This window comes from Rhopalosiphum padi, chromosome 1, assembly GCF_020882245.1.
Source record: "Rhopalosiphum padi isolate XX-2018 chromosome 1, ASM2088224v1, whole genome shotgun sequence".
NCBI classification, from domain to species: Eukaryota; Metazoa; Arthropoda; class Insecta; order Hemiptera; family Aphididae; genus Rhopalosiphum; species Rhopalosiphum padi.
The window spans coordinates 90,280,654-90,524,446 of record NC_083597.1 but is presented as its reverse complement, the minus strand read 5'-3'; the positions used below and the strand labels follow the sequence as shown (position 1 = coordinate 90,524,446).

At 28.5% G+C, this 243,793-nt stretch overlaps 12 protein-coding genes and 1 non-coding gene across 15 annotated transcripts; 6 read left to right on the top strand and 7 right to left on the bottom strand.

Annotated features, from left to right (window-relative positions):
• The first annotated feature begins 3,668 nt into the window (after positions 1-3,668).
• LOC132918226 (mucin-2-like) lies at positions 3,669-7,145 on the top strand. The gene is made up of 2 exons (XM_060979359.1): positions 3,669-5,265; positions 5,808-7,145. Exons 1-2 carry the CDS (start codon positions 5,154-5,156, stop codon positions 6,896-6,898), a joined length of 1,203 nt encoding a protein of 400 aa, XP_060835342.1. The 5' UTR covers positions 3,669-5,153; the 3' UTR covers positions 6,899-7,145.
• A 2,250-nt stretch (positions 7,146-9,395) lies between these two features.
• LOC132918330 (uncharacterized) lies at positions 9,396-12,796 on the bottom strand. The gene is made up of 2 exons (XM_060979512.1): positions 11,199-12,796; positions 9,396-10,656 (listed from the first exon to the last, which is right to left on the bottom strand). The coding sequence occupies exons 1-2, from the start codon at positions 11,308-11,310 to the stop codon at positions 9,638-9,640; spliced, it is 1,131 nt and encodes a 376-aa protein (XP_060835495.1). The 5' UTR covers positions 11,311-12,796; the 3' UTR covers positions 9,396-9,637.
• A 9,428-nt stretch (positions 12,797-22,224) lies between these two features.
• LOC132917930 (neural cell adhesion molecule 1-like) lies at positions 22,225-180,832 on the bottom strand. Of its 2 annotated transcripts, XM_060978941.1 has the most exons (9): positions 180,500-180,832; positions 151,544-151,689; positions 78,408-78,579; positions 71,423-71,577; positions 30,529-30,669; positions 30,260-30,403; positions 27,702-27,865; positions 26,484-26,769; positions 22,225-26,148 (listed from the first exon to the last, which is right to left on the bottom strand). In XM_060978941.1, exons 4-9 carry the CDS (start codon positions 71,553-71,555, stop codon positions 25,934-25,936), a joined length of 1,083 nt encoding a protein of 360 aa, XP_060834924.1. In that variant the 5' UTR covers positions 71,556-71,577; positions 78,408-78,579; positions 151,544-151,689; positions 180,500-180,832; the 3' UTR covers positions 22,225-25,933. The 2 variants fall into 2 exon arrangements, with proteins under 2 accessions (XP_060834924.1, XP_060834917.1); XM_060978934.1 differs by lacking the exon at positions 151,544-151,689.
• Positions 180,833-180,953: 121 nt separating this feature from the next.
• LOC132917922 (conserved oligomeric Golgi complex subunit 8) lies at positions 180,954-186,775 on the top strand. The gene is made up of 9 exons (XM_060978922.1): positions 180,954-181,218; positions 181,817-181,888; positions 181,950-182,344; positions 182,410-182,623; positions 182,684-182,835; positions 182,912-183,184; positions 183,244-183,450; positions 183,920-184,063; positions 186,091-186,775. The coding sequence occupies exons 1-9, from the start codon at positions 181,173-181,175 to the stop codon at positions 186,190-186,192; spliced, it is 1,605 nt and encodes a 534-aa protein (XP_060834905.1). The 5' UTR covers positions 180,954-181,172; the 3' UTR covers positions 186,193-186,775.
• Positions 186,776-191,320: 4,545 nt separating this feature from the next.
• LOC132927400 (uncharacterized) lies at positions 191,321-209,875 on the top strand. The gene is made up of 15 exons (XM_060991924.1): positions 191,321-191,589; positions 195,280-195,337; positions 197,524-197,714; positions 199,139-199,222; positions 199,315-199,371; positions 199,461-199,566; positions 199,654-199,787; positions 200,791-200,958; positions 205,338-205,395; positions 206,367-206,557; positions 207,970-208,053; positions 208,788-208,844; positions 208,931-209,036; positions 209,119-209,252; positions 209,692-209,875. The coding sequence occupies exons 2-15, from the start codon at positions 195,280-195,282 to the stop codon at positions 209,860-209,862; spliced, it is 1,599 nt and encodes a 532-aa protein (XP_060847907.1). The 5' UTR covers positions 191,321-191,589; the 3' UTR covers positions 209,863-209,875.
• A 13-nt stretch (positions 209,876-209,888) lies between these two features.
• LOC132932285 (uncharacterized) lies at positions 209,889-211,930 on the top strand. Of its 2 annotated transcripts, none has more exons than XM_060998587.1 (2): positions 209,889-210,501; positions 211,020-211,930. In XM_060998587.1, exons 1-2 carry the CDS (start codon positions 210,390-210,392, stop codon positions 211,859-211,861), a joined length of 954 nt encoding a protein of 317 aa, XP_060854570.1. In that variant the 5' UTR covers positions 209,889-210,389; the 3' UTR covers positions 211,862-211,930. The 2 variants fall into 2 exon arrangements, with proteins under 2 accessions (XP_060854570.1, XP_060854569.1); XM_060998586.1 differs by having other exon boundaries at positions 211,017-211,930.
• Positions 211,931-213,812: 1,882 nt separating this feature from the next.
• LOC132931972 (mucin-2-like) lies at positions 213,813-215,829 on the bottom strand. Its single transcript, XM_060998117.1, has 2 exons — positions 215,691-215,829; positions 213,813-215,169 (listed from the first exon to the last, which is right to left on the bottom strand). The coding sequence occupies exons 1-2, from the start codon at positions 215,800-215,802 to the stop codon at positions 214,055-214,057; spliced, it is 1,227 nt and encodes a 408-aa protein (XP_060854100.1). The 5' UTR covers positions 215,803-215,829; the 3' UTR covers positions 213,813-214,054.
• Positions 215,830-225,547: 9,718 nt separating this feature from the next.
• LOC132927382 (uncharacterized) lies at positions 225,548-226,577 on the top strand. Its single transcript, XM_060991903.1, has 4 exons — positions 225,548-225,671; positions 225,746-225,825; positions 226,254-226,361; positions 226,436-226,577. The coding sequence occupies exons 1-4, from the start codon at positions 225,600-225,602 to the stop codon at positions 226,575-226,577; spliced, it is 402 nt and encodes a 133-aa protein (XP_060847886.1). The 5' UTR covers positions 225,548-225,599.
• Positions 226,578-228,481: 1,904 nt separating this feature from the next.
• Positions 228,482-230,093, bottom strand: LOC132932459 (uncharacterized). The gene is made up of 2 exons (XM_060998842.1): positions 229,960-230,093; positions 228,482-229,833 (listed from the first exon to the last, which is right to left on the bottom strand). The coding sequence occupies exons 1-2, from the start codon at positions 229,999-230,001 to the stop codon at positions 228,541-228,543; spliced, it is 1,335 nt and encodes a 444-aa protein (XP_060854825.1). The 5' UTR covers positions 230,002-230,093; the 3' UTR covers positions 228,482-228,540.
• A 32-nt stretch (positions 230,094-230,125) lies between these two features.
• On the bottom strand, positions 230,126-231,151 carry LOC132917025 (uncharacterized). Its single transcript, XM_060977535.1, has 3 exons — positions 230,958-231,151; positions 230,668-230,886; positions 230,126-230,604 (listed from the first exon to the last, which is right to left on the bottom strand). Exons 2-3 carry the CDS (start codon positions 230,813-230,815, stop codon positions 230,330-230,332), a joined length of 423 nt encoding a protein of 140 aa, XP_060833518.1. The 5' UTR covers positions 230,816-230,886; positions 230,958-231,151; the 3' UTR covers positions 230,126-230,329.
• On the bottom strand, positions 230,992-232,152 carry LOC132927373 (KRAB-A domain-containing protein 2-like). The gene is made up of 2 exons (XM_060991892.1): positions 231,309-232,152; positions 230,992-231,155 (listed from the first exon to the last, which is right to left on the bottom strand). The coding sequence occupies exons 1-2, from the start codon at positions 232,150-232,152 to the stop codon at positions 230,992-230,994; spliced, it is 1,008 nt and encodes a 335-aa protein (XP_060847875.1).
• Positions 232,153-233,726: 1,574 nt separating this feature from the next.
• LOC132918059 (uncharacterized) lies at positions 233,727-234,966 on the bottom strand. The gene is made up of 3 exons (XM_060979127.1): positions 234,848-234,966; positions 234,431-234,545; positions 233,727-234,314 (listed from the first exon to the last, which is right to left on the bottom strand). Exons 1-3 carry the CDS (start codon positions 234,848-234,850, stop codon positions 233,968-233,970), a joined length of 465 nt encoding a protein of 154 aa, XP_060835110.1. The 5' UTR covers positions 234,851-234,966; the 3' UTR covers positions 233,727-233,967.
• A 585-nt stretch (positions 234,967-235,551) lies between these two features.
• Positions 235,552-235,670, top strand: LOC132918783 (5S ribosomal RNA). Its single transcript, XR_009660575.1, has one exon. It is a non-coding gene; the product is annotated as a 5S ribosomal RNA (ribosomal RNA).
• Positions 235,671-243,793: the final 8,123 nt, after the last annotated feature.

Genomic DNA, 243,793 nt, shown 5'->3' with positions numbered 1-243,793 from the left:
TATAGTATTGTAATAAATATGTAATTTCCAGACCTCACGAGTTGTATCGCAACCCGTTGGTTACGACTCAATATGACGATTTCGTTTAGAAAACGATTGTATATCTGTGTGAATATGCAATAAAAATATTTATAGAACAATTTAATTATGCATATTATAATATTGTGTTTAATCAAATTGTGATCATATAGGAACGCATCCGCATAATTTGTGCTTTTAATTATCTGAGGCATATAATATAGTAATACGATAGCGGTATAATTCGTGTTATGCATACATAATAATAATATTGTATATAATGAGAAATTATCATCAGCGTAAACGGTATTTGCCACTGTTTTTGAGTGAAATCCAATAATCATAGTCATGGAAAATAATTATTCATCGCCGAAGACAACGACGACGGTATAATATAATTTGTGAATTTTTAACAGTTATAAGTACTATTATATAGTTTTAAATCAGTTTTAAGTGCGTTCTACCCGTACACTCTGTATACGCTCTGATCGCTAAATTAAGCGTTTTCAAAAAACGGTTATCTAATTCGTTTTCCGTTGTCATTACTATCGATGAGTTATCGCAAAATCTGAAAATCTTAAATATATTTTTCTCAAACCTATAGGTATACGATATTCTTGTCGCATAATCTTACCTATTCGACGAGTATCTAATAATTTTGACACATTTTGGATTTCACGACGTGTGTTTCGTCGACAATATTATGGTATTTTGTTTTCGCATAATATGTGTACGAACGACGTGTGCTGAAACGAAGAGCGCTTAACTCGATTTTTCGTAACGCACACAAAGTGTGTCTCGTATACAGTGCACAAAAACTATTCACTGTATACGCGGACGGACAGAGCGCCACTGCTGCTGCTGCTGATACGTTTGTACGCGGCGCTATCAAACGTTATTAGAATAATATCACACTGACATTGCTCGGCAAAAAAATTTAAAAAAAACATTTATTGATTTATCAGCGTTTATTTTTTTTCTCTTTCAGATTACTGCAGTGACGCGGAATACAATACTCGTGTAACATAATATAATATTATCGTGTGTTTGTGTGTGTGTGTGTGTGTGTGTGTGTGTGTGTGTATGATGTATTATGTTCTCGTCTGAGCGCAGATAACGTGTACGATATATAATATGTATGTATACCGTTTTCCTCGCGTCTTATCATTAACGGTCGCACCGCGACGACGTCGCCTAAGTTCAACGCCGCCGTATCAATAATAATAATAATAATAATAATAATTTAGTCGACGCCGACGGGAACAAGTTTTTAAGCGTCGTCGTCGTCGTAAAATACCCGCCGAACCCCGTCGCGGTTAAACGATATTTATCGTCGAAACAAATCGTCGACGCCATCGCCGCCGGGCCGTATTCCGACGTCGACCCTCGATTTTTATTTATAGTTACGTCATCGACTGCGGGTGGAAGGGCGTGCGGGGGAAGATAGGAAGAGGCAGGGTAGAGGGCAAAAAAAAGCTCACAACAAACGTTCGTGTCTGTGGAGTCGGCGGTGGCCGTGTGGTCGTGATAAGTATACAGGGTGTTTCACCAAGTACGCTCGACGATTTGTGTTTCTTCGATGACGATGCGGTTAGCCGAGATCTGTTTTTTTTTGACACTACTTCGGGAGTGTCGCGTTGAAATACAAATTTCTGTTTTTCAATCGACAACGCTCATCCTTATTGTATACTGTAAATTGATAATTTTTCTGAAAATATTAACGTGTCTAAATCTAAACTTGAACGGATAGATTTAGAATTACTTAACCGTGTATACGTACGATAATTTTAGTCATTTTTGTTATAATTAATCTGTCAACATATTTCATATAAATGGTCCAAGGATAATAAATACTAGATCTAATTTTTTCGTATTATATTTTAAAATAATTTTTAATAAGGACTACGATTCTTGATATAAACATTTTAATAACTTAAAAACTACTCGTTTGAATTTTGAACTAGTTACTTCAAAATTTTCAAAAAAATTATCCACTTAATAATTTACAGTAAAAAAAGAGGGTTTTCATTTGAAAACAGAAAGATTTTCCCCGCCGGACACTTTTAAGTAGTACAAAAAATTTCAAGAATTTGAAAATATAGTCTTTAAGTATATTTAAAAATTGCTGTAAAAATTGAAATTGAAATAAATTTATTGTTGAATAAACAAAAAATGAGGGTTAGCATTATTGTTAAATCACCCTGTATCAGCCCGTATATACGCACAGAACTTCTCACCGTACAGCTGTGTAATCTTGGAAAAACATTCCGACGGGCGTGTGAACGACATATATATATAATATATTAAACAGTGTGGAATGGACTCAGTCTGATAGATAATAATTATCTTATTTTATTACATAAAAACACCCTGACCGCGTTTGAGGCGTGAAAAAAAGCACGTCGGACGTGTTGGAAAATACACAGCAGAACTTTATCGCTACATCCGTGTCCGGTGAATCCAACTATTATTGTTGTTATCGTAAGACGTTGTTACGTCCAAGTGAACTACCGTATATCATAACGTCGAGGGCGTTGGTATAATAATGCATTATACGAACCTATTTGAAAATCGTTTTTTGTTTGGTATATAACGCATTATAATATTATATAGACGCCGTATAACTCATAAGAGTGAGTATACAAAATAAATTAATATTGTAATTATGCGCACTAAATTATTTCACTGGACTAAACAATCGCTGTGAAATTAAAAATATTGTAAATTGATCTAAACGATTCCGGATGAAAAAAAAAATCGTACATTGACAATATTTGGGCAAAATTATTTTCGCTCGTCATAATAAATTTATTACGTACCTCATAAATATATAGTTAAATTTGTTCATCATTTGGGTGTATTCAGTAAAAAACTAAACATTAATTAGGTATTTTAACTTTTAATTTTTTGTTCGACGGGGAATTTTTCCATATAGTGTGAGGGGAATGCACGGGGAAGGTTCTAAACTTCTAAATTCTTCTTTTCTTTTTATTATCATTCTTCTTCTTATTATTATTATAAATACTATTATTTTTATTATTATTTTAATTATCTCATTCCCAATTTCGTTGCCTATTATTATATTTATATAGCTATTATACTATTTATTATTATTATTATAATAACTTTTATTTAAATTGTGTGTTCATCGGCGTTTGCACAATTGGGGTTTCGATGGTTTCTTGTTATCTTTTACAAAACACGAGACCGGTCCTGTGTTATCGCTTATCGCTAATGAACCGGGTATAAAAGGCCCTGCGAAACGACCAGCATTCACATTCACTGTCTTTCCTCCGTCGTAGCAAGACCCACCACGGGCAGACTTGCGCGACTAGGAAAGGCATCTGAATTCTGAGGTCTTTATTTTTTGCCAAATATTTTTTGACTTTTAGCATATTATGTTGCCTGCACATTATATTGCCTTTACTCGTATTATTAAACAGTGATTTTATTCATATCTATTATTCGCAGCTCTAGCATTTGCTAAGCCCAAGTTCTGGTATGCACAAACAGGATTCGACCTCGGCCTTGTTCCGCGGCCTATATAAGTCTGAAACTTTTCGAGCAGTGTTTGGCGTATTGTGTTTGCAAGAACACTGATCGTTACATCTGTATTAAATATTTGCGTTAGTACATATTATCATATTTAATTTTTTTTTTTTTCCCTTATTATGCCAAAAACAATCACTCGTAGGAATACGTTATTCGTAAGTGTTCAACTAGGTATGTTTTCCAAACAGTACGTATATTCTGATCCGATAATTCGGTGGCTGCGATGCCGTTGAATGACATATGAATCTGTTCGAAATGTTGTACACATTACGATAACGTTAATTTCTTTTTTAGCGTTTGTAAAATTTTACATTTTCTTCTTATATAATAATGAAACGTAAATAATTAACTAATAATAATTACTATCGTCAATCATCTTTTTTTCTTATTATTATTATAATTATTTTATTTTTAAGACAACTTTTATTTATATTGTGCGATTATCGGCTTTTGCACTTTTAGGGTTTCGACGGTTTCTTGTTATCTATCACAGAACGCCAGACCGGTCTTGTGTTATCGTTAATGAACCATGTATAAAAGGCCCTGTGTAACGACCAGAATTGACATTCGCTGTCTTTCCTCCGTCGTAGCAAGACCCACCCGGGCAGACTTGCGCGATTAAGGAAGGCATCTGATGTCTATATTTTTTTCAGAGATTTTTTGATTTTTAGCATATTTTATGTTGCCTTCACATTATATCGCTTTTACTCAAATTGTTAAATAGTTATTTTATTCATACCTATTCGTAGCTCAAGCTCTGGTATGCACAAACAAAATTCGACCTTGGCTTTATTCCGTGGCTTATATAAGTCTGGCACAGTTCGGGCGCACGACTGCCAGTATTTGGTGAGTTGCGGTTGCGGGAACACTAATCGTTCACGTCTGTATTAAATATTTGTGTATTTTATTTTTTTTTTATATTCCCTTATTACGCCATAAACAATCACTCGTAGGAATACGTTATTCGTAAGTGTTCAAGTATGTTTTCCAAACAAAACGTATATTCGTAAAACCCCGTTTCCCTGTGCGTATTGTCATTGGCGACACGCGCAGGGCTACGGCTGGTTACGTTCCGCAGAAATGACGATTCGCGCGTACGTCAGATCTAGTGAGCAGATGGCACAGTTCCAGTGACTCTTAAGAGTTCCGCGTTACGGGTGTATTGCTCTCGTTTGAGCTGCCCGTCTTGTGTGCCACTGTAATGATCTGACAACGCGTGCGATTCGATTCTGATCCGATTATTCGGTGGCTGCGATGTCGTTGAATGACATACGAATCTGTTCGAAACGTTGTACACATTACGATAACGTTAATTAACGACCGTCCAATCCATTATTTATTTTTTAATGGTTATAATAATTAATAAAAACTATAATAGTTTTTTATATTTTTTTTAATTTTTGTAATAATTTCTGGCTATTATCACTTATACTGGCCATAATAAGATGTGCGCGTTCCCTATAAATAGCCAGGTAAACAGTTTAAACGGTTTAAACAGTTGACAAAAGTATAGTGCATAATTATTATTGCTAACGGAATTATTATTGGTAAATATTTCCTTATATTTTCTGAAATCGTAAATCATGCTAACATTAAGTTATCTGGCGTGGCCATATCTAATGGCTGTAAAAAATAAATTGTTTTCCGATTGCAAGATGAAAGAACCAGAAAGAAAAGATAATGAAAAAATATCTGGTAAATAATATTTATTAAAGTATATTAGTAATATCCAGGTTTAATTCGATTAACCGTACATCAATTATCTGGTCCGTCAATTATCCACCTCAAAAAATGTATGTTCAAATTTATTTTTCGTTTAATTTAATTCAGTTTTATCATTTTTTATGTTCATTTTATCGTGTATATATTATGAAATGCAAGATTATTTTATTATCTTTAATGGCTTTTATATCATATTATAGGTACGTTATACACAGAGTAAATTAGTTTACTTTATTTTTAATACTTAGGTAGTTAATTATCTGTATAAATAAATTATCGGTACCCCTCCCCCTCGGTCATAATTAATGCAGAATATCGACGCTATGTATGATGATATTTACCAGAAAGATATATAGGGAAACAAATTTCATGCCGGTTTCGCACCAAAATGGTGGTGTCATGTCTTAAACTCGCGACACCCACAGCACACCCACACCCCAACACCACCACAAACAGATAACGGCAGGTAACAATAATTATTGGTTATTTTTTGTTTTATCATTGCCCGCACACAGCCAACAACAGCAACATAGTGGAAAAACGATCAACGGCCACCACTCCCCTACAGCAAGCCACGGAACTGCTGGAACGTAGCCAGCAGTTACTAAAGGCCGCGTACGCGGAGGCAGCCGTCCACGCAACAACGGAGACAGCCGCCCATGCGACTACGGAGGCAGCCGCCCACGCGACTACGGAGGCAGCCGCCCACGCGACTTCGGAGGCAGCCACCCAGTCGATTACGGAGGCAGCCGCCCACGCGACTTCGGAGGCAGCCACCCAGTCGACTACGGAGGCAGCCGCCCAGTCGACTTCGGAGGCAGCCACCCAGTCGACTACGGAGGCAGCCGCCCACGCGACTACGGAGGCACGGGTGCGCCGGATGTCCATGCAAGAGCTATTGCGGGACCCGGCACTGTGGGTAGCCTACACCCGCGGGTGGGACGATTGCGCGGGCAAGGCGACCAACGTGAATCCCAAACCCGCGGTAACCGACAGGTCCCAGAGCCCAAGACGGCCGGTACAGCCAGCTGGCACATCGCGACCGCCCCCGATACCGCAGTCTGCACGGTTGCCCCGACCACCCCCCCAACCACTAATGGCAGTACTGGTCCCACGACCAAAATTTTTCAAACCGCCAACACCGCCCGCGACGAGGAAAGTGAACCAAAAAAGTGCACAAAGGCCACCGACAACAGCGCCATCACAAAACTCGTGGCAACGCCGGAACCAGTCTCGGATTACCGAATACCCGGGACAGAAAAAGGCCGGCAAACCCACCACCTCCCAACAGTACCGCCTAGAAAAACCGGCACCCTCAACCACCCAACCGGCACCAGGCCCAAAGTCGCTGGTGGCAACGACCACGCCTGTCCCCGAGGCCAAGACACCGGAGGTAGCAATTCCTACCGGACAAACCGAGGCCTCCGCCATTTCAATTCCGGTCGATACGAAGGTATCACCGGTTGAGAAGAAGGAGTTGCTGTGTGACATGATGGATGTTGGTCCCCCAGACGACGTGGACACGGTGTTCCAAATCACCAGCCCCGACTCCACGACGCCACCCCGACATGGGTATACTATGCATACATGGTATACATGTCTATAGACAGTCCGGAGCGCGACCGCTACACAAACTGTCTACGCCAGCCAGTGATCCACCCACACACCCACCGGAAGCGGCCGGACAACCGCCGTTACTATTCTGTGATTGATACGATGATAGCATACAACACGTGTGTCAGCTCGATTATATTATTGTCTAGCCGTTGCACCACATAGTAACAAAATTGTTGCACCTAGTTTTGTTTAACCTGTTATATTGTAAAATACACTGTTTCATACTTCATATCTAATATGGTTTAATTTTTTCTACTTGTGCAAAGACGTCCCAAATTCGCACGATACAAGCATTCCAGTCCATTATCCTCCGTATGATAACGTCTGCTCCTTGGTTTGTTTCCAACTCTTCACTACACTCTGACCTAAAAATTGAGTCAGTTGACCAATTAGCCACCAAACATTACAGATCCCTCTACTTCAAACTACCTTCCCATACTAACCCTTTAGTATCACAAATCTCATCTATTCAACCCATAAATCCCATCCATAGGTTCAAAAGAAAATATTGCAGAGATTTGCTAATCTAAAATAAATTCACGTTGGGTTCCATCACTGGTTGGCCTCCCTCTTCAAATTATTCAAGTTAAATATGTACATAAATTATCTAATTTACTTATTGTGATGTTAAACACAGATTGTAAATATTCTATTTTCAATAAAAAAAAAAAAAAGATTTTTTGGATTGCCAAATTTTTTATAGGCATTTCAAAACAAAAAAAAAAACAGAAAAATCGAGATTTTCAATTGTCTATAAATAGCAAAATAGATAACGCTAATATAAATATTCGGTAAAAATTTCAAGAATTTACAATTATTCGTTTTTGAGTTACAGCAAATTATACGTAAGTACCTATACGTCATATTTTTTACGCTTATACGGGCTATAAAGTATACAATATACCAGTGGTTCTTAACCGGTGTTCCGTGGACTTCGTATATGTGTTCCGCCAAAATTTTAAAATCAGTGAAAAAAAAATTCTTTCAAAATAGAATCATTTTAGGTTTTGTTGGTTTATTTTTGTACACAAAAACGTTATCGTTAACTTACGAATAATATAATGTGTCAGTATACTATATAATATATTAATATACATTATTATTATTATATTATACGATAATCTCCACCATACTTCGATAACATACGTATAGATATTGACAATTTTACAATTTTCAACCTCATACTTATGTGAGCTTGGATTTTCAACACTGACGAATATCAAAACAAAGAAACGAGAAAGGCTGACAAATATTGAAGAGGAAATGAGAGTAGCAATATCGTACATACGGCCAGATATTGAAAATATCTGTAAAAATCATCAGGCACAAATATCTCATACAAAGTATTCAATTTCAAATTTTTAAATTTTTTTTAACTCTTTTTATTATTTTATTATTTTTTAGTGACTAACACTAACATGTATGTCATGCAAACAATTTTATGCTATACATTCATTGTTTAATATATTAAAAAATTAAAAATGTATGTACTACTATTTTATTTAACGGTTGTGTTCCGCGAAAATCTTGTAAAATGTTAAGTGTTCCGTCATTCAAAAAAGGTTAAGAACCACTGCAATATACTATAATAACAGGTATACCTGTTAGGTACTTAGGTATATTGTGTATATACCTATATGTTGTATTAAAACATTTTTTATAAAGTGCTGATTACTTGCATAAATGCTTCATTCAGTAGCAGGGCTGCAGCCTCTCCCCCAAATCTCAAACGCTATTTGCGCCTATGAAAATGACAATATATTATAATGTTTTTTAAAAAATGTTAAATCACATTTTTAATTTTCAATACAATATATTGACATTTTATATTGTATCTATAATACCTACACATATAATGAATTAATACATATATTTTATATATATTTTTATGTATAGGATTAGACTGTGACGTGTATATTATTGAATTATTACTATTATTAATATATTATAATCTTATATTTGTATTAATTTATGATTTTTTTTACCTATGTGGTAGTGGTATAGACATAATCATATATAGAAACATGCGTGGTAGACCATATATGACGTATGTAGGAACGGGCGGTAGACCGCATACGACAAGAATACCTAATTATTTAATATTTAGGTCATACATTTTATATTGAATTTTTTATTGGGTGATACCTACCTTATATTTAGTCTTAATTTTTAATATGAGACGTATTAATATGAAATTTCATATGAAAAACGTTTGATATTTTTATAGATAGTATATATATATATTTTGTAGATAATGTATCATTACCGAAAAATCCAAACGGGGGGATATGACACCCTGATCCCCCCCGTAAGAACGTCACTGATTGCACCTGGGTAATATTAAAAATAAATAAATAATGGATTGATTTTGAGCTATCAATGAACGTGGATCATACTTTCATACTCAAGTAAAGGCTCAATTATACTCAGAGTAATAATTGCAATGTCAGGATTATCTTAAGTTGAAAAAATTAAACCATATTAGATATGAAGTATGAAACAGTGTATTTTACAATATAACAGGTTAAACAAAACTAGGTGCAACAATTTTGTTATTATGTGGTGCAACGGCTAGACAATAATATAATCGAGCTGACACACGTGTTGTATGCTATCATCGTATCAATCACAGAATAGTAACGGCGGTTGTCCGGCCGCTTCCGGTGGGTGTGTGGGTGGATCACTGGCTGGCGTAGACAGTTTGTGTAGCGGTCGCGCTCCGGACTGTCTATAGACATGTATACCATGTATGCATGGTATACCCATGTCGGGGTGGCGTCGTGGAGTCGGGGCTGGTGATTTGGAACACCGTGTCCACGTCGTCTGGGGGACCAACATCCATCATGTCACACAGCAACTCCTTCTTCTCAACCGGTGATACCTTCGTATCTACCGGAATTGAAATGGCGGAGGCCTCGGTTTGTCCGGTAGGCATTGCTACCTCCGGTGTCTTGGCCTCGGGGACAGGCGTGGTCGTTGCCACCAGCGACTTTGGGCCTGGTGCCGGTTGGGTGGTTGAGGGTGCCGGTTTTTCTAGGCGGTACTGTTGGGAGGTGGTGGGTTTGCCGGCCTTTTTCTGTCCCGGGTATTCGGTAATCCGAGACTGGTTCCGGCGTTGCCACGAGTTTTGTGATGGCGCTGTTGTCGGTGGCCTTTGGGCACTTTTTTGATTGACTTTCCTCGTCGCGGGCGGTGTTGGCGGTTTGAAAAATTTTGGTCGTGGGACCAGTACTGCCATTAGCGGTTGGGGGGGTGGTCGGGGCAACCGTGCAGACTGCGGTATCGGTGGCGGTCGCGATGTGCCAGCTGGCTGTACCGGCCGTCTTGGGCTCTGGGACCTGTCGGTTACCGCGGGTTTGGGATTCACGTTGGTCGCCTTGCCCGCGCAATCGTCCCACCCGCGGGTGTAGGCTACCCACAGTGCCGGGTCTCGCAATAGCTCTTGCATGGACATCCGGCGCACCCGTGCCTCCGTAGTCGCGTGGGCGGCTGCCTCCGAAGTCGACTGGGCGGCTGCCTCCGTAGTCGACTGGGTGGCTGCCTCCGAAGTCGACTGGGCGGCTGCCTCCGTAGTCGACTGGGTGGCTGCCTCCGAAGTCGCATGGGCGGCTGTCTCCGTTGTTGCGTGGACGGCTGCCTCCGCGTACGCGGCCTTTAGTAACTGCTGGCTACGTTCCAGCAGTTCCGCGGCTTGCTGTAGGGGAGTGGTGGCCGTTGATCGTTTTTCCACTATGTTGCTGTTGTTGGCTGTGTGCGGGCAATGATAAAACAAAAAATAACCAATAATTATTGTTACCTGCCGTTATCTGTTTGTGGTGGTGTTGGGGTGTGGGTGTGCTGTGGGTGTCGCGAGTTTAAGACATGACACCACCATTTTGGTGCGAAACCGGCATGAAATTTGTTTCCCTATATATCTTTCTGGTAAATATCATCATACATAGCGTCGATATTCTGCATTAATTATGACCGAGGGGGAGGGGTACCGATAATTTATTTATACAGATAATTAACTACCTAAGTATTAAAAATAAAGTAAACTAATTTACTCTATGTATAACGTACCTATAATATGATATAAAAGCCATTAAAGATAATAAAATAATCTTGCATTTCATAATATATACACGATAAAATGAACATAAAAAATGATAAAACTGAATTAAATTAAACGAAAAATAAATTTGAACATACATTTTTTGAGGTGGATAATTGACGGACCAGATAATTGATGTACGGTTAATCGAATTAAACCTGGATATTAATAATATACTTTAATAAATATTATTTACCAGATATTTTTTCATTATCTTTTCTTTCTGGTTCTTTCATCTTGCAATCGGAAAACAATTTATTTTTTACAGCCATTAGATATGGCCACGCCAGATAACTTAATGTTAGCATGATTTACGATTTCAGAAAATATAAGGAAATATTTACCAATAATAATTCCGTTAGCAATAATAATTATGCACTATACTTTTGTCAACTGTTTAAACCGTTTAAACTGTTTACCTGGCTATTTATAGGGAACGCGCACATCTTATTATGGCCAGTATAAGTGATAATAGCCAGAAATTATTACAAAAATTAAAAAAAATATAAAAAACTATTATAGTTTTTATTAATTATTATAACCATTAAAAAATAAATAATGGATTGGACGGACGTTAATTAACGTTATCGTAATGTGTACAACGTTTCGAACAGATTCGTATGTCATTCAACGACATCGCAGCCACCGAATAATCGGATCAGAATCGAATCGCACGCGTTGTCAGATCATTACAGTAGCACACAAGACGGGCAGCTCAAACGAGAGCAATACACCCGTAACGCGGAACCCTTAAGAGTCACTGGAACTGTGCCATCTGCTCACTAGATCTGACGTAGGCGCGAATCGTCATTTCTGCGGAACGTAACCAGCCGTAGCCCTGCGCGTGTCGCCAATGACAATACGCACAGGGAAACGGGGTTTTACGAATATACGTTTTGTTTGGAAAACATACTTGAACACTTACGAATAACGTATTCCTACGAGTGATTGTTTATGGCGTAATAAGGGAATATAAAAAAAAAATAAAATACACAAATATTTAATACAGACGTGAACGATTAGTGTTCCCGCAACCGCAACTCACCAAATACTGGCAGTCGTGCGCCCGAACTGTGCCAGACTTATATAAGCCACGGAATAAAGCCAAGGTCGAATTTTGTTTGTGCATACCAGAGCTTGAGCTACGAATAGGTATGAATAAAATAACTATTTAACAATTTGAGTAAAAGCGATATAATGTGAAGGCAACATAAAATATGCTAAAAATCAAAAAATCTCTGAAAAAAATATAGACATCAGATGCCTTCCTTAATCGCGCAAGTCTGCCCGGGTGGGTCTTGCTACGACGGAGGAAAGACAGCGAATGTCAATTCTGGTCGTTACACAGGGCCTTTTATACCTGTTTCATTAACGATAACACAAGACCGTTCCGGTGTTCTGTGACAGATAACAAGAAACCGTCGAAACCCTAAAAGTGCAATAGCCGATAATCGCACAATATAAATAAAAGTTGTCTTAAAAATAAAATAATTATAATAATAATAAGAATAAAAGATGATTGACGATAGTAATTATTATTAGTTAATTATTTACGTTTCATTATTATATAAGAAGAAAATGTAAAATTTTACAAACGCTAAAAAAGAAATTAACGTTATCGTAATGTGTACAACATTTCGAACAGATTCGTATGTCATTCAACGGCATCGCAGCCACCGAATTATCGGATCAGAATATACGTACTGTTTGGAAAACATACCTAGTTGAACACTTACGAATAACGTATTCCTACGAGTGATTGTTTTTGGCATAATAAGGGAACAAAAAAAAAAAATGAAATATGATAATATGTACTAACGCAAATATTTAATACAGATGTAACGATCAGTGTTCGCGCAAACGCAATACGCCAAACACTGCTCGAAAAGTTTCAGACTTATATAGGCCGCGGAACAAGGCCGAGGTCGAATCCTGTTTGTGCATACCAGAACTTGGGCTTAGCATATGCTAGAGCTGCGAATAATAGATATGAATAAAATCACTGTTTAATAATACGAGTAAAGGCAATATAATGTGCAGGCAACATAATATGCTAAAAGTCAAAAAATATTTGGCAAAAAATAAAGACCTCAGAATTCAGATGCCTTTCCTAGTCGCGCAAGTCTGCCCGTGGTGGGTCTTGCTACGACGGAGGAAAGACAGTGAATGTGAATGCTGGTCGTTTCGCAGGGCCTTTTATACCCGGTTCATTAGCGATAAGCGATAACACAGGACCGGTCTCGTGTTTTGTAAAAGATAACAAGAAACCATCGAAACCCCAATTGTGCAAACGCCGATGAACACACAATTTAAATAAAAGTTATTATAATAATAATAATAAATAGTATAATAGCTATATAAATATAATAATAGGCAACGAAATTGGGAATGAGATAATTAAAATAATAATAAAAATAATAGTATTTATAATAATAATAAGAAGAAGAATGATAATAAAAAGAAAAGAAGAATTTAGAAGTTTAGAACCTTCCCCGTGCATTCCCCTCACACTATATGGAAAAATCCCCCGTCGAACAAAAAATTAAAAGTTAAAATACCTATAATTAGTTGGCATATAAATTAGTGTAGATTTATATAGTTATTCTGTGTTAGTATATTTTTTATTTTATTTTAATTTAAAGATAATGTACAATAAACTGATTATGTATTTTGTGTATTCATTTATTAAATACAAAAATAGACCATACAGGGGATATATCTACATTATCTCACCGTTTAATCACTGACGTTGAAATATTTTAATTATTATTCATACGTTATGGTTAAACTGTAATGCAATTATTATTATTCGGTTAAAATAATACGTAAAATCCCTATTCACTATACCACACTTTTCTGTTCTGATCTGTTTTGCCGATCGTTATAATGGCCTTATAGTATGTTTGGAGGTTGATTTTTGAGTTATTACTAGATACGCTTAATCGATAGTATGATCCATATTTTGTTTTATGTCGAAAACCACAATATTGTTTAAATTGGCAAAACGGATTAGTTACACCTATTTTATTGGTCACGTATATTTATTGTTCTAAAGTCTTTTATTTTAATTTCATTCATAATTATTATGTATAAAAGCGTTTTTAACGATGACTATAACAACTGTACCACTCGAAAACGAACGTCCAGTTGATGACGACAGCATATTGTAATATTGAATATACTGACAAAGTAACACGTCCTTCTTCACCCATATTACCATACAGGATTCTGATTCTTTATTCGTTGTTTGCGACGTATTTATTTCCATTAATCTTTTTAGAATAGAGAATTTGAAAGTTTAACATTTATAGTCTGCTCTTCAATAGCATCGAATAAATATAAGTAGTGCAAAGTTTTCGGTTTAAAGAGCTTAAGAAAATATCATGAATTTTTCAAACCTCTAGTCACTTGATTTAAGTTTTTTCCTACCACGGAATAATACATGTTTTGGATTCCACTTCCGCATTACAAATGTTTTGAAATGTAAATAATTTTATAATTATTTGAGGATTAAAATTATTAATTATCCTTAAGGATAATTTTAAAATAAATTTTAATACCCTGCTGCTTTATAAAATTAATTTGTATAGTATAATATATGTAATATAGTAGGTATATCTGTGGAATAATATTATTACAATTTTATTTTTAACTAACGCAATACAATGAAAATTACATATTAGTAAATACTTATTGAGTTATTTATATAAAATAACGTTGATACTTCATTTTCTAATATTTTATTACTACTTATTTTTTTTACTGACAAAAAGTAAATTTTGTTAAACACTTATTGTTTACAACGTTTACTTAATGTAATTACAACAGCTTTTAAAAGTTTATTGAGTAAACGTTAATTACTACTGATGTATGTTATAGGCTATGTTGTTTCTTAAACATTTTTAAACTCAAACAGAGCAGTTTATACCTAAACATAGATTGTACTTAATGGTATTTCCATAATTTTACCTTTGATCAACAATAATAAAAAAAAAATAAACACGTGTTTTTAGTATAGAATTTAAGTATAACCTTTTTTTTGACGCGAGTTCAAAGCATGTGAAACAGAAAAATATCTTTTTTGTATTATTACATTTAGACGAAAAAATTACTTTTCGTAGGTAGTAAAATAATTGCTTTAAAAAAAAAAAAATAAATATTGTCGGCAAAAACACATAAACGCATACAATATTTGAATGAAATAATACCAAAGTAGGTGCTACTTACTAGAGCTGCAAATTAAAAACAAAAAAAAAATTGTTACAATATAATTTATATCATCATAAAAATATTTTCAGTGTGTTAAGGATGTTAAGGGATTTTTTTTATTTATGTGCTATGGCCTATGATTGATCGATTAAATTTTAATCTTTTAGAATTTCGTTTACTTTGATAGTTTCCTAAAAGTTCATATTTTTAATAGTTTTTTTTTTTCATTCGGATTCAGATGTTTTTATTGTCGATTACTGATTATTAATCACTGATTAATATACGAAATCATAATACAATCGATATAAGCAAAAGTAAGTATTTTATTATACATCATATTGTAATATTTGATTTAATTGCCCACGTAGGCTCTTACATGGAAAATGTTCGAGTTAAAAAATTTCGACGGCGATGTAACGACATTGCTCGATCGTTATGAACTTATTCGAATGCAAACAATTCAAAATTTACATTTTTTTTCAATTGAATTTAATATGCTCATAACAATATTTTTAAGTTTGAATACATAAATAAATGGCCTGTACATTTATGGTATTCTCACTGCGACACATTAATAATTAAAACGTAATTTCAAGCAATTATTAAAGTTTATAATTTAAAATTAGTATTGTTGAAACTATTTCTATGGGAGCTGTATTATGCACCACTCAGTTATATTAATATTGTATTATTATGGTAGTTGCGGAGAACGCATATATATATATATATATATATATATATATATATATATATATAGTGATGGCGATGGAAACTCAGCCACAATGAGCTCTATCGACAGATCTGATAACTAATTTTATACGTTTTAATTTCGTTATTTACTTTGCATTGTATGAATAAGGAGTCCTATTATTATGATCGAAAACTGGTAACATACGCCTTTCGGTATTTCATGATATTATTTTAAACTAGAGCGACAGATTATAAATTTAATACGTAGTCATTGTGGTCCGAGCTTGGCATTGTAGCGGACTCTGTGATGTTTAGTCGCACATCGTTTGTACGTTTCATTTCATTACTTTAAATTATTACAGATGACAACTGAATAATAATGACTGAACATCGTTTTGATCGTTTTCGGGTTTTTATTTTTTATTCGAACCGATTCGACGTCAGATCGGACTTGCGACCTCATAAACATTTTTAATTTTTTTTTACGTAGGTGCCCGTTATTAATATTTCGTTGTCGTATTACAGGCGGTCAGTTTGTTGCGGACAACTTTAAAAATACATTCACATACGTACACAATAGTCTATTTTGATGTTTGATTACGTGGGTGACTTTTGTATAAAAATCGTAAAAATTATTTACTCACGTATATATTGGTTTAAACATGATACCGAAAACGAAAACAGAAATACTGTCATTTTGTGAAAAATAGTTTTTTTTCAACACAAACTCACACACACATATCGCATTACTAATGTCAAGGACTATAATATACTCGGAATATGGCTGTATTCTATTCCACGTAACCTTTAGTCATCGAACGACCTTTCATTTTCAGACAGTACAGTAAGTATTTAATAGTTATGTGTACGTTCAGCACGTGCATTTTACGATCTAGCCTTGGTATATAATAATTATGTTTGTAATTTTTTTTTTTTTATAATCGTGAAATTATTTTACCCTCTGGTTTTTAATTGGTCTTTATGGCCAAAATGAACCCCTTTCGGCCGTATATGAATACAGCAAATAGAAAGGCCTTCGTTAAAACCTGGATCGTAGTGCCAAATCGGTCGAGAGAAAACATAACATTATGAAGGTCGTAATTCGCACGTGACTACTGTCTGTTCCGATCGTACGGGGATTTGTGTACCTTCAAATTTGATTTTTGTACAAATCTTTTTTTTTGGCACCGAATGAGTTTTTTCTAAAAAGTCATTGTTGGCGTCCTCTGTGATGTTATGTTAGGCGGCTCCTGTATGAATAAATATTGTATTATACGAAAAACAAATGACAATAAAATATAATATTGTACCACCTTGTATTTATATGAAAATGACGACATACGTATTCATATTTATTATGAATTTTGAACGTAACTGCAGGTATTTTTCTGTTGCTAATAATATGGTACCTATCTGAATCACGGGGTGATAATCGAAAAAAAAATATATGAACAAATTATCTCTCAATTAAAACCATGTCGAATATTATTTTTTATAAGATTCTTAATTATTATGGAATATGAACTACTACTATAATAATATAAATTTTGTTTCGTTATCAAACGAACACCAGTACTAACCAGTATAATCATTATATCAACTCGTTTACAATATATCTTAAATGTTGAGATGATTGATGAATTTTTACAAAACTCATATTTATAGTTTAAATCATTACTACTTACTTAAGTATTTAAAAAAAAAAATATATTTTTTACTAAGTATATAATAATATATGCTCTGCCAAATATCATCATCAGAAATGACAGCTATAGATTTGGCATTTCTTAGTTGATAAGTTATAGTAGTATTTTCGACTACACACTTTTGTATTTTGACATATTATTCATATTACTGGCCAATCGTTAAAAATTTACTTTCATCTGCACAGCGGGGTTTTTGAGTTAAAGATAGTAATATTGTTGATTACAATTTATGTTCTGTTAGATACAAATATAATACACTTTGAAGTCTATCTATAGCCTGCGCAGAAGAAACAAAATACGTTTTTTATAATATTTTAAGTGTACTATCAACTTTCATTGTTGTTACAACAGTCATTTATTCTGTATAGAAAACATTTTGTATTTTGTTACAAGGTCATACTTATAAGTATTTTATAATTAATTCGGCTATATAGCCGCTATTATATAATAGCGATATAGTTAAAATATTAATGAATAAAAAGAAACACTTTACATAGTAAGGTATAATATAATGAAACTTGAATGCAGTATTCATTGTATTAAAATGAGAAAAAAAACCTTTAAAATTAGACATTATGGTACCTACCACATTTACTAATTTAATAAACATTAATAGTGTCCAAATTTACCAAATCATATCAGAAAATATCACGACTGTATTATTGTGGGGGTCTCTTTGGACTAAAAAAAAACACCGTAAAGAACTAGATTTGCTTTCTATACCAAATTATTGAACTATAACTATGCAAATATTCCCTATAAAGTAATGTTTTAAATAAAATAAGTTATTTTTAAGATTAATAAAATTCAAATTTTTATTAATTTTGTTAATCGTTGATTAGATTCATAGGTTTCATTTATTATTTTATAGTCTAGTTTGAAAATTGTTATTGTTATGCATAATATTATAATATTGCATCGTGAAATCACATGTATACTTTGCTCCTGTTTAGAATATATGCTTAAATATTATAAAAATTCATTTTATTATGCAGAATGTTATGGATTGTACGACATATTATAATAATATATACCCAAACGATGTGATAGTTAGTTAGTCTTAGAATAATTAAATGTATACTTAAATACGTATTAGATTTTTCATAATAAAATGAAAAATAAAAAAAACAATAGTTAATGTTATTATTAAAGTTATTAAAAGTATGTGATTAAAACACGTCTTTGGATATTTCTTAGATGGCGTTTAGAGAAAATAAATTTGGGCCTTAGTGGTATAACTATAGTATATACAATTTCATCCCAAACATAACAATGTAGTTGTTTATTCAAATTCATTACACAAATACTCCATAGAAATATGCACAGGTTGGTACAAGAAATTTCGCACCAACGTCACAATATAAATCTTTAAGTCTTTAAATAAAGATTTAACGAGTATAATTTAAAAAAAAAATAGTGTACATTGAAGGCAATTATTATAATTGGAAGTCTATGTCTAACCATATACTTTGATAAAATACACAATAGTACAATAGTATTATAATGGTAACAATGTGCCATTATTTTGAATTATTCATGATATGGATGAAAACAAACGTAAGGTGTAATCTAAACCTGTAGGGTTCGTATATACGTTGCGCAATAGGTACTAAAAACCTAATGAGGTTTAAATAATGTCAGTAAAACACTTATACAGTTTAAAAAAAATACGGAATAAACCTATGCAATCTTATTCGGATGAAAAAAACCTAAAAGATCGATTCGGGGACTACTATCAAATTAAAGGGCGTGTTTAATTTAAAACTTATTAGTGCGAATTATTGTATTTGAATGACTAAATTTAATGGTAATTAATATTATTATTTAAATTCGATATAGTTTTCACAATCCATAACTTGAATGAGTGCTTTCGAAACTAGTCATATTATTGTCGTGGGATCATTATAATATCCGCAATTACGCTCTTTCCGTGTTTTGTTTTAAATTGAATGGGTTATTCTCGGAATATACGATTGTATACGTAAATAATTTATCGATATTTAATGTCAATAAATAAAAAACATAATGTTTTATTTTCAATATTCAGCAAAATCACCCGCTTTAAAACCTTAGTGTAGTGTACGTGGAAAAAATATTGCTTCCACTTCCCCGGCGCGAGTTTTTCACAAAAAAAAAAGTTCAGTCTATAGACGAGATTTGACTTTTTATGCAATATAATATATTATACAATTCCGACGCGTTTGTACGACAAAAGCTTCAAACGAGAAACGTGACTTTAATAGTATGATAAAATAAACGCATAGAATAATAATAATAAAAACAACACGTGTGATATATAATTACCTCATAACCGAATTTGCACGTTTTATTCGACAAAGCGTTTCTAACCAACTCAATCGCAGAACCACGCACGCAGCTATAATAGAGGTGTAACCATGTAGGAACTAGAACTAGGTATGCGAGGTTATTGACCCGTTTATGGAAACTTCTATGATAATTGATACTGGAAAGGTGCCAACAATTACTCATACGATATTATGAATATATAATATTGAGTATGATTATATTATATTATTATATTACTAAAACAGTTTTTTTAAAAAAAAAGTTTAGTATTAGCTGCTAAATAATGAAAAGGGTCACAGACTTTTTTTAATCATAAATGTCTTACAACGTTTTTACATAAGATATTATCGAATAATAACAACATAATATTCTGATTATAAAAAGTATATAGTTACTATAATTATAATATTATAGTAATATAGTGTATACATGTGACCTGACGTGCATAAAATATTAAAATGTGAAAGTTAGTCATATTTTCAATTTAAATTTTCGATACAGTTATTTATTTTTCGTCCTGATGTTCATACCAAAGCTGCGCCTCTTCTCCTAATATTTCATAACCCATAATAAAATGTAAATTGATTTTATGTATCTTATAAAACAACATTATTATAATCACACGGCGTCTTATATAGGCAATTTAGCTACACCTGTTTTGTGGTTTGCCTTTTTTGTTATTTATTCTTATCGGCATAATGGTTGTTATCAATACATCGATATAATAATATTATTATTATTATGCATCATATAAATACAATGTATTATAAAGTGAGAACAAAACTATGGACTGAAAATATGAGAATAGTATGTTAAAATATAATCATCATATTCTTTACTCTGTACATAGTATTTAACTGTACATAATGGACTAAAATATTTTTCATTCTGACTTATCAACATTTTAATAATAATTTACCAAAAAAAAAATATGACCGATAATCGGAGTAAGCAAATTTTAAATATTTGTTTATTTATAATTTTATTTAATAACGTATAAATCAAACAAATATAATTGTATGCCATAATTTTATTCGGTAGGATTCGTATTTTAATAACAAATACGCATCGCTTTATTTCATCTATAACATAACAACATTCGCAAATGATAATAACATTGCAAACGGTATTTCATGGACCAATGGCAGTGCGATGCGAATCGATCAAAAAACCAAGAGAAGTTTGATCACACAACGAGCGTGTACGTACACATGTTGTGTGAGAAAATCGTCAAATGCTGTGGTGCATTAGAACGAGCTGTTGTGTAATCGACATCCGACCGATTGCCAATTGGTGGGTGTTGCGCATGTTTTTACAAGGCGTTTAATAACGGCAATCGAAACGAGTAGTAACGGCCTTTTATCTCGGTCGGTTTCGCTTTATTTCGCCTCATCAGATTATCATTACCGACCGTTCGAATAATGATAATAATATTGTTCGAGTCTTGTTCGTTTCTCCGCAACACAATATTTATATCTCAGACGATCGCAGGTAAAAAACAATAATCGAAGTACGCGCTTCGCTCTTTGAGTACTAATTGCTTTACTTAGAAAACTTTGGTAAATTACAAATTGATTCAGCGCACTACCCGAGAATACCGAACAACAACAACAACAACAACAACAACAACAACAGCTACAGCAATACGGAGATATCGTTTTACCGCAGTGTGCGGAACGTGTCTAAAAGCGTTTAATATAATATATTGTTATTATTGCGTGTGTGTCCTCAACTATTTCGAAAGTTGTAACCGGCGCAAAAGTAAACTTATCAAACGTACATTTTGAATCATTAATTGTCGATGGGCTCCAATAGTGATCTGAACGAATAAACATATTATCATGGCTGTACATTATAGGAATCTCGGACGTCTTCGCCTCGTGACTTTTCACTCGAATCGTTTGACATTCGCCCTTTTTCCGGACACAGAAATTCTGCCACGCTTAAATTATGATGTATACGATTTATTGTTAATATATACTTATAAATATTACTATAATATATCATGTGCAAGACACTTTCGGCTTTTTTTTATTTTTATTTTTTTGGTAAGTATATTATAAGCATTTGTCATTCCGCGATTCCTGGTGTCACCGCTTTGCTAGTCGGAGGAAACGAATTGTCAGGTTCCTTGTAAAATAGATAGATTGGAAAAGAGAGAGGAAATGTACAAATACCATTACGTAACTGTGTAATTTATGGAGAGTACACAATAAGTTCATTACAAGTGGTTTATAACGTAAGGTACGTTGGAAAAGTAGTGAGTGTTTTACAGGGTTATGTAAATTAACAAAAAATTGTTTACACAAATTCTCAATTAAACATTTATTAGTGATTTTTTTCTCTATATAAACATTTGTTTTCGTTATGAAAATATCAATTATAATAAATCAATTTTCACAGGGGAAAACTAATAGTATGGTTTTAAGTTTTACTTTTAACATCATGCATATACGTAAAGTAAATTCACATTTTTTTTTTTAAGAATTGGCGCGACGTAACACTAGTTTAACGTGTATATATATATATATATGTTTATATAATATTAAATGTTATCGTATATATATATATATATATTAGTGCATTACACTATCGCTACTTTTTTTTTTCATAAAATATAGATGAGACACGTATATAAAATAAAATTTATCATGAGTAAGAATATATTATATTAAAATCAATAAAATCTAATAAATATATTTTTAGATATCTAAAAAAATGACAGTAATAATAATAATAGTTTTACAAGAACAATAAAGTTGAATAAACAAAAAGTGAACAAAAAAATTGTAACACTTTCTGAAAAACGGTTTCCACGTAATAAATACGTGTGCGCAGTGGGAGGAAAAAAATAAGACGTCAATTTTTTATTATTTTCTGATATTGAACTTTTGGGACGCGCACATTACCAATGTTGGTTCATTGATTACATAGAGACACGACTTTTAAACGGCCATCGTAAATAACGATAATATTCAAGCGACGCTAATTTTATGGATGTGTCCAGATATGGTAATTATATACAACTATTTTCACGTATATCGTCAACATCACTGGCCGAACGTCCGGCGAAGACTCGATTATAATATATAATATTGTGAGATCAAATCCACGGCAACGCGTTAGGAGTGCACATAGAATCGCGTAAATTCAGTACTGATATTGATATTGATATTCGGCTGTTCGGGCGGGTAAGAAATTCTAATCGTTTCTCGTACACACCAAAATCCTCACGGGTAATATAATCAGAAATAAACACTTTTCAAAGCGGGAAAATATATTATTCGACTTCAAAGTAATTCACTCTTCGAGAGTCGACGATGGAAACACTGCACGTTTATTATTAGTCATTTCGTGTATCCACGTAAAACGGGCATAAATTTTCTAAACAATGGTCGCGGTCGTCGAACACGATCAAAAGATACGGAGCATCTCGTCGTAGAGGTATATTATTATGCCGTAGAAATAATGATAATAACAATAATAATAATAAAAAATGATCTCGTTCAGAACAGATTATCTCCGGGTACGCTATATAAACGTTATTGTAATAATATATATAGTCGCGTGCTCTATATAAAACGATGCTGCGCGTATCGATAAATTATATATTTTATATGAACCGATGTTTATTAACCGTAAGGAATTTGGCGTTTTAAGGACACTAACAATGCGTATATATATATATCATATCATAATAGTAGTACACACGAGGAAGACGGGGGGCGTCGAGATAAAACGAAAGGACGAAAAAAAAAATACGAGATGCTCTCGGGATCTAAAACGTCGCAGTCATATAATATGTAAAGGTCTTTAGCCCCGCGATCGAGTGCCGCGCGCATACATACGTATATATATATATATATATATATAATATAGTGCACAATAAAGGTACCTACGCGAAATCCCTCGCACTCGTCCGCTCGCCGACACGCGCTCGTGTGTGTGTGTGTGTGTGTACTTTGTTGGCTGCTCGCGCGGCTGGCTCGGTCAGACGAAAATCCAGTGCGGGGCCACTATTACTATCATGTCGAGTCACGAGGACACCGCACTGATGGCGACGCGGATATTGTAATAACGTATATCCGCGAACGCGCGGCGAAACCGTGTCGTAAGGGGTTGGTGGCGGTTGTGTGTGTGTGTGGGGGGGGAGAGGAAGACGTACCTAATAAATATTCAAAGTATATTATGTTGTTCTCGACGTCAGATTCTGGTCGTAAAAACCGTTTTATTGTAAAGGCGGCGGCGGCCACACGGCGTGTCACAGAGTGTTCACTTTATTATTAAAATGATAAAAACCGAGGGACGAAAAAAAAAAAAAAAAAAAATGAAAATAAAAAATAGAAACCGAATAAATCATGCGCCGGCGCGGCGTGTCGTACGCGCACATAGAAAATTGCATAAGCCAATATATTATTTTCATGTCAAGCGGTTTTCTTTTTATTTCTTATATTATTATATAATGCACCTACGTGTACGTACAACACGAGTAGTATTGTTGTTGCTGGTAAGTACTGTACGTATATTGTAGTAATCGTTTTTCGTCGTTCCGAAAGGGCACATTTTCTCGCGTCACGCGTACAAAAACAATAATAGGCAATGTTACAATAGTTATAATAATTATAATAATATAATAGTCGTAATATTATATGTATATAATAATAATATAAAGTAATGGTATAATTAACATACGTATATATAGTACAATAAAAATAATAATATATTATCAATATAATAATCGATGTCATCATATCGTATTATTCGATTACAGTTTTACATCGTTCGCATAACAATATAATATATTATACGCGGCACGCGATCATAATATTGTCGTTATGCACCGCGAATATACCGAGAGGCGGCGTCGAAAATATCATGTTTTGATATTTTTTTTTTGTGCCACGTACATCGGATCGGAGCTGTTTATTTATCCACTTAAACAATACATGTATCATAATCAAACAAAATGCGCGTTGTAATTATAATATAATCCTAACAATGCCTACATAATACACACATATATATATATATATATATCTATATAGGATTATCGTCACTAGAGTAGATACACGTAAAATATACAATATCGTAGTATTAAAGTATTTAAATATTTACAGTTACATAATGTTAATATATATATCATATATAGTATTGTAATGTAAATAATATTACGGCGAAGAAAATAAACCTCAAAAAACGCGTTAATAATTTTATAATATTATTTTCGCACTAGGTCGCCACGTGTATATCGACGGCGGCGACGGAAAAAGCTGAGACGTTCGTCGGCAAAACAAAATAAATACGTCGACGCAATAATAATATTATTATTATTTTTACTTCGGAATGACGGGGCGCGCGTGTATGTAAAAACACTACTATTTTGCGCACTGCGGCGGCGGACATATTATTATTATTTTACTCGCACTCTCCACCGAACTCACACGAATATTACACACAGCCGTCGCCGACGAAATATACTGCGACAAAAGCCAAATCTCGTACGTCCGTGTGTGTGTGTGTAAATCACGTGTATTATGCATGTGTATGTGTATGTGTGTGTGTAATATTACGACGTACTGTACCTATAGAATAGCGTGTTAATGTTATATTGGAGCGTCATTCACGCGGATTCGGTATGCGATACAGATATATACTTCATGTTGTAGAGTCGGCGACGATAGTATATTATTATTGTTGTTGTTGTATCGTCGTGACGATAAGCGACACGCATAGCGTATATTATTATTTACGATGAAATGAAAAACAAGCGGCTGTCGGAGAATAATTTTGTGCTCCGGTATATAGTATCTGTGTGTGTGTGTGTGTGTGTGTGTGTGTGTGTGTGTGTGTGTGTGTGTGTGTGTGTGTAGAGAGAGACGGATAGATCTCGTCGTCGCGATGGCGCTTTAGTCCTGTACACAAAATAGCTACTTTCAGATCTACGAAGGCTGCACGTGTATCGATCTAATTTGTATTATGATATTATTATGCGGCTGTCTGTATAGGGTCGGCGGGGCCTTTACAGTCCAGCCACGAACGATGCGGCGACGACGACGGCTAGCAGCTGCTGCAGGAGGAACCCGTCGAAAAGGGCCGGCGCTCCGTTGGTGACGATCACCGGCGACGTCCGGACCACGATCGGCTCGGTGTATTCGCTGTTTCCGGCCCGGTTCCTCGCCAAGATTTTCGTTATGTACTCGGTGTTCGGCTTGAGGTTGACGAGCACGAAAGGACCTGAAACATGCAACCGCGCGCACCCGCGTTTCATATTATTTATACGTCATTATCGTATGGAGTATAATATCATAGACTTTTTATCATGCGCAATACAAGAGACTGTCATCGGGGCCGGCAGGTATCGCGTGTACGATAAAACACACTTTTGGCTGGTTTGTAGTCGCGAGTATATAGTATACGGTATATTAGTATTAGCGGCGGTGTTCGGTGACGGTAATAAATAATTATACAAAAACTTTCTTTAGGCGGCGCGGACTACTAGCTGTTATATATATATATATTGGTTGTAATTGTGGCGCGGGACGGGGGCGACGGGCGTCGGTTACACGTACCTTCGGTAGTATTGAAGTTCATCATGTCGAAACTTTCGAAAGTCTTTCCGCTGGGTTCCACGACTCTCGTCACGTACTCGACTCTGTAGCCAATCAACTCGTCCCCTTTGTCGTTGGGCACCACTTGCAGTTCGATGAAGTTGTCGCCGACACGCGCCACTGACAGACCGCTGGGCATTTTTGGCTTGAACCCTTCGATCAGGTTGAACCGTCTGGTAATTTTGCCCAAACTATTCGTGGCCGTGCACGAGTACGATCCCAACTTTTCCGGTCTGTTGAACGTCACCTGCAAGGGCGTGCATATAAACACGCAATATGTACAGTTCGATGGTATAGGGTTCATTATATTATTATAATATGATAAAACATGAACCATTAAAAAAGTTTCTAACACGAATACTTGTACGCACAGAGTATATAATATCGACAACACGCGATAGCTCGCGTATCCAAACTATATAATAATATAATAAAATATTATGTAATACGACACTGCAGAAATTACCTATTTGAGACAGGTATAATAATATTATGTAAAATACACCTACAGACGGTTTATATTTTGGCACCCTTTTTGGCACGTCCTACCCTCATCCTCTGCAGATTCTGTGACTATAGGTATACGTCGGTTGCCAAGACAGTCTGGGAGTAGTAGAGTTGTTCCCGATTTTTCAGAAATGATACAAAAAAATTCCGAGTAAATATTAATGTTTAAATATAGGATTGGTGCACATTTTCAGAAACGTCAAAAGAAATGTGCGAAAAACTAAAATGAAATTAATGGTTTCCATTTTAAAATATTACTGACTATTCAAATATTTATTCTGTTATTGGATTTGACGAAACATAGCACTTCACCCGGATTTCCTGTTTAACTGCGTTTATAATAATAGGTATTGTTTTATGTCAAAATTATTGTGAAAAAATCTTATCGTTTATAGTTAATTTGGTTACTTAAGCTTACGAGAACTGAGACAAAGATCAAACCGAAAAAATGTTTACGCGACAGGGCCTTATACACAGCCTTCGAAATAATTACATCTGGCGTGCACATAATATTGTTTTACTTCGGTCGGTTCTCTCTTACTAAGAAACAGCACCGACAAACACATTTCCGCGTGTACACTCGGAGACAACAAATATTATGCTTTTCTCGTCTCGTGCGCCGTACAGACGGTAGTAATAAACTATCATAGGGTTGTGTAATATAATACGTACGAGGTAGTGGTCGGCCGGGTTGGTGAATAATTTTCCGTTGAAAGTCCACGTCATGTTTGCCGCCGGTTCGGCTGAATTCTGACACGATAAATTAACCGAGTCCGTCTGGAATACGTACAGGTCGACGGGATCGCCTTGCATGTGGTTTAAAAACACCGGTTTGTCTGTGTAAAGAAAAAAAAATATACAGTTATATTTAACGAATATACAGAGAGAACAGTAACAACGACGTCGTCGACGATTACACATTAGCGAATCATCAAGTAGTCGATATCACACGCGTACACGTCATTATGTTTTTGATTGTGATACTTGTGTGTGTGTGTGTGTTTGTGTGTGTTTTATATATTTAATTATTAAAGATAATAAACTTTAGTCGATAGTCACGATCGTTTTAAAGCTTTGTATCTATAAGAAAAGTAATAAACTTAAATAATGGTTTGTTATGGATACAATGTATTTAGTATCATTTTCATGATATATCATCTCTAACGATATAGATAAACATAAAAACAAATATCGTATACACATATTTCTTACAAATAAATTTACCGAAAGAACACACCATTTAACTTATGCCTATGAAAATAAACTTTTAAGATGTTGGGAGTGGAGACCATATTTTTAGTGTCAGTTTTGGATAATACGAGCCCGCCTGTTGGTGATAAAAACCGATCGTGTATCGACGGATCTCTTCTCTCCGCTACAATAACCCATAGAACAAAATGTGTATACGTTATTAAAATACGTTTGATTTTTATAATCGAAATCTGTCATTTTTATTACGAATGCAATAAGAAAATTTAAAATCTGGAAATACATAAAAACTAAACACGAAGGTCTTAAAATATTTTAAGATAAAATTAACTAATTCAATATATTTCAATTATATTGACGTTCTGAAAAGTTTCAAAAATTAATTACTTTGTTTTTTTATTTTCATTCTGTGGGGGATATAAAGTTCTATTAATACTGTGGAGTGCCCTGGGGCTATGTGTACGTAGGTGGTATAATATACGTATATTATGTATAGATATGATATTATTATGATGTAGTCTACTACAGTCAGACAACGGAGGCTGCATTTCCGTTTTATTTATATTTTCACGGTGCGACTAATTGACGGGCTTTTGTTTGAATTTTAGAGAAAAAACAGAATATTATATAGTGATGAAAATATAATGCCACTATAACTCTGATAGCAGATGGTATTTATTATTATTTTATAATGCTTTCGTGTTTGTTATTAATTATTATAATAATAATTACTAGGTATAAAATTATTATTTACCATGAAATTTACAGGTGATAAAAAAATCGCCAAGTAAGTAAACCACAAGAGGTCTAAAACATTTTCTCATTATTAAGATTCAACAATAATCCATTTTATATTTTAAATTTTAAGAGGAAGATATAGAGGTAGAAGTTCCTTTAAGAATATGTTGATAAAAAAAGTATAAAAAACATATATAATATATATATCCATTAGATTTTTCTTATTTTAAATTAAATTAATTTAATAATATAATATGTATTATTTACATCGTTTATCGTGTAATCATTGAATTCACAATTGAGATCTTTCATTATAAAAGTATGAATATTTTACATTTTTAATGATTAAAATATTCAACTCTCTTTACTCTGTATACGTAAAGTTCTTCCAGGTTTGTTTTAGAAATTACGAGATATTGCCTTTGAAAGGGTGTGAGGAGGAGAGCAAAATTAGAGCTCATCATATTGTTAATATATCCATCTAAGTACTAGCAACGTTAGACGTGCTATAATACGGCGTTGATCATCGGATCTAATCAGATATAAACTTTAAAGTTTAAACTAACAAAACGTACAATCTACTTATTAGTTATTACTCTTACAATTTACTACAAAGAAAAATTATAATTTACATTGTAATAAATCTATTATATATAAATATATATCATATATTTATACAATAATAAAATTAATAAATAAATGAATCTTATAACAACGATTAAAATTCCATTGTTTATTTTAGGATTTAGACATTTTTTTAGACCTGTAGAAAAATGAAAAAAATAATCTTGGAAAATAAACATTTCAAACCTAATTAAATATTCGAAAAATCATACGCATCTTTTTTTTCATTGCGATTTCTACGACTATCTTCGTAATAAGAATAAATATTGCACTTTTACTATAATATTACTTTAATAGTGAATTGTTTATTTTCTTTTATTAAGAAATGTCACGAACAAGCTTATAAATATAGGTCAGATTCATCGAAAATGGTTTTCTGAAATACATATATATATAATGGCCAGTTTAATATATATATATAATAATCGTAAATAAAAATAAATGATTAAGTCCAATACTTTTTTAAGGGAAAGTCGTAACGCCCATATATTATATAATTATATATATATATAATGTATATATAAGATCAATAAAGTATATAGTACTGGATTTGTTGTGCGATTAATGGATTAGTTTTTATTTCTTTTATGCACTTATTACTGATTTTTAGTTAGGTACCTTTAATTTTATTCAATATTAAATCGAATGCATATACTCACGTCTGACTTTCAATTCGATAACTGTAATTCCGGAAACACTAGACTTGTTAGTGGTCTCGAAGGCTCTGCACGTGTATTCGCCCGAATCCAGGTGTGTCACGTTTCGCACCATCAGTCCGCCTTCTAGCACCGAATATTTTCCGCCTGTGGCATAACGTTATGATATTTTTCGATTAGTTAGCTGTTATTGCGGGAATATCGACAACGGCAAGGTATGCCGGCGCAAACGCTGCTGTACCACACGAATAATATTACAACCGTATACTCACTCGTCGTCTTTTCTTTTAACGTCTGACCGTTGTACGACCACATAAACGTGGGGTTTGAGTTGCCTTTCACCTTGCACTTGATGAAGTAGTCGGTGTACTCGTTGGTGATCTGTTCAGCGGGCGTGTCGAATTCCAATATTTCTGTTAACAAAATCGCGTAGTGTTAATATCATTTTTTTTTTTCATACGTAAGAAGATGTTTTGGCAAAACACACAAATATATATATATATATACAGCTGCAGTAATGAGATAACGTCAATGTCGATCTACCGGGTGGGATACTCCCTCCCCCTCCCCCTCCCCCACTAAAAATGCGACGAGAATTCAACACTGACATAATCTTACACTCTTTCTCTTAAAGGTCATGTATTATATTTTTTGTGGTCGTTAAATGTATGTGTGTGTGTGTGTGTGTGTGTACTTATTCCTTTCTCGAATAAACACACATATATTTATATATTGTAACATGCTAACACACACACACACTCACTTGAAATGGTATCGATTTTGTACGGCGGAATGATATACGAGGTCGCGTCGCTATTTTCATTACACGCGACATTGCTAATCCTAATTAACTCTATATTTCACCACAGTGCGATATCACGTCGTCGTCGCAGTTGCGCGGGTATGGAAACCGATTTTTAACGCGAATCCTTAACGCAGTGGCGGGCCGGACTGATTTTGTAGGGCGTGTACGAATGCTACGGGTAGTATTGCTATTGTTTTTATTACCTACGTACGTATACCTATGTTGCTATAATTTATTAGTCTATTACGAACGAGAAACCAAAAAATTGCTGACGGCGTGTGTATGACGACAGGGTCTTGGTATTTTTTCGACAATTTATTTTATTATATTGCAAGTCGTAAAAGCTATTCGAAAAAACTTTTCCGGGGGAGAAAAAAATTAGAAAAAATTAACGTAATTTTAAGTTCTGTCTTATATAATACATATAATATCATATATTATATTATATTATGTGGTATATATATATAACCATTCAATTACAGACAGTGGCTATACGTATGTTATTTCAAATCTACACGAATGAGCAGATCGCGATTGCACTCTGTGAGCACTTCAACTGTGGCGCGTTGTGTGCTTATACATATATAATGGGTAACGTTCTAAACGCACACGTTTCTATGTATATATATTAAAAAAAAAGTCGATCACGTGACAATTTGTGTGGAGCACACTTTTAACGCCGGGCCAGGATATTCTTATAGTATGTTTGAAAGGCGAAAATGCATGATGTACTCGAAGTGTAAATTTCAACTAGTCTTACCGTACGAGTACACAGTTTGTAGGCTCTGAGTTGTGATGTGGTGCTATTGATTTTACAATGTTGTGTTTTTCTTTCTTTTTTATAAAACACTATTTGAGGTCATAAATAACGATCAAGATACTTCATTCTGCACAATATATATGTAGATTAGAAATCGAACACAGATTTTAACGTCAATTTTTCAATTCCCCAGAAGACGTGGAAAAAATTGTGAAAAACAGCGAATAACACGCGTTGATCTTTTACTAAAACATAATACAGTGACATTTTGTGTAAGTCAAATCCCACTTCGGTTTAGTTTTTGGATTCGAATGTGATCATTCAATACATTGAAATCAAAAAAAGTTACCAAAAACTTATGCAGGAACAAGTACGACAAATATACTGAACCTTTATTACCCAATGTTATATACCAACCGCTGAAAACATTTGTTTTGTACGTATCCATTCGTTTGTAGTAATTATGTTTATCTATCACTATAATTGCATAGATTCAACATTTAGGTAGTAAATATAGACTGATTTGATGGACAATTTTACAGTATGAACAACACGTGCCAACTTTTTAAAAGTTACAAAGAACATTTTGAAGGAATGTCAAGCAAGTGCAATTTTCCTCAGCTCTACAGTCCGTTTTTCGTACACGATGATTTATTATTGCTTTACAATTTAATATCACAATTATTACACAACAGCTGTCTTAGGAGAGCGATTTGAGATGTTTCCAAGAAACCGAACCCTGTATACTTTTACACCCTATCAGCCTTCTATACATTTATTATTACAGACCGTACCTATATCATAATATTCGAAATTCAAATATTACAATTGTATTTTTATAATTAGCTTAGTACTAAAATATATTCCTTGTTTTATTTATTGTTTGTTTTTAATTATTTAAAGTTAAATTAGAAATATATTTTAATTGTGTTTGAATAATTAATGATTCTTATCGTGTATAATATGCTTTGTCGTATTTATACATAAACGGCGACAAGCTATGCTAATAATAAAAATTAAATACATCTAAAATTACGAAAGAAATATTCGGCTAAGAGATAATTTGTATAATAATATTATTACGAAAAATAGTCATATGATTTAATTCCACGCGTACACATTATATAATATACGTATTCCATTGACTTATGTCAAACTTACGTGGTTTCATATTGACTTTGTTTTGGTTTGAAAAAATTAAAACTCGATTATAAAAAAAAAAATAGGTAACGGGATTAGAGCCCTCTCTATCGATTACTTTAATTTAGTGAAACATACTGCTCACACATGTCATACTATAATATGTAATAATTATTATTAATCGACTAAGGGTGTATTAGACTGATACGATATCGGTGGCATGAAATTAAACGCATACAAGAGGGAAAATGGGGTAGATAACGGATTCGAAAATTTATGATTTTTATTTTCATCGTATTAAAAAAGGTAGGTCATTTGCAGGTAAAGGAACATCGAGAGAAATATCATAAAAACACATATTACACACAGTATAGGGGAATCGGACACACGATAGCGGTTGTCATCAGGTGTTATATGGTATCACAATAATAATCTGTCAAACATCACACGATCTGTACAACTAATTGATAATATAATGATATGTGAACGTCGCAATTATATTTCGTCGACCCTACCCCACGCCCGCGCGAAATCACGATAAAATATTATTATAACGCACGGCGGGCACGAAATGACAGCGAGACGATCGGAAGTGGGGTACGAAATGGCGTGTTTGAAAACTCGTCTGGAGTTATAAATTATATAAGCTGATTAAAAAAAAATAAGGAAACGGTTCACCTCCGTTAATACAAGGCGAGGCGGTGACTTTCGTTTGAGCTTGTATTTCTCGTCGTACAGGTCCTATTTTTTTTTCCGTATCACGCGATTTTCATTCGAAACATGATATATATATATATATTCACATGAGTATAAATCACATTTTCTTTTCTGCCGACATAAACGGTTTAAAATAAATGACTCCTGACATGGTCGCGTTGGCCGTGCGCGAGCGATCGTCCTCGTCCGTCCGACCAGTCTTAGGATTATTATTATTATTATTATTATTATTACTTTTATTATTATTATTATGACATTTATACACACACACATATACATATACAGATAGATAGGTTGGGTAGGTATAGAAAATGACATTTCGCACCCGAATACGATTTCAGATAAGAAATAATATACCTACCAAATAGGCTTCGCGGGGCGGTGGTATTCTTTTTTTATACATATATATACATGTATTTGTGGCGTTATCCATTTCTTGGGTAATATTCCTTTATATATACTATCCTTTACTGTTCGCCAACACGCGTGTATTCTTTTTTTTTTTTTTTTTTTTGTCACCGGCGCGCTGTCTTTTCCAGTTTATTTATATTTGAGTTTTTTTTTTTCCGTCCGCGACGTGAAAACAAACTTAAGTAAAGGAGCCGTATCACACGGTAGAAAACTTTTCAAACTTTTTATATACCTACTTAAAAGGAATATACTGCGTAAAATACACGCACACACACACACACACACACACACACACACACACATATTATATATATATATGAAGTGTATAGGTATATGTAAATTTGAATAATCTCGAAGAGAAAAACTTTAACGCATATTATGTATATAATATAATATTGTACCACCGGCCGCCGTCGCTTGTTTAATTTTACACAGAAACGGGTATTTTTCATCCGCAACCGAGTTAGATAACATAAAATAACAATTCTCAAAAACAATATTTATAATAATAATCATATAATATACGTAAGTGCACTGTACTAGTCGTTTTTGAATTCATCGTGGCTACCGAAACAATAACGGTAATACGTACATAATGGTATTTAAAACGATCACTGTCAACCGTAGTATACAGGCACGACCGGGGTCAGGGACGACGATACGGACGGCGGCTGCAACAATCTCATCACAGTATATATTTTAACATCGACGGTCGCAGGAGCTCGTCATAAATTATTTTTCAGACCGAAATCGTGTCTGTTTTGGATTTTAAATTGAATTCGAAATTGAAATTAAACGGTTTCGCTCGTCGTACAGGGCAAGTTTAGTGTTTATAATATATACTTATATATTTGTCCTATATCGACCGACGTGCGTTTTCCCGGCGATGTTGTGTTTGATGGACGGGTGGGTGGGTACCGTACACTACCATGACGTGAATTTTTTTCCACGCCATAATATAATATATATATATATATATTTAGCTCTGATGTGTATTAACATTTTACATGACGTATATTATTGTGTTTCCGCGTACCGTGACGTTATAGGAAAACGGGGAACGCGCGTGGATTTAATATACGCGTATTTGCGATATTAGGCACTATGTTTATAGCAATAAACGCGTCGAGACGGTGCGATTTTCATCTCGTATTGCACACGTCCGCGGAATAATCCGTGTTAAATTGTTATACAATAATAGCTCGATTATTTTGTATTCGTATCGATTAACGGTAAGTTATAATAATTATAATTCATTTTTTTTTTTTTTTTTTTATAGCCATACCGTTTTTTTGAACCATATAAATTTAATTCGCATTCGCATGCGTGTAAATATTGTGACACGTTCGATTAAATATAAATGTCACGATTCCGTGAATAGTACAGGTCGTTTAGCGAATAATTTACCAGGTTTTAATTAAAATGACAAAACTACATTTATTGTAGTACCGTCTTTCAATTTGTTTTTTTTTTTAGTTTTTGAAATATTAATTCAACTGAGCGCATTAAGACAGACATTAAATATTGTATATAATTTTAAATTATCTACATATACAGACAGTTTTGATGAATCAAAACTTTAAATTTAAACATTTTTTATTTACAATATATTATAACTTTTTTTCACCACGATAAACCAACTACTGTTATGTTATTACTCGAAGTAAGTATTCAAATGCCAAATAATTTTAATTTAGCACCAATCCAATGCCAAAATCAATAATATTTGAATATTATTTGATATACATTTAACACTCCGAGCAAATTTTTTTTAGCGAAACGAACAATTTATCGGTTTTATATAAAGTTGTTTATTTTGTATGAATATGTAACCACTATATTACTATGGTTATAAGAAGTTTTACCACGAACTTTCTACATGGGAAATACATTTCTTATATGTATTTTGTATACATCACTTTTTATCGTACCCTTTTAGGTTAAAAGTTGAGCGATGATCGTGATTATTCGCATTTGACTGAAATAATTTTTATTTTTAATATAATACAAAAACGTATAAAAATACACTTTATCACCAATGGTTTTGATAAATATAAGATGAAAAGTGGTTTTTATGAAATGTTAGCGATTTAACTTTTTCATTTTTGTGATCAATTTCAGATTCAATAACTGTATAATATAGTATCAAATATACTAGCACCTATAATGAAATACCGTGCTTTGGTGATACAGATTTTAAAATATGGTTAAATTGGTAATCGAGATTAATAGGTTTTCACAGACGAATGAATCGAGTTATTCACAAATGGTATTAGATATTATTATACATTTTTATTTCACTAAAATATTTTAAACGGCATCGTGTGTAGGCAAAATAGCTACATTACTGTAGTGAAAAATATTCTACATTATAATATTCTGCATTATAATATTATATATTACATAAATATTAATATTATAATATAATATACGTCATATTTTATTAAACTCAAGTTTTTGCACATATTATACGTATATATTTTTTATGGTGTAGTGATGGCCCAACCCGTACCTCATTGGTCACATGTGGCCCGCGGCCAATTTTAAAGTTGAAATAAAATATATAAATATAAGTACAATATTATTCCTAAGAAATTTAAATTTATTTTTTTTATTATTATTACACATACATTTTTTTCTATTAGATTGCTGAGCCGGTACGAATGTACATTTTTACCTACTGTTGTTGCTCATCAAAATAAAAGGTTAGGTATAACGTTGTAACGTTGCAGTTGGAAGTTTTCAAAAGATTGGTAATGTTCATAAAAATACATATAGGTATTTCAAAATAAATACCGAAAGTGTCAGAAGTCACGGTGGACCGGTATATTATGCCAAATGGACTACCTTCAATACATGTGCTGATTATAGTGCTCTATATATAATAATATAAAAATCGCCTCTTCTACATATGTTTTTGTATAACAACAGAGTAGTTTCCCATCATAAACCGTGTTTTTCTCCTTAAATAGTTTTATTGGAGATAACTACAATTAATATCAATATAGTTTCATTATATTATCAATTAGAATACTGAAAAAACTTTTAGGTGGTTTTCGTTTAGTTATTTATAATTATATAAAAATAGAACATACTATCGAGTAATTAAAACTAGTGAAAGACAATTATGTGACTGTAGTCTGTGTGAGTTTATTTTTATGTATTCACTTTTTGACGTCACTTAAAAATAACATTAATATTCATAAAATGCCTTTGAATATCGTCTTGTTTGCTGTATACATCTAAAAACCTAAAAGGAGAATGACGCTGATGATAACTTTATAATAATTATGTTCAGTAAATAACTTATATCAAATATAAGTAATTACTAAAAACTTATAAAATTACATTGTTTTAGATACAAATTTTAATATAGCTTTTTATACATTTTAACTTTTATATTTTTTTTCAGTTTTACTTAAATTGAAATCAAAGAATAAAGGAGCTTATATGGCAAATGTAAAAAAGAATTTAAAGTAAGTATTTGAAAATATTTTAAATTCTTTTTGAGAGTATTTGTATTTTTATTTAAATACTTATTGAATAATATTATATTCAAATACTTTTTTATTCTAGTATTTAAACACTTCTTTTAAATTCTTTTAAAAAGTATTTTTAACAAGTACGTGATAAGAGGTCGTTGTGGTAAATATCATTGTATTTAAGCACGTGCAGTCGATTCATATTATATAGTATAATGACAAACAAGTATTGGAAACTATTTACATGTTACACCTTTTAGACTATGCGTTTGACTTTGATTTAAAACAAAATAAAAACCACAGTGTAAAGATATCAACATCAATAGTGTAATTATCGATAATATTAAAAAATGACGAAATTTTCATAATTTAGTGTATACGGACTACATAATATTTACATCTAACCGATAATATTAATATTAAAATAATACTGTCGACTGAATGTTGCGAAAAAAGAAAAATACTATTAATTATAATCTGCAAGGGGAACACGCTGCAGGGAGACGATTTTGTCCACAAATGGTCTGAAAAATGACGCTGAACAGTAATGAAGACTTTAAAATACTCTGTCAACATACATCATTCAACAAAGCACAGGCTTTTCTTAAAGGAAGACGGATAGCGTATTATTTAAAAACAATAGTTTCATTTTGTACATCAACAACTACTAACTGTCAAGTTTTTGAATTATTATTATATGTATAATAAAGGTTTTCTTATTAGTACGTCGGCGGATTTCTTTTCGTTTTAAAACCGTAGAAAAAAAAAAAATAAGAAATTATCATCAAATCGGGACATTTCTATGAATAAGCAAGTAGTTCGGAAATCTACTTAGTTCACTGTATAATAAAATCAATCGCACCGGCTTCGAAGTATAACACGGAAAGGAAACGAGCGTCAGCTGCACGGCGACGGCGAAGTACGTCGGAATCGGTACAGCCACGGTACGTTGATAATTGCTTTCCGCGGCCCGTTAGACTGACGGACGGGAAATTAAGACGTGTCAATTTCTCCGGCTGATAACCCAACGCTGACGGTATACATAAAAACAAAACTTAAAGAAAAAAGTTTTTTAAATCTCCTGCGCAGACTATGCTGCCGGCCAGTTACAGCGGGGATTAACCGGAGAGGTCAAAGCGATGTTACGTTCGAATTATACGCCTATAGGTCATTATATTATTTCAATTTAACATTTCACAATAAATTGTCACAAAATAAACACTTTTTACGAGTAGGTAATTATTTTCAGAAGACTCTTGCGTATTTACCGAACGATAATTTTGTCATGTGTCCTAAGTTGAAAGTAACAACGAATATTTTTAATAGCCTTTAAAATGAAGAATTTTTTTTTACAAGTGGGGTTTATCGCAAAACTTATTCCTGGAAAAATTTGAAATTTTTAAAATTCTTACCCTTAAAAACCTTAAAAAAAAAACAGTTCAATTATACTTACAGTTTTAATAAACAATTAAAAAGTACAAATAATACATAATTTACCTACGCGTAATATAAAACCAATCAGATTAGTAACCGCAAACCTACTAATTATTTGTTTTAAGTACCTACCACCTACTTACTTAAATTATATTTTCGTATTTTATTTTTATTCGTACCATTATTTATTGATAAGCAATGCATACGATGTTTCTTTAGATTAAGATAACTTCGATATTATTAAAAAAAAAAATCGATAATACTAAACAATATTGGGTATTACCACTTGCATTGAATACATTATATGTGTTATAGATAGAAAGCAATTATTTAAAACTCGTAAATTATAATGTTATACGATTTTAGGCGAAAATTATTTATTATAAACAAAAAAAGAAAATTATTTGCAAGAAAAATAATAATATAAAACAAAATCTCGAACTTTAAACATTATAAATGTCCAGTCGAAACTATCAAAATGTTTATAGTTTTATACGCGTAATACATTTACCAAACTGCAAAAGTACATTATTAACGCTATATATATTTTATATAATCGATGACAAATGATGTATTTATTTTTGTGTCAAATACATGTTTTACGCATTACATTTTTTTCCTAGTACGATTTCTATAAATCGTACATACACATATATTATTAAAAATTTAAAAAGTACCCATAAACCGTTTGGACAAGTATTTATTTATGATATTGGATGTTTATAAGAATTGATTAATTTAATATTTTCCATATTATGATTTATTTGTTTAAAAATAAATAGTTCAAATTATGTAAAGTGATCGTATCCAAATTGCATTTAATGTTTTGGAAACTGTTAAATTATAAAAATAAAAATAATACATTTAAACAAGGGAAATATCAAATAATATTATTATTTTGAGGTTTAATTATCCATTCCAAGTCTAAACTCTATAGAGTTATACTCCAACAATATTATAAATATCAAATACTATGAAAATATTAAATTCTATTTATATTATCTGTCTTAGTTAGATCGTCCATACGCAATTGTTAAAAATATATAAAATTTATAATATAAATAATGACTATATAAAAAATGCGTATACGTGAGCATTGTACGGCTATACGGTTTTACATATTGATTAAGTCACTGAAATAGTTGTGTTTTGAATTTGAATTCGACGACAAATTAATTTTATACGAAACACGTTTATGAGCTAAGACTGTAATTTATTTTACTAGTAATATTAAGGTAGATTGATTATTAATATTTAATTATTATAATATTAGATATACATATATTATATTTATATAATTTATTATTGTTCTTAAACTTTGAGCCGATACCATTCTTCCACAGCACGATGTGAATAGGTTAGTGGTATACACTATATGCAGTAATTAAAAAATATCAATAAATCTAAACGTTTTGACGATGTCATTATGCATAAACAACCTAAGAATATGCGTAAAAGTTTTCAGTCCCCTCGAATAATATTATTTTTGAATTATTACAACAAACGTTTAATTATCATATTTTGGACAAAATTGAACTTCAAATGTTTAAATAATAAAAATGTGTCTAGTATACTCGTATTTAATAATTGTAAATATCTATAAAAACATCTGATGAAGAACCTTGTATTAGTTTTTTAAGCCTTAACTATAAAACTTGAACATTTTATACAATTTATATTTACTATATTTATATTTTTATTGTTTTAAATATCGTTAAAAACAACTCATGAAGAAGTTTAATTAAATTTTCAAGCTTCCTTACCTAGAAAACATTATTTTATCGATAATTATTGAAAAATTGCTAGTATCTACTGGTTATTTGTTTTTGAATTACGATAAAATAAAAAACTTTATTGTATCAACAATTTATTCTACGTAACGATTGCTGTTTTTTTTTCCAATTATTAAGAAAAGTACGGGAAATGTTTTATTATTGACCTCCTAAAGTATTAACTATACTCACTTTCCTGTTAGAAAAGATGTTAAAATGAAAATTGATGCATTTTTTCTACTATAAAGAGTGTCATTAAAAAAAAAAAAAAAGCACCAATGTAAAATCAATATAATACATTCATTGTGTCTCTCAGAATCTAAAAAAACGCTATAAAATTATACGTTTCATGAGTTTCTGGTGTATTTACATTACGCCAACAATGCAAATTGTTTATTAAACAAATACAGCAGTAATAATTATGGTGTTATTATATTATGTACACACACATATATAAATTTATATGCAAAAGTAATCAAAGCGGTATAATAACGTTTGTCGGTTTCGATTATGAAATGATTTACTGTGTGTGGTTGAATTGTTATTTATAATATTTACACGATTTAACTCGGTACAAATGAAGAAAAATTATTCTCCGGAGCAGATACACTTTACGCCGTGAAAATGTAGTGTCTGTAGTTATATCGCGGGCCGGTATAAAACAATAACATTATAACATAATAATATACACGGGTGTAATTTTATTGTCGGCACTTTGCATAACACAACAAATTATTATTAGGTGTTGGGATAATGTATTCGGAATAAACGCAGCGTTCGTGAAAATGTAAAATGCAATGCATTTGGAAAGAATAAAAATAATACTATACATTGCCCGAGCCCTCTCCCGAGGACACTGCACCGCAATATATCTATACATACGGAGAATGCACAAATACGCGGACTAGACGAGTATTGTTGCATACACCGACCTTTAGCGCCGGTCCCCGGAAGAATGCCTTTATTCGGTGCGCGCGATAATAATTCAATAATAAAACGTTGTGTTTCATGTCGTTCACTTTGCGAGCATTGCACAAAACGACGCGGTGTTTCCATCGAAGCGAATTGCTGTACTACGCACATATACACACTCTCATATATATATATATAAATAATACACCACACGCTGACCATTAAAGTTTCCTCTGCCCCGCCCGTCACAATGTTTTCTCTTTAGTAGTACTACACGTACACACACACACATATCACAGTCATTCATATATATATATATATATAGAAGTTTGTAGTTTACGAGGCACGACCGCTGCACATATTCCAAAAACTTAAGGACCACATTACCGAAGACATCATATGGGGCGGCCGCCGCCGACGACGCGGACAATGTCGATTTATGACATCGAGTAATATATAAAGTTTCAACACGAAAAGGTCACGGAGACGATGTCGACGACGACGCACACACGCACAAGGCGACGACGACGACGACGACGACGACGTACGCCGGAGAAAAGCCATTTAGAAAATTATATATTTTTTTTATAATAATAAGTTACCTCGCACGACCGGATCGCATTTGACAAACGTCAATATTTATCGCTCTGGTGTATATATATATATCTATATAATAATATCTAATAATATATTATAATATCTCGGGTCCATTAATTATTCGAAGAGTTTTAATTTATTATCCGCACGTATTTTGTATAATAATAATATGTGTAGGTATATCGATTTACCTGGCCGTGTGTACACACGACTACGTATATATATATATATACTATCCGACGTTTATAAATTCATTATAAAGTACACGGACGGTGTGTGCGGATTTGTGTGCGTGTGTGCGAGGGGATAGACCGTATAACTATAATATACGTGCGTTAAAAGGCCATCGGGGAGATTCTCACGAGAGTGTGAACTAATTATAAATAGCTTAGACAATATATATATATATAATATAATATGTATATATTTTATGTATTGGAAATATTGAAAACAGAAACGTTGTAATGTGCGCACATATTGTGTACTATTATAATCCCTTAAAGGTTTACCGATTTCCATACCTTAAATAGCTGCTACGGCGGTGGCGGTGGTCGAGGTGGTGGCAGCGAATATATGCATCACCTTATGTGCAGCGGACGACCGTGCTGCTGCTGCTCTCCCGTTATATTCCGTCAATATTGACGGGTAAAAAATAATACCAATTAATTGGCTGTGAACTCGCTATCCCGACGACCTCTACACACGGCGAATCCGTCAATCGATATTGTAATAATATATATTCACCCTCGCAGATTTTTACATGCGAATGCCGGCGCATTTGACCGTTTATTTTTTTCTTCGTATTTTGCACAGTTCGAAAAAAATGTTCCACAACCATTCGCATTGGATTTAACGGTGTTTATTGTTATTATTATTATTATTTTTTCCCGCTGCGTATAATATTATCTATTATTGTACAATGATAATTCTTTGCCACGTGCCACCTACCACGAGCCACATTCGATTCGTCGGTATATTCATACACGCCGTTCTGTGTTTGATTTTAATTACATTTGTCGACTGCACACACAAATCGACATCATAAAATATATCCGTTGAAAAAAAAAAAAAAAAAAAATAATTCAACTCCAATATATATATATATATATACATCATCAGCGAATTGCGAACGAGAGCAATTAGCTATAAATCGTACGATATAGAAAAAAAAAAAACAATCGGTCTTTATGTATATTCATTTTGTAATGTATTATGACGCTATGGCATGACGTATATATAATTATTATATATAGGTATCGACAGCGGCGGCCGATGATTTAACTGATTCGTGGACACAAATTACAATATATCGGATTGGTAAAAAAACAACCCCCCCCCGTGGTTCGAGTCGGTTTTTCCTTATATCGGTATATTATATTTATAGTATACAAATAAAATATATATTTATTAACAGAACGTGACGTATCCGCGATACACAAACACTAACACTACGTGGTTGTTGCAGACAAAAATCGTGCGCGTGAGTTGATATATACAGCAGAATAATAATATATAAGGTATATTATTTCATTGCCAGACGGTGTGTGTGTGTGTGTGTGTAAATAACGAGACGAAGTGCACACATCAAAGAAACGTATAAATGCTCCGCGTATATCGAAAACGAGGTTTTTCGCAGTCAATCACTCAAATCACACGAATTTTATTGCACTATACACCGGCACATTATATTGCGTTTGAATGGATCTCGCGATTAACGTAAGCCGTAACGCCGACCGATATCGCACACACAGTATACGCGACTTAATAATCACTAGAAATGCCTCTTATGAAATACGTTGTATATGGTAAATGTGCCGATCTATACACACACACACACACACAGATGTACTGCGAGCGACGTCGCCGCCGTACGCCTTTACAGAGCATTGTACGCCGCGCGCAGAACGGAATAATTATATCATATTATATAATGGTAGTATAGGTAGGTACCCATACGCGGCGGCGGCCTTAAAGGTTTTCCTTCTCTTACGCAGTAAAATATTAAAACGAAGAATGATAATTTTGCTTGTTCCGAAGCAAAAATATTTGAGGGCACGAAGAAGGGTAATAATAATTTCCGTTATTATATTTCGTTCACAAAAGGTCGTTGTTAATATTGTAAAAATAATTTTATTACAGTCGAGTGGATGTAAAACCGGCTCTCTCGGTTGCCCGTTATATTCCTGTTTCACGTTATGCTTTTGAAAATGCACGCCCAACCGATGACGGATAACATTAGAAATTATAGATAATTATTTCGACATGATCTCCAGACAGCATATTCGTTACGTTAACATAGTATGCGCAATATGAAGGTTTAACGATAATATGGGTATAATATGCAATACCGTACACCATGATCATCCTCCTGATCAATAGGTAATCATAAAAGAACATACTATACGCCATAGATAAATGTTTATTAATATAATAATATCTGTACTAAAATGTCTACACACATAAGTATTTAATTCAATACTTCTTGATGTCTGTCAGTTGCATTTATCGTAGTTTATTAGTTACACACACGTGCCCTCGTTTGACTACAAATGCAATAATACATATTTGTTTCGTATAATCGCATAATTATTATTTTTACTGAACATTCATACTATTAATAATATATAAGTATGTCATACAATCTAGTTTTAAATTCTGAGTAGGGCAAGGCAATAGACGTGTTATATTGGTTTTACAATCAAGTGTGGTTTTTGTTTAGTTTTGTAGGTACGTGACGACTTTTTCAAATTTAATGTACGTTATATCTTTTTTTTTTAGGTTGCAAAGCCCATCCAGTTGGTACTTTAGAAAGATTTTCGAACGCGATGATTTATTGTTGTTTTCAAACGTATAAATGTATAATAATAACACATACTCAGATACTCTATTATGGCGCGTTGAGATGAGCAATCTAAATCCCTGTACGGATACGTAATAACATTTGAATAGTGATGATATGGGAAAAAATGAACTTTTAAGTGATTGTTATATATTCAATTATTTATAAATACATATTTTTAGATATTTTTCATAATATTTGATATGCAATTATGCATATATATAATATATAAATATAGAGAGAGAAAACGACTCTTATTAAACGAAAAATAAAAAGCAGACTACTTGTCCAACAGGTTGCCTAAAGTGACACAGTATACTTTTAACTTTAAAGACATAATGTCATTGGCTGTAATACAATTCATGAAGTTTAAAGAGAAATAAATATACAATAGTATATTGTTATTTTTATTTAGTATCCAGTATCCACTATAATACGAGATAAAATACATTTAAAAATTAAAATAAGTATATTTGAAAACAAATTAGTATCTGAGTTTAAAATAATGAAATTGCAAAAAATAAATTAAATTATCCAATTGGTTTTATATTAATTTAAACATTCAATATTTACTTTTAATTTATCTATATATTTTTTTTTGAATCTCAATAAAAAAAAAATAGATTAATGATTAAAATAATATTTTAATATTTTTGTAAAATCGACCACTGGAGAAAATTTTAGATGCAATAGGAATCGATAACATATTCTGTTTTCTCAAAAAAAAAAAAAAAATCATCAACGCATAATGACTAATATTGTAGTGTAATTACTAGTTACTATAAATATGTATCATGCATTTTTTTCTTCGATGTAACCATGTAAAAGCGTTTTCCATGTGGTTCATATTTAAACAGATATTTGACAATACGATTGTGAATATGTGATTTATAAGGTAAAAACGATTTGCTTGTCAGTAGGTAACTTACTTGCTTCATCCTGTTAGATCTGGTTACAAAAAAAAATGGCAAAGACAGGATTGCGAAAACTCATTTAAAAACTAATGATAGGAAAGAGTCCGTTTTAGCTGGTGGTTTTCCACGTTTCTTCGTGAACGTTATTGCCATTGTAATAAACGTAAAAATGGAATTTTGTCAATAATCGTCGAGTGAAATTCGGTGGAAAACGATAAGGGTTTCGCCAAAAAACGCATTCCATATTCAGCAAGAAAAAATAAAAATAAGGAAGAGAAAACTACTTTTATAACGAGCGTGCAATAATATGCAACGAATGTGTATCGGTATCTAAATCAAAGAAACATGCATTTTATTATATTTGGTTATAAGCATTGTGAGGTATTTGAACGCTTTTAAAATGTTTTCGTTTACTATTTTTATGAAAACTACATTCATCATACCGTTAAGAAGTTCAGTTTTATAGGTTTATCTTTTTAAATATAAAACCAATAATTAATACTCTATTGTAAATTATATACGTTATGAAGAAAACTACAATAAATAAGTATTTATAAGTAAAAGAAATATAAAATTAAAATTACCTATAGGTACTAAAATCTAAAACACTTCAAATCTAGAATTGCCATGATTTCTATTAAAAACTTGAAAAATCGTAGGTTTGTTGATTGTTATTCGATGACTGAAACAACAACTGCCATGACAATATACTTTATTATTATATAATATTGACTATTTTGGGGGAGGTCGTAAAAAAAATTTCAAGTACCCTCTCAATACACGGTCTATTTCGTTTATCGATTGGTTATTATTATTATTATTATTATTATTATTATTATTATTATATAGCATATTATACGATATTATCCGGCGCATTGTTATCTGTACAAATAGAGTAGTACGCTACTGAACAATTTGTTTAGTATATTATAATTTATAACAATACATAAAGTAGGTATATATGCATAACCCACTCGGTTCATCTTGGTACTCGGCAACTGTTAGGATTTTAAAACGCTTAACCGTTTTATATTAATACGTTAGCGGATAAATCGCCGGCAAATGGAAAAAACGCTTTTATCTACTTAACTATCCCCCTTAAAATCGGTCCGTTGCCACGGTGGTGATAGCCGAGGCCACAACGATGACCACCACATTGGTTGATACCACGTTATTAAGCCTTTTGTCCGGGTACAGGCATTAAACGTATTGGCGTGGAAATTCCGTCGATGGCGCTAATGAAATTCAATATAAGCTCATGCCTGCGTATGTGCGTCGGGGTGGGAGTGGGGTTTTGCTTTATTTAATTTAAACTTATATATTATGATACACCTTATAAATATGTTTTACTTCACGAAAAATACATATTTTTTTAACAACCCAACAAACACAAAAACCATTACGAACAGACACTGTGACATAGGCAATACGTAAATATTATAATAAATATTATAATGCTGAACATAATGCTGTGCGTGTATAGTGGTTGTAATAGCAAATTTTAATATTATTCATTTTATTGATGACCTTATAGTCGTTGTCGGTGCCGATATTGAAATCTAATCGTCAAAAGGTGATTCTATAAACCTATTCAGTATGGTTTGTCCGTAAATTGTATTCGTCTCCGCCACCACCGCGTTACGATGTGTAATGGTATATTATACTGCCTACTTAAAGTTTACAATACATACCACGTGGAAATACTATTGCGAGTAAAGATAAATATATTATAATGTACTGCTTATTCTAACTTATTATTCTACCATTGCGTTACACGATATTTTATCGTGCGCTATATTTTTATAACTATTAGAAAAATACATTAGCTAACGGAGAGGGTATAGAATTATTATTATAGTACGCCCGATGCGTAACGCGCCAGCTTATTAGAGTTATTGCGACGGGAAGTAGGAAAAGCTGCAAGTCGTACGGATAATGCAATTCTACACTAAAACCGAACAATCGTGGTATTATAATTAAAATGACCATTTCCACGGATAATATATTATTGACCTGAAACAACTTAGAAATAAAAAAATAAAATAAAAATATAGTTAATAAAATGTAAATATAAGAATCTTTTGTTGGATTAGGGATGATAGAATTTTTTATACAATATACAGGTACATATTATAAAATACCATCGTATGTGAACGAATATTTTAAAATACATTCTTTTCTCATCTTATATCCTTTTTCGTAACATTAGCATAGCATTTTATTTTAGTTATGCATTTTTCTAAAATCAACTTGTATAGAACACGAACAATGTAAATATTTACCAACAATAACACAAAATTAAATTAAATTAACAATATATTATTCGAATTTATAACAATACCTATGTTATTTGAATCTGTGAATATTTTTAAATTTGATATGACGTTATCATTATATCTATGAAAACGGAATTATCGCGCTTAAATTATATATAAATCTTAAATGCTATAGTGTAAATAATTGTCAAAATCTGTAAGAGCTTTATTTTTTATCGTTTCATACCGTTTTTTCATCACATACAGTAGACTCGCTCGATCTAGCTTATGAACTTATTGAATTTCTATACTATTATATAAAATACACTTTCTTCAAGGGTTAAACTTAATCTTTTATAATTTTTCTTCATTAAGGTTTTATAACTCCATTTCTCACTGTCCAACCGTAAAACGCTTCTTTCTCCGAGTGCTGGTTCGAAACATTATTTTTCATTAGACAGCAACTATGTATACTTAACTATTAACTGTTATAAAACTTGAAAAAAAAATACAAACGTTTTCGTAAGAATATAGTTAAAATAAATTCTTACGCAAACTAATATTGATAAATCAATAAGTTATAGGATATTATTAAAATATTATAAAACATTTAGATAAAAGACGTATTATGGGTCTTTAAAGTAAGAAAATAGTGTAGCAAATCTAATTTTTGTTTTTGATCTTAAAAATACTACACATAGAACACTTGTATTCATCAAATTATTTTTGTAATAAAATAATAATATGTTATTGTAAAATAAATATGTTTTTAGATTTAATAGTCTTATTAGAAATTTTGAACACATATAAATGAATATAAATACATTAAATTTACTATGAATAATCAAATGGAAATTTAATTTTATCTTGTGAAATAATTTTCTAACTTATTTCTTAATGATACGTATTTAGTAAAATCTTCAATGTATAATTTTAATACCGAAAGCCTCAATATATTGAAAAAAAAATGTACTATGTATTTAATTAATACATAATGCAAGTTTAATTATAAACATGAAATGTAAAAATAAAAAAACTAGTATCTGAAATTAATAAAATATATAAAACACGAAGCTCAAAAAGCGTTTTGGTATTTCAATTTTCGTTAAATCTGACGAAAAAGATGACATTTAATAAAATTTGTTTGCAATTTATAATTATTGTAATAGTCGAATAAATTCACCTCGTGATTCGTTTAGGCTTTTTAAAATGCACAAAGTTTTTGTTGGGTATAATATGTACTCATAACAAAACCTTTGAAAATGTTTTTAAAATGAAAAATATGTTTAACGATCTAATTTTTTTTTTTTATTTTAAATTGGAAAAGTAATAGCGTACTTAAAAAGAAAAGGCTTTTAACACTTTTGTTCGTATTAAATATGTTGTAAACTTTGTTTCATTCGTAATAAAAGTTTTTTATACATGTATATCGTATATTTATATATTGTTTTTCGCCACATTTTGTTCCGTGAGCTCTGTTTTTTTACATTCAGTTAGGTTACTACTTGTAACTCTATTATTAATATTATTATAATTTATAGCGTATACATTGAATGGGTTTTAAGCTTTAATAAGGAGTTTTTTTTATTATTATTATTTTGAGCGTGAATGTTAAAAGTATAAAAGTTGCACAACGTATTTGTAAAAAAAAAAACAAAAGAAAACCACAGCAGATATTATAATATAATAATGTCAGTTCCGGAACTCTTTTGGTTTGATTGTATGTGCCTTTCTTTGGATGTACAATATTGTTAATTATTTTGGTTTTTTTTTTCACACATACGGAAATAAGGAACAAGTCTATCCCTGGGGAATCGATGTAATTATTGGTGCGTTTTATAGTGAAATTTAGTGTAAATTCATTTAAGTAGCCAATAGAGTAGGCTATTTAGTATGTGATCAAAATTGTATTATTGTAATTATTTTTAATAATATTATTATTTTAGTCATTATTATTAGTACCTATTATAATATTTTAAACGCGGAAAATGAAAAAAAATGTATGCAACAACATTAGTGTAGCTAATTTGCCTAGTCAGGACGCCGTGTGATCATAATCTAAGTCAGTTGTCACGGAATAAGTAGTGTTCTGTTATAAAATAAATGTATAGTACAGACTTCAATTAAAACAGAATATGTTGAAGACCTCAACGTTCTACGAATAGGTATAAAGGTAAACACATATTGTTGTGACGTGTTAGATCAGGCTGTCAAAAACGTTAGGATTTGTGTATCACAAGGGTTTAAAATAAACGTTGGATGTTTTCGGAGAAACTATCACTACCCACACTTCAGAAAATATCTACGTACAACGGTTTTCCAGAGTCAAGTTCATCGTACGAAATTCCAATAGCATTACACAGTCGTTATAGGTTAATTTTAATGGTATATTCACTTCTCGTCTCACGAACGTGTAGGTCACGATATTGCGTGGTAGAAAAATATTCATGTGGATAAATTTAGTATCTTTATGGTGTACGCGGCGAAGCGTAAAAGTGATAAGTTTGGAAAGTAATAATAAATATAAAATAGAATAATTTTGTCTATAATATAGCGATTGAGTCGACAAAAATAGATAGTGAAGAACTGACGGAAAACAATTATTTTACATATTCGAAAATAAAATAAGAGTGATATAAAATATAAGAATTGTGTTCGGTTACTATATAATATTACGTAGGCTATGTATAGGTTATAATATAAGTAAAAATGATTGGTTTGGTGTTAACGTTAATGAAAATAAATAAAACATTTATAAAAAACAATGAAACGTACAACGTGTTATATTATTCGTATAACATTAATTAAAGTTTGTGATCCGAATTCGTAAATTTCACAATAACGGACGTCGCGCGAAGGCCGCGAGGCTGTTTGTCTACATCGGACTAAGTTGGACGAAATTTGCGTGATTTTTATTTAAATTTAAGCCAAAATATAATAACATGCGTCATATCATTATACGATTCGACACGAAATAGAAGTCACGTTTCGACGGGGGCTGTGGGTCGACGGAATGAAATAAAGAAGACCTTCGAAAATCAACTAATTAAACGTAGGTACCTACGCAATTTTCGTTACGACATATCACGCAATTACCAACACGTCATGCAATACTCGGTATTTCACTTTGCCATCGCGTCGTGTACGTACAACGCAAAAACATTGCGCCCGCGATTAGTATATACGTTCATATTGTTAGTATTATCATTACCACCGCTGTTGTTAACATCAAACCCTTTCCTGACCCGAGAAAATCGGTGCGCACCAGTTGTAATATTATAATATTTTATGTTCGTGTGTAGGTAGGTTAGGTTAGGTTAGGTTAATGCGCGGTAGTATCAAAACGGTTGTCGGACGACCGTGAAATTATTCTCACACGAGACGCAGCGCGTTGTGTATCGCGGCTGTTTAAACGGCGAAAAAATTCCACGGGGCGACAGGAGTCTCGTGGGGGTGAAATCCGTCGGATGGATGTGTGATGTCTTGCGTTCGCTATTATCAAATAGGCACCCTAAAATCTATCGTAACACGTAACTCGGCGTTAAATAACGCGCGCAAATGTGTACACGACGTATATGAAAGCTATAAGTATATACGACGGTATGTCGTGTGAGTGTACGAAAATAAATAAATTAGTATATCACGTGTACATATATAGATAGATAGATAGATAGACGTTTGCACCTACGACGACGGTGTAGACGATTATAATATAGCCGAGGGGATGATGTGTGCGTGTGTACCTATATAAGCGTCTTGTTTACCACACCAATTTAGTCGGTTTCGGGTCACGCGGCAGAAACACTATATAATATTGGTGCACCCCGACGACGTGGCAGTGAGATAGAGACAGAGCGTGTGAGTGTGTGCGAGAGAGATAGAGAGAGCGACTGGTGTATGCTCTATAATCCCAACCGCTCTACCGCCCACACCACTCCACGGTTAATGCGATTTGCGCAAAATTTGTTTTCATCAACTCCGACCGATGTTTTACGACCACCTGCGCTGACACACGCTTCAAACCCACACGACGCACACACGCACACGCACACCCAGACACTCGTGTACGTGTACTTTGCCCAGGACTCGGGTACCCACAGAGTTTATACAAGAGGAGCAGTGTCCCCGTCGTCATCGCACTACATAAATCACGAGCACCTCCCCGACGCCGCCGCCGCAAGATCTACACGAAATATAATAATGTAACGCGAATATTACTATTTAATGTTTCCGCATAAAAGTATGACACGGCGCTATACGTTTTACGTCCCGCGCTCGGCGTACACACGATCTTATTACAAACGGTTTTACCAGCGTGTGCATCTATATTATTGATGTGGTACGCACGCCGAGCAAACGAGTGTGCGCCCGTTCGACGACGACGACGACGGCGTCTCCGCGATATAGCTGTGCACGCATATCGGCCAATTTTAAGTCTTAACACGATATTGTGATTTTTGCTTATTCAACCCGCGGCGGGCGTGACGGACGCGCACAAAGTCCTAAAACTGTTTGTCATAATATAGTGTTTGCCCAAATTATCTACCAAATTGAATTGTAAATATATAAATATTTTTTTTTTCAATATAGCCTGTGTCTAATATCTACGATCATTACTCTGGGTGATAATGTGCTACGAACGTTTTTGCAATTCGATAATCGTTCTCGTAAAAAGTCTCAGTAAAATATTATTATTTCTGAAAGAATTTCAATAATAAAAGAAAACATGAATTTGAATTACCTATATTCGTCGGGTTCTTAAATCATTTGGCTTTTAGAAATCACCAAGCACAAATACAATACACGATTTTAACTCTGTTTTCAATAAATGTTCTATACGTTTATACACGTTAAAACTTAAAAGCCATACTGAAATTGGCTCATTTTGCGAAAGAATAGAGAAACAATTTAAAATTAAATTAATTGTTTTAATATTAGTTATACATAATCATATAGTATTTACGAGTAATTGTGCTCAACTTTAAGTTTTTGTATGAGCCCCTCAAAAGTTTTCAATCAATATTTTTTTTAGTCATTTTTTATTTAAATCCACCAGATATAAATTATTTTTTAAACAAATCTTAATTTAAGAATTTTTGTTTTGAAAACTTCTGAAATTTATGAATTGTATTTATTGTATTTTAAAAACGTGTTCCGCCAATTAAATTACACGTACTATTTACGTAATTATTGTGTATTACTGAATCAAACTTTTTCAACATCATGGCATCATAGCAGATTAAAAATTAAATCTTTTTTTATTTTCACTTAAAGTATTTTCCACTGTGATATAGAAATACCTTGATTTATATTTAATTATAACCTTAAGATTTATTTTTAAAAGTACTTTTGTTGTTCAGTCCTTTTATTGAAATTTTCCGAATTCTCTAAAACATTTAATTTTTACCAATATTAAAATATGTTTTTCATTATAAAAATTCAATATTCAAGACGATTTTATCATATTGAAATGATTACAATAATTTATCTACTTTATGGGCATTAGCTATTTAAAAAAAATTTTTACCATATATTATGTATAGGTTTTTAATATATTATTTTGAATGGATTATAATAAATTATAATATTTCACGATGTCATCTAAATTTATCGTCACATTAGAACACTATTCTATTATTGTTTTTTTTTAATCGTAATTTCTGTTAGATTACCTTCAGGGCTTCAGCAAATAATGACTAATAGAATTACTATAATATTAAATTAAAAATTTAATAACATAATATATTATATGATTCGATTTCTTTGCGTGATGTGGAAAAAGTTAAAATAAATTAATATTAAGTTCACGTTAATTTTAAAACATTAAATTTTATTTTGTTTTTTACTCATTTTCATTTTTTGTGGATGTTATATTATTTATTTTTATTATTCATAGTGAATTGATTTAATTATATTATTTCATATTCTCGTATGAATATTTCATTAATAAGAATTCTTAGAAAAGTTGACGGATAGATTATATTAAATAAACGGTTTAGTTATATATTTTATGTTTTAATGCTTTATTCTTTATTCATATTCACTTTATATATATTTTTAAACTATACAATATTTTGAATTTGATACAGAAAAATATAATGAGTTCTTTTGAAATTCATTCAATTACCTATAACTCTGGGTTCAGACGATTTTAAGAAGAACCTTTCTATTAAATGTTTTAAAAATCATTCTTTGACAAAATAATATTATTTAATTACTTTTTTTATTTTTGTTTTTTTTTCCCACCGTAAGATTCAGTATGATCGAAATACTTTTTTTAGTTATCCAAGAATCAGAATATATAATAAAATCGTCTTTCATAAATATTTACATTAATTTAATGTCTTGATATTTTTTTTCTTTGAATTTTCAACATAATATAGAACATATAACATGAGTAATAATATATCGTCGTGATGCTTTTAAAAGCATACCATTAAATACATAATATCTGTTTACGATTCACAAAAAATCGTAAAAACTTTCGAGCACAGTTGGTAATCGCCAGAGGAGTCAAGAATCATCAAAAAGTTTTTTTCCTCGCACCGTAACCTCAACGAAATGGATTTTCAATTCGGATAAATGTCAATATATGCACACGAATCCGTACAACTACACGCGTTTAAGGTCATTAAAAAGTTTTCTCCTGCAAACATCTCAACTACAACTATTATTGTCGGGTTCGAGATGGATTATGGTTAATATACATTTGCACATACGAATAAAAAGTGTATACTCTATACCTATAGTATATCAATACTGTACACATAACTATACTACATATAAGTAAATATAACATAATATAATATTATATGCATAATGAATATCGTTTTGCTCACAGTTTTCGACTCGTTTTGGAATGTCTAGCGCATTCATTTTTTCCACTGGCTGATTTAATGTTGTAGAGTACCACTTACGCAATAATGCGCGCGTACTGCAGATATACATTGATCGTGCCACGTGTATTACCGCACCGATTTCAAACCGCAAAATCAAAGACACCGCTGAATGCTTAATGCTGATAAGCAATCATCGAATTTCAGGGAGATTTCCATCGTCACACCCACACAACACGTCACGCGTGCCAATCGCCGCCGTAATTATACCTAACTCCTGTGGGTGGAATTAATCTTGTTTTCCCGATAAGTTGGGTTATTAGGTTGATTAACTATTACGGGAAGAAAAGAAAAAAAGAGTGGCCCACGCTGTATTACTTTAACTCATAAGTTATAACAGCCATCAGTGCTGGATAAAGTGAGGTAGAGGGGAAAGTGTCCCTGGGTACCTATACATTTTAAAAAGTCGCATCAAATTTTACAGGATTGTTTATTTGTATGTAATGTTTTTCGTGGCTTATACCTACGTCCTTCATACTACTGTATTAACCACGAGTATTTAGTATATATATATATATATATATATATATATATATATATATATATTAGGTTAGCAATAATAATCATATTTTATATTTTACCAGTTCTCATATGATATTAAGTGTATAGGCCCCCCCCAAAAAAATAAATATATTTATATAAATAAATATTTACATTAAACAAATGTATTTTATACAGAACATATTATATGTCTTTTATTTTAGATGTGAATTATTACACTCAATATCATAGATATATGTGCAATTAAAATCGGCATAAAAATTATCTATAAAAAATTGTTAGCTAAAATTGTAGTGAGAAAATATAATCTACTCTTTGCAATAAAACTATGATAATAATTTTTAATAATTTTTAAATTTATCTAATATTGTGCTTTTTTTATCGAGTGAAAAGTAATTATTATTTCTAGGGCAAATTTTATATTCAATTTCATAATTTCACAAAACACACTTTTATCTTACCAGAAATATTCTATACTATAACTATTACGAAAAATAAACACTCAACACGTAAACGCAAGAAATCAACTACTAATCACTATTATAATGGTATTTAATTAGACGAGATACGAAAAATATAAAATCAATAATAAATAAATGAAAATATATTGGATGATTCGAGTATAAATAAATTTTACGTTTTATCCAACCGGATGTATAATAGGTTTGACATCGTATGGCAATATTTGATATCCGTCGCAATATCGTTGCGCAGACAAAGCGGGGTAAACGGCCCTTATCTCGTTCTATTTATAAATATCGTTCAATACGGACAGTATAATATAGTCGGACGAGGCGGCCCCCTCCACAATGTTGCTTATGCGTTATATAAGCATATCACAATAATTATTCACAAATAATAATAATACAATAATATTCTGTACCGTACGCCGCCAGCGCTTATATTAGAGCAAACCGGTAAACGCGAAAATAAACGATTTGCACCACAATAATTATATAACATATTATTACGACGGGGAGGAGTTCTAAAAAAATGATCGCGATTTAAAACAATATGATATTGTTATCATAATATACGCAGATGAAATTATGCGCCGCCGCATCGAAATCTATGTACCCTCCGCAAACAATTGACGCTAACCCGCGGGATTAAGGCGGCACGTCGTACGCCGCCCGCGCGTAGTATTACCATATAATATTATCATTACGAGTCGACAAACGCAAACGTACGCGGTGCGGTGTAAGGGCATATGTATTGCAGCCAGTGGCGCAACTAGGGGGGTGCAAAAAGGTCTTTAGCACCCCTTGTTTTTTTATACCTAACAATAATTATTTAAATGAAATACCGTCAATCGGTAAACTGTTAACAGTTTTAGCACCCCGCGTTTTATAGAGGTCTAGTTACGCCTATGATTGCAGTGCAATTGCAGCCACTCGCTCTCGTGTGGTTGTATTGCGGTAGTCCGGACGTACCGTGTCCGGCGCCACCCCTTTCGCGGTATCGTAAATAATATCATATCCGGTGTCACACGCGTTGTGTGTTATTATGACGACGACGCGACGTCTGTCGTGCACTCGAAAACGTCCGAGTTTTTAGAGGACACCGTCGCGCGCGCCGACACGACGAGGCAATACTTTTCCGGTCGGATTCCGTTACCGGGTCATCGGTTTCTGCGTCGGTATAATATGATGATGTGAATTTTTAGGCATATACGCTATTATATTAAAATAGGCGGGTGTGCGCGTGAAGTCATATATTATTATATTTTATAATACGACCGGAGGAAAAAAAAAATCAAAGTTAAGATTGGCAATTCGTAATCGAAAACTCAAATGATAAGAAAGAAATCCATTAACTAAAGCGCAATATATTTTCGAATACGACAAACGCCGAATAAAAAAAAATAAAATAAAATAAATAGAAACCGGGAATCGTCGTTGTGGTTAATAAACATCACTCCCGTCGTTTAAAACTTCCACTCCAATGTGCGCGCCTTCACATACACCGCTGAATACCTCACTATTTATATAAATAGCTATTTCACATTAACACGCAAACGCACACCCACACGCCCCGCCGATTTGTATTCACGTGGATATTATTTTATTTTAATATGTTACATTACATTATATATACGACATATTATATAGTACACTAAAATATAATATTGCAGTGTGCAAATATGCGCGTACGTTTATTACTGTTCAGAGTCGCACGCTTTAACTAATTTCAACATTTCAAATGCGCGCGGCGGTAGTAAACAGGAAACCGTACAAGAAATAATTAACGCAGTAGGTACAGTAGGCGCATAGAATTCTATAGACGGAATTTTATTTCGTGACGCGCGAACGTCACACGATGTGTAATAATACTGATAACATATTATACTTTCAGATCAAACGAGAAGCAGTGAGAAAATAAAAAGACAAAACATTATTGAATATTGATGCATTATTATATCTAATTTTGAATTATTTCGTGACAATTTCACGAAATATCGAGATAAATACGCGTTTTTATCTTTGTGAATAGCTACATATTATTACGATATAGTGAATTCAAAAGAGTACCGGAAAACGTAGAAAATTCTTCAGAGGACATTTTCGAGAGCGTAATATTATTAAAGACCTTACTCACATATTATTGTTTTTGGTAAAAAAAAAACTATTTAAGTTCTTCGAAAATGAAAAAGTTTCCGTAGTAAATTCAAAATCATTTCTGAATTCCGTATATATTTTCTACATTTTATTGAATGTGATTAACTGCAATGGCTGCCACATGAGATTTTAACAGGGACGACGTAATCTAATTAATAGTTGTAATCTATCACAATGTTGTTAATTCGTGAGAAGTCTGACATGTTATATAATTTATTTTAGTTTGGTAATTTGTAAAATATACGGCTTAAAAAATTGTACAGTTTTGTTTGATTTTTGTTTTAAATTTAAAAATTTTACACTATTTTTATATACTTAATTATAATATTTATGTATAGTATAATTAATAGTTTTATACTTAAAATACAATGCTTATCGATAAAAAAATAAAAATATTCTGGCATGTCGAACCTAAATTAAAAAAAATTAATTTTTCAAAACATTTTTCACGCATGATTAATGTGAGTCTCAAATATAATATCATATATAAGATCAGATATCATCTAAATAGTATATACAGATTTAAAAATAAAAATATCAATTTTTTTTTCTAAAGTTTTCATAGCCATCTACTGTCATCTTATATAAATATTATCATTGAAAACCTATCATATTTTACAATACATTTTAATCCTCTAAGACGTCTAACGTGATTAGGTATATGGTAAATTTCTGGTAATATAACTTGGTAGGAACATTCAAGAATCAAAAACCAAAAATCAATTAAAATTAATTAATACTTCTATAAATTTATCATTGTGTAAGTCATTAAATTATATATTCAAATGTATTGATCAAATACAATTTATACTTAGATATTTGTATATTAGTTAAGACAAGTTAATTTAAAATTTTCATTCAATCAAGCAAACACTAACAATAATAAAATCATAGGTATATAGTGTGTTTTGATTTTTTATTTGTATAATATAATATCATATTGAAATTAAAAATTTTAATAAGCCAATAACTTGATTAAAAATTAGCATCTCATAATAAGCCTACAAGGAGCTTTCGATAGGAAGTATTTTAACTTTTAAATTTTGTAAGAGATAAAATTACTTAAGTAAAAAAAACAAAGTATAATTTATTCTTCTGAATCTAGAATATTAGCCATTTATACGTTAATACGTAGCACGTTAGCAAAATAATGATAAAATAAATATATTACCTAATACATATTATTTCATATTAATCAGTTATCAATATAAAATCGTGTATTTTTGATCTATTTAGTTACATACCGAACGTCTAGTTAACTTACAGCTAATTGTTTATAATGTAATGCAATTTTTATTGTATTAACGTTATAGTGTTAATTATTATTAATAGTTCAAAACCTGCACATATTAATCGTGGTTAAGAGTGCTTAGGATTCGCAACGTTTAGATAGCGAAACTAAATTAACTTCAAACAACCTTAACCGTACGCTGGCTGTACGTGAATAATAATCATTTTTATAATTCGAATCACAATTTTATTTAATCGTTGGAGTGTTTGATAACTCACGGGGAAATCAAAATTAAAATTAAAACAAGCACGGCCCATAACCTATATGCCATATATTCATAATAAAAAGTGTTGTTTTACTGAGGTTTAAAAAAACGTATACGTTTGTTATTTTTTTAAGTATAGAAAACGTTCGATGGTTTCAACGTTTTATTTTTGCACCGAATTGTTTATTTATTAATTCAATACAAACGTGTTTGTGTTTCATGTGGGCTTACGGAATCGAACTATTCGAAATGTGTTTCCTATTCTCGATTATCAATTATAATTTACAAAATATATAAATAAATTATATCTAATAGCGAAATGGTATGGTATAAATACATATGTAATGCAAGAGGCTGAATTTAAAACGCGTTCATAGTACATTATATTATACCGATGCACAATAACTCTGGTCGGTTTGATAATAAGAAAAAACAAATCTTTTTGGACAGAATGAGAGCACATAATAATATATATATATATGTTTCAGTCAGATAAGCTATACGATATTCTAGTGGCGTAATTCAAAACTAGAACTCGGATAATCCTTGGTATTTAGTAATTTATTGTATAGAATTTAAAACTTTGGCAGTGAAAATACTTTCGTAGCTCGCACAATGTATTCATATTTTATTTTTACTGCGAGTACACGGTGTTAGAAGATATTTTCCGTCTATGCACATTGCACGTTCCTTACTTATTGGCCGTATAAAAAGATTAATATATTTTCGGTAACTTGAGAAATAATCAATTAATATTATTATGCACCGGGGAAACTTCTTCGTTGTACGTTGGACTTATTAATCGTATTGAAATATTTGTTTCGAAACGATTTTGATAGTGAATGACTGTTGCTGTATGATAGACAAGATAATTAAACTAGACAATGGATTTTCGTTTAAGGATATTTGAAATTAACTCTTATCGAATATGTTTGCTTTTCCATTATATCATATTACTGTAAATTTATAATTTACGAATATAACATTTTGAAGTTAACATCGTGTAACTAATAAGCAATAAATATATTATATTATGGATACAATTGCAATAAATTAATGAGATACGAAGGAAATATTATAGATTCGGAAAACAAAAAACTGATCGTTGTTACCTAATTATATAAAAACAACTTTTAAAGGGTTATATATAATTGTTGAAAATGGTATATATTTTTTATCTCGGGTTATGGAAGTATAAGGATAACTGATGGTTTTATAGAAATAATAACCACCACCCACAGGAGAAGGCCGCATTAACCTAGGTGCAAAATGAGTATTTGTTCCAAACGGCAAGATTTAAACTATGTATCCAAAAAATATTAGATTTTAAAATAATTTTTTCTAAATAATTGGGTTTTCTTAACAGCTCGATGAAATTGATGTTTTTAAAAATAATTTATAAATATAAATAATAACGTTAAATCATTTTAATAATACATTTTCGTATATGTTTTTAAATAAATTACATTGTTATTTTTTTAATCTGACGAGGGCAGGGGGGTAGCAAAAATATTTCACTCCGTGAAAGCATTGGCCATTAATCCATCCAACTCTACCACAGAGTCAGATCGTCAGACCGAACAGTTAATAATTTAAATTCTTCAGAAAGCTCGAAAATCCAGCGATAGAGCTCAAAGAGTGTCGCTTTTTTCTTTAGTTTCGAATACGTACCTCTGAACTCTCGCACAAAACTCTTTGTTTGAACAGTATACAAGTAGCAATTTAATTATTCAGTCCGATAGCGTTATTATACGCGTATAGCACGAGAATAACACCGTTTATTCAACCCGTCTGATAGAGGATTTCTATACGATTCATTTGTTCTGGAAACGGTTTCGACCGAGACAACTCATCACATAATTATATCATTATGATGATTTTACCGCCAAAATATGTTTACCGACGACTGTATACGATAAATAAGTCATCATCGTCTTGCGCACACAATATAATATATTATGATGATATAATAATAATAGTATTATTATGCAGTGCCGTTCGCTTGACGCGCAGACCGAGTGATTCGATATTTCACGCAGAATATAATGCATTTAATACATATGCGTGTTGTCATTATTACGGTTTAAGTAGAACATTTTTGCGAACACATTATACTCGGCGCACAGTTTATTTGGTCGTAAGTCATTCCGAAAATGAATTTCGTGTATAAACGCGTAAGTGGATTATATTTGTGATAAAAAAGTCATTAACTTCGATGATACGGTTCATATATACATATACATTATACATACACGTATTACACATAGTATATATTATTATGTACGTATTATATTCACGTACGCACAAGGTACACCCGTACGTTACATCCAAACGGTTATTTCATATCAAATAACACACAAAAAGATTTAAACCTTTTCAATTTATATACAAATACCTGTAATCCACTTATACTTTTTTTTTTACGAATGAAATAAGTTACAAAAATAAAGTTATTGCTTAAATACGGCTTAACTGCGGTTTGATTTCAAAAATGTTTATTGATTTGTAATATCTGTATAGGCTTGAACAGTTATTTTTACTGTGTTGTATGAAATACTGAAACCGTAATTGCTATCGTGCTGATGTCAAGATGTTTATATACGTACGAGTCGGTCGATCACGTATTTTGCTTATTGCATTTTTATTATTTTTATGATTTTGTTAAACTTGTCCAAGTTATTTAATTTGATTCAAACAAATCAAACTAAAAAAAAGTATCGGAATCATAAAATTATAATATAAATATATATATATATATATTATATAAATGTATTTATTTTGTATTTTAATTTTGGTTCTAGTTCCAAGAATAATATCGAAATTCATTTTTATCGAAAGAATGGTTAACATAACAAACTCGTTAGATATAATATCGTTAGAACTTTTGATATTATATTTATTTTATTAAACTTGTAATTAATTCTACGGTTGTGAAACCACCATAAAATATACAGTACGAACTATTAAGACGCCCGTCCAACGTAGTATAGATCCTTTTCCTATCGCTTTAGACAAAATATCTATTAGGAACAAACTTAGCCATTAAACACATATTTACCAAACTTCAGTAATGCACAGGAACGTCTGTAAAAACAACTACTATACAGTATATTTATTCAGCTAGGATACCGTGAAGAAGAGAGCGTAAATTCAATATCAAAGTTATGAGAATAAAAGGTATTATAGTCACATTTTAATAAAAACACACATACATAGTAAAATAAAATTTAAAATATGATCCCATTAACTATTGCAATTTTTATTAAAATGTTTGTATACAAAATGAATTAATAAACATAACGATATTAAATATCACATAATATAATGGTACATACTCCATGCATTACGATATTATATTACTGTAACGTATTACCACGTTCATATTGTTTTCCTCACTATAATTTAAAAAATAACTTCATATTATGTACACTCATATTTGTATGGCTGTAAAACAAAATTTATTAATCTTGAAAATATTTAATCATATTATAATGATTAATAAGTAATCAAAATTGTGTGGTTAAATAGTGTAGAAAACCCGATAATTATTGACGTTGAGGTCACTATATGTAGGCCATGTTGCTATATTACATAATAATATTATACAATGTGATATATTTCCATTAAAAATATGAATTCAAAATATTATTTTGATAAATTACATTTTTAAATTTGAATAATACATTAAGTACTTGTGACATGTTTATACCTACAGCATCTACATCCATGTCTCATTAATTGACTGTGACATTTTGACACGGATCTTTATGTCACAGAATATTCCATTTCATTGTGTTCTATAACCGAATTGTTTTTCAAGTGTTTTATAATAATAATAATAATAATTTGACGTTTGAGATAAAGAATACATTACACATATTATATTATGATATTCAAGATATGCAATTTATTTTATAAGGTGAAATATTTAAAAATAAACCTAATCGTCTATATTGTATTCTATATTAACTCATTTAAATGGTGATTTATACAAAACGAATTGCATTCATTAAATTTAATGAAAAATTTCAAAAAATTAAGTACGACCATAATGTTAATTTTCTGAAACAAAATCTTTTTTTTTTAATCTACAGCTTCATTTTAAATTTTAAAACTACTACCTAATCAAATCCTTTATCATGCTTTTTTTGTAATTATAGCTGTTGTTAAAAAAATAATACCATTGTTTATATGGTTGGATAATCATACATTTATTACAACAACAAAAACAAAAAAGCTAACGATGGATATTTTCAAAAAATAATATTATATAAGAATTACAATAATAAAGGAGATATGCACTTTTTTTTTAATAAGGATCAGTGACTAATAACATACAAGAGCATTGTATACTAAAAACATATTCTATGGTTTCAAAAACATACAAACACATAAATTATTCATAAATAAAAATGTTGTGTATGACTACATGCATAATTTACCTTACTATTAAAGCACCTGTAATATTTATACAAAGTCATAAAGGAAGTAAACTATAGGTAAAAAAAAGTGTACAAGTCTTGATTTCTCTGACCATCCGAGTCAAGGATTAAGATTAAAAAAAAACTTTGTAAACTCTAAAAAACTTATTTAATATAAAACGAAATTCGGCACAACTGATAGTGTTAGGCTAACAACAATAATACTAAAAACATCGAGGCGACTAAACCATGTCTATAAATACCTCACGGTAGAAACGTTTCTCAACAAGGGGACCATCATCAACACCCGCGTCAAATCACTTTTCTAAGTAAAAGTGCTATTTTTTTCATATACCTCAACACTTACAGCTTTTTTTTTTAAATAAAAACCTAATCTAATTAATCTTAAGTTTTATAAATAACAATTATCTATTTCACTTTGAATTAATTACATGACAGTTACGGCTAAGATAAACACCAACAGCTTTAAAATAAGTATCTCGATCGTTTTTATAGAGAATAGACTTATATTGTATGACGTCCGTTACTCCATTATAATCATAAAGATTGCCTCAACATATTGTAGACGATTTATAACTACAATTACTATGCAATTTCTAGGAATAATATTATAATAATCATTCCTTATATACTCGAGTTATAAATAATAATATTTTATTGAACCCTGGACGAAATATGAATTTTGAAATAAGGAAACCAATATATTTTAAATAATTTTATATGTGAAATAAAATAAATTAAAATGTACAAATAAAAAATATATATAACAATTTACTTGATTACGATAAATGTACTTATTTAAATTGAAGAAGCAGATTCTTTCCAATTTAAAAACTGAATTTGTTTTTTTTTTAGACATTTGAAATAAATAAATAATATTAAAGCAAGTAATCAGTCACAAAAAAACAATAAGTATTAGCATGCTACTATTCCTGTAATATCTTAAAAGTGTTTTTAGAACAAAGGCTGAAGAAGTTTCGCGATTGCGTACCCCCAAAGCGAAAAAGACCGGAACAAGTACTTGTCCTGAAGAGGAAAGAGAAAGACAATACAAAAGAACGTGAGATGCATCAAAAATCAAATAACATTTCATTCTAGTAGATAGTTACATGCCATTAAGGTTAAATTTGTATGCAAGGACTAGAGGAATGTTATTTGAAGAAGAAGAAGAAAAATAAATTGATTTTTATAATTTCTAAGCAAATAACGAGTTTTTTTCAAGTTAAGTTAGAAAATGCATGTTTTGTACACAATGAACGAAAAATTACTACTCGAATATTACAATAATGTATTACACTATACAGTCCAATACATTATTGTCAATAATTTTGTTTTGAAATTTGAAAAAAACTAATTAAAAAAATTGTTTATCAATTCGCCTATAGTATGTAGATTTTATTATATTATTTCATCAGTAATAACGAACACGTAGTTAGTCTGAAATTTTAGCGCGATGATCGCAGTGTTATGTAATATATTGAAATGTGTCTATGTCTATTCGATAATATAGTTAGAATGGTTTGTTGGAAATGTCATTAAAGTAGTGACATTTATAGACTTCTAGCTATAAACACATTACAAAAATATTTAATGAAATTCTTGTGCAAATTTGTTAGCAGTACCGTATTTGTTTTTAATGATGCAGTTTACATTACATGGTAAACTAACCTCAAACGCCATTACACGTCATACTGAAGTTTACACATTACACACAAACTTGCTATATGATTATGTGTATACAATTTTGATTATACGTAGAAATTATTAACAAAATTCAGTATGACAAATTAAATATCGTAATATAACAATATCATTAGAACAAAAAATTCACAAAAATAAACAAAACCATTATTAAAATATGATCACTGAGTTGTGGACCATATTTATTTATTTATTTCATTTTAGATGTAACGACTAAATTTATTGCATTCAAATATTTGACAATAATTTTTTCACAGAAATCTATAAAAAGTTTCGAGGTTTAATTAGCAGAAGTTATTACGATAATACCGCTTTATAGTATCAGGTGTCCCATAAACAGTATTATCAAAATTTATAAAAAAAAAATAAAACTAAATTCAGCACAGTAAAATTGTGTTCAGACGTACACAATGTATGGCGTTGATCGATTGTATGGTGCACGAACACTATATCGGACAGCTACCTCTATCTTGACATTAATACTGTTATAAATTATAGGGTATTTCGGTTTTTCCAGGATATTTCGACCAATATTGCAAAAATAAATGTAAATAAATCGATGACCGCGGATGGCTCAATATAAAATCAATAATAATAAGTCAATATACGAAATGAATAATAAAATAATCCATCGTGAGGTGCAACACGCGCATATACGTTCATACATAACAGTTTGGGTAGGCGCTCGAATGATTTTTAGGTACCTCTGAAAAGGCTCGTGGCAACTCGAGTAAGATAATCTACCTGCCCGGATTTGGGAGGCAGCAAATAATATTATTACTATAAATCATCATCACCGTTGTTGCGTACTACAGGCGGACGGCTACCATAAATCGGCCGACATGATCGATTTCATTAACGCAAATGACGTATTCAACGTACGATATATTATAATGTGCGCACGTCAATATTATTCGCGTTTCGCCGAATTTTCATCGGTCGTTCGGCTCGCAGGACCAAGTGTTATTATAAACCCCGTGAGCGCGGCCTACTAAACGAAAGCTTCATAATAGCCGGTTACAAAAGTGGTTACCGCTTATAATCATGATTTGCGTACGACGATAATGGCGTTATTATAATAATATGTTGTTGTTGTCGTCGCCGTCGTCGTTATCGACGCACGTCGTTGTTAATGAAATTTTCGTCCATTTACACACACACGCACACACATTCAAACACAATAACTCTCATATTTTATAGCAAAACCTCTTAACGTTCTTCGGTTTACGGTTACCCGGTTAAAATTGTGGGTAGAAAAAGTATGGTAACAATATGTACGATATAAGTAGAAATTTTTCCGTGTGTGATGATGCATTATATTATCGGTTCAAAAGTATATTAGAAAAAAAAATTGAGATAAGCGATTTTTTTTTTTCCCTGTAACTCCCATCTAACTATGAGTATAATATAGTGTTCAGACATTTTTAATATTGTATGATATTATTATCGGGTTGCGTATACCGGAGGTAAATAGACAGGCATGTTATTAATGGTTGATTGTATTTATTATAATATGTACGACTATGTGATGGTTATTGTGCACATTCATTGTATGTTTTCGTGTTTGTTTTACGTTTATTATTTCACCTATCAGTCTATCGCCCTTGTTTTTATTATTGTTCTCATATTTAACAGATCGTATGAATAAACAGTATTAATAGAAACAAAAAAAATTCAATACAAAAAAGTTAAAACTAATAGGTAAATAACTGTATTCTGAATAATTCGTATTATACTACTCGTACGATAATATTATGTTTTTTTTCTAACGGTATGACAAGATTTGTTTCATTGTATTTTTGACAAAATCAAAAAGAAATCGCGTAATATGACAGTGAGACGATTAAATAGTTTAGAACACATTTAATATATTTTGTAATAGTTTAGTATAACACGCATATTTGTATATCTCATTGCAAAATGGCATATCGTTTCGACTGTATGATTATATTTATTCTATTATTTACAACAGACAACCTACACTTAGAATATTATTATTATGATGTTACTAAGCCGTATAAGAGGTATGTCGGCTATGATGGGCTACTCGTATTTTCACTAAATCATAGACATAGTATAAAATATTTGGAGCCTTTGTAAATCTATGTCAATCGTTGTAGCTAATCGAATGAACTACTTAAAACTATATGCGCTATGTACTCATAACTAGTTGTATATAATTATAGCGACTATTTCATGTTAATTACATTTAATTCGATTATTTATTGACTATGACAAAACAATTTAATCGAAGTTTGTCCGTTGACCTCGATATCGCCGTTCGAGACGTATTTATCTCTGCGTTAAAGTTTTCTCATTTTGTCCTAATTAAGAAGGAATACCGTTTATTCCCAGGAAACATAAATCATTTTCGGTTAGTTATATATACAGTTATGTACATAATCCCTCGCCGCTCCCAAATACGCTTTTGCGCACCGAAGATGATAAATGCCCTAATAACAAACGTCGCGGTATTCAAGTCTAAATTAAATTCCCATTCCGCGATGTGTGATGGTGTGCAGGTAAAAAAATGTCGACGCCGTCATTGGACTCGCGCGCATGTCACGACCCTTCGGCGTGTACCGGTTAACCCCGACCCGATACCGACTTGATTGCGCTCTGTTTAGCCCGCCGAGTCTGTTGTGTACAATGCGAACACGTTTCAAACGAGAATCGCGCGAAGACCGTTGCGCGTAATATTCGCGGCATTTGCACGGGTCCTGAGCATTTTTATCGCGCGCATATTATTATACAGTCGAAGGAATGACGAATATTCGAGGGTGGCGCGCTAGACTTTAGCCCGAAGTGCATTCGAAACACGTGCGACCGCGACGGGAGAAAAAGCACCGTCGTCGACCGCGGCCGCCACCCGCCGAGCATATTATAATATATACCATACCTAATAAGTGTTGTGATTGCTTTACACGGCGACGGTTTTTTGAAAAATCGCCACGAATTCGGCCTTCCGCGAAACGCGCGCAAAATATATGTTCATGAAGCATATCCTAAATCCACGTCGATCGTGCATTAGCGATTTGCGGGGACGTGCGAGATACGTCGGAAAGAACGCATCGACCAAACGTATATAAAATAATATATATATATATATATATATAGGGCAAGTCTATACGACGTGACGTTGACGTTTTCACGAGCGCTATCTCAAATCTCGTATTGCTTGTAATCCACCACTGGTATAAAACGACTGGATAGATAAAGTCAGATCTCGTTTTGTCGTTTTTGTTTACATATTATACGGTTTCTGTATCAAAGTATATTTTCAAAACAAGAAAAATTTCTAAAAATAAATAAAATACGATTGACGTTTACTCTATATATTCAATAAAAATAGTTTATATATTATTTGAACGGAAAAGAAAATATCTTACATAATATTTGATAATATAGTAGTTATAAGTTATAAATAATTATTACTCTTGCATGTTTGTTTGAATATTAATATAATATATAATAATTTAAGAGTGGTTTATGAAATAATCCACTCCCTGGGACCAAGGCAGAATTTTGTCAACGCAACGTTATTATTTCTAATATGGACGTTTTAACTAAAAATATTTAATAAAATTATACAATAAATACTATTAAAATATATAAATTTTTTTTTATATAATACGTGAAATGAAATTATGAATATCATATAAATTCTACCATAAAATTTAGGACAAAGTATGCGCATATATATATCTTCTATATACGATTGCATGTTTTGAGACAATCGCTTCCGTTCAACGGCGAACCCGATTTTATAAACTTTAATTATTATATTAAATCTTATGTTTTTTAAACGTTTTTTCAAGAAAATTTATCTTTACAAGTCATGAAAAAAAAAACTCGAGTTATTAATGAGCGAAGTTTAAACCGTGTTTTCTTGCAAATAATAAAAGTCAATAAATTATTCATATACAAAGTTTTCAAAATAATAATGATCATGATGTCTAAGTGTTCCGTTTATTCAGCAATAATAATTCATACAATATTATGTTGCCGTAATAAATATCGTATTACATATTATTATTCATTTTATATCGTACTGTGTGACGTTAGTTACGCGTATATTTTTCTATCTATAAAAAAAATATGCAAACTAGTAAATGCAATGAACACAAAAAAATGTTATATTATATAAAAAAAAAACACAAAGAATCTGTTTTCATAATGAAAAACAATAATATAATTTTGTCGGTTTTTTTATTTTTATTGATGTCGTTACAACGTTAGTTGGCATACGTACGTCGGCATACGGGGGAGACAACTTTAGTTTTTGCAGCCATGTAGTAGACAAATTACAAGTCATTACGGAAGTTTCTTTTTGAATTAAAAAGCAATTAAGTTTGTGAAATGGCATTGCCGTTCGTTTGATGTTTAAACAGAAAACTAGTGTATAATAACAGTAGTGAAAATGATAAAAAAAAATACTTCTATTCAAATACCGCGCGTAATCGAATAAACATTTAAACACAAAATGTTTACAAAAACAGACTGAAATTGAATAAATGTGTTTTAATCTGACTACAATAGTCTGCTGAATGTTTTTCTTAACACAGATGACAATTTGTGGGTAGTGGGTACGTTTCACCTAAAAATAATAATGGAAAAAAACCGAACGATTTATTGGTTATCACTACGTAATCGACAATGACGCTTTCTAATCGAAAAAAACTGTGTAAAAATGCGCAAAGTAATAAATTAAAAATAAAATACACACCGACTCGACGACTACACGACGGTGACGTGCGTTTGAAGTTAAATCGTGTAGAAAAAAAAAAAATATATAAGAAAACGCCGAAAAACGGGGAGAAAAGTTGAAGAAAAAAAGTGTTCAAGCCAAAAGTTTGTTTCTACTCGCCGGACCTATCAATTTTTCCGCCTCGAGTTAAACGCTAACATGCGGCAATTTGTCCAGAGGGTCGGAGATTACAGTCGAAGTACACTTTGCAACGAGATTACATCATAATATATGATATTAAATATTCTAAAGATTTTCATGCGCGCCTGTGCGTGTACATACGTCGGAAATATATATGGATAGGGTGAGGAAGAGAGAGGAAGTGAGCGAGAGAGAGAGAGAGTCGGTTATCGGACAGGTACATAATATAAGCTCGCGGTTGCCGTGTGTTGGGCAGGGATCGCTGCAAGGTGCGCGATTTGTTTTAATCTTCTGTCGCGTAACGACGCCGGCACGAATTCGACAGCCGACCCACCGCTAAAACCATTTCGGACTAAAACGCCTTAACGTAGGTCCGAATTTTCGATCGATCGATCGTTTCCGCGGAACGGTATCCAACGGTATACGCCATATTATTACATCGCATTCGCGTGTCTGTCGAGCGAAATACATGCCGCGTATCGGAGCCGTCTGTACGGCGTGCACGGCGCCCGAATGATTAATGGACCGCGGAGACCAAGTGACGGGCGGCGATAACAGACCATAACGATATTATGTGTATACTCACTGGTCACGGTCAACGTGATGCTAATGACATGACCGCGTCCGTCCATGCCGGTCGCTGTGCAAAAGTATTTGCCCACGTCTTCCTGTTTGACCGTCTCGAACACCAACAGAAGTCCGGTCTGGTTCCGCTGCATTGGTAACTTTTGCGAATGGACCCTGTGAAGCCACGGCCGTCGTTAATAATATATTACAATACATCGAATTTATTTTATTTTATTTTTTTTTATTATTATCTAAGACACGATCACGAGAATGGCCCGCGACCACGCAAAATATATACTATTAAAACACAACGATTATTATTAATCTCTAGTAACGACTGACTATATATATACAAGCAACCGTCGTTCAATATTGGTTTCTGAAAGATATAGTGATTATGTATAGTGATCAGTGATCACCTATACTTCCGCCCCCTTAATAGTTAAACGTCGTTTATTTTATTTATTCAAAACTGTACAATTAGCACTAAACATATGAAAAAATTAAAATTAAACAAGTCGATAAATACGTGAGTGGAGGGACCAGGGGAATTATTTGTATTAAGTCATACGACTGCCATCACCACAATAAAACATTACGTTATATAATTTTTACAATGAGTAAATGTAATGATTGCAAGTAAAATATAAATAGTTATTTTCTATGCTTAAAAAGTGTTAAGTGTGTAATAATATTATCATTACCTGTATTTCTGTATTGTTATGAAAATTGTTTAATAAGCTAAATAATATCAACAAATAAGAATCGTACTTATTACCTATATAGTAAATAGTTAAAAACTTACGATTGTAGATAAAATGTAAATCCAGCTATATTATTAAGAATGGCGTTTAAAAAATATTTTGATTAGAAGTATACTCATATAGTTAGTTGTTAAAGAATCATTGTTACAAATAATTAAAAAAAAAAAAAATAGGAGGTATTTTAGATTTCTAGTGGAGCTAAACATAAGAGATCGTTTTTAGAACTCTATAGTCATCAAATTAATGGATTGAAAACAGTCAAGAGGTGTTGAATAAAACAATTTTTTTTTATCTAAACAAAAAATGTATATTGGTTTTACAATGATGTGTTTTTCTTATATTATATATGTATATATATATTTTTTTTGTGTCAAAAGAGTGTTTTTGTAGTAAAAAATTGCTTTGATCATCAACTTCAAGAGCAGAGTTTGCTATCAAATTAGATCTAGTTGATACTTTATAGGGTCAAAAAATAAAATTCTCAGTAATTTTCATAATAATCGAGAAACACAAAATAAAAACGGAAAACGGAAAAAAATGGGAATACATGTATTATATTGTTAATAAAAAATATACATAAGACCTATTTTATTATTTTATGAAAAATTAATAACCTTAAAATCCTTGAAATTTTCATAAAATATTTAAGCAACCATTTAAAAAACATTATGGTGCTTATATAGTTTTCAAAATACGTCGTCTCTTGATCTATTTATATTAAATATATATGTATTCATTTAATATTATTATATTTTCCGAAATTATTTTTGGTTTTTTTTTTCTATAAATGTTGATAAAAATTATAATATTGATAAAAAGAGTCTAAAAATGTAATACAATATTGCTTAGAAAATATACTAACAGAAATTAATAAGAAAACAAAATTAAGAGTAAATTTACATTAATTTTTTATGAACGTTTCGGTTAGCATTTTGACGAAAGTAGACAATTTAATGCGATTTTCCCTATAATTCGTTCTTATCAAAAATATATCAATAATACATAAGGCATAATTTTTTTTTTTAAGTCTGATTTTTGATGAAATTGGATATTTAAATATATATGGTTTATGAACTCACTAAAAATCAATAGGGGTCAATTGAAATAACGATCGATATTACAATACTTTAACTACATCGGCGTGTTTTATATAATTTTACTCGATAACTTCGAACAACTCGATGATTAAAAAAATTAACAAATAAATAAAAATTATAACATTATCGCAAACGTATTATATTAAAATTCTAAAATTATTTCGTTTTTCATAACATTTATTACGTACCTACACATTGTATAGAAATTACACGTATATCAGCATAACATATTTTCAATTTATTTTACTTCGTACATTTAAAATGAGTAACATATATTTCTGTTTACTTATACTCCATGATGAAAAAAATCAGGTAGTAAATTGGATTTAATATATTTACGTAAGTACCTAATGCAATTATTTGAACATTGCTCATACTACGCAATTGTAATAAATTAGTCTCGTTTTCATTAAAAATGTACCTATGCTAATAAATGTTAATTAGCATAAATAAATAAATGTTATATATATGTATAAGTATTTATGTAGTAGGTAGATTTATTAATAATCGTCTAGTTTGTACTGCAATATAATGTATTATATTATATAGGATGAGTTGTTCTAACTTCTTATCGTTCTATAATTTTGAATATATATTTTTAAAATGATTAAAAACTATAAAACATACATGCACATAGTGGGAAAACCATTGATTATTGCTTGTAGATTAGGTTAGATTTTATCTCATATGATGAAACTATGATATAATTTATACCCAATAGACGATAGAATAAAGTGGGCCAGTTGCCCACTAAAATGATGGAAAAACATAAAAACACGGTGATTCATTCTGTAAGCAATCAATATTATATATATATATATAGGTATATGAACTCTACGTAAATTATAATTTATATTTACGATTAAATTTCAAACGGTTTTTCACCATCGGAAACGGATGTTTCCTATAAATGCACCGTAAAAGTTTTTATTTTCTGCACTGTTCTGGGGGAAAAATAAATATAAATCAAATGCAACCATATTGTGCAAATCCCGTAGTGGAATACTACCGCAGTCGTAGTATTTAAATTATTGCCAAGTATTCTATTTTAATAAATCCCTGAAACGTGCTCAAGCTATATATCTTGTATTATCTTTGTATTATGATAAACTATATTATATAATAACTTGAAAATAAGTTTCATTTGGAATTACAAACGCGTTTCGTCGTTAATATGTTATATGTGTTATTATGCACATGTACAATAAATAAACAAGTAACTTAATCTGAGAAATAGATACGTAACTTAATAAACTCTCGAAAAACATGAATAAACAAATCAGCGCATGCCTTCTTTTATTCAATTACGACTTATCATATTATTATAACAATCCCGACCCATCGGAATATGTAATGATATAGCAATAACTGTAAATTCTATAGTTTGTACACATTTTTGGTAATATTATACGAAAATCAAATTACATTATTCAAGTCAACCAATATCGCGTAGTACTGCGAAATATATTTATTCGCCCACAGGGAAAATAATATTTTTTGGATCAAACGAAAATCAATGCAGTGAAATTTGGACAATAATTGTGGTGCAATAATCTAATAATAATTAATAATTAGATAATTGACTCTTGACTCTCGATACTCGATTTATCTAATAATATACATGTTTTCGTTGTAGTCATTGCTATTTGTCTGGTTTTATTTTTTAATAAAATTAATATAAATAATAAAATAATATAGTTATATTATTATTCGATTGTATTTTCGCTTTCGATAAATTATAATTATTCACAAGCTATTAATTTATTACTCTTAACAGAATTTGGTTTATAGCGATAACTATAAAATTATTTAATTACTTTTACATTAAAAATGAAAATAATTAATTTTTAACGTTTTTTAATCGGAGCAATTCACATTATACAAGCATATTCTTGAATTTACCAAATCTAAGGATTCCCCGACTAAATAAATTAAAAGAAATGTAACATTTATAATTTAATAAATTTATCATTATTTAAACTTAATAAAAGATTTATTTGCAATTTATAAAATTGTTAAAACCTTTATGGTTTACAAAATAGTGTGCTAAATTATAAATGTGAGCACCTAAATTTGAGGTATCAGAAAAAATATAAAGTTTCAAGTAGATAATAGTAAAATTTAATTGAAAATAATGTTATCATAAAGATTATTCGAAAATTTGGTATATAAAAAAAAAATCAAAAAAATCTTGTCCATGTAATAATATATCAATAGATAATTGATACAAAATACAAGTAATTACATATTATTATAAAATAATGATTTTCAAATGAATAATATAAATCGTTTTCCTTGAGATCGAGCATGGCATTTAGATTTAAACGTTCACGTTTTACTGTAGATTTTCTTTACGTTAAACGAGACTACTGAGAAATTCAAAAAACGACTACACTAATGTACCGAATAGATAAAAATGTCTAACCAATGGATAGGGTCAAATGCAATGTTAGAAGCACTCAATCTATAAAAAAAAAAAAAAAAAAAAATGTCCAGAGATCAAAACTAAGAAATAAATAATAAAAAAAAATACGTCGTTGTAAATCTAATACATCACTCGCTTCGTTCAAAACCTAAAACAGTAATATTTATAGTGAATATAGTATACAGGTACACGATATACTATGGTTTATAAAAAAAAAAATAAACATTAAACATGTTATAATTTTTTTTTTTTTTTTTGTCAAGTGCGTCGTGCGTTTTCATTAAAAAATAAAAATCGTTCAATTATTATCATTATATAGTGTGTACGTAGGTACTTAAATGCACACAACGGAAATACACAATGTTGTAATATTATATGCGTTGATTAAATAGATAATGATCGCGGGAGTGGAGTAAAAAATGGAAATGTGCGTGTCACATTGACGTTTCATGTATAAGAACGTACAGATAGTGTACCCGTGTCCTGTATATAATATTGTTGGCCAGTGGGAATCGCGATGGCAAGCTAAACAGGATAATTTAATATATTATATTATATATTATAAGTACCTACTCCGAATAATAGAATTAATTAACTCTGCTGTTTGAATATAACTATAAAATACAGTCATTAATTTGTATTTCATTCGTTAATAATTTCGTTAAAAAAATGCAGATGTGTCGTCAGCGTGCAAGATAATGATATAATAATATAGTTAGTACGTGTTCGAATATAATATATAGTCCCGGAGGAGTTAATAATGCGCATCGAGCGAGGTACCAATATTATACACTCACGCCAAATGCGCGTTCGGTTCGGGAACGATAGCCGGAAAATGTATGTCATGATCGGCGTACGGCATTTGACCGGAATTTTAGTCGAGAACGATATTATATTATTATTATTTTTTTTACAAATGTAACTGATGTAAAAACAATTAATTTTTTTTTAAATATCGACTGTTTATTTGAATCGAAATGGCCAATCACAATATATCCATAAATCTCGAGTTGTTTCCACTAGTTCAGATACGTTGGCTATTTTTCAAATTACTAAAAGGTATAATACGAATTACTTCGGCCAAATACAATTATTTTGTTCTTAGAAATGTACTTCTAACCACAGACCTCCAATACGTTCTAGAACGATATCATTAAATAATAATTATAATAATATTAATATATACAACTTGTATAGCCGTGTAATTTGTAAATATATACACGTTTGTAATATTATGATTGAAGTGGTAATTAAACTTTACAAGTAGGAATGCGGCAAAATAGTTTTATATTATTATTTGGCATCGTTCGTTCGAAATAATGTGTATATGGATTACTGTATTTGCATAATACTGTGTACAAATTCAATATAGAGAAACAATTTCAACGAAAAACGTCTATGCTCATTTGAGAGTCAAATAGGTATAATAATTTATGCGTAACAATATATTATGTAGGTAGTTGGACTAGTAGGTATACAAATACAAAAATTAATATAAAATTTATCAAATATTAAGTCAATAAAAAATATAAACCCGATTTATCGTTATTTTTTTTTTCTAATATCACTATCTACGTATTAATCAATCATTAAATTGATCGATTTAAGTAATATAATTTAAAAACAAATTGTGTTTTTACTTAACCGTTTTATAAAAAAATATGTTATTTATTGATATTATATTATAATTGTAATCGATGTTTGGTTATTCTATAGTTAAGTAAATTAATAGGTATACTATATTTCTCAGGTTAAGAGTACTCTAAGCGTGTTTCTCTAATAATATTAGTGTATATGAAATGAAAATATGTTTATTTAAACGAGTTGAAAAAACTTGTGGTAGTTAAATAAAATAAAATAATTAATAACTATTGAAATAAATTGATAAAAAGATCTAGGAATTAGAAAATATAAATTAATACTTTAACGACAATATATGTATATAGTTAAACTCGATGATCGTAAATTTGTTTTTCGTATGTTAATTTAATTCGTAAAAAATATATATTTATATATAGAAAAATATTATATATTGTATTAGGTTTATAATATCTATTATATTACTGGTCAATGTACACTTTTGTATTTAATATTAAATTACATAAATCAACTATAATATGCTGTTGTGTTTATTTTATTATGTACATAAAATAAGTAAATAGTGGACAAGGGGGAAAATGCAATTGCATTTCGCACACGATAATTTAAAACATTAATTTACTAATATTTTTGTAAAAATTGTCATAAATATTGAGTTTGAATTCTCAAAACACATTTTTAATGATATTCTCTATAGTAGTTTGACGTTATTAAATTCTCCGAGTAATGTCTTGATCGTCTCGTAAAATACCAACTACAAATAAAAATAAATATCTCTTATTAGGTCTTGGAATTTCACAATAATATCTGAAATACTGTCATTAAACGATTTTAGAACACAATAATATTACTATTTTCGGTATATTTCAACAAACTGCTGTTATTGCGAATGATTACGATACAATAATATTTTATTATATTTACTTGTTTTTGTAGATGGCACAAGAAAATTTAAATAATAACGTTTTTTGATTATTTCAATTGTGTACGGTAACGCCGTAAGAAGAATTTATTTTCGCTCGAAACGTAATAACGTTAGCACTGATGACGTGGAAATATTTTAAAATACTGTCTTAAAAGGACAAGTCAAATAATATAATCATAGCAGCGGAAAATCACCTGAATTGGGGGCTCTGCGATATTATGCCAGCGGGACCGCGCCATTGGAATTCACTGAGGTTTGGACCGTAGCACGTCACGCCGTATTTCGACCGTTCTTCTCTTACAGGTTCTTCTTCGTTGGGCGTTATCTGAATGGTTTGCGAAGCGCAGCCAGTGATCGCTACGAGCACTGTAAAACAAAGAAAAAACAAAAAAAAAAAAACGGTGTTATTAATCGAACGGGATCAATCTGTCGAGCGCCGCGCCAGGACAGCCGTGAACAACTGACATTTTTAATTCGAATTCCAACAGTCGATCGGTTAACGCCGCTAACGGCTATAAACATATACTATATGATATTATTATATATTATTATATTAAAGCCGCATCGGTATTGCTATTGTTTTTGTTGTTATTGTTATTGTTATTGAAGCGTATAAAATAACACTCTTGACGGTTTACCGCGTCGGAAAAAAAACGACTTATAATCGGGATCGGGTCCAGGACGAAACGGCAGTTCATGGTCCCACCTCCGAGCACACTTCCCTATTTTTATTTCGGAAAAAATGAATATCTATTAATATATCCTCGGTCCTTGTATTCAATTATTGTTTTTAAATAAATATTATAATATATATAAATATATTTATTTATATAAAAAAATGTTTACGTTTAAAACCAACGGTCCCTTCCAGAATTTCACCCTAGATTAATGATTGGTAATGCAATCAGTACGTAATATAGGTACAAAAAAAAAATCATTATTTTGTTGTCAATAATATAATGTTTTATATTTTTTATATTTCAATGGAAATTGTTGAAAATGTTTAAGACTGTACATGAATCTATTTTTCATAGACGATTGAAATATAATACCTAATCACAAAATTACTGAAAACTTTATTTTTTTTTAATAATTCTCCTAAAAATATGGGTTTGAGCAGAATATACCGGGCCATAATCGCAGTCATTGGTGATCTCGTAGCTCGGATTCGTTGATATATTTTATTAGTATAATATTACAATCGTGTTGATGATAACGTAAAACAAAGTGTTATACCTAATAAAATGTACCTATTTATAATAATATTTCGACAAAGGTGTTTATTAATGTTATCAACCCGACGCGATAATAGTAACAATGCGAATCGTGCGTGCTTTAATCGAAATATTATGCGTTTCGCGTCCGATTTAACCGGAGCAATCGAAATGTCATTGGCGCGTAACGTGCTCGTCGACTCAAGTGTAGTAGTCGAGTGCCGGGCGAAAAAAAAAAAAAAAAAAAACAAAACCATACCGTCAGATTTATGAGACGAATTATTGTCACGGCGGTTGCGGACGGCAATGTATTTGTTATCGTTTCCTGCGATAAACAATACAACACCTACAGCTGAAACGCCAAATACGGTACGTGACTGACGCGACGTGGTTCAGACGTGATGCAATATAATAATAATATTAAATTCGTAATTTGTCGCGAAAATGTCGGGCCATTATCGGGACACGGCATATATTGACGTCATCGTTTTCGACCGGTATCGCACAACCACGACGACTGCACAATAACCCGCGTTCTTATCACACATTTTTATAAAGTGTCAAAATCGGCAGTGTAAAAATTAAATTGTTGTAATAATAATAATAATTAATAGTATTATATCGGATGGACGTCCCACCGTATTTTCTCGTTGTCCCGTGTCGGCAGTGTGGAAAAAAACGACGAGAAATCCATATGAGTCTTTGACACACACACACACACTGTGTATATTGAAATGATATATTATTATTATTATTATGTATAATATAATATGACTGTATAGTTGTGAATTTGAACTTCATCGGCACGCGTGCGTATTGCGTTTACCGCGCCGTGACGATATGATAAGTCATAAGTTATGTACGTCATATTTTAGAACGCGGCAAACAATAATAGATAAAACATATTATTAAAAATGTGCATAAATAATATTAACACATGAATACGTTTTAATCATGCTGACATTGTAATGATATAGTAACAGTTCACTCAAAACACAGTCGGAACCAGCGCATCCGAATTCCAAATTCATTAATCCTTTGTCAGTCACCGTCTGGAGGCGGCCCGGATCTGATAAAAAATAAAATAAAACTACTCCAGATACATTTTTATTACATCAACGACGTATTTTATATTTATAATATGTAAGAATTCAGTTTTTTTTGATGTAGTGCCAAAGGACGAATCCTTATTTCATGACCATTATTGTTTTCGTAGAAATGTTTTATGTAATATTCACATTTTTTACGAGATTTATGTTTCGACGGTGGTTCAAAAATACGAGCTATCAGACATCTATATATATCTAAAATAATACATTAAACAACATTTTAATTCTGTCTTCTGTATAGAGGATATTTTTCACAACAGTGATCCGATTTTTATAGAGATCGTGTGCTCGGTATTATCGATTATTTCGATTCAAAAAGAAAACAGTGGGCGAGAGACCGATAAGTCGAACGAACCCCTACTGCCCGGACCCAGATTTCAAATCGTTGCGTAATGCGACGATAGCAATCCTTGTATTCAAAACGCAATCCTGAATGAACTCGGTTTATCCCTTTTATCATTAGTTCACATAGTTTTGTTTTATGTTTTTAAAATTGTATTTTTCGTTTACCGCCGATCGCTGTCGGGGGGGTCGGACGACGGTTTGCGAGGGAAAAATTCTATCAAAGTGGACGTGGGGCGATTGAAGGACATTCCTAGTCATGTTCGGGTCGGTTCGTGAAAAATATCGTGTAAGCGAAATCCCCGCAACGCGATAACGTCTGCGTCCTTTACTCGGCTTTATTAAACCACAACCACCGCAATACGCGTATAATATAATAATAATAATTTACTCATGCATATAATAATACTATAAAACATATAATATGTTATACACTCGCCGGTGATTGGGAGGCGGCGATCGTACAAATAGTCGCGAGAAACGGCCGGCGAAACCTTTATTTAAATTTATGTAAAACAGAATCGCTGAAATTACTTTCCGTTTACGAGAAAGAGAGCCGCCGCCGGCGCCGCGGGGCCGTCGTTTAAAGGGAACGCATTATGTATATACGTACGAGTTATATTTTATAAAATATTTTTTTTTTTCAATCTTTTTACGCCTTGTCGTTTACCGCGCCCGTGTTGTTATCGTCAACGTCCCCCGCATGTCGCCGTTTATTGATAAAAGTATACGGAAAGCGATTTTTAAACAAAAACCCTCGTGAAACGCACAAGTTTTACTACAATATTACAATAAACGATAATTTTTTAATATTATCGTGTTTATTATACTCGGCGATCGACTGCGGCAGTGGTATTCGACCTTTTTGCGACCAACTTTTTTGGGCCTACATTTTTCGCGACCCACGTAAACTTTGTAAAAAAGCTAAAATTGCTGCTTAATGCTTTGCAGTAATACTATTAAAACTGAATGAATAACGATTATAGTTTAGCCTATTTTCATTTATTAATTTTCTAAGTTTAATAATTCAAAAATTATTTTTTAAATTGTATAATTTTATGAATTTAACTTTTTTTCAAAAGAATACTTATCGCGACCCAATTTTAAAGCTTACGTGACCCAAAAATGGGTCGAAGACCATTGGACTACAGGATTGCGTGATCTGCGATATAGTATTAGACTGGCACCCGCAACGGCTCGAGTCGTATGGCCGATAAATTGTAAATAAAATATGATTGCTAACACCCCAGAGAGCTGTGCGAGTTCCAATTATTAACGATATTTATAAAATATGTTGTGCCACATTTGTTACGGTCAAGCTTACTGTTGTTTCGCGTATCATATCTTCGGCGCTAATAGCTAACTGACCACTGCGGAAAGTGCTATAATAAAATATACTGTATAATCGAGACCGCACACCGCGTAATAATCGAAAAACATAAAAATGTCTTTATTATTGATTCGTTACAATAATAGCATCACGGTTACACAATTGATTTATTTAATTTTATATTGCAGTTCGCGTTGTCTATTGCCAGAAAATGAACACAGTGTGGTTCTGAAATTATCCAAAAACAATACAATTCAACAACCGTATTGTTGATCGGAAAGGCGCCTCGGAGACGAAAATAAATGATATAATTTCGAAAATCAGAAAATCCGTCCTGCTGTGTATTAGGTTAGGTAGGTGGTGTTCAGATGTTCTTTTGTCATTGAGTAGTTCACTGTATTGATGCGTTAGATAATAATTCAAATAAATAAATCATTGCACATGATATAGGAGTGTTACATCATATTATTATATTAATAAGTATAATAGGTATTATATTAATTATTTATATTGCTATAACAGTAGTTAATTATAATATTAAATTAGTCTATTATATTCCCGTCATTAACTTTTGAGTCAATACCGACTTACCGTAGAACGGCGGAAATAGGTTCATAATATAAATAAATAATAACTAAAAAATAATTTAATTATTTGAAAAAAATCACTGTGCGAATTTAAACATAATAATAGTATATAAAAATGCTTTAAGTCCAGACAAATTTTATTTTTTAATTAAGTACCGACAAATAACTAAAATAACTATCCTTCGATTAAATTTCTAATTGCATTACAATTTTAATTTAAAAGGTCAATGTTTATTTTGTCGGAATTTAGTTTTTTGTAAATGTTCACGTTTTTTCTAGCTATTAAATTCGATTTAAATTAGTACTAGGAAATGTGTCTTTGATCATACATCACTGTAAAATCAATAAATGCTTTGATAAAAATATAAAAATCCAAATAAAAATATTTAAAAACAAATATTATTAATTCATAGCATCGTGGAACCCGCAATACTACGACTGCATAAATACCGTTGCAGTTATCGTATTATCGGGAATGTATATTATGTAAATGTAAAAATAATGTAAACTCAAAAACATTCGATAAAGAAACGATTACTGTCAAATAAACGTGTTGAAATAAAACCGTGAAATCCCGCAGCACGTCCAAAATAGATTTTTATTCTTATTGTTATCATCCGTCAATACGCGTTGTAATTTTGCCACACCGTTATAATTGTAAATTATTATCATAATTTTTTATTATTCGTCGTATTTATATTATTATTAATAATATGCGCATATTATACTACAACTCCGAACGACTTGCGTGCTGTTAAATTGCATATTCCGAGTGCCGTCCATCGGACAAATAATAGTAATAATAATATAATGTCGGGCGTGCGTGAAATGATAATAATGATAATAATATGACGTATAATACGTCGATTCGCTCGATTGCTCGGTAAACGATTGCCCGGCCATCGATCGCCCACAATAATTCCGTAGATTTCCTCGCCGGCCATACTCATTTGGCACCTCACACTCGGCGCTGACATCATCAGCTGTATCGCAGTCGTATAAAAAACAAAAAAAAAAAAAATAATACAATTTCTATATTATAAACCGTATCGAATCAGACCCGGCAACTAGTCGGCCGACGTCCTACTGTCGGTCGATATAGTAATTGGAAACTTCGTCTGTCGGGACGGTGACAAACAATATATTATAACGTTTCTGGGTTTTGCTTACGGACAAACATCATGTGAATAATGTGTATACAATCTATTATAAAATATTATAATGATGATGTCGGTTTGATTTTGTTGCCATGAAATATATTTCGTTTTTTTTTTATATATATATATATATATATATTATTATATCGTGTATTCAATGTTGACGGATGTACAATCCTAAGCTATTAGACCTCTGGAAATCCGAAACGCGATAGTCGTTAGTATTTCTGTGTATTTCTGCGGCGCGACTATTGTATAAGAATTTGTTGAGAATGTATATATGTTGGTAGGTACGCATAATGCAACACATCGATCACGTTTCATCATAATTGGCAAAGTATTTGTAGATGTTACGCCGTAATCCGGGGCTGTATAAATCAAAAAAAAAAAACTGTAATAAATATATTTTCCGCGCACGTTACTGAATTCGAAAAACATTATTTGTTGTGACGAAGTTATTAAAATAATTTCGAACTTTTTGATTGTACTATTATTACATCCGCGTACAGTGGATAAATGTATATACATACATACTGCGTACGCGTTTATACCGTCGGAATATAAAAATACGGGAACCATTGCCGCCGATTATTGTGATTTGCGAGAAAGTATAATTGAGAGATGGTTGAGGGAGAGGAGGCGCAAAAGTTTCGAGAATCTCGCCCCTTCTTTATCCCCGTCATCTAACCGCTACAATCATTGCGAACAAACTGGTAAATGATCATTACCGGATCCGCGTAGCTCGCACCTGATGATATTATATTCTAGAGGTTTTACTTTTCCGTTTGTGACGACGACAGCGTCGATGCCATTTTCTGAACAAAGAATGCGCAGTCTATGCACAAAGAAAAATAAACGAGTAGTAACGCATTTTTTCCCCTTTTACACAAAGATTTTTACTATAGCAAAAAATTAATTTTGTTATCTTTTTCATTTTTATTTTTTTACATCAAAGGTGTTGCGGAGATAGCAGATTTCACAACACCACGACCGGTGCTCACAGATGTTTTTTGTAAAAATAGGTCACCAGAGGGCCGTCAAAATATTATTTTTTTCTCTTTAATAATATATTTAAATGCGTACGGTCGAATGGTGAGGCACTTAAGCCTTTAACGATATATATATATATATTTTACAGAAACGCAAGTTCATGATTTTATATATTATTTAAGATTCCGAAGGAAACGCAGAAACTATTGGTGTTAGCATTATATTGTGTTGTGTTGTGTTTTTTTTTTTTTTGGTTTTGGAAGTTTTATAGAGCTTTATCTTATCAATTGTAAAGTGTACTACAAAATTGCTCCAATACCCATCCTGCACATTTCTCTAATCCAATTATCATTGTATTGTTCATAATTAATATTTATAAAAATATTATTGATTGATAATTTAATTTACAATAATTATTGCATGATGAAATAACTCATATATTTAATTAAATCCTTGATTATTAAATATAAATGAATGCAATATTGATATGGCGTTATTGAATAATTAATATAAACTATTGCGATTAATATGCCATCACTAAATTATTATAGAACAATACTGCATTATTGCAATAGTTGGCATATAATAATGATATTATTTGCCTAAAGACTGTACATAAATGATATTACTAAATTTATTTCAAAAAAATAAAAATGCTAACATTATAATTTGTAATTTTGTTAATTTCCTTTATTGTTATAAATAATAGATTTATTATCTTAACCGTACTATTTGCCTTTTAGGCGCTGTATAAATAAAATAAATAAATAATATTTTATACATATTTTATTTAGATCTTCGATTTTTTATTATATTTAGATTTTATTAATCAAGAATTTAATTTTAAAACTGAAGCTATTAAATTTAAAAAAAAATGTATACTCGACAATATAGGTCTTATAAATTAAAATTCAAAGATAAAATGTCTGAAAACATCCCAATAAAGCTATTTAAAATATTAAAATATTTTTTTAAAAAATGCCAATAAAAATACTTGCTCTCAATTACAAATATTTAATTTTAAATAAAAACAAAACGATTTAGTCAAAAACTGGTTTTCTAAAACTACTCCGTTAAACTAAAATGTGTTTCCTGAAGAATAAAATATAAAAGAAAGCTCAAAATTGAAAATTCAAATAAATTATGCGAGAATCCCTTATTTCAAACAGAATCTAATAAAAAGTTTATTCTGATACACTTTTCAGAACTACATATACAATATTTTACCTACTTTTCTTGAGCTTGTATGCGTATAGTGTTTCTAGTTTCGTGTATAGGTATAAAATATTTGACATTTAAAGATAATCGTACGGACATGACATGTAAATCGTTTTATTTTTTTATTACAACGTATATGAAATTTACGTCGAAAATATCTAGTTTGAAACTATTTTTGTAATACTTTTTGTTTAGATTGTACTTCATTTTCAAGATTTGAACGTACTATCATATCAAAGAATTTTCAATGAATTTTCAAAAGTTGTAACCACAGATTTTTTTACTGCTTTTTATGTAAGTGCTACAATTCGCTGATAAACAAAAATAGCAATAATTGTAACAAATGTCCGTCGACGTTTATTTCGATGTTAATTAAGAATAATAATAATAAAACAATGTACATAGGTAAGCAATATTATTATAAAATTATGAATCATATTGTGTGATATCATAATGAGAGCACGTATGCAATATGCATATATTGTTATGAATAATATTGTATTATGTAAGCCGCGTAGGTGTACGAGTAAATAACATCGTTACGACAATGAAAAAAAAAATTCCTATTTTAAGCTCAGATTGTTTATTTATATCCCAACGAATAACCATTGTGCTGTGACTTCTTGTGGAGAGCATATGTTACGGTAAATTACGTGTTAAATCCAAAATAAATAAAAACATGTTTTTATTTTATTTTATTATTATTCACATTAATAATGATTTATATAATATTTGTCTTTTATACAGAAAAGTTTTGTATGATTTATCTTTCATATATTTTATTTTTAAATATATTACATTTCAAAATGCAAAATTGGGCAACGCTCGTTTAGCGAGGAAGAAGCCGACAATAGGTCTTGATTCTCACAAGGGGTTGGCGACCAAAGCGAGAAGAGGGCAAAGCCCCTACTTTATTGTAAATATTATTGTATGATATGTAGTGTTGTGAATGAAATAAAAACTAAAAACCACCAGTATTTCGCTAAAATGTATTTAATCATTTAAAACCCTATGGTTGTTAAAAATAAAGGTTTCCTAAAGTGGTTAACACTATGTTTAATATTTACATAAAATACATTAGATATGTTTCGTTAAAACCAAAATTCAAATGTTTATGTATTAGGCGTGTCGTTGGGCTATAACATGCGCACAATACGTCAGCTTCATTAAAACTGTAAAACATAAATACCCGACAGCGAACAGAAGTCGTGAACGTGCATTATAACGACAAATATATTATTATTTTCTATTTATGTTCTACGAATCTTAACATGTGATAATTTAATATGTGCGTGTACGCGTTTAATTTACCATATAGAATAATATTATAGTACTTTACCTATACGCCACATATTATTATATGGGCTGTTCAATTACGAATTAAAAACGGTCATTAGACTAATTGGGACTGATAAACGATAATATCATATAATTAATTAAGTTATTAAATAGTTTACACTACAAATTCACGCCAATGTTATCTGATATTCCTCTGTGCAGGTATTAAAATATGCATAAAGTAATTATTATGAGTTTCCAAACTTATTGAGCACCTGGTATATATAATGTGGTTTACTCATTCATGAAAAAAAAAAATCACCATTTTAACCCCAAAATGTTTATATTTTTATAAAAATGATCATTGGGTATATTCACTATGGCGCGGCTCTTTGTGAAGGGTATATTCATCTCAACAGCATCTTCTGTCTGAGCATATTATGTTGAGACGAGACGCCTTACAGTTCATACATTATTTTTATTTTATTTTTTCGGTGTACTCGAATGAACGAAATAAATGCCATACCGTGTAAGTATGTATGGCTATACTGCCATTGCGAAGATGTTTTTGACACGTCTTCTGCTTGGAGCTTAACACATATTATTATGCTATATTTTGCTATATTCGAAGATAAAAACTCCTGGAAAACAGCAACCTCATCACGACACATTTATACCCGGAATTAAGGCTTTTTATATCAATAAAATTAAACATTCACGTGTCGAGTCGGATTTGTAAGATAAGATGCTTGATAAGTGTTCAAATACCTATTTGTATATTTTGTATTTAAAAATATTGAATATAAAAAATATATATAAAATAATAAAACTACGATGAGAATTAAGCAATTCTGTACAACTATTGTCATAACTTGTTATTTTTAAATACAACTAATTATGGAATATTATCGTATAAGCAATTAAAAAACTGAGAAAATTTTGAAGTTTGTTTTAAAGTTGTTTTCCGTTTTGATTATTTTTCATTATTAATTTGTATACATTTTTATATTTATACAATATATGTATATATTACATACTGTAATTTTATTTTTATTTATTCACTTTTTGATGTCACTTAAAAATAACGTTAATATTTATAAAATGTCTTTGAATCACCATATTGTATTATTAAAGACATGTTCAGGTTAAATAAACACTTAACTAATGATCATCATTAAATATTTAATTCAAATGTCGAAGTCAATGTTAAATTCAACAACACATTTATTATAGAACACTGTAACTAACATTTATTTTTATTTTTAATATTTTCTAATTAATAACTACATTTAAATATTTAATGTATACAATTCAACCTGTTGTAGTTCTATAAATTTACAATGGATAATTATTAGGTATTATATAGATATAAATACATAGGTAATAATATATTATTAATTCGTTATAGAACAAACTCGATTAATCCAAAAAACTTTAAATAAATAAAGTTAACATAGTGTACTAAAACATAAGAAAACTAACCGTACTTAACTGTGACAAACGAAATTTAAATCAATCAGTTTCGATCACAAATATTACAATTAATTATTTTATGAAATGAATGAAAAATAAAAATAACCAACCAGAACCTGATTTATAGAATATGGTTTTTATTTTTAATCTTATTGAAACTTTTTTCATGGTGTTTATAGTAAATCATATATTTTTAAATAAACTAAGTCCTTGTAAATAATAAGTATAACTAAAAATATTACGAATAAATTTACCTATATATTATGGTAAATCATAAATATGTAAAATTTTAAAAATTATTAACTTTATTGAGTGGAAAATTAAATAATTTTTATTTACATAGTAAAAAAATAAAATAAAAAATTAATTGATCATAATGTTAAAAACGTAAAATATATGCATTAAATTGTATTCAAACTAAAATGTATATTGCTAACCGCCATTATTTGTATAAAATAATCATAAATATAATTAACATATAATATGAATACGAGAAAAGTATAAAAGGATTATATGATAGTGAGTTTGTTTAAAGGAACAGTTCAACTACCTATGCTATTTTTTTTAAATAGCGTAGATTATTAGTAAAATTAAAATAAATAACCAACGTAATATTTTATCAACTGAAAAAATTATAAAAGCCAACATAAGTAATATCGTACTTACACTAAATTCTAATTTAGACTTAAATTTTTATATGGAATGAGACCTGAATTTGTGTGGCATAAAAGTAAATATTATCAAATTCAAATTTATTAAAAACAATATTGATACAAACGATTTGTACGAAAAAAAAAACAACCAAAAACCAAATGATTTTTTTCCCACCCAATTGGTTATAGTATTAAGAGTATAGATGAATTACGTGTTGACATAATGTTTGCACATTTAATTTCACAAGAGGGTGCGAACAATGGTAACAATATAATAAAAAAAAAAATAATAATAAAAAACGTCGATACGAATCAACATTCACCAGTCGTAAAACGAATAGAATCTATTTGACGGTAACAAAATCATCACTGCCTTTTAATTCGCATTTTATTTTTGTTTAAATCTCTAATGGCCTAAATATTTTTACGTTTTTACGTTCGATCGTTAAAATGGATTTAAAACCGTTTTAATTTATTTTATATATAATAATATAGTTATAATAACAACTATAATATTCAACAACAACAGTAATAATATAATACAAATGGGATTAAGAACGTATATCTATATATTATATTATAGACTATGGTGTATTATAATACATATTATTATAAAAGTATATCGTTTTGGATTTTATACCGTATACGCGGGCGCCGCATTAAACGTTTTGTTTTTATTGTCCATTTCTGTTATATTATTATTATTATTACTATTTCCTCCTAATGGCAAACACATGTATATTGTTATGCCGGGCTATTCGACTCGATTGCGTTTTGATTGTCGTGTCCGCCAACGACGTTTACCGGAAAAACTCAGAACTCGGTTTTAGGGGCTATTATCCGAACAGCGGAGCGCGTAAAGTCTCAGAAGGGGATCATTATATAGGGTACGCGTGGTGGTGGATGATGGCCAGCAGACGGAAAACACACGACGACGACGACGATGACGACTGTGGGAATAGCTGCTCATCTGTACTATAGCCGCGTAATCCTCCAGCTCCAGACTAAATATGGCCCGGACAGTGGAGGGTATTATAAAGTTTTATTTCCGCCAATGTCCGTTTGATTGACCGACGCCGACGCCCTTACCCTCGCCCGTGCCGGCCGTGTCCGCCGCGAGTGCGTAGTACAGTCGGCTCGCGGTGTGGTAGACGAATTCCGCGACTCCGCGAATCATTTCGCCGTTTATACCCACCGCCGCGGTCGTTAGGTGCCGACACGCTTGTCGCTACGATAATACGACTATATACGCGTGCAGCACGTCCGCCGCACGTACAGGGTGCGTTTCTGACGATTCGTCGTCGGCCGAAACAGCAATTTAAACGATTGCGATTGTCAAATTCACTAGACACACGTTCCGCGTATTATATTATTATTATGTGCGGAAAAAGTACTTTTTTTATACGACATAATGCGCGTGTGTGTGTGTGTGATAAGACTAGACGAATCGATATTTCTTCGCTATACACAGTCGACCTTACTACGCTGCACCGCGTAGACAACCCCTTCGGGTCCACAATAAACATTGTGAGTTCCGTCACGATGCAACAAAATCATCATCCCCCCCTCTCCACGCCGTTCATTGCTGGCATCGTCTAAACCCATCCGGTCTCTTTTAAAATGACAAAGTCGTCTTACTCTCTCGCCTTCTCTCTCACTCTCTATCTCTCTCTGACACACTCTCCATTTCTCTCTTTCTCTCAAACACACAATCACAATTTCATGTGCGTGCGCACTGCACGCAGCGTGTTAACACAGCGGCAGCAATACTCGAAGTATATTATTATTACACTCCGACTGCAGGGCGGAATGCAATCAATCGCATTTCGCACTTATTTTATTCCCCCGACGACGATGACAATAACACAGCGCAAATCTGCGAACCGTGGAAACGTTTTAAAAACCAAAATATAACGTTATTGTAAATATGTGTAGGTATATTGTGGTACGGCAGTTACACGTGCTGTTATACATATACGCAGTCATCAGAAGTTTCCGTAACGATCGAGAACCGACAAAAATGGTCTTAAGTGTAATAGAAATAAAAAAAACAACCGACTTTAATGGAAATAATACCTATATCAAACGTATCGTAGTCACGTGTATTTCTGAAAAGGACACTTATAAATAAATAATTATTTCTTTTATCTTTTTTAAAACATTGCAGACTAGAAATGAAATTTACCGAAAGTTCTATGGAAATATATTTTATGAAATTTATGTCGATACAATGAGTGTCATTTATTCGTAACGCACAACTGCACAAGTCCTTTCATTTCTATAAAATCATAAAATAGTAATAGGAGTGTAGTAGCGAATACTGAAAATATTAAACTTAAAGTAGGTAAATGTCTACTATATAGTGTATTTCTAAATCAGAAGAAAAATTAAAAACGAAGTTAAATTTAAATTCCATGACAAACCATTGCATATAAAAACAATTCTTTCAATCTGTATTACTGAGTATAATTAATAATATATTTATATTTATATTGAAGTAATTTATTTTACTATTATAAGTAATACAATAGGTTGAATTAGTTTTTGTCAAAACCATTACGTTTAAAATGTCATTTTATATTATATAAAATATAATAATATATAAGTTTAAGGTTTCAAATCCTCACGAAAACAAAATAAATAAAATACCCTATATTTCATTGAAATACTTAATTTCATCGTAATTTGAACTATAAATGCTGACATAAAAAAAAAAAATTGCCTTTCTCAAATATTTTTAAATATCTAAAATAACTACTTATTTAGAACCTAGAATTAAATATTTAAAGATTTAAATGAGAAAACATTAATAAAAATGTGGACAATGTTTTATGCTTATAAACGGCTTTTAAAAAAAGAGTTGACATTTTTCGGAAATTATACCATTATACAGAGGATTATAACATAAACATTTGTCGAACATTTCCCGTATCTTTGGTTATTAATTTTAATGAATTACAGCAAAATAAGAAAATTGATTTACTTTAAAATTGGTTTTGTGTAAATATTCTCGTTGTTTCCTATTTTATTTATTTTTTTTTTGTTTATTCCAATTATTAAAACTAAAAGAAATACTGAGAAATTTTTACTTTTGACTCCCTAGAGTACCAATTTGATTCATTTTACAAGCAAAAATAGATGTTAAAGTTGAAAATTTAAAACTTTTTTCTACTATAAAAAATAACCCCAGATACAAAAAAATACATATGTATATTATTGTAAAATTAATATTTTTTTTTTTGCTCCACCTAACCGAACCTTCAGAATCTGAATATAATGGATATCATTATATTATATTGTATATTTTAGTTATATTTTACACTAATTGTTATATTATATGGGCATATTGGAAGATTATGCGAGCATTATGCGAATAACATTTCAGCCATTTCAGGGATAAATTGTCACTGGGGAGACAATGGTTAATCCGGGATGAAATAAAATACTTTATAAGGTCAATGGCAATATGCACTGTAAATCGATTTTCACGTTTTTAAACTAGACGACATCGAAAAAATACAGATATTTCTGTTGCTGAACGATGTTTTTCCAATCTAATCCAACAACTGAAATGTCTCGGCACTTGCACGTTGAGCTTAGATAAATGGAAGATCTGTAAACGATTGATGAGGATACAAAGAAAACGAAGAAAATCCGAAAAGCCTCACGTAAAATGATCATAAAGAGCAACCACACATACAAATATATATATATATATATGATATACTTTTCGATAGATCCTATAATGACCCATACACAAAATAGTATGACGGGCGTATTTTGAGGTTTGATATAAAATACAACTTTATTTTTCATCAAAAAAAAAAAAAAAAACAACACGTTGATTGCTCGACAATCCAATACTTTAAATATTCTTTTTTATACAGTTCGTGGAAAATTAGAAACGTGTCTTGGCTACAAAAATAATCGTATTAATGCCAACGTCTCAATCATAAAAATATATTCGAAATCCTTGGAGTATATACAATAACGTTATTATATAATTCAATAAAATTATTATGTAACTTATTTTCAAAAATAATTGTGATCATTAAATAAATTTAAATTATGATAAATTACACTTCACGTTTTAAAATGCGGGTAATACATTTAAATTGTACAAGATTTGATCATCTGGTTTGAAACAAACACACACTTAAGTCAATAGGTTATTTTTCTGTCCAATTTAATTTCAGTTTGGAATCATTTAATTGCGTGTTTGACGATATTAAACGTAAAGCATAATTAACTAATAGATGATTATAAATTAACTTTGAAAAAGGTTTTTATAAAAGTTGAAACTTTTTCTAGTGTCGGTTTACTGTTTATTTATATATACGTACGTGCGGTACACGAATATTTAATTGAAACCCGCAAGCAACACAAATATCTTCCTCGTAAATTTTCATTTAACTGGAACTGTATACGTGAATGATTTTGTTAGGTTTTTTTCATCAGAAAATTGATTTTAAAATGTTAATTTATTTTTATGGATTACTTTTAAATTTATTACTAACACAACTATTGCATTTTTGATATCACAGATAAATATTTTAATTTTCATTACATAAAGTACGAAATATTTTTTTAATTATATTATGTGATAAAAAAACACTTCGCATAAATTCATAAAAAGAAAAAAAATATGATGTTTTATGAAAAAAGTCTAATATTTAAGTTGTATAAAGAAAATATGATTTTTGATAATTTTTATTTTTTAACTAAAATATGGTTCATCGTTATTTAACGCCAAAGGTCAAAACCTTTTAACGATTATAGGTGATATTGTTTGATATTGGCCTGCAATGGGGAAGGGTATGAAGGCGTGTAGTTTGTAATAATAATAATAATAATAATAAAAAAACATCGATCTATACATCACGGCTATTAAATGTTTCCGAAAAAAAAAATGTACAAAATGTCCCGATGTGCGAGATAGTCGATTGGCATTAAAAAAAAAAAAAAGTTACCCCCGTCTATTATTACTATATATTGTATCGGTCACGACCAGCCTGCAATATATATATATATACGAATAAAATTAATCGCCGACGTCCACCGTTGTTAACACGCTATTATCATACTCGTGCACGTCGACACACGCACACAGACTCTCTAGCTGTATGTGATATTATATATGATAATGCCGTTCGATTGTCTCGGCGAAACCGGCAGAATAGTGTGTATATAGCTGACGTTGATTTGTTATTATTGTTGTCCCGTAGTCCGTTGATTGCGTCGTTTGTACACAGCATTCGATGTTTTTATAATCGCCGAAGAAAACGTGAACAGAGATAAAAAAATCACATTAACGACCATCGAAACTAGTCGTCTATTACATCGTTCTCCCTTCGACATACAGTGTATACAGACGTGCACGCCCTCCGCGCCACACACCGTCCGCAGACTCGTAAAATAATGAGACAAATACATTGGGTTTTAACAAGTTTTCTACAAACACTACTACCCAGGCGATCCAGTTTTAATGGTGAATCTGCGATAATTCAATTCCCGAACAAGCCTCCGAAATACAACGGTTTTAGATTCTATAATTTTAACGAAATTCACATATACCTACGTAGCCACTAAATGTGTATAATATTAACAAAAATATATTATATTTCATTATAATATTGATAAGATCACCGTGTACAACTAAGCTTATTATGAGATATTTTGAAAAATTTAATTTGACAAAAACTGTAGAGTTTTAAACCTTAAAATAATAAACTTACATGGTGGGCAGCGGTTCTTTCACAATTTGCTGACCACGAGCTAAAGGAGATAATACGCCATATATATATAAGTATTTTTAATGACATAATTTTGTTCTCGGGATTAGAAGGCTTGGAAAATTTGAAAACTATGTTATTTACTTGGTATTTATGTACCTATGTATACATATACATGTGTGTGTGTGTATACATATATATATATATATATTAACTATATCGTATATAAACGTGGTATTTTGAAAGCTATTCGTCCGAAAACATTAAAACTTAGTACAAAGGTAAGTTTAGATTTAAAGAAATAACAATTTAGTTTTGCGATCAAACATCTATATTGCCTCCACCCCTTCAGAAAGTATTATCTTCAAACGATTAAGATACAAGATCCGTTTCTCAGCACATTTAACCACAACCAAGAACAATTGAAAGAATGCTCTTTAATTTGTTAAGGTTGCAGTGAAAAACAAACAAAGAAAATAACAAATAACATCAAATACAAAGTTGTTAAAAACAATTTTACTTGTTTATCAACAACAGCAAACATTATTGTAGCGGAATTTAATAATTAAATAAAGAACAAAATATAATATAAGTGTAGATTAATTCTTCAAACAATTTAAACACATAAAAAGTTTGTTTTAATTTTTTCCAATAATATCCGATAAATGATTTCGGTATACATACGTGATGTAGACTTGAGAGTGTTTACAAGGAGTTTTCATTATAACGAGCTCGCGATTCTCGGAACTCGAAAGATATGTCTTACAATAAGTAGACACCCGAAGTCTTGCCAAATATTGTTGTATCACAAACAATATGAAATATAACAATGAATGTAAACCGGCTTCGATCAATCGACATATTTATATATTATAACAGTAAACCTCGACTGCTACGATGCTGCGGGTACAGATTACAACTATGGGCGGTGGTCGACAACAACAACTTTCGGAGGGCGCGACGGCGATGCAAAACCGTGGCTGATTTATGGACTTCGGGTGTAGGAGAAGATAATCAGGATAGTCACTTATAAGGAAACTTTCAGCACAGTATATATTCAGATGTACCAGAGCCGTCGGCCGTTGAGTCCGCGGCACGTCTCACACTTTTGTACGCTTTACACGACTAACTTGTGTTAATTAAATGAACAAACTATTTTCAATTACAATTAGACGATCATTTTGAATCCGCGACTCGATGAGACGGAAGTAGACACGCTACATTATTACGTAATATAATAAGACGATGATGCTCGTTTAATCATTTTTTGATAAATATTAAACGAACAGGAAAATCCACCGTTATAAAATAATCATATATTTTTTAGAAGAGAATACTATCCTGCGCCATTCTAAACGTCCGAACCCCCAACGGTTTAAATCCTGGTTTAGGTGTATAGTAACAGAAAATAATTAATTTACAGTTTCCATTTCTGTAAATTATAAAACTACAATATATTTGTCAAAACCGAATTATACAATATACATTTAAGCTACATGTAGGTGGTAATATAAATGTTCGAGGAACAGATGTATTTATGTCACAGTGGTCTTGTCCAGTTTTGTATAACTCAGTTTTTCCCAAAGAAGTATGCCGCGAAAACGTGATAAAATATGTTTTTTAATAAACCCGAAAATACTTATTTTTGACAAATACACATAATGTTTATCTAAAAGGTATGCCGTGACTTAAAATAACTAATAATAATAATGAAAATTATTTGGGTATTACCGTTCTAGTTAATTAGAGTTTGATAACATTTCTATGAAAAATTAATGAAAAAAATATCAAAATAATTGTTGATAAAAAATACGATTTTCAACTGGCTAGACGCCCAGATATAGTAATATCGGTACATAAAGGTATACCCGTAGGTATTAAGTCGTAAATGCATTTAATTCGATGTATACTTAACAAAATATATTTTTATAATATAGGTAGGCGTACTATATGTATTATATGTTAAGAGCTTGGGATTTTTTTTTTTTTTAATTAGAGTATGCAAATTATTTTTCATCGAGTACCAATAATCGCATTACTATTTTTCCTGTTTTTGTCGTTCGTCCGGCGCTTGAACAAATCAATAAACACAAATATACGATAAACCCGACCGTATAATATACATATATACGTATATATGTGTGTGCTGTAATTGACGGATAGAATATATTATCATTGTAGCGTGTATAATTTTAGAGGACTAATTAGAAATTATTATGCCCTTGCGTGCGCGTACAATATACGGAAGCGGGGCGGACACCACCGCTACACGAGCACACGTTCTAAATAATGTTAGCGGCGTTTAATCGTATTCATCAAGATGTTTCGCATCGCGTGCGTTTCGCCAGAATTTATATGTGAAACCGCCGTGTATATGCGACGTCCCTGCGGCGGCTGTCTTCACTCTTCGGCGGTATTATAATAATAACATATAAACAGTCGCTAGTTATATACGTGCGCCGGCCTCTCCATTTTTTTTTCCCTTTGAAACGAATTTATTCAAAATCTAATTTTTAGAATATTAAAATATACTAAAAGACCATACTGTCCTCAATTATTTAAATTTTTATACCTTTGGTGGCGGTTCATTTTTTTTTTCAAATGATAACTAACCTTTTTTTGCTGTACGTTTTTAAGTACATGATTTTTTTTTTTTGAAAACGAATCAGAATTCGGACAAGTAGTTTCTGAATTGTTTAAATGTATTTATACTATACAGTATATATATATTATATATATATACCGTAATAAATAGTCCTTAAACATGGTTTTACAAAAATATAATATATTATATGAAATGTGGACTCAAGTGTTTATTATACTGGAATACATTTAATTTAATCGATAAAATCGCCAAAGCCACCATATTATCTTTCAACCCCATTATCGTGGACCTATATTAGCCTTAGTTCACAAAGTTAAACAACTCAAAAACTATTCGTTTAAATTCTGATTATGATGAATAAAAATTTTTATTAATGTCACTAAAAATCATAATTTGATAAATTCGATGTTTAAAAAAAGGATGGGGTTAGCATTCTTGATATATTTCTCTGAATTTATATAAGTTGGGTCCATTTTCCTTTGTTACCCTTATGGAGAATCTGGAAATACGGTGAGTCCCCTACATGTAATATGTATTTATATAGATATTGGATTCCTTGTATATAAATATGTATGTCATAATATGTTCTACATGTATTCTATGTCGTACTTATGGTATACGATGCTCGTTACTCGTAGTTTATGGTTTTCCATTTTTTAATCGATAAATTTCTTCGTCCAATTTTTTTTCTTCACATTTCATAACTTTCTTTTCACAAGATTTCCGTCAATTTACTGTTTATTCCGCTGAATGCCGGATTGGCATCCCGTTTAAACATCAATGATCAGTCGCTATTTCTACATTATTATAATATTTCATAAAAAAATGTATAGAATTTATATTTTTATAGCATTCATTGGAGAATTTTAGTCATTTTACTTTGTTTACAGTCTGTATATACTTGACTGAATATTTTTAGATTCTAAGCGAGACGACGAATATACGTTTTTACAATAATGTATGCTTTTTTTGTGTATACCTATGTACACAAAAAATAGTAGTTAGAATGCTTCAATTATCAATTTTAAAGTTGGTTTAAAGTTGAATCTAGTTTTTTACTTTCGACAGGGTTAAAATTAAAAATGTTCAGTACTTTTTTGTAAACGACAAAAATGAGAAAAAAAATTAAGGAAAAACGGAAGTTATTACGCTAATCCAATTTTTGACAAAATTGATTTTGTTTTTTTTTGTATTATTCAAAAACAAATTAACGTAGATACTTTACATTTTCACCAAAAGTTTACATTATCATTTTCGTGATATGATAAGATTTTCAAAATATTTTAACTCTCTTTGATCTATCTATTTATAGGCTTGAGAAATTTTTAATTTTTTTAGTTTTTTTCCAAAATTCTTGAAAATGTTATACAATACTTCACATAGGTTATATAGTTATATCTATACATCTGTATAAAAATATTTTAATACATTGATACATTTTTTTTATATGTATTCGTAGTTAGAATTCTGATAAAATCGCAAACAATTGCTAACCATTTTGTTCTTAAAAATTTAATAAAGTTTCGTCAAAACTAAAATTGTATAACAAGATTCTTCATATGTGATTTGTACAGAAACTATAAAATATAATAAATGTATATAGGCAATACTGTTCATAGATATTTAAAATTCAAATTTAGACAGAATTACTTATTTAAATGATAAAATAATCGTGTTAATTATTTTGTTATAATTTAAAAACATTATTTGTGGCAACTTCAACTTTTAAGTATATTATACTATTATGAACTTTACTAAACATAATGGTATTTTTGATTTATTTTAAAATATTATCTCTTTAAGATATGAATATTTTTTTACTATTTTACAGTATTTACAGACATGTTTTGAGTTATATTACTCGATAAAATATTTAAAGTGTATATATTAATAATTATAATAATACATACAATAAATGAATGCAATATGAATTATAATAAACGCAACATTTTTGAAAAAAATTATATTAATCTACCGTAGTATTAAAAGTAAAATAAATTACTTTAATTATTGCTATATATATAAAAAAAAAACATATCATGAAATATAGTTTGTGATAAAGGGTAACAGACGGTTGGTCTGCACCACTCAGAATTGCTTTACAACGATAGATCATTAAATTCAAATTTATAGCAAACCAATAATGGTGTTGTTTAATTTACCTCAGAGCAGTACCACTTATTTTTTTATTTATTTTTTGTTTGTTTTTTTTTTCTTATACATCGTTACAATAAAATATATGCGAGTTTGAGGAGAGTGGATTCTTACACTTTATGACTTTATAGATTTTATCATTGTAAGATGTTTTTATTCTAATTTAACATTTGGTCATAGTCTTTTTACAATTATTATTCTGATATAAATGCTATTTAATTAAATCGTCGTAATTTACCTAACTGGTACACTTGTATAGAATTCATAAATCTGAAGAATTACACATTTATCGTTTGGACTCCATAGTGAACACAGTCGGCGGTCACTGCAGGATTGGCAGCCACGGTCAAATGAAGTTTTTGGTTGATAAAAAGCATGCGACAGTCATTGTTTTCACACACACACATTGTCGGCGAAGAGCTTTTATATATTATAGGTTTTGCGTTTGCAAAAAGGGCGGCGGACGTGCCCAGTGAAGGAGAGAGGCGTGGAACGGGTCCGCGGGCGGTCGCCGACCAGACTTAATACCTTTGGACCTTTTAAATTGATTCCAAGAGATGTGTGCGTAGTCGTGGTACAAAGTAGGAAAAGTAGAGGGAGAAAAAAACCAATAAAGTGAAAATAGAACAGACACACACTCACTCGAATCTGTACACACACACACACACATACACATAAGTCGTAGCCGTAGGCCGTAATTTATAATGGTAAATCAAACTCCGTTTACTCACTTTTTTCCCCGTACTATAATATGTATCTTTACACATACCGCAATACACGGGAAAGGTATAAAAACAAAAATAAAAAACAAAGTCTATTAAACCAAATTCATTTCGGTACGACGGCCTGTTTAGCAGCGCCTTAGCGGTGACAGCGCGTGCGGGATACACTTTCGGAAGTCCTGTCGCCCCCGCGGTAGGTCGCTGTTATCTGCAGCAGGTACGTACCGGATTTGTCGGACTGGCGCCGCGAATAATCAACACACGTCCTGCTTGTGCGGCCAGTTGAATAATTCAAAGACTCGCCACCGGTGTATGTGTGTGTGTGTGTGTGTGTGTGTGTGCGTGGAAAGGCGCGACAATATTATACCTAAGCGCGCGTGACCTGTACGACCGACAGACGTCCTTTTCGGCCGGACACGGTTAGGTGCGTTCTATAATCCAATGTGGTGTAAAAGGCTTTTAGAGATAATTAAAAAAAATAAAATAAAATAAAATAAAAAATGACTCGGCACACGCGCGCACCAGTCAAGGAGTCGGGTTATCGGAAAGAGTGGTTATAAAATATTTAAAAACAAAGAGTAGCCAATAAATTCAGGCGGTTGGTTTATATAGTCGGTCGGGAGGAGAGATCGGGGCGGGCCTCGGTGTACTGCACGCGGAGGGTAATGGACTAATTCAATTTTGAAACGTTTTAAACGAAATATATCTGTCCGTCCACGGCGTGATCCGTCCCAAAGATCCCGATAAATTTCAATCGTACAGCTAAGGCACGACAAGCCGAAACAGATATTGCAGTACATAGATAATAGGTACATTATTAGGGGAGAAAATATAAATGTGTTTATGTGGCGTGTACCTACAAAATACATGTACACAGAGTACGGTGTGCTATTTGTTAGTTATTCTATTAGTTTATTAATACATAATAAAATATACGACATTCTTGGAAACTATATATATATATATATGTACGACACTATAATGCACTATAAAGAGACATCGAGTGTAACATATATTGGTTTGATTTAATATATATATATATATATATATATTACACGGAACCTACGTGAAGACTGATACACCATGTATTTTATCCTTTTGTTATATTCTAAAAGAATTTTTATATCAATACAATAATAAATTTCAAACAATATACTTTTAAAACATCTAGTTAACTTACTACAATTGAATTATTACTTATGCATTTTCATTTGTAGAGTAATATCGATGGATATTTTCTCTGATCACGTGAACGTCAGCTCATAATTTTTTTCTCTGATTAAATTTTCTCATTATATTTCTTAATCCAGAATGTAAATAAAAATAATTGAATAATAGCTATAATTAACCTTTCGAATATTTAATACTGCTACTATAGTCTTAACTAATTCGTGCTTTCTTGCACTTAACCTAATGGTAAAAATAAATGCATTCTAAATATTTCATTGAATAAGTAATATTAATATTGATAATTTACTTAGGTACATTTAAATTATTATTAATTAACTATTATTTTATACTAAAGGTATATACTATATTGATTATTATACTAGGAATATTTGGTTCACTCCAATTAATTACATTGATAGACATCAACAAGTGCTGACAGGTTTCGTGCGGTAGATAATAAATACTAACAGGTATCAGCGGGTACTAACAGTCATCGACGAATACTGACAGTGACAAAAAAAGGACAAAACTATAGTTTGTATACTTTAGGTGATCGGTATATTAAATAAGAAGACTGTAGTCATAGAGTATATAATTCTAAAAAATTCGTTTTCAGATAAAGTATTTTATTATTCTAACGGAGTCATTCATTGTAGAAAGGATGTTCTACAACGAATATTATCATCGTATGATTATTAGATATATCATATTAAAAAAAAAAAAAAAATGAAAAATTATATATCCGGAAAACTAACTTGGGCTGCCGGTTTATTTCACTTCCCGAGACCATTTTTTTATTTATTGTAAGCCGTATACCGTATTATCCATATAATTAATTATTTTTAATAAACATTTTTCTGCACAAGTGCAAAACCACCCTTAATCTTAATAATCTTAATGCATCGTAAAATGCTATGTTTAATAAATAACACTGTGTAATTTATTTAATAAACAATAGATAGACAGATTACCTGCTAGTTACGTCCTAGTTTATTAAGCTTATATCACACGTTTAAAAGAATCATTAAAATAATTATAAAAATAATTTCAGTTAACGATTAGTTATTTTTTGTCCCGAATTTCGTGTAGTAAAAACGATTTAATCTTCAACTTTAAGGATGGAGTCTGATATAAAATCAGATCTAGTTAGTACTTTGGGAGGTAAATAGTTTTTTTTTTAAATAATTGGAAAAAAGGTATTTTTTATACACGAAAAATTAATTTAATTTTTTTTTTCTTTCTAATAAATAACTCCATAGACTTGATCTTTTTATGAAACATTTATATTCAAAAAGCATAAACTTTTAAAATAATAATATGCTTGTTTTAGTTTATCTTCGATTTATATTGTTTGAAAATGTAATTTAATGATCACCATAAATAGTACTGACCACAATTAAAAAATATCAAAATTAATATTAAATTGTTTGGTATTTCAACATTTATGGAATTTTCAATTTTAATTAATTAGGTTTAACAAAATTAAATATTTAATTAAACAAATTTAATCATTTTATTGTATTTCATAAAATATTATTCATAAGTCGGTATTGACTTATATGTTAATAAAATTTAGAAGTATTATGGTAATCATTAATTACTATAATATATACATTTTTTTTTTTTTTTTGTTAAAAATAATTCAAACTACAGTATTACGGACAGAGAAATAAATTACTAATAGAATAGAAATATGTAATATAATATATTTAGAAAATTAAGGCTGACAGATCATCGCATGCAATTAATTAACATTTAACTCGAATTTAAAACGTCATCCATTACAGTCACCTACTAAATGTCGAGGTACATTTGAAACCTATTATATGGTAAAGTGATTTCCCTAGTTATTTTTGTTTGAATTTCAAATCGATAAAAGATGTAGACATCAATTCTATTCGTAAATCGTCGGAAGTAGATATATAATTTTTATTTGATCATTTAAACATTCCAGTCCCTTTTATTGTGTCGATTTAAATAATTATTTGTTGTAACGTGTAATTTATTTTATATATTGTACATGACTTGAATATAAATACGCCTGGAAATGTTTCGTTATAAAGACGTCTTTGTGTGATTGAAGTATTTAAAGAAAAAATACGTTCTTTCAATAAATTTTTTCTAATAAAATTATTTTGTAAAATATTATGAGTACTCGTTTGGTACGAGAATAATGAAAATTCAGAAATTGCATTACTTTTTTAAGATATTCGTTTTTGTCTATTATACACATTTACGTTTTTAATAATACAACAATATCTTTTTGTCTTATATATTGTTCGTAACTATGCACAACAACTATAATAACATTATACTTCAATACCATAGAAATAATAATAATATTATCTATACAATTTATCTTAATATAAAATCTGTTAATTTAATATTGATATTACTTAAATTATTCAATTAACCATTTTTTCATTGTAAATCGAATTGATATTATTTATTCAATTCAAACATACATTATAAATGTACAGATTTAATCTATTATGGCGTTTCCATATTTCTTTGTATAAGAATATAGATAGAATATAGATATACACATTTTGAGTTGCTAAAAAAATATTTTTCTGTATGCAAAGAGAGTATGAACGTCTGCAGATAACTGTAATATAATCGGTTTCGTGTTTTGTTTTTTTTAAAATTGCATTTCACAGCTGCTAGTTTTACCGAAAAACCACGAGTTTAACATATCCTGCGGTCCAGATTTGACAATTCTGAATTTCCAAATCATTTGTAAGGATAATATATCCAATATTCGAAAATATGGTATTTTATTAATAATCCGTTCTTTCGAAATTTTATTTCATAGCAATACAATACGTGTACACAGTACAGATATTATTATTTCATTTCAAAATTTCTATTCGAAAATACAAAATATATGCAACCCGAATTCTATATCATGGATAATGTATGTAAAATTAGTATTACCAATTAAAATACAACAATTTGATTTTATATGTTTATTGGTTACCTATTAAAAAAAAAGTATACAATAATATTAGTATTTTAAATATTAGGTAATATCAGGTTTATCCGGGATAAAAAAAAATCATAACTTATAGAGAAAAAAAAATAATAGGTTTTTCTTAATATTAAACTATTCTGTAAATATCAAATTATGACGAAACATAAATGTACTACACATATTAATATTTTATTAAATGTCCCCGTGATAATTTCGAAACGTTTTAGTGAAAGCTGACATTTGAAACCATTATTATTTTAAAAAGGTCAAATTTTATAAATATAATATATTAAAGATGTTGAAACCATAAATTGAAAACCATATATTTTTTGTAGCTTAGCTATAAATAAGTTGTAAAAAAAGTACAAATCTGTACACCTTATATACAGCCATAAGTTCCAGTAACAGTATAAAACATGTTAAATTCTACTGAAGGACGTAATTTGTTCTCTTGAAATAAACGTTATTGTTCAATACACATATGGATAATTTAAATGTACTGCTTGAGAACTATACGTTCATATAGTACCAATAAATAGCTTAAAAATTCATTTGATAAAGTATGAATATTCTATTCAAATATTTTAATATGCACGGAAGAATAAGAATCCTTATAGGTTCTTATCATTTGGTTAAAGTTAACATTTTACAACAAAGTAAGTTATTAGTAAAATACATTGTTAATATTTAAAATAAAAAAAACCAATATATATAACTCTTATGAGTGTACCATTACGAATATAACACAATCCTTGGCCATGGCCATACAACGAGAAATCGATTTTTTTTTTTTAAGTAACTTAATATTATGAGCTTTTTTACATACAATAGCAGCCAGATATTACTATAAGTCAACAACCCATAACTACAACGAAACAATAAAAAAAAAATTAGTTGAGTTTCAGCCTACACATTTTGTTTATTTTTTAAACTAATACCAGCCCGTATTGAATTTCAAACATATACAAAATATAACAAGTGACTGCAGTAGAAACATCGTATTATAATTTATAATGTATAATATTATTATCTATAAAAAATGTAAATGTATGATTTGTTAATTAAAATCGTACGTAAGCTATTGTTAATTATAAGTGATAAATGTATCACCCCATAGAGTATCTAATAGGATTTTATACATATATTTATGTATTTTTAATAATAAGCTAAATAATTTAATTATTAACACTACTTTAAAAAATAATAAATTTACCGACTAATATAAGTCCAAAGTATGTCCAAACTAGGAAAAAAAATTGGCAGATGCTACAGATAACTATTATTGGTATATAATTATTATATTGTAATATAGTTTGGTCAGATTGACTATTCTACTAAAAACTTTAAAATAATATTTGATATGTACACAATTACATTATCTGAAAGTTTGCGCAAACAATAAAAAATAAAATTATAGGTAGTTCGACAAAAACAGCAGCATATGAACGACTATGGTCGATTGAACATATGTGAAGAAAACCCGACGTCATAATTTTAAACGCCTCATTCATTTTATTGGTCTATAACAATGATTACTATAATAAATCATACCCTACCTAAACCTATGCAATAAATCGTGCATGGGAAAAAATCAATTTTAACGTAAAATAAAAATAAAATTTGAGGACTGGCAATATAATGTTAGTCTGTTACAATATTAAAGAATATAATAAAATATGTGTCACCAATAAATTTCTTTAAAGCAATTAGGTATGTTATGATTTATAGTAAATTATATTATAATACGTACAAACATATATTTGTTATTTGTTCATATCTACAGTTATACTTATACATGTTAAAATTACGAGTAATAATAATAATCAGTATACCTGTTATATTATTAAATTACTTTAATAACTTTCTGTGCGTCAAGTGATCATATACTCTTCACTCAAGGAATTCAAAACGAATGTCGATTGAACAAAAACCAATCTAGCAAATAGTGTACTAAGTTAGTAGTTACATTGTATTATACGCACAACTTGATTCTTTATATTTGCTCTATAGTTTTCTCTATCTGACCTGGATATTATCATAAATATTGTGGTTATTATTGATAAATCATAAAACTCATAACAACTATTGTTAATAAAAGATATTACTTACTTAATTCTATAAAAGAAATTTAAAACAGTAAAACATAAAAAAAATAAATGATAATATCATAAAACACATTCTCGAAAAATTCCATTATCTATGAACCAACTCGAAGAACTTTCAACCTTCCACACAACATCAAAGAAATCCTCGACGAAGATAAAACCACAAATATCATCAAATTCATCACTAAATGTAACCTTATCAACAAACTCCAATTTAATTAGAATATATTGTAAATTATATCTTAATCCATTATTTGTAAATATTATCAAACTTTTATTTGATTTAAAAAAAAATGTTGGCTTATAACCTTATTCAACTGAAGCTAGTAATTTTTTTAAATTAAAAAAAAAAATGATAAACATTTAAAAACTTCAGTAAAGTAAAAAGTTGTCTAATTTGTCATAAACGTGAAATTAAAATTATATTGATATAACATTATAATATCACCTAAAGCACATTTTTTATTTAAGAACCTAAAAGCTAATACGTTTTAAAACGCCGAAAAAAAAACATTGTATCAAATTCCCGGGCCCATAGAATTATTGTGTTATTAGACCTTTATTTTGAGGTAGAATTTTAAATTAAGTAATTTGGTTACTCTAACTGGCCAAAATAAAATTTTAAGGAAGGTTGCAACAATCAAACAATTTGAAAAGTTTGATTTCCAGCGCTTCAACTTAATATCTTATATGCCACTGGTCTTGATCATAACTTGTCACACTTATTTCTATACCTATAATCATCTAAAGTTATAAACAATTATCATTTTACCGACTACTTAGTTATTGAGCTTTCATATGATTTATCAGATATCTATTATTATGTATATTACATTGAGAATAATAATAATTGCGCTATTGTCTAAAAGCAAAACAGCCTTTGCTTTATACTGACTATAGTTATTATTAATAATGACTAATTATCATCACATAATATGAATATGGGCTAATGTGTGTATATATATATACATATATATTATATATTTATATAGTAAACAAATTGCAGTATACACTAGCATATATTATGTTATATTGTTATGTAATTGTTATGTCCAACAACGTACGTATTTAGCTAATTCAACAACCATCTAAAACAATGGGAAATCAAATACTGTACAATTTCACACTATGATATTATTTATCAATTTACTATTACTAATAACGAATCAACATTTGAACTGAGAATCTAAATGTTGATATACATTATTTGGTTAACATCAGTAATAAACATAATTAGTAGACGCATTGAAATAAATTATTCTTACTCTAATGGCGATAAACGAATTTCCCTTACATGCGGTTCGTAAATATTCCTCATAGTACGCCAATGATAAAAAAAAATCATCTTTAACTCGAGAAAAAATATGTAAAACAGTCAAATATCAGAGTTAAACTAACTTTTAGTTATGTAAAAAAAATAGATTAACAGAGCTCAGTATACCAAAATCTCGCATGAAAAACATATTAAATCGGACCATAATAGGACATACCAGACTATCACACGGTTTCTTGATGGCAAAAAAACGACCCTTCTGCAGTGCCAAAATCAATCACATATTAAATTTGACGAATGCAGAATATTTTAATAAAATATAAAAGAACTAAAAATAAGCCATCGTATTGCAGAAAGATTAGGTCCAGAAGCAGAGAATTAAATTGCAGGTAATGATACATATTATATAATCAAAGTATGTATACCTGTGAAGTGTTATTAATTTATTATAATACTTATATGTTTGAAAATTGAATGATTTAAATACCTACTTAGGCATTATTCCTATAATATTATAAATATGTAATTTACAGTTCATGTGACTATATAGGGATATAGTAATTGGTGAAAATAACTCAGTTTACATTTCGTTGATGCAGTGTAAATTATATTAGAAAAATAATAATTTTAATGGTAATAACTAGGGTTTTTAAAATTTACTTTCAAAAAATTATGAGTAGGTAATCATTATTTGTATATTTAAACCACTATAAAAAAAAAAAATTGAGATGAATTCAAATATTAATAGCCATGATAAAAATTGACTATCAAAGCTATCATTGGTTTTAATTAAAACAAAAAAAAAAATTGTATAACATCATTTGAAATAATACGTTATACTTCTGTAAATATGAATAATATCTAACTCGAAAATGTATTCAGTAAATGTTTACTATGGCTAGAAAATATAATTTCCAGAATTATCATATTTCCATGTATATCATAATATAATATTAATTATACAATAACATATATACATATAACAGATACATAATATATGGTTATAAATACATTATACATACTAAATTAAAATCCGAGTACTATGTAAACATTTATAATTTATATAATGTGCTTATCATGCGTTTCTTTTTAAGTTTATCATTTGATAACATGACAAAAATAAAAGACACGAAATAACCATTAGAATTTGATACGTATAATGTAGGAAACTCGCTTGTAACTACTAGGAAATTCTATTCGTGTACAAATTTGAATGACTGTATATATAGTGTGCGAGTATACATAACACAGCTGGCAGTGAGGATTTACCCTCTGAGATTTTACAATTCCCGGTGTTCATATACCCACAGTTCTAAGCCACAATATAGTTCCAGATCACTTTTAGCGAACATTATTATTAGTTACACGTTTTGCGATGTGAAAGCAGTTATCGATCTAGTCCCCGGCTTGTTTCAAATCACACATACCGTTCTTCTTTACATATATATATATATTATATATATCATACTACACCGGTCACCGCCAGCACGTGTCTTCATTGTACTAAAATATAATTAAAAATCCATCTTTTTTTAATATGTTATGTAATTGGGTAATTTGTTTGTGTTTCAACAACTGGAAAATAAATGTAAATAATATTTATGTAAATTAATACTTTATTTATTAATTAACCCTGTGTTTTGTTTTTTTTTTTTTCATAAATTATTCCGCATAGAAACAAAATAAAAGTAGGGTATAATAAATTCAAATGTTTTATTAAATATAGATAGAAATCAAATATAATTCTTCTTGTTCCAATCAGTTTTTAATTATTTATTATTACTTTCTCGTTGAAATATCAAGTGCACCTTATTGGGAGCCAATAATTTATTAAAACCATTGATCTAGTTGATGGACTGTAAATAAACTTGTAGCATGTAACGGGTCCCGGGAAAAATCTAATTAACTTATTTTATGTCATGAGTGAAGAAATATGAAGTTAAATGATTACGTATGTGTGTAAATAATATAAAATTATAAACCATATTATATAATAGAATAATTACTATAATATAATAATCATAAGATAATTTATTATAATACATAATATTTCATTATTATCTTAATATTAGGTCAAACTACACCACAAATTTGACAGTTGACTCATCTTCAAAGATTTGAAAAGCATTATAAATATGTATACGACAAATAATATTATTTTTTGGACTTTTAAAGTAAAAAAAATAAATGAACACAAGCGGGACACATTCATTAAAGACAGTATTGTGGGCAAGTTTCACTTCACTTTTTAGTGGGTGAAAGTTCGACGTTTTGAAGAGGGTAGTTTATATCCCTCCGGGTCAAACCAATGGAATACCGCAACTTTTTTTTTTTTACGTACACTGACAAGTTACCGTATTCGGTTATTGACGTCGTAATCTATTTTTCACGTTCATCCTTTCGTTTTATTATTTTTACTTCATGTAACTGTAAAATGTGATGGGGCTGAAACTTGTTTTCGTTTAAATTACAGTATATGTCAAAACTATTTTTAATAGATTTTGAGACTGAAGTCTATGATGGTATAGATAGACGGTACGAGTAACAAGTGTATCCGTCATAGTTTTATAAATCTATAATGTATCTTTAAAATAATTATTTTAATTAGGTCTTATTGAGCGGTTTAACACATATGCTGCAAATGCTCTTTGATAAAATCTCAATAATAAATGTATTGGTTTTGATTTATATTTATTGAATAATACAAAAAATATTGTTTATGGATTTAGAAATGAAATGTGTTAATACAAATATCATATCACTGATTCTGAGTGTCTGTATGAATATTTTTTTAAATTATTATTTTGTTTATAGTATATTTAGCGCAATAAAGAAAAAAATGATATTTGTGAATATTCACAACTTTAACACACTTAACCATTTAACAAAAAAGGGATAATCATGATTCTCCGTCAATTTATGACCCAATTAATTTTATTAAATTTAAAATTTTAATAATTGGGAAGATGGTTAAACGCAAATTTATTACGAGAGAAAAAAAATAAAAACACGGTGATAAACTATTATAGAAGAGTCTTATGGAGAGTAAGTTATTTTCAAATTAACTTATGCAAGATAATATATTGAATACATAAATTGTTTGATAAAATAATTATTATGCTTAACTATGAAGTTCTAAATAAATTATTACATGTAATTATATACGTATAAATTTGTTTTCTAAATGTTTTAACTTATTTTAATATATTCTTTATATATAAATTGTAAACGTTTACTTTGTTACTTAATAAAATGGCTCATAAAACGAGGCAAATTAATAAATCTAATTACGTATATTAAATGTATGAAATAACTTAATCATAAATATGTTTTACATTATTTTAAAAGTACCAGTTTATATTGTTTTAAGATAAACATAAATTCCATTATATTTTAATATATGAAAATCTATATTCAATTACCAAGTAACAAAAGGTTAGAATAAAACTTCAGAGATTCATAATTAATATAATTGAGAACGCTAACTTAACATGCAAAAAATCCATTAAACATAATGTCAGGAACCGAAAAAAAGGAACAACAATTAGTCGATTTTCACAAATTCTACTAACACTTAATAATACAAGAAGAGCGTGTGAGAAAAATAAAATTAAAATATGTTACAACTAAAAGCGAAATTTGTTGGGCTTTAATTTTACAATTGAGTCCTTTATGGAATTACTCTATCCGAGTCTATCGTAACAAAACAGCGTTTATTTTCACAATAAAGCAAGAACATACTATATATTCGAAAACTAAAACAGGTATATGATATTATACCTAAGACAGTGTAGACAAGAAAGGTGAAAAAGTGAGTATCACTTTTTTGTATAGTAGGTATCGAGTCATGGGTCACTGGATATGAATGTGTAACTAACTAAAATTTTATAACCTAAGAACCTACAAAACAATTCGCTAATTTTTATAAAAATTTCTTTGTAAAAGTGTTTTATAGTTGTTTACTCTTTCACATTTAAACATAAATTTTTAATTTAATATTCCGAAGCCTAATAATATTCGGAGTATTTCAATTTATAAAAATCAAACCTCAGATAAGTAGTTTATTAATTATAAGTATTTTAAGTTCAAATGAACGAAGTATAGTGGACGAACATATTACACGGTATAGAGTTACCCCTAAATTGTTCATTTACATTTTGCATATTATATTATATTGCATGCGTTGAGTTGGTTTTTATTTTACATAAAATGTGTGCGAACGGTTTTGTTTCTTGAAAAATTGAATATTAGTCCCTACAGGAACTATATAGTAATAATAATAATAATAATAATAATAATAATAAATTTAAGATAAAATTATATTTACTAAGTTAAACGAAACGACTAGTGTGATTAATTTGATAAGAAAAGGCAATCAAAATAATTACATTTTTTAATAGCATATAGTGTTTATGTCGGGTATTTATATGAATAATATTAGTTGTTTAATGTGTCTGTATGTCATTATCTAAAATATTCTACTAAAACGGTATTATAGAATACGTCTAATGTAAAATTGTCTACGTGGCGTTTAGGTGTGCATATTGCACGGATGGAATGATTTTGTCTGTACACTTTTAGTGATATGTTAACTTCACAATACGTGGTGGAAAAAAAATTGAATGACAATTGACACAATTGCGTCTATAGTGAATAAAAAGAAAAGATAAGACAAAATATTGCTACGTTCACAAATTCGTTTGAGAGCGAGACAAAAATACTAGGAACGTAAAAAACTGAGCGCTTGAAAAGAGAAAAAAAGTACAAGTCTACAGAATATAATATTGTATTATATACGTAAGCATCAAAAATGAACGTATCTTGCTGGATACAGTTTTGAGGTTCAGGTGAAAAATTATTGTTGAGATCCTTTCCTCGAAGTTATAGGAAAAAATAAGGTTTTTATAAAACGTCATAATCTAAACATAAAATGTTGGATAACAATGTTACATTTTTATGAAATGTGCAAACGATAGTACTTAAAATAATCCACTCTTCTCGGTAGGCTTACTATAATATCCCGTATACTCGTATTGACGAACATTCACGATTATTAACACGGTGAAATAATCCGAAAGCATAATGAGTTGCCTGTACAATGTTCCTTAGAATTCAAAAATCGTGAATCCCAATAATAAAACGGTATACTAGTCGATAATAATATTATTGTGCAGAAAGTTAGTTATCGACAAATGGTACATATAAAATACCTACACTGAAGGAGTATAATACTTTACTAAAAGTGAAAAAAATCGGTTAGGGTTTTGTTTTAATTTTTACACGATTTAGTTTCTTTTGACAATAAATTCACCTAATCTAAATATATTACAAACAAAACGCTAATAATTCGGATTTTACATATTTTTTTCTAGTGTATGCAGATAAAGTGCATTAAAGTGTATTATTGCAGTAATACAAATTTACGATTCATAAAACACAAAATTCATAGAAACGATTTTATTTTGCATAAAAAGCATATATTAAGAGTTAGCGAATATTTGAGAATAAAAAACAAAATTTTATTTTTATAAATATTTTTCCGAAGAAAATAATTAATAATTATATTAAGCATTACTTTTATGGACCATTTATGCACCAATTAATTTTTATTGCAAACAAAATAAAATTAATTTTATTTAAACTGAATAATTTTAATTTTTTTCTACAGAATATTAAAAGAATATTTTGCATTTTAAGAACATAAAACAGCATAATATATCTGACATTTTAATAGAATATTAAGAGAATATATACTGCATATTTTTAATTGCACTAAAACATCATGTTTAAAAGATTTTAAGAGAATATAAACTAATGCATAACCATTGCACGTAAATTCAATACGCCTATATATAATATATCTATTGTTGTATTATAAACAATACCGACATTTCAATACCAATCGAATGTCATGGATATAATCCAATACGATTACAAAAAACGCGTTTATAAAAAAACGACCTATAGTTCATATTTATTGGCTTTTAAGATAATAAGCCAAATAATCCACATATTTTAATAACAGCGTTTTATTACAAATCAAATATTGTAATAAGTTTAAAGTTATCTAAGTATAATATTATAGTTTATATAATAATAATATGTATATTTTCTCCGTTTATACACGAAATATTTATATTATTTTCATAGTTCCCCATTTACCCTACAATTTTAAATACTAAACTTGACAATTTCAAACAGGACTCAACACATTAAGTACTAAAATGTATTTGTTAAAAGGTCGGCCGTTTTAGATATTTAAAGTTTACTATAAAAAAAAAAAATAAAAAGACTATGATTAATATTAAATTGTATTGGATTTGACAACACCCCCCTAAGAGTCCTGGAAATATGCGATAAATCTACCGTTATTATTCATTTCGACAAACGTCAATATGGAAAAAAAATGAAGAATGACATGCATTGTTTATGGATTTTAACATTAAGCAAAAATATATGTATAGCTGTATGGAAATTTGAAATACAGCAGTGACGGAGAATGAGGATGCGTTTGACAAAACAATTCAATGTTATCGATCCCGACCGTTCCAATGTATTCTAAAGACTTTCAACTCTGACATGACGGCCAATTAAAATATCCGAGTATGCTCCGAGCAGATTTTCATCAGCTGAAGAACATTATCGAGATTTGTTTGAATTTAATAATATGTTAACTGGTTGGCTGGTTGTTGAAATAGTTTCAATTTAAATTTTGAAGCAAAACGTAATAAGTTCATAATAATTGGACAAGGCAGAAAATTGCATTTAAAATAGACATAAAATATGAAACACACAATGTATTATTTGTTAAGCACGTACTTACGTATAGTATACAAATATTTAATTGATGTAATAACATGTATTAAAATTACAATTATAGTCTCTAAAAATAGAGTAGGTACTTCACCGTCTTAGTTATCGTCAATTATTTTTGTTCTATTCTATTTCTTTTTTTTAATAATTTATGTATTACGATTTATGAAATTTTTCGTTTTTTGCAGTGATTTCAAGTACTCTTCGTATATATATATATATATAATATGTATTACTGATTTTCATTTATTATTCATGTACAGCAAAGAATAAAACAAGAACGATGTACGAACACAAGGACGGTGAAACCGTTGATCATCATTAATGCATAAGCTTCGTAGGCCATTCTTGTGACATTTGATTTTTAATATACATAACAGTGATTTAAATTTTAACATTTAACAAAAATATTTTTTTTACACAATATGTATATTTCAAAAAATCTTTAACTGATGGACAAGGATACAGGTCATGTACATAAAATAAAATTAGGTTTATCCCTATTAGATTCGAATTTGGGTGAGGTCAAAAACTGTTCTTTCCGAAAATAATTAAACATACTTATAATAATGTATTAAAAACTAATTTTTAGATTTTCAATTTCGAATTATAATTCGTATTATCTATTTTGTATAATTTTGTACGAAACATTCTGTCACATTTTTCATTTAAGTGTTTAATGTAATTTTTATAATAGCTTCAAATCTAAAAATTAAACATATTCATTTATTTTTAATTTTTATATAAATATGAATTATTAAAAAAAATAAAAATTATTTCATTAAAATTTAGAAACCTATAAATTCAGAGTAAATTACAAAGCTGGGAATACGCGTGAAACACCCCCCCCCCCATTTACTCCATTATCACTAGCATTATTATTTTATAAATAACAGTTGGATTATATAATTATAATATAACTCATGCGTACATTTAATATACGATTTCGGTTATTGATATACATTTTAAAGGCTTTTCCGAAAAAGTGATTTATAGATCACAATAATATGCGATCAAGACCTTAGAACTGTTTTGATTTTTTTTTTTTTTTCAGTATGATATCGGCGGACGCGACATTTGCATACCCTATATGTGCGCCCCGAGCTTTTTATTCCGGGCCACGATGATATTGTGCTTTGTACACAACGGAAAGTATTGATTGTACGACGAGAGATAATATAATAATTATATTATTATGAGTATTATGTCACAATGTGACTCGAAGGGCTGGATGAGCCACAGGTTTTCGGCTGATGTGCCGACGACGGCGACCAACGCTCGCGGGTACGTACCGCACACATAGATATGTATATATGTATAGGTACGAAACTCGCGTCACGGCCGACGGGCATTCGCAATAATTAAAAGTCGTATTACGTCTCGGCCAGATTTTTACCTGAGACGTGACCGAATTTCTCGGCCAGGCTATTAGTCTGGGGAAATCACCGGCCCGTCGTCGCCGCCACGTCGTTTTCACCGAATACGCGCGCGGCAGAACTCTGTCACGTTTCCCGAGATTGTTTTTCCCGAAGAGACTGGTGTATGAAAAACAGGGACGAAGGAGTGGCACGCGCTCACTCCACCAGTGATGGCGGACGGCCGCGAAACCGAACAAAAGTATATGTAATTAACAATGTTATCTTTGAGAGATGCGTAAGTGTGCGTTTTTATTCTATTTTTTTTTTTTACTATTAATCCAAAGACTTACAATGAAATTATCGGGGAAAATTCTCCGAACGCTATCGCGATGCTTTCACGCGAAATTTTTTATCATATTTCGCTATTATTACGTCTATGTACAAAAAAAAAAAAAAAACAACAGCCGCCGCCGCCGCCGCCGCTGCCGGAGTAGGTACATGTATTATGTATAATATCATCGGTACGATGGCGATTAAAAAACAAACAATACGCGTTTATATTAATTGTTGCGCTTTGGGGTAGCGGCAGTAGCGTTTTCAGCGAAAAATGTTGTTTTTACATTTTCATTCGAAATCAAGACATTAATAATAACATTTAAAAAACAATATACAAACGTATATAGTATAATAGTGTATTGTGTTGGTTATCCGAGTGGGTATAGTTTACGTTGACAGAACAATAATATCGAGAAAAACAGTATATGGTCAATGGTCATGTCTTGAACTATAAAAATTGTTACTGTTCATATATATATATATATATATAAGTCCAGTGGCTGATTTTTTACAATTTTTTTTTAAATATCAATATTCACGTTAGGTAAATATTACGATCTAGTTTATGTTAAAAACATTATAATTTCAAAAAATATAATTTTTTTTTTTAAATATTTTATATAAACATTTTTAAATAGGTTCATGTTAAAATCTAACTATATTTTTGTCATTTTACATAAACTAGATCGTAATTTACTTAACGATAATATTGATATTTAAAAAAATTGTAAAAAAATCAGCCACTGAGACTCAAATAAATGTTTTTACCTTCTATTTTTTTTTTTTTTTTAATTAGATTCATAAATTAGATATTTTCGAATATTTTGGGAAATTTTTTTATCAATTATTTAGTTTTTTATTTTCAATATTAAAAAATAAAAAATAAAAAATCTATACTAAAAATGTAACGTAAGTATCTATGAATTATATTTAAAAGAATTTTTTTTTAAATATTGATTAGAACAAAAGTTATTTCATGTGTCAGATCTCCGTGGACTCTCCGTATATATAAATCTATGTCATAATATTGTATTATAGCATAAAGATTAATATCTATTATTGTTTATCACAATAAAAAAATAACGGCTTAATTTATATTGCAATACATGTATTAACTGAAGTTTATAATATTAATATTATTGTACTATTATTTAATTATTATCTGTACATTAATGTTAGCGGATAATACAGGATATTATGATAAATGTAAATTTATATTTCAAGTAACCAATTAATTTAGAATTGACTGGTTAAAAAAATAATGATTTTATAATTAACAACTCGACTATATATAAATATAATTTTAAAAAAAATTGTTAAAATGTTAGATAACCATAATAAGTTCCGTATTAAAAAGTATTCTTTTTTTTATTTTAAAAACTTAAACTTTTAATATGAAGTTTATCGTATTACTGTATTATAATTTCACTCAAACTTAAATTTATGTTTTAATTTCAATAATACTTTGATAAAAAACATAATATAATGAAAATCAATATTGTTATTATTCAACTTTATAATTTAAAAATTATGTGTAAGTTATTGTACTGAGTACAACACGCCCACTGAAATAGGATAATACTATTAATACTTTAAAATGGTTCGTTATAAATATGATTATTTAATTTAATTTCGGATTTCAAAAATAGAATTGAAAAATAAATGATTCATCATTGATGAGTTAGGTTAAGGTAATAATTTAAGTAGTATTCTATTAAGAGTCTTAATACACATTGTATAGTACGATGTTAACAAATTTACACATAAAATAATTTTATTAAGCGTAGTTAGAGACAAAAAAAAAATAGAAATTTATAAACAGAATCGAATTCGTCGTCCAACATTAACGTCGTAGTTTCTTAAAAACGACGTTAATGTTGGACGTTCTCCAAGTCGATTCACTACGTCCCCTGGATCGTCAATGTATTTATTATGAAAGTCCGACCACCACACGCTGAATCAAATTATATGAGTATAGTTTAAACACCGTTGTGCTCGTTATGTTTCCGCGGAAAATCCATAGATTCGATTCGATCGTGATGTCTCAAGTCCGACCAGCATCCGGAGAAGAGGCGGTTTTAGAGTATAATATTTAGTGGTACAAAATACACGGGTCCACACCCATTTATTCTACCGCATCATTAGTGGAACATCCAATAATATTTTAACTGATAACAAAATAAATAAATTATTACGATTATCATTGGTTACTTAATATATGTTTCGCTATTGTCCTTCTCCCAATATATTAGAGATGTACCGCACCGTAAGTTGTTGTATAATCAGAACGCCTCTGATCTGAAGCATCCGATGTCTGTCGGTTGGAGTGGCACATTCAGGTCAAGGGGGCTACGCGTAGAACACTAAAACGTATATAGATTATCGTTACGACACGACATCGAATTGCGTCCATTTCGAAGAATTGGCATTTCCAAAGTTGTACTCGCGAAACGCAATATTAATCGTATAGTGCCTTTTCCGAATCGATACATAAATACGCACAGTTAATAGTCCTAGTTGTAAATGTGAATATTTTAGTGCAGTTAATTTTTTAATTTTCTATGAATAGTAAAATATGCATTTTAATAATCGCGCCATATCACGAACTATGGATTCTGACGTTCCAATTCATTAAAATACTATACGACCATGCGCGGTGGTTATACGGGGTGATACTAGAGTATTGAAGCGTAAAATCGATCAAATATAAATGCTCTAATCTCTAAAGGCTTACAGAATAATATAATATAGTGCACTATTGCGTTTTTGTAAATATTTGTTGAGTATAATATATGCATTTTTAATATTATATGATTTTCTTGTGATTGGTTTACGAGGAAAAATTGTTTAAGGATTGGTTCTGCTCGTTACCTATCCGATAAAATATAAATCAATATTTCAAAACAATAATGATTAATAATTAGGCTCAGATAAGACAATAAGGTAATATTTTTATCACACGATTCCTAAATGGTAATTAACTTTCAATAGTTACTTCATTATATAATAATAATTAACCAATACTTAAAACTGCATCCAATACGTTTTTTACCTAATTAGATATGGTCATATCAATATGAATATTGATTAGATTTTAAGACTGCCATGTACACGTTATAATATACGTATCTAATGAAAATAAATAACATGAAAAATAAATGTTAAAATCAATATATAATTTTGTTGATATAGTTTATTAACTAATAGTTGAAAATCAAAAACTTCTAAAATTCAATTTTTATATCATTTAATAATTAATTTTCGATTAAAGTTTTATAAAACAAACTATATAATATCTTTTTTACATCACGCATATCAATTAAGAACTTTATAATTTACTATTAGAAACTTTACTTTAATGTATGTCTATGTAGAATATATTTTTAAATGCTTATAAAGTGACAAATTGATTGCATTACGAGTAAACACACGTTTTAGCTTCTTTGGGTTATTTGCGAGCACCGGAGTTATCAATAATTCAAAAATATTAAACTTATTGAAAATATAATTTTTTTCAAACTTTAACTTAACGAGTATTCAATTATTCGATAACCTTAACTTCCTCAATACTTTTTGTGGAAATTATATTAAAATCATTCATTTTTAATCGACAGATTGTTTATTTTTAAATCAAACGTAAAAGTAGTAATTAAAATGATGTATGTACATAAAGATTATAAAAAAACCTTTTCAAAGTACCTACACAAATTATTATATAATAAAAAAAAAAAAACAAATAATATAATAATATTTCAGATATAAATAAAACGTTAATAATCTTGCAAAAAAAAAAAAAATTATGGATACTGTAAATAATTAAAATCAAAAAAAAAAATCGAGGATGTCGCTTTGCTGTATTATAAGGTCTCGAATTAAAGATGACGTTAAATTAAGGGCCGAATATACTTGGCATTGAGAAGGTCACTGTAATATATATGGTATATTTAAATTCAACGATAAGGCATTGCCTACATATTATAAAAATGAATCTGAATTGAAACAGAATATGAGCCTCTATTTCTTAGAAATATTTTATTAGTAGTAATTAATTTCAATATTAGCTATACACAGTATAAATAGCCAATAGCTTAAAATAAATTAAAATACTTATAATTATTAGGTATTGGGTATAGTAAAATATGAAAATTACTGTAAAATTTAGCCCACGAGTATTTTTGACTTACAACAAAATAACTAAAATCATTATTGTTTAAATATCCAATTTTGTCAAAGTTTAAGCTTTAAATAACATATATAAAAGTAAATAATATTAAATTTAAAATGTTTAAGTTTTAATAAGAATTACTAATGAAGAACCTTGCGTATTACTTTTTCATACCTTTGTTAATTGGTAAATTGAAAGTTTTATGAATGTTTATAACTTACTATGAAATAACTTGTGAATGATCTTGATAAATAATGACAAGTTTTGTTAACATTTGAATTTCAAACACTTATACAAAAAAATGCTGCAGCCTTTGTATTTTGAACATTTTTAACAAATGACTGTAATAAAAAATTATATGGAAATTTGTTTCAATTCATCTTCAATTCAAGATTTTTATCTTCTGACCCAAATATTTTCTATCAATATTTCATAAAAAAAAATTAAAATTTTAAATGCATAATAGGTATACAGCTTAAAAGTACTTTGAATATTTTTAAAATTGTGTTTACCTAGTATATAAAAAATTTAAATTTAAATAACAGTTGAATGTTGTATCTATAATTGGCATTATATCTTATAAACATATTATATTTAAATTAAAATTTTTTTACACATTTTATAGGACTTTATTGAATGATAGTTAATCTTGTACTGATAGGGAAATTAATTTATTTGTAATGTTAACTTTGATATTTAAAAAAAAAATGTTTACGTAGACGGTAAGAAATTAACAGACTATAATAAATTAGTCAAATATTTATAACTGTCACAGTTCTATTCTTTCTTTTCAGCTTATTTTAATTTTGTTTAACCATCAGTAAGACGTAATATAAAAACTTAAAAATAATAATTAAGGTGATTCGAGAATCTTTTTCGGTGTACATGAAAACTTGTTGGATACGACAAAAAATCTTAATTAATGTTGTCAAAAAAAAACTTTAAGTACATTTTTAAAATAATATTAAAATTCTCTCTGAAACCAAATAAATATGGCAACAAAGTATAAAAATACCTAACACATTTTATAAATTTAAAAAAAAAATACGGTCGAGTTGATAAGTTTTCGGTCATATTAATGGAATTTATTTTTAATGAAGGAAATTAATCATATTACACTAAGTAATAAATAATAATAAACAATGAATTCTTAAATTGGTAAACATAATAGAACTTTTTAATTATATCATCGAATCATTCGAATGATTAAATAACTGAAGAGCTCTTAAATTAGAAGATTATTAATGAACGATGATTTATGTGACGAAACTGAAATTATGAGTATAATAAATATAATATGTTTAGATATTATGATAAAAATTGAAAGTGTATTATGTATATATTATTATAATATAATCTCTATGTTAACAGCTATTAATAATTAAAAATAAATAAAGTTATTGAGTTTACAATTTAGTGAAGCAGAATAAATTTCAATAACTAACACCATTAATTCGATTATTTTATTATTAAGTATACGTATTATTCAGAGTTCAAAAACAATATGTAAGTTAAAATAACAAACAACTTTTACAAAAACTTTTCTAATGCAATAAATACAAAATCATAGAGACAATAAAATTTTTAAAAGTAAAATACTCAGAAAGTTCCAAAAATAATCGATTGGTATAAAAAATATTGCGTTAAATCAATTTTAAAATAAAACTGTTTTTGCAACTGACTTAAGATAAGAAAAATATCTACATTTATTAGTTTAGTCTGTAATACAATATAATTTTTTACTTTTTTAACTATCATAACATTTTTAATTAATTATTAATAATATCACGTGTGTCTTAGTATTTGTACATACTTGTATATAATTATTAGATAACGTAATAAAAAAACGTATATTTCATGATTGAATTCGTTTTATCAAATATTATTGTATTTATTATGATTTTTAGTAGATATCTGAAATCTACATCATAAACTAATCAATATATCAAATTTCTAAAAATGCGAAGAACACAAATATTATATATATATCTTTATTGGACATTACCGAATAGTACCTAAATAATTTAAATAAATAAACTATATCATAATAATATAAACATTCAAAATGTTTCACACTTTAAAAAAAAAGTTAGTGATAATTAGTTTGATTGAAATTAAAAATAATTAATAATATGAATGATAACAAATATAGTATTATTAAAAATTTTATATTATGTAGGTCAATTTATTTGAAATGTTTTATTAAATAACTACTTCTCACAAATGCGTAAATTTAATAATTAATCCTTATTTCAGTTATTTATATTACTTACATGGTTTAGCATTTGTAATTTAAAACATTTAAACATAAATAGTACACAATGTATACATATTATAAAATTATATTATTTTATGCAAAATCAATAGTTAAATTATTTAATTAACGTATATATTTTTAAAATTAAATAACTATAATAAAATTAGTATGTTCAAAAATCATTTCCATCAATACCAGTTAAATATCAAATATCAAATATTTTTAATAAAAAACTGAAGGGGATTTCATGAACATTTTTAAAATTATTATAATCAAATGTTACCTAGGTATAAAATATATCAAATATCGTATATCAAGGGGTTTACAAAACAACTTAACAAGTTAAAAAATGTCTATTTTATTGATGATTTGAAATTAAAACTTTTTTTCATGATTTAATTTAAATCATAAAAATATTTTAAAAATATCTATCTTTTACGTTTGAATTCAATCATAAATCAGTGTACCTATACGAAAAACAATTCTGCGCTTGGATTATCTAGTACATACGTCATACCTACTTTTAAGATTATCTGTAATCGCTAAAATAAAATAATTAATATCCTGCGGTTTCCTAACAAGATAATTCATTTAAGTTTAAATAATATTTTTATGTTTTATTTGGGATAAATAATAAACATAGAAATTAAAACAATAAATTGTGTAAGGCAAAAGCGTCTATAGAATTTAATTAAAAGTGAACCGGTCAATAAATAAAACATGGTTTAAGTCACGGGAGGTAATAAAGACACTTTGAAAAATATCTTTTTTTTTCTTCTATACATACACAGTGCACACAAACAAATATATAGATACAACTCACGTAATATATATATGTATATATATTTTATATTATATACTAGCATATATCAAAATTAAATGCACAGTTATACTATCTATTTTTCGACAAACATTAACACCTGCATATAGATACATTTGAAATAAATTACACTATTGTTCTGAAATTGTTAATTTTTGATTAGTTAGTAAAACGTAAAACGTAAAATATACCTCTTCCAGGAAGCTATTTATAACTGTATTACTTGAATGTATATACAAAAAATTATAATTTATATGAAAGTGGTTGAGTATTTCAATAGGATGGATGTCTTGATATTTAAGTCCATCAATAAACTGTTTTATTCTAAAATCGATTTCGATAGGTTTTCGTGGATCGCCCAACAATAATGAAAATATGTCTGGAAATGAGTTATTGCTGTACGCTTTTGCCGGTTTTGTAAAACTACAGTATGATGAAATTAAAAAAATATAGCATTATTTTTTGTTAATAAATTATAACTATTACATATTAGTTTAATTTAAAAAAAGTCGTAAAAATATAACAAGTATTTTAATATTTAACCAAACAAGTATTTTTGAGTCGACCCATCGTTCATCGTAAGATCAATACCAACACAGCTGCGTCACTCGGTTTCTATCTAAATCTAATACAAGTGATTTTTAATATACAGCAGTGACATAATTGTGAAGGTGGATCGTTGTAGAACTCGTGTCAACCAAGCGCATTACATTGTGCTGATTAATATACAATTTTTTGTATACGCGATTATTAAAAGGCTATTTTATTATCCCACTTGTGGTACTCCTGTGGTGCATTGACTAAGTGGTTTTTTATACGTTATGACGTCACTTGAATTTTTACTGAGTATTATAATCTTAAGAAAAATCGTCGAAACCTGGTAGAAATAATCTATTAGTATACAATTAAAAAAAATATATAATTTGGTCTTAAACTTCTACAAATATATGGTTATTATAGATAGATATTTATATAATTTTTTTTTTTAATCTGTACAGTCCCGATTTTTTTTTTAAATGTATTATATTATTAGTTGATACGATTTATTATAATTATTATTGGTTGGAAATTGTTTATCTTTCTTTTTCGTATTTTAAGCATACTGTAAAATATGTTTGAATGTTACTCGAGTTCGGTGTTAGGCTCGTCGGTGATAGTGTAACTGAAACTTTTCTTAAACCCCAAAGCTAGGTAAACCCAAACCCTGGGTAAGTTAAGTAAGCCCAATAGTTCTTAATCAACTTGATGTACATTAATTTATTAATAAATAATAGCGATAACGTGGGTGTTCCGAGAATCGATTTGTAAAACAAATTAAAACAAAATAAAACAATAATGTTGGTACATAAAATACGCGTATGCTCATGGCGAGAAAATCGTTTCGGGAGCCGTCAATTACTCCGTTGGGTGGTATGTGTATATTATGAAAAAAAAAATAGTGACAGTCCAACCGAACTCTCTATGTGTGTAGCGAAAACGAAAATGGCGACGTTGCGCAGGATTAAACACGTCAATGCAGGTGTATATAGACAGGTACCCGCGCCGGAACAACACGCGACTCCGGTATAGACGTGCGTACCGGAAGATACCTAAACATTATACGCTATATACACTTGCACATTATATTATACAACTCGCGTTAACAAGATTTATTCACGGACCGTCAGCGGCATCAGGTGCTGAGGGCTCCGAGTTAATTAGACAATTTCTAGGCTCTCCCGGAGGTGTAATATAGGTACGGTGCGGCGGCGAGGGGGAGGCGCGGTGACGGTGTTCATTAAGATATTCAATTTCCAAACTCCCGCGATACACTGTACGGAAACATCGATTCGAAGGTCGGCCCTGTTCCCATATATAACAAGTATATATTACAATTATAATATACGGGCGTAGCTCCGCAGAGACTTCAAGACTTGGTATGGCGCCTACCGGGAACGAACGCGCGTGTTATGGCGACCTTATGCGGGGGTGAAGGGAGTGGTTTCGGCTACCGCCGTGGATAAATACCGGATTAACGCGTGTATATATATAATATAAAATAATAGTCTAAAGCTTTCGGACCTCATTTGCCGTTGCATAATTTTAAGTAAGAAATGTTTCGTCTCGGTTTTCTGTTGAACCATTTTACCAGGAGGTAAGTAGCTTAGCCGAATATAAAAAGTACAATTTTTTTTTTTTTTTTTTTTTTTTTCATTTAGAACTTTCAGTATATAACTATTATAGTTCGACAGTTATTACAATATATAATATATGTATAAAAGATTTACAATAAATAGAATCTTAATTATAGCATAATTTAGATAATTTGGTGATTAGATAACAATATAAAATGAAATGATACAATATATTATGGTGGACGTATAACGGTATATGGAATTACAAATTACCTTTATTTAATAAAGCCGTTAGGAGAGACAGGAGGGGTTTTATGATTGCACTGAATTCGGTAATAAAAGATGTAAATAAAGTTTCTATATTAGGAGATAGGTGGGAATGGTTATGATTGGAGGAAGTGGCTTCGGCATATGATGGTTTATCGGTATTGGAATTTAAGGTGGATTTAAGGAAGTTTGTATGAGATTTGGGAGTAGATATGAAATGTTTACGACGAGGTGGTCTGTAATTAAGTTTTTTATAAACGGGACAGCCTTTGTAATTGGCAGGGTGGCTACCTTGGCATAAAGCACACCTGGCCGGAGATTCTGGTGACATAGTGCATACGTCAGATCTGTGTTCTTCGCCACATCTGATGCATCGTGGAATGTGGTTGCAGTAACCCTGAGTGTGCCCGTAAGACAGACAACGATGGCATTGAGGTGGGCCTTTACGTGGATGGGGCTTTTCGACAACAATTTTGGTGTGCAATAGATACTCGATTTTATATAAATCCATGTTGTTGGTGGCTATTTTGAGGTCGACGAAAAATAGAGGTAGAGGTGATTTATCGGAAGAGCGCTTAATGTTATGAACGTGGGTAACCTGGTGTCCCAGTTCCGATAGAGAAAAAGTACAATTTATTGTAAAGACTTTAGACTTAAAAAAAATATATAATAAATAAAGGTCGGTGTATAGGTAGACGAAAACGTTTTTGTAGTACACTATTATTTTTTCGAAAAAAAACCCTTATTAAATTTAACGATGGTTATCAATGACTTATTCCAAGGTTACTTGTTTTAATTTATTATATTTAATTATATATAATAATATTATCATTATATGTTATTATTTGTAATAACAATGATGAATTATTGTATGTATTCAATGAAAAAAATCTATACAAATTTATATTTTTGTTATATATTTTTTTTGTTTTGTAAATAAAATACAGTAGAATTATATGCAAAAAAAATAAACACATTATTGGTTTTAATTTATAAATCGGTCTCTTTTTTTCTATGTATTTTGTTCGCCGCATATACATATTATATGCACGTACAAGCCCCTTAAATGTATAAACCTTAATCCGAAAATGCCTGGGTGACCATACTGAGTACAGCAGCGAGAGAGACAGAGGTAAAAAACAAAAAAAAAAATAATGAAAAAAATTGAGTGCACTACGACGGGAACGATAGCGACAATAATACTATTATGCGCGCAATATTAAATTATTTTATGTGCTATAACCCGTAATAACACTAATAATAATAAAAATAATAATATAATAACAATAATGAAATCGCCGCACGGGCGGACGCTGTCGAGTCCAGCTCGGTCGTATTAATAATGAGTCAAAATTCCTTAGTGCACGCGACTTCCCGTCGTCACACCATCACCACCGCTTTTACACAGTCAAGACTTTTTAACTTCAAAGACGTCAAACAAAACATTTTTTTTTTTTTAGGTTAAATATACACACAACATACCTTTATCAACGACTACGGGGTGACCGGTTCCACGTTCGTCGCCGGACCAAAAAAGACTCGAGACTAATGAACGACAATATTGTCGTCGAAACGGAGAGAAAATAAGAAAAGAAAATGGCTGCAACAATGTGCTTTTGTCTGCTGTTATCATTAAGTCGACCCTGTCGTATGGAAATCTCCAATTTCTGTCATAATTTTCACTTTCAATTCCTAGAAATAAACTACACACTCTTCGCAAACTGTATGATAACTCCGTTCACGATTATTCACATTATGCACGCATGCGAGTATTTTAAAATAATAATAGAATATTAATGGTAATATTATGTAGGTACGTTTAAACCATAGGTGTATCGAAGGCATTGTTATTGAAGAGACGGGTAATAATTATAATAACAAAATTATAATATACGATTATTGTTTTAAGATCGTCTCGCTAACCCGGTTCAGATGCATTAAGTTCACGTGAATCAATAATTCTCAAATAGGATACTTCGAACTTGGATTGAGGTGTTACCACAAAGTTATGAAAAAAATATAGTATAAAAATAATATTTAAATTATTTTTTTCTTAAAAAAAAAAAAAAAAAAAAATATAATAAAAAATAATAAAAAAAATATAATTAGTTGTTACTTATAAAAACATAAAATATCGTTTTGTATTTTAAATCTAATAATCTAATATTTTATAATTTTAAAAGTAAAATTTATTAATTTATGATGCTGAACATCTATGTAAAATTTAAATTATTATTGTAAGGTGCCCCTATGTTTTAATAATAATCCCATTAGTGCCAATAAAAGGTTGGGAATTTGTAGCGTAAGGTACTCAACAAATAATAATATACACATATAGCCAGTGGCGAATTTATCAGGAGTGTGGAGAATTTCACTTTACTTATACGGGAAAAGGCAAACTAAAATGTTGAGAGTAAAGGATTTTGTTTAGAAAAATAGTGTTGATATCACGACATAATTTAAATCAGTAGGTATGTTATAAAAATTAAAAATTGTATAGGAATAAATTATTATGGTTTCGAAATCTGTTATTTTCAATCTCTTTGGTACATACGGGTGATTTTACTTCGACGTTGTCGTTTTTTTAATGTGTGATCAGCTGTTTGTTTAGATTTTATGATCGCGAAGATTAATCGTTTGTATAACCATTTTCTAAGGGCTTACAAAATTATTGCTAATAATTACACCACTTAAGAACTTAAGAAAAAAAAAACGCAAATATGTAACTGCGTGAATTCATCTAAATCGCATGAACACAAGGTCTTGATTGTTTTCAATACTTACAGTATTGATGAACATTTATAAAATTCCCAACGTACCAATAATTAAACGGCCTACTTGCTACCACGCTGTATCGTTTATACGAATTCGTTGTAACAACGCGGGTTTCTCGACAATTTATCGTGGACAATAAATGCAAATCTATTAGGACGAAAGATTTATTTATTTACCGTTTTTTTAAGTGATTTCGTTTTAGAGTGTGATTAAAATAATTCGTTTAATTATTAACGAATTCCCGAATATTTTTTTTCTTGTGTTGTGTTGAATTGTTGTTTCCTTTAATGTTGACACGGGCAAGAGTAAATTATTCGTGATTACAGAAAATGTATATATATATATATATATATATATATATATATATATTATAAACCTAAACAACAAAGTTATGCTCGACGCTGCAATATTCCCCTCTATAATGGTAAGCATTATTAGTGTTAAAATGTATTTACTACTGATTTTTGGTCCATTAAAGAGTTTCTCGGGATAACTATAAGAGCCGTAATATAGCCTGCAGTAGATGGAAACGCTATTTCTTAGAATCCCAAAGTATATTATGATTTATAACTAGATATAATCTTTGAGTCGCCAAAAAGATCAAAACTTTTACTATCAAAATTCATTAAAACATTTTTCTCAGTTTAAATAAGTATAAGAAATAAGTCAGAATCAAAAACTACCAAAAAATTCAAAAATTATACAAATTAAAATAACTGATATCTACTACTTGAACATTTCCTACTAATGTTTATATAAATATTTATTTAAATATTTGTACTTTATACATATAAAAATCCTAATTCTTATCATTGAAACCCTATAATTTTAATTTTTTTATTCAATTTATTAAATTACATAAATAATCGAAAACAATTCTTAGTTTTAGGTATCACATAATTAATTTGAAACGATTCAATCTTTATTTATTTTTAATTTTACCATTTTTTATTTATAGCACGGAAGTTATTAATTGAAAAAATTAAATTAAGTTTGATTTCAATGATTTAAAATTAAAAAATACATTTCAGCACTTCATTGTAATTTAATTTTGGTGAATATTTCAAATGTGATTTTTAATTTGAGTTTATATAGAATCGGATGGTATATTTCGCAAATATCTTTAGAAATTAAGTTTTAAATAAAAGTTCCTGGTTTTACGGTTTAATATGAATTTAAATCCTCTTTGATCGCTTGCACAAAATTAATTCTACGCTGACAATCTTTTTACTTGATACATATGTATGTTAGTCAGTCAAAAGTTATCAATGTGCTTTTACATTTTTATGAACATAAATTATATAATATTATAGTATGAATTAATAACAATGTGAAATATATTCAATACGTCATGTCTTATAAGTTATAAGTATTAATTAAAGTATTAAGTAAAGATAATTTAGTTTTTTTTTTTAATTTAACAATCTAATAACTATCGAAAAATTATGAGCATCACGTAAATATTTTATATTATCAACATCGAATACTTCTTAACATTAAATAATGCTTATAGGAAACCAATTTCTTTATGTTAACAAATTAAACTTTTTATTAAGATCATTTTTTAGATACAATACTTTTGAATGGTCACCACTATTTTTAATCTATTTTAAAAATTATTCGATTTTGAAATTAAAAATAATGGCCTTTAAAAAGTTAAATTTAAACTTAAAAAACTTCCATCGTAAAAAACGTATTAATTTAATTGGTTAATAACAAGTATTTCAAATATATAAATAATATATATATACATAACTACTTACATATTTTTTATGTTTTAAATTAACGTATAACCATAATATTTATTTATATAAATAAATGTTGTTAAAACTTACTAAAATACTGACTCAGATATTAAAATATGAATAAGAAAATAACATTAATTATTAGTTATATAATATTAATATGACACAAACGTCAAATAGTAAAACACGTTAACTCATGTAAATTGCTATTCAATACAATTTTTCAAAGATGATCTACAAAACGTTTCTCGCCAATGGGTATGCATTTATTGAATAATTTAAATTACCTATCTATTCATTAGTGACGTTTAATAATTATATTTTAGTATTTACATTTATTTAAATTATTATATGTATAATAGTGTGTGTATATATGTATAATGAGTTTACCTTTTTTAAAGATATATAAATATAAATATCTTGATTTCCGTAGTTTTTCACTATTGTTTTTTTTAATTGGTAGTTAAATTGATCGCTTCGCACATTTTCTTTAATTGGATTACCTGCAGTATCTTTTACTAACTATTGATTTCAGCCAAGTTATGTTTGTGTTATTAACCATTTATAAATGTTTGGGTACACCAAACAGGGATGCTGTGCAGAAAGTAAATGAGTTCTATCGTTAATCCATTGTTAAATCCTTTACAACTATTGTTGGTTTTATCATTTATGTCAGTCGCCTTTAATTATATTAAATACACATTCCAAAGAGGTCTTTGTTTCTTAATTTCAATTCATGCCTTCTCAAAATTAACTATGAAAGTGAAAACCAATTATTTAGAACAAAAAATTCAATGATTTGAAATGTTTTCTAAAACTCACAGATATCAGAATAAATGGCAAAGTAAGTAACCGTAAGTAATGGACTTAGTTTAACTAATATAATATAAAATAATTTGTATTCACTATTCTTACAATTTAAGGATACTTTACACTATGAATATATATATTTTAAGTGGTTTTCATTGGATTATATTATATATGTAACCTATAATAAACATAATCACTTAGAAATATCCAAGATAAATATTACATATGAGTAGAATTAAATTCAACATTTTATAATAAACTGTAACTCGAATCTTTAAGTTCAACTGCAAAATAATAGGAAATTAACTTTTTCTATGCCCCTTCATTAAACTATATATCAATAGAAATATGGATCTGAGTTTATTTTTACGAATAATAAAATCTCATTCAGAAGTAGTAAAAAATATCTCAATTTACCTACTTATTATTGTGACCAATGTCAATTTACAAATTTAAGAATTGTAGATACAATAGAATATTATTCTATTTATATAATATACAATTATAATTAAGAAATAATATAATAATATATCTTAATTAAGAAAAAATGATTTTCAAAAAACACGACTTTACTTCAAATGTAAATTGTAATAAATTGTTTTTTTATTTTATTTTTAAATATATTGGTAATTTATACACTCTATAAAATTAAAAACAATACATATATTTGGTTATTAGTTATTACTATGAGAATGATAGAATGAATCGTTTAAAAATACAACTTTAATTTAATTCGGTAATATTATATTTTTGCTCTTATTTTGTATATATTTTAATTATTCAAGAGGTCGTAAATTTTATTTTTAGATTTTTGAGTTTATCCAGGAGAGTATTAGAAGAAAGATTATACATTATAAAATTAAAGTTACCTATAGGTAATATTGTGTTAGAAAATCATGTTTATATATAAAATAAATATTTATTAACATAAATAGAATTCATTATATAGCGAATGGAACCAAGTACAAAATTAGTAGGAATTTTAATGTCGTTGTAAAAAGTACTGTTGCTAACGTACCACTGAGCTTTAGTTAATAAACGTAGGTTAATTGATTCTTAGATTTTTATAAGTTATATCAAATAAGTATAAGTACCTTACTTAATTATATTTCTACTTTAATATTATACTGGCATAATGGAATGTCTTTCAACTTTATCTTATTTCTGTCTTCCGAGTTCTAACAATAATTATTATTAATGATTAATCAAAATTTATGCAAATGTCAATACTAAAAATTAATATAATGATACCAAGTTTTGACTTGCAATTTAAAGTTTTGATTAAAACAAACAACTGTTATCTAATTATAAGAAATACAGCACTTATTTATTATTAAAATCATAGTATTTGATTGTTATTATATTGATTATGTGTATTATTGCGACACATAATAAATATTTTGATACGCTTTTTGAAATTATTTAAAATATATACATTTAACACCCACTTTAAGAATGATTAAAAAATATATCCAACGATTACTATAATAGAATATTCAGTATAATATGCATATTTTATGTATTATAATATATCAAAATACTAATTATTATCATTATAAATACAACTATAAAAGTTTTGATACATATAACTACATAATGTATTCTAAACTACCAAATTTACTTTACATTAATGAATAATTCTTTAAAAAATATAATTTTCAGTTGTTGTACAAAAATAATTGATTGAATTCAAATAATATGCATATTCATATATTTTTTTTAAACCATTTTCTAAAATTAAATACAAATAAGAATTAATCAATTATTTTAAAGTAAATTGTTTTAAAGATCATAAAAACGTGTTTTCCAAATAAATTATGATCAGCCAACAAAATGTAAATCTGAATAAACATAAATAATAAGAGAATGATAAAAATAAATATTTATTTGATTCGCTGAAAAACAAAACTTTAAATCAGTTTTAACAAAAATATAATATCAAGTAAAATAATGTACAAATCAATAATTATATATCTATAAACAGTAAACACTATTTATAGCTTTTAGAATTTCCTTACATGATAATAATAGTCTCAATACAATATCTAAAAGATAATTTATTTTATTTCATCAATAATATTAAACTATTATGTTCCTAAGCGAAAAGAATTGTCAGTTACTGTGTATAATAATTAATTGACAGTTAACCGACTAATCTCTGGTTTAATTATTATTAAACCAGAGATTAGTTATATTAGACCATTATATTAGTTATAATTTTTATAATGTAATGACTAATAATATTTATTAGTTAAAATGGACTAAGGTACAAAAAAAAATACAATATATGACAGTGTACAATAATTATAAAGGATTATACACATTCATAAGAAGTAATACAAACAATGGCACATTATTAATAAAATAAGTTATTATTAAATATACATTAAAATACGTCAATATTTACAAATAAAATTAGTTCATTGTTGTAATTATTCACTAATAAATTTCATAGATCTATTATATAATATAATATTTTCTATATTGAGACGAGTACCTATACCACACGCCAAAGTTTAAAAAAAACTAGTCTGTTAATCTCCCGTGTAATAATTTTTTTTTTGGTTAAGTAACTCATCATTAAGTAGGTCATTGTAATAGACGGTTTATTGTTAAATTTGAATTCAGTGATAAATCATTGTAAACCATTAAAAACGATTTTGAGCAAAGACTGCCTGTCAGCCTGCCTATGTTTACTTATCAGTTATCATATATTTATTATATCGCTATGAATTATTTATTTTTCTATCAGTAATATCGTTTCAGGTTGATTTAATCTTGCCGAAAACAAATAGCATATTATTATACTATACAATTATTATTAAAATACCATTGTATATACTATATACTATTACTATTTGCCATTAACTTATTACTGTAAAGTCAAATCAAAATAAGTTCGTGTGAAAAATAGCTTAAAATGAATCTAAATATTTTAAATATTTAATTTAAAACCTAGTTAATAATAATGTGTATTATATGCGAATATTTTTAAGTTCCAACAAATATTTTTAGTTTAGTAGCATTTTAATTTTAAACGTCAATACAAATAAATTGTACATAATATGTGATATTAATATTACATTTGAAGTTAACTAAAAAATAATGTATACATTATCGTAATTTTGACGAACTTTTTAGACATTTTAATTTAAAATGCTCATACAAAAAAAAAACCTATGGTTTTTGGTTGTTCTATATTTTTAAATTGTTGTGAGGACAACTTATAATGAAAAAGTCTTTTATTAAATATTCAGATATAAGTATTAAAATTAAAAAGTATGTGAATTTTTAACTTACAAATAATTTGCAATTTTGGAAACTTTTGTTTATACTCTAATTATACCTCATAAAAAATTAATATGAATTTACACACAACTTTCTATGTTATTCTAATAAGAAGAACTTACGAGGACTTGTACCTTGTACTAAATTTTTAAATTTTATGACCAAACATAAAACAAAAACTAAATAAAATAAAAATTACAAATGTCTATATAAATAGCTTAAATAAAGACAACATTTATTGTAAATTATGCCAAGTCTAAAATTACTAATATTTTTAAATAAAAAAGAAAAAAGTACCAATTTTGTCAATAACTAGTATTAAGTAAACATTCCCGTTCTTCTATGAATTTTTTTTTTTTTTTTAGTTTTCTAGATTATTAAAAAAAAGTACTATGATTCATTTTTAATTTTTTGATCCTGTAATAATTGCCAAATTGAAATATTTGTAGATCCAATTTGAAAGAAATGACCCTCAATGATGAAGATTTTTTTTCTATTATAAAACGATTTCAAAAACAACATTATCGTAAAATAAATTCATCCAAAACAGTTTAAAAATAAAACATAAATGTATAAACAATGTGTACTATAAGCTAAATATTTTTTTACCAATAATACGTTAATAAGAGTGTATATCTAATTACTATTTTTAAATTTTTTTGCTAAATATAATAAATCTTTGTTTTATTTACCACCACTTTTTAACCCATATGCTATATACTTGTTTTTATGGTTATAGTTTGTTACAAAGTACAAACATTCTCGTAAATTACCATATAATTTTAAATTAAATATATTATATTATAGTATAGTATACTAATATCAACTGGTAATGCTTGTGAGTTATACATTTATCATTTAAAGTATAAATCACATGAATCGAAATATAAATTGGTTCTTTTATGTTTGTTTTCATTAGATAGATACTTTTATAGTTTTATTGCTATTTTTCATGTAACGGCCTCGATATTTGAAACATTTCGCTCCCCTGTGGTCTTAGCCATCACCGTCCAGTACTCTATTAATGAGATTCGGAATTCAAGCTAAATCTATTCTGGACCACCCGTGTATTGAGTGTATAAATCTAAAAGCTCTCTTTTAATTTATAATAATACCAAGAGAAAACGTGGAGAAAGAAAACACCGTTGACAAATTCCATCCCTAAACGATTAAAATCATTAATGCGAAAAAAAAAGATTTATATTGTTCAGTAGCAGTGGACTGTGGAAATATATATTTTTATATTTTGTTCATAACTTTATTCGTCAAAATGTTAAGCATATCAGAGAAAAACTTCAAACAAAAAATATTTTAATCTCCCTTAATAACTAAACAATTGATTATTAAAATTTAAATAATAATGACTCTTGTATTAAACTTAAATAATATTTATATTATATATTTAAATATTATACAATATGTGTTAATATTTAATTTTAGAAAAAATGTACTAGAAGTTTATATTTCACGATTCGTTTTTAAACTCTATATAAATGTTAAATTAACAAACAAATAGATAGATCATATTTAACATTTTTATGTATAGTTATTAAAACTTCATATCATAATATGCACATACAAATTAAGACAACATGTGTATGCGTAATGGGTGTTTATAATTTCTATGTAGTGTTTAAGGTTGCTGTATGTATTTAAATTAAATGCATTATCTTTGGTCAATTAACGGTAGGTAATTAAATTAAAACACGTCTGTTATACAATAAAACACTTAACTCTATATAATATGCAGGACAATATAACTATTAATTATTATCAACATAAACGGTAAACGATATTTATTTTATAACCGATATTGTGATTTACGTACTTTATAGTGAAAAAAAAAATATAATATAAAAATGTAACCATAATGTTATTATGTAGTATTGTCATGCAAATACCATTGAAATCCTTCATTTGACACTTTTCGCACCTGATCCCTCTCCCCACCCCCCGATCTTTTGATTTTTTTTTTTAATAACACGAAAATGTCCATCGGTCATATTAGACTTTAGCATGTCATCGTAGCGTGCGTAAATTTTCAAACCTCGACGTCTCATTAACGCATAAACATACAACCGTGGATAGGTACACCTGTCGAGGTAAACGTTTGCTACTCGTAACTTTTCACTTAACGTTCCTAAGAAACTGCACTCTGTGCCGCCACTGTCGTCTAAATTATATTGTTATTGTCATCATCATTGACACTCATCTGCGTCAACTACCGGGAAAAACGCTCGACAACGTGACTGTTATGTAGAGTGCGATAAATAGGTAAAACGGCCGCCGTTGCACAGTTTCCGAAGAGTTCGTCGTCTGTTTCTTGTAGTTAAATGGCATAATTTATGCACACGTACGTGCCACGTGAGAAATTTGGTCGCATATGTCTCTTTGACATCGCGATCGAATATGGCGAACGGGTGGATGTGATGGAAAAAAAATTAAAATCCGAATAATAATAATATTCATAATAAAATACATATATGCGAATACGACGCGTGCTGTAAGCCGCCTGCACTGATATACTCGTATAAATATTATTATGCACAATATGGAAAAAATTCAAAATTCGATGAATACTACACGACGTGATCCATCGCACCGAGTGCGTAAGCAGTAGTATAATAATATATACATCATAACTGTAGTACAACACATGAGGCGTCTAGGGGTAGTGGCGGTGACGAATTCCTCCCCGCAAACCACATGCCCCATCATAATATATAATTGAACTCGTACGTGGCTCAGACCGCGGCACGTCAAAAGAACGACAACGGTTATTCTGAGAACGGGCCAGCACATATTATACGCCCGCAACACACTCATATATTATATATATATATATATATATACGTTTTATAATAATATATAGCATAATACATGTACACACACGCGCGCGCGCGCGCGCTAGCAATACGTTTTGGCAATCCCCTCACGTAGGTTCACTGTACTGATACTGTATGGCTCCTTCTGCTGCTGCTGTTTCGCCGCCTACTAAGTCCGGGACGACTTCATTACGGATCCAATTGTGTTTGTGTCTATATTTTATGATATATCAATTTCCATTATACATTACGACGAGACTATACGCCATATAATGTTATCTATCACGGTGAACCCAACCCGGCCATCCCTTACCGCCAACCATACAAAGGTCTTATTTAGCTAGTACCTACTGTTTTATCGTCGATCCATGATAAATCTGATCAATCACATTTACATTTTTTATTATTTATATTATGTATATATATATCGTTTAGTTTCCGTGAAAAACTGTTAAAAAATATTATTTGTTTCAGATTCAAAGCGGCTATTTATAAAAATTAGATATATTTTCAAGAAAACTAGAATTTTTTTTACTTTATACTAGTATTATTGTAGGTTTTTTTCATAGAACTAATATTTTCGATTTCAAACAAGAGTATTTTTATTTCAAAATCGAATACATTATACAAACATCGATGATTGAACCAATAATATATATTATTTAAAAAAATTTTTATAACGATTGTAGTACCAGAGTATTGAAGCATTTTTCTTAAATTCCTCTATTCCATAGAAATTCTACTAGTTCATTATTTTTACACTAAATATTATAATATTATAATATTATTATTTTACAAGCATTATTTAGTTTTAAACATAAGTACTTTAAATTATAGATACATTTAATTTTGTCTATACAGTAAAGAGCTAATAGTAGTATTTTCACTGTTCGTTAAAAATTAAAATCGTTATCTAATCGTGTATTGCATGCAACACAGACGTAAGTTTATACGTGGTACATATGAAAGAAATAAACACTGCTTCTCTCCCGCGGAGATGTAAAAGAAAAAACACGCATTCCCCGCTACCCTCTCACGACACGGTCGTTATATCATATAACAAACCGTAGAAATAAAAAAAATTATTTTACATACCTACTTTTATCGAGCACTGTTTAATTCCTCTGTAATATCCCCTCCTCCCACAAGTATTAAAGAATTGAATTACGTTAAGTGTGCACTGCGCGAGTATGCATGTGTCTCATTGTCATTTAATATCATATTACTAAATCGTGTATGTTTAGTATTATAAAGGGTTACTCATTTAAAATTTAACGCCAATTATCTGAGAAAAAAAATTAACGCTTCTAAAATTATTTTTTTACAGCTTGAATTCGTAATAAAACAACGTTTAAAAAATAAAAATTATACCTAAATATTATTTACAATAACTTTTTTTATGTTTTAATTTTTTAATGACTACATTAAATTTCTAATTTCATGTTCAGAATTTTTTCTAAAATGTTTATAGATAAAATTTGAATTTTAATATAATTTTTAAATTAAAATAATTGTTTAATATTATGGTTAGTACCTAACTTAAAACATTCAAAGTACCTATTTCAAGTTGATATGAACGAAATATTGGTGTACTACAAAAGATTGATCACACATTAAAAAATATTTTATTGGTACGATTCAAATAATTATATTTAAAAATATTTTCAATATTTTAGATTATTTTCCAGATAATGAGCGTTTTCTGTTTACTGTTAAAAAAAATCACCATGCATGTATGGCATACATTACTCTACAAAATAATGCAATTTATTTTACGATGATAATAATTTAATACATGAGTAGTTTTTTATAACTATACCTATTACGTCTTGTTAATTTTATTAACGGTCACAATATATACTTTTATCATAATTCATAATATTTATAATATTATTATATTCTATTTTCCAATATAAATTATAGCAATCTCATATTATTATCATTGAGTTGTTTGGGATTATAATGCAATTCCAATAAAATATTATACAACAAATTCTGGGAAAAAGGTCAGCCCATGGTTTATTATTCCGAAAATACAAAAATATTCCAGTGCTCGCAAATATTCAAGACTATAATATTAACATTGTACAGGTATATTAATTTTAATATAATAAATTGTGAATATAAATGTCTAATATTCAACAGTATTTGCAAGATTTAGATTCGTAAACGTACTTATTTAATTAATATTACAAGTAAAAAATGTATTTATAATAAGGTTAAACTTCGTCTTATTTTATAGTTTTTTTTTTTTTTTTATCAAAATTTGGATTTTCAACAAAATATAAAAGTAAAAATATATATGTCGTAAGAAGTTTAAAGGGTAAATACATTGATAAGTTTAATTGTTTTATACTTACTTAATACACTTATAAGTTTGATATGTTATATATTTTCACAATGAAATATAATCCTATATAATATAATATGAATATAATTAAATTAACATAATATTATTTTGTTTTATTTAAAAAAAAAAAGTATTCGTCAAAACTTTTACTACGACCATACTCAATATTATTTTTGATTTCGGTTTGCACATATGCTTATGGTTATATATTTAGCTATATAATAATTCAGTATTAGGTAGTAATTTTATGAATTACAAAATAATTTTGTTTTTATTGAGCTTCTCCATAACGAATATTGGTTATGTATATTACAGAGAAGCGTGGTTCAAAGAGAGATTCTTCGATTTCTTCGAGTATCTGACTTTTATAAAGAAATATTGGAGGACCAGCAAAAGTGGGTTTTCGATAAAGCACTCTCAAAAGCTCCTCAAAATTGTGGTCCATCCATTTCTTGTTATACCCCTTGAACGTCAAAATGAACTTCTCAAATGCTGATAAAACGTTTTTAACACAAAATTGATTTTTTCCCTTCATATTAATGATTAAATTGGGTCAAGGGGTTAAGAAAAAAATATACATTATATAGTTTCAAACATTTCAGTATTTTTGAAGAATATTAAAAATGTTAATTAGTACTATGCGCAATTTTATCTTATTTTTATCATTATTCGGCACTCATACAAGTTATATGTAGTAATATAAAATATTATTCAATTTGTGGATTATTTACGAATTTTAACTAATTCCAGAATGTATTCCAATTACTTCTGTGTAACAACTATAATGGTAAACCATATTTGACCAGTGTGACAGTGTAATCCAATTTGTTTGTAGGACCATCGAGTTTAATCGAAATACCTCTTTGTAGGAATATTAATATGTGATTATAACTTAAATTACTTTCTAAATAGTAAATAATTTAACCACTAGGTACGTAAATATATTTTACTCAAAAGTTTGAAACAAAATATTTATAGATATAAATTAAAATAAAAGTTATTACGCTTTGTTTATCTCAACGTACAATAATAAAAATAAATGAGTTTCAACGTTTTTGTTATATTTTAAATTTTATTCTATCTTCTAAAATACAATGATACTTTTATGTCAATAATAACCACCTAAAATATTATAACTATTTTAAATAATGCAAATATAATCATTTACTATTTACATTAAAAAAATAAAAATAAGATAGGTACCTAACTAAAACCGTAAAAACAAATTTTAAGACAAGTATATTATTATATTTTAATAATTGATCACGTGTATAAAAAAATATACATTGTTTATATATTACTATTCACAATACTGATTTTGTTTTTAACATATTAAAATTTGATTTCTTAATTTCTTTATCTTTTCGTCATTTACATATAAAAATTTTCTATACAGCACTATTTAATATATCACATTTACATCGTGTTTTTTTAACGGAAATCTAAAAAAAAAAACGCAATATTTTAAATGCGTTTTTATTCTGATATAGACACTTTGGTTGTGTATAATATAAAAACAAATATGGTAAAGGGAGAGAATTGTTTTTGCTTATAACCCGCATTGTCAATTCCGGCATGATTCAATGACATAGTATACTACTGAGAAGGGAGTATAAAAACCGTTTAAAAATTGGCAAGTATCCATTACACATGGTTACCATCACAAACTTTTTAAATTATGAAAAAAACTTACAGCAAAATACATTGACCAAATCCTTATTTTATATTAAAAATAAAAGTTGTTGGTGGTTATTAATAAAACTAATATAAAATTAAATTAATTTTTTTTTTTTAATTATGGTTGAAAAGATTAGATATTTTATTTTATCATAAAAACTACATTAGATACCTACGAACTAACTACTAAACTGTTATTTGTTTATAATTTTTCTATTAATATTTATCAAAGTTAAATAAAATAATCGGCGATTACAGTTTGATAGTAATGGCAGATTTTAAGAAAAAATTCCAAACCTACAAAGATTACAAAGATCTGATAAAATAATTATTCAGGTTTTCAGTTTCATTTTTCAATAATTAAATAATTAATTATGTGTTGACAATTATATAATTCAATTATTAAGTTAAGTTATGTAACAATTAAATAAGAATTAGTTAAGCACTTGTGTACAAAATCCAACAACAAAATAAATGTAACTACATGACTTTGTTATAAGCAAAGCATTCATATTGAAAGGAAATTTTAATACAAAACAAAAAAAATTATTTAAATATTAGGTTGCAAAGCTTTTCCTTGTTTTCTATTCTTATTGTTATAAATCATCCGTCGTTTTTAATATTTACAATCATAGACGATTTATACATCGTCTAGATTGTCAATATGCGATTACTTGTTGGATATATACTTAGTTATTACTACATTAGGTCATTCTTGGAATAATTAAATTTGATTATTTTTCGTTTTACTTTTGGTTCAAAAAAAATTATAAAGGACCGGTCCAGTGGCCCAGGTGAGCAATTAATGTGCATATTTGCTCTGTTAAAATCACCACTGTTTGATAGTTTGGGTTTGGCTTAATTGCACGTTATTAAGGTGATGTCCTAAACGCTTAGAGTGCTCCTTTTTTCTTCACCTTACTTGAACTGTAATATATAATGTAGCATCCACATAAATTCTATTAAGAATGGATTCTCTATTTTAAGTTATTTTACAATTATATCGTAGATGTAGATTGGTGAATAATAATTATTTTTGGACAAAAAAACCCCATCCTTAACCATAGAGAAAAATCCACTGATTTAAGTTGAGCACCACGCTACCAAAGCTTTTAATCAGACTCTGGTTAGAGGTAGATGATACGTGAAGTATAATTTAATTTCTTATGAAATACGAGAGAGGACTTTAATAAAGTTAATACCCACAAGAAGGTAAGGAAAGTCTATCACACAAATATATTACGATATCGAAACGCTGAACCGTTATACATATAAATGTCTATATGTATATTAAATTCCATTCTCTCTGTGTTTCCTACTCAACGAACATCACAAGCACTGGCAAAATGAAGGATGTACAGCAATAATAATAATAACAGTAACATGTACTTGGTATAATATCAAAAATCCTACAAAGCCACTCGCGTATGCATTATATACACGTCATATCCAACAGTAGGTATAATACAACATAATAATATTATTATTGTAACATAACCATGGGTATTATGGGCCGTGTCATTATATCGTCGTAGACGCCGCCGCCGCCGCCGTTCAGTCATGACCCGCGTACCCGATTTCAATTGGCTCTAACTATGTATATATATTACATAATATTATATACATACATACACGACGGTGGTGGTGGCGTTACGTAGGTTTTTCCGGACGCACGGGGTAGCAGGGACGACACAGAGGGATGACTGCTAAAGGGTGAAGCTGGTCGCCTGACTGTCGGGCGCCACTGCCATAGTCGTAGTGTGCTGTCGACACTGTATACACTGTTACATGTATACCCAGTTCGGTAGTGGCGGCGGGCGGGCGGCAATAGGGAGAGACTGCGTCTGCAAGAGCCAAAATGATCCCTTCTCCACTTCACTCGCTGCGAACATCACCCCCCAGACAACCCCCACCTCACCCTACTGGCCAACGCGTCATCTGTTCTATAGGGGTAGTTTTATTTATTTTCTTTTTTCATTTTTTTTTTTTATACGTGTATATATTTTCCGCTTTCTATAAGGTCGGTTAATTATTCAAAACGGTCATCCGCAATACGGTGCGGGCGAGCGGATTTCTGGCTCGGACAAAGAAAAACGACTGTCGATTTGTTTGTTTTGCGATTGGTCTAAGGACGATATATTATATAATATATATGCATTTACATTTTACATATATACATACTTATCATCATACACGTCATAATAACACGCAAACACTATCAGGCTACTTGAACACAATGTATGAACACTGAACTGCACACATGCACCATCATGCAACCTTTACATCGCGATACCGTGAAAACAACAAATAATGTGGTTAATATATTTGTTCAAAATTCGACCAGAAATACACAATATATTATTATAATCATTTTTTTTTTTCATTAATCGTCTTATTTGTTTTAAATATAAATAATAATGTATTCAATATGTCAGTATTATAATCAGTTAAAGTAGGTATTTATGTGAAATGCTCTATTTTGTTCTAGTTTGTTTATATTTTAAGGAGTGATTAATTTAAAAACACATTAAGTGATAAATATTTATCGATTTATAAGAATACTAATATGAAAAAGTAATTCAAAGTATAAATACTGGGAAACACATGAATCCATAATTCATTCATGAAGATTTAGTACTCGGCTCAATGACCAAGTCATTCTGTACAAAAGAAAATAACAAGTTTAATTTTGTATCAAAAAATAAAAAAATCAGCTGCATAGTATATTTCTCAAAACTAATATGAAATACATTATGCTTAATGGACTGTAAAGAAACTAGAAAGACACATTTTATGCCACATTTATGCTTATACTTAACTATTAAAATATGTTAATTATCTATTTATGTATTCAATCTATGTAGGTATAGGATCAAATTTAATCTAATATTTATTTTTGTATGATATCATAAGTATTAACACAATTATAGTTATTAAACAAATACAAAATCAATCGTAATAAAATGTTTATTATGTAACTTTATATTTTTAGTAAGTATTAAGTATCCTCTTTTGAAAGTAATAAAAACATTCAGAGGTACAAATTATTAAACATAAAATTTCTAATTATATACGTATATTTAATTGAACTTTTAAAAAAAATAACAAATATTTAGATATGGATTAATTTTAAATTAAAAAAATAAATTCTTTAGTCTAAGAATTAAATTTAATGAAATTTGTAATGTAATAAATATAAGTAAATATAAATAAAGATTTGAAGTTATTAATTACTAACTTGGATTTTTTTATGAACGTATACGGATAACAATGACAAATAACTGTTTTACATAATACCCTATTACAAAATATAACCTTATATTAAATATTATATGTAAAAAAAAATAATAAACGCATTTATTTTAAAATACTTAAATTTATTTAGTTAAAATGACGACCCAAAATTAATTTAATATTGTGCATACATCGATTTTATCTCACATTTTTTTACAGAGACCTTATGATTTATACGTGGGTTTTAATATTTAAATTTTGTTTCTAACATCTATACGAATGAGACAAAATTAAACAAATTTTCTAATAATAAAATATTATTTATTATAATTAGTTAATTAATTTAATGGTATGAGCTTTACCCATTTTATTTTATTTATATTTGTAAATATAAACAGAGTTGGACTAGCTCAAACAAACGGCCTGGGAAATAATTTTTTAACAGGCCCCATTTAACATATAGAAATGGCCCCGCACTGCTTATTACCGACGCCAAATAGCCTACTGCAGCCCCCGTGGGCTCATTTTCATGGCTGCCTACCGGGAAAATCCAGGTGTCCCGGTGGCCTTGTCTAACCCTGAATGTAAACTTTACTGGTGTACAATTTAACAACATACATACCAAAAGTGATTATTGTAAAAACCTTAATAGATTACAATCAATGTATCATAACAGTAAAAAAAAAAATGGTTTTTAAAATCTACAGAATCATTGAATATCACAATAATATATTTTTACAATATTTTAGGTAGAAACTCCACTAACTAATCGTGAAGTGTTTGATATAAATATTAAATTAATTTTATTCAAAATTATAGTCTATCTCAATTGATGAATTCGCATTCTTAAGTTATAGACTAATGTGTGTTGTTTCCCATTGTCATTCACCGCTAAGTGTATTTCCAGTAAAACCCGATTCTCAGACAAATTTTTTTTATGTCTTCGAATTTATTGACATGTTATTATTTATATTTTATATGTTGTAACAGGTAAATCAAAACGTTAAAAATATTATATTTATTTATCTATTTAATAATATATACATTAATTATTTGAGACTATAATATTTATAATATTAAACGATAGCATAACAGATGCAAAACATATTAAATTATTTCTTCATGTTATATTTTTCTAGATCTATATTCTTTTCATGATAGTATTTTAAAATAATACACAAATCACCTCTCCATGATCTTTGTTAATTGTTTATTTTTTTTAATAAGTTTATAAATTATATGTAGTCATTTTACTTATTTCTTTTATTTATTTAGCGTTTAAATTTACAGTTTTCCTAGTACGAGTTAAAACAGCCAATGAATATTTAACTAGAATAAAGTCCTTTTAAAATCTGTAAACTGGAACAATTGTTCAAATATTTTAGGTATTATATTTTTTTTTTTTTATCATAAATATTTAAGTCATGAACACTTACTTAAATATCCAAACTTCAAATTCTATGAATAAAATTAACGAAATTTAAAGCTCTAAACTATACTCAAATTATTAAGATAATTAATTTATTACTTCATTTTTTTTTAATATATTATAATACAGTATTGAGAATAGTAAGCTTATAATAGTGTACTTACGAATAAAGTTTGGTGCCGGCATACGACCAGAGTTACCTCAAATACGTTATTATAGAGTGCGATAAATTAAAAACTCCCATTGCTTTTGAACACATTAATTACTAAATAACAATGATGAATATGGAATTCAGCTAATTTTGTTGTACAGTTACCGTATAATTTGTGCGACTTTTTGTTTCCCACCAAAGTCTACTCGGGGATAATTAATTGCATTTTCGTTGCTAATTGAAACCATAAATTGAATGATCGAACAGCCTTGTTTCGATTACCATTTCTGAAAACAGAAGCTTTTGATTATGTACAATGTCTTATAGGATTAAACCACAGAAAATATGACGTTTTTACAATTGAATACAAACACAATTCGGTTTCAGCCAATAGGATTAATAAGTACAGCCACAACGATGTTTTAATATTATGTATACCCTTAAAATCTTTATATATTGGTACTCGAAATCTAATAATAATATAATCTATACGGTAGGTACATTACATTACGATCTAAAAAATCTAAATTATTCTCATTTGATTTATACAAAAATACAACAAATATTACTTCATATTATAATATTTTCTAACGAACTATAATATTATAATATTTTAACTACCGAATATGAAATTTAGTAATTAAAGACCCAGCTCTTACTATTCAAATTTAATAAAATTATAATAGTTTAGAAATTCCTTTTCATTATTTTTATTGAACTAATATACTATATAGACCATTTAATCCCAATTCATAATACTACGTTTCATGTATGTCGAATGACAAATTAAAAAATTAATTATTTATAACTTGTAATGAGTGTTATTTACTTATATGTTGACAAATATTTTAAAATATCCAAAATACAATTAATTATGTTATTATTCAGAATTATTTAAGCACATAAGATTACAGATATGTTTTGGAGTTGATTAAATTCTATAGGACGTATTACACAACCCCGTCTAACCAATCATTTTAATAAATGTTACATATTTCTATTAGATATTATCATTAATAAATAAATTTAAGTATGACAAAAATAAAAACCTGTTTATTTAAAAATGTAAAACGTATTACATTTCATAATTTACAAATAATGTATATACAAGTCGAAAATTATGAAAATTGCAAGTTAATAAATATAAACCAATTTACATTTATTATAATATTATGTACTATAATCTAGTATGCATTTAAAAACTACAATGACTGGAAAATGGACAGTGGAAAATTTAATAATAACTATTATGGTGAATATAATATTATGTTTTTAAGGTTTCTAACTTTTTAGTTTTCTACACTTTCATTGAAATGTATTTACCTATAATTTTTGTTTACCTACTTATAAGGTTTTGTATAATTGTTGACGAATATTTGTTTCAAGACCACATTTTCTAATCAAAAATGCTTATGGCAGATCCAAAACAAAAAAATCTTACTGAACAATTTATTCTCTTCAATTTTATATTATCATAAGTATCAATCATAAAAGTAATTTATTAGACGTATAAATTCGTTCATTTTCATACATGATTTATTGAACATAATTTAAGTTACCTATTCAAAGTGCAATATTATAACGTTAATAAATAGCATGATGAAAAAGTGACAATCACAAATGAAGATTTTAAAGAATTTTGACAGCTTTAAGTCAAAAACTTTTACTTTATCTGTAAACTACTGTTGTCAGATTAGACACTTATATAAAATATCAACGATATTGATTCAGTCGAGTCAAAGTATTGTTACATAGTTATTTCTCTTTTATGCAATACCCAAGAGGTTACACACATACCTTACCAAACTTTTAGGATGGTTATGATATTGGATTGAAACAACTTTTACTTTATATATTTATTTCATTGTTTTTATTATTCGTTAAATATAAAATATTTTAATATACATCTCACATGTCCGATTTTCTATTGTGACAAACTGATAAAAATAAAATGTTTAATTATCTATAACTTCTATACCAATAACAAAAGTTATAAATATAAAATTTAACGGATTGATTTCAATAAACTAAATTAATTTTAAAATAATTCTTTTAAAATTATTGTAATTTAAGAAAATTCTAATAATTTTTAAAAAAAAATACCCTTTAAAAAAATTATTCATATTACAAACATATATTTGATATAAATTCGTTTAAGTATAATAACAAAATATGGTTAATAAAAGTTTGGTAAGTTAGCAAAAAAAAAAAAAAAACAGCCAACTGAATAGTTCTAAGTAGACTTTAATAAGGAATAAATAATAATAAATCAATTAATAATAATTAGAAAAATATAAATGCAAATTAGTTTATTACATATTATTTTTCTACAAGCATCTACCTAGACATTATAAACTACTAAAATAATAATCGATGACTGAAACTAAAAACTTATTTGTATTTTACGATTTATATAAATATTTCCCTGAGAGGGTCTGGTATTTTAACCTAAAATTTAACCACTTAATTTTACTGAGTTACAAAATTAAACTTTTCATTTGACATGAACAATAACTAAACATTGTTTTAGTTTATTATTTAGAATGTTTGTTTGCGCAATTATTTCAGATCAGTGATTACTCATAGTTGAATGAACAATAATAATCAGTATATATAGATTTAATAAGATAAATAGATTATTAAAATGGTTTATGGCTCAATATTATTTAATCTATAATAATCATTTTTTCTTGGTTTTATTTTTTCAAGTGGCTTTTATCTAAGTAAGGTACAAAACATTTAAATGTACAAAAAACTTATGTCACCATTCGTATTAAAAACATCGGGACTTACGCGCTATTAATACAAAACATGCTCTACAAGAAAAACTCTCATGTCTCATAAAATAGTCATAATTTGGCTTTTTTTCTTAAATGTAAAAACTTTATGTAGGCTTATTAGACTAAGATTTTAAAACCTCTATTTTAAAAGTTGTAATAAATGTCACAACACTTTGAATATTTTAAAATATATTTCTCTAGCATTATTTAAAGTTAATTAAAAATATAAGTTAATGCTATCTATATAAATGTTTCCTCTTTTTAAATAAAAATAGTTATTCATATCCAACAATTCTATAACGTGAGATCGTTTTTCCTATAAAGTAATTTTTAATTGTTGAAATTATTTTATTTTAATTAGGTATTTATATATATATAGTTTCTAGTCCACGTAGATAAATATAAATATCCTGCGCCTTCCTTGACCCATTAAATAGCCAACTGCTCAACTAATTTTAATTTTGTTTCCAATTCAAAACAAATATGTGTAATGATAATATATGACGTATTGTATACTAGTATTATTAGCATATTACAATATTACAGATATTTATTTTTATATAATATTCTGACTATTCCTCTAATATTATTAAATATTAATAATGCAATGACATAAAAATCATATAAAAACAATTACATTTTGAACATTAATCAAATGCAAAATAATCCATATTAGGTGAATTAAAATATTCGTGATATGTATTAAACATAGTAAGCATCAAAAATAATTTAAAAAAATCTTCTTTTGGGTGATGAAAGTAGGTTTTAAATTTATACATCGTCAAACAAGCGCTTTTGTATACAAAATACAGCATAATGTATGCAAAAATATTCAATATTTTAACAGGTATCATAGTGGATGGTGCATTAAATAAACGATGGAACCTGATAACTGCAGGTTACACACGCATGAATATATGAGTGTATCAGTGTATGTAATTATTATATTGTATTCACGGGGTTTTGTAAAAATTATTATTTTTCATTTTTCTACAACACTTAGTAAAAATACAACAAAAAAAATTAAAGAAAAATATTACATTTATATAGATACAATGACGATATTATATTTAACATTACATGTACACTGATTTTCTAATTTAAGTTTTAAAAATAAGAGCGCTTTTAATTTATTTTTTTCAAGATTAAGTAGTTAAACACTATTTCGTTTTACTTCAATTATACTTTTTAATTTTTTTTTAAGGTCTTATAAGTGTATAATATAATATAATGATAACATTTTGTATAGTTATATTAAATCAAAGTTTCAAAAAAACATTACAGGTGGTAAATTAAATAATAAGCCTTATAATAATATAATCATCTAAATTAATATTATATTTTTTTTTCAAAAATATAATACAATAACAATATTAATATAGTCCTTGAACATTTATATTATAATTTATAATAGCAAATATTGTCTTGATTTATATCGTCGGGAAAAATTCGTATTTATTATAGTATGTTATATGGATCATCCTGTATAACGTATACTTTCAGTACCATTCTACTCACACTATATAATATATAATAAATACACCACTCAAAGTTACTCGCAGCACCGCATCTTCACCGTGTATATAATGACGCGTGTGAATTTCTAAGGGTTCATATTTTACAGGGAAAACGTCGCAGTTATTACCGACGGACAGCGGTGAGCGGTCGGCAGTCGGGGGGCTGTTAGTGTATACCCACCACACGTATACCACGACATATACCATAGTATACGCGCGCCGCAAAATGTAACGCAATATACCTGGTCACCGGTTCCGGAACGTTTCGTGTTTCGCGCGTAAAACCCTTACGACGGCAGCGTTTCCCGTCTACATTGTTTACGCATATATGACATACACGGGAAAACCGCACTGTTTCCTGTTGTACTGATTTGATATAAAACAGTATTTTTTTTTCGCGTCTCTCTCATTTCATATCGCCAACTCCTCTCCTCCCCCCGCTCGTCAACAAACAACGAAAGCGCTTTAACCTTTTGTCAGCGTCACGTACTCACCATACGAATATATATATATTAATATAGCGCTCTGCTTACCACCGACCTGCACCGCCACGACGATTTCATTCGAGAGGTTTCGGATTCGTGTTTGTCAGCTATTTCCCGTCGAGGCATCAATAATATAGTTAGTAAGATTATATTATATGAACGTCGTGACGTCGTGTATTATTTTCGGTACGTACCTGAGAAAAAAAAATAAAAAATGATTGGTGTTAGGTATATTAATATTGCTTATATCAATTCCACACACATTGGCATATATCAAAGTACAATTATTTATTAGAGGTTCTGATAGTGATAAGCACACTTAAATAGTATATTAGTATTAATATGATTACTATTATATTCTTAATTAATAATAATAAGTTAATTTTATTGTTTTCATATTAAAAACCACTTTCGGTATTTTAACTATAGAACTCCAGCCATTAATTGGGAGTATTAAATTTTAAACCAATTATATGAAAAATGATCTTGAATAGAAATCATTATACCAAAAATGTATCAAAATTTTATCACATACGTATGCACTTTAAACACAAATCACCGAATTTTGAATGAAAAACTGTTAATAATTAAAAATTTAGGTATTTTTAAGGTTTAAAGTATACAATATACAAGACAATCTATAAGGTAATAAAACAGCAAAAAACTTAAATTAGAAACTATTAAATGTAAAATCGTAATTATTTAAATCTGTTGTAATTCTCAAGTCATTAACTAAAATTCCCAATAATATAGAAATATAAAAAGAATTAAAATTAGTAACTTAATAAAAACAGTTTTATGAAACATTTAGTTAAATTAACTTAATTGAATTTACATGTAATTTTGACCAGTGGACAGTGGTATTAAATATAAATTTAAGTTAAAATTGACTTTTTAATAATGAACTATTTAAGATAAAAATTAAAACCAACTTTACTTTAAATCATTAAATATATAAAGCTCTAATGTCTTATAGAGGTCAACTACATAATAATATATTCATTATTACTATAAGTTTAAAAAAATATCTGTTGTTATATTTTTATTTTGCAACATAATATATATATATAACTTCTGATGTAAAGTAAATTCAAAATATTTTGTAATTATTCACTCTATCAATAAATAATTTTGAATAATTACAAATTTAATATTATTAAAAACTCATAAAATAAATATTAAACAAATGTAGTAAACATCATAGAAAGGTAATTTCATAATACTTTTAACCAAATTATAAATTGGTAAATACTCAATATTGAAATTTATGGTTTATATTTGCCGTTTCCAGTAAAACTGATTTTAATTATTTTGTTGTAATTTATAAAATAATAATACAGAAAAACTTCTAATTGTTAGTGATTATATAAATAAAACTTTATTATTTATCCAAATTATATAAATAAAATATAAAATTTTAAATATTAGTTACATTTTTGATTAGACGATCTCAAGTTCTGGGAACTAAAAATTTACACTTGTTGAAGATAACAAGTTGTAATAGATAACAATAATTATGAATGTACAATTAAAATTGTATTTTACAAGATATTTGAATTTTGAATTAACAATGTTACATGAAAATTTCATAAAATTAATTATTTATTATCATCAATAAAATAATAATAAAATACATTAAAAAAAAACATAAATTTATCACATATTGACAAAATAAAAATAATTATTTTTCAAATAGTTCATTGACCACGGATAAAATAAAAACATATGTAAATATTAATTAAATGTTTGTTCACTTTATATTTTCTGGATTCATTTTTTTTATTTAGCTTTTTATACTTTTTTAACCTAATAATATAATTAACTTTTTTAATTACAATGTATTATAATATAAGCTATAAGGGAAACATTTAACTGTGTAAATTTAAAATATACAGTTTCACATTTCAACTAAACAACGGTGGAGTATAACCATTAAACCGTAGGGTCACTTGTTTTAGTTTACCCCATGTAATTCGAATGTCAAAACACAACTTCATTAGCGGTCCGTCAAAAACACGCAAATTTGTCTTAATGTCCAAACTGTTTTGATTTCTATATAGGTAAAATGGCGATTTTAGCCATGAACAATTATTAAAGTGCCTCCAGTCAACGATATTTTAAGAAAATAAAACATCAACAATTAGGTAACTACTTAGTAAAAATAAAAACATTAGTTTTAAAAAGGGAAAGTAAACAACCACTATGAAGTGTAGCAGGTGTCGAGTGTACCTCATCATTGAATAGATCACTATATTGTATGCGTTAGATTTTAATTAATTTATAAATCATTGAGTTTAAAACGATTCTAAGCGAAAACAGACCGTCAGCTTATGTTATTACTAAGAATATTTTATGATATATTTATAGTGCTATTATATTATATATTTATTTGACTATTAGTAATACAATAGGTTGAGTTAGTTATTGCTGAAAATATTTTACTCATAATTATATTATATTATTATATTCAATTATTATATGTTATTAACTTTTGAGTCAAAACGGACTTATCGTAGAATGTATATGTGGTATTATAAGTAGGCAATAGCATAAAATTAATCTAAATGTTTTTAAAATTACGTGGTGCTTATAAAATGTTTATAAAATATAATAATATACATAACAATTTCGAGTTCTCGTGAATAATATTTTTAAATTACATCAAAATAACTAAAATCGTTATTTTTTTTTTTCTTACACAAATAAAATTATTATTTTTTGTTTAAATTTTTATTTTTAAATCAACCAAATTGTACATGGCTAAGAAAAATTTTTGAATTTTAGATTCAGTTTAAGCACATTATAAAGAACCTTGAACTCAATATTCAAATCTCAATTATAAAAATTGAATATTTTATATTGAACTTCTTGCTACAAATATAAAATATTTATCATACTGTTTACATGGCTACATATTTATATTATACATGTTTTCTTAAAATTTAATACATTTCAAATATTTGAAATATTATTTAAATATATTCACATGATACATCTAAAAAATATAAGTTTTTACTTATATTAGGATTCTGACACCAATTTACCTAGGTTGATTATTAAAACCAAAAAAAACTACAATTAAATATCAATCCAAATATTCTTTAAATATAAATAATACTAACTTAAATATAAAATTATTCATAAACCAATTTTTTCTAAAATAAATCTATTACTTCCAACTATGATAAAATAAAAAAATCCCCAATTTGATAAAAATCAGTCATTTTAAGATATCACTAAGAAAAATAACGAATTATTATCACCATTCATATATGCACATCTAAAAGCTGTTAAAGGGGAGGCAAAAAATGTCTTAGCATCGCTCACACAAATTCCTTAAATCCATATGATTTATCAATCATCGTAATTTCTGGTAACGCTAAACATACTAGTTGCAAAAATGGTATAAACTAATAAATAGTAATAATAATAATAATAATTAATAATAAACAAATAAGAAGGGTCACCACTGGGTTGATCCGTCTAGCTATGCATGTAATTTTTATAAATAATTTCAAACATGAAACGTCACAATTTATTCTTATTTTATCTGTAGGCATAGTTGTATAAATTATATAAAATAAAGAAAAAACATGTATATAATTCGTGTATATTATTATATATTATATATTATAATATTATAGTTTGTTATAAAAGTCAGCCTTGCAATTTAAAAAAAAAAACTTCTATATAGAATCAAACTTTTTATAGTAAAAAAAAAAAAAAAAAAAAATTCAAAACAAAAACAACTAAACTATAACAATGGATTAAAATATACACGTTATAAAATCTCTTCTAGAATAAATCTAATACACGGTCATTAAATAAATATTTACCTAGTTTTATTAATTACCTACTTTTCATAAAACATTTCAAACACTAATAACATTTCTGATTAAAATATTTTACTTAAAAAAGAGTAAATTTTAAATATTATAAATAAAAATGTTATTGAAGCAATTTAAGAACCATGTAATAAGGAACGAGAAAAATAGATTTGATTTTATACAATACAATCCGTCCTGTCAGATACTATAAATTCTTGAGTTATAGGCCTAGACAAAATTGATTTTTTTTTTTTTTTAGCTAAGTCTATACATATATTTTTTTTATAAACAATAAATTTCCTATGTATTTGGCAAATGGTATGTACCTAAATCTAATTGCTTATCATAAATTATTATACTTTTAATAATAATATATACGTGATTTATTTAGAAAAATATTTTTATGTCACTGAGTCAACAAAGAATTTGAAATAAGAACCCGGAATTCTTATTTTTATCTAAATCTAGATTAGAAATATAATATATATATTTATGTATGGAAGATATATACGACATTATTATTAATATTGGTGTAATTAGAACATATAAGAGAACATTAATATTGATAATATTAATATAGATAATAATTGTCTTTAAAAATGGTTTTAAAAATCATTATAAAAATATTTAATAGTTATAATAAGCTATAATATATTGATAAAGTAATTAATTATTATAATTTCCTGATTATCTCAACTTCAGATTTTTATTATTTTGGATCCTATCATCCTTAGTTGAATAACAAATACTCGTTCGAATTTTGATTTAGATATACCAAAATTTTTCAAAAAAATCATCTGGTTAACAATTTACTTAAAAAAAGTGTGAATAGTTTTTATTTCAAGAAAATAAGTTGATATTACAGCAGGACACTCATTAAATAGAGTAAAAAAAAATTTAAATACGTTATTAGAATTGTTAATATTTGAAAATATGGTCATTATACGTATATGTTTAATAATTCGAAAAACTATCATTTTAATAAATGCATTTTAACTGATAAAGTAATATAGGGGTTAAGCATGCTTGGCGAATCATCTTAATAGGCTTAATATGATATCATATTAATATCATAAATTATATACAATAATAACAATACATTAACAATAAATAGTAATACACGTAAAAAGTCAACTTTGCGATTAACATCCAGTTATAATTTTTACTTTGTCTATGATCCATCAATACAGCGAAATAAATATATATATTTTTTTTAATTTTGTACATCACTGATTTTAGTTATTATACATCATTCACAACATACCTATAAATTATAATCTAAAATCATGGTGGTTATTACTTACGTAAATTTAAAGCATTTGTATCACCGCCTATAATAATGGTATCGATGTTCAATGAATATTACAATACGGCTCAGTAACCGAGTAAGACACTAATACCTACCAGTGTTTGATTTCCGGTCGGTAAGTACAAGTATATTTAGTTATATACGTAATACTATCGTTTCCGGTCTCCGAGATTACGATACGGTGGTTACGATGGCAGTATAACCGTACAACACGATGATTGTATATTATATTATGGTGCATTCAAGACCTAACAGTTTGTCGACTTGTCGTTCGTTTTAGTAGACTATATATACCCATAATTCAGTTTTACGTAAACAACTAACGAATGTTATCATAAGCCTACTTATAGGGTAGTCAGTGGCAACATTATCATGTATATCCAAAATAATTATGAATTTGATTCAATCTCACAAAAAAAAATAAAAAAATAAAAAATAAAAGTTAAAATATTAGAAAAAATATATAACAACTATAAGCTATTTATATTTAAAAACTATTGCAACATAGAAAATATGAAAGAAGTTACTAGTAATATAAATATTTTTATTATAAACTATACACGGAAATACGGAATTTATAGAAGGTATCTATTTGGTGGCTATTGGATGTAATATAATATGTTTGACATATTAGCTTACATGATTATACATATTTTTACCAAAGGATAAAAAATGTATATCAAATATAATATTAGATACTAATATGTATAAAAAATATAAAATAAATAAACTAAATTACTAATTATATTATATGCAATCGTGAGACAATAATATACGAACAACAAACTCGGATATCAGTAAAGTTATGAGCTTATGACTTTACTTTATTAATAATTATGTATTATATAAAAAAAAAATACATTACATATTATATATTTATATCTAAAATAAAAAAGGGGGAAAGTAAATAACCACTCTGCAATACTCTAAACTGTAATGAATACGTTGAATTTGAATTTGAATTTAATTATATATCATTGCATACGAAAAACGATTCTTAGGAGAGAATACCTTGCTGTAGGCCAATTGCCATATATACATACATTGCTATTAATTATTATAGTAATTTATTGTTCAATTAGTAATACGGTACCTATAATCTATAATATTAGACAATTACATAATAAAATTAATTTAAATGTTTTTAAAATAATAAAATGTCATTGTATATATTATAAATTATAATAACATATTATATAAAATTACCCACCAAAAAAATATTTTTGAATTATAACAAAATAACTAAAATCATATCATAATAAAATTTTTTGTTTACATATTAGATTTTCTCCAAATTTGAACATCAAATATCTATATAATATAAATACACATTTAAATGTATTTTTAATTTGTTGGTTTAAGTAGGAACTACTTATGAGGAACCTTGTATTAAATTGTCAAGTATTAGCTACAAAATTGATTTGGTCGAAAACTAATTTTGCGTAAATTCCTGTTTTTTCTTTTAATGTTTTAATTGTTTTGATAAATAATAGGAATTTTTAAATTTGAAGTACAAAATTGATTCAATTAGCTACCAAATTTCATTCTCAAAATTAAAGACCTAAGTATTTTGTCTACTATTTATAAAGATACACAAAAAAAAAAAATGTAATATCAATATATCACTTATTAGCTGTGCTAAGAATCTAAACATTTTGATTAATAATAAATTTATTTTTTCATATTTTTTAATCGTAGTAATTAATTACTAAATTGCAGTTTTTTTTAACCATTTTTCAATTACTTCTTCTAATAACCATCTTTAAATATTTTATTATATTTAACAGTTCATTATGATTTTTGTTATAAAAATACTTGTACCTATTAAATATACAGTATAATATTCTAATTTTAAGTTATAATACAGTCAAACGTTCATTACTCAACATATGTACCTCCCTCCATTCGCCAATTTTTTAATCTGAAATTTGGATTATTTTATATATACTGGTATATATTATTATTTAATAATTATGTAAGATCCCGAAACTTTTTGAACTTTTTGGTTTTTTTTTAATAAATGTGTTACCATGAGGTTTTTTCCTAAGTCAAAGCATAACTAAGCAAAAGGAACCCACTACCGTCTTTTGAGTTTTCATATTATTTTTAGACAATATTAATATATTATATACGACATCCTATTTCCTAATGCACCTAGACGCAAACTTTGAAAATCACAAAAAAGATAATAATTCGCAATATTATATTTTGTATATTTATATTAATATAGTATATTATTAAATTTACTATTGGGTTTTGTAAACAATTAAATAAAAAACATTTTATTTCTTTAAAATTGTAATAGATGACGTGATGCCAAAGATATATACATTTATTAATGAATAAATATTATATGTGTTAAAAATATAAATTGTAATGTAATAAAGTTAAATTAAATACTATGGCTTGTTATAGAAGGTTACTAAAGAATACGGATGTGACGCCAATATGCAAGTCATGGAAACAGTTTCAGTCCTCCCTCGGTGTACTAACAACCAAGAAGATTCCAATTAACTAATTGGAAAATGTTCTTAAACGGTGTCATTATCGATGTAGAATATTTGAGAACCAAAGCTAAAAGAACACTTAGTCAGTCATGTACTTTCAAATAAAATTTAAAAACAGAATCAAAAACTATACATACATTATTGAATACAATTCCTAAATACTAATTAGGTTAAATGATGAATTAAAATAAATACTAAATTTATGAAATAAAATATTTATATTATTACATTTGCTTTCAATTAGATGAATCATTTAGAGTCTTAATATATTTATCGAATGTAATATTACAATACATATTTTAGTTTTTAATAACCTACCATATATTTATTTGTTATAAAAATAATAAATAACCAATTTATTAACCTAACTTTATTAGTTACATCTTATTATATAACATTGTGAAGAATTATCAAAAATTATTTGTGTAAGAAACACTCAAACGCATAAATTGATACCATATAGACTTATATAGGTAGTTAAGTATTATGATAAAAGAGAAACTTGAATAGTAGACACTTATATAAAATATATTCAACTATTTCAGAAACAAACATTTAGTATTATAAAACATTACAACAGTATATTTCTTACTATACGGTTATTACCCAAGATCACTGAATCTTAGTTGTAAATCGATATTATTTTTCTCACCATTAGTCGTTATAAAATAGTACTATACAATAACTAATGGTTCCCATTGCATAATCATTTTGTCTAAAAAGTAACAAATGTCAAACAAAATAGACCGTGGGAATAATAATTAAGTAGAAACATTTAAAAAAAACTAAAGTGCACAAGAGAGTTTATTTAAAACACCGTTTTCCGTTAAAGTCAAAACAATACTTCAGTAATCTAAGCACAATTCAAACAATAAACATAATAGTTTAATTAATTATATTAAATTACACTTATTAAAACCATTAAAACTGTTTGAAATAATTTCAAATCAAATTGAATCAATAATTTAATTAATAAGTTAATACACGATAAGTAAGTATTCTAATTTAATCTGTTTCTTACAATCTCCGATCTCGTCTTAACATAAAATATAAATGTGTTGTAATATTAAAATAATAATAAATCATACTACCAGAAAAATATTATGGTGAAAATCATTCTAAAATAAATATATTCCTAGTTTTATTAATAAATTATAATCTATAATATATATATAATCTTTTGAATATTGCAAATAATAAAATATTACGTTAAACAATATTATGTAAAACAATAATTATCATCGATTCGACGAAGATTCTGCAATAGTAATATAAAATAAAACAATTACCTAATGATTTAAATATTTAATTGAAAATACTAGTATAACTAGTAATAACTCATAATATTATAACTAATAAACAAAATATAAATCTCACAAAACTATGCAATATACACAATATATAAACAAATTATATAAATAATTAGATTACAGCAAATTATTTTCTTTAAAAAAATTATAGCCATTATAGGTACCTACTATATTTTCTATCAGCTTATATATTTAGACAACCACATTGATATATTAATTAAATAAGTACTTAATTACAATACAATTAAATAGGAAATCCTTAATAAAAAAATTAGTGGCAATTTCAATGACAAAATTAAGAATCATTAAATTACATTATAGTGGTTAAATAATATCATTAAGCACGAATTACAAATGTACACTACTACAAAGGTTCTAACCTTAGATATAGAAGTCTAGAAATTATTTAAAAATAAACCAATGCATGACGGTTAATTCAAATAAAGTAGATAATTGATATTCGTATGGTTACATAATCGAGAAAAATAAAATAAAAAAAAATCAAGTAAAAACGGGAATTTTTACGCAAATCCAATTTTTGTCAAACTACGTTTTCTCTTTTTGGTGTAACTCAAAAATGAATTATCGTAGAAATTTGAAATAACTTTTATCAAATGTTAATATCATCATTTTTTATTGATAATCAAATTTTCAAAATTTCGACAATTTTCGAGTTAACAATATTTTAATAAATTTTTATCCTTAAATGTCGATAAAAAGTTATTCAATTGGTCAAAATTCGTAAAACTTAAATAAAATAACCCACAAAAATTAATTTATTTTTAAACCTGTACAAAAATATTAAACATATTGAAATATATAGGCACATTTTTTTTTATATCAATTCAAAATTATAAATGACAAAATTCGTCAAAATCAAAATAATTTACAAACTATTTTATAGTCAAAAATTCATAGACTTTTCTTTTTGTATCAAAGTTTTGAAAACTTAATACAAGATTCGTCATATGTAGTTCATATTGAAACCATTTTTGTATAATTAAAATTATTTCTTATAGACATTTTAATTAGATACTTTTTTAAACGATGATTAATGATATATTTTTTTTGTTATAATTTAAAAAGATTATTTGTGGAAACTTGTATGCATTTTATTTTACTATAAATTTTACTATTCGCAATAATATTTTTGATTTACGATATTTATAGAAAGAATTTATTCAATTTGAGTTTTTTAAGTTGATATAAATATATATTTTTATAATAAGTAAGTACTAATAATATAATAAATGCGATATTTTTGAAAAAAATCAACCTACTAAAAATTAAATAAATAAAAAATAAAAATAAATTTGTTTAATAATTGTAACTATATGAACATTATCACTTGATGATATAGATTTATAGACCATTTCCGCTTAGAATTATTTTTCATATACTATGATGTATCATTGAATTTAAATTTAACAGACCATTTTAATAATGACCTACACAAACCTACCAAATGTGCAGCAGAGTTGCAGAGCAGTACCTAATAGGTTATATATTACCTATACTTGCCTAGATACCTTTTTAATACTTAAATACCAATACCTATGTCGTATATCTACGCTAGTTGGCTAAAATAAAAATACCATAAACTACTTGGAACACTGACAATGAAGGAAAAGCTTTCTTTTTTTGTGGACCTTGTTTTTGATCTTTTCAAACAATAAAACATTGCCAATTTTCTAGAATAAATTCTTAATATAAATAATATATATATTATCTTTGTGAACAATAATAAACAATCGTTAAGTAAATTCAATAGTTCAAATTATATAAGATAACCATTTGTCAACCATTAGCTATTTGTCCCAATTTATAAATCCTTAATCTTAAACTATAAGGAAGTAAGTCAAGAAACCTACTCACATATTAACTAAAAAATACAGTTAATACAAATCGATTAATATATGCTTATGGGTATAAGTGTATAACAGGTAGAAATTACTCAAATTTGATTTTAAATAGTCTTGAATTAATAATACATTATGTACCTATTTAAAATAAATTAAAGTTGTCTCACGAATTTTCTAAGATTTTTTAATGATGGTCGTTTTTTGATTGTCCGTAGTAATACGTAGCACACATATTCTATAATCGATAGATTATTGTTAATGGCTATATGCAGATCTGTCGCATACAATCATAGGAGACTTGAATGCTATTGATATTGTTTTTTATATCATGATATGATGATATTGTCTAAGTGATATATTAGAAAATGTTCAACTTTTCCAATATAAAAGTACGATTGGACGAGAAAACATATTGTTATACCACTATAGTCTATTAAAGTCCCTATTACTATCAAGTACCCTAACGTCAACTACGGCCGTTACGATATGCTCAATGAGAGTGAGTGTTCTCCTTCACTGTGTCGGAGGCATGTTGCGTGAAGAAGAAAATACGATGAGCTACATGGACGTTAAATGGAAGATGATGTGTTTACAATCGGAATGGTCTGGAAACTCATATCATGATTTAGAATGACACGTCGTGAATCGCTGCAGTTTTCAAAAGTATGATATATTATTATGTGCGTGATAAATTGATATGGTGCGAAACATACAACGAGTCATTCCGTGCGTTTTGATTTCGAAGGAAAAAAGCTTCGATCGTTGATTATAATATATATATTGTGTTTATCGTGATAAATAATAAGAAAAATTAAGTTCAAAAAGAATAGGTAATAATTTAATAAAATTGTTTTCTAACGTTCCTCAGTCATTCTTATTACCGCCCATATATAGGATAACAAACATGTCCAATTCCACTTTTTTAATAATACAGTAGTTATTCTAAATTTGAATTAAACAAATCTTTCGAATTCTGATTAAGTTACTTCATCAAATTAAAAAAAAAATCATCTGCTGAACAATTGAAAGTAAAATAGGCGGTTCTAACTTGAAAAACAAAAGTTTGTTTCACCGCAGGATACTTCTTTAAATGGTACAAAAAATATAAAGTATTCGATTATAAAATCTTTTAGTATATTTAAAAATTCTAAAAATCAGATTTTGAATAACTGAATTATTAAAAAAAAAAAAAAGGTAAGCATGCTTGGTAATCGATAAGGCTATTCAATTTATAAAAAGCTTTAAATGAGTTAAAGGATATGAAAGCTCCGAGGGTAAACGAAATATCGGCAGAATTTATTAAGAACAGTGGAGAAAACGTCAAGAATATGATATCATACTAGTCTATAGAATCTATAAAAATGGTAAAATTCCACGAGACTACAAAACGTGTAATAGTGCCAATACAAAAAACCAAGAGCAAATACGTGGGTCTATAGAAGGGAAGAATAGTCGAGGATGACCACCACTTGAATAAATAAGCCAAGTAGTCGAGGATCTAGAATGTGTAATATTCTATGAATTAATATGAAAATCAGAAAAGCATAAAGATTGGAAGAATACAGCCTTTGGTATGTTGTTAAAAAAAAAAAATTATATGACTTTGTTTAGAAAAATAAGTTATTTTAAATAACTAAAAATACATTTTTTTCACTGTACAAAATTAATAATAAACAATGAATTTAACGTACTAAATACTTTAAAAATGCTATTGTGTATAGAAAATTAGAAAATGATATAATTTTTGAAATAAAAGAAAATAACTAAAAATGTTTAATGAAAACCCGTTTCCTATTTTATGTTTTAATATCAAATTTACTTTCAAAATTAAAAATTTAAACATTTATTAGAATAAAAAATATTCACATAATTAAAATTCTTTTTCTCAAATAATCACCTATAGATAATTTCATACTATTTTTAAAGCTTTTTAATATTTTAGTGTATACAATTATTGCGAATAAACATAAATATTTTCTAATTATTTATGCATTTGAAGCCATTATAAAATATATTTTACATATGCAACATTGAAATATTTGTAACATTATTTTAAATGCAACTACTACTTTATACTTATAGATAATCATATTTTAATTTAAAAATGATAAACTAGAAGATTTAAAAATTAAAATCATAATAGTATATACAATGTATGTTATATACATTACATATATTTTGTATGCATTAATGACAACATATATTTTTAATTTCTTATTCCAAACCAAATTATTTTTGAAATACTTTAATACATAAAAATCTAATTTTCGAATGAAAAGTTTATGAGTTAGATATAATGTATTAATATTTAAATTTAAAAGATCAGAATGAAGTTGTACAAGGGTAACCTACAAAATGTAAGCCCACTCATTTAAACTATAAATACTTATATTAAATAACCTACTAGTTCAAAATTGTATTGTTATAAATCAAAATATTCGAAATAATATTTTGCTTCAGATATTTGTTTTGATTCAAACTTAAAAAATGATGGTGAAAAATATTAAAAATTATTGTTTCGTAACGTCTTAAAATTAAAAAATTAGAAGAAACATTTTCAAAAACTTTTTTCTGAAATAATAAGCATTATACGTTAAATGGATCAAACCGTATAATATAACGATTATTTTTAAATGATCACAGTTAGATATTAGATTATTAAAAACCATTTATATTTCAACTATTATTCTTTAATACAATTTGGATTTATTTGTTTGTTTTACTTTAACTTATTAAATAAATAAAATGTGCCTATATTTTATTAAAATTACAGGCTATTATTTTAATGCATAAACTTTAATTTTATAATAATTAAAACATTACTATTTTCGAAAGCTTAAAGTAATTTATCATTTCACAAATGTTGGCAAGACTTCATATTTCAAATTTCAAAAGTTTGACAGAAAATATGTGTGGGTTGATTCCAGAAAATAAGATTTACAATTTTGACAGAGAAATGTTTATGATAGGATAAAGTATGGTGATTAAAATAAACACAGGTTTGTCATCGTTTACAAGTAAACAGTGGCTATATACATCTTAAAAATATGTTCAATTGGTTTTCCAGAGAATATCCGGTAATATTTAATGCTTTTGATATAACTTTTAAATAGTATGATATATAGGAAATAGTAAATAATATTCCATTTAAAAACTATAATTATTTTTTTTAAATATTTTAAAAAACAAATAATTACTTATTTTCATCTCAAAAATAAAAATAAATACTGAATTTGATAACTCATCAATGTATAATAAGAAAACAAATAAATATATACATATACTCAATTTCTTTTGGATATAACTTCAGTATATATTAGTTATTACACTATGATAATTTGGCTTTAACATTTTATAGGTCATGGCCATATATAAAATGTAAAAATTAAGTATATTTTTAAATTAAGTACAGTAGAATTATAATATTTTATAATAAAGTTGTTAAAATAATAATTATTCATTTATCTTTTATATGAATTTTTTTAAATAGGTCAATTATTTTACTGTTATAATATTATCCAATTATCACATATTCACTTATTCTTGAGAACACAGTGTATGAATCTTTTAGACATATAAATATCAGTGAATATTCGTACTTAAATACTACATTTTTAAACACTTAACACTTTTTATTATTGTTATAAATAGAAAAACTAATGAAAAATCTCGTAGTAAAATTTTAAATGTTAGAGATAAAAAGAAAAAATTTAAGAATTTGGAAAATTTTCATTATTCTTACGAATTTTATCAAAATTATAATTTTAAGCACAAAAAAAAATACTGTGACTAAATTTAAAATATTGTGATATTTTCGATTTTTTTATTTGTTAATTGAAAAAATTATAAGAAATCGTATGTTAAATATTCACCCAAAAATATTTTTTTTATCAGCATTTAAAAAAAATGTACATAAAATGAAAATTTCGAATGTCTATAAATAGCTTCAAAATATTCAAAATATATTGATAATTGTATTTCCTAGTTATATTATATAATATATTATATAATATTTAGTGAAAACTTAATGTATTAGAATAAAAAGTTAGTTAATAAACATTATATACTTGTGTATTTTTGTGTTGTACATTTATGGACCAATCTCCGGGTAGTAAAAGGTGAGCTAATATTTTATATGAAGCAGGTAGATAAAATGTGGGACAATTACTGATCGCTCAAAATCTTAAGTATTTAAAAATATGGCCTTTAAATACTTAAAATCACAAAAATCAGTTTTTGATAAATACATGGTTAAAGAAGAACTGGAAGTGAGCACTGAGCATTCTAGGTGAATCAATAAATAAATATAATAAGTTCGATACAAAATCTTTCTTTCCTCCAGGACACACAATGACGTCATTACAAACTATTGGGCACATCTGTCTGCCGCCAATTTCAGGACCAGAAGATTTAATATCGTTTAGGTATATCAGTAATAATACTGGATAGAAAAGCAAAAATGAAAAGAGAATACAAATAAGAAAAAAATCGTTTTTGAAACGAATTTAAAACTCTTATCTTTTCGAGCACATAAAAGTCAGCTGTTCTTTTTCACACGAAATACAGACAGTAAAGAAAAAATCAGTTAACATTATTATTATATATTATATACGATGTACCTAAATTCCACCTACCCAAATAGAATATTTGTATTTTTACATAAAATATAACCCAACATAGGTTCCTACTAGTATAAGTTATAACTTTTTATGTAACTAAATCTAGTATATTTAAAAATCTATATAAAAATTGATGAATTATTTATGATAAAATATGTATTAAAACTAGCCCATTACCCGTATGGTGAAGTTAGCCAATGAAGATCTGTCATTTCTACCATAGAATTATTGTTAATTTATTATCTTATTTTTTATTATTATCTATTTCACTTGTTTCTATGTTCTACACTTATAATAAGTATCTTGTACTTTTTGTCAATATTACACCACTATTGTAACATGGGCTCACACCCGTTTTATCTTTAATAAATAAATAAATACCTACTAATATTCGTAAGCAGTCAATAGCCAATAGATATATCATTTAAAAATGTAATTAATTCATAGTTAATATTAGTATTATAATAATAGATACAGAAAAGAATAACATAACTTTGTAAATATAAAGCCACTAAATTTCGTTGAAGTTCTACGAAAAAAGTTTATTTTGAATAACTATTTATTTGTGTGTACCTAAATAACACCCCCAGAAATCTAAATGCATGCAAAAATATCGAACGTGTGTACTAAAAATACCAATAGTTAACTATTTTTATAGCTATATGTATGTTATAATGAAACATAAATTATAATGACAAATAAATGAGTTTTTGAATGTTAGTAGAAGTACGTAACTAATAAAAATCACTTTATTCATTAAAAAAATTATACCAGGGTTAATTGGAAAGGTCGTAATTTACATACGATTGCCCACGCTTAAGCAGCGTGAACTTTTGAATCAATTTATTGTTAAGTATAGATACAAAATTGACGAAAATACAATTTATTATTTAAAGTAGAATTGATTCTTTTATTACCTGATATGTTTATAGTAAACTGGTATTCTAAGCTTACATTAATTTTAATAATATAACATTTTAGAATATAATATATTTTAGTTTAATTTAAACTAAATATGTTTACGAACTGTTGAACTTTTTTATATAAATATTAAATATACACATTAATAAATTATTTAACACGTTTTATAAGATTATTTTTATATGGGTATTACCATTGATTATAAATAATAGGTTAGTATTTATAATCAATGGTATTACTAAAATCGTTTAAAGTATGAAATTTCACAATGGTATTCATTAAAAAAAAAAAAAAATGCTTTTTAGTTTTTCATTAAAAATATATAATAATATCACAAAAATCAATTGAATATTTGAATATATATATATATATATATATATATGACTATAGTACTTATGCCTCGTGTATTATAAAATATAATATGCTGTAATATATATTAATTATGCATAATATTGTTTTTGGGAATTTTAATCATGATTCTTATTAAAATATAGATTAAATGTCTTTTAAATAACCTGTATTCAAAGAAATGTATACAATCATAAAATATTTTAGTATATAAATTGTTTTTTTTATTTTAATTTTAATATAACTCTAGTTTTTTTAATGTTTTTTTTTTCATTTCACCAGATGATTCGTCAGAAATATAAATTTTTATCATCCATCGTTAAATGTAATGGCCGTGTTAATGTTAAAGATATTGAAATCGAAAACTGACTATAGCATTAAGTATGAAAGCGCTCTAATAATCCGGAATCAGTTATTTAAGGCATACTGTCATCAAAGTCCATTACACACCCAGAATCCATTAGTTTACGCATTACAGAATTCGATGTTTGTGAGCCCTGTTAATGCTTGGTACATTTAGAAGCTTGTATGTATCGGCGTTACATAAATTGACGACAGCAACGGTAATCTCACGCACAACAGCAGGTATACACGACGTTAATACAGACGCAGTGTATGTAACTCATAACATTTACATAGACTTGAGGGTTTAACGAGTGAAATAAACTTAACTCTCCAAATAAAAACATACGCATAAATAAATTTTCTATCTCCGTATCCTATATATATATTACTTATTAGCAGTAAATATAATTTATAACCAAAAATAAAGCTCAAAAATAATAACTCAAAGCAATTTACATTATATAAGTATACATATATTATTATTTCGGAATTATGATCGGTAATTTATATCTAATTATAAAATAACCTTATGTTAATCTAGTAATAAACTCTAAAATTAGTAAAATTGAAGAACTTAAAACAGTTATGTAAAGTATTTAAGTAAAAGTATTTGAGTTCATTAATACTTTTTTGAATTAAGTATTTGGAGAGTATGTATTTTAAATACTGTCTTGCACTTATTTTTACTATAAAATGAACTTTTTTTATGTAAATAATTTTCAAAATAATTATTCATTAAATTTAAGATTGTTTTTAGATTATCATTTTATTATATTACATATTTTTATAATTTAATTAAATTTATTCAACGTTTAATTATTTTATATTTCATTAACAACTGTTTATTTTTTAATTTAATTAAAGTACTTCACAATTCAAATATAACAACATTTTATATATTTTCATTTTTCAATATAAAATAAAGTAAGTAATTACAAGTTCTAATGATAGGTACTTACATTTGAAATGATTAATTACTAATTATAAAATTAATTGTCTTACCAAATGTTATAATTAAATAAGTAAAATTAATAGTATTTAAAAAAATATTTTAAATACCTTCTAAATGAATGTATTTGTATGTTTATTTAAATACAATTTTAAAAATGTTTCTTACAAGACTGACTTAAAATGTATTTTAAGTGCAAATATTTAAATTGAAAAAGTATTTTAAAAATTACACATTTAAGAATGTGAATTGAGTGATTTATGTATTGGTGTGTCTTTAGAAGCAATAAAAAATCTTTAATCTTAAACTTAAAGGGTGGTTACTGGTGGAAAATTATAACTAATTGGTACTTCATAGAGTTAAAAGAAAAATATTCTTTATACTTTTCAAGTTAATAAGGAGAAACTAAAACAATTACGGAAAATTAATATTTCCTCAACATAAATTGTCGACTAAAACAAATTTAGATTCTGAGCGATGAATGTATTTTTTTTACAATGATACTATGTATTTATAATTTTTATATTTTTCTGTCATCACTTTTTGGGCCGTTGAAAATTATTTGATTTTAAATAATAGAAGTAGTTTCTAATGGCAGATTGGATCTAGTTGGTATTTTTATTAATAATTATAGACATTTTCAAATATGAATAAAATTACATATTTTAACGCTGAATTACAATGTTAATTATTTTGTTATAAATCAAAAACATTATTGATAGGGATTTAACCTACAGCGCATATTATATTAGTATGAATTTTATAATACGCAATGCCATTTTTGATTTAGTTCAACATATTATCTATTTACAAATGAACTTATTTTTACTGTTTTAGGAAACTGTTAAAAAAAGATAATATTAAATTTTGAGTTATATAATTTGATACAATATAGCAGTGTCTATAAGCCAGTGTGTCGCCGAACAAGTCTAAATGTTTTACAAATTAAATTAAATGACACAAAATATACTAACATTTTTGACACAATTTACAAAAACTAATAGGTATTTGAGAAAATGTTTATGATGATTAAAAATAATTTATCTGTTATTGACATATTTTAAATATTTTATATTATCAATTAAAATTAAATATTACACATTACCCATTATTCTTATTATTTTATTGTGTGTCGAAAAGTATGAAATATTTTAAAAATGCGTCGCCATAAAATAAATTTTGAGATACATTGCAATATACGATATACTCGTATATAATAATAATTATATACCTAATCATAATAATTAAATACTAATAATATAATAATTTCAGATATAATTATATATCAACCTATATCGTAGTATTATTAGTAAAATAAATTACTTACATAATATAGTAATATCAAAAAAAAAAAACATACAATCGTAAAATATACTTAGTAATAGATGCTAATTTTTCATGTACAGTAATTGAGTAATATAATAATCGTTGAATTCAAATTTAAAACATCCATTACAGTGATCCACTTGACACCTACTGTATAGCAGAGCGGTAACCATTTGCCCACCTTTTTAATCTTAATATCAGTTGCTTGGAAATCTTATACAATATTCCTTATATTTTGTCCGGTTGTTTTTACCGGAATCAAAAAAAAAATTATACTTTCAAACCTCATAATTTTTTATAAGCGTTTGAATTTTGCCAAGATTGGAAATTCAAACATAAAACAACAATGCACCTCTCAAACAACTTATATAATTCAAAATATATTAATTGAACTAGACACCTACTCCACTATAAATTTAATTTTAATTTTCTATACATATAGATCGACATTTTTAAAACATTTAGGCTAACTTTAAATTATTTAAAATTCTCAAATTTTAGATTTTGAACGGAGTGATGAATGTATTGATTTTACAATAATGTGTGTTTTTTTTGTGTTTGTCATCACGTTTTGGAGAAGAAATATTGCTTTGATTTTTGACGCGAGCAGCGTGGTACTGAGCCGTGAATCATACATAATATTAAAATATTATTTTATTATATTATAATATATTTAAAATAATAGTTTTATATATTTTTATTCTGCCTAATAATATTGCTGGTTATAATAATATTTAATTCTATTTCTAATAACTGCCGTATGTATGTGTGTGTGATTTTTGTACTAAATTGGTGGTCCGCATAACTAAAAAGGTTGGGAACCGCTGTGATATACTATATTCACAAATGTTCATACTTCACAGTATAATATTATAGTACAGCAAAATTTCCATAAAACGAAGTCGAATAAGCAACAAAAAAAAATCGTGATATGGAGGATTTCGTTAAATAAAATTACGTATTCATTAACAATGAAGGTCTTAGTTCTTAAAAATATTTCGTTAAACAGAAAATTTTGTAAAATGGAAGTTCGTTATATGAAAGTTTCACTGTATATATCTATAATAGTAAAAGATCATCACGCACTACCATTTTTCTGAGATACAAGGTTAGATTGCAACAAATTGTTTTTGTTGTCTTTTCTGTGTACTACAACCAATGTATCTTATCTATGCACATTATTCTATTAATAATTATTTTAAAAGTAATAATTATTTTACAAAGTATGAAACTCTTTTTAAATTTGAATTATTATTATCATTAACAAGACCCAAGTTGCTACATAGTAAATACTATAATTATGAAGTACTATTTATAAAAATAGTACTGGAAATATAAATTTCCATCTAACTATTATGAACTATTAAAAAAATTGTAAATTTAATTATCATATTTTAATTTTATAATCAGAAATGTATACCTAATCGTTCAATTTTCAGGATATATAAGTGAAAAATTTCAAATTGTTTAATAACCAAAGTAAAAGAAAATATCAAGTTTTTAAAATATTATACATAGCTTACAATGTGAAATCAATTTTAGACAGTGACGTTATATGTAATACCTACTTCTTTTAGAAAACTTTATTGATAAACAAGAATAAAAGTCAAAACAAACAAAAACACAAAAAAAAAATGATTTATTGTAAAACAATATATAAATCAACATTTAAATATTTTATGACTGTAATATTTGTACTAGATACATTAATATACTATTAAATATAAATATTATTATAATTTAAAAGTGTATATAATGATATATATATTAATCAACATGTTTTCATTATTTATTATTGACTTTCACGCTCGTAGTAATGCTTCCCATACATTTATTGCTCACAAATCTCATGGTTGACAGAAGATTGAATAGATAACTATATTATGTTATGTTATATTATACACTATGGCATAGTCGAAAGCATTTATATTATAAACAAAAGGCTAGTCATAATGTTTTATCATTAATGGTATAAGTGTTATTTTCCTAATCAGTGCTGGTAGGTGGTGTTTGGCTAGTGTGATTATTCATTTTCAGTCCGAAAAATGAAAAAAAAAAGAACATTTTCTAAAAATATTAAGAATTGATTATTGGATATAATTATAAATGATTACTACTTAATTATCACGCTAATTTATTTTACTTTTATTTAATTTTATTATAATAGTAAAATAACAATTGAATACTACTCAGTACTCGTATACCTACTAGTTTTATAAACATACTTTAGAAAATGTGTATAAGGTATTTATAATATGATTACCTATAATAATATCTGGTCGTTAATACTTCAATAGCGTCTATTGTATAACTAAAACTCTTATTGTATCCCACCCTATTGATTTTTAGATTCTGAACGGAGTGATGAATGTATTAATTTTACAATGATGTATGTTTTTTTTAAATTTTTTTTTCGTGTCTATTTTCATATTTTAGAGTAGTAAAGCGCTTTGATTTTTGACTTTAGCCCCTCTTTGAAAAGGAAAATTAATCTAGTTGGTACTTTGGGGAGAGGGGGGTGTCAAAAGTAAAAAAAATTCAGTAGTTTTCAAAAACGTCAGGAAAAATCCTGAAAAAGTAACGAAAAAACGGGAATTCTTAGACGCATAACCTGCAGTTTTCGACAAAATTGATTTTATTTATTTTGCTGTAACTCAAAAAAAAATCATTGTAAATACATGAAATTTTCACAAAACATCTATATTAGCGTTAAATATGTACGATTAAATTTTCAAAATGTTTAGAATTTTTTTAAACTATTTATTGATCATTGAAATTTTTGATTTTTTTAAATTTTTTTTCTTGAAATGCCAATAAAAAAAATTTGGCTTCCCTAAAAATCTTTAAAATTTTATTAAAACTTTATTATAAATTTTTCTTATTAAAGTAAAAAAAAAAATCGAAAATCATTAGTCACAATTTTTGGTTATATAAGCATTAAAAGTTCAAATGTTTACGAAATATGTTAAAATCACGAAAATGTACAAGTAATTTTGAAGTTAAAAATTCATAAAGTTTATGTAATTTATATCTAAGATTAAAAAACCCAACACAAGGTTCTCCATAACTTTTTCTTCAAATAACTGTAAAAAAAAACTCTAGCTATAATATATCCTATTAATTATCCTAGATTAACATATCATCTCCGTTCAGAATCGTTTTTCGTATACAATGATACCTGTCATTGCATTCAAATTTAATACATCCATTATAGTAACCTACTCCCCATCTCTACTATACAGCAGAGCGATACCCACTTGCCCACCTTTTTTCATTTGTAAATGTTGATAAAAATATTTTCTTGGTTAAAAAGCTTGAAAACTTATATATTTAATACACCATTGCAAAATTATCAAAAACACATTATGGCAGTTTTTATTTCATAGATTTTAGAAATTTTAAATTAGAAAATATTAAATAGGTATTTTAAAAAATAAAATGATTTTTTATTATATAGTAATTTTAAAAATATTAACGATAGGGACTTGAAACTTTTCACCATTACATATATTATTATTATTTTATATACATATAGTGACATTTTTAAAATATTGAGACTGCTAAAATACATTTTTATTCAATGCTAAAATTTGTTAATTAAATACATCTCATATTATGTTTTTTGAGTAAACACAGAACATTTTAATACACGTATCATGTATATAATTTAATACAAATTAAAAACAACATTTTATAAACAATAATCAGTAAAAATAAATGATAAATTGATAAAACACTTTAATTTTGCTAAAAGCATTATTAGATTATCATGAGCAAACTTTGGCTAATTCTTTGTATAAAAATGGTTACTGAAAATACACAACCGATTATAGTGTCACGCCATCAACCGGAAGGTTAAATTTCCATATAACTCAAGACCAAAGGTTCAAAAACTTTTACTGATCAGCGATCACATTATATATTCGATGTTCATTAATTTATTTTTTTATTTTTAAAAAGTATTCCAATTATTAACTAAAATTGTAATACGGTATAATAATTGTTTATTACTAGTTACGATATAGCTATCTATCTAGTCTATCTATCTTAGTGATATTGCTAATTAAATAAGCAGAAGAAAATATATAACACGCTGACAGCAAATAACAAAGTAGTTAACACCAAGTTAATACAAATTACAAGCAAAATAAAACAACTAAGTATGTTCTAAAAATACCTAAAACATCGATATTCTATGTAGACCTATATTGAGTTATTGATTTTTTTTTCTAAAGTATAATATTAAAATTAATGGAATTATTTTTATTGGTTTTTTTTTTTTTGATTCTGCAGGGTCCCTAATAAGAAAAGTGATGTGAATCTGAATTAATTAGCTATTATAATAAAATTGTTGGATTGTCGTTTGCACCAACTATATATAACTATGTTATTAATATACGTTACGATATGAGTGGTTTATATAACTGGAATGCCTTTAATGTAGAAAATGAACTATGTAACTTACTAATAGGATGGAAGGGGATCTCGATTACTAAGTCAAAAAAGTTAAAGAATTCGGGTCTAACTTCAAATGAGCAAATTTTCAGGTCGAAGAAAATAAAATATACTTAAGAAAGTATTTTAAGTTTTAGAAGCAATCCATCGTCTGTTTCTAAACTAAAGGTATTCAAAAACTAAAAAGATACCTGTGCAATAGTTCTTAATTTCAACAAGAAAAAATCTGTGGAAAACATCAATTTGAATTGATTTAAACTAACATTAAATTATTCAGTTCGATAAGGTTTTTTATACATAAATGCATAAGTTCTAATAGTGCTTATTTATTTTTAAGACTTATATGTTATAAACTTTGTTTTTCGGACTTTGGGAGTTCATCAAAACTGTATATTAACTTGGTAAAACGATGAAAATAATTCAACTCTTATACAATCCACACATATTATTATAAACACGAGTTTATATTATTACGTAAAAGTTTAATATAACTCGTAAAGTACTCTACAACGCATGTTTCTATAAAGTTCTGTTAATTTACAGAAATACCATGAATAAAACTTGTTTCAGCCATTTTCAATTTACTGTGGTCTGTTATATCTCCTTTATTTTTTAAAAGCTAATCATACCTTGTAAATGACAATATATAATTTATTTCTTAAAAATTTTTATTTTTATAAAGAACTAAAAAGAAATTTAAAACAACAATGTTTTCCTAATATTTTTTTTTAGATCATAAAATAAAAAAATATATATTTGTTTGGTTGAAAATAGATAAACTAATAAAAAAAAATGTATTTGATAATAATATGATAACCTTAATTATAAAATATAGGAACCCACATATTATAGTATTAATAAAAATTATATATGTCATTCACAGTTACTATAAGTTACATTGATAATTATTTAATATTAAACTGTTATTGAATGTTTTAGTCATTATATATACTTACAAATATTTAGAAATATAGTTTAAAATTAGAATTACCTATCTATTATTTCATGAAAATTAGTAGATAGTCTTAAAAAATAAACATGATACATTATTGGATCAAATAAAAACAGCTATTACAGAAGTACTGTTTGGCACGTTAAGGTTAAACCAACATAAGAGGAATTTGGTACAAGAAAATTTTATCTATAGTGTATGATAATTATGAAAGCAAGGCATAGTAAAAATAAATGATAGAAAGCACTAGAAAAAATCGAAAATTGACCTTTTTGAAGTACTTTGTAGTCTCAATTTCCAATCGATAATAGAGTTGTATAAAACTTTTGAAACTTTTTTCCTATCCAAAAAAAGTCAACGTAACAAAAATTATTATTACAAAACTAATACATTACTTTCTTTGATCATAATCTAAAACGATTTATTGTGATAAAATGTTTACCGAAAAAATGTTACATTTGCCATCAAATTATTATTTACTATTATTTCATTATTATATAGTATATCGTATATAATTCGATAATTCATTCATCAAAAAACACTCATTAAATCAAAATCAAAATAAAATTTATTTTATTTTAACTGGAAAATACTCGGGAAAATAAGAAAAAAATGTTTTCAAAACCACTAATAGATTTTGAAATAATGAGTATTGTTCAATAAAAGAATCGCACTGTTTATGTATAACAGTAATAAGTAAAATAATTTACCTATAAACCAACTGTATAAAGCTGATTTAAATTATTACTTATTATACATTCATCTATTGTATGCTATATTTTTTACTTCAACGGTTTTACTTTGACATAGGTGCCTACATAGAAATACGAAAAACGTGCTCGCGTACGCTTTATCTAATTCACTATAATACGGTCACGCGGGACTACCTTGATCATGTTCCCTACAAACATCACCAAACCAAGTTTCATCTATAAATCACAATTAATTATAGACTTAAAATTATAGGTATCTATCGACCGACTATAATTATTTTAATTGTTTTCTCTCAATCAGGAGTAGGTAATCTCGATTAAACAAGCTACACTCAAACCAAGAAGCTCCATAAGTTATAATTACCTAATGAAATACATACAATATAATACGAGTATATATCAATATGTCTATGACGATAGACTTATATAATATAACATAATAATATTTATACTATAATATACTCCAGGCATATTTTCACATTTTTTTATCTACATGATTTTTCCATTTTTTTTATACCAGTAGATGTGCGTATATAACCAACATAACATGAATACGTCTAAATTATCAAATTTATTCAATACAATAATTGTCATTTTTGTCGTATAATTACTATCCTATAATTTGTATAATAGGCAGCCGCCATATCGTCGGTATATTTTATCCGTCAAAAACTCAGAACCAATACGGAATAAAATATATAAAACTTAAAAGTTATAAGTTATAACCAATTGCAGGAACATCATAATATGTGAATGAACACTATGTAAACGGTGACAATAAAATAATTAATAATATAAACAATAAAAATGCGGGACGGCAGTACGGCACACAATAATGTGCCATCGTCCAAAGTGGGAACTAACGACGTTTTATCGTTCATTTAGTTATAGGATAGCTACTGGTTTCCGCATCTCACTGCCGTGCTGTATAACATATTTATTTCGATTTCGTACGGACGCTTAAGCAACGACGCACCGTTTCAAACAATTTAACTATATTTTCTAGAACTATCACCTCAGCTATACACTCAATACAATTTAGATTCATTGAAACAGTTTTATTTTTGACACACTATGTTAATATGTGTACTTACTACGTTTGCAGCCGACAGAAGGTGAACGAAACTAATTTTATAAAGACAAATGTCATAGACGAAATAGGTATGTGTGATACCAAGTGACGTACCTATAGGTTCACAAGCATAGCAATATAAGAAAAGTATGGTTTTCAGAAATAAAATTACAAATAATCTACTAAAAAAACTATTAAAGTCCTATAATCAAAGGGAGAGAAAAATTTAATTGGTACGAAATACTAATTACTAAAAATACAAGAAAAAAATTACATATCTTAAAAACAGACTTTGAGCCCGATTTAGGAATTTTAGGGCCCAGGTCTAATTTTTTGATTGAGCCCCAAAATTAATTATTATCTAAATTCTAAATTATCAACTTAAATTATAAATGCAGTCTTTTTACTATATGGATTTTTTATATTCAATTTATTTTACAAGATTATAAATAAATTATACCATAAGTCTATAAGTAATTATTTAATGAGGATTAATATAAATAAAACGATGAAATTAAAATTATAAATATAAATAAAGAAGTGTATATACAGTTTTTAATTTAAACAAATGTTTACTGATATACATTATGTACATTGTACACAAAGTCAAAGTGGTAATGCATTTTTCAACATAGTCAATGTAAATAATAAAAAAATTTACATGGTTTAGAATTTAAGATAACGGTTTTTTTCTAGATTTTAGTTCACTAAACTTTTGAATTAGATCTGAAAAATCAAGTGTGTTAGTTACTTCGTTTGCACTGTTGATAGTTTAAAAAATTTGATAAAATTTGTTAATTTAGGTAACTTGCTTACTGCGTCTTCGCCTCCTTCTTTAATTTTTGTTTTGCATAACAACTGAGATAAATCATTTTTTTCTCAGACATTTTCAAATTTCAATAGTTTTTGGCACACACTAGTAACGAACAAAACTCACTAACTCGACTAAAAACTAATTTAATAATTTAACATCACTACTACAGTCGACAGAATACTAACAACTAATGTACCGATTGTACTAATGATGTGAAACTGACCAACAAAATGTATGTATAGATAAACTGTAGACTGAATGGTAAACTACGTAAGCAATAATATCATAAAATTTCACAGTGCCACTTTAATAATTAAATATCAACAGGGGCCTGGGGCCCCAAATAATATCGGGGGCCGGGACTGCAGCCCCCCTAGCCCCCTCTAAGTTGGGCTAAGTTTGGTATAAAATATTAAATACTCAAGAAATGATGTTAAAAATAAACTTATTACCTGATGATTATTATCCAGTTGATCATAAAATTCTTTATCACTCTAAGTATTTTTGTGAAACCATGGTACACCAATATATTTAAGTTCAATTTTTACAACAGTAATATATAAGACAATAAAAATCCATAAAAATTGAACAAAATTTAAAAACTAAATGGAATGCAATTTACCTATACTTTAGATACTTTTTTTAAAATAAACACCTATCTGTTAGGTTAAGTATAATTTTCAACGGAGGTAATTCAGATGCTAGGCAGATTTAGGGTGTAATAATGTGTACAATGAATGTATAAAGTGCATAGATCTACGGCGTGCGCAGTAATGGTAAATTATGGTTTTATATAATTTTTTTTATTTTTTAAACCGTCCAAAGATATAATATAACATATAACATTATTGTTTTTTTGACTACAATATTATATATCTAAGCAAAACTGTGAGAAACTAGATACTTCCTAATAGTCTCAATCTTTATAAATATTTAAAAGCTAAGTAAGCTATCTTAAAACATTTTGATCTCCTATAGGATAAGCTTATTTCTCAAATGTATTTTAAATATTATTATTTTCAAACGTTTTCAACACATTAAAACTCACTAAATATATTTAAAAAATATTTTGGTTATAATTTATTCAGGTACTTTTAAGTATCTGGTTGTTATAATAATAAATAATAAAATATATATATATATATATATAATATATACAATGCTCATGTAAACTTTAAATTATAAGTAAAGTATAAGTTGTTAAGAAAATATCAAATTATTATTTTTATTTTTATTAGAAATATAGAAAAAAAATTTACAATCTGTAAACAAATGTAATACAATAAATAATCGTGTTGACATTTTTTTAACTATAGGCTGTATAGCGTGAGGGAAGGACCGCCCATAACTTACCCCACTACTTACAAAATTATTATTTATAACTATGTCCTATGGGCCCCATAGTATGGGGTAGAATTTTGAAATTAGTGTACAACTTTAAAGATGAAAAAAATATAAAAACGTTATAATGTCAAAATATTTTTCCAAGTAAAACATCAATTAAATTGTAAAATTTAAAATGTTTATAATTTAATTATATTAGACGTATATATTACATGCGCAGAATATATTATAAATGCACATGTGGCTTTATCTTATATAGATGCATAATATAATATATATTATTAATATCTACGTTTTGTATTATCACAAAATACATTTTGAAAAATCTTACCTGTCACTGTGAAAATTTTGAAACTCCTTTTTGAGTTCGTCCATGACGCCATTGTGATCGAAAAAATTTAATAACAATCAGGAGAAATCGATACAAAAAATTATTGGAAGGTGTACGCAAATTAAATATATTAACTAAATCGCAACGATTGGAAAACTTCTATCCGTTGCACATGTTACGAAATGGATTACGTTGCAAGTTTCATTTTAAGAAAGAAAATAACGTAATTCGTGGATTCGATAAAAAGGAAAAACCCCAAAAAGACCCGTCTTTACCGGTAGGGCACACTGGCACGCGGCGCGTTCAGACGAAAACTGAACGTGCTCAAATCTCTGGTAGCCCGCGCGCGCGATATCTGCCGCCGGTTTAGCACGCACGCGGTCGTGGTCGGGCGACTGGTGATTGGTGAATGCAGTTGGTTACCTAAAGATAACGGATAACTACGCGACGTGTGATAACGTGTTCGTTGTTGATGTGCTAGTCGAAGAGAGTATCAACATTCGACATCATCATTAATAATCTAAATAATATCTAATATAATGATCATTAATATATTTTTTAACATTATGTTTGTATGTAACAAAATTAAGCTTATAATATGATACTTTATTTTTTGTTGTGACATTCCGGGATTATTTTATTGAAACCGATAAGGGTCAAAGACACTCACATTATGGACGGCCAATTGATAGATTTACTGTTTCCAGACGGAATACCAGGTAATTAGAATAATTGACACTGATCCAACGAAACAGTAGGTAGATAGGTATAAGTATTACAAGATATGAAGTTAGTTGTAATTATTCTGCAGTTAAAATCTAAAATTACATAGCTAATTGAAATTTGTTCCAAATGTTTGATCATGTTCCATGTTCATAATGACATGTGAACTCATTTTCTAGAAAATGTTATAATCAGTTAATTACATTCTCTACCAGACATTTCAATTTCTTTATTAACTATCTTTATCTATCTTCTAATTATGTATTAATTGGTACAGTGCATTAGACGTATGCATAATACATCGGCGCAACTGAGTTAAAATTTTATGGGTGCTATAATTATGTAATATTCAGAGCCTTGGAAAACCTAGGCATATCAACTATTACTATTACTATCGTCCCATTTTATATTTTTAATAACAGCCTCAGATTTAAACAAGTAATATTATTCCAAAACAAAATTTAATAAAAATTAATTCACATGAAAACAAAATCATAGCCCAACCTAATACATATACCTAAGCTGCTTACTATTTATGTAATTCTATTTTATACTTTATATTAAATGTAAATTTATAATTGTATATTGTTTTAGATGATGTAAAAACTGATCCAAACATTAAAAGTTATTTAGATCATCTTGGAAAGTGCACTGCAGAAGAATTAAGTATTTACTCATAGTATATGTTTAGTTATAACTCACTATTAAATATATATATTTATTTTAGGTAAAGAACATAAATCATTAGAAGATAAAAATGACATCATTGTTAAAATGGTTAAAGATTTAGCATTAAATAACTACAAAACATTTGTGAAGACTTCACATTGTTATGAGTCTGTATATAATAAATTTGATGATACACAACAAAAAACTATCACATTAGATAATTATTTATTAAAACTTAAAACCGAATGTCAAGAAATGTTACATCAGTGGGCAGATGTTAAAGAAAAACGCCATCGTAATACTTTAGCTATGGTTTGGAACTCCCGTATTATGCATCATGCTCTAGAACTTCCACAGCTCATGTTATCCTGTATTCAAAATAAACTGTATGAAGAAGCACTAAAACTGGCAAATCATGCTAAACATTTACCCAATAATATACCAGCTGTAAAGGTTAGTACTTAATGTCATAATAAACAATGTAAAATTTAATTGTATCAAATTTTATAAATTCTTAGTTGTTACATGATGAAGTAGAAAAACATCGTTTAACGTTGATGTCAGCACTTTGTCAAGAATTAAGAACGGATTTAGAATTACCACTGTGTATGCGTATTGTTCGACTATTAAGAACATTAAATCTAATAAATGAAGAACAGTTGGCTGTTAAGTTTTTACAGACTAGAAATGCATGGTTTAATTCTAAATTAGAAAATATTCCTGATGAAAGCAGTAAGTAGATTTTGTGTTGATATATTGTTGAAAATAGATAATAATGTTTTGTATTTATAGGTAGTCAACACCTATTAGAAACTATTGAGGTATCACGATCTTGTCTTTCAAATATAGCTACACAATACAACCTAATATTTTGCTCTGAAGATAATTCTTCTGATACTGGATCATCAAAACTACAGTTCTATTATTCTTGGACCAATCAAAAGGTTTCAGTTAACAGTATAAAAAAAATATGTTATCTTATTTATTTCATTAACAAATTATATGTGTACATGTTTCTAGGTATGTCAATTTATTAATATACTTAAAAAAGATCTTCCAAACTGTCGACCATCATCATTAGAGACAATTTTCACACAATGTATGTACTTTGGCCAATCATTGGGACATATTGGAACTGATTTCAGAGGTCTCATAGCACCTGTTTTTATCAATGTGACTGTAAAAAGATTTTCAGACTTATTAAAAATGACAGAAATTACTTGGCTAACAGATTTACAAACATTTTTAAAAACAAATATTAAGAATGTTGGAATGAACCAAACTCACGATGAAGTAAGACATTTAAGTACCTAACATATTTTTAATAAATACTTAAATTTAAATTTTATTAGGTAGATGATATACCATCACCCGTATTTGAATATTATCCTTTGGCAAAATTTTGTAATGGTGTAATGAGTGCTCTCAATGACCTAGGAGAGTATGCTCCTTATGCAGCTGCCGATGAAATCACCAAATGTTTACATACTACATTACATAATGCGTCCTGTGCATTATTTTCTATGTATTATCAAGATGATTTTAAAAGCTATGATGAAGTAAAGATTATTAATTATATTATTATTATTTAGTGTAAACTAAAGTAAGAAAAAAATTGTCTACATTCATAATAGTAATTAAATTAGCCCTTTTTTCTGTTGCTGTAAATTAATAGATATTAATAGATTTATTAGAAGTTTTATTTAAGTAAACAATTTAAACAAAGTGATTCTGTAATTGAAAATTATTACATAAAAATTTAAAAAAATTTGTACAAACCAACATAATTCATAAATTAATAAAAATTAAATTCTACTATTTTTACACAAAATTTGACATTCTATTGTAAATATTTAAGTAAATTTAATAAGTTGTTATACTCAAATTATGCACGACATGTCTTCCTAAAGCTATTTATGATAATATAATAGATGAATGTCAGTCATTTTGATTTTACATTTATAACGAGAATTGAAATAATAAATAATATTACCTCAATAAAAGTTTTAATAGATTTATTATTTATAGGGTGACAAAAAAATATTCGGACAACTCTGCATTTGTTTTTCAACTGATGTTGTTCCATACGTACAAAGATGTTTACACAAAGTATATGAACCAGCTAGTATAGCTGCTTTCATTGGAGTTACAATAACATCACTTCAAAAAGAGGTATTTTTATTAAATACTACAATTGTTGGTATAATAATTTAGTTAAATATTTTGTTGAACTAAGTAAGTTTAAATAGATGGGTTATTTTGTCATTTGCGGTGACCACAAATTGCGGTCTACCTACGATTACGAGATCCTTGTGGTATGCACTCTACTAAGTAATTTATATTTTTATTATCATGACTTTATTGTAATAAAGAATAACACTATTTCCCTGTGTGCTATACTTTTTTATCGTATATTAAGTTAACATTAGTTAATAATACTTGGATTCACACACAGTTTTCTATTTTACTGATACATTTAACAAATTTTTGAGGGACACGAAACAAGTATTTCAATATTTATTTATTTTATTTAAGTACAATATTTGTTTTTAATTGCCAATTTTTATATTTATAATTATTTATTATAATGAATAACGTAAGAATGGTGAAAAATAATATAATTATATTTAAAAAATAACTTTTGTTTATCATTAAAACTACTTTTACATCATTCACTTGTTACAAAATTGTCTAAAATTTAGATATAATTAGTTGTAAAATGATAAATACGGTAGAGTGCATACGACCAGATAACCATTTAGATGTGTAGTTAAATTATATAAATTAAAGAAAATTCAAAAAAAAAAATAGTTAATTTGTGAAAAAAATTTATATTGATGCATAAAACTAAAAATTAATTAAGTAATTATTAAATATCTATGCCTTGATAACAACTAAGGTGACATATATGTGTCTACCTATTTCACTTTCATAGATCACATATTTAAATACAATTTTTTTTTTTAAGTTTTCCTGACAAAATCATGTAATTCATTCATTGTTATAGTATTTTTTTCTTTTTCCAATTGTACAATTAATAAAATAAAATAATTTACAAAATTGTACATAACATAATAATTCATAAGATATAGTATGAAAATAATAATATATAATAACATTTTTACTATTAATTTTTTTTGTATATATATTAAATTATTATTGATTAAGTGAGAATATCGCAATCACTGAGTTTGGAATATTGTGCACTTTTTGCATGATATTCTATGTGTAGTTTTTAACTAAAGGAAATTTGAACTCTGTGTGAAAACAGAGCTGTTCTGAGAACCAGAGCGCATTTGACATTATTTGTAGTATATTGGACTAGAAAACTTGAATTTTATTTATATGAGTTTTGGCACAGCTGCCCTAGATACGGACACCCTAGAATACTAAGGGTATTAGAATTTATTTGTAAAGAAGTAGGGAGTATTTTCATCTTAAGGCAGTGTGACAATTGATTAAGGGTAAAGTATTTTAAGTCATTGGTACCATTGTTATAGTTTTGAAGAAATGTGTGGGTTCCAAATTTATTTTTTATTTTTTATCTATTTTAACTTATAAACATTTCACAGTGTTAGGTAGATGAAGTGTGAATAATATTGCTATACTTTTTGAGAAGTTTAGAATAAATTCATTTTCGAATTAATACGGACTAAGAAACAGCGATCAGGGATGAAAGATTTTATAAGATTATAAATTGCAGACAGAATATTTGGTATTTTTAATTTTATAAGAGATTGTCATGCTAGACGCGATCAAATTCTTGCGCAATACCTAAAAAATACTGCTCTATAGTATAGAATTTTCTTTCAAAATATTGTTTATGTGGTTGAATGTTATGGTTTAAAATCAAATGTATGGTGTGGATTGGTTTCAGTTGCATTTATGTAGTTTATTAATCTAGTATAAATGATTTTTTCAAATATTTTTGAAACTGAAGTTAGTAGACTCACATAATATATTAAAATCTAATACCTATCTAATGTGATTAAAAGTGTCTAATGAAATTTTCCTATATGAGTTTACCGATAACTTTTATCTAAATTTTTCTTGATTATTTATTATTTTTAATAAAAGTATATTTTATTGAATTAAAAAATTTTAAGTTGTCTGAAAATATTAATAATTTTACTAGTAGAATTTTGTGTTACTGTTTTTTTTTTCTAAATAAATTAATTATTTATGTATCTTTTTTACAGAATTTAACATACATTGATTCAGAAATTATTAATGAACCTATCAAAGAGTTATTGGATGAATTCGAAAATATTTCTGTACTGAATAACATATCAACAGATTAAACGGCTATATATTATAGCTTTATTTCATCTACAACTCTTTGATAATTTGAATTACTCTATGACTTAATTTATTTTTTTTATTAAATAAAAGTTATTTATACTATTTATATTACTTATAGCTTATAGATTTATTTTTAATCAAATGTTAATAAACTTATAGTCTTTATTATTATTTTCATTATCATTATTGTATTATTGCCTTGTTATTTATGTTTATTTAAACTTATCTCTTAAAATAAAATAATTTTTAATGTAGATTAATTTTATGCCAAAACTTGTATTTCTTGCCAATTGTTGTGCTAATTTACTTAGTGATGAAATTTGAACTCGTGATATATTTTCCAATATATTTTACCAATAGTACCTCCTTACTCTCCCTAACTTTTAGTTAGGGCAATGATCAATTCAAACCAAATATTTCAACACCTAGAATTTTTTTAAATATCAAATATCAATTATTAAAAAGTTGAAAAGTCAATCTTATGTAGATTATAGACTAGTGATGTCCAACTCATAGCGTGTATAAATTTGTATGTTAGAAAAAATTTATAAAAATACAATTAAAGGATACTTATATATTTCATTTTATTTTTATTTTTAAATTATTGGTGGCCTATTGAAGATAAAAGGTTCACTAGATCAAATAGTAAAATAATTACAAAAACTACAAACATTTTACAGAAATCTATTTATGTTTATTATGACAGGAGTGTTGTCATTGCACAATATTACAGTCTAGTTACATATATACTTATAGAATTTTATTACACTTTATACAAATATAAAGTATATTACTGCATTGCATTTACATAATATTTGATATATTGTCTATATTAAATTATTTAAAAACATTGGTATTCAATTCCCTGAATGGAGTAGAAACTTAATTGTATGTAAAATACAATGTAGTTATTGAATTACCGACTTACGATGTTACAACTCTTGATTATGTTAAGCAAATAAAATTATATGAATATTAAGTAATATCTAAGTTACTAACATAGGTAATTAGTAGGGCTCGGATTTATATGTATTTATGAAACCAAAATATGTACATAAATATGTGCTAAAAATATCAAAATATGTACTTTACTAATATGATTTATTTATTAATATTTAATTATATAATATATCCATATGAGTTTCTAATGAAACAAATTATATTTTAAATAATAAAATTATTAAAAAAAAAAGATGTTACAAATTATAAAATATAAATAAAAAAAGCTAAAAAATTTTAATTATCTTGATTACAATTTATTATAACAGCCATTTTTAAATTTTTAAATTCAAGAGATCTTCGACTTTGTCGTAAAATTGCCTTATACCGACTAAATTATCTTTGGCTTCCACTGATGTTATTGGACGGTATTGCATTTTGACTATGTCTGAAGGAGCAAGTTATATCTACCGTAGATTAATTTCAATAATTGGTATTATTTTGTTACTATTTTGTACTTTTGGAAATATGGGAAATTGTCTGTATTGAAAAATACAATCGTACATATTTAATAATTATTAAAAAATCGTAAATGAACAAATTGTCAAAATATGTAGGAAAAAATGGAATTATTGAGAAATATGTAAAAACATGTATATACTTATGGCAAAATATGTAAAAATATGTAAAATAAAATATAGTTAAATTTCATTGGAAATTCCTTGAAACGAATCAAGTCACAGTAAAAATATGTGTTTATATATAAATCTGAGCCCTAGTAATTAGTAATTACTATTTACTGGTAAATATCTAACATTAATAAATGCTTTTATTTTTTATTTAAGTTACCTATGTCAAACATTATAAATCGGAATTCTTATTAGACTATTAAATAACAAAATATAATACCAGCTATCTACCATAATATTACCGGATTTAGTAAATTGAGTTCTATATTATTATTTTTAGGTAAACTGAGTTCTGCCAAAAAAAAAGTAATAGGTAAATTAAGTCCCCCTGTAAAACAATTAAAGCGGTGAATTCAGTCCCTTATAAAATATTTATTCTGGTAAATTAATAATGCTTATGATAATTAGTACTTATTTTCTAAATTAATAATTATAATAAAACCTAATAATAATAGGTAATCAATGTTAACTTTTGAATGAATAACACATAATATAATAATTAATATTGTCAATAATAATAATAATAAGAGTAAATAATGTCAACTTTTAATAATATAAATAATAAAAAATAAAAATTTTTAAAAAATTACTTTCTTCCGAATTTCGTTTTTTATAATTTGTACTTAGCCAAGGCTTTGTATTTTTTTCCACCAACTTTGTCCAAGGTGAAAACGACAACCTTTAATATTAATTGCTGGCTAAACTTGTTGCGCGGCATTATGTATAGATTTTTCAAAGTCAATTAAATATATTTTTGAGAAAATGTTAAATCAACAATATTGTAGGTACACTAATCCATCGAATACTTAAAAAAATAAAAATAAGATTTAGTTTCCTTATTTGGCAATAAAAAAAAAACTAATTGGAACATACATTTCATTCACAAGTGCGTGAATCGTAAAGATTTGGACAACTTTTAAAAATACCGTCAACGTATATCGTATTTCTATCACATAAAAATAAAACCATTAAGTTAGACGTTGTTGAAAATCTGAAAATATTATTATCGTGATCATTAACCATTAGAAAAGATTCGTCCGTATTCGTTTTAATTATTATTTTATTAATAACTTCATGCGTTTCAATAACAGTTTTTGGTAAATTAGAGTGGACAGTTGATCGAATATTTCGTATATTTCTTTTAATAAGAGCCGTATCCGACAAGTTAATGTATTTACGTTTTCTCTTTGTAATTCGCAATGTATAAGTTTAGATGGCTTACTAGAAATATCTTCGACAGCTTTTCGTTTGAGACTATTGCTATTTTTTTGCAGGTTCATAGTTTTTTCATCTGGTTTATTGTGTTTGTGATCTTCAAAACTATCAATAACTGTGTTGGAATCATTGATTTTCAAGTACCTACGTTCATTATAATTTTGATATAAATGTGCTTATATGCTCGCAATAACTAATGGTGCACGACTGTACGTATAGGTAATTTTTAGAACTGGTCTAATAATATACGGAGGACTCAATTCACCGCTTTTGGAAAACAGTAATTTAGTTTGGGACTCAATTAACCTACGCCCAATATTACAAGTGGCCAGTGATGTATACCTAGATTATTTATGGGGGAAAGGTGGTTGATTTTCAATTATTTGTAATAGGCAGGCTGATATGAAAAAATAAAAAAAAAATTGCTATTTGAATTGGGACAAGAATTGAAATAAAATTGTTGGCTGAATATTGCGCAACATTTACAATATATACATTTACGCGAAGTAGATTCTTATAACATCGAACGTCGTTATCTCGAATTACATTGAAATCCCCTTAAAACTATACCATTACACTTAATAGCGTTTTGCTTTCGTAACTCGAAATAAAATTAATCGTTTTTCGTTATCTCGAATACACAAATAATATTTTCATTTGGTACGGTAATAAAAAAAATTAAGTGGTATATTCAGTATAGTGATTATGATTTCACGGATTGGTAGTCAATAATTGTAGTCATTCGCATTTAGTATACAATATAGTGAAATGGAAAATAAGCGTAAATTAAATGTCCTTACAATTAATTTTTACATTCTTATAAAAACAAAACTAATATTAAACAAACCATAATGATAAATTTATTCATTATGTATTATCACATATATCTAGTTCTTAAAGTATTCAAATTATTTACCAATTTTTTTTTAAGAATTTTAATAAAACGATATCTCGAATTTTTCCCTGCTCTTGAGATTTGACATATTATAGGTAACGAGAATCTACTGTATCTTAACAAATACAAATTTGTAACATAATTAAATAGGTACATATTAATACTATTTTTATTTATTTTTAAGGATTACGGAATTATAGAAATAAAATAATATAATCTTTGTCCACGTTGTGCTAGTCTGTTGACAATTTGTAGTGGATCAACAATGACATCTCTATAAATATTTAAAAGGGCTAACCTAGTTAAATGCTCTTGTCTCATAATGTTCCTTTAGCATGTTTTTAAACGCTTTAACGTTGAAAAGGATCGTTCTGCACTTGCAATGGTTACTTACAGGAAGTGTAGCCAACATTTTTACAAGTTTATTAATGAGAGCCGAGAGGGAAAAATTGTTTATTACATGTTTATAATGTTTCAATTGCAGTTAAATCGTCACTATTATTTTCCCACCATTTTAAAAACAATTATTAGTGGTTACCCCGTTTGCGGTCGCTGGTCGACAACAGTATTTTGAAGCAAACATAAGATTATTGTCCATTAAGTAGGTATCTAACTAGATAAATTTTAGAGAATTGTACATATCAAACGCAGTGTCATAAATTTGTATCACTAAAATATCTATGTTCTGTCTTTATTCAAATAAGGAGTATTCATTAAAATTCGCCAATATGTATTTTTTTTTAATTAAAAATGATTTTTATCATTAGGTACCCTTACCTACGTCATTGTAGGTGCCTATTTACTATGTGTTTTATGTGTATCTGTACATTTTATCAACATCAAAATATACATAGGTATGCCAATTACAATATTTTAACATGATTTCACTTTATCTATGTATGTATTATTTATTATACATTTTCCAATTATTCTTGTTTGTCATTTGTAATTATACATTATGACAATGCGAATGCATTTGAACATATATTATAATACAACTGGACTTTAAGGTCTTATACATTATAGGTAGGTACATACATATATGATTTACCTATAGGAACTTATTTAATTTATACACAAACATTGGTATTAATAGGTTAGACATCATTACAGACATAAATTAGCTAAAACAGTAGAGCTAAATAGGTACTTACATAATAAAATGTTAATTTATTTTACAAAACCATTTAGATATCGTACATGTTTATGATAATCTATTGTGTCTTCTCGTGAAATAAAATTTCGTGTATTGACGACTTGACGAATTGTTTTGTTTGGTAACTTGGAATAATAAATTATAAAATTATAATTAATTATTCAATTATATAATCAATACCTACCTATTTTGAAATTAAACTGTTATAGGGTCAAAAGTAAAAAAAAAAAACGTCCTTGGTCAGTTGATCTACAGAGCTCGGACTGCTCTTTTAACCAACTCTTCGGTGTTAATTTATTTTAAATTATATTTTCAAAATAATCCATTGTCAATTCTATATGGTAGGTAGTGTTTGTATTTTATTGTAGTGCAACTATATACCTACCTACCTACCTACTTTGTATTTGTTCAAATTTAAATATTAGTTTAATCATATCATTCAAAATATTGGAGCAAACTGCAATTATTTAATGACAAATAAAATTTAGTACTATTAAGAAAGGTATGTTATTTTTTAAAACTATAGTTATTAATTAAAATTACATTTTTAAAGAACTAATTAATTTTGTATCAATATATTATGTAAATCAAGCAATCTAACAATCGACAGATACTTGTAGATATATATTTTTTAGACCTTTTATAAAATGTGACACATTATAGGTACCTATACCTAATCAGTAATCACTATAATTCATAATTAGTTATACCTATATACTTATTTGAAACAATAATTTATAAAATAATATTATTTAGTACATAAGCTTAATCTCTACAAATTGTTAGAATTATAAAAATTATCATTAGAGTTAAGATGTAACTTGTAAATATTATTATTGGTACATATCTACCTAAACAGTAAAAGTAAGCAAACATCCTTTGATGTTTAAGCTTTTAAAAATAATAAAATAGTTATAATACTTACACTTTATAACTAAGTAAATATCCTTATGAAATGTATGTAGTTATCTACTGTAAACATATTAAATATTTTTCTACAATTGGTAGTTAACTATTAGTAGATAACTACTTGTGTATTTTGTGTCTTGTAATTTGTAATACCTACCTATAAATCTTCTGTTTAAAAAACATTGAATAAAATGCACAGAAAATACAGACAAGTCATTCTGTTTGGATCATATCAATTTCCTGCATGACCTTTAAATACCTATTTAAAATTCACTCTTAATAAATTTACCAATCTACTATGCAGATAGTTTATAGGTGGCTATAATATACCTACTTATAGTAGCTATTATAGGTATAAATATTAAACCCTGATCGATTTAAAAATGTACCTCCATCATTCGAGTTAAGGCTCATTTTTATTCTGTTCTTAAATAATTTTAATTATGATTGTGTAATTGTGTATATCATCCAACTAATAATAGTTGTAAAACTTGTTTGTGTTTATAAATTTGTACTATAAAATATTAAAAGTAAGTTTTATTCAAATTTTTTCATCATTATTATTTACATTTGTCTGCTAAAGATTAAAATAAATAGGTACATTAAAAATCTAGTGTAACAGGTAATCCATTTTGTAATCGTTTATTTTAATTTCTAAACAATAGGTTGAGACCTAACTACAATACAATTTTAAATTGTCAATTAAATAATGTATTTAATAATATTGTTTTTTCTTATGAATACATAAGATAGCATTAAAATCATCTACAACTATATGGTACTGGGTTAGGTTACTATTTAAGTACCTACCTCGTATGGACTATTTATGAAATATATTTATAATTATAACAATATCTCTATAGTAGCCAGTAGGTATACTACCTACTACTCTACTAGGGTACCTATATAATTTTATAACTTGTAAAGTTGCAAGTATTTATTAGCTATTGAACAATTTATATATTTAAGCTAATTCTAACTATATACCTATATGCTGTAAGTAAATACTAACAAGTATAGTTATTTTTCGGTTATCATATTCTGGTGGCCATACAAGGTCTATTGACTCCCCGCCGAAATTTCGAATCCGTTATCTTAGGTATTCCGATAATATGTTTACTAAATATCTACTTATTTTGCCATTTTAATTATGCAGGTTAATCACACATTCATAAATATAATTTTATAAGATCCGATTAATGAAATCCCATACAAAATATTAAACTTTGTGGCGATCGGCTAAAATAGTTAGTACCACATACAAAAATCGAATCGAAATTTCACTGTTAGCCAAATAACCGCCAGAGTACAATACTACAATAACTGAAAAATACCAATTATATTGTATCAATTATTGTAGATAATCATTAATATATACTGTTGATTCTATAGTAACTATTATTGGTTATTGTCTACTAGCTAGTAGCTATTACTTGTTAGTAACTTTATAGGTAGGCACCTATTCAACATTTAGTTGTTGAACTTGCCTTATATATTAGATAATAGGTAGAATTGTTCATGTATTTAGAAAATACAGTTACTAATAAATCTAATATTAATAATTATGTGCATTGTACTTATTGTAAATTTTAATATAGAATAAAATAACCTAAATTAAACTTTTTCATCAATTTTCATGGATAATTTTAAACTCCCCAAATATATTAATTTCAAATATCTTAACAGTAACACTATATCATACAATATTCGGTTTGTCGACGTTTAAAGAGACGTTGGTGTCCTTAAAAAATAAATCAACAAATAAATTATTGAATGTCTCTCTTTTTAATTAATATTATATATTATATTTGGTATAAATATTCAATAATATTTATTATCACTTATATGTGTACTATTTTTGTGTTTGTGTGGCGTGTGCACAGTAGCGTCACGAACATTTTATCTATAAGGCCATTAGAGCAAATATTGAAGCTAATCAGACATAAAATTAAAACCTGTCAATGTAGGACGTAGGTAATAGGTATATATTATAAATATTTTTTTAATTATAAAATAAAGTTCCCCTATTATATATACATATAAGGATACAACATTACAGCATATTATTATGTTTTTTACCCATATGCTGACAGCTAACTCCTATAGAATAAAATGTAATATCTATTAACACGATAAACTAACATAATAAATACATCAAATATTGTCTATTGGCATGCCTATTATATTATGACACATTGATGCTAATTTATCACACTGAATTAAATTTAACATGTTACTTTTTCAATAATGATAGTTAAATATAAAAATATTTACTCGGCTTAATAAAATTATCCACCCACCTAAAATTATTCGCGGCAATTGAAAAAAAAATAAGATCGTGACGCCACTGTGTCCACTCTATACTTTTATACTTTTATTATTTACTTATTATATTTTATTATATTTTAGCATATGGATTGTACACTTTCAGTTAAAAAATAATTTTAACTTTAACAAAAAAAAAAAAATAACTTAATTTTTAACTTAACATTTTTTTTTATACTAAAACTTGACTAGTAATATTAATATTAATTAATTAGAACTTCTGAGAAAAAGGAAAATTAATCTGTTTAATTTACTAACAGAATCACATTTTTAACGAAAGAATTATGTTGTATTACGTTATGGTAGTTAGAATTACATTACTTCAAAAATTGTAAGCCTTTTACTACCTATACCTATCTATAGTCTCCACGAAAACAAAATTAATTGTGAGACAATTTAAATCAAGCTCTAAACATAATATATTCCAGTTTACCTACACTAATTTATAAAACAGTTGACTCGCACGTGAGACTCATGTAGTCATATATTATAATATCAAAATTGAAAATTTAATAATTTCTCAGTGTGTCTTAGTTATTTAATAATAAATAATTGCAAGAATCAAATAAATTGAGCTGTCAACAATGCAATAGTTATATCTTCATTATAATAAGATTATAACTTAGATTTTATCTATAATATAGGTAAAATACTATAGTAGAAAAATAATATAAAATATATCATAAACTTTATTATTCATGAATATGTATTATATTTTTTTTAGTTTTTGTAAAATTGTGTTTAATAGTTTTTTTTAAACTAAGTAAATCATGTTACTTATTAAGTTATAGCTTATAGATAAATATTTTTGGATTAAATTAATACGTTTAGTATAAAATATGTTATATTTTGTTTAAATACTGCAACAAATAATGTGAATACTACCTATGTATACATAATACTGATATATTATATTATAACGCTACATGTTTAACTATATATTTATGTGTTAATATAGATGTCTGTGTTATTCAACCGTATTCAGCAAGCCACAGAATGGGTAGAACAAAATACTGGTAAATACCTAATTTAAATAATTGTATGCAAAAAAATTATCAGAAGTTAAGACTGTTAAGAGTGATATTTTTAGCAACGAACATTCGATATTTCTAAAATAATAATTATAAATAATAAACATTTAAAGTTTTTTTATGCATGAAGTGGTCAGCAGAAATTTCGAGAGGCAACTGTTTCCACTTTTCTTCTTTTTTTTCAAAACTTTAAATACTTAATGAAAAAAATACACTTTTCATTCAATATTTGATATTTTTATATAATCCCCTCTCATCATGAAGTCATCTCGATAATGTCGATTGATCATTAAAAATAAAAACAATTTGGGCCCGATTTGTATGTACCGTACCTATACAATTATAAAGTATACCCATTATTTAAAAATTAGAAGCTGAGTTTAAGTACACATAAGATTATTATTATTATTTAAAAACAATCGTCTATTAGTTAAATTAAATAGGTAGCAGTAGACCACCTTATTGAATTTCCTGTTTGCCATAGTGCATTGCTGCAATAGCATTAGTGTTATCGATACAAGTACCTCTACCTATCGCACCAAGCACAGTATATTATCTAAAAATACTCACTCAACTATTTTAATTATTGAATTTTATAAATAGCTGAGTTATGTTATAATAAATAATGATTTACTTATATTATAATTTTATACAATAGTGTTATATTATTATTAATAAAATATTTGATTCTTGGCTAAAGTTAAATCGTTGAATTTAGTTTTAATTACCTATGAAGAAATAATTTATTTAACTTTCATAGTAGGTACTTAACAAAATAAATAAAATTGTAGAGCTCACCCTGCAGTGACAACCTACTAAAAAAATAAAAAGTAAATACCTGCCTTAGTTTAATAAATATGTTAATTTTATTTCTTAGACAAATCACTGAATACGAAAATCAATTCTTAGCGTAAATGGTTATAACTTATTCATGGTATCACCATAAACATTTTTTTTTATTGATAATACCATTGATTAAATATACAGTATATTTAATACATAAAAATTATTTTAGTATGCCACTGATTCGGTAAATTTAACTAAATATTGACAAATAAATATAAAATCACTTATTTTGTATAATAATTAATAATTGTATTATAAAATTAAATCGTATATTACTGGTACCTATTAACTTATACATTTATAACTAATTAAGGAAATACCAATGTAGATATCATAAAACGGTTAAATATATATCTATAGGTTCATTGAATAAATAGCTTTTCATTAAATCTAAATATTTTGAAAACTTCAATGTATTTACATAATAGTAAATTGGTGAACATTTTCAAGTCCTACGATAAATGTTTTTAGAATTCCAACAAAAAAATTAAAACCGTTATTTTTTGTTTAAATATCTAATTGGTTTTAATATATAATATATAAAAAAAATATTCATGTATTGAATTTTCGATATTTTTAAATAAACATAAACTTATGAGGTAACTTGTATATTTTTGTATTATCAAGCTTAGAAAAAAAATGTTATCAAGATACGTTGATTGAAAAAATAACTAATAAAATTAGATAATTTCAAATAGGTAACTATTATAATAAGTAATAAATAACTTAAAATGTGCCAAAATATTTTGAAAATGTTATGTCTAGGAAATACTAACTAATACAAATATTTAGTTAAAATTTCAAGTATTTATTTTGGTCTTTAATTTTTAATTACAACTAAAAAACTAAATCGATTGTTTCGATAACTGATGTTGTGTAAATATTTTTGTTTTTCATTAGTTTTTCTTGATTATTTTAAAAAGTCCTAGATATAGGAATGCTTTACTATCCCCTAACAGACAACAGTACAAAGAAGATACAAATTTCATAGTTGGATATTGAATAATTTTTTATTGTTTTGAATGACGACAGTTACAAAAATAAATAAAAATAATAAGCATATTATAATACTAACATTAAACTATTTAAACTAATACATATTTTATTGTCTTGATCAGAATCTAAAATATGCCTTGGAACATTATTAAAACAAAGTTCTTTTTTTACAGTAAGTAAAATATACTTAGTAGGCACTTTAAGGATAGGTAACGTCTAATAGTCCAATGACATTTTGGTGTGATAGGTCAGATAGGATATGTATCTACTATGTAATGTATTTATTGTTTTTTAGTATTATCTTAAAAGTTTTTATTATTCTTTTTCAGATCCTGATATGAAAGACCTTTGGCTTATGGGATCAATATGGCCAATTACAATCATAGTGATTGCTTATTTGTATTTTGTTCTTAAACTTGGTCCGGAATTCATGAAGTATCGTAATCCTTTCAATATTGATCGCATTGTTATGATTTATAATGCAGTACAAGTTTTATTTTCTATGTACTTGGTGAAAGAGGTAAGATATCAACACTTGTTAAAATATAAAAAGAATAAATAAATATTTGTTTAGAATAGGTACTGAGTACTAATATATTCAAATAACAATTGCATTGTATCCTAACAAAAAAAAATTTAACTTTAACGTAGTACTTTTTAGTTTTATTTTTGGTAGGGGAAAGGGGATAGAGTGTGATTAGTACACTAATTTAACCATGCCATTAGTTCTTATATATTCTAAAAATAATGCATTTTACAGTTTTAATAAAAAATTTTTTTTGTTTAGCAGAAACTACGTGGATATCAAAATTAGCATACACTTAATAACTATTAACTATTTAGTTATACTATATAGTATTCAATTTTAACATATTTTTACTATAATCTTTTAATAAAAATATTCAGGTTTTGAAAAAATCATTAATATTTATATGTATAGTCGACTCTCAATAATTCGAAACTTTCGGTAATTCGAAGTAAATTATCGTTCTCTTGAAAATCTCGCATTAATTCAAATAAAACAATTAATTTAAGTATACCTACTCGGTAATTCGAAATATAATTTTGGAAAAACTAGTCACTAACACGTGACAATTCAAAGTTTCATCGATTAAACGCTCGAAAATTCGAAGTATATTCACCAAATATACGTATTTCTTATGATTTTTTTGTTAATAATTTACTATACAATTGTATACAAATGAAGAGTCCTCTTAGACACTCAAAATTTGGAAAATACATTAAACGTTGATGAAGACATTGAAAACAACACAGACCCTCTACCTCATGAGACTTTGAAAGAAGCCACTTCATCATTGTAAAAATTACGTAACATTTCGCTCCAGTCACCAAGTCGGTGTCGACATTTTTAAAGCTTTATTTACTCCAGAAAATAGTATTGAGAAATTAAAATTAAGTTCAGTGAAGCAGTAAACAATTATTTATTTCTTTAAAAATAATTATCTTTTATAATAATAATTTAATATATATAATAAAAATAATAATTTTATACTTACATTTTAAAAACAATAAAACGCTGTAATACCGATTAATTTAATAATTTTAATAAAAAAAAAAACAAAAAATTATTCATAACTCAGTAATTTGATTTTTTTTTATTTTAAACTACTCAGAAATTCGAAATTTTTCATAAGTCCCGTCAACTTTGAAGAGTCGACTATATATATATAGGTTAAGTGATAAACACAGAATAGAGATTTTAAAATTTGTATGAAAAATTCAATAATGACACGATTATAATAAATCAATCAAGTATTACTATAGAGTGTAGACCCAATAATAACTGTTATAACTAAAATGTTCTATTTATTAAATAAAAATCGATATTATATAATATATTATATATTATATTAATAATTGATGTAGTAACATAATATTAGGTATGCATATAATGTAATGTATATGTATTATTCTCATTGATAGGCATTTAGATTGGTGTGGCTGCGAGACGATTACCGATTCTATTGCATTGAAAAAAGTAAAGATGACCCTGAAATAGCAAATCAAGTAATTTTAAATTTCTTACATTCCCATTTTACCCTTAAGTCTTAGTAAAAATAAATAACATTGTTAAAAACATAATATTGTTTATTTTATAGCAAGTAATTACTGTTTGGCTGTTTCTCGCGAGTAAATTTCTTGACCTCCTAGACACAGTAATTACATTTTAATTTAATAAGTTATACTTTTTTTTACTCACAACAAATACGTTATATTAAACACTTTGAATTGAAAACAATTTTAGATCTTTTTTATACTAAGAAAAAAACAAAATCAAGTAACATTTTTACATGTTTACCATCATACGTTGGTTATAACAGTCGGCTGGATCTTAACTAATTTTTATCCAGGTATAATTATATAGATATTACAATCATAACGAGTAACAAATAATTTATTTGTCAAAATCTGAATGTATAATGTTAAATCGATTTTAGGAGGACAAGCCGCATTCTTTGGTACCATTAATGCATTTGTGCATGTTATAATGTATAGTTACTATTTTTTGACTATAATAAACCCAGAATATAAAAAAGCATGGTGGAAAAAATATTTAACCACTATACAACTGGTAATGTATTATTTATTTGAAATTTATTTTATAAGATATAGGAATAAATAGTTATAATTACGGTTAATTATCTAGGTAATATGTTTACATTATATTTTAACACCTAGGCAATGAATGCAGTATAAATATAAGATAAACAATATATAAATCAGTTTAATGCATTGATAAGGTTATAATAAAATTTTAATCCGATATTAAATAAATTGTTATAAAATGAATGTTTAAGATCCTTTATTGGATACAAATATTAATTATTCATCACAGACTTTAGTAACGCAACTTGATGTAACTTAAAGGTTCTAAGTATAGGAATATTATGGGATTATTAAAGTCTCTTTATAAATATGTTTTCCGCATTATTAAATTATCAATATATTTTTATTTTATAAACAATAAAGTAATTTAATATAGTTAAACATTCAATATAATATGCATTTTAGCTATCCCAATTGGTTTAACCTGATTTGTATCAAACATTTATTGTCTTATAATAGTTATGATTTAATTAAAGCGTTGTACCTAGTTTCCATTTAATAATGTTATCAATTAAATTTGATAATAACCATGTTATTTCTTTATTTTTCTTATGCTAAAGAAAAATTTGATCCTTCTTTTATTCATTTAAAATATGACATGCAATGTACAATTTGCACGATAAATAATGAATATGGATTATTATATATTTATTATTTATAATTTGATGAAACTAAGAAACCGGGAGGTGTGTGTGGGGTGTATCCCAGTAGTAGCACCACTGAAAAATTCTATTCTATGTATCATTTATATTTATCAATCATCTGTATTTATATTATATCAGTAGTATTTAGTATTTGTGTGTATACGCGTGTGGTATCTTGAAAGAGAGAATATATCGTAAATTCGTCAATTGTTTAACATTAATAATATTCATTATATAATATTTATTAATATGCGTAAAATTCATTTAAATTATTTCTAAATAATATTTTATTCTTAAAAATAAGATATATTTATTATTTTCTAGGTGCAATTCGTTATTACTGGAATACATGGATTAATAACGCTGTTTGAACCTGACTGCAATTACCCTAGATTAATAATGTTATTAGCAATTCCACAAGATATATTTATGTTCATTTTATTCTGGGACTTTTATAAAACAGCATACATTAAACCAAAGAAGCTTAAACAATGATGAATTTAAATATTATAAAATAAAAATGTTTTTATTTATTCCATATCATTTTTTTTATTGCTTATATTCATCTCCATACATAACGAAAAGACTTATAAAATACTGATTTTTATTTTTCACTAAGTGTTTAATTTAATTTTAATACAATATTAGATAGTTATAATATGATAGAGTAGAAATAGTTCTAATAAACAATATGAAAAATACATAAATCATAATGCATTTCAAATTGCATGTTATCTAGTTATGAGTTTGGAAGAATTGGTTTGTGTTTTATTTTTTAAAAACTATTGGCACGCCACTATAATTGTCTACTGTATGTACTAATAATTTCTACCTACTAAACATTTTTAAAGAATATGCGCATTACCGCATTCAATTTTTGAGATACTAAATTAAATATATTTCCTAGCGATGAATAGTAATATATTTAATTAAAATACAAGGTACAATACTGTATTAGCCATTAGGATTCTGAATATAATATGTTTTACGTCTTACATATTTACGAATAAAAAATTCAATGACAAAACTTTGATTTAATTTAATTTGTCTAAATAATTTAAATTGAAATGTAAAAAAGGAATCGTTACCAATCGATCAAATCGTTATTATTAATATATATTTATATATAAATAGTGAGTTTAAATTTTATTTTTTTAAATTAAATTATTCAAGATAGTGCTTCATTTGTTCAAAAAAATATTTTTTATACCTATGTCATAATATTATATGCATGAAAAATCATAATAATCGTTTTATTTTTAAATTTCTTGACTATATCAGCGTTAATTAAAATATATAGGTAGTTAGATAAAAAAGATAACACAATTTATGATAATAATTAGTAATTACCAACGATTTGGAAATTATTGTAAATAAAAGTCACAGTAGCTATAGAAAATTGTATGTAAGATTAGTTTCTCTTGATTTGAAAAGTATAAACTATGTTAATATGTTAAACAAAAAATAAATTGAAGTGCAAATTAATTCTATATATTATGTAATTTAAACTTTTTAAAAGTTGTATTGCTTATCATATAAAGATCAATTAAAAGCACTAACACGAATCTAAATGAATCAAGCTGATAGTACATTTTACTAGTTACTAAATATTTGTATATTATTTATATAAGTATAATAATAGTTTAAGCTTTTAGACTTTCTATTAGTGTATAATTCTTTAGTTAGAAAACGTCAATCAATAAGTCAAATAAATCGTCAATATTAAAATGAAAACAATATCCACATTACAAAACACATGTATGACGGATCAAACCTTTTTGTTAATTGTTAAATTCGTAGATAATAAACCCGAAAACGTATTCTGTTTGAACGAACAAACTTTTCAAGTATTCATCATTCGAACATAATATATTGTTAGTTTATGATATTTTACTTTTAATTTAATGACCCCTGGAGCATTTATTATAAACATAGGTTGTTAAAAATATTCTATAATTCGAAAAAACTAATATTAAAAAAATATATACATATATATTTTAAAGATCTATTCATCTTATTTATATTATATAATACATTTTAACAAATACAATATAATCAGTTTATAGAACTATCAAAACATTTAAAGTCAATTTTATACTACGTGCAAGACAAGGAATGTATAAGTTTTACAATTATGGTTGTTTTTTTTCAAATATTTTATACCTATACATTTTATAGTTTTTATATTTTTACGACCATCTTACTCCCCACCATCTGATTATTTCAAATACGAAAATCGAGAGGAATTTTTTTTGAAACATACAATACATACTACATACATAGCACTCGTATGCTTTACACCAGAAATTATCAAACACTTAAAATCGCATTAAGAACTAATAATTATCATCATTCTGCATAAATGGTTTGAATGGTTAACTTGTCATTCATTTTAACATAGCTGAGTTTAAATACATGTACTTACACGATTTCAAACATTGTCTTATTTAAATAAGTTTTAAGTTTTTTTTTCTGGTTGATTTTAAATGTAGTTCGTTGACACCAAATCATTACATTACAAACTTTAAAAGCCTATAGGTAACTTATAAATCCTTCACTCGTTTGACAATATTTTTAATGTCATTACTTCCTGCGTGACCTCTGTTATATATTCAAATTAAACCAATATCATAGCCCACGGAATGTTTGAAATTACATAGTCTTCATTTCGTCTTAAGAAACGCAATGTTCGTTAGCTAACTTGATTTCTTCAAGTTCATGTGGTATGGTGGTTAGATAAAAAGTCATTTTAGTCTAACTGTTGTATTCCACATAACCTACTTAGAACCATACCAATTGCATTTGATTCCTGCACATCAAGATACAAGTACACAATAGTACATCAAGGTAAGCATCGTTTATAATTATTATTATTTCAATATCACAATTTTATTAATAGGTACTTCTTATGGTTTGTGCAGGAATAAAAATAATTAATACATTTATTTTACCAAATTAGTTTGAAAATAGTATGCTTGAGTATTATATTTCATAATTGTTTTCTCAATATCTAGTACCTAATTAAAATTCATTATTCATATAACCTAGGTATACTAATTAAATCAGAGGATGAGGATATTCAACAATGCACGTTTATAGGAACCTGTCACCTGTTTAGAATATAAGCACGTATTATTATATAAGCCTTTCAAAATATGATAATCATTAATAATTGCTAAAAAAAATAACAGTATCATTGATAGATATTGATCTTGATTTAATATTGTATTAAATGAAATAATAAAAAATAAATGTTTTCATTTATTCGTAAATATCATTATGCTTATACAATATTTATACAATTCTATTTCAAATACCTACCATTGTTAATAAAACAACAAAATGATTATATTATCATTAAACTGAATATTGTTGGCGATATACCCACATTAAAATTTACCTACCAACATAATTATGCCATTAATTAAGCCATTGAAATTAACTAGGCTGTCGAAATAAAATTAATTTTTAATTCTTTTGTTATTGATAAAATCCACATTTGAAATTGTAGCCTGGCCTTGGAGGTGGCATGGCTATCCCCTCACCACCATGTCAGAATTTATATTACATATAAAATAAAAGTATATGCCATTACTTCTGTAACATATTAGACCTTGTCTTATAACTTTAAAATGACATATTGTTATTAAAAGTAACTAGGTAATATGTGGCATGACATGTAAAGATAATATACTCCCAATAGCGCGCGTAAATGAGAGTTAAAACCCGGGCACCTTATATAGTTGCATGTATTGCGTAAAAAAGGGTATGAACGAATTGCATCCATAGTAGGACTATATTGGTGGGTTTTTTTTTCGTTTTCGTGGATTCTCCGTGGTATATTTTTGAAGAGTCCTGGGCTCTGATTTTATTTTTCGATGCAATATTATAAAATAAAAAAAGGAATTGATTTTTTTCCGATTCCTGACTGATAAGCTAGTTGTCGTTTAACGTTATCATGATCAATATTATACTCGGCTTCTATTAAATGTATATATGTATATAATATTTAGTTTTACAATATTTTGGATTTACCAAGCATCTATTGTATATAAAATATTTGATTAAATACAGTGTTTACAAGTAATAAGTATACACTCCAAAAATAATAAATTTATTTATTTTTTATTTAATAGTTAAAATATCCGAATTGTATCTCTGATTTTTTTGGGACGTAATTCGTGTATACCTTTTTTACGGGACGTAAATCATATGTCCCCGTTAAAACATACCTATTTTTGTATACACAAATATTAATAATATACAAATTATACATTAATCGTATAATTATGTATACCTACCTAATACTACTATTAAGTTATCAGATGTGTCTAAATGGGAGGGGGTGAAATAGACAGTTAGAGATACTATTATTTACTACGAAGACTTTTATATATACACTATAATTTTAAAACAAGTATTATGGTTTTTAAAATAGTATATTTGTTGTGAATAATAAAAAAATCTACTGGCAACTTAATATTCTTACTTTTAAAATTTGTTCATTTGTTATAGGTCAATTCATTAAAATATTAAAAATAATAAAGTAAAATGGATTATTATGATAATATGTTATAGTACAATGCCCTCTTAGAACATAATTATAACACTAAATACCTATATATTTTGTAATAATTAATTTAAAACTATATGCAAAGACTAAATTTCCTTCCTTGGAAGTTAGTGTACCCAATTAACTACCAATCTAAAAATGAGTACAATAATATTGTTCCTGTATCTCTGATTTTCCAAAAACAAAATTGGGAAAATAAAAAATGGAAAGTGTTTCTGTTTTCAAGATATTTATATTATTGAAAATATGATGATATCATTTTTTATTATCTTTATTATTTATTTGTCTATATTTTCAGATGTCAATTCTATATCACAAGGCGTCCGATATTTTAGAATGGATAGACGAAAATGGAGGTGAGTTAATTATATTTTAGACTATGAATATTAAATACCAAAGTATAAAATATATTCATAAATATTATTTTATTATTTTAACTTATTTATTATAAAAAAAAATATTTAAAACGGTGACGGAATTTATTATAAAATATTTTTATTATAAATATCACGGATATGCTTATTATAATATTATAACCTATAAAATGAAATGGATTTTCTATTTCATCTTAATATTTTTGTACAAGGTGATTCACCAAGCACGTTTTATACTATTTTTTCATTTGATGATGAATTTATTCAAAATATATTTTTTTTGAATTTTTAAATTTACATAAAGATCATAATTTAAATTTTTGAGATTTTTTGTACTACTTAATAGATATTTTTTGGAGTAGGTTCAAACTTTTGTTTTTCAAATGAGAAAATCTACAGTAAATTATCAAGTGAATATTTTTTTCTAAATGTTTAAAAATCAAAATTCAAGAGAGTAGTTTTTATGGTATTTTACTTTGTGTATTAAAAATAATACATCTAGGATAATAAGTTAAAAAGGTTTATGCCGTTATAGTAACTTAAAAATGTTAGCAATTAATATTAAACTATCAAAATTTATAATTTATTGTATACTTTAATAAAACCATTTCTGAGAACTTTCATTTTCAATATAAACATATAATACAAAAAGTACTCGTTCTAATATTGAGTTAGGTACATCAAAATGTTTAAAAGAATGATTTAATAAATAATTTACAAAAAAATGGAGGGTTTTATTTGAAAAATAGAAATTTATGTAACCACAAAATCTCCTAAAGTAATATAAAATAACCTCAAGCATTTGATACTAGTCTTTAAGATTAAAGTATATTTAAAATTTCTAAAAATCAGAATTCGAATAATTATTGATTATTTAATTTTAAAAAAAGGAAACGAGTATGCTTGGTGAATTACTCTGTATATTTGTAAATCTTATTATATTATTAATTTAGATTCAAGAATTAAAGATATGTGGTTAATGGATTCTCCGTGGCCAGTTTTGATCATTCTTATCGCATATCTATACTTTGTTCTAAAAGCTGGTCCAAAATTCATGAAATATCGTAGCCCATTGAAAGTTGATCGTATTGTAATGGTGTACAATGTTATTCAAGTTTTATTTTCAGCATATCTAGTGAAAGAGGTAATATAATATTTTATAAGACATTTGTTATCTATATTCAAACTTCTAAGTGTCAATATGTATTTTATACTAAAACTAGGTTACTAGTAGACATAATAAAAGTAAACATAGATAATATATGTTGGTAAACATTAAAATTTATTTTATTACATTGTTAACATTTATAATAATAATATAAATATTTATTTGCATATCCCCACTTTTCCCGAAAAAAAAAATTAACAATCATAAAAATATAGTGTTATATAGGTGGATCTCAGTTATAGTGTAATATATAAGTTCGCGTGAAAATCGGCATTGGTGTATTTTGCACTATTATACCGTGTGTTCAATTTTAAAGGTAACAGAAAATATAAATACATATGTTTTTGATAAATTTAAATTTTTAACTTTTTTTTATCTGCGCATGCGCAGTAAAATAAAAATTTCTTAAATAGGAACCACCACCATTTTGGACACTAGATTTGGATTGATTTATTTTTTTTTAACAACTTTGATCTTTACAGTATTTTGATTTCTTTAAAATTGACATTTTTAAGACAGTCGAAGTTTTAAATGAGATACTTCGTATTTATCGCATATTTCAACGCTCTACGTATCTTAATCAAGGCATTTACAGATATTATTATAAATTATTATTATACTTAATAATTAATGATAATTAAGTACAGCACTTGCCACTTGGCTTATTTTTTAACGCGATTCAAACTACTTTCTAATCTTTTCTAATATCTCTAAGAAAAATCTCTGTAAATTTCATTAAAATCAGTCTAGTAGTTTTTGAGTCTATCTCGCATAAACTACAAAATTATAAACATTGGCTTTGTGTGTACATTTTAATATAACAAACAATAAATCAAAAGTTATGTTATTTTATTTAAAAGCGCGTGGTGGATCGGCTAGTTAATACCATTTTTAATTTTTTTTTTTTTTTTGTAACCAATAATAACCTTGTGAACCATAACGAAATTTATACGAAAGCCACCTTATACCAAATAATTTGGATTGAAAAAAAAGAGTTGAACACCTTTCGAGTCTCGAGGAATCTATTGATATAAATTTTATTGAAATTGATATCTAGATAATAAATCAATAGTTATATTATAGATCCCGGTCTTAAGTATTTAAGACCATCTTATAGATAAACGCAGACTATTTATATATCTATAGAGTAAAATTCATCATTTTTATGTATCTAACATATATTTTTTCAAAATCGTTTTTACATAAGATTTCTATTCATAACATGATAAAATGTTGGGTATAATACTAGTATATGTTTTATATCGGGTAAGATTGCATGCGATCCTTGATTCAGGTAAAATTACTTTGGATATTAATAAAAGGTACTATACTTTAAATTAGATATTTACTCGTAACATTAAAATAAATTTTTGTTTTTAAATTTTCAGGCATTTCGTTTAATATGGCTTCGAGATAACTACAAAATAAACTGCATTGAAATTGATTATAGCGATACAGATGTATCCAAAGGGGTAATATTATTTACATACCTATGTATATATATATATATATATATAATTTAATATATTATTTTAATATGCTACGTGTAATGTTGCTGTACATAGTAAATACATTGTACAAATCCAATTGTAAAATCATTTTCATTGTCACTATACACAAATACACGATGTGTACTAAACATCGTGAAATTTATCGATTTTCTTTTAATTTTTGTGCTAAGAAATAAATAACTGTAAATACTGTAAATTTTCGTCAAATATTTATATTAAAATTGTTTATACATGGTACAATTAATTTTCAAATATATTTTGAATGTTTTAAGTTATTTTTTTATAGCATTGATAATAGTTTATACAGAAATTCCTCATAATTATTTCATATTGTGACTAAAAAAATCTAAAAAATATGCAACACAATTTTTGTCATAGACATTCTAAATTTGGATGAAATTAGGTATTGAAACGTTGAACAATAATTTTAGTTATTTTGATAATTAAAGTTACATAATATAATGAGCTATAAAAAATGGTACATGGTTACCTACAAAATGTTGGTATTTTACGTTAAATGGATCATCCCATTTACATATTTAAATATTCTACAATTTTAAATATCATAATATAACAAATAATAGTACTCACTATTATAATATATTATTTTTTAATGTTTACTAAATAATATATGTAAAGAAAATGTGAATATAAAAAAAAATTAAATTAAAATCATTCATTATTGTTATTTATAGATAATACGTGCTGTTTGGGTTTACTTCTTTTCTAAAGTCTTAGATTTGCTCGACACGGTAATATTATAGACCTAAGATAATAATATAGGTATACACTATCTGTAGGCATTATTATTTACAAAAAATATTATTTGTAATTTTAGATATTCTTCATATTACGTAAAAAGCAAAATCAAGTAACATTTTTACACATATATCATCATACAATGGTCTTGATGTTTAGCTGGGGTATAATAAGATTCTATCCAGGTAAAAATAATTTATAGTTAATAACATCAATATATTGTTAATAAAAATAAATAATTTACTTATAAATGTTTGGGAAATTTAGGAGGGCAAATTATTTTGTTTGGAACCATCAATGCATTTGTTCACGTTGTGATGTACAGTTACTACTTCTTGACAATTTTGAAACCAGAATACAAAAAAGCATGGTGGAAGAAATACTTAACACAATTGCAACTGGTAATGTTTTTTTTGTAAATATAACTTGTTGTAGAAATGATTGGAATTCGAGATGTTTATTATTATATTTAATGGTTATAATTCATATGCGCCGAAATATTTGTAATTATGTTACGAACTATAACTACTCTATTCAAGTCAAGAATTTAGAAGACAACCCGGTAGAACGCTGCTTACCTACTATCCATTGGTAGTCATCTACTCATGTAATACACTTTGACTTCCATACCGAGAAAACAATCAGCTGTACCGCACAGGCTGTACGCCGGACATATTAACAAGCCACGCCACTATGCACAAATCATTCACCGAGTTGTCTTCTTAACTTGAATAAAGTATAAAAATGTACAACATATTACATCGATTTTACTGATTTAGTGTTCACCTATATTATTAATTCTAATGTAATAAATATTAATGTTTAAAATAATTCTTACAGATTCAATTCGTTATCACAGGTCTTCACGGTTGTTTAGCATTATTGGCAACGGACTGCAATTATCCCAAATTGATAATTGCATTAGCAATGCCCCAAGATATGTTTATGTTTATTTTGTTCTGGGACTTTTATAAAAAAGCTTATAGACAACCCAAAAATAAACTGACTTAATTATTTATCTAAATTTACATGGATTTTTATTTAAAAATGTGTTCCTACTTGAAATCCTGTTTAAAATTAATTTATAAATTAATTATGGAGGTGGTCAATAATAATTAAGTTATTTAAAAAGAAAGTGTTACACCGTTACGGGAAAACCTAAAACAAATTAATAATTCATTAATTGTGCTTACTTCAAGGCGACGTATTATATGTCTTGTATTGATTATTGGTCGGATCCCATAGAATTGGTCTGGCTTTAAACATTTCAATAAGAAGTAGACATTCTTCGTCCGTCCCATCCATTATTTATTTTTTAATGGTTATAATAATTAATAAAAACTATAATAGTTTTTTATATTTTTTTTTAATTTTAGTAATAATTTCTGGCTATTATCACTTATACTGGCCAAAATAAAATGTACCCGTTACCTATAAATAGCCAGGTCAACAGTTGACAAAAGTTTAGTTAATAATTATTATTGGTAGCATAATTATTATTGATAAATATTTCCTTATATTTTCTGAAATCGTAAATCATGCTAACATTAAGTTATCTGGCGTGGCCATATGTAATAGCTGCAAAAAATAAATTGTTTTCCGATCGCAAGATGAAAGAACCAGAAAGAAAAGATAATGAAAAAATATCTGGTAAATAATATTTATTAAAGTATAATATTAGTAATATCGGGGTTTAATTCGAATATTTTACAAAAAAAAATGTAGGTAATGGTTTATAAAAATATGCAAAAATCGTTTTAACCTCTGTAAGTTTCTACCCTTGACATAAAATTAGTATTTATTTATTTTATTTAAAACAATATGTTATTGTTGCAATAACTCATAAACTATTCGCCCTAAATTCGATTTTTATGTACCAAAATACTCAGAAAATTTTTTTAATAAAATCGTTTGTTTTTAACAACTCGAAAGTATGGAAAAAAATGTTTTCGAAAACACGAATACTTTTTGAAATAATGAGTGTTATGATAAAAGAATCATCCTGTAGATTTCCGATGAAAAACCATATTTAAATAAACTAATATCATAGTTTCACATGTACACTTATGGTGATAAAGAACTTTTGGGTCAGTCGGTATTTTTAACTATCAGAGTTTTCAATTAAGTCATAAATTCCAATGATAATGGTACTAATAAAATTAAAGTAGAGGATCGAATCGATTATCCGGTCCGTCAATTATCAACGGAGACAGCCGCCCACGCGACATCGGAGGCAGCCGCGCACGCGACTACTGAGACAGCCGGCCACGCGACTTCGGAGGCAGCCGCCCACGCGACTTCGGAGGCAGCCGCCCTGTCGACTTCGGAGGCAGCCGCCCACGCGACTTTGGAGGCAGCCGCCCAGTCGACTTCGGAGGCAGCTACCCACGCGGCTACGGAGGCACGGGTGCGCCGGATGTGCATGCAAGAGCTATTGCGGGACCCGGCACTGTGGGTAGCCTACACCCGCGGGTGGGACGATTGCGCGGGCAAGGCGACCAACGTGAATCCCAAACCCGCGGTAACCGACAGGTCCCAGAGCCCAAGACGGCCGGTACAGCCAGCTGGCACATCGCGACCGCCACCGATACCGCAGTCTGCACGGTTGCCCCGACCACCCCCCCCAACCGCTAATGGCAGTACTGGTCCCACGACCAAAATTTTTCAAACCGCCAACACCGCCCGCGACGAGGAAAGTCAATCAAAAAAGTGCCCAAAGGCCACCGACAACAGCGCCATCACAAGACTCGTGGCAACGCCGGAACCAGTCTCGGATTGCCGAATACCCGGGACAGAAAAAGGCCGGAAAACCCACCACCTCCCAACAGTACCGCCTAGAAAAACCGGCACCCTCAACCACCCAACCGGCACCAGGCCCAAAGTCGCTGGTGGCAACGACCACGCCTGTCCCCCGGACAACCGCCGTTACTATTCTGTGATTGATACGATGATAACATACAACACGTTTGTCAGTTCGATTATATTATTGTCTAGCCGTTGCACCACATAATAACAAAATTGTTGCACCTAGTTTTGTTTAACCTGTTATATTGTAAAATACACTGTTTCATACTTCATATCTAATATGGTTTAATTTATTCTACTTTAGATAATCCTGACATTGCAATTATTATTCTGAGTATAATTGAGCCTTTACTTGTGTATGAAAGTATGATCCACGTTCATTGATAGCTCAAAATTAATCCATTATTTATTTATTTTTAATATTACCCAGGTGCAATCAGTGGCGTGCTTACGGGGGGGATCAGGGTGTCATATCCCTTCGTTTGGATTTTTCGGTAATGATATATTATCTACAAAATATATATATACTATCTATAAAAATATCATAACGTTTTTCATATGAAATTTCATATTAATACGTCTCATAGTAAAAATTAAGACTAAATATAAGGTAGGTATCACCCAATAAAAAATTCAATATAAAATGTATGACCTAAATATTAAATAATTAGGTATTCTTGTCGTATGCGGTCTACCGCCTGTTCCTACATACGTCATATGTGGTCTACCACGCATGTTTCTATATATGATTATGTCTATACCACTACCACATAGGTAAAAAAAATCATAAATTAATACAAATATAAGATTATAATATATTAATAATAGTAATAATTCAATAATATACACGTCACAATCTAATCCTATACATAAAAAAATATATAAAATATATGTATTAATTCATTTTTGTATAGGTATTATAGGTACAATATAAAATGTCAATATATTGTATTGAAAATTAAAAATATGATTTAACATTTTTTTAAAAACATTAAAATATATTGTCATTTCATAGGCGCAAATAGCGTTTTAGATTTGGGGGAGAGGCTGAAGCCCTGCTACTGAATGAAGCATTTATGCAAGTAATCAGCACTTTATAAAAAATGTTTTAATACAACATATAGGTATATACACAATATACCTAAGTACCTAACAGGTATACCTGTTATTATAGTATATTGTATACTTTATAGCCCGTATAAGCGTAAAAAATATGACGTATAGGTACTTACGTATAATTTGCTGTAACTCAAAAACGAATAATTGTAAATTCTTGAAATTTTTACCGAATATTTATATTAGCGTTATCTATTTATGATTAAATTTTCATAATAAATTAACTTTTTTAAAACTATTTATAGACAATTGAAAATCTCGATTTTTCTGGTTTTTTTTTTTGAAATGCCTATAAAAAATTTGGCAATCCAAAAAATCTTTTTTTTTTTTTATTGAAAATAGAATATTTACAATCTGTGTTTAACATCACAATAAGTAAATTAGATAATTTATGTACATATTTAACTTGAATAATTTGAAGAGGTTGGCCAACCAGTGATGGAACCCAACGTGAATTTATTTTAGATTAGCAAATCTCTGCAATATTTTCTTTTGAGCCTATGGATGGGATTTATGGGTTGAATAGATGAGATTTGTGATACTAAAGAGTTAGTATGGGAAGGTAGTTTGAAGTAGAAGGATCTGTAATGTTTGGTGGCTAATTGGTCAACTGACTCAATTTTTAGGTCAGAGTGTAGTGAAGAGTTGAAAACAAACCAAGGAGCAGACGTTATCATACGGAGGATAATGGACTGGAATGCTTGTATCGTGCGAATTTGGGACGTCTTTGAACAGCCACAAATTTGGATTACATATGCCCATATTCGACGCAAGAGAGATTTATACATTATAAGTTTGGTGTGCAGTGGTAGTTTTGACTTTAAAATCGGACGAAGTAGGTGAAGGCGAAAAAATCTTTAAAACATAAAACAAGGTAAAACGAGTACCCGTGACAAAATATAAACATGATGGTGTTAACGAACGGTTGGTTAGCACGACACTGAACCCACTTTCATACACAAGTAAAGGCTCAATTATACACAGAGTAATAATTGCAATGTCAGGATTATCTTAAGTAGAATAAATTAAACCATATTAGATATGAAGTATGAAACAGTGTATTTTACAATATAACAGGTTAAACAAAACTAGGTGCAACAATTTTGTTATTATGTGGTGCAACGGCTAGACAATAATATAATCGAACTGACACACGTGTTGTATGCTATCATCGTATCAATCACAGAATAGTAACGGCGGTTGTCCGGCCGCTTCCGGTGGGTGTGTGGGTGGATCACTGGCTGGCGTAGACAGTTTGTGTAGCGGTCGCGCTCCGGACTGTCTATAGACATGTATACCATGTATGCATAGTATACCCATGTCGGGGTGGCGTCGTGGAGTCGGGGCTGGTGATTTGGAACACCGTGTCCACGTCGTCTGGGGGACCAACATCCATCATGTCACACAGCAACTCCTTCTTCTCAACCGGTGATACCTTCGTATCGACCGGAATTGAAATGGCGGTGGCCTCGGTTTGTCCGGTAGGCATTGCTACCTCCGGTGTCTTGGCCTCGGGGACAGGCGTGGTCGTTGCCACCAGCGACTTTGGGCCTGGTGCCGGTTGGGTGGTTGAGGGTGCCGGTTTTTCTAGGCGGTACTGTTGGGAGGTGGTGGGTTTGCCGGCCTTTTTCTGTCCCGGGTATTCGGCAATCCGAGACTGGTTCCGGCGTTGCCACGAGTTTTGTGATGGCGCTGTTGTCGGTGGCCTTTGTGCACTTTTTTGGTTCACTTTCCTCGTCGCGGGCGGTGTTGGCGGTTTGAAAAATTTTGGTCGTGGGACCAGTACTGCCATTAGTGGTTGGGGGGGTGGTCGGGGCAACCGTGCAGACTGCGGTATCGGGGGCGGTCGCGATGTGCCAGCTGGCTGTACCGGCCGTCTTGGGCTCTGGGACCTGTCGGTTACCGCGGGTTTGGGATTCACGTTGGTCGCCTTGCCCGCGCAATCGTCCCACCCGCGGGTGTAGGCTACCCACAGTGCCGGGTCCCGCAATAGCTCTTGCATGGACATCCGGCGCACCCGTGCCTCCGTAGTCGCGTGGGCGGCTGCCTCCGTAGTCGCGTGGGCGGCTGCCTCCGTAGTCGACTGGGCGGCTGCCTCCGAAGTCGCGTGGGCGGCTGCCTCTGTAGTCGCGTGGGCGGCTGCCTCCGTAGTCGCGTGGGCGGCTGCCTCCGTAGTCGCATGGGCGGCTGTCTCCGTTGTTGCGTGGGCGGCTGCCTCCGTAGTCGCGTGGGCGGCTGCTTCGGAAGTCGCATGGGCGGCTGTCTCCGTTGTTGCGTGGACGGCTGCCTCCGCGTACGCGGCCTTTAGTAACTGCTGGCTACGTTCCAGCAGTTCCGTGGCTTGCTGTAGGGGAGTGGTGGCCGTTGATCGTTTTTCCACTATGTTGCTGTTGTTGGCTGTGTGCGGGCAATGATAAAAAAAAAAATAACCAATAATTATTGTTACCTGCCGTTATCTGTTTGTGGTGGTGTTGGGGTGTGGGTGTGCTGTGGGTGTCGCGAGTTTAAGACATGACACCACCATTTTGGTGCGAAACCGGCATGAAATTTGTTTCCCTATATATCTTTCTGGTAAATATCATACATAGCGTCGATATTCTGCATTAATTATGACCGAGGGGGAGGGGTACCGATAATTTATTTATACAGATAATTAACTACCTAAGCATTAAAATTAAAGTAAACTAATTTACTCTGTGTATAACGTACCTATAATATGATATAAAAGCCATTAAAGATAATAAAATAATCTTGCATTTCATAATATATACGCGATAATATGAACATAAAAAATGATAAAACTGAATTAAATTAAACAAAAATTTTTGAGGTGGATAATTGACGGACCAGATAATTGATGTGCGGTTAATCGAATTAAACCTCGATATTACTAATATACTTTAATAAATATTATTTACCAGATATTTTTTCATTATCTTTTCTTTCTGGTTCTTTCATCTTGCGATCGGGAAACAATTTATTTTTTACAGCCATTAGATATGGCCACGCCAGATAACTTAATGTTAGCATGATTTACGATTTCAGAAAATATAAGGAAATATTTACCAATAATAATTATGCTCTATACTTTTGTCAACTGTTTAAACTGTTTAAACTGTTTACCTGGCTATTTATACGCTACGCGTACATTTTATTATGGCCAGTATAAGTGATAATAGCCAGAAATTATTACTAAAATTAAAAAAAAATATAAAAAACTATTATAGTTTTTATTAATTATTATAACCATTAAAAAATAAATATGGATTGGACGGACGATGAATGTCTACTTCTTATTGAAATGTTTAAAGATAGACCAATTCTATGGGATCCGACCAATAATCAATACAAATGGCAAAAAAAAAAATTGATTATTGGATGGAAATAAGTAAAGAGATGAAGAAAAGTGTAAATGAAATTAAGAGGAAGATGGAAAGTTTACAAGCGTCATATAGAAGGGAACGTCGCCTTGAAGTAAGCACAAGACGTTCTGGCACTGGAGCCGATGAAGTGTTTCATTCCAAAAATTACTAAAAGTTAAAATTTTACAAACACTAAAAAAAAATTAACGTTATCGTAATGTGTACAACGTTTCGAACAGATTCGTATGTCATTCAGCGGCATCGCAGCCACCGTATAATCGGATCAGAATCAAATCAAATACTGATGGGTGGGGGGATATAAAGATATGAATTGGCTGACTACGTTTTAAAATCCAAAACAAAATCCGTAAGTGTTGTTTCTGTCAACTATCTTACACACAAGTAACATAAGAAATTTTGCATTTAGAATAATTCAATTATCAGAATAATCCATTTAATTATGTTATTTTAAAACTAGAGTAGATTTATAAATTGTAAAATTTAAAGATACAATTATTATCCAGGCATATTGGAGAGGAATATTGATATTTTAATTTTGAAGGAAGTTAGTATTTTAAAATTGTGATGTTTTTATAGATTTTCAAATTAACATAACGTGCTTCATGTTTAAAATATCAAAAAACACTACGAAATGTCCTATATAATAATCTTAACTTTAAATTGTATACTAATTGTGTACATAATTGATCAATTTACTCTAATCATAAAAATAATTCAATGAAATATGTACTGAACCCAAAAATTGATAACATGTTACGCGTGTGTAAAACAAAGTCAACACTCAGCAGATGCCGTTAATTGTTAAAACTAAGACTAAAAATATAAATACAGGACCTACCTTTTTATGTAAATTATTTTTTATAAAGTATAATTTGTATTATATCTACAATAAACGTTTGTATTTGCAGTTTGGCACTACAAATTACAATAAACTTTTTATCAAATTAAAATGATAGGGTTATGGAAGACCAAGTGCTACACCCTGTAAGTTACAATTGTGGGTGATACAATTGTGATTATTTATCCACACTTTCGAAACATACTCACCATTACCGCTACCTATAAATGTTTGACAATCACCTGTAATGTCGAAACTGTAGGTTGCTGTGATGGTGAGAATGTTTTAATTATGCGAACTGTTAATATATCGCTATTGTATCACCCAGTATTATTCGCATAGAACAGTGCCAAGTTTTGTGTGCCACAAGTCACAACTCCTATAGCCATTTGATAGAATTATTACAACAAGTTGTATTCACCATAAATTTGGTGCGCACGGATAATAGATATATCTATTTTCTGTGATGTATAATAAATATCTGTGCTATTTCTAGAACCGTTTCATCTAATCTTTTTTCGTTCATAAATTTTTCCAGGTTACAAGGGTCAAATCAAGTTCAGTACTTCGCTTAGCGTTTTCGATATCTGTCGTGTGTACTTCAAGTTCCTGTACATATTGAACATCAGAGCTTGGTAATGAAGTAGTTTTATTCTCTTCCAGGATAAAGTTTTCTGGGCTTCAAACTTCTCCGTTACATTGTATACTTCGTTGAACGTTTTTAATTGTTGTTGTGTTTATTTCGATTTCCGGTACATACTGAACATTTGCGCTTGGTAATAAAATATTTATATTCTCTTCCAGAGTGACACTATTCTTGTCTATAGCTTGTACATCCTGTTCCACACTGTGTATATCCTTTAAATAATATTATGATTGAATTATTTTTAGGTATTGTATATTAAATTTAATAGAATGGTGATATGCAAGATTAATATTTTTTTTTAGTAGGGGGTTCTCTCTATTGCTTTATCTTATTTCTGTTACGTAGGACGTTACCACAAATATTTATTATATTATTTTTACACAATTATTATATTAAAAAATGACAAATATTATCTTGCATTATATTGTATACGTGTTGACTATTGAGTGTTGTTTCGTAAGAAACTTAACTATTAATTTACTGGTCAGCCATAGACGTATATTTTATATACAAAACTCTTAGGCTATTTGAATACCGGTCAATTTTTCCGTCAAAAACTACCCATCAATCATATACTTCAATCATTTCGATCATTGATATTGAAGCGATAAGACTTCTGGAAATGTACATGAATTTGGCATGAAGTCTATTTGAGATCGACCGGACTACATTTTTTAATTTTGACCTTAAAATTCCACAAATTTGATTAAAATTGTTTGTAAATATTAAATGTTGTAGCATTGTTTAACAAATATTATTAAATAAAACAGAAAAATAGCTTGGCCGATACGATCATCTAAAGTATACTTAACGCTGAGTTCAAATTAATTTTCAAAAGTGTAATCGCACCAATACAACAATCGAACTGATCGATGAAAAATTAGTAGTTTTTGACGGAAAAAATTGTACAAACCCTGAATCCTGAACAGTAGTTGTTTTAACCGATTTGTGCGTGTACGTATGAGAGTCACCTCTCGCTGGTTTTTCAAAGAATAAGTTACGCGCTCTCCGATAATGCGATATCCGATTTTATTCACAAATAGTGTACATCATTATTATAACCAATTATTCTGTTATAAACATATAACCAATATAAACAATAATATTATTGTATATGAATTGAATTAATGCAAGACATTATAAAATATGATTCTGTGGTCAACGACAGTCGACCACCCGTTACAAAACATTTCATATAAGTATACTATATATAAGGTAATATTTTAAGTATGCTCACCCCATTTTTATGCTTAAATTATTTTCTCACTCAGACCCCACCCGCAACATAGATAAATACTTTCACCTAAAATTATTATGATTTAAATAGTCTTAGAACGGCGTTTCTCAACCTTTTTAGTCTCACGACCCAAAAAAGGTATAAAATATGCTCAATCACTTCACGACCCCCCTCCATATCTATATTAAGTATAAATTTGTATCATATCGTTGAAAAAGCCAAATCTTGAACGAAATGTTCATTTTTTAAATCGGTGTTTTATTATTTTTGACCACGTGGTGATTCGACACGTTTTTTTTTTAATAAATCAAAATCTCGTCGTTTTCCGTTTAATCGATACAACTACAACTGTGTTATAGTTTGTCGGCAATAAACGCCGTTTGTAAATTTTAATACCAATGAAGTCACCGTTCGGAAACGGTTTTTCAAAGTATATACAGGAACTGTCAGATATATTTGAACAATAAGACGATATACGTTTAAATATGATAAGTATACTATGCATCTTGAGATTTGACTTGATTCCGTCTCTCAAAAACCACAGCCCTTACACGTCATAATATATTTTGTGAGTATTCTAATTCTACTAGTTCAAGGTGAAACCATTCATAAAACGGGTAGTCCATTGTTATTTCCTCACGGCGCTCAGGATATGCATTTTAATAACACCATTGAACTGCACTGATTCGAATGTATTGGCCATAAGAACTGTATACTAACTGTAACTATGTAACTGTATAATAATCATTGATATTATTATAATGTAATTTTGGTTAATTTTTTTAAATAGTTATTTATTCATAATATTTAATTTTAATCATAAATATACGAAGCGAAATATTTTTAGAGCATTATCTGGATTTTGTACACATAGGTTTATATATAATTAACATTTAAATTATTTAATTATAATTTTGACTGATATGTCTTTGCATAATTTGGGTGTCACGTCATTTGATGCTTTTTTTATTATTTTAAAATCATATTTACATTTTAAAACGTATTATTACTTATTAGTGTTGATAAATTAAAGCCAATTCAGTAAATATTTTAGTTAATAACGATAATATAGGACATCGAAGTGATCGTGACCGATGATCTGTGAAATTAAACTATCAAAATTTATTGTGGAATGTTGAACTATCTATTTGTCTATTATATATTTCAATTTACTAAGCTTAGAAACTAAAATAAATTGTGATGGATTTTTCTTTTTACTCCCAAATAAAAACCATCAATAATAATCAAAATAATTTGAGAGCTATTTAATATTTTTACTAGAAATAAGATATACAAATATGTATAAAAATTAAAAATTAAAAAAATAATAAGCCCTAATAATGATTGAAAAGGCGGTATGCTCACTAATGGTATTTATATTTCCTACATCCTACTGTTGTTTTAAGTATTGCATTTGTTTAAGTATACACATAGGTGGATTCCATAAATGACAATACTATACTTTTTTACTTGTGTTGTTTCAATAAAATTTGCATTGTACGATTTTAATCTATTGAATTTATTTCATAAGTGAATTAGGAAGTGTTTTAGAGAAATTTGAACAATATTGTAATCAGTGATAGAAAATTGAATCAATCACTAATAATAAATAATAATATGTGAGAGAGCTTGATGGTTTTATTCTAAACAGAAAATAATTATATATTTCATACTCATCAGTGTTAAAAAATATGATATTTGGCTGTGTTTATAGAATATGAATGTTATTTTATTTGAATTATTATTAATTAATGTAAATGAAAAAAAAAGGAGAAGGTCACGGATTATTGTTTTAATTGTCATGTTTCTTATTTCTAATCTTATTGTTATTATTAATATTTTTATAATTATTATAATTATATTATTCTTAAAATAACTTTTATTTAAATTATGCGTTTATCGGCGATTGCACTATTGGGGTTTCGACGGTTTCTCGTTATCTGATACAAAACACGAGACCGGTCCTGTGTAATCGCTAATGAATCAGGTATAAAAAGCCCTGCGAAACGACCAGCATTGACAGTCACTGTTTTTCAGCCGTCGCAGCAAGACCCACGCGGGCAGACTTGCGCGACTATAGGAAAAGCATTATTTATTTTTTGATTTTCAGTATATGATAATATAACTTGCACATTATATTGCTTGTATTATTAAAAAGTGATTTTATTCATATCTATTCCTCGCAGCTCTAACATTTCTCAAGCTCAAGCTTTGGTATGCACAAACAGGATTCTATATCGGCCTTGTTCCGCGGCTTATTTAAGTCTGACACCTTTCGAGCAGTGTTTTGGTATATTGCGTTTTCGCGAACACTGATCGTTACATCTGTATTAAATATTTGCGTTAGTACATATTTTTCATATTTATTTATTTTTTTTTGTTCCCCCTTATTATGCCATAAACAATCACTCGTAGGAATACGTTATTCATAAGTGTTCAAGTATGTTTTCCAACCAGAACGTATATTCGTAAAAACCCCCGTTTCCCTGTGCGTATTGTCATTGGCGACACGCGCAGGGCTACGGCTGGTTACGTTCCGCAGAAATGACGATTCGCGCGTACGTCAGATCTAGTGAGCAGATGGCACAGTTCCAGTGACTCTTATAAGAGTTCCGCGTTACGGGTGTATCGCTCTCGTTTGAGCTGCCCGTCTCGTGTGCCACTGTAATGATCTGACAACACGTGCGATTCGATTCTGATCCGATTATTCGGTGGCTGCGATGTCGTTGAATGACATACGAATCTGTTCGAAACATTGTACACATTACGATAACGTTAATTTTTTTTTTTAGTGTTTGTAAAATTTTAACTTTTAGTAATTTTTGGAACGAAACACTTCATCGGCTCCAGCGCCAGAACGTCTTGTGCTTACTTCAAGGCGACGTTCCCTTCTATATGACGCTTGTAAACTTTCCATCTTGTATTGATTATTGGTCGGATCCCATAGAATTGGTCTGGCTTTAAACATTTCAATAAGAAGTAGACATTCTTCGTCCGTCCAATCCATTATTTATTTTTTAATGGTTATAATAATTAATAAAAACTATAATAGTTTTTTATATTTTTTTTTAATTTTAGTAATAATTTCTGGCTATTATCACTTATACTGGCCAAAATAAAATGTACCCGTTACCTATAAATAGCCAGGTCAACAGTTGACAAAAGTTTAGTTAATAATTATTATTGGTAGCATAATTATTATTGATAAATATTTCCTTATATTTTCTGAAATCGTAAATCATGCTAACATTAAGTTATCTGGCGTGGCCATATGTAATAGCTGCAAAAAATAAATTGTTTTCCGATCGCAAGATGAAAGAACCAGAAAGAAAAGATAATGAAAAAATATCTGGTAAATAATATTTATTAAAGTATATTAGTAATATCGGGGTTTAATTCGAATATTTTACAAAAAAAAATGTAGGTAATGGTTTATAAAAATATGCAAAAATCGTTTTAACCTCTGTAAGTTTCTACCCTTGACATAAAATTAGTATTTATTTATTTTATTTAAAACAATATGTTATTGTTGCAATAACTCATAAACTATTCGCCCTAAATTCGATTTTTATGTACCAAAATACTCAGAAAATTTTTTTAATAAAATCGTTTGTTTTTAACAACTCGAAAGTATGGAAAAAAATGTTTTCGAAAACACGAATACTTTTTGAAATAATGAGTGTTATGATAAAAGAATCATCCTGTAGATTTCCGATGAAAAACCATATTTAAATAAACTAATATCATAGTTTCACATGTACACTTATGGTGATAAAGAACTTTTGGGTCAGTCGGTATTTTTAACTATCAGAGTTTTCAATTAAGTCATAAATTCCAATGATAATGGTACTAATAAAATTAAAGTAGAGGATCGAATCGATTATCCGGTCCGTCAATTATCAACGGAGACAGCCGCCCACGCGACATCGGAGGCAGCCGCGCACGCGACTACTGAGGCAGCCGCCCACGTGACTACTGAGGCAGCCGGCCACGCGACTTCGGGGGCAGCCGCCCACGCGACTTCGGAGGCAGCCGCCCTGTCGACTTCGGAGGCAGCCGCCCAGTCGACTTCGGAGGCAGCCGCCCACGCGACTTTGGAGGCAGCCGCCCAGTCGACTTCGGAGGCAGCTACCCACGCGGCTACGGAGGCACGGGTGCGCCGGATGTGCATGCAAGAGCTATTGCGGGACCCGGCACTCTGGGTAGCCTACACCCGCGGGTGGGACGATTGCGCGGGCAAGGCGACCAACGTGAATCCCAAACCCGCGGTAACCGACAGGTCCCAGAGCCCAAGACGGCCGGTACAGCCAGCTGGCACATCGCGACCGCCACCGATACCGCAGTCTGCACGGTTGCCCCGACCACCCCCCCAACCGCTAATGGCAGTACTGGTCCCACGACCAAAATTTTTCAAACCGCCAACACCGCCCGCGACGAGGAAAGTCAATCAAAAAAGTGCCCAAAGGCCACCGACAACAGCGCCATCACAAAACTCGTGGCAACGCCGGAACCAGTCTCGGATTGCCGAATACCCGGGACAGAAAAAGGCCGGAAAACCCACCACCTCCCAACAGTACCGCCTAGAAAAACCGGCACCCTCAACCACCCAACCGGCACCAGGCCCAAAGTCGCTGGTGGCAACGACCACGCCTGTCCCCCGGACAACCGCCGTTACTATTCTGTGATTGATACGATGATAGCATACAACACGTTTGTCAGCTCGATTATATTATTGTCTAGCCGTTGCACCACATAGTAACAAAATTGTTGCACCTAGTTTTGTTTAACCTGTTATATTGTAAAATACACTGTTTCATACTTCATATCTAATATGTTTTAATTTATTCTACTTAAGATAATCCTGACATTACTATACTATTACTGATACGGTTTTGCCCCATTTACGTTAATAACTCGCTTTCTTGGATCTAATTTGTACTTTAAAGAGTTCATCATTTTTACTTTATTACGGTATTAATTATTAATAGGAAGATAAAAAATAAAATAAAATTTCGAATAATATACATTTGTATAATATTATAGTATACATTTATATTATTATTATAATAATTAAATACTACAGTATTAAAAAATGTATGTATATATATCAACCTACTGTAATACTTAAAGTAAAATAAATGTCTGAAACCCAATTACAGATCGAGTGCTGTGTGAAATACATTTTAAAACTGACGACATCTTTAGAACCAACATGATGGATTTCAGGTCTAAGTCAATTTTCGGTAAGTGAATATTAATGTTGTTTAATAATTTATAAATTTTCAACTATACCTAGATTATAAATTATAATAGTGATTCATGGGTTTATTTTAGTATTTCTAAATATATTATCTCTTAGATATGTTACAAAAGACCTAAATTACGAGAAGGGGCCATATACCTATTGACAGACATTTATTAAATAATGTAACTGCATCGTCTACATCAAATATTATAGTAGGTATGCAGTATTTTGATTTTACTTAAAAAAAAAATAATAATAACAATAACAATGGAAATGTATTTTTACATTGAATAAACAGCATTATGCTATGGCTTTGGACATGTATAAAAGAGAATCAGTGTATCAGTCAATACTGAATACAACTATACAAGTATGTTAATGCATTTTCTAATTCCACAAAGTAACGTTAGAAATGATTAATATCAAAATTTAAAATGCCATAAAAATGTCTGTTATTTAGAGTGTCCGGTATTTAGTGGTTTTCCTGTATAGAAAAGTAGTGAAAATGTCCCCGTTCCCTAAAAAATGTCCGCTATTTAGAGTTGTCCGTTAAAGGAGGTTTCACTGTATATTAAAAATATTAAATAAGTTTTTAATCAACAAAATAAAACTAAAATATTGGACGTGGCCGCCGCAATGCCACTGGTCGATGCCGCATGTCCGAATAATATTTATTACTTATTAGATACCTAAGAATATTTTTATTCAATTATATGGATATTGCAAAATAAACTTTTATATTTTATATTTATACAATTTTCTTTTGAATAATTCTCTACGTCACATTGCATAGGATGTATCTCACATTCTCACTATTTTATGCTTAAATTAATATTTAATAATTATCATTTAATCTTAAATAAATTTAGGAGTGGTAAAATATATTTGAGGAGGCTAATTCCACTCGTACCTATGCGAAATATTCACAGAACGAGAACAATATATATATAATATATAATGTATTATTAATTCATTATGTTTCGTCTTCATAAAACATAAAAAGAATCATAGATAAACGAGTAAATAACAAATAATATCATATTATGATAGTTAATGATAAAAAAAAACAATGATATTGTTATCAGTATTTTTGTTGTTATTAGCATGATCTGAGATATATCCAGATTTATAAAATATATAATATATAGAATAAACTATATTATATTATATTATATTATTCTATATAATATCTCAAATTGTGGCGTTTTCAAAATAGTTGGTTCACCAGTCATCACGAAACACTTTCGGTTATAGGGCATAGACCTTTGTTTAACCTGTATGTCTTAAATCGCGGTTAATGGTTATTGGTAAAAAATAAATAAATCTTCACAGATTATAAAATATATTCTATATAATACGCTCTATACAGTATACACTCTACATTAATACTACTGTATAAATGTTAACTTCTTAAATCTTATAACGTAGTTAATACGTAATACTATTTTAAAGATTTCTTACCAAATACTCCAAACAATATGTCGGATAAAGCGATGCTCGTTTTGGGAGAAGCTCCGGAATCCGATGATGAAGAGTTTCAACACGCTGAGGTAAGACCTACAATACAGTGTTACTGTTATGTTTAAAACACACATTGTCATTGAAAAATAATGATTAATTTCAGAATTCAAGAAGTGGAATAGCCGAGAGTGATAATGCAGAATTTGAAGCCGATTCTAATTATCGGACAAGCAATTCAAATAAGTCAAAGCCAGGCGCGGCGTTTAGGGGGGGGGCATAGAGGCCATGACCCCTCCCTAGACGGCTAGATATCAAACTATAGTAGTATACACATTCATAATACTTTTATTTTTAGAATTTGAACCTCCAAAAACTGTATGGGCATCATTAGATAATTGTTCGCCAATAATATTTCCAACAATTTATAACATTATGCTGATATTTTTTAATATAACTATTTATTTTACATTTTTACCTTCATACCTACCTATAACATGTTTTTCCTTTGTAGGTTAAAAAGTAGTACCAATGGATATTGCCCCCCCCTAGAAGACGAATCAAATCCGACACTGGTCAAAGCAGTTGTTTATGCGATCTATCACTTTTGAATATTCACTAGTTGTCTAAATAGTTATTTTAATTGTATCATACACCAACTGTTTCTCATTAAGGGGTTTCATAGAAAATAGAAAAAGACAAGTGGGAAGAGAAAGTTTTGCTGGCCACTCTGACAATTTCAAAATGTCTGAAGACACTTTATTGCATAGAAAATTAAGTAAGTATGTGTGGCAGTGTTGCTGATAAATGTCCATCATAATTCATGATTATTTGTTTAATTGAATTTGTTCAGAAGAGAAAATATGCAGTTTTATTCAAATCTGACGACACTTAACAAGGAAATGTATTTCCGGCGTAGATTAAATTTTCAGATCAAATTTCTTAGAAATTTTAAATACAGTAGCTATTATAAGCACGACTTGAAAATTAGGGAATAAAACAATATAGATATATGGAAAACAGGTATATTGGTACATAAAAAATAAATTATTACATAACAAATATTATCATTGTACATGACAGGCATATGACAGGACAACAACACAATATACGTGGACGATTGGGTGGTGGGGGATACGCTATTCGGTCTTAAAAGTTTAACTACTCACAATCCTTCCGATCGGTCTTACTTGCGAACGAGTCCGCTTGGGCTCGTGACGTGTCTATCGTAACTGCGTGCGAGGCCCGAACGCCTCGGTCGCGGGAGTTTACGGCTCCGCGCGTCCTGGGCGTCCGAGCGCCCATACCACCGTCAGAGGGTTGACACCGCGTCACGAAGACCCGCGAACCCGTTTGCCCACAAGACCAATCGAAAGGATTGTGCGCAAGTGAACTTATAACACCGAATTCACGTATCCCGCCCCCTCGTCCTGTCATATGCGTTACCCGCCTGAGGACCCGATCTTCTTCATCCGTCACGGCTAATCCGCACGGACGCAACATACGCGCAATAGCGCTCGTCTTACGCGTTTCCACGCTGCGGCCATCCGCCGCCGACAGCGGTAAACACGTTTTACTTTTTTCGTTGCGTCCGGCTCTTTCACGTTGTTATCTTCATCCGCATCGTCCCTCTGTACGGTGTGGTCACCTGATCCGATTGCCAACTCATCAAGCACCACCACATCGTTGATCACCGCAATCGGACGTATTTCTTCTGTTATCAAATCCGCGTCTCCGTCTGTGTCTTCCGTTCTCGTTTTATCGGCCACGACGATTCCGTCTATTATGCCCGTCGCCAATTCTTGGCACAGTGATCGGATTGTTGTATCTTCAGCGTTAAATTCTACAGGTTTCTCGTCGCGGTCTACTACCAGTGTTCTTTGGTCTTTAGATTCATTGTCCGCGATCACCCTGTCTATAATGTCTCTCACCAATTCCTGACAATACATCCGGATTGGTGAAGCAGAATCGACATTTCCTTCGACAATATTCATTGTTGCTTCCATTTTGTTTTCAAAAATTACAACTGTTATAGCAAGTTAGACGTCTGGTTTGTTAATAAGCTTATTGAATTTATTTTTTCGTTCACCGTGGCAGACCAGCCCACGGTGTTTATTACTAGCCAGCAACTACCACCGCGTTCGTAAACAATTCTATTTGGCCGACATTATAGGATTTCACGGGCCCGTTTATTTTTTCAAACACTATATTATTATTATTTATTTATATAAATTACCTCAATGACATTATAACGATTTAACGAAGATTTCGAGTATTTCGAATCGTACTGTACCCGTTTTAAACGTTTAAGTGGTCTTTTTTTTTTATATTTTTCAATATACATCATTACTCATCATAACTCTTTGCGCACATTTTTTCAATATAAAAAAATTGACGATTTCGTGCAAGTGCACATATTATTATTCACTATTATGATATGTAATTTTGTTATAATTTAATTAATACTGCTATAATACTCCGTACCAAATAAGAGCGCACCGCGTTGGCGCATCCAAATGAATCGTCTATTCGCTGTCATTGGTCGCCGGTAGTCAATCGTGTTTGACGCCGTCGACGATGTTGCCGCCGCCGTGAATACAGGGAATTGAAGTAACAATGCCCATGCGTTACGCATTATACAGTAAAATTATACTCATATTTTTCGTTTTTTTTAATTAATACCATTATACTGTACAGCAGAGTGACACATACTTGCCCACCTTTTTTTCCTTTATTGGTGTACCTACGCCTTATTATTATTTTTTTCATATGCACCTTGATATATAATATTAATATAATAATACAAATAATATTTTAATTGTTTGCATAAATAGGATAGGTTAGATCATAAATAAAAACATATTTTGGTAGTACACAAATTTTTTGTATTCTTGTACATCGTCAAAGTTATTAGATTTATAAAAATATAGAAAATTAAAAATAAAAAAAAAATTAATATTACTAATCAGATAATTCAGAATCCGAAGACGTATCACCTAATGTCATTGTTACGCGTTCTGTTTCTGCCGTCAACATATTCTCTACAATAAAATCGATCTTATTGAATTTTTCTTCCTCTTCTGTCGTATGTCTTATGAAATTTTTCCACATATCATTCTCATTTACTCGCTTTATACCTTCCATTAATAGTGTTTTGACGTCACATAATTTATAGCTGGTGTTGTTCTTTTTTACGTGATCTTTCACGGAAGCCCATGCCAGTTCTATTGGATTCAACTCACAATGATATGGAGGGAGTCTTAAAATTCTCCGGTTGTGTGTTTCGACCAGATCGTCAATTACATACTTATCAAATTGTGGTTTTATTTGTTTTACAATGTCGAGTAATTCAGGGATCACCATAGGTCGATCAATTACCTGGCCCTTTTCCTCTAACCATTTTATAATGTCTGCTTTTCTGGAATTTGTGTTTGGAATTTTTTCTTTCTTCACAGAATGATATGGAGCATTGTCCATTACAATGACACTGTTCTCTTTAAGTCGTGGTAATATGTTTGACATCCAGTTGTAAAATGTTTCACCATTCATTTCTTCATGGTAGTCCGTGGTTTTTTTTGACTCGAAACACATAAGACCATCTGGCACGAACCCGTCTTTCGACCCAATGTGTAACACAATGAGTCTCTTGCCTTTGCCAGATGGATTCTGAGAACCCGTCGTGAGACCTTGCAAAAATGCATCATGGGGTGATTGGATGGTGTTGTCCCCTGCGTTAACCCATGTCTCGTCAAGGTAGTATATAGTTCGCCCTTCTTCACGATATTTACGTATATTTAGTAAATACCGTCTTCGCCACAAAACAATTTCGTCCTTCTCAATAAGCGCACTATTGCGACTGCATTTCGTGTACACGAAGTCCATAAATTTCATCAGACGTTGTAAGTTCATTTTTGATAAATTTGGTAAACTATCATCATCATTAATGACTTGCAATATTTTGTTCAATGTAGGTATCGTTTTATTGAACCAAAATGAATGAATATGCCTACGTACAGTATTTAGTTGCATATCATCTAACTTATCTTTCAATGATGGCTTAATACGAGTTTTGGAAGGAGAGGTCACAGTTCTTTTGGAATTATATTCACTTATAACATTTGAAATTGTTCGTTGTCCGATGCCAAGGTTTTGTGATATACAAATACGAGCTTCTCGAACTGTTAACTTTGGATTTTGCCTTAATTGCGCCTTGTAGGAATTAACAATCATTATGCGTGATTGTGATGAAACAGGCTGGAATAAAAATAAAAAAAACTATGTTAAATAATGTATAATATTCGGATAAAACTATAATAAGTATATAATAATTAATAATACATAATACATTAATACATAATAGGAAGATATTTTTTTACTAACCTTTCCCATAGGATTTTTTGTTGAAGGTGAAATATTTGTCATAGTGTCACGTTGAAATGAAACAATAAAAGAAAAATTCAAAATATTATATACCAATGCGTACAAAAAAAAAGACGTCTAACCGCGTAATACCGTTGAACTGGTGTGATATATATGTTACGGTAAATGATGTTAAATGGAAATTAACGTAATTCACCGGTTATTAACGTTATTTACCAAATACACAGGTAATTATCGTTATAAACCGGATAATCACATTAATGACCAAATACACAGGTAATTGTTGTTATAGACCAGATATGCACGTGAATCTCAAATACCTACTACAAAATAGGTATTTTTAAAAATAGAAAAAATGCTTTATTATTTTTTATTTGTTTTTACAATTTGTACTCCCATGACATTTACTATTACATAATTTTTCAGCCCCACGGCAGGCACAACGTTTATTATTACAACCAGTCTTGCAATGGCAACGCTGGTACCCTTGAGGGCCCGCAACCGAACTATTACTAGCTGCTTCCCTCAGTGTCAACTGTCTATCACCTGCTAATTTTATTACATTGTACATGTCTAATAGATTTTCTTCGCAAGCAGCTATTTCTTGGCGTGTGTAATTATATTTAAGAAAACCATGTTCCGTACCTATAAAATAATTAAACAATTTTTAATTTTAATAATATATTTTTTCATTAAGAATTAACTTACAGAGTTTGTATAAGTCATGTTCAACTTGGGTGACAACTGCCAGTATATTTCGCGGAGAACCACGAGCTCTATCAACGTCCGGTATAGTTACACGTACAGTTGTGCCTATTTCAAGCTGAGGAAACTTTTCTTTGGAAAGTTTCATCATTTTCTCTCCTTGTTTTTCTAAATTTTTTTTTGAATTTTTACGTGCAATACAAATATTTTCTTGACGATCATCTAAAAAATATTAAAAATAATTTTTAAATATTAATAATTTATTGTTAAATAATTAAAAAATATTTAAGTACCAAGTTCCGAATTTTTTTCTACGATTTCTATGATTTAATTTCCGATTTCGTCTTCTTCGGTGATTGGTTCATTGGTTATTTTTTCTAAATCTTCTTCCGTAATGACCTCTTTTATTTCATCGTTTGGAAGATTAGACGACATTAAACCAATTCTAGCCGTGCAGCCAAACATCGCTTCATATGGCGTTCTACCTATGCCTAATATGTAAATAATTAACATTAAAAAAAAACAATTTTTATTAACTATTAATAAAAATAAGTTAAATGTTAATAGTACCTGAATGAAAAGCTCTATTTTTTTAAACTGAATAAATCTTAATGCCGATGGCCAATCGGAACTATTATTATCACCCATCCAAGCAGCTAGCATTTCTTGGACGTCTCTATTGGCTCGTTCAACTGACCCCTGACTTTGACTATGTCTTGGCTTTCCGTGAACGATTTTGACTTCATTCCACATTATATGAAGTTCATTAATCACCGAATTAACGAATTCTCTCCCGTTATCGGATTGCAATATTGCAGGTGCCCCAAATAACGTATAAATATCGATAAGATTATAAGCGATTTCTTCAGCGCGTTTTGATTTTAAGGGTTTCAATATTACGTACTTAGTCAAATGATCCTGGTAATTCATTATGAAACGATAGTCATTATAATGTTGAGATTGCATGTCTATAAGGTCAACTTGTGCCCGTGAGTTGAAAGTTGACTCTAAAATTGGTTTAGATACTAATCCTCTTCTTGGGTGCACTGCTTTTTTCTGACATTGAACACATAATTTTAAATAAACCATAACTGTTTCGTTTGTTATATTGCAATTTTTATTTTTCAGTTCTGCCATCATACGATTTCGTCCTCCGTGGCCGATGGCAGAATGTGTTTCGTGAAGAATATCAAACACTTCGTCAATTTTAACGTAATACAATACAACATTTTTTTCGTCTACTGATCTAATAAGACGTTCTTTTCCATTTATTTTTAAAATATCGTACTTACGTACTACACGATAGTCCTTCATTGTTTTAGCTTCACCGACAGTTTTTAAACACATTTTTGATTTTTTAACTTGTTCAATAACATCATTGTAGTCTTTAGTAGACAAAAATGAGTTATTATCATCTCGTTTGCTCGTGAGAATATTTTTCAGTTTTTCGTTGAAAGTTGTGCGAACAGTTTGAATATCGATAGCCATTTTAAATAAGTGGTAAATACGACGACAGTTGTACACATACTAAAGTAATAATCTATATAAATTTTCGTTACGTATGATATTTTCAAATGTAATCTCCACGGCTATACCGATGTTATAATATGTATAGTAATTGTATACTGTATAGGCCCAGTGTCCACCTTATCTGTGGCCGATAAAGAGTTATTGATTTACCCAATTAGTACCACAATTAGTTTAGCGATCACTTTATCATTGCTCGTTGGACATTATTTTAAAATAAAATTAACATTTCCCAAATCATACGGTTATTAACGTTATTCACTAGAAAATAACGATAATTCCCACATTCGTAGGTAAATAACGTAAATAACCGGCGAATAACGTTAATTTCCGATGTAACATCATTTACCGTAACATATACAATACTCTGTATAAACAGTTGACCCTGCCGCTGCCGAAACACGCTGCGGTAGCGCTCTCTGTCATGCGCGAGTTTGGACCGATTTTCGTGCGCCGCCCGGTGCGCTCTTATTTGGTACGGAGTATAGTGTATAGTATGATGTATATCATATTACCGTTATAACACAGTTCATTATAATATCTAATGGAAAATAATTATCAATTTGTATTGGACTTTCAGTTAATTAATTTATAAAGAGTGACAAAATATAAAACAACATTTAAAAAATCAAGTAGTATAGGTAGTAAAATATTATGTATATTTTCAATTTTTTTTAATTAAAAACACAATTAAATTTAATACTATTAAAATACCTGGTAATTAAATTGAACCATATCAATAGTCAAAATATAAATGTAGTAAAACCGCGTATGGTGCAGTATATATGTTACAGGCAAAGTGGGGTAGTTGGGCATTGTGCACAGTGTCCGGGCATTGTGCACAATGCCTAATTTTAGTGGTTAAAGTGAAAATAAAACACATTGCTCGGACATTGTGTACAATGACCAATGCGTAAAGGGTAATGTATTCACTATTCTACCATGTATAAAACTATACCTATTGTAAAATAAATATTACATTAATTTATTTATTATTATTTTGAATAGTTACATAGTAATCGTAATTTATAGATAACATTAAAAAATAACTATATTTATTTATTTGAGCACGGATTGCTACTGTGGCACTTAGAATTTTTTTCACTGTATAGTAACTTTAAACGTCTATTAAATTCGTTTTTCATGGTTAAAATTTCGAAAAAAAATTAATAAATATTACAAATATCAATAAACAGTCTGAACACAGAGAACATACTTACACAGTATTAAAATCTACAGTACTGGAGTATTGCTCAAATAATAATTTTAGATAAGTATCCACATCATAACCAAAGCTTTCCAAATCATATCAAAGTAATAAAGATAATATTGAAAGATTAGATAACTATAGGAGATATAAAATTAAAATTAAGAATTATCTATATAACATGAATAAAGGTAAAACAATACTTATCAAATAAATAAGTAATTAATAATAAAATAATAGGTAATCTTCCTTTACATTAGTATGATTATAAAAATTTAAAATATAATAACAAATTATCACATTTATAATAGAATATATATGAGTCTTTTAGTACATATCAAACAATTAAATAAACACTTATAAAGTATATAAAAATGAATGAATAATTAATAATTAATAATAAAATAATAGGTAACAATCAACGTACATTAGGGATAACAACAATTGAAGTAAATAAGCATATGCCAATGTATTGTTGTAATTCAGTTTTAGTTATGTTGACAGGTTTGTTTACATCACATTGTATTGAATAAAGTTGGGATTGAGATATTATGTGTTGATATAAATCATCAGTAAAAAAATAAGAAAAAAAAATCAATTGGTGACTTTAATGAAGTAATTTTATTAGGAAGTGGTTCAGTCTCAAATTTTAAAAATTGTGGATCCATATAAAAGTTTGCTTTTTTCCATTGCACTTGATTTATTTTTGTTTTTAAAAGTTTTTGATTGTTAATTTGAGAAATAATATTTGTAATTTGTGTATCATTAATAGGAGGTTCATTACATAAAGAATTTGGATCACAATCATCAAGAACAACAGGCATATTCATAATATTTAAAGGTTCAAAAACTTCATCATTACCTAGATCCAACTCATTTTCTAAAATAACGTCGTTCAATATTTCTTCACATTCTTCTGGAAATATCAAAGGCATATTATTTTCAATTGATTCCAAAACAATATTTAAAAAAATTAAAATAATTAATAATTTGGAAATTTGAAAGTATACATACTTATTTATATAAACTTACCCATATCATCCTCAGAATCAGTACAGTCTAAATCATCATCACTCAAATCCCAATTTAATAACTCGACTAATTGTTGATCACTTAAGCCTTTTCTAGACATAGCTAAATATCTAAACTAATAAAAATAAAATAAGCACATGCTATAGAGATATAGATAAAGCATAAAGCATAATATATATAGGAAGCATAGATATATAGCAAATATGGCAAATATGTTTAGATTAAAAAAAGCATAATAATATGTATAGGAATTATTGCAAACAATAAAACAATTCAAAAAAGTAATTATTTAATTTTACTTTTTTAATAGTCGTCATTGCACAGTGTATCATCTGTGATACAATTATATTTGTAACTATTGCATAATGTATTATATGTGATACGTGTGAAAAAGGAATAAAAATGTATACTACTTACCATTAATTTGAGATCAAACAATTTAAAAACAATCTCAACACATAACTGAGTAAGAAAATATTTTTTTTTTTGTTAGTTGTGATGATATTTTTCAGTTTAATTTTGAACCGAAAAATACGTTTTTCTGTTGTTGATAACAATCATTGATAGTGATTTTACTAATAAACAGCTGATGTCAAAGACGTTTTATCAAATAAATAATGTGTGGGTAAATATATGAAGATGTTAACAAAAAGACCGCCAAACCTTTGTTGTTATATAAACGGCAGTTATTTTTAATTTTCATGGTTGTAACGTGGCTGATACTTTATGCAGTGTAGGGTTATTTTCGTAGTATTTTTCAGTAATTGTTTTTATTCCGTTCGATTTTATTTATAACTGTAAATACCCTTATGAGGTATGACACTCGGCTCAATCGGCTCTCCTGCGGCTTAGGTACTTTGACAAAATATTTTACCAATACCGGCAATACTTACCGATAGTAGGTATTAAATTAGTATATAAAAGTAAATAAATAGGTAAGTATGTTTTACTGTAATATCAAAACTCAATTTATACATCTATATCTAGTGTCGTGTTTGCTTTTTAGTATTTTTTTTAAATATTGAAAATTAACTGAATTCAGTTTTTGTCTTATACCACCACCAAAAAAATTAAACATTTGATTACGGTATTTAGTTACTATTATTTTCTACGTTGAAATCGCCAACGACCATACCACGTTGAATACACCAGTTCTCGTCCGATCACTGAAGTTAAGCAACGTCGGGCGTAGTTAGTACTTGGATGGGTGACCGCTTGGGAACACTACGTGCCGTTGGCTTTTTTTATTTTGATAAATCAACATGCATTTCCAATTTTAACTTAAAAAATATCAAGATATTTTATCTTTATCGAGTTTTTTTTAAATTTTTTAATTACGCAATATAAAAATATTTTTACCTAACCAAAACCGTTAAGCCATAAGGAACTTTTCTAGGTTCAAGTATATATAATATATATACTTAACTTATAAGTTATAACTGCGTACAAGTTAAAATAACCACACAGTATTATATTTTAAACTATAGGCTATATTACGCACAACAAAACATTCGACGTACGAATTTTTTCGTACGATTCCACCACGAACGGCATCTACGTTCAGTGGTGGTTCCGTGATTGGTGCCGGTTATCGGATCTGAATAAACGTGCACATCGTAGGCCGGTTTTGTTGCATTTTCAACCTCAGCTACTATAACTTTCATAGGAATGCACTCGATTTCGGTTGTTTCGGTTCCATCAATAAACGTTATGTGAATGTTCGGCATCGAACTCCATGGTTTTTTCCTCGGTAGACGAATGAAGTCACCCTTCGCGGCGTCCGGTTTGGTCGAGTGCGCAGATACCAGCTGCGTCGAAACCGATGATGACGATGATCGGATCTTTAACGCATCGCCTGCACCAGATATCAGTGCAATATTGGGAACCGATCCATATTGTTTTGACATCGAATCGAAGAAATCACGGCATACTTTTTGGGGCTCGTCATTTGCAAACGAATCAAGAGATTTGGCTGAATTCGACAGCATCGCTGGGCAGGCCGCAGCAGACGGCGATCGGTTTTCGACGTCGGGCCTAATATTATTTTGTTTTATTAATGATTAGGTATATAGTTTATGATATACGTTAATATATTTACATTATAACAATATACATTCAGAACAGTCAACAGAATAATAAGTTATTGGACGTAGATATAGGTACTTTGTAACAATGACACTGTAACAATAAACTGTGCGACCGAAATAAATAATATTATAATATTATTATTATGTAGGTATTTTAACATTATGAATATTATAATTATCAATATTAGCAGCCAGCAATACATGTTTATAGTTTTTAATGTTTATAAATCAGAAGTACATTTTAATTAAAATGCTACTAAATAATGAATTAAAAACAAGATAGGAAATCTCACAATGTCAAATTTAGAGCAACATCTAGCTATAGATTACTTATTATAAGTACTTTTGTGGGTTATCAATATACAAACAGTTAAAATTTTCATTATACCAACAAATTATACTTATACAGTTCGTTATACTATTGTCTATTATATCAAATACCAAAACGTTCTAAATAATGTGTAGATACCTATATTATGCTCTTAATTTGTCTAATTTGTATGCAATAATGATAAAATAACATACAAACATATTTTTAAATATAACCTCCTAATTCAGTGTTATACAAAATAAATACATCACTCGCATTGTTCTGCGAGTTCTGCGACCTTTCTAAACAAACTAAAACTAGAAAAAAATAACTAGAAGTCCTCAACCCAAGAAAAATCATAATAATAATATAATTATTATTATTATTATTTATTTGTTTTCATTTAAAATAGAAATGTATACATACATGTAAATTATTACAAATATTTATACTTATTATAATTTTATTATAATATGTAGATAAGTATAGATTCTAATTAGCAATAATTACTATAGATAATAATTTTAATAACATAATATGAAAATGAGATACAAAAATAAAATCATTTTATTAAAAAACTTTAAAATTGACAATATATTTTGGTTAGCGAATTGTTGCTGTTTAAAAAAACAGTGATCGCACATAGACGTGTATACCGTATAAACGTTATATACATTATACAGCATGAAAAACATTGGTCTAAATGTACATTTAAATGTTTAATTGTTATATTTCTTTAATTTGGTATATAAGCGTATTATGCCAAGGTATATAGGTAGTTTATATAGGTATAAGTACTTCCTAGGCATTTAGTATAATATATTTATGACGTTACATAAACCTATTATTTTAATAATTATTGTATAGACGGCGATAACCGTTTCCACCAAAAGTGTATCTTTCCCTTTGTCATTAATATCCGTTTTCACCAAATAAGATAATATACCACGTTTTCACTAAAACAATTGTATACTACCTATATGTACACTTATATTAAAAGTTATAACACATTTTATTTTAACACACGGTTGTAATGCACAATTTAAATTATGCAACTTTTTCACTTGTTCATAAAATATTGTCCCGTTATATATCCCGTCAACATAAAAGGTAATAAATACGACAACGGTTTAACATAGATACAATTAAATACCATAAACGTACAATATACAATATAGGTACATTGCAGATAATATGTGTATTTATACATTTTACATCAATCCGAAAAACTCACGAAAAGTATATTCTACAATTAAAAACAATATATATATCATCCAATTATATATATATATGAGTACACAATATACATAATATACATAAACATAAACATAACAGCTAAACTGCTAAAGTATATATACCATAATATATCATTTTTTTAAACTAAGTATTATTATGTTAAATAAACTTATTACTGTATTAAAGGTTTTCATATAAACAATATAAACATATAAACATTTTTATTTTGGTAGAAACTAATATTGGTGGAAAGAGGAAAGGTCCACTTTTGGTAGAAACGTGTTACGCCTGTATAGACTATATAGAACCACCTACGCTTACTTACCTATATTATAATATAGATTACACTGATTATAGTGAGATATAATAATATTTCGAAAACGATTTGTCCTGTTCTGCTCCTGTTTACCGCTTTCGGGGGTTATAATTACGAAATGTCAGTAGCCTGCTGTACCTAGCTGTTGCAGTCGACGTATTACAATGTAAATTAACTATATTAATATACTATCATCATAGGCATATCATTCAGCTACGCGGACAAACGTCGTTATTCCGTTAATAATAATAATATAATACGGGCTGGAATAATATTAAATATTAGTATATGCTCCCCGTTACGAACTGTTTATGCTACTAAACCTAAAAAAAGGTAGAAAACTCGCAAGGGATGAATGTTGACTGCGTAGACACTATAAGCTACTACAGTCAGAGTCGTGAGGGGGGGGGAGGGGCGAATGACTCAAAATCACACATTTCTTGGGTAAATATACATGGATACCCAAGGGCGCCCATATGGGGGAGGCAAGGGAGGGACATGTCCCCCCTGAAAAATGTTGGAAAATTGTTTACTATAATCAGAATCTATTTATTTAGATAGATAGAATTTAAAAATTTAATTTAATATATGAAAATCCATAATTTGTTCATGAAAAATCGGTTTATTTACTGTGGGCTGTGGCAAACCAGGTTATCAGCTATAAATAACAACACGCTTTTTCGTTTATATTCTATTGATAATAATTAACCTACGACATGCACTGTAGAACGATCATTCAGTACGTTACGAAGATTCAAGTCACGGACGAGATCTACAATGAGTGAAGATAGACTTGATAGATTATGTATGATAAGTGTACATATAGGGAAAAAATTGATGATAAAAATAATGAATATAATATAGAACAAGTAATAAATATATTTGGTGTTAAAAAATAAATTTACAATTTTTATTTGTAAATTAACATTTTAAAAATATAATTAATGTTATAAGTGTCCAATTTATGTTATTAATTAAATACAAATTCAATAAATTACTTTTGTGCTTAATTGGTTAAATAATTTTTATTTCATAATTTTCCAGTTTGATATGTATAATGTTAAATTGTAAACCTCTTTCTAACTCATAGCTATTCCTATTATTATAAATGGATTGATAAATTAAAATGTTGTCTACCCTCTACCCCTTGAAAACTTCCTATGGGCGCCCTTTCCTATATTATACACAACCTATACTATCGGACGCCGTGGTAAACGTGTGAGTAAAACACGGTTCGACTATAATATTGTGTGTGTGTATGTTTTTGTATGAATTGATCTTTTGTTGATAAATAAACAGTATTAAACACATTATGCTATTATGATAATGCGATCAGACGTATAATTGTTTATTTTGTGGATGGCTGAAAACAATCGGTTGGTTTCGACGTAAAAATAAACATATACTTTTCAATTGAACTCAGCAGATTAGCTTCATTCTATCTGTACATAAAATCGATTGTATTTCAGTAACAAATAAAATACGATTAATTAATAGTTTTTGAATTTTGTGCCTACAATTTTTCTCTACAATGGATAATAAGCGTAAGCACACGGCAATTGAAAACGACGATGATGAAAACTATATCCCAAAAAAATTAAAATCCCTTGTTGTCGAAGGTAAGTACATCGTACATGTAAATCATGACTTCCCTCTTCGCCGAAACATAATTTTCTGAATCTCAATTCGCTGACTATTTATTTACACGTTCCCAACTTGCCGACTCCCAATTCACCGACTTATTAAAAAATAAAAATAAATACAAAGTTGTCATGTTTAAATGGTTATTAATACATTGTCAGTAGATATATTATATACAAATAAAAGTAGTTTATGATATATTATTATATTCAGATCTAAGGCACATTTCTTCGAACAGTTTTTTTTACTTCATCATTGTGTGTATAATCGTGCACTAATCCAACTTCTTGTACTTGACGCCATATAGATTGCCCAAAATGAAAAAGCATCCTTTTATTTCTGTGTTATATCCAAATAAATCTCTATTGGCAACAATCATTCCAATTTCAAAAACAATTTGAAATGTTTTTGGTTTAAAAGCCAAATCATTTCTCAAGGCAGTTTCTTTAATTATATTTAATATTCTCTTATAAGTATTATTGCTTTTATTCGGTAAAAGAGCAAAGTATAAATAAATATATGAATTTAATATATTATAATATACAAAAATATTAATTATATAATAGGTATATATTTATATAATTTGTTAATTTATATATTAATTTTTGAAATGATAACATAATATAACTATTGGCACCACAACACCCTTTACAATACAGTGTAATGTGTATATTTGCATAAATAATTTGGGGGCGGATTTAAATGTACCATCCAATGTCGGTGAATCGGGAAAATTGAAACTTTATTAATAATTTGTTGGCGAACCAAGACGCCGGCAAACTAGACTGAGTAGACTGTCGACGAAAAGGGAATATTTTAAAAATATTTTAAAACTGGTATATTTGTTGGTAAACTGAGTTGTCGGCGAATTGAGATTCGGCAAAGTGAGTATGAACCCATGTAAGATGTAAACGTTTTCTTTTAATATTAAATATTCATTATTTTGTTCTATGCTATAGAAATTTTGCACGACAATGACGATGGTTCTCGCGACAGCGTTATTAGTGATCCGGTCACAGTGATCAATGAGTACGTTGCTAGTTATGTAGAACTCGCCACTGATCACAGCGAACGTCCTGTGGCGCCGTTCGATGACTTCGAGTACCATGAAGTAAGTATCAGTGCCCAGTAACGTTCAATTAAAATTGTTTTTAAACACAAAAAAAGAAACTATAAAATACAAAATACAAAAATGTATTAACTCGTCCAAAATAATTTAAAATAAAAAATAATTGAAAATGTATTTATTCAACTATGAATATTAAGTACACTAATAATATCAATTGTTTTTTTTTTTTTAATGTATCAATTTTTTCCGGTCGTATACGCCACCTAGTTATTAAGTACATTTTTCCATTAAAAAACATTATTAACATTATTTAATTGATCTTGTCATGAAATATATTTTTTAATGACTTTCTTACATTTTTAAATTATTATTATTTTTTTTAAATATTACATGAGAAAATTCACAGACCCTATTAAACCCACTGACTATTTGTTTAATTCTACTTGAAAAAATCTATCTGAACTTATTTAAGGTGGATGCATTTGATTATGTGGGCGTAGTGGCTCACATGTCTGGAAATCCAGATGATGGTACATTATCGGGCCACCTTAGTAATAATGAGTCGGTAGTGAATATGAATATCTATTACGATTTGGAAACTTTAGATCTAAACTTCTCTCGGGATTTTTTTGACGAAGTTGAAGAAGATGAGTTAATTTACGCATTAAACGTTGTAGACGAAGTAAGTACAGAACAATAGTATATTATACTACGAGACAGTCACTAACTTGGCTTAGTAATTATAATATAAATTATATAATTTATCATTATGGTTTATAAATATAATTTTTTCCCTAATCTTCAATATAATATGTATTTTTTGACAAAATCACAAAATACTTTACTCATTATTTAACCGTACTTATAGCATGCTGGGCATTTGGAAAATGTGATCGCCTGGAATTGTGATCCAACGTTTTCGTACGCATATCGTTGGAATAGTGAAGAAAATGTCATCCGAAATGATGATATCAGTATCATAATTATAGATCTTATCGGGAACGATGACACAATTACCACTGTACGTAATTATATAATTCTTAAATTTTATTGATACTACTTATAACTAAGTATGTTTATTTTAAATATTATTTGTTGTACAAATTTTCAAAAATCTAGTGCACTATAGGATTAGTCATTTTTATATAAAATAGGAAAAGAAATAAGTTAAATACAAACATTTTTACTCAAACCTTTTCATATAACTTCTAGTGTCCTACCGAGGTCACGTATACCACTGCTTTTATTTAACTTGTTCATAAATTATATTAATTTGCCAATTCGCGAAGTATTTCATTATTATATGCCAACGATTTTAAATAATTATTTCTTATTATTAAAACCTCCAATAATATTACTACAAAATAAATAAAGTATTAACAACAAGTTAGAGTCATACATTTTTGTTTTGTTCTTTAATATTATTGTATGATACTTATATACATATTTTTTATAATTGTAATTCGATTAGACAAGCTCAAGTGAATGGTCTACCGTCATTACGTCGTTTAGTAAGCGGGTGGAATACATATTTAACATCAATGTAGATGACACAGATTCTGATGACTCTAGCTCTACAGGGGTATGTATATTATATTGTATAGCTATACAAATTGTTCACTATTTTATGATGTTATATAATATTTTAAATTTGATTAGACAATAAGATCAGGTATTGGATGATTCACCTACAACTTGAGAACCATTCAAAATTAAGTAAGTTTATTATACTTATTTCCATCCATCCTGCACTCATCTTATAATCAATCACACAGAGCACATATTCGAGTCAAGTTCCCTGTTCCTATTTAACGCCTATTGGAATACGATAGATTTAAAATGTTAAATTTAAACCTAATTTTATGTTTCTATATATTAACTTATAGTTTTATACACTCATCATACATAAAAATTAACAAATAAAAAAGTTTAATACTAATACTAATAATATTATAAATAATTAATTTACGATAATAGTTGAAACATCTGAAATATTTTGCGAAATAAAATAATTCACCGATTCAAATAATTAAAAGACCCATAATATAAATCCATCAAATATTATATAAAAGTATAATAGCCGATAATACTTTTAAAATTTTAAGTAAAAATTCAAAATATAGTTGTAATTAAAAGAAATTTATTAAAAAAATACAGTTTAACAATTAAAAAAACATCTAGGTATAAAAAATAAGTTTAAAATTCTATATGTAGGTACTAATTTTTTAAGTGACTAACATTGGTACTTATTTTATATTTTAATGACTATAATTTATGTAAATTTTTTATTTACAGGAATTGTACCAATTTTTCGTTTTATTCATCACAATACTTCAAACAAAGACAATTAATTCTTCTAACATCTAAATTGTTACTGTAAAACAATATACCTAATATAATATATTACTTTAATTATATATAATTGCATTGTTATATATCAACTGGCAAGATCAATTATAATATGCGCACATATAAAAAGCAAAAAGTCAATAAACATACATAGATTAAGTTTAAACCATTTCTTTTTTTAGTTATATTTACATAAAAATGATAAGCTTTATTATTGATCATTTAAAAATGTAAATATGAAAATATAGTGAATTTTTGTTAAAAATATGTAAATATTAATAATTTACTATTGAATTATTTTATCAGTATATAACTAAGGAATAATAATTATAAGAGCATCATCAATAAATAATTT

Coding starts and splice junctions, on each gene's coding strand:
- LOC132918226 (XM_060979359.1), top strand. CDS start 5,154: ATGCTAACATTAAGTTATCTGGCGTGGCCATATCTAATGGCTGTAAAA. Junction 5,266..5,807: donor AGATAATGAAAAAATATCTG/GTAAATAATATT, acceptor GCCCGCACACAG/CCAACAACAGCAACATAGTG.
- LOC132918330 (XM_060979512.1), bottom strand. CDS start 11,310: ATGCTAACATTAAGTTATCTGGCGTGGCCATATCTAATGGCTGTAAAA. Junction 10,657..11,198: donor AGATAATGAAAAAATATCTG/GTAAATAATATT, acceptor GCCCGCACACAG/CCAACAACAGCAACATAGTG.
- LOC132917930 (XM_060978934.1), bottom strand. CDS start 180,551: ATGGCGTCATGGACGAACTCAAAAAGGAGTTTCAAAATTTTCACAGTG. Junction 30,670..71,422: donor CATCACGTTGACCGTGACCA/GTGAGTATACAC, acceptor TTTTGTTAACAG/AAATATTGGAATTCGACACG. Junction 30,404..30,528: donor GTTAAAAGAAAAGACGACGA/GTGAGTATACGG, acceptor GTTATGCCACAG/GCGGAAAATATTCGGTGCTA.
- LOC132917922 (XM_060978922.1), top strand. CDS start 181,173: ATGGACGGCCAATTGATAGATTTACTGTTTCCAGACGGAATACCAG. Junction 181,219..181,816: donor GTTTCCAGACGGAATACCAG/GTAATTAGAATA, acceptor ATATTGTTTTAG/ATGATGTAAAAACTGATCCA. Junction 182,345..182,409: donor ATAATATACCAGCTGTAAAG/GTTAGTACTTAA, acceptor ATAAATTCTTAG/TTGTTACATGATGAAGTAGA.
- LOC132927400 (XM_060991924.1), top strand. CDS start 195,280: ATGTCTGTGTTATTCAACCGTATTCAGCAAGCCACAGAATGGGTAGAA. Junction 197,715..199,138: donor CTATGTACTTGGTGAAAGAG/GTAAGATATCAA, acceptor TCTCATTGATAG/GCATTTAGATTGGTGTGGCT. Junction 208,845..208,930: donor TCTTAGATTTGCTCGACACG/GTAATATTATAG, acceptor TTGTAATTTTAG/ATATTCTTCATATTACGTAA.
- LOC132932285 (XM_060998586.1), top strand. CDS start 210,390: ATGCTAACATTAAGTTATCTGGCGTGGCCATATGTAATAGCTGCAAAA. Junction 210,502..211,016: donor AGATAATGAAAAAATATCTG/GTAAATAATATT, acceptor ATAAAATTAAAG/TAGAGGATCGAATCGATTAT.
- LOC132931972 (XM_060998117.1), bottom strand. CDS start 215,802: ATGCTAACATTAAGTTATCTGGCGTGGCCATATCTAATGGCTGTAAAA. Junction 215,170..215,690: donor AGATAATGAAAAAATATCTG/GTAAATAATATT, acceptor GCCCGCACACAG/CCAACAACAGCAACATAGTG.
- LOC132927382 (XM_060991903.1), top strand. CDS start 225,600: ATGTCGGATAAAGCGATGCTCGTTTTGGGAGAAGCTCCGGAATCCGAT. Junction 225,672..225,745: donor AAGAGTTTCAACACGCTGAG/GTAAGACCTACA, acceptor GATTAATTTCAG/AATTCAAGAAGTGGAATAGC. Junction 226,362..226,435: donor TTGCATAGAAAATTAAGTAA/GTATGTGTGGCA, acceptor TTTGTTCAGAAG/AGAAAATATGCAGTTTTATT.
- LOC132932459 (XM_060998842.1), bottom strand. CDS start 230,001: ATGACAAATATTTCACCTTCAACAAAAAATCCTATGGGAAAG. Junction 229,834..229,959: donor CAAAAAATCCTATGGGAAAG/GTTAGTAAAAAA, acceptor TTTTTATTCCAG/CCTGTTTCATCACAATCACG.
- LOC132917025 (XM_060977535.1), bottom strand. CDS start 230,815: ATGATGAAACTTTCCAAAGAAAAGTTTCCTCAGCTTGAAATAGGCACA. Junction 230,605..230,667: donor ACATGACTTATACAAACTCT/GTAAGTTAATTC, acceptor ATTATTTTATAG/GTACGGAACATGGTTTTCTT.
- LOC132927373 (XM_060991892.1), bottom strand. CDS start 232,152: ATGGCTATCGATATTCAAACTGTTCGCACAACTTTCAACGAAAAACTG. Junction 231,156..231,308: donor AATGCTAGCTGCTTGGATGG/GTGATAATAATA, acceptor TTTACATATTAG/GCATAGGTAGAACGCCATAT.
- LOC132918059 (XM_060979127.1), bottom strand. Junction 234,315..234,430: donor TGATTCTGAGGATGATATGG/GTAAGTTTATAT, acceptor TGATATTTCCAG/AAGAATGTGAAGAAATATTG.